The sequence below is a fragment of the Dromiciops gliroides genome, chromosome 4 (assembly GCF_019393635.1).
Source record: "Dromiciops gliroides isolate mDroGli1 chromosome 4, mDroGli1.pri, whole genome shotgun sequence".
Taxonomy (NCBI): Eukaryota; Metazoa; Chordata; class Mammalia; order Microbiotheria; family Microbiotheriidae; genus Dromiciops; species Dromiciops gliroides.
Window position 1 is genome coordinate 59,789,369 of NC_057864.1, and position 214,299 is coordinate 60,003,667.

A 214,299-nucleotide genomic window follows, 5' to 3' on the forward strand; every position below is an offset into this window, starting at 1 on the left:
ATTTGAAGAGGGATGAAAAGATTTGAAAGAGCTTCTCTGGATAGTGAGCTGATAAAAGAAGTACACAGGTCCACAATTTACACAGGGAGGGGCACACATACATAGGCAGGGGTATGCTGATCACTAACAACCAGCTCTCTGGGGGAAAAGTTTTCATAATACACTTTTAAGTTTAACTTGCATTATTCATATTTTCTCCATCACTTTCTTAATTCTAGACAATCAACAAAATAATAGGTCAAGTCATAATCTGTAGCATTTACTAGTTTCTGGGATGCAAATGCTCGCAATGAAATTTTAACAATTGACTCCCAAGTTTTGTTGTTTTTGTGGTGGTTCAGTTGTGTCCAACTCTTTGTTGGATCTCTCAAGAGCTAGTTCAGACTGCCCCCCCCCCCAGCCCATGGGATGCACATGAAAACCCACTATCTAACATTATAGGATTGCCAAAGTCTTCTGGTGATGTCATTGTACTGTTCTTACTAGTTCTGTTCCCTTCTGGCCTCTGCTGGGTAGTCTCTGAATCATCTTTGCTATTTTCTGCTTAATGTCAATGCACTGTCTCTGTCCAATACTTCTAATACTGCCTTGTGGACCTGAGACTTTGCCAGACACTCAGGCACATCAGAGCTTCTCTCTGTCTAAGTGTTGGCATCAGCTAGGATTCTTGACTATAGTACTAACTCTCAAGAGGAAAGAAAGCTCTGCCACATATATTTAGTTTAAAGCCCCAAGGCTATTTAAAAGCATGAATCAGAAAAATGTGCCCCCTAGGGGAAAAAACCGCACCTTCCTTTCTTTTTTATTTCCCCTTAGGGGGCCGCCTCTCTGCTTCTTAGAGGCTTAGCTAAAAGAGGCTTTTCATCACCAGTAGGAGATTCTTTGCCCCAGATGCCAAGTTCTTTAGGACTGGTAACAAGGGTCCTCTCAGCTGGTTGGTTCCCTGAGGCTTGATCTCCTTGAACAAAACTTTCTAGTCCAGAGCCTGGGTATCGAGGTGGAAAACTTCGCTCTAGCTCAGGGTGAACGTTCCTTCTGATTCCCTTTGTGTCTTTAATATTTGCATTATACCTAGTTAGCCTCTCTCTATTGGTTCCCCTCCCAACCGACAATAATTCTAGTGTTTCTCAGTTCTTAATCCCCTTCTGTTAGCTTGGGCAAAGGAGTGTTGGGGAAAGGAATAGAGCAAAACTAAGCTCTGGGGCAAGGGGCAAGGATGTCATTTTCCCTCTGCTTAGCCATGTTCCTGCCTAAAGCTGAAAGGGCTCCCTTACACACACACACACACACACACACACACACACACACACATTTGTGTGCATGCTGCTTGTTCTTTGTGTAATTTTTTTAAACCTGCAAACACCATTTATTTTACACATTGCTAAAACACATCCGTCTGGCTAATCAGGTTCTCTTTGGTCTGGTATATATTTCTCCAAAGCTGACAGATTAATAATTCAAGGTATCTTTTCTAGACTCTTGTGGTTACAACATTGACTTCAAATGCGTCTTTCTCTGCTTATTTCACTTGAAGTTCTCTATCCTGTGTCTCATTGCTGTTGCTCTCCAGTACAGCAACAACACATTATTTTAACAAGACACATTTTGCATCATCACTACTCCTTTGAGCACCACAAAGAGCAAGTTCTCCCAACGTTGGTTTAATATCATCCCACTCTGGATAGAATTTCCTACTCAGTTTTCTCCATAACAATTGTAAGAGACACAGAAGGTCAAATTCATTCATTCATTCATTCATTCATTTATTGTGGGACAATGAGGGTTAAGTGACTTGCTGAGGGTCACACAGCTACTGTGTCAAGTGTCTGAGGTCACATTTGAACTCAGGTCCTCCTGACTCCAGGGCCAGTGCTTCATCTACTGTGCCACCTATCTGCCCCCCACAGAAAGTCAATTTTAAGGGACTGCTCAGTAATTCAGATACCTCATGTTACTCTTGATAAATGTCGAAGCTGTTGTTTTGGGTGCCAGTGGCACATTGATCTAGTAGTTACACTCTGTGAAGTTCATATAATTATCATTATATTTTTAATTTTTTCCAAAAGCTGTGTCCAATTAGCTTATCTCTGTCCATTTATCTATCTACTCATCCATCTATTCATTTACTCTCTGTCTCTATCATCTATTGTCTATGTATCTTCATCCATCTATCTACCTACCTATCTACCTAACAGAGAATAAGCAGTAGAGTCCAGATTTGGGCTCAAGATCCCGAGCTCTTTTCACTTGGTCATACTATTTGTCTTTGTCAGATTCTGGCATAGGTTCCTTTGTTTTGTTTTGTTTTTCGGGGCAATGGGGGTTAAGTGACTTGCCCAGGGTCACACAGCTAGTAAGGGTCAAGTGTCTGAGGCAGGATTTGAACTCAGGTCCTTCTGAATCCAGGACTGGTGCTTTATCCACTGCACAACCTAGCTGCCCCCTGGCATAGGTTCCTTAACTAAAAGTATGTATTTGATTTGTTCCTCCAGACTTTTCTTCTTATTCTAAACTTAGTAACCATCAACAAAAATAGGCAGTCAAATACACAAGCAAAATTTTTAAGTGATCACACAAAAAAACATGCTACCAGTTATTTGTAATATTTTTAAATGTTTTTGTTTTTGTTTTTTTAGAGCAAATTAACTAAAGCAATGGGCAGGAGCAGCTAGATGGCACAGTGGATAGAACACTGGCCCTGGATTCAGGAGTACCTGAGGTCAAATCCGGCCTCAGACACTTAACACTTACTAGCTGTGTGACCTTGGGAAAGTCACTTAACCCCCGTTGCCTCACAAAAAACAAACAAACAAAAAGAAATGTTCAGCTGGGTGGTGCAGTAGATAGAGCACTAGGCCTGGAATCACAAAGACCTGAGTTCAAATTTGACCCCAGACACTTGCTAGCTATGTGACCCTGGGCAAGTCACTTAACCCTGTTTGGTTCTGTTTCCTCCCTTGTAAATGGCAAACCACTCCAGTATCTTTGCCAAGAAAACCCCAAAAGGGGTCACAAAGAGTTGAAAATGACTGAACAACAACAACAAAGTATTGCTCAGTGTCTTCACAGGCTGACAGATCTCTGGTAATGAATCGGCTGGGTCACTGTGCTCTTCTCTGAGCATGCCTGCACCTTTCACTCCAAAGTCAGAAGTACTGTGGTTTCCTTAAAGGAATCGAGGTCTTTTCTGTCTAGACTATAGGAACCCCCACCTCACTTTTTTTCAGATTGAAATTGCAGTATTGAGACCATGAGCGGTTACATGCAGATGAAGAAACTGAGACTAGAATAGGTGAAATCGGAGTATAAATTAAAGATTTGTTGCCCAAGGTCATACAGGTAGAAATGAGTAGAGCCAAGGATTGAAAGCCAGCTTCCTCGAATTCCAAAGCTCTTTCCCCAGTGTGCTAACAGTTTGGGAAGGGCCTAATCCACAAGAAAAGCCTATGATAAGCAATGCATTGAATAAGGGGTTGTGAAAGCTGAGATTGAGACAAGATACTAAGCATCAGTGTCCCCTTCATCACAAAGTCCTTTAAGGAAAATTACAGACAGGCCTGAGGCCATGCATGTTAAAACTCTTACTTAGAATACCTGGGGGGGGGGCGGTGATTTATCTAATCTCCCTCTTCTGGTATATAGAAACTAATTTAGAAAACAGATGGGGAAACTTCTCAGGTCCTAGACTAGTAGGAAGTTATCCCTTGGGGAAAGGAGACCTGACAAAAACATAGGGAAATAAGGTCATTAAAGGTTGGGGTTGAGATTTCAATCATGAGATCTGCAAACAGGAGCAGTAACTAGAACTCTTAGGGCTGGGGAGAGACAATTCCCAGCATCTAGCATGGAGATTTCCAGTATAGTAGGTCCTTAAAAAATGTTTGCTGAATTGAATTTTATTTAACCCTCTACTTTACATACATTTCAGTTGCCTTTATAGAGAGAGAGTTTCACTGACAAATAAAGTATCTGTGTCACTAGTCCAGACTGTCAAACCCTGAAGTTCGAAGTGACCTTAGATATCAAATTCAATACTTGGCCTAGAGAGGCAAAATGACTCCCCAAGATTACAGAGCAAATTAATCTTTGAAGTGAGATGAATTATATAGGTCTCTGGAATGTTAGACAAAGGTTCTCTCTTCATCTTCTGCTCTTGAGTTGTGACCGTAAGTGAAGGAATGCCTACATACTTGACATCACAGATCCACTGGCAAATACCTTTTTCTACTCAAAGAAAAAATGTTTATCTTATTTTGGGCAGGTTTCACACACTTCTTGAATCAAGTTCCAATCCAGAACATCTCTCCACTGCATAGCCCAGTACAGTTAGAAGCAGCTAGGTGGTGCAGTGGATGGAGAGCTCTGTACCTGGACTCAGGAAGACCTGACTCAAATTTCACCTCAAATACTTTCTAGCCATGTGACCCTGGGCAAGTCACTTAACCTCTGCCTCAGTTTCCTCCACTTTAAATTGGAAATGATAATAAATAGCATGTACCACCAAGGTCCTTTGTAGCTCTAAATTTATGATCCTATGATCCTATTGCTAAGAAGCATGAGTTCTATAATCTGTAAAAAAATTTCTTGTCCTTTGCCTAATGGTGTCTAGGCTACCCAGAGAAACAGGTAGGTGGATCCTCTAGTCTCGTACACAAGGATATCAGTGTGGAGAAGTTTGGTGCAGAGAACACTAGAGGGCAGTGCCTCCTTGGATTGGTGAGATGGAAAGGTTGGATTACTCAGCCACTTAAATTCAATTCACTGAAAGTCATGACTCCACCTTGGAGAACAAAGGACCACCACCACCACTCACAACAACAAATGTACCTGTTGCAGAACATATTTGTTGATTCCCTTCTCATTCTCCCACCCCCTTTAAAGAACAACAAACTTTGTTTTCATATATTATGGGCAGCTTGCAAGTGAGAATTGGTGTCAACCTACCAGTCTGTGCAATGGAAACTTTTTTAAGTGGGGAACTGATTCAAGAAGAGTGTGAAACAGGGGCAGCTAGGTGGCCCAGTGGATAAAGTACTGGCCCTGGATTCAGGAGTACCTGAGTTCAAATCCGGCCTCAGACACTTGACACTTGCTGTGTGATCCTGGGCAGGTCACTTAATCCTCTTTGCCTCAGGTTTCCTCATCTGTAAAATGAGCAGCAGCAACAACAACAACAACAAAATACTGCTCATTGCTCAGTGTCTTCATGTTTCTTTACAGCCTAACTGAATCTTTGGGTCACTGTGAAGGAAATGGCAAACCACTCTAGTATCTTTGCCAAGAAAATCCAAAATGGGATAATGAAGAACTCAACATAACTGAAAACAACAGGAGAACAACCAAACAATACATCCATGTGGGCATTCCTTCACCTAAAGATTGCAATTGATCCATGCCTGCCCATCTTATGTGATGTTTGTCCCCATCATCCGATAAATTAATATTAGTCTTAATTTTTTCCACCAGAGCTGCTAAGCATGCCAAATGGCTCTGAGGTATAGCTGGGCATGAGTCGTTATCCTCTTCTTGAGTAATATTGATGTGGGCTGGAATTTGGGGTCAAATTGACCATGAGTCATCCCAAAAGAATCACAAGACTCAGTGACTCAGTTTCCCAAGTTTTATTGCAATACTGTGAGTGACCATAGGGAGAGAACCAGAATATTGGAAAGGTATCTCTCAAATAAGGAAAGGAAAGAGTTATATTTATAGTATGGATAAACTGATTATCAGTCTCATTATAATAATCTCCACCTTGGGGAGGTACAAGAGAGGGCCTGTCCTACTCATTATAATATTCTCCACCTAGGGGGTGTTACAAGGGAGGGTTTATCCTAATTTGGAATTCCTGGGGGGTCCTAAACCAACCCCCGAGGCGGGTACCCTTTTCAGTGGAGGTGTGTTTTGGGGGTTTACACGTCATAAGGTGAATCTAGGGACAAATTTGGCCTTTTCTGCGCATGTCTCTTTCTGATTCCCATGGCTAGTTTCAAAATATAATCATTTTTCATTAGAATTTCTATAGGTTGTCTTTTTCCTTTATTGTTATTTTGACCTGACCCGTTCTGGTCCGTTATCGATGTTGATCACTATGGGTAAGAGAACCTTCCATAAGTTATCCATTAACTGGGATCTGACTCCCTTTTAGAGCTAATATCTGAATTAGAGCTTGGCTCTTAGGTCTTTCTATTAACGCCTTTTTTGCCTCCTACATCAATATGATGATTTCCTCTGATAAGGGAAGGACTCCAGGTTTCCCCAACTCACAACTTAGACTCCTAGCCACCTGTCCCTTACTACATATTAGCCACCATTCCAGACATTCCCTCTCTCTGCCCCCACTGTATCTTTTTCACCACTTCCCTGACTTAGATAGTCAACACGTATTTATTAAGGGCTTAGTATGCACTAGGCAATCCCCAAATTTTCATCAAATTTCAATTTTTACATGCTTCATGTCCTTGAATCCATGTCATTTCCACAATTCACTTAAGAATTCTATATTTTATAGAAATGTTAGTTGCTACAAGTTCAATGCCTTAGGCATTCTTGGTTGTGTTGCAATGATTGTGAATAGAGCCATAATCTTCTATAGGAAGTTTCTATCTTTAGGTATATGTTCAAATCCTGCATCTCTCAGGTTCTAGGATATGATGACCTTTGATCTTGTGAGACCACCATCCTTCCCCATATAGCTTAGTCAGTAAGCACTGGTTAACTAGTGAGGGATTAGCAATCTGGGTTTATCACTACATTGGGTAGGATGTAAAACAAATGAACTCATCTAATCCCTACTCACTTGGAGTTATCATATCAAATAGGGTGAGGAAGGGGCAGCTAGGTGACCCAATGGATAGAGCACCTTCCCTGGAGTCAGGAGGACCTGAGTTCAAAGCCAACCTCAGACACTTGACACTTACTAGCTGTGTGACCCTGGGCAAGTCACTTAATCCCAATTGCCTCACCAAAAAAACAAAAAACAACAAAAAACAAAACAAAACAAAAAAAATAGGGTGAGGAAGATTAAAAGAAGACTATATGGGTAGAGATAAGAGCAGTAACATCCAACAGCAAAATCTTAAGTCATTTAAAATTTTTATTTTAGCCTAGGTAAAAGACAATTTGGGAAGGGCATGGTTTCTGTTTTCAAACATTTGGAGGTTTATAATATGGAAAACCCAGAATTACTCTGTGTTCCTTGTGGAATTTTAAGGTAGATCCTGGTACAACATAAGAATGAGCTTTCTAGCAGTCAAAGCTGTCTAACAATACAATAGGCTCCATTAATGGATAAGTTCATTATTACTAAAAGTTAAAAAAGAGGCTGGGTGACTAGGATATCTTTTAAGAAATGTATAAAAAGGAATACATGGGTTTGCTTGGGAATTTGGGCTAGATGTCTAATGTACCTTCCAGTTAAAATGTTCTGTGATTCTATGTCAAATAGATTTGCTGCACACTTGGTTGCTGGGTAGTTGTCTGCACCACAACCTTTACCTCTTACTGCTACTGGCTCATTTCTCAGTTAATTTTATTTTTAGGCTCTCAAGAAAAGTAGGGTAAGGATATGTCAGAGATAATTAATATTCCAGAAGTTATTTCTCTAATTGGCTTGCTTCCCACTTCACTCTGAGCTGAAGAAACTCTCTCTCTTTTGAGTTGGCTTCCCCTCTCTCAATCCAAAACAATGCACTTAATGACTTGGACTAAAAGTCAATACAAATGACCGTACACTTTACTGGCAATTTCAAATAGCATATAATTCAAATAAACATTCCTTCTATTTATAGGCCATAATCATTGCAGCAGGATTGTTGAATCTTTTCCTCTTTATATGTACTGTCCCTCCTCCCTGTAAAAGGGGAAATGGGAAGTGAAATAGTTGGACTGATAAAAGCCTGGATCTTTTCCCAGGCAATGCTGCAGGGAGGTAAAGAGAAAAGTGCTAGGTTCCAGCTTGCTGAACTATCTCTTCCAACTTTCTTCCACCCTTCGCCACACCATGAGTTCTCAATACTTATTTTCCCTGCTTTCTATCATGGGGGCAATGCCTAGGCTCTTTTACCACCATTCCCTGATATTTGGATGGGAGAAGGGGAGTGGACCAGCTCTGCTCACAGCTCTCCTTTTGTAGCTTCTTATATGGTTCCTCCTCATTCTAGCCTTGTGACTTCCTGGCATGAGGAAGTTCCTTCCAAAGTCCCCAGAAACTTAGCGAACTCTGGGTAAAGTCCATGTGTTCCTGTGCATAAGCAATACCCCTCTCTACCCCCAACAAATCTCCATGGCAATATTCTTAGGGGGAAGGCCTATATTCCTAAGAAATGTCTAAATTACATTATGATGTTCACATTCTGTACTTTAGTGAAATGTTTGCTATAAATGCTATTTTGAGCAGTAAAAAGTGAACACTGAGTATTCGTGTTCTGTTTTCAGAAGGAGATAGATTAAAGTCTGATTAAAGCCCCTGAACTGTTTTAATCAGAATAAACTGCTTTAATGAAAATACTTCCCAGGAGGATTATAAAAGCATTGTAGGGATAGGAGACAGATCTCCAAGGTTGAGATGTGAATGCTGAAAGGCAAGGCAAAAGAGTTTCATTATTGGAAGAGAACTCAGAGGTTATCTAGTCCTAACTCTACCCAAGCCATCCATAAATATTCTTTATTATATGCTTGAGAAGTGGTCCTTCAATCTTTTATGAAAGACCTCCACTGAGGAAGAACTTGTCACTTAGCACACAGCAGCTCATTGAGGTGTATGGGTATTCGAAGAGGACTATTAGCTGGGGGCTGAGGGCTAGGTGAGCCCTTTTTTGTTTGTTTGTTTGTTTTTTTGCGGGGCAAAGGGGGTTAAGTGACTTGCCCAGGGTCACACAGCTAGTAAGTGTCAAGTGTCTGAGGCCAGATTTGAACTCAGGTACTCCTGAATCCAGGGCCAGTGCTTTATCCACTGGGCCACCTAGCTGCCCCTAGGTGAGCCCTTTTTAAGGCTGCTCATCTACCTTGTGGTGTCCACTTGGCAGTCAGTTCTCCCCTGTGGCTCCAAGAAATTGTAGCATGGACAATGGCTATACCATGCTAAAACTTTTGGCCTATGGGCTAAAGCAGGTTGTGGGTAACTGATAGGACTTAAACCAATTGGTGAGATGGGGCGGTGTCTCCCCCAGGCATGTGAAGACTCCCGCCCCTCCCCCAGCAGTGGAATGGGCAGATGAGATCAGTTTGTTCCTATGGCCATGGAGGTGGCTGAAGCAGGTGATGTGGAGTGCTTAGAGTTCTATCAGACACCTAAGATGCCAAGATCATACACTGTGTCCTGGGCCAGTGCCTGTTGTCTTGCCACGGGACTTTGATGACTCTGGAGGGGAGATTGAGGCTAATGACTTTGTTCAACTCTGCCTTAAATCCAATTCGCATACAAGTCAAGATATTACCCGGTGATATCCTTGGTCCTCTTCAAAAATGAAGGACGAACAACAGCAGCAGCAGCTTATTCCACCTCTAAATTAGGGCAAATCTTTCCTTACAGGAAGCCTAAATCTGTTTCGGGAACTTCTGACTTAGGTTATTTTGAAAACTTTATGATCCTTAAGTTGTCTCTGTATCTTGTCTTCAAGATCAGTCTCTTTTGCTTATTTAAAGATCTTGTGTTTGCATAGCTACACATGTATAACTTATATTGAATTGCTTGTCTTCTCTTCTCTTTCTTTCTTTCTTTTTTTTTTTGTGAGGCAATTGGGGTTAAGTGACTTGCTCAGGGTCACACAGCTTGTAAGTGTCAAGGGTCTGAGGCTGGATTTGAACTCAGGTCCTCCTGAATCCAGGGCCGGTGCTCTATCCACTGTGCCACCTAGCTTTTCCCTAAGCCATTGGTTAATTTGATTTTAAAAGAGAGAAGAAAAATTGGTATTAAAAATGAAAAGGGTGGACACTTGACATGTACTAGCTGTGTGACCCTGGGTAAGTCACTTAACCCCCATTGCCCTGCAAAAATAAATAAATAAAATTTAAACAAAAAATGAAAAGGGTGAATATACCACTAACAAGACAGTCAGCTTTTCTTCAGGCTTGGTGCAGCCCCTCACCATGCTAGCTGGTTCCCTGCCCCAGTTCCCTTTCTTCTTTAGTTCTCTGGCTGAGCACTGATATAGCACACTACCACCTCAGTTAAAGCACTCTTCTCTTTTGCTATACCTCTCTGTCCCTAATAAGGGAATAAGTAGAGTTGAGGTCTGTTGTTTAATGGGTGAGATGAAGGCAAAGGGAGGGTATGTTGGTAGAAACTTCAGTAGCACAAGGAAATTGCTGAGCAAATCCCAGAGCACGTCTATTGGGCAGGATATTGCCAGAGTTTGGGAACTGGTGGGGAGGGAAGCACTGAGTGAGCACATTAGGGATTAGGAATATGCCTTCTTTGCTGTTCATTCATCAGATTGTTACTTAGGCTTGTTGGTGTTTTGATCTGCAGAGAAAACTGCTTTTGCTTTATCTATTATGCATAATTCTTATTTTAAAGGGCTTTGAGAATTTGTGAGAACTGGAGTAATGTCTACTAAGCCATCTTTTTGGGTGCATGACTTGGATGTCCTGAATTTTGGAAACTTCTATCCATTGCTCCTAACTTTGTCTTTAGTTTATTTCTAAAGTAACAGGGAAGGGGCAGCTAAGTAGCTCGGTGGATAAGGCCCCAGACTTGGATTCAGGAGGACCTGAGTTCAAACCCAGCCTCAGACACTTACTAGCTGTGTGACCCTGGGCAAGTCACTTAACCCCCATTGCCCTGAAAAAAAAAAGAGATAAAGTAACAGGGAAGATAAGACAGATACAACAAATAACCATAATACTAATCATTAAATCAACAAGCACTTATTCAATACTAGTAGGTATGAGCCAGCACTGTGCTAGATACAGGGGATGCAAGTACAAAGAATGAAATAATTCCTATATGAAGCTTACTATGCACCCCTAGAAAAAGAACTGATAAAAAGAACACTTGTGGATTGTACATATATAACCTGATTGTGATCTTGTGGAGGGAGGAGGAAAGGGAGGAAGGGAGGGAGGGAGAAAAATTTAGAACTCTAAATCTTATGAAAATGAATGTTGAAAACTACCCTTACATGTAGAATGGAAAAAAAAGGGGGGGGGAATTGCATGAGACCTCTATAGAGAGAGGCTTCCAGTACTCAGAAATTGTGAGTTACACATTGGGTGCATGTGTCCTGCACACATATGCAACACTGCCTCTGTACTTTGTGACCGCAAAGCAGAAGGGATTTGTGGGTTTGAGAAGAGTGCAAATGGGGGCAATGGTTTTGTAATGACTGTTTTTGGTATACCTTCCATTAAATTCCTTTTCTGAAAGCTAAAAAAAAAAAAAAAGAAATAATTCCTACATGAAAGGAGATTGCATTCTAATGGTGGAGACAACAAATACATATAAAATATATTACAGCATCAATATAAAGTTAACAAATACAAATATATACAAAGTATTTAAATACAATGTGGTTTGGGAGGACACTAAACAGTTGAAGTGATCAGGAAAATCTTCATGCAAAAGATGGTGCTTGAGCTGTGTCTTAAAGGAAGAGGGGGACTCTATGAGGTGGTCGTAAGGAAAGAGTTCTGTCTAGACATGTGGGATAGATCCTATGGAGGCCTGGAGATAGGAGATGGAAGTGTGGAAGGCAGTTACAGAGGAAACTATGTGGTGCAATGGAGAGAGCACAGGGATTTGAGAAAGAGGACCTTGATTTTAATCGTGGGTATGCGGCTTACTACCTGTATGATTTGGGGTAAATTACTGATGCCTCTCTAGGCTTTCCTTTATTTGTCTGTAAAATGTGGGGATGAAAGGACAGCTAGATGGCACAGTGGATAAAGCCCCAGCCCTGGATTCAGGAAGACCTGAATTCAAATCCAGCCTCAGACACTTGACATTAGCTGTGTGACCCTGGGTAAGTCACTTAATCCTCATTTACCGCCCCCCAAAATGCAGGGGTGAAAACAGTTAAAGAACCTCTAGGGTTTCTTCCAGCTCTAAATATATGATTCTATGATCTCTCATATGGGGCTGGGGAGGGGAGTTAGACTATAAGTATATGAGAAATCCTACCGAAGTACATTCAATTCAATTTAGATACAGCAGGAGGACCTGCATTCAAAAGAGAATTAATAGTTGTGTGATTCTGGGCAAGAAATTCAACCTTTCCTATCCTCAGATACTATTAGTGCTCTTTCAGAGACTTATTGTGAAGATCAAATGAAATAATAGTGATATATTATTATTACTATGTGTTAGCAAAGACACAGAAATTTACATTTCATTAAGGTGAGATGTAGGGAAGGCAGAGCATGTATACAAATTTTTATAATAAGATGTAGACAGTGATGGGGCCAAAGGAGAGATTCAGTCAAAGCACCCTAGGAAAACCTGAGCAGGGAGAGGATATTTTCAATGGTAATAGGGAAGCCGAGCCTTGAAAGAAGAGGATTTCTGAAAGATGGAGATGAAGATGGGATGAATTTGAGGCATCAGGGACTTGGCGGACGCACAGAAAGGAAGATCATAATTTCAACCTGCAACATTTCAGGGAACAGATGATAGTTCTATTTCTCTAGAACAGAATGTGTAAAGGATGGATTTGAGAGAGAAGTGATTGGAGTCAAGAGAATAATGAGAAGGCTATTGCAAAAGTTGAGAAGGTAGAAATGGCAAGACTTGGCAAGTAGTTGAAGTGAGGGGGAGAAAGAGTGGGAAGAATCTATGACATGAAACGAGGGTCTGGTGCATGTGCAGACCCCATCAGCTTGCTTGGCTGACACAGCCTCTCCCTGTGGAGGATGCTATGAGACTTGCTTATGGGAGAATCATGATGACGTATAAGGGAAGTGCCTCAGAGAGACTGTGAATCACATATAGCTATTTTGTAACTAGATTCATTTGGTTAACAATGTATTTAGAAAGAACCTTTTTTGATTGCATAATTAGAACTGTTAGCATCTTCAAAAAAGAGCACGTTAGCTTTAGCCTCATCTTGCTCCATTTCGTTTGGAAGCGCCCCTTCGCTCCTAGCATCCAGGTTATATACCATGCTGTGGGGGGAATGGCCCTTAAGGCCCCTCGGAGGCCAGATGGCCCTGAGAAATGGACAGAGCCTTATTTCCAACCCGGTACTGGAGAATAAATGGAGGGCAAAACGTTAAAAATTATGGGGAAGCTCTAATAGACCATATTTTAGAGCCCCCCAAAAGGGTAAAGTGATGGGCAGAGACACCGCACCAATGAAGAACCAGCAGCTCAGGCGGCTTCTTGAGCCCCGCCCCCTGCATGCGGAACCACTTGCGATGACATCACCTCATGATGCCACCGGGACCGCTCCCACTCCCGGTCCAGGCCACACCCCTAGGCTCCTCTAGCCCCGCCCCTCCTTCCTTTTCCTAAGAATTCCGGCGCTCCTTAGCCTCGTCGCGCAGGCAACCCGCTCCCGGAAGCGGAAGGAGGAGGCGGGGGCAGGCGGGCCGGCAAGAGGGCGGAAGGACTAGGGGGCCGGGGTGTGGGCTGGGCCGGGCCGGGAAGCGGAGCGGAGCGGGGCGGGGCCGGGGATGGTAACGGCGTGGGGGAGGAGGGGGAGGTGGGGGCGGGGGAGAAGGGAGGCCGCCGCCGCCGCTCGCGCTAGTTCCGCGCCGCCACCGTGGCCATGATGATCCACGGCTTCCAGAGCAGCCGCCAGGACTTCTCCTTCGGGCCATGGAAGCTGACGGCGGCCAAGACGCACATCATGAAGTCGGCGGATGTGGAGAAGTGAGGTTTGGGGAGGGCCGCAGAGGAGAGGGCGAGGCCGGGCGGGCGTGGGCGCGGGGATGGGCAGGAGGGCAGACTGGAGGGGAGGGGCGGCCGTTCTCTCCGCTGCTCCCCGCCCCCGCGGGACCTCGAGGCCGGGCTCGGCGGCCGCTGCAGAACGGCCAGCGGGGCCGTGCCCTGGGCGCCCCCAGCGCGCGTGCGCGGCCGCGGTTTGACAGCCCCCCGCCTGCACCCCTGCCCGGGATCTGGGGTCCCCAGGGCGTAAATCCCGCCTCTGGTGCCAGCTCCCCGTGGGGCCTGGGGCTAGCTGGACCTCAGTTTCCCTATCTGTAAAACGAGGGGTTGGGATCAGGTGTTCTCGGCAGGCTCGCCAGCATCAGACACTACCCAGGAACCCGGGGTTTCCATGGATTTTGGATGCAAAGCTCAGCATCCCGAATCCACAGAAAACCTGCGTTCCTGTCTGGCCTCTGACTCCGACTGGCTGTGCAGCCAGGGCCAGTCCTTTGCTCCTTCACTGCTCGGGGCTACTGTTTAAGACTGCAAATTAGGAGTTGCTAATTTGTATTGGTGGGAAGGCGTTTTCCCTGGATGTTCCGTACCAAAAGAACCCAAAACACCACCCGGAGCTAAACCTTGTTCATAGATAGTATTTCTGGGCCAGTATTTCAGGGTACTGTTTAAGACTATAAAGTAGGAAGAGTTATCACTATACATTGCTGAGGAGAGTTTTCACAATAGGAGTTCCATATATTGAAAAAAAAAATCACAGGCCCTGACCAAAATCAAAACAAAACGTCAAGAAAATACTAACTCAAAACAAACCTTATTTGTAGATAACATTTCTTCCACAGCCATTATCACATGTTGCCTTTGACGCCCACCAAGGACTAGAATGTAAATTAGTTGTCATGCATTGGGGGAAAAGTTCACTCTGGGAGCTCCATATACTTACAAAATTACAGTACCTGCTCCCTCCCCCCCCAAAAAACAACCCAGAACAACCAACACAAATTTTATTCATAGATAGCATCTTCTACATACTCATGCAGTTGGCGATGTTGAGAATACATCTCACCAGAAATGAAGCCTATGGAAACATGGGAGGTCCTATCCCAATTCCTAGGTAATTATAAGTAGCCAGCCCTCCAGCTAGTTTCTTGGGGAAAAAAATCGGTATGAGATTCTGAAAATGAAATAGATTTGAATGTACGATGATAACTGCTTTTACTCAGGGTGTGCCCATGTCTGGAACGAAAGCCTGCCTAATCTCTGCTTTTAAGAATCTTTTGAAGTTTAGCTTTGAGTTACTTCTTCCTTAAAGACTTCTTAGGAAGTATTTTCTCCTTCCTCACCTTGGCTTCTACCAACTTGGCTCAAGTAGATATCACTGAGGAAATGATAGAAGGCCGGAAAGGAAGAGATAGCAGATAACCCAGATGTTCTGTTCATATGTTAAAAATGTAAAAAGACCTGTATCATGTAATATGGTTCTTCTCTGGAGTATCTGTTGAATAACATAGATAAGAATACGATGAAAAGACACGAATGGGTTTTGGTTCATACCATGAAGGGAGTACTTTATTTAATATCCATGAAATTATAGATTCATTGAAGTTTTGAAATACACACCAGATCCCTCTTGGTATAGAGTAATTAAAAAAAAATTCTAGCACCTATCACACTGTCTTGTAACATAATAGAGACTGCCAAATGCTAGTTGAATAGAGTTTCCTTGCCCTCTCCTAGATATTCAGGCAGCTTTTGACAGGTTATAGTTTGGTATTGATTAGATCTGATTGGGATAATATTAGAGAAATTGTAAGAAGAAAATTTTGAGTTGTGTGATGTATTAAAAAGTTTGAGAGACATTGTTTCCAGGTAATTAATCATTTTACTAATTATGCTAGCAGATAATTAATAAAAGGGGTCAGTGGCACTCTCAAATGCCAAAGACTCCTCATGGAACCCACTCAATGGCTTTGGAACAGTGGGTGATCTGGAGGCTGGAAATCAACTCTGATTGGTTAACAATGAGAGAATTAATATTATAATATAATATTGTAATGAAGGGCTGGGGAATGTGACCAATCCACGAAGTCTTTGACAGAGAATTTTAAATTACACATTATCCAGACTATCCCTACCCAAGGCTGACTAAAACCCAGTGGGTGGGATTTCACTGGACTAGAATCCCTTTACCTTTTGATGAGATACAAGTTTTCCAGGTGGGGTGCATCTGCTTAAGATTTCATCTCTTTATCAGCCTTGCCCTTCAAAACTGACTGAATGGCCTATAGGGAAGGAGGAAATAGAAGGGGGGAAGAACCTTAGTCTTAATTCAATAATTGGTTATTACTATAAGAGAGAAATAATTCTCTCAGTTATAATAGTCAGGGACCCTTTGGCCATTTTTACATAGGAATATATCTTTTGGTACAATAGCAATTCAGTGACCTCAGCCATCTCGAGTACAATATAGAACTCAGAAATCTTTTTAGAAACATCCTCTGAGAATCCAAAATAGGTTTCATAGAGCTTATACTCTGCAGTAGCATTTCTCAAACTCTTTGATGTCCGGACTCTTTCATATGCTTAAAGATTATTGGGGACCTCCCCTTAATAGCTTTTGTTTGTGGGAGTTATAGCTATTGATATTTAGCATATCAGTTACTGAGCTAACATTCTGTGCCAGGCCCTGTGCTAAATAAACTCTGGGGATACAGTGAAAGGCCTACAGAACAAAACAAAAACAGGCCCTGTTCTTAAAGAGCTCACACTCTCATCAAGTGGACAATATGCAAACGGCTGTTTTCAAACAAGTTACATATTGAATAAATTAGGTTTGAGATTAAGGACTGAGAAAGGCTTTTTGTTTGTTGTGAGGGGCAATGAGGGTTAAGTGACTTGTCCAGGGTCACACAGCTAGTAAATGTCAAGTGTCTGAGGCCGGATTTGTTTGTTTGTTTTTTTGGTGAGGCAGTTGGGGTTAAGTGACTTGCCTAGGGTCACACTGCTAGTAAGTGTTAAGTATCTGAGGCGGGATTTGAACTCAGGTCCTCCAGACTCCAGAGCTGGTGCTCTATCCACTGTGCCACTTAATTGCCCCTGAGGCTGGATTTGAAGTCAGGTCCTGTGCCATCTAGCTGTCCCAAATTTCCTAATCTCTTTTATAATAACTTTTAAAAAATCTTTTAAACCGTATTTATTTATTTGCTTACTTACTTACTTATTTATTTTTCCAAGAAAGGCTTTTGAAGAAGGCTTTAGCGGAGAATTGAAGGAAGCTGGGGAAGCTAGAAAGTGGAAATGAGGAAGGAGAAGAGAGCATCTCATAGTTGACAGTTTGCAAAAATGCTTGGAATCATGACGGAGTGTCCTGTTTGAGGAACTGCAAGGAGGCCAGTGTCCCTGGACCTTGAGAATACACAGAGGGGAGTGAGGGGAAAGGTAGCAGAGGGCCAAATCTATGCAGGGCTCTGAATGCAGACCAGGATTTAATATTTGATCTGGAGGTAATAGGGAGCCACTAGAGTTCTGTGCTTTAATTTGACATCTGCATAGAGAATGAATCAGGGGCAAAGAGAGACCAACCAGCAGGTTATTGTAAATGGTCCAGGCATGAGGTGATAAGAGTCTGCAACATAGTAGCTGCTGTGGAAATTTATTTTGATTTGGGGACCTTACCTTTGGGCTGAGATTAGAAAGCCTTAGGCCCTCGGGGTCTCTTCTGTGTGGGAGGTGTTGGTGCCCCTCCCCCTCTGCTTCAGCTGAGCCAAAAAGCCCCGTGGGCTGTACAAGACCAGGTCTGACAGCTGGAGGAGAGAGCCCCAGCTCCCTCCACCCTGAGAGGATCTATCCGAGAGATCCTGGGCTTGTTCAGGTTGGGCTCTGGCGTAGCCTGTGCTGAGGTCCCAGGCACGAAGCAGGGGCACAGGTCCCTGGAGCCCTGGGTGTGGTATGTATGGGAGGCTCGAGTGCACACCCCCCCCCCACCAGCCGCAGCCCTGTCTGGCGGATTAGCTTGGTGTGTATGGGGGTGCAAAAAAAAGCCCCGAGATTTGAGTGGAGAGAAGTAAGATATATATAGACCTGGGAGTTAAATGGCAAGAGGAGGCCAGCAAACGAGATTAAGGGGGACTGACAAGATTAGAAGAACAGAGAGGGGGCTGACAAGAGGGGGCAGAGAGCAGATTGACGGAGCAGACAAACAGAACAGGAGGCATCGGAGAGCACAGAAGCGGTCAGTACAGGGTACAGGTTGGAGAAAGCAAAGATTAAGAGAACAGAAGGACACTGGAACACTAGGAGAACGGAAGGAGAGGTCGGTGAGAGAGAAACACCGGGGTTCAGCAGTGGCAGTAAGGAGAGGAAAGTTAGAAGCAGGGGGATTGACAAAGTGAAAGGGGCTTGAAGTTAGAAGTGAAAGTGAAGCAGGGAAGCTGGAGTGAAGGAGAAAAAGTGTATTAAAAAAGTTCCAGGCAGGTGGAAAGAGACGTCTAGAACGCAGTCAGGTTGTACATTTTATTTCCCTGTATTCTTAATTTTAAATAGTATCTCATAAATAAACTCTGCTTTGATTATTTAGTTAAGAGGCTTCTTAATCTTTTGCTTATCAATTTTGGGAGTGGAGCAATGTGGTGGAACTTTATAAACAGCCCATATTAAATTAATAGCAGTCAGATAAACAATCAAAAGTCCCTAGATTAGTCCTCCAGTCAGATTAGTCCCCCCAAATTAGGCAACTAGTTAAAATATTTCTACATTTGAATGGCAACCACGAAGGGACTTATGGCCCAATTATAATTTTTCTAAAGTTATAATTTTTCATATATTATACATTTTCATATAAGTAAAGTTATTATAATTTTTCCAGGTTAGTTATAGATAATAATTTTTTTCACACTGCGGTGTTAGAGCAGAAAGGGGGGTGTATAATAGGTGGAGATGCTAGGACTTGACAACTGATTGGATATGGGGAGGTGAGAGCTAGGAGGTTAGGGTAACACCTGAGTTTTGTACCTGGGTAACTGGGAAGATCATGTACTCTATCTACTAACAGGGATGTTAAAAGGATAGGGTTTGATGGAAAAGATAATGAGTCCAGTTTTGGATATACAGTGTTGAGTTTAAGATCTCTATGAGACATCTAATTCTAGATGTCCAATAAGCCGTTGGAGATTTGAGACTGGAGGCCAACAGACCTATTAAGGCTGGATAAGTAGATCTGAGAGTCATCTGCATAGAGATGATAATTGAGACCATGGGAGCTAATGAGATTATCAAGTGAAGTAATATAGAGCAAAGCTTCTTAAACTGTGGGCAACTGAATGTGGGGGGTCATGAAAAATTTGGCAACAGTAAAAGGTTATGGGGGCAGCTAGGTGGAGCAGTGGATAAAGCACCAGCCCTGGATTCAGGAGTACCTGAATTCAAATCCGGCCTCAGACACTTGACACTAGTTGTGTGACCCTGGGCAAGTCACTTAACCCCAATTGCCTTACCAAAAAAAAAAAAAAGGTTATGCATATCTAGTTTATATTTTTACATGACCCAAAGTATAGGTATATAAAATAGATATACAAATCAAACAGTGCCAAATTTTTTGGAACCCCCCACATTCAGTTATGTGACCCCATATGGGGTCAGGCCCACAGTTTGAGAAGCTTTGGTTTAGAGCATAGTAGAAGGTGAATGTCATAATATAGTACAGTATTTGATGTTCACACTGTGACAACGTGTGAGTTATTGGGAAGAGGTCAAGTTATGTTTAGTTTGTATTATTTGGGAAGCTAGGGAAATATATAATTATTGTACTTTTAAAAGAATTACATAAATAAATAGTTTATGATGTTACATCTTTGTCTTATTTCCTAAAAGCAAAATAAGTTGTTGGTGTTGGTGTTGGTGATTGTTGAGTTGTGTCTGACTCTCTTGGAGTGATTTGCCATTTCCTTCTCCAGCTCATTTTACAGAGGAAGAAACTAAGGCAAACAAAGTTAAGTGACTTGCCCAGGATCACACAGCTAGTAAGTGTCTGAAGTCAGATTCAAACTCAGTCTTCCTGCTTCCTGGCCTTCACTCTATTTACTGTGCAACCTAGCTGCCCTATAAACAAATAGTACAAATGGCTTATTTTTATATCTTAAAATATAAATGAAAATTTTAATAAATCAGTAAGTGAAATAACAGAAGAAACTTTTTTTTACATTTAAAAAGCAGTTAGCAGTTTAAAAGAAATATATTTTTAGCTTGATTCAATGGTTTAAAAAAATTTGTAGGGGCAGCTAGATGGTGCAGTGGATAGAGCACTGGCCCTGGATTCAGGAGTACCTGAGTTCAAATCCAGCCTCAGACACTTAACACTTACTAGCTGTGTGACTGTGGGCAAGTCACTTAACCCCCATTACCCTTAAAAAAAATGAGTCTCGATCTGTAGTCACCTGTCCTGAGGTAGGTAGCATGTTTTTCATCATTTGGAATTACGTTTGGTCATTGTGCTTATCAGGGTTCTAAGTGTTGCAGAGTTATTTGCCATTCCACTGCAGTTGTTATGGTATGAATTATTCTCCTGACTGCTCACTTCACTCTGCGGTCAGTTCACATGAGTTTTGCCCTGTCTCTCTGAAACATCTTTTTCATCATTTCTTCCAGCAGAATAGTATTGAACCCAGTCCTCCTTGGCACCAGGTGGTCTAGGGTCATATCATCTCATGGGCAAGTTCCCTGAGTAATTGGAACTTCCATTTCCTCATCTGAAAAATAGGGATACAATTTGTTAAAGGATTCATAAGTTGATAGATGTAGAGTTAGAAGGCACTTTAGAGGCCATTGAGTCTAACCCCTTCCTTTTACAGATGAGAGACCTGCAATGGGTACCATTGAAATGCACCTACTGTTTGTCATCTCTGTCCATCTAAAGGGAACCTCTTCCAAATGTACATTTCTTTTATGATATCAGTTCAGCATCCTCTCCCCCCCCATCACCTTCACTACCATCTCCCCATAGATCCAGATTAAGACAGCCTAGGATCCTGAAACCTAGAGTTTGTCCCCTGAACTACCAGACCTACTTCTAGCACAGTCCCTAAAGCTGTCATTGGATGGAGAAATCACTGTGGAGAAGGGTCCCACTTTCCTCATCACTGCAAGAAATAACTGCTGACTGAAACCAACAGGCAGATAAGCACAAGAGTCTTAGGAATAGAAGCTGCTCCATCCCCCAGACTGCTAGTCCAGCCCACTCCTCAGTCTTCATCCACAGGGAAGCAACTTCCATGGAGAAAGGGGCATCTCCACTAACTGCCAACCACCTACCACACACAGGGAAGGCAAACATTCTCTTCCCTTCCTTTTGCTGTGCTTAGCACTTAATAAGTGCTTTAAAAATTCATTCATCTTGGGCACTTGCTTTTGGGATGCAGTTCTTAGGCCATACATTTCAACCTGCTTAAACCCATTATGCATCTCTCTATTATCCTTCGGGTAACAAGTGACATGCATATGCTTCATTGCTATATATCGTAATACCAGCAAAATAATGATGTTAAAAATGTGGACCTTTGTTTTATTAAGAAGTTGAGGTCACTGAAAATACTGCATATTGCCCCACATAGGATGCAAGCTGTGTGTCAGGGGAAATTTCCCAAAATTGGAACTATACCTCTTCAGATATAATGTATTCCAATTCTCTCGAGGTTTTCAAGCAGAGGCTGGGTGGCTACCAGTTGCATATGTTGTAGATGGCATTCTTTCACTGAGGGTTGGATTAGATGAATGGACAGAAGGAAAGAAATAAAGAAGGAAGGATTTATTCAGTACCTGCTATGGGCCAGGCATTGTGCTGTGCTCAGCTCTTTACATCTGATGGCCACTGATCCCTTCCAGCTCTGAGACTGTCATTTAGGGAATTAGGGAGCCCCTCTACTGGACATTCCTCATTATAGTGACAAGCACCTTTGGTAGTCCTATCTCTTTTTTTGTCTTCCTTATTTGATTCTAATAATCACAGGGTTCTTGAACAAAGTTATCTCTTGTGATATCTTTCACTTTAACATGTATAGGGGGTATGTTGTTTTTTTGTTTGTTTTGGGTTTTTTGGGGGGTGGGGCAGTGAGGGTTAAGTGACTTGCCCAGGGTCACACAGCTAGTACTTGTCAAGTGTCTGAGGCCAGATTTGAACTCAGTCCCTTCTGAATCCAGGGCCAGTGCTTTATCCACTGTGCCACCTAGCTGCCCCTGGTATGTTGTTGGAAGTGCTCCCTTAAAGTGTTATTATATTCTACTGAATCAAATGCTTTTTTTATAATTAGTGAATAGTAGGGTCATTTATCCTCTTAATTTTTAGTCAGTTGTGTGACTGTAAAGATGTGGTCTCCTAAAAGAATGTAGTTTGTGGAAGCCTCCCTGATCCCATTTCCATATGTGTATAGGTTGTCATAAACATCTTATAGAGTCAGGAAAGTAGCCATGTGAATTAGGTTTGGTTTTTATGATGATAATGTTCCTGCCCTTTTTTCCCCCAGGGGCCAAATTTGTGTATCCTGTCTTTCAAATATCATGAAAACTGATCTAACAGAGCTTTTTCAGGGCTGTGAGGGTTAAGTGACCTGCCCAGGGTCACCGAGCTAGTAAGTGTCAAGTGTCTGAGGTCAGATTTGAACTCAGGTCCTCCTGAATCCAGGGCCGGTGCTCCATCCACTGCGCCATCTAGCTGCCCCCTAGAGCTTTTTTTTTTTTTAATGTATGAGGTATTTTATTTTTTCCGTTACATGTAAAGATAGTTCTCAACTTTTGTTTATACATGCTTTACAATTTCAGATTTTTCTCCCTCCCTCCCTCCCCTCCCTCCCCCCTCCCCTAGACAGCAGGTAATCTGATATAGGTTATATCTATATATCTCTATACATATACATATAGATATATACACACACACACACATATATATATACACATAATAACATTAATCCTATTTCTGCATTAATCCTGTTACAAGAGAAAGAATCAGAGCAGTGATGCAAAACCTCAAAATAGAAAAAAAAAACAACAGCACCCAAAACAAAAGAAATAATATGGTTCAATCAGCATCTATACTCCACAGTTCTTTCTTTCTTTTTTTTTCTTGGATTTGGAGATCCTCTTCTATCATGAGTTCCCTGGAACTCTTCTGTACCATTGCATTGGTGAGAAGAATATAGTCCATCACAGTAGGTCAACACTCATTGTTGATGATACTGTGTACAATGTTCTTCTGGTTCTGCTCATCTCACTCATCATCAGCTCATGTAAGACCCTCCAAGGTTTCTCTGAACGCTTCCTGTAGAGCTTTTTTTAATACAGTAGAAAGAGAGCAAGCTTTAGGGATGGAAGACCTGGGTTCAATCCTGTCTCTTAGGACAAGGTGACCTTTGACAAGTAATTTTACTTCCCTGGATCTCAGTTATCTCAGCACAGGCTGATCTCTGAGGTTTCCTTCAGACTCTAGACTTGTGATCTGTGATCTTTCAGTGGCCTCAAAATGGTGTCAGACTTCAGACTGAAATGCTCTTTCTCCTCATCTCCACTTACTGGCTTCTTTGACTTCCTTCAAGTTCTAACTAAAATCCCACCTTTTACAAGAAGTCTTTCCTAGTTCCTCTTAATTCTAGGGTCTTCCCTTTGTTGATTATTTCCTATTTATTTTATAAGTGGCTTGTTTGTGCATCGTTCTTTGCACGTTATCTTCCTGTTAGACTGTGAGCTCCTTGAGAGTAGAGACTGTGTTTGACCTTTCTTTGTATCCTCAGCACTTAGCACAGTGCTTGGCACATGGTAGTCAATTACTAAATGTTTGACTGACAGACTCCCTCTGCATATCCTTGGTCTGGCCCAGTTATTCTTTCCAGCTTTGTTTTCTTTAGTCCAATACCTTTCCCTTTACAAACTTTTCATTTTTCTGTACAGACTATTGTTAAGCTAAAAAAATAGAGAGCTAAAAATAACAATACAATATCTGATTTTTGTCATATGCAGATTAGCTGATGAGCTACATATGCCATCTCTTCCTGAAATGATGTTTGGAGACAATGTATTAAGAATCCAACACGTTTCTGGCTTTGGGATTGAGTTCAATGCGACTGATGCTTTAAGATGTGTAAACAACTACCAGGGAGTGCTTAAGGTAGCATGTGCTGAAGAGTGGCAAGAGAGCAGGTAAGCAACTGGGTAAAGGTGGATAAAACATGTACAGTAAATGGATCGGGGGATGTTTCCTTAGAATAGGCAGTGGGTTTTCTTATCAGCTTTACAGAGATTCAGTTGACTCAACTGTAAAGTGGAGGCAGCTTTCAAAATCAAAATAAACACTGCTTGAGTTGTATTTACTTCAGGGTTAGTGTCTTTAAATGAAGTGTCATACCTAATTAGTGGTGCTTCTCTTCTGACCTCAGTAACTACTTTAAAATAACATACTTTGGTACTCACTTCTTCTGATTCTCATTGGGAATGTAAGTGATGATTAGAGAAATGAAAGGGAAAAGGCCTGCTTTTTGCCAGTATTTATCACCTGAAAAGCTCTGTGGAGATTGAAAATAAGTATAAAGTATGGTCCCTGTCTTCATGCAGCTGATAGTCTAATTGGAGAGAGAAGAAGGAACCATGGGAAAAGTTAAATAAGTATATATGATTTCCATAACAGTTTGAATTGTATAGAATGGTCATGGAAGAGTTTTCAAATTAAGAAAGTATGTATGGGGCAGCTAGGTGGCGCAGTGGATAGAGCACTGGCCCTGTATTCAGGAGTACCTGAGTTCAAATCCAGCCTCAGACACTTGACACTTACTAGCTGTGTGACCCTGGGCAAGTCACTTAACCCCAGTTGCCTCACCAAAAAAAGAAAGAAAGTATATAGGTGAGCGAACTGTTTAGAACCATTTGTAGAATATAGTTTTGAGGGATGTTCATATCCTTTATCAAGTTTTGTTCTGTCACCGAATACAATCCTTCTCTTTTTGGTCATTGAGGACGGAGGGCGAACACTCCAAAGAGATTATTAAACCATATGATTGGACCTATACAACAGATTACAAAGGAACATTGCTTGGTGAATCACTTAAGTTAAAGGTAAATTTAACTCTTCTTTTTTGTGTTGAACTGATTTATCTTTGTTTCTTTATATTTAAGATCACTTTTAAATCCTTTTTTTTGGGGGGGGGGGTGGGCAATAGTTTATTCATTCTACATCTCCCTCTAACAATTATTCTGCACTGTGGTGGGGTGCTAGAAAGTTACCTTGATTTTCAGAGTTAGCTAGTCAGTGGCAAGGACTGTGTCTCATCTTTACTGCTTTCCCATGACAGCCAGCTAGAATGCTCTGTAACCCTTTTTGACTGATTTTGGAGTCAGTGAAACTTGAGGAAGATAGGGAAGACTGGAAGCATCATAGCTGACCTTTGTTTATAACTCTTTAATTGTTAAAATTTTTCTTTCCAAGAACTGATAATAATTGAATACAGATGGAAGCATGCTTTCTTTCATTTTTTTCTTTTATTTGAGTCTTCTTATACAAAATGACTAATAAGGAAATGTTTTGCATAATTGCACATGTATAACCTATATCTGATTGCTTACCACCTCAGAGAGGGGGAAGGGAAGGGAGGGAAGAAGGGATAGAATTTGGAACTCAAAACTTTAACTTAAAATGTTAAAAAAAATTTTTCTTTCCAGGTTGTGCCTACAACAGATCATATAGATACAGAGAAATTGAAAGCCAGGGAACAGATAAAATTTTTTGAGGAAGTTCTGTTGTTTGAAGATGAACTTCATGATCATGGAGTGTCCAGCTTAAGTGTGAAAATTGTGAGTATAATAATTGCTTTTGCTTAAGTATGGAAAAACATCCTTGTTAAATAGATAGAAATATAAAACATATCCATTAAGCCTCTATACATTAAATGTGACATTTTGTGTTTTTAGATTACGCATCAAGTGAATAGCAGTATAAAATTATACATTTGGGAACTTTTTATGTGATATTAATGATTCCGATTATCCATATACCTAACACATTTTTTGTAGTCTGTCCGTTATTGAAGTTGGGGAAAAAATTTCAGATAGCTTACAATGATGGAAATGCACTTATGTACAAAGGCACAAAACGCTCCTTTATCCTTCCATATTCTGTCTGCAGACGTAGAAATGAACAGCAGAGAGGGAGGGACCCAGACTCCTCCCTTCTTTCTGGTAGCAACTAGTGGTTGGTAAGTGGAGTTACAAATGATTTCTTATAGCATTTTAGTTGAATTTCGCTTTCTAATTTTTATTATTTATTTGTAAATCTATTTTATCTTCTCTTATCTTGTTAGCTTCCTAAACATATCCTACTTCATCTCTCTTCCCAGCATCTAGCACAATGCTTTACACATGATGAATAATAAATATTTTTGGACTTGAATTGCATGTAAAAGTCATCTTCTTTGGAGCTTTTCTAAACTTAAAGCCTAATGTTGTACTCATTTTTGGTGTACTACTGCTCCTTGGGTGTTCACAGGTATGATTATAGAGTATTAAGTTTGATACGCCATTCCAGGTAAGCTACAGAAAAAAAGGGGAAACTTCTCCAGGACCGATGAGTCTTTTCTTGTAAGTTGGGGTTTTAGGGATCAGATTGGACCATGTTACCTCTGAGGGACAGAAGGGCAAAATCTGCACTCTGCCCTTCTACCTTACTTTCCCTCTGATCAAGTATGGTCCTGTCTGGGTTTTAAGGGTCACTTTAAATATGATTTTGATCATGAGCCCATCCTGTTGACTCTGGGTAGAAGAAATCTTTCATAGAGTTTTCTATATTACTCATAAGACAATAACTGTCTGTACTCCTTTGCATAGTCTTATTTCTGTACATGTCCTATTTCCCAATGCTAGATAGAGAATACTTCTCAATTTAAAGCACATAGATGCTTTAAAACTTACAGGGTATTTTATGGACTCCCACATCTGAGCCTCACAAAAACCCTGAAAGGTAGACACTATAGGCACTATACTAGGTTTACAAATGAGGAAAGCAAAGTACAAAGATGCTAAGGGATTTGCTGATGGTCACACAGCTAGTAAAGTATAAAAAGTGAAATTTGAACCAAGTGAAGCCCTGTTTCTAGTGTCTCCCCTCCCCAGACTACAGAGCTGACAAATTGATATTCCTAAAATACAGCTCTACTCATGTCATTTCCCTGTTCAAAATTTTCAGTGACTCCCTATTATTTCTAGATAAATTACACAAAATCTTCAGCCTGGAAACGTTAGAATAGCTGACTCCCAACTGACCTTAGTTTTATTTCATGTTACTTCCCTTTACATACTCTTTGTTCCAGTCAAAATGGCTTATTAGTTCTTCCCTGTAAACAACATTTCATTCCTGCCACCAAGCCTTTGTATCTTGGTCCCTTGTCTGAAAAATATTCATTGCTCATCACCATTTTGTCAAACCTAGAGCTTCCTTCAAAGCATAGTTTAGGGTCCATCTTGGGCACGTGGCCTTTTCTGACTATGCTCTTGCCTCCCCACCATTCTTCCATTAGCGTTAGCTCCCTCTTGAAATTACTTTGTATTAGTTTTTACCTGTGTGTGTTTGTGTGTGCACACGTATGTGTACATAGACACATGTTTATGCATGCATGCTTACCCCCTAAATGAATGTAATTTCTTTTGGTGGCCAGTGGAAGAAGCAATATCATACTATAGATGTTTGGGGGAGATACCAGTGCAAATGTTGGGAGAACCATGTGACCTCAGATGGGAGGAGAGTGGCAGACAATGACGTACAATCTGTGCCTGCCATGGGACCCATTTAGCAATGTACTCTGTCTTTTCCAGCTAGTGTCCTGTGTCTTGCTGAGACCAGGATAGGCTACTCTAGAAGTGAGATATGGAAACATTCTTTGTTATAGGAGCTAGAATCCTGATGCCTTATATATCACGTATATGCATTTCTAATAAAATCTAATAAAATTCTAATTTCTAATAAAATCCCTTTTCTGTGAAAGGAATGTAAGCTCTTTGAGAGAAGGTTGTGATGAAGGCACAGGGCAGGGTTGGTGTGAAGAGTGGGAAAGATGGAAACAGGGGTTTGTGATCAGTCACTTACTTTGAGGGTCTTAGAGATAGTATCATTTTATTAGATGGTGGGTCTAAGGTATGACCATGTCAGTGTATTATTGAAAGTGGAGAAGAAAGAAATCATAGTTATTGATGTGCTCCTGGTTTTAGAGGGACTCATCAAACCAGAGTTGGAGTGTTGTGTTTGATTGTAGCTGTTACATTTTAGGAAGAGCACTGATTATCTGGGGAGTGGGAGGGCTAAACATGCTAAACTTGCTTGCACAGACTTTGGCCTAATCATAAATCTTAAAAAGACGAAAGTCATGTGTCAGAGTGCTATGTCGCCTCCATTGATACACATCGGTAGCTACCAGTTGGATGTCGTAAAACAATTCTTGTATCTTGGCTCTATTGTCAGTGACAATTTGTCACTTGATTCTGAGATCAATCAGAGGATTGGGAAAGCTACTTCAACCATGGCTAAGCTTGCCAAGCGTGTCTGGGCAAACAGTAAACTGACAAGACAAACCAAATTTGCCATCTATAGAGCATGCGTCCTGAGTACCTTACTGTATGGCAGCAAAACATGGACTCTGTATTCTAGACAAGAGAAGAAGCTTAACAGCTTCCACATGCACTGCCTTCGGTGCATCCTTGGCATATCTTGGTCGGATAGGATCACCAACACAGAAGTGCTCCAACGCGCACAACTTCCGAGCATCTACATGCTACTGAAACAAAGACGGCTGTGCTGGCTTGGTCATGTGCACCGAATGCAAGACAGGCTCATTCCTAAAGACCTACTCTATGTCGAGTTATTCTCAGGCCAAAGACCTGCTGGACGCCCCCAGCTTCGATACAGAGTTGTATGCAAGCGAGACTTGAGGACTCTGGGAACAGACATCGGCAGCTGGAAGGAGATGGCCAAGGACCGAACCTGATGGAGTTCAGTACTCAGGAGCAGCTTGCGCACAGCTGAGATGGGCCTTCAAGCTCGGGAGGAAGAAAAACAAACGAGATGCAGGAACCGATGGGCAACAGAGAGCGCAGTTTTCCGATGCTGTGGCTCCCATATCGGACTGCACAGCCACACTGTGGCCTGTGGCTCTTCAAGGTGCTGATCCATGGTCTTCTACGCCTGGGGGAAGCCTACTACTACTACTATTACTACTATTACTACTACTACTACTACTACTACTACTACTACTACTACTACTACTACTACTACTACTACTGGCAGTGCTAAAGGACCTAGACACAGTGCCTAGAGAAGACTGAGCAGGGGGAGTGGGAAAGATAACTGCCTTTTAGGTATTTGAAAGCATGTCATTTTTCTGCTTGACCCCAAAGGATAGAACCAGGAGTAGTTGATGGAAGTTTCAAAGAGGCATTTTGGGGCTTTGTGTAAGGAAAGCCTTCTTAGGATAGCTGTCCCAAAGGGGAATGGGCAGGAGTTCTTACTCTGGGCTCCATTAACCTAAGTTTTGTTGTGTTTTGGTTTTGGATTGCTGCACTTCAATATAATTGGTTTCCTTTGGAAGCCTATATATTTTCTTTTATGCCTTAAAATACATTCGGGGTCGGGGGGGGGGGGCAGCTAGGTGGCGCAGTGGATAGAGCACTGGCCCTGGAGTCAGGAGGACCTGAGTTCAAATGTGGCCTCAGACACTTAACACTTACTATCTGTGTGACCCTGGGCAAGTCACTTAACCCCAATTGCCTCACCCAGGAAAAAAAATACATTCTGGGAGGGGGTTCCTAGAAATCACTCAACTTCCTTAGGGAAACTGACACAGAAAAAGTGAAGAACTTGTGTGCTAGAGGTGTTAGGTGTCTCCCCATTCAAAGTGGCTAAACCTCCAGCCACATGGTAGGGGATGCTGTAGAAGGGATTCTTGTTCAGAGATGGCCTTGACCCTTTTCACTTGACATACTTTGATTTTTTTTCCCCCCTTGCTGAAGTCGTTGAAGTTGATGGCAGGGATTGGGATGGAGAGAAGGAACTAAAATTCAGGTGTTAAATTCAGTGACTTCAATTATCCATACAGATTCTAGAACTTTCTCTCTGCCCAAAGTTAAGCTGTTAATTTCTTGACTTGTCTTAATGATAATCCATTTTTTTTTTTAATTTAATGATAATCCATTTTATTCTTCTAAAGCTTAAGGAACCAAAAAAGGAGACTCTCATTCTGAGTCTTACTCTTTTTTCTGTGGTGGAAAAGATGGGAGCTGTGGTGCAGGTGACCACCGGCTTAGAATTTGTAACAGAGAGGAAAGATGGGCATGGTCTGATATATATCCCTGATTTGGGGAGAATAAATTTCAAATGGTTCAGGGAAAGGATAAGTAGGATCCTAGGGTCTAAGAGTCTATAGGGGAAATCAGCCAAGGAGCTCTTGAGATTGAAATTCTAAAGACTCAGAAATTATACTGCTGATGAAGAAACTCACTGAGTGACTTAGATTGTTAAAAGACACATACAGATGGAGGTAAAGCCAAGATAGAAGAGTACAGGCAGCAATTTAGCTGAACTCTCCCAACATTTCCCTCCCAACAAATTAAAAATAACTCCTCAAATCAGATTTTGTAGTGGCAGGGCCACCAAAAGGTCAGAGTGAGAGATTTTTCCAAGCTAAGACAATTTAGGAGGTGTCTGTAACATCAGGGTGGTAGTGAGCCTTGAGCATGGCAGGAGCACTAGTGCTGGGCCCTGGAGGTGGTTATGATAGTGGCGGCAGCAGCAGTTCAGCAGCTCTCAGGCCAGAGACAGAAGGGGATCTGAAGAGATCAGAAAGAGATTCCAGAGGACCCTTCCCTGGCATTTGCAGTTGGTGCTGATTGGCAACTCTGTTGCCCATAAGCAGTTCTTTGTTGCAGTTCCAGGGTAGAGAAGAGTGCTTCTGGTTAGTCACAAGGGAGCTGGGGCTCTGGTCAATGTTCAAAGATGGAGAAAAATGCTAGCATTTGTGGGTGCAGGAGAGCAGAGGCCCTGATCACAATTGTAAGGCCAACAGGAGTACTGTAGCTTGTAGCTGCAGGGGAGCAGGGGTCCTTTCTGGATAAAGACCAGAGTGCAGACTAGGAGAACAGTTACCACATACCTCTTACTGGATCATAGCATTTTGGAAGTATCGAAAACTTGCAGACCCTCAGAACAAGCTCAGGAAAGAGCAGCATGAAAACACCTGAAGCTTGAGACAGTGCCTCTCTACCCTGAAGTGAGTAGAGCACAACTTTAAAGTTCAAAGTCAAGAAACAGACTGGAGAAATGAGCAAATAACATAAAAACAACTTTGACAATTAAAATCTGACACATTGGCAAGAAAAACCAAGACAAACTCAGAAGAAGGTAACAATGTGAAAACCCCTAAAACTACAACCTCAAAGAAAATATTAATTGGCTACAAACCCAAGAAAAATTGGTAAAAAATAAGTGTGGTGCAAGAAAATTATGAAAAGAGAACTCACAGCTTAGTAAAAGCATAAAAAATACTGAAGAAGATAGCACCTTAAAAATAGAGTTGGCCTAGTGGTAAAATAGGCATAAAAATTCACTGAAGAAAAGACCTCCTTAGAAAGAATTGGCCAATTGGAAAAAGATATGAAAACTCACTGAAGAAAATAATTACTTAAAAATTAAAATTAAGCAAGTGGAAGCTAAAGACTCCATGAGACATCAAGAAACAGAATACGATTAGTAATTATAACTGATTCTGAATGGGATGAGCTTACCCATAAAACAGAAACAGCAGAATGGATTAGCAACCAAGAAACACAATATACATACTTGAAATAGAAAGACACACAGTTAAAATAAAGGGCTGGAGCAGTCTGTTATGTTTCAGCTGAAGTAAAAAAGGGCAGGGGCAGCAATCATGATTTCAGACAAAGCAAAAGTAAAAATAGACCTAATTAAAGGAGATAAATAGGGAAACTACATTTTGCTAATAGGCACTATAGACAATGAAGTAATACCAAAAAATTTTACAGCAAGTTTATCTGGTAAAGGCCTTATTACTCAAATATATAGGGAACTGAGTCATTTATAAAATTAAGAGCCATTCCCCAAGTGATAAATGATCAAAGGATATGAACAGGCAGTTTTCAGAAGAAGAAATCAAGATTATTTATAGCTACATGAGAAAAATTCTCTAAATCACTCTTAGAGAAATTCACATTAAAACAACTCTTTGGCATACCCTCATATCTATTAGACATGACAGATGTTGGAAGGGATTAGGAAAAATAGGCACACTCAAACTATTGGTGAGGTTCCGAACTGGTCTAGTCATTCTGAAGAACAATTTGGCGCCATGTCCCAAGAACTATAAAGCTGTGTGTTCCTGTTGACCTAGCAATACTATATCTATACCCCAAGGAGAGCAAAGAAAAAGAAATAGTCCCTCCACGTTCAAAAACATTTATAGTAGCTCTTTTTGTGGAGGCAAAGAATTAGAAATTGAGGGTATGCTCATCAATTGGAGAATGGCTGAACAAGTTGTGGTATATGTGATGGAGTACTATTGTACTATAAGAAAAGACAGGGGCAGCTAGGTGGCACAATGGATAAAGCACCAACCCTGGATTCAGGAGGACCTGAGTTCAAATCTGGCCTCAGACACTTGACACTTACTAGCTGTGTGACCCTGGGCAAGTCACTTAACCTTCATTGCCCCGCGCAAAAAAAGAAAAGACAAAGGTGGTTTCAGGAAAAAAGAAAAAAAAAAACCTATGGCAAAAGACATGTGTGAACCAATGCAAAGTGAAATGAGAAAAACCTGGGAGATCATTGTGCACAGTGATAGCAATGTTGTAATGATGATCAACTATGAAAGACTTAGCTACCCTGATTAATAAAGTAATCTGAGACAATCCCAAGTGACTCATAATGAGTCACCTTCAGAGAGAGAATTGATGAGCTGAGTGCAAACTAAAGTATAATTTTTTGGGGTTTTTTTGGCAATATGGCTAATATGGAAATGTTTTGTATGATTCCACATGTATAATTGATAATCCTTTTCTGTTTGCCTTCTCAGTAGGTGGGGGAGGGGTGGGAGAAAGGTGGAGAATTTGGAATCAAAATTTAAAAAGAAAAGCATGTTAATAAATCATTTTGAAAAAAATTTGAAAAAGCTGTTTTATAAAAGGGGGCAGGGAAGACACAAACAGATGATAGAAGAAAGGTTAGGTAATGGAGGTTGAAAACCAAGTTGTGGCTTTGTACTATACAAATACTAACAGATCTATTAAATCTCAAAATGAGCTGAGACTGGTGAGGAAGAGTAAAGATAAAAGAAAGGATTTTTAAATACTCTGTTGGGGAAAAGAAGAGGATCAAAGATGGCCTCTGAGATTTTGTGATCGAATTCTTCACTGAGGAATTTGGCATTTACTAGGTCAGCTGCTATGGAGGAATTCTCCATAGCAGCTGACCTAGTAAAGTTAGACCATTAGCTTTTGTTTTCATTATCCTAGACAAGTATATTCTTTTCCATGACATACTTGGTTTACTTTAGTGGTTTTAGGAATTTGCTTATGTACCACAGATGAAATAAATTGGGAAGCATTGACACTGTGCACAATTAGGCCAACCTTTGGCTGTATAAATTTGTGTCTACTCAGTGGTATTAAGCTCAGAGTAGTTCTGGGTCTCATATCTAGTATTTCTAATTAAGTTACAGTAGTAGATGGCAGGGAGGCAGGTGGTCATATTCCTTTTCTGTTAGTAGAAATGATGAGTGATACATTTTCTTTGTATTAATACAGGGTGATCCAAAGAACTTTCATGTTTAAATGTTTCCATGTCATGAAGACTTTGAAAATAAAATTAGAATAAAAATATCCTTAAATCTTTAAAAACAAAAAAAAAGTAGTTATACAGGAGACCCCAAAAGCCTTAATGGAGTTTTGTGGGTTTGTTTGTTTGTTTTGGTGAGGCAGTTGGGGTTAAGTGACTTGCTTGGGGGGGGGGGGGGGGCTCAGCTATTAAGCTCAGGTGACAGCTAGTAAGTGTCAGGTGTCTGAGGCCGGATTTGAATCAGGTCCTCCTGAATCCAGGGCTGGTGCTTTATCCACTGCGCCACCTAGCTGCCCCTCTTTAATGGAGTTCTAAGCTATTACAGCTTTAAAAGCCATGCCAGGACTTTGCGGGTCCCTGTTTCACTATTTTTCCCAAGGTATTTAGGCATCTTTTAATTTTCATCTTCTTTTTAATATCTTTTTCACATAATATTGTACAGATTGGGGAGCTAAGGCACAGAGTGATTATAATTTGAATAGAGTTAAATGGTTGGTAGTGGGATTAGGATTTTCCAGGTCTGGGTTCAGCATTCTTTTCATTAAAGCCCTGCCCCCTCTATCTATAAATTTTGGGGTAATAATACCTGTAGTGTATATTTCAGAGGATTGTAAGGAAAACATTTTTTATACTGTGAAGTGGTATAGTGTGGGTTCTTTTAAAATTCACTTATTACTACCATTGGCAAAGTATGCCATAACTTGAGAAGCATGGCTCATAGAAAAGCTCAATTTTTAACTAAAAAATATAAATGTACTTATTTTTCTCTTTCAGAGAGTGATGCCTTCTAGCTTTTTCCTGCTATTGAGATTTTTCTTAAGAATTGATGGTGTGCTCATCAGGATGAATGACACAAGGCTCTACCATGAGGTATCTATTTCTTATTCCTTGTGATTTCTTTTGTACTATTTGAAGAAAAATCTGAGTAGTTTGAAATTAATTGTTTCAAGTACTGTGCTAATCTTTCTTAATTACCAAGGTCTGTTTTGTGAAGTTCTCTGTTGTATTTACTGTTATATTTACTGTTATTGAAGCATTGAATCTCCTTGTCACTAATTTAGTTTAAAAATCTAATAGTTATAACTTTCTTCAAGCATGACATTGTATCTAATAGCAAAGGTAAATGGAATTCACATCTTTTGGATCTTGCAAATGCCCATGCTATACTTAGGAAGAGAAACAGCTTGGAGTAGTGGGTCAAGAACTGGCCTTAGTCAGGAAGAACTGCTGTCTAACCCTGCCTCTGACAGATAATGGCTCTGTGACCCCAAATCAGGCACTTAATCTCTTAGTGAACTAGACTAAGACTATAAATGGCAAAGCAGGGGTTTACCTGCATTAGGAGAGGGAGTTTCCTCACAAGGAATTCCTCTAGGCCAAGTGGTTAAAGGTCCAAGTTAGTGAAATCTTTTTTTAAAAATAAAAGTATTTTATTATTTTCCAGTTACATGTAGAGATAGTTTTCAACATTTGTTGTTTATATAAGATTTCCAATTTAAAATTTTTCTCTCTCCCTCCCCCCCTCCCCTAGACAGCAGGTAATCTGATACAGGTTTTATATATATACAATAACATCAAACACATTTCTGCATTAGTCATGTTATATGAGAAGAATCAGAGCAAAAAGGAAAAACCTCAAAAAAGAAAAACAGCAACACCAAAACCAAAAGTATGATCCAATCAGCATTCATATTCCACAGTTCCTTTTTTTTTCTGGATTTGGAGAGCCTTTTCCATAGTGAAATGTTTTTATCCATTTGTAAAATGAATACAGATTTGTCCTGACTTTAGAATTATGGACCTCATGCCATTTTTGTGATTTGTTTTACAAGTTTTATAGTTAATGGTTCTGTTGTATAATTATAATAACCAACCTTGGTCCCAGAGAAGAGGTAAGAAGAAATAGTTCTTTCCCTTTTTTGTAGAGGTAGATGGCTATGTAAAATATTGAATATGCCGTCAGATGCAGTTGACAGGTTGCTTGGGTTTGCTTTTTTCCCCCTTTTATTTTAAATCTCTTAGTCAAGAAATGGTTCATTAGGTAGGGAAGGAGGCAGGGCCATCTTGGGAATGAATTCAGTGTAAAAATAAAAGCTATCATAATAATATTAAGAAATACCCCCCCACAAAAACTTAAACGTTCTACAATTCTTAGCTGTGCTTAGAAAAGTAAATTCTGCAAAATAACTTTTTAAATTAAGCACTTTCTAAAAACTGAGCGATCAAGGCAGAAGTTAAACATCTAAAGATGTTTCCTAAGAATATATTGATAGTGTTCATCAAAGGTTACATAAGTATTTATTACATTTATTTCTGGTTCCTGAATCAGTAGCTCCATAGCAAGCTTAAATTTCTTCTTCTTCTTCTTCTTTTTTGGTGGGGCAATGAGGGTTAAATGACTTGTTCAAGGTCATTCAGCTAGTAAGTGTCAAGTGTCTGAGGTCAGATTAGAACTCAGGTCCTCCTGAATCCAGGGCCAGTACTTTATCCACTGTACCACCTAGCTGCTCCTTTCTTAAATTTTCTTAATGGGATTTGAACTTCAGATTCGTGATCATGTTAGATGTTAATTTAGAGAAAAAATTTTCTGTAAGTTGGAATTCCCTTTTCTTAAAAACTTGGGATGATGGGGCAGCTAGATGGCGCAGTGGTTAAAGCACCGGCCCTGGATTCAGGAGTACCTGAGTTCAAATCCGGCCTCAGACACTTGACACTTACTAGCTGTGTGACTGTGGGCAAGTCACTTAACCTCCATTGCCTAAAAAAACAAAACAAAAAAAAAACTTGGGATGATTAGATAAGAGGTCTTTCTCCTTGAAACAGAGATATATCCATCAGTCTTTAAAAAACAGTTTGATTCCCTCCCCTCCCCCCCCAAACAAAACAAAACAAAACACTCAAATGCATGTGCTGTGTACACCAATACAAACAGACAACAGAACTCCAGAACAACAGTCTGATAGGTACTGAGATTGTGGTATATTTTTCTGCTTCAAAAAGAGACATTTTCCCTCTTCTTGGAAAGAGTTTCTTTCAGAAACAAAATTAGAGTTTATTTAAGTACTTGAAAACCTTTGTTAAGAAAGTCTTAACTATTTAAAGGGGAAACTGAGGTCTAGAAGCATCTTGTAATGATGTTACACAGTAAGTCCGTATTGGAAATGGTGGAAAAGGAAAAATTGTTAAGGTCTTTGGATCACAAATAATTGTGATATACATACTGAGATGTCTCACAATTTTAAGATTTAGGAGTAATATTTGGATTCTTATTTAGTAAAAGATTGAAAAAAGTATCCTATAAGCTCCTGATTGAGGTAGAATAATGTCCTTTGAATTGATCATTTACATATAGTAAGTTGATATTATTGCTTTATTACAATAGTCTTGATGATTCACTGTTCAGGTTGCCCCCGCATATTTGCTTACATTAATGCCTGTGATTCTTCTGTGATGTCAATTACTGGACAGGAATTGGTAACTCATACCCTTTGGGATAAAGAAGGTGAATGGGAGTCATGATCATTTTATAAAACAAGTTGCTATTATCAGGCTATAAGTTTCTTTCATAACATGTTACAAAAGCAATGCATAGGTAACACTAAAAAGAAGACATAAATCAGTACAATCAAATACTATCTTTTTATTTTTAACAGGCCGACAAGACTTATATGTTAAGAGAATACACTTCAAGAGAGAGCAAAATAGCAAATTTAATGGTATTGTATCTAAATTTCATTTTTTAGAAATATAATTTTAATGTTTCCTGTTAAGTACTACCGTAGCATGTTATCTTTGAAATCTAAATATTGATTTCATCATCCCTTTCAGTCATGTACAACCCTTTGTGACCCCATGGACTATATCACTCCAAGCCCTTCTATCCTCCACTATCTCCCCAACTCTGTCCCAGCTCAGGTTTGTTGCTTCCATGACTCTATCTATCAATCTCATCCTCTGCCATCCCCTGTCTCTTTTGCCTTCAGTCTTTGCCAACATCAGAGTCCTTTCCAATGAGTACTGTTTTCTCATTATGTGGCAAAAGTATTTAAGCTTCATCTTCAGTATTTGACCTTTCAGGGAATAGTCTGAATTAGTTTTTTTAAGTATTTACTATTTTGATCTCCTTGCTGTCCAAGGAACTCTCAAAAATCTTCACCAGCACTGCAATTCAAAAGCATTGATTCTACAGTGCTCAGGTTTTTTTATAGTTCAACTCTCACAGTCTTATGTTGCTACTGGGAAAACCATAGCTTTGACTATATGGAAAGGTGATGTCTCTGCTTTTTAACGTGCTTACAAGATTTGCCATAGCTTTCTTTCCCAGGAGCAAGCAACTTTTTATTTCATAGCTACAGTCACCATCTACAGTGATCTTTGAATCCAAGAATATAAAATCTGACACTGCTTCCATTTCTTTTCCCACTATTTGCCAGGAAGTGATAGGACCAATTGCCAAGAATTTAGTTTTTGTTGTTAAGAGAGCTTTTACACTCTCCTCTTTCACCCTCATCAAGAGACTTCTTAATTCTTCTTCACTTTCTGCCATCAGAGTTGTATCATCTGCATATCTGAAATTGTTATTTCTCCCGGCTACCTTCATTAAAGCTTTTGATTCATCTAGTCTGGCATTTCACATGATGTTCTTTTCATATAAGTTAAATAAGATCACAATATACAGCCACGTCATATTCCTTTTCCAGTCTTAAACCAATCAGTTGTTCTATGTTTAGTTTTAACTGTTGCTTTTTGGCCCACATACAGTTTCCTCAGGAGACAAGTAAAATAATCTGGTACTCCCATCTCTTTAAGGATTTGCCACATTCTGTTGTGATCCACACAAAGGCTTTAGAATAGTTAATGAAGCAGGAGGAGAAGTTTTTCTGGAACTTCCTTGCTTTCTCCATAATCTTGTGAATGTTGGCAATTTGGTTTCTGGTCTTCTGCCTCTTTGAAAACCAGCCTGTGCTTGTGGTATTTCTTGGTTCACATACTGCTAAAGCCTAGCTTGTAGAATCTTAAGCATAACCTTGCTGGTGAAAGCAGTTGTTGGGTAATTTGAACATTGTTTGATACTGCCCTTCTTTAGGATTGGGATGCAAACTTATCTTTTCCAGTCCAGTGGCCATTGTTGAGTTTTCCAAATTTGCTGGCATATTGAGTGCAGCGCTTTAACAGCATCATCTTTTAGGGTTTTAAATAGCTGAGCTGGAATGCTATCACCTCCAGTAGCCATATTGTTAGTAATCCTTCCTAAGACCCACTTGACTTCATTCTTCAGGATGTCTGCCTCTAGATTAGTAACCACATCATTGTGGTTATTGGTGATGCTAACATTTTTCATGAATAATTCTTCTTTTATGTATATCCACACCTCTTAGCACCTTTTCTTAATCTCTTCTATTTCTGTTACATCCCTACCATTTTTGTCTTTAATTATGCCCATTTTGGCATGAAATGCTCTCTTGATGTTTCTTGAAGAGATCTCTTGTCTTTCCTATTATATTGTTTTCTTCTATTTCATTGCATTGCTCATTCAAGGAAGCCTTGTCTCTCCTTGCTATTCTTTGCAATTTTGCATTTAGTTGGGTACATCTTTCCCTTTCTCCTTTCCCTTTTGCTTTCCTACTTTCCTCAGCTGTTTATAAAGCCTCATCAGACAGCCATTTTGCTTTCTTGTTCTTTTTCTTTGGGATGATTTTTGTTTGTAAACCTCAGTCCATAGTTCTTCAGGCACTCTATTTATCAGATCTAATCCCTTAAATTTATTTACCACCCTCTACTTCATATCCATAAGGGTTGTTATTTAAGGTCATACTTATATATGGCCTGATGGTTTTCCCTTCATTTTAAGCCTGAATTTTGCAATAAAAAGCTTATGATTTGAGCCGCAGTCAGCTCTAGGTCTTGTTTTAACTGAATGTATAGAGCTTCTCCACCTCTGGCTGCAAAGTAAATAATTGATCTGCCTTTTATATTGACCATATGGTGAAGTCATATGTAGAGTCATCTTTCGGGTTGTTGAAAAAGAGTATTTGCTATGACCAGCAAGTTATCTTGACAAAACTCTTAGTCTCTGCTGGCTTCATTTCGAACTCCAAAGCCAAACTTGCCTGTTATTCCAGTTATCTTCTGATTTCCTACTTTAGGATTTCAATGCCCTCTTTGGGATGTGGCATCTGTATTTGGCATTATTTCCACAAGATGTTGTAGGTCTTTATAGAACTGATCAATTTTGGCCTCTTCAGCATCAGTGGTTGGAGCATAGACTTGTATTACTGTGATGTTGAATGCTTTGCCTTGGATTCAAACAGATATTCAGTTTTGGAGATTATGCCCTAGTACTGCTTTTCTTACTCCTTTCCTAAGGACTGCTCCATTCTAAGGATCCTTGTCCACAGTACTATATGTAGTGATCACCCGAGTTAAATTTACCCATTCCCACCCATTTAAGTTCACCGACATTCAAATTGTTGTTGTTCTGTTGCCTGTTTGACCATATCCAGCTTATCTTGGTTCATAGATCTTATATTGAAGGTTCCTATGTTATCTTGATCTTTTTAGCATCAAACTTGCCTTTCATCACCAGACACTGAGCTTCCTTTTGGCTTTGGCCTAGTTGCTTCATTAGTGTCAGAGCTCCTTCTTATTGTCCTCTGTTCTTCTCCAAGTGTATTGGACACTTTCTTACCTGAGGGGCTCATCTTGTGGTGTCATATCTCCCCTCTTGGATCCCTGCCTTGTTGTGGTGTAGGGGCTTGTGCAGCTCAGGCAGCTAGGAGCTGTGCTGTACAAGGTACCCAAGGTAGAAAGGTTGTTGTAGAGAGTTCTGACAAAAGATGATCCACTGGAGAAGGAAATGGCAAACTACTACAATATCTTTGCCAAGAAAATCCCATGGGTAGTATTAACATAGTAAACGAGATAACCAACGACACTCTGCTCTATTACACATATACATACTTTCCTGAGGGACAGATATAAAATAGAATACTGTGCATAGATTTGGGAATTGGAAGGGACCATATATCATTTGGTCTAACTCCCTTTTTTTTTTTCCCCACAGTTGAGGATAGTGATACCCAGAGATAAAGTTTCTTTTCTAGTGTCACAGATTTGGAAAGTTACTTATCAAGGACTAGAACACAGGTTTTCTGACTTTTGAAGGAGTCGTTCTTCTTCTACCCCCGTCAGAACTCTGCCTACCATGTTCTCTTTCCCCCAACCTTAAGCAGCATGACCACACTTAATAAGAGTGGTTAATTCCACGTCCCAAATACTATCCTGTAGACATAATCTAATTGTTTCAACACATTATGTTGATGTCCTTTAATAACCGTTCCACTGTGATCTGGTAATAGTGCCCTTTTAGACCTATTACCCTGAGTTGTTAAAGGAGGGTAATCCACTCAAATGACTTGAAAGTGGAGTGTTTTAAATTCAACTACATTAAAATCCAGATTTGTCTTCTTTAGTACTGTAGAGGCTTAGAAAAGGCATTTGGGTTTTGTTTTGTATCACACATCGTTAGGTGAGATCAAACAGAAAACTCTGAAGTTAAGAATTGGAAGTCACATGATTTGGGGGAATTAGCATGTGGGATGGTACAAATTAAGCAGAACACTTTGTGTATACCAAATGCACGTTAGTAAATTCTTTAAGTTTAATGCAATGTAGTGAACCCATTTGAGGAAGATGTTTAATAGCAAAGCTTGGGGTATCTGAGCATTTCTGATAGTGTTGTAAAACAAGTTCCTCTCATTTTATGGGATCTGATTTGAATATTTAAGATTACAAGTACTTGAGCAAACTCCTTAAAGTAAATATATTTATGAATGGACTGTAAAAATGATATGTAAGAAAACTAACTCAGTTTATTTGTGTCCTAGCATGTTCCACCAGCCCTCTTTACGGAGCCTAATGAAATATCACAATACCTACCTGTAAAGGAGGCAGTCTGTGAGAAGCTGGAGTTTCCAGAAAGAATCGATCTTAACCTTGTGGCTACACAGGAAAATACAGGCATGGAATCTAAATAAAATGTCATACAATATGAGCTCTCTGTGGAACCCTCGCTGGAGACGACTGCTTTTTGGGGGGGAGGGGTTAGGGAGGGTTGTCTAAGGGACGCTGAGGTGCCTTTCCTTGTGTCCAGATTTTCTGTAGCCTTAAAGGAAAGAAAATGAAAGCTTGATGTAGGGAGGTTCTACACAACCTGCTTTTCATTCCACCTGTCCATATCTGTCCATATCTGAAATTAATGGGAGACTGAATTGAACTAAGGTTTTCAGTTGTTATAGAATGGCACCTCGACAGTAGATATTTGTGTCCTAAAGAGCAATCAGAGGCAGTGAGCATGTAATTAACCACAAATAGTGTTTTGCATGATGAGATTAAATAAATGAACCAAATCTAGTAGTTCTTTTATAACTTTCATAGGATTCCTGGAAAATGAAAGATTGTGCATTTTGATAGCTTTGCAGAAAAATACTACTAAAAGACACTGCTGGAAAAAAGTGACTTTAGTTCACAAGTTAATCTAACTTTTATATTTACAGAGTAAGTTTATATTTTCCCTTGAAAAACCATTATGTTAAATGGGACTTTAAGGCAAAATATTCATAATTAGAGCCAAAATAATTTATTTCCAGAATTTCAAGCTAATTTATCCATTGAAACAGTGATTAATAGTGTATATCCCTCAGCTATGGCCCCTCACTGATAGGTGTGCTGGCATCACTGCTGGGTTTCGGCTGGCATCTTTGGCAGGTGCCTTATTTTTGGTTCTGTTGGACTGATGTTTTTTTTTTACTTCTACCTTACATGACACCTTAATGTGAATAAATATGCTGAGAAGTTTTAGGTAAATACCAGATCTCATATTAAGGAGAAATATACTACATATTAAGTCCAAAAACTAGATTTTTTTTTTCCACAAAATATTTGGGGTCGGCATGAGGGGGTAAGAAAATGAGGAGAAAATATTTTAAAAATAAAACCTATTTTTTATATTCAAATTTTCAGGTTTTTAATATGACAGGGGCGGGGACTCATTAAAAAGGAATAAACTTAGGAACCATGGAAAAAAGACTGGATAGCTTTACAGTGAAGTGCAAAAACCCGTTAAAAATATATGGTCTTTTAAAAACATTTTATTTTATTTTTGCCTGTCTACATGGTGCATGTAAAGCAGAAAATGATTACTGTAGCATTAGGTAAGAGATTTATTGAAGCAAGTGCATTTTTGTTATCTTTTTTTTAAAAAGGAAGTAACAACTCTGTTTCCTTTGGAGGAGTTGCTTCATCCTTACCTTCCCCTGAAGCACAAATTACTAAATGGTCTTATTAACATTTTAACAAACAATACGCTGCTCTTCTGCTTTCACCCTTGGGAAGGTTTTAGAGGTAGTAGGATGTTAAGTTTATCTGTGAAGATCTTGGTTGAAATCATCTGCCAGAGGGTCTATGTCCTACCTGAGAAATTGTAGTTAAAGCAGAAAGACCTGGACCCTCTTGAGTCTCATTCTCAGCTTACCTATTGTTTTATAGAATGATGTTGTAAACCACCCAGAAATTGAACCTTATTAGGCAAGTCTCCTGATAAACTGTTAAGGAAATCCTCTATCTTTTACTGTATCACCTCAAGCAAGGCAGATGTATAAAAGCAGAATTTAATATGCTCTGAGAGAATGCATTGCAGATTTACTGGATATCCATCTATTCCTGTATGAAAGTGGACGCTTTCTCTTTAGGCAGGAGAGTGTATATACTGTATGTGACTAACTGATTCAAAAGCTTTTGTTTGCCATGTTTGAATGGAGAAGACTCCTTATCCAAACAAGTTGCAAAAGACTGACAACTGAAATGACTGTATATTAGTTGGGCTGTCCAACTTGTACCATCTCCCTCCCTTTTTTCCTTTGTGGATGTATTGGTGTCAGGGTCAGTCCCTTATTTCCTACTTTGAGTACTTAATGAAAAGATATTGTAGGGAATAAAAATAATGAATTACATTTGGGGGAGGGCTCCAGGTGGAAGGGTAAGTATGTTTCTGAATATTTCATGACCAAGCCCCAATGATATTACTATATAAAATACATATGAGACAGCTTGTCCGTTGTGATATGACACATCGTTTTGTATTATTTGTTCCAAATGTCTTCATTTTTTTGTAAGTGAAAAATAAACAAGGAATTACTGGCCTATGTTGGGGCTGGTTTCTTGTGTGTGTGTGTGTGTGTGTGTGTGTGTGTGTGAGAGAGAGAGAGAGATACTTCTAATGGTACTAGGATTTGTGGTTTTTTCCTCTTCATATTTTGTGATGTAAATACAGAGTCACTGGTTACATGTAAATCATCAGAACTATCTGAAAAAACAAGGAAAGTACACTAAATAGCCCTTTGGTATTAAGGAGTAATGGGTACTTAAATACAATTCATAACCAATTTAGTTTTCTTTCAGGGTAAAGGTCCTTATGCAGATGTTTCAAGTAGCCAGTGCTCTTTGCTTCCTGGGTTAATGCTTTCTTTTTCTTTGTAAATGTGAAGAGCGATTCCTAGCATTATTACATCATTATTTCTATGGTGATTTCTGTCTAACATGCATTTACATAATGGTTTATTAGTCATTCGTTACAGTAACCTTTAGGTAGACTATCATGTCCATCTAAACACAAAACAATATATCCCAGGGCATACACAAGTCTAGCTTCTTGGTTACCTGTTAGTCTGATTTATTTCAATAAGATTTTTATTGCTTTCTGTGTGGCAATCACCATCCCAGACACTGACGACATGAAGACAAAAAGGGACCTTACTTGCTTCAAGGAGGGAAAACAACATGTTCATCATTTCAGTCATGTGCAACTCTTCGTGACCCCATTTGGAGTTTTCTTGGCAGAGGTCCTGGAGTGGTTTGCCATTTCCTTCTCCAACTCATTTTGCAGGCAAGGAGCTGAAGCAAAGAGGGTTAAGTGACTTGCTCAGGGTCACATAACTAGTGTCTGAGGTCAGATTTGAATTCAGGAAGATCAAAAATATATGCAAAATAAATACGAATTAAGAAAGTCCTTTAACTGGAGATGGTAGTTGCTCTGAGCCTTACAGGAAGATGAGGATTATAAGAGATGGAAGTGAAGAGAAAAAAGCCTGAGGGGGTGGGTGAATGTGCACAGGCCAGGAGATGGATTGTCATACCAGGGAACACCAAGTAGGTTAGTATGGCCATTATATCAAAGGGGTGGGGTTGACCAGTGTGAAGCACAGTTTTTCTTGGTGTACAAACCCCAAAGCTTACAAATCATTATTGTATATGGATATATGTTGACCACTACTTACCCTAAGAGAATATGCCTTGTATTGTATCTTTGTGTATTGTTTGCAAAAACCTCTTACTTTTTGGACTGTGTGGTTACATTTTTGGAAAGTGCTACCATTGGCAAAAAATAGCAACTACTTAAATAGGTTTTCTTATGATGGGTTGGACCCTAGCTTCTTAATCTGTGGGTCTTGACCCTATATAGGGTTGCATAACTGAATGTGGGGGGTCATGAAAAATTTGGCAACAGTAAAGGATTATGTATACCTATTTTATATACTTGGGGTCATGTAAAAATTTCCTGGGGGAAGAAAGGATCAATAATGGAAAAAGTTTAAGAAGCTTTGAGCTAGAATATAATCTTGATTTTAGGCCCATGAGTTAACAGTTGAAATATTTACCAGTGTCAGACCAAAGAAAAGGTTCTCCTTATTTGTTGGGTCAGTATGACTTGAGCAACAGAGATTTCATGTCCAATTCCTGGATTTTCATCAATATGCTTGTGTATGAGGGAGCGGCTAGGTGGCGCAGTGGATAAAGCACCGGCCCTGGATTCAGGAGTTCCTGAGTTCAAATCCGGCCTCAGACACTTGACATGTACTAGCTGTGTGACCCTGGGCAAGTCACTTAACCCCCATTGCCCCACCAAAAAAAAAAAAAAAAGCTTGTGTATGCCATCCGAACCCCCCCTTCCCCAGCAATGAGGGTTAAGTGACTTGCCCAGGGTCACACAGCTAGTAAGTGTCAAGTGTCTGAGGCTGGATTTGAACTCAGGTCTTCCTGAATCCAAGGCTGGTGCTTTACCCACTGCACCATGTAATAGCACCCCCCAATGAATGATTAAGAGAACTTAGTATCTGCTTTAGGAAGAGGAAGAAAGAAGTCTTTGTGGGAAGACCCATATAGCCAAAAATAAATAAATAAATGAATAAATAAGCACATAAATAAGTAAACAAATGAAAGAAAGGAAGGATATTCATTATCACTTGCTGGGAGATGGGAATGGGATGCTGTGGTCCCCTAAATCTTTCAGATTGGGGTGGTGGCATTGCCTGTACTTTTTGTACAGGAAAAACACCATTTCTGACCTTTTAGGGATCTTAGCCCCTTTTTAGTGATTACAGGATTGTGGTTGGTGGGCAATGAAATATTACCTCTGCTTCCAAATTTATGTCATGGGATCTTTAAACACAGTAATTAATTGAAAGGTTAAGAAGATGGGATTCAAATGTTTTCCAATTTACTCTTGGTACCTATTGAGGGGGATGTGGAGGATTTTACCCATAATCTTAAGGTGCTTAAGGTTGGTTAGATGCAGGTTGACAACTTATGAAATGAAAATTAGGGAAATGAGGAAACCTCAACTGATTTTAGGAGTAAAAGTGATAAAGCAAGAAGCAATTAAAATTCTGTAGGTATATAGGATGGTAGCCAATATGGTCATAACTTTGCCTGAACAGTGCCAGAAGGGTGGTTGTGGGTTCTCTCTAGTTATCAAAGACCTCCAATGGAGGTACATATCATTTCTTTTGGTATTCTACATCTGATTGCTGTCTCCGATTTCCTGAGGAGGGTGGGGAAGAATGATGGAGGAAGATCCGCTTTCAATGTATATTCCAAAGGATTGATGTTGAAGCATGGTATCTATCTCTTGATAGAAGTAATGGGTTGGGGCAGCTAGGTGGCGCAGTGGATAGAGCACCGGCCCTGGAGTCAGGAGTACCTGAGTTCAAATCTGGCCTCAGACACTTAACACTTACTAGCTGTGTGACCCTGGGCAAGTCACTTAACCCCAATTGCCTCACTAAAAAAAAAAATTTAAAAAAAAAAAGAAGTAATGGGTTTAGGGTGCAGAATAAGACACGTTTTTTGTTTTTTGTAGGGCAGCGAGGGTTAAGTGACTTGTCCAGGGTCACACAGCTAGTGTCAAGTGTCTGAGGCAGGATTTGAGCTCAGGTCCTCCTGAATTCAGGGCGGGTGCTTTATCCACTGCACCACCTAGCTGCCCTCAAGACACATGTTTTTCGAACATGCCCAGTGAGGGAATTTGCATTGTGTGGCAGCATATAACCAAAGGAATGGGAATCATAAGGAAGAGATCATTTCTAATTAAATTTTTTTAAAACCCTTTCAATTACAGGTTTGAAGGGCATTATTAATCAAGTTATATATAAATATGAATTATTATAGCAAGAAATAAATTCATTTTAAAAGCCTCTTTAAAAACTTTTTTTACTTCTAAATTTTCTCCCTCCCTGAAACTCTGCTATGACCCTTGGTGGGGAAGGGGGAGGGAATTCCTTTCCTATTTACTGTGACAGTGGCTATGATGGTGATAGTTCTCACATTGGTCTTACCCTAGTCCCTACTTTGGACTGACCATCATGGTGTTCATGAGGTAATATGGGTCATAGCAGTGTCGAAGGAGAGAAGGGGACAGGGGTTAGATGAGAGATGTTATGAAAGTAAAATCAAAAGGATTTGGCAATTGATTAGATATGGAACTGGAGTCAGGAGGACAAGTTCAGATCTGCCTTCAGACACTAAACTGTGATCCTGGGCAAGTCACTTAGGTCTCCTCCACTTTTTTCACCTGTAAAATAGGTTTGATAATAGCATCTACCCCTAGGGTGGTTGTAAGAATAAAATACTATTTTTACAGTGCTGTTTTTTCTTTTCTTTTTTTCAGGGCAATGAGGATTAAGTGACTGTGTCTGAGGTCAAATTTGAACTCAGGTCCTCCTGAAATCCAGAGCCAGTGCTTTATCCACTGTGCTACCTAGCTATCCCCTGTACAATGCTTTTCAAACCTTAAAGTGCTATATAAATGTTAGCAATGGTTGTATTGTTATCATAGGGGGAAGGGAAAGAGAAGATGAAGAGCTGAAGATAACATCTAGGTAGTGAGCTTAGGCAACTGGGAGGATGGTGGTGCCCTTAACAAGACAGCAAGTCTAGATAAGTGAGAGTAGTGAATCTCTTGCAGTGATTGAATTATTCAAATTCTCACAGCATGTTTTCATTGGTCTAGCCTGGAACCAATGATCATATTTTGCATAATCAAAACTTTGAATAATATGTAAAAAGAAGAGGGAAGGATGTGTGTGTGTATAAGAGAATGAATTCAGTTTTGGACATAATGAGTTTAATATGTCCATGAGACACTCAGTTTGAGATAGTCAATAGGCAGATTGGAGATGATGACTGGAGGTTAGGAGAGAGGTTACTTAGCTATATAGATTTGAGAATCAGCAATATAGAGATGATCATCAAATCCATGGGAGCTGATGATATCACCAAGTGAAAGGGTATAGAGGAAGAAGTGCTGAGGAGTAAGCACTGGGGTCACCCATGGTGAATGGGCATAGCCTGAAAGAAATTCCAACAAAATTCACTACACTAATAAATGATAGTCTACATGTGTCAGGGCAGCTTGGTGGTGCAGTAGTGCATAGAGCTCCAGGCTTGAAGTCAGGAAGACTGCTTCATGAGTTTAAATCCAACCTCAGCTACTTCCTAGCTGTATGACCCAGGGCAAGCCACTTAACTCTGATTGCCTCAGTTCCTCATCTGTAAAATGAGCTGGAGAAGGAAATGGCAAACCACTCCAGTATCTTTGTCAAGAAAATCCCAAATGAGGTCACAGAGAGTCCGACATGACTAAACAACAACACAACAATTACCTGTTTAAAGCATCGATTGACTTAGTTATTTTAGGGGTTTTCTGGCAATAGCCATGGAAGTCACTAATTGGTATTTTCTTTGACTGTAAATAAAATTATGCCTACAGAGTCTTTCTTAAACCTCTCAGCTAAAAGTGGTCTCATCCTCCCTAAATTTTCCTCTAGCACTTTGTCTAGATCACAATAGCATATAACCATCTTGAGAAGAGAGACAATGCCATTTTTATCTTTGTGTTCCTAGTACCCAGCACAATGCCTTGCACAAACTGGGCATAATTTTAAATAAACGAATAAACAAATGTTAACAACAGCTGTTTATGCATAGGATAACATGGACTGATTTTTAATGTTGTGTGGTATAGTGCTTATCTCCAAGGTAAACCAAAAGAACTGAAAATTTCTCAAGTGATATGAGAGTGCCGAATCACTTAAGTCCCTACAATTTAAAATTTAGAAACCATTAAATAGCAAGAAAAATGTAGGTATTCATCATAATTAGTGAGGGTTTTAAGTAACACGTGTTTATCAAGTACCCTATTATGTACTAGTTATTGTGGAGATACAAGATTAGATAGATGGATGGATAGATGATAGATAGATAAACTCTAATTCTATCCTTAAAGAGTTTATAACTTAGCTAAGGAGATCTGACTCTATCCACACACATGTGTGTAAGTATATGTATGTGTTACATACAAACACACGTGCATATAAACTAATTCCACCCTTAAGGAGTTTATAACCTAGTTGAGATATGACACACATGTGCATGTGTATTTTCACACATGCATGTATGTATACATGTATAAATGCATATACATCTATATACACACATAAAGATGTGGGTACACATATACACAGAGAGAGAAAAAAGACAATTAAAAATTTGAGGCAGGGACTGCTAGGTGGTGCAGTGGGTAGAGCATCAGTCCCAGAGTCAGGAAGACCTGAGTTCAAATATGGCTTCAGATACTAGTTTTATGAACCTGGGCAAGTCGATTAACCCCAATTGCACCCCCCCCCCCACCATGAGGCAGTAAGTTCTACATGAGTGGTTCAGACAATGGGTATCAAAGCTATAACTTGTACAGGGTGACTGGGACTTTATCAAATTGTGCCCACTATATGGGTTTGACTCTTGGGGGTGGGCCACCCTCTCTCACTGCATGACTGCTTCTGAGCTTTGACAGGCTTGTGCATCTCTACTGCCTGATGACCTCCCGTGCTCAATAGACATAGCCACAGGTGCAAGAATTTTCAGGTGTATTGTACGAGTTTAGAGGAGGAAGAAAAATCTCTGGCTCCATCTGACATGGAGAAGCTAAGCCTTAAAAGGGAATGATAATAAAGCAAATCTGGAAAGGCAGGTAGAAGCCAGACTTCGGAAGGCTTTAAAAAGTTCAGGCTGAGGACTTTGTATTTTATCTTGGAGGCAATAGAGAGCCACAGTTCTGGAGCTGTGTGGTGAGTGACATGATTGGTCCTGTGCTTTGGTAAAACACTTACAGTGGCCGCTCATTGCTCATCAGATCAAGATGAGTTGAATTCCCAGAATTCCATGTTGTCCACAGCCTGGTCCTACCCTACCAGAGGACACATGGTATAGTAGGTAGAACACTGGATTTAGAATCAGAGTACCTGGGTTGGAATCCAAATTCTCCTAGGTCCTACCTGGGTAACTTTGGACAAATTAAAATCACAACTTCCCTGCACCTCAGTTTCCTAATTGCTAAAATGAAGATGTTAGAATAGATGATCTTTAATGACCTGTGGACCTCTAAATCCTATGAGAGTTGATTATAGTATGACATAAGAAAACAAAAATTGTTTCAATTAAGTCAACAAAAGTATGTGTGTGTGTGTGTGTGTTTAAAGCAATAGTAGGAGAAAGAAGATCAAAGGAGGGACTGAACCACTGTTCTTGGTCGATAGGACAATGATAATGGATGATGTTGAGAAAATAACCTTTCTTATTTGCTTCTGGTTTCTCTGACCATTGGATTGAAATGGGACAGAGCAAGAAATGTTTAATAGGGGGCTGAAACTCAAGAGACTAAGAGAGTGGTGCTTAACCATTTATGATGAACTCAAATCAGCAGTTCCAGATGAATTACATAGAGTACTGGAACAATTGGCCAGAAGTGCTTAGTGAGCCATCGTCCTTGACCTTTGAAAGATCCTGGAGAAGGGGTGCTGAAGGAGTGGGAAAGGGCAAATGTTCTGATTTTTGAAAAAAAAGGAAGAGAGTAGATTTTTCAAACTATAGTCAGTTGATTTAGATTCCTTGAAAAAAATTTAAGGAAAGATTTTTGAATATCTGAAATGGGAAATGTAGATTATGGTATGAATACAGGATATCTTGGGTGTGTCCAATCACACCTGAAAAAATATTTATACTTTGTGTTATTTTAAAAGTTTGTGATTTTTACAAGAACCAATGCTGAATGAAATGAGCAGAACCAGGAGAACATTGTGCACAGTATTAACAACAATGATCGAACATAATTCGAACCTCAAACAATTCTCTAAGACTTACCTAGTAAAAAATGGATAGGTTGTAATCTAGGTTAATCACTGACAAAACCATTGATCCTTGAACTGTTGACATGCCAAAATGGTAGATCAGTGGAATGATAGAGACATAATTTATGTTCTCTCTACTGTTGCAGCATATCATTTTGGCACAGATTTTTTTTTTTTAGGCGCTGAAATGGTTTTTGAATGAATGAGGAATTACTCTTATGGGTTTCCCTGTCCACAAGCTGGGGCTTAGCTAAAGAAAGGGCCCAGTTTAGTTTGAGCTTTGGGGCAATTGATTGTTTTCCATATACCTACTGAATATTTATTACCCTGTATTATTTAAGAATTTAATATGTATAGATAGATTCCTCACAAGTGTGTGTTGTTTTATAATTGGGATCTCAACATATACTTTTTTTTTTGCAGGACAATTGGGGATAAGTGACTTGCCCAGGGTCACACAGCTAGTAACTGTCAAGGGTCTGAGGCTGGATTTGAAAATATACTTTTTATATTCCTCACCCCACTTAAAACAGTTCTATGTATACCCAGAACAATACTTTTGAATTGACTTGACTTAAACAACAGCTTCTGGACAGAAGCTTTGCTGCAGAAATTGGCTGCCATGTGACCCTAATGATTGGTCAGTTACCAGCCCTAGAATTCTAAATATATCCTAAGGGTATAAGGCAGAGACAACTAGGATCAATAGGTAGTTGTCCCTGTTTTTCTAAGGCCATCAGAGCTTTTAGAGAAGAGAGCTTTGGGAATGAAAATTAAAGGATTTATGGAGTGGCTTTCCCCAGTAAAGCCTGATTAGTTTTTTTGGCTTCCTTCCTTCCTGTTTCACTTATTGTTTGCATCTGAAGCTAATATAACTTCTTCCAAGTTCAGTCTTGATCACTATTCTCTGCCCAAAGACATTCATGCTTATTGGTCTGGTTTATTTAACATTTACATCAATGCATCAGAAGTCAAAAACGTCAATTTATCATTATATAGATGACACAAAATTGGGAGGACAGCTAACAGACAATGCCAATGCATGGTACACAGTCAATGTTAAATAAGTACTTTTCATTTATTCGATCAAGTTTATTACCAGAAATTTGGCCACACAGCAGTTTTTGACACTATCCACTAAGTAGTTTTGGAAGATCAGTGGTCTGAGAACCATATGTTTGACAAAAATCATGGATTTGTTTCAAGTATAAGATCTGGGCTTTCTGTTTTCACATTATCAACCTCATAAAATAACCCAGTTTTCATTGTGCTTTCCTCACAACAAATCTGTGATGTGGGTAGAGCCAAGAGACTTCCTCAGGGAGAATCAGTTAACTGTAGGCAGGACTGGGCCCTGAATCCAGGTCTCCGGATTTAGTGCTAGAAGGATCCTATGAACTCCAAAGGTCATCCAAGCCTTTGTGGTGTGTGTGTGTGTGTGTGTGTTTGCGGGGCAATGAGGGTTAAGTGACTTGCCCAGGGTCGCACAGCTAGTGTAAAGTGTCTGAGCCTGAATTTGAACTCAGGTTCTCCTGAATCCAGGGCCGGTGCTTTATCCACTGCGCCGCCTAGCTGCGCTCAACCCTTTGTTTTTACAGATGAAGAGACCGAGACCCAAAGAGGTGACTTGCCCAGGGTCACAGGTAGATAGGTGTAGAATCCACATAGGAACCCAGGTCCTCTGACTCCAAACAAATCCAGGGCTGCTTCTTCTCTGTCATCTGGAGGCAATGTGGAGCGGGAAAGAATGGGGCTTTAAGTCTGTTTTCTGTAACATTCTCAAGAAACCATCTAGAGATAGCACCTTAATTTCGTGGACCTGCCTGGGAATTTCAAAGGGGGTAAATCCAGTGAGCAGAGAGCGTGGGCAGGATTTGGTGACTTGGGTCATTTTCTTCAAAACAAACGAACATCCCCTCTTTCTTCGGCGGGTATCCCTCCTCTACCTCTCCCGCAATTAGGTAACCTACAAAATAAAGCCTGTGAAAACCGGAATGAGAGTGGAGTAACGCCAGACACACCGGCAGAACCTAGGGCTCCGTGCTTTTGGTTGAAGATAGGATGATGGAGCCCCAGGGGCGGTCCGAGCATAGGAGTCGGAGCAGTGCATGCCGGGTCTTGTAGTTTCCAGGAATCACGCCACAGGTGGGTGTTAAACAGCGTGGGGGTTGGGGGGGCGGGGCCGGGCGACGCTGGGCCGGACCGTATTCGGCGGGGTGGACCCAGCTTTCTAGTCGTGTCTCTAGAGCCGCGCACCTCGGAAGATAAATACTTTGTTGCATTAGTAACAGGAAGCGAGGGAGGGGTACTGGAGTTTGCTTTGGACGGAGTTTTGACTCGTGTCGAGGCCCAAGATGGACAAGCTTAAGAAGGTGTTGAGTGGCCAGGATGCCGAGGATCGGGGTGGACTGGCCGAGGTGAGTAAGCTCGAGGCTGGGCTGGGCTGGACTGGGCTGGGCTGGGAGGTTGGAAGGTTCCTGGGACAGGCGCGTGCTCCTCCTTCCGACCCGCCGGGTCCTGCCTCTCCACCTCCCCCTCCCCCTCCCCCTCCCACTCTCCCTTCCCTTTCCTTCCCCCCCTTCCCCTGCTTCCTTCTCTTGTGCCAAGTTGAGGAGCCGAGGTTGTCTCAGGTTTCTGGCAGGTATCAGCGACTTGGTTCCGACTCTTGTTGGTGGCAAGTGAGGAAGAGAGACAAAGGACAGGGTGGACATCTTCTACCCCCGCTCATTTTCCTTCGCGAGGCCCCTGAAAGGCTCAGTGAGGGCTCGAGGTGTCAGGACGGAGTCACTTTTCATAAGCTGAAATACTTGGGGATCACCCGAAAACACACACAGACACAGACAGAGACACAGACAGGCACACACACACACACACACACACACACACACACACACACACACAGCAAAGGAAAAAGAGAAACCTTTAAAAAACAAAGGTCTGCTTTGAGGCGGGGGCGGGATAATAATCCCCTGAATCCGGGCTAGTTCCCCATCCCCATCCTCTCCTGCCAGTGACAGGTCTGGAGCCAGCTCTGTGCCAGTCAGGCAACTGAAGCCCTGGCGTCAGGTATGAGCAAGCCCGGGGAGGGGGGGGTGGGGCTGTAGTTCCTAGAACTCGGAGAAGAGTCTGAATGAACCCAGGTAGGCCCACTCCACCAAATTATTCACCAGTTTTTGGTTGGTTGTTTGTATCTAGAATAATACCATTACCACACTGTTTGGTGCTGTGCCCCAAGCTGGTAAATTTAGTTCCCTGGTATATTTCATTCCAGTCTAATCATCTTTTGAAGGGTTGTGAATGCCCAGCCCACTCTAAGTATCCCATTCTTAACCTTAATGACAGATGATGTTTCCAGTTGTTTTACAGTATATAGGTTTGGAAAGCCTGGGGAGAAGTCTTAGACCTATATTATTATTCTTTCTATTACTATATATTCTTTACACTTAGAATCAAAGATTTCAAGTTGGAAGGTATTTTGGAGGTCAGCTAGTGCCACTTCCCACCCACTTCTGGAATCTCTTCTTTGGAATTCAACCTTCCTACTTTGCCTCTACACCTGTGATTTCATCTGTGTAAGGAGCTCCAGGCAAGGAAAACCCCTCTGCCCCAGTTCAACAGCTGTCTGTTAAATGACTTACTTGCCCAGCATTTATCTTTTCACTGCCAACATGAATCAGAGGCAAAACCCAGAAAGTTGTGGCCCAGAGGCCCTTCATGCTATGATGCCTCTCATGTTCTATGACCAAAAAAACCATCGTTATTTTGCCTGAATAACTCCATTCAATCAGAGCTTATTTTACCCTTTTTAGTGTTTGTTACACAGGTTTTGATGTTGAGCCAAAATTTGCTGCCTTGTAACTTAATATCCATCAGTTTTGTTTTCTAAACTTTTCCCAACTCTCCACCCCTTTTCTCCCTAAAAATTTTTACATGACTCCAGGTATATAGGCATATAAAATAGGTGCACATAACCTTTTTTTCCCTTTTTGCTTGGGGCAATGGGGGTTTAAGTAATTTGCCCAGGGTCACACAGCTAGTAAGTTACAAGTGTGTGAAGCTGGATTTGAACTCAGGTCCTTCTGAATCCACTACTGCGTCACCTAGCTGCCGATCTATGGTTGCCAGACTCATACTTTTACTTTGTCCATCCACAGTGGTATCTTTTCATAAACTCTCAAGATACTTAAAAATTCATAGGGGCAGCTAGGTGGCATAGTGGATAGAGCACCGGTCCTGGAATCAGGAGTACCTGAGTTCAAATCCGGCTTCAGACACTTAACACTTACTAGCTGTGTGACCCTGGGCAAGTCACTTAACCCCAATTGCCTCACTAAAAAAAAAAATTAAAAATTCATAGCTTTCGGCTTTGAATGTTTTCCGTGGTGAATGAGGAAAACAGTATCGTTAGGAAGTAATGTTAACTTTTCTTCTTGTCTCACAAAGGGGACTCCCCTCACCCCCAAATAAAAAAGCCCAGGAACTGAACCCACACCTTTTGATTTCAGGTCCATTTTCTCTTTCCACTAACCACAGAGTCAATGGAGTAGATAGCGTTTATGGAGTAGATAGTTTCAAGAGCTGTGCAACACAGTGTAGAAGTAATCTTGTGTATGGTGGGGTAGAATAAAGAGAATAATTGACCTCAGCTTGGAAGGAGTTTAACAATTCAGCTGGAGGAAGGAAAATAAAAAGAATGATTTGAATGCAGTACCGGAAGGGTAGAATGTCTAACATGAAATTTCTTTTTTAAAAGAATTTTAATCATAAAAGTATTTTATTATTTTCTAGATACATGTAGAGATAGTTTTCAACATTTGTTTTTATAAGGTTTTGTTATGGGGAGAATAGATGGGAGTTTGGAGTAGGGTTGGGATAGGGGTCCTTAGGAATTCCTTTTTAAAGAATTACACCCTCTTGCACACAAATCCAAGAGAATAAGATAATAGTTTATTTAGGGTATTAGGGAAAGGAAACCAAGAGAGAAATCCTTGGACTTCTCAAGGGAAGAAAGTTTAGCACCGAGGCGTGGCTCTGAGATACCTATCTCCATGAGCTGGAGACGGGCAGATACTTTTATAGAGGACTGATGGGGGTGATCATCTGACCGTGGAATGTTCCCCTAGTGAGGGAGGACCATCCCCCACTGGTGGTGGCTGGGGGAATTGATTGAGGGGTGGCTTCGGATCTCTCCAGCCATCTCTCTCCTCCTCACGGCACAAAGGCAGCAGCCACACCTAATCTTATCTCCCCAGGGGTGGGGGAGACTGGAATGAAGGGTGGGGGTCCTGGAGCTAGCTCTGTTCCGATCCGGTGCCACTTATCTCTTTAGGTGTCTCTGTCCTTTGGTTTAGTTTCTCAAGGAGAAGGTTCGTTGATGTACCCCAGAAAACTTCTGGGGTGCTAGGCCCATAACAGATTTCTAGTTCCAAATTTTTCTCCCTCCCTTCCCTCCCTTCTCCCTCCTCCCTCCTCCAGATGGCAGGCAATCTGATATAGGTTATATATGTACAATCATATTAAACATATTTCTGCATTAGTTATAACATGAAATTTCTGTCACAAATCAAGTAGCTTAATTTCAGGTTCCACAAGTCAAGAAATTTAATTCTAGGTTCACTTTAACTGAAGATACATAGATGTAACTTAGAATATTGTAAGTTTCAGTATTTATTTTATTCAGAATTTAAAAAAAATGTACCTATGAAACATCAACAAACAACCATTTCAATATGGGGAGCTTCATATGAAATGGAACTTATGCATATTTTTACTACCAAAATTTGACCCCTTTAACACTTCATCTCTCCAATGTATATTGTTTGATGTTTCATTGATAGTCTTTACTTCTTTTTTTAAAGCTCTAGTATTTATTAATCCAATTGTTAAAACCTTATTTTTTTGTGCTAAAACATTGTTACCACTTTCCCTTTTCAGAATGTGATATGCCTTTTTGGAAGAGGTGTCTTTGTATCAATAATGACCTTTAAAGAATCTCTGTGGAAAGAATTTCACAATTGGCTAGTTTCATTTTAGGTAGAATTTGTTTTTTGTTTTTGTTTTGGGGCTTGTTAGATCATGACCTTTAAGAATGTCAGTCCTGCCTTTTATGGTTTATCAGATTTTTCAAAATTCAGATTTACAAATGATAAAAGGAAAGAGGTTGACCCAGATGGCATCATGCCATATAGTGAGAAAGAGCCTTGAATCAAGAGTGGAGATCTGAGTTCTGGAACTATGTACGCTAGTAATCTGCCGTGCTCTCTTGGTTGAGAAAGTTTACATCTCTAGGTTTTAGCTTCTTCCTCTGTATAATGGGTAGTTGAAATAATAGTTCTTTGAAATTCCTTTCTGCTTTCACCTTGAAAAATATCTCTTCCATTTCTAAATTCTGATTCTATAAAATGCCATTGCAGATTTTTTTTACTCTGTAAGCAGAACAACGGGAAATGTGATTCTCACCCCACCCCCTTCTTGTTTCCTGTTTTCTGACTTTGTTTTTTAATGGTAAAAATATAACTTTCTAGTTTAAGTTTTTCTAAATTAGATGTTAGGTAGTTACAAAAATTTCATGGAAATGAGAAATCTCAAAGTTGTCTTCGAAATAATATTTATAATAACTAGCATTATATAGTACTTTAAGGTTGCAAAGTGCTTTTACATGTGCTCTTTCATTTGATCCCTACAACAATCCTAGAAGGCGGGATTGTCTGCGTTGTTATGAAGAAAATGAGGTAATGAGAGGTTAAGTCACTTGTCCAAGGTCACAGAGCTAGTAAGTGTCTGAAACAAGACTCAAACTCAAGTCTTTCTGACCCCAATTCCAACATTTCACCTATAGTATCACCTATCTGAGCCTGAAAAACAGGCTTGAGAAAGAGGTGACCACTCAGCAAAGTAAATTATTGCAGATTAATTAATTAATTCAATGCTCTGAATTTGTGCCACCAAGCATATTATACGTGCCACTCATCTTGGGGGCTGCATAAATGTGTTTCCATAAATCCCCTATAGAGGGTAAGGATGATGACTGACCATCAGGTAGGTAGTACTTTCAGGTTTGCAGAGTACTTTATAGACATTATCTTATTTGACCCTCATAACAATTTTAGGAGGTAGGTACTATGATTTTCCCAATGAGGATACTAAGTTTCAGGTTAAGTGACTTGCCTAAGGTCAAACAGTATGGGTTTGAGGTGAGATTTGAACTAGGGTCTTCCGGATTTCAAGTTAATTGCTCTATCCACTACAAGATAATTCGTGAAGTTCTTTATAAACCTTAAAGTGCTATATAAATATTTTAATTTATGTATTATTATTGTTGTTATTTTTATTTCATTGGTTCTCAAAGACGAGGTAACTAAAACCTAGAGATGTAAACATTCTCAACCAAGATTGCATAGCAGATTACTAGTGTATATAATTCCAGAACTGGTGGGGGGGGGGTTGGGGTTCCTGAGACCTTTTCCTGGGGTCCAGGAGGTCAAAACTATTTTCATAATAATGCTAAGCTCTTATTTGTCCATTAAAATACTCTTCCTTTTTCCGATTACGTATCTTTATGGATCTGGATTTTCTTCACATAGTTCAACCAAAACAACTAGGCTCTTCCTAATTTCAAGTCCATTGCTCTATTCACAATGAGATAATGTGTAAAGTTTCTTTATATTGCCATAGATTGAATGCAGGAGGAGATATCCAGGTGTATTTAAAATTTTATCAATTTTGATTTTTAATATGGTAAATAGATGTAACCCAACATAACCAAAAACTTTTTGGGGTCTACAGTAATTTTTCAGAGTGTAAAGGGGTCTTGAGACTAAGAGCTTATAGGCCTGTTGCCCTAGAATTTACTCGGTGTTCTAAAGGCTTTTGTTGTTTATTCATTTCAGTTGTGTCCAACTGTGAGCCCATTTGGGGTTTTCTTGGTAAAGATACTGAAGTGATTTACCATTTCCTTCTGCAGCTCATTTTGCTGATGGGGAAACTGAGGCAAACAGGGTTAAGTAACTTGCCCATGGTCACACAGCTAGTAAATTTCTGCGGCCAGGTTTGAGCATGGGAAGATAAGACCTCAGGCATAGCACTGTGTTCACTTTGCCACCTAGCTGCCCACTTCTGGAGAGACTTTTGTTCTTTTGATAGTCTACTGCAACCTGTCCAACACTGGGGGATGTCCATTTGTTATCTTTTATCCATAATTGACCAGCCCTCACTTCCTTCTCCATTTATACGTAACATCATCATAGCCAGTATGCCACAGCCTATTTTTATCCACTGTGTGTCTCTTCATTGCCCCTTAGGTCACCTGCAGTTGTGAATTAGCAATTAAATTTTAAAAATGCATTAAGTGTAATCCAAAATACAGGCTTCAGGGTTTACAAATAAATGTCAGACTTTTGGTTCTAAAGGAGTTTCTTTCAAAAAAATGTTCTTGTATTTCCTCCAAAAGGTTCCAGAAACAAGGAAAGTATCTCTTTTAAAACAAAGAAAGAATTCATTATTTCTCCCTTGCTTACTAGTTGCCAGCTTTTTTTTTTTTTGCCTCAACAATTCTTAGCTTTCCTTTCCTTTGAGCAGAAACTCATCATTCCTTCCCTGTGTCCCAAAGTCTAAAGGAATCTTTGTATACAAGTTTCAGTCTGCAAAGCTGCGATCAGATCGTACATAAAAAAATGCTTAACTGAGTTTCAGCAGTTCCAGTTTTCAAGAAAGTGTATTAGCAAATATGCTTTATCTGGCCTTACCAGGGAGACCAGCCATTTGACGTAAATTCAGTCTCCAGGAGGTTTTTGCAATTTTGCAAGAAAAGATGTTTTGTGGCCTTGGACTTAGTGGTGGTGGTTGTTCAGTTGTTTCCAAGTCATCATGGCCCCATTTGGGATTTTCTTGGCAAAGATGCTAGAGTGGTTTGCCATTCATTTTACAGATGAGGAAACAGGCAAACAGAGCTAAGTGACTTGTCCAAGGTCACACAGCTAGTAAGTGTCGGGGGCTTGATTTGAACTTAAGGGAGGTGAGTCTTCCTGTCTCCAGGCCCCGAATCCTATACACTGTATCACCTAAGTGGACCTGAGTCTAGGTCTGAGCTTATAAACTGCTACTAGGCACTGGTAGCTGAGGCTAGTGGATGACTGAGCTTGGGACTTCTGAGCTGCCATAGGTCTAACTCTGCTTGAGGTTCCACACTAAGTTCAGAACTGATGCTGTGAGCCCTCCAGGGAGGGGTGCTGGTGATAGCACCAGGCTGCCTAAAGCAAGTAAAATGGGCCCACTTTGGAAAGGGAGCAGGTGAAAGCTTCATTGGCCATCAGAAGTGAAATCAGCCTCAAGGGCTAAGCTTCCAAGCCGGTTGAAATGGGGAAACCCGTGTCCCCAGAAAAGGTCCTTTGGCTTCACTGAGTTTATGCAGAAACAGGTGGCAATTGGTGCCTGTTTTCAACTTAGATCTGAGAGAAAAGACTCTATTTGGACTTTTCTCAGAGTCCTAAAGGCTGAGAGTGAGTCTGGTTTCAGGCCCTACAGCCTTGTTGCCCAAACCTCCCAGCAGGGGCCACCGAGCAGGGCCTGAACGGGCCTGGGTTTTGTGGGACTCAGACTGGGCTGGGAGTTCACCTTGATGTGCCTGAGGATCACAAGCACTGTTTTAGTGGGAATTGGGGACATTCTTACTCCAGCATAGAGTTGGGGCCTAAGGCAGCAATCTGGTCAATAAATGGAGCAATCTGATTGGTCGAACCCCCAATCAGGTTTTCTTTCTTAAAGAGTTATGTACATTAACGCAGCCTTGTTCTAAGGAGGAGCTGACACTCTTGCCCAGAATAGGCATCGCAGTTTGTAAAATCTGATTGGCTAACTGCTACCACCTGACTAGTTTCTAGCACTGTGATGGATCCACTGGGTACAATCTGATTGGTTGTTAATGTTATGCCATATGTTGATAGGGAAAGTCTGTAAATGAGGAATTGTAAAATGCTGTAATATGATTGGTCGGAGAGGACCTCTTGAGGGGCATAAATAGAGGTGAGAGATCTCACTTCAGTGCACTCTCTGGCACATTCAGAAGAGTGCCCATCTTCACGAAGATGAATAAAGAAGCCTTCACCCACCTACTGCTTTCTGTTTGGATTCTTTGAGTGGCCACCTGCTAGCAACACTCAAGCTGCTAACAGTAGAGCTGCACATCATTATTTGAGTGGTTAGCCACATTTCTAACAAATCTGTGTGTGAAACATACATTTCACAGGGCTTGGGTACAGCTCCCATGTACCCAAAGGGAATAATGGTAATTAAAAAATGAGACCCTTAAAAGAACCCACAGTATGACTTCCTTTTTTTGTAGGTGACAAACCCTTACAATAGGGTTACTTGTGAAAGACAAATTCCCTTTCAGTAACAGAGTACTTAGGACAATGAGCAAGGCCATCTCTAAACCATGACTTCTGTGTTTGTTTTTCTTTGTTTTTCTTTATTTTTTGGTGAGGCAGTTGGGGTTAAGTGACTTGCCCAGGGTCACACAGCTAGTAAGTGTCAAGTGTCTGAGGCTGGATTTGAACTCAGGTCCTCCTGAATCTAGGGCCAGTGCTCTATCCATTGCACCACCCAACTGCCCCTGTGTTTGTTTTTTATTTTTTATTTGTTAGGGCTTAGTCCAGGACTTCCTTAAATTTTGGTTCAGTTGTAATTTAATTTGTCCTGCGACAAATGACCCACTGACCCCAGTAATAGACCCCAGTAATGGGAATATTGAGTTGCAAGTATCCTCAGAGAAGATTAGCCCAATTTTCCCAATTTGCAGATGAGGAAACAGAGGCCCTGAAGAGTAGGTGGGGTGGGGTGGGGTGGGGCACAGTACGGCCCATAGATAATAAATGATTGTCAGAACTTGAACTCAGATTCATAGATTCCAAATCAAATACTCCGTCATTTGATTTCCACATGCAGCCCAGTGTTTCCTCCCACCTTGACAAGGTAAGTTCAATTATGTGGTTCTTGTATGAGTAAGATGAATGACTGACTTCTCCTCTCATTCTTCTCTAGGGAGGGTGGGGAAGAGGGTTAGTCAGAAGTAGCCTAACCCGATTGTCTAAAGACACTATTAAATCACATTAATGATCAGTCTCAGCTGTGCAGGTTTAAGAGGCTGCTAAAGTGTGACTCAGCCTTGCTGAGGAAACTCCTCAGTGTAGAGATGGTGGTTTCTATCAGTCTTGAAAGGTCAAACCCATCTCTCATATCCTCCTGCACACTGGATATTGCTGGTGGTGAATGTGATATTTGCAGTGCCCTTTTAGGCCATCTTGTCTTTGTTTGCATGGATTTTTGGTGTGTTATGTTGCAGTGTAATGAGCCTTCTTCTGGGGTATGTGTGAGTGTGGCTGTGAGATGGTGTGCAGAGGAGAGATGATAAGCAAGATGCTGCCCTTTAAGGGTACTTGATCCAGACACCTGCCTCCCTTGTGAAGATTAAGCCTTATGACATTGTTTTCTACATCTAGGGGTACCGGGGTACAACTCTAGAGATTAGTAAGAAGACTGGAGGTAAGGGGTGGTCCCACTTATAAGAAGGGACTCTTGCCACCTTCAATAATCAACCAGTAAACATTTATTAAGCACCTACTATGTGCCAGGTGTTGGGCCAATCACGGGGGATACAGAAAGAGGCAAAAGATAGTGCCTGCAGGGGGCAGCTTGGTGGCGCAGTGGATAGAACACTGGCCCTGGATTCAGGAGGACCTGAGTTCAAATCTGGCCTCAGATACTTTACACTTACTGTGTGACCCTGGGCAAGTCACTTAACCCCAATTGCCTCACCCCCCCCCCCCCCAAAAAAAAGATAGTGCCTGCCGCCCTCCAGGCAGGCATGGAGACTCTGGAAAATGTGTCCCCATGAGGTTGATAGGGTGACAGCAGCTTAAGCTTCCCATTAGTCAGTTTGTATCTAGCTCAAAAGGGTGGCGACCAGTTTCTGTTTGGTCAGGAAGCTATGGGAATTCAGTAAGTGGTTTGGTAACCCTATTCTCTCTTCTTGTGGGGTACCACCTTTGTGTTGCTCCCCTTTGCCCCATCCCTTTCCCTTTGACTCTTTTTACCATAGGGAATAGAAAAGTTGGTAAAGACCCAGGAGGAACAAGGATGGTAATTAATCAGGATCTCTTATAGTATTGGCTGTCTCTGCTACTTTCAGTACTCTGTCTGCTGCCTCTAAGAAGAACTGGTGCTACAGTATGGTTGATTTTATCATGGAAGTGATTTCTTTGGTGAACCCTTTAATGAATGCCTCGGGCTAGGGGGGGTGGGGCAATGGGGGTTAAGTGACTTGCCCAGGGTCACACAGCTAGTAAGTGTCAAGTGTCTAAGACTGGATTTGAACTCAGGTACTCCTGACTCCAGGGCTGGTACTTTATCCACTGCCCCCTAGAAAGCCCTTTTTTACACTCTAGTAACTTCCCCATGAGGATCAAATGGTTCTCTAACCATTCTATGAGCAACTTTTGCTCTGTGATGAAAAGATTTGGCCATTAGGTTATCTGTTTAGCTTATTTTCCTCTTTCTTCTGCATGTTTCCTATCTAGGGGCTGGTGGGGGAAAGGAGAAAGGAGCTTAGTATTAATAAAGACACCTTGTTCCTCACTCCCTTAGTCCCTTTTCTTGTTCAGCCATTTCCTACTCAGAGTAGGCTGGAGTGGAGGGTACTTCCAATATAGGTAATCAAAAGCCTTCTCTTCCTCTTAGGGACCATTTCAACCTCCCCTCCCCACTCCAAGAAGTCATCTCTGATTTCTCCTACCCCCTCTTTCCATTTGAAAGAAAACTCTTCCTCAGATTTTTCTGAAGCCTTTTGTCTAGATTTCTCCTCTCACACCCCACTATGTAATATACTTATTTGCGTGTATGTTGTATCTCTTCTATTGGACTGCAGGTACTTTTAGGGCAGAAATTATAATGTTAAATTCTTGGTATCCCCTGAATCTCCTTGGACATAATAAATGAAAATGTTTGAATTGAAATAGTTTTGCTCGGTATAATCTTATCTCACATCATTTCTTTGCAACTCTCACCCCCTTACTTGGGAACTTCATTATAAGTATCCTTCGTACAACTGACATGTATCTTTTAAATTTCAGGTTATCGAAACACCATCGTTAAGCTGGGGTACAAGAATCAAAGGCTTTGCTGCTTGTTTTGCCATAGGGATCCTCTTCTCACTGATGGTAAGATTGTCCCTCTGTGGCATTCTCCCTGACTCAGATTTTACTAATACTGATTGAAAAAAAAGAGAGAAATATTTACTAATGGTTGCCGTGGATGGAGGTGATTTAGTAGTTCTGATTTGTTCATTGAAATACGTGCGGGGTCTTTTCCTTCATGAAGTCCTTGGTCACTTTTTTTTCCTTAAGAATGCTCATCACTTTGCTTTTCTGTTGGTCTTCTAGGGTACTTTTCTGCTGTGGGTGCCTCGGAAAGGACTTGTCCTTTTTGCAGCCTTTTATACGTTGGGGAACATTGCATCGCTTGGGAGGTAACAGACTTCTTGAACACGGCTAGTCCCTGAATGAGAAACTGGGGCTGGATTGTGCTAGAGGAAGGGGAGAAGGGGGTTCTCCACCAGGAATTTTGCAGATATTGAATAATACTTTAAGGAATCATGATTTTATTGGTATGGATGTGCCTTTACTGATACAGGTGGCAGACTCTCCATCCATGCCTTAAAGACAATTTCTTCATTCCTGTGGCCAAAGAAAAGCAGAATGTGATAATCAGCTATCTGGTTATGAGCCTCTTCACACTTAGTTGGTCTAGTTCTCAGTGACAGACACATTGTCTCTTACTGGGGCCATATTCAAAGCCCTTCCAACTTGATATGGCCCTGCAAGGCTTTTGTTCTACTTGCCCAGGGTCACACAGCTAGTGTCTGAGGCCAGATTTGAACCCAGGAAGATGAGTCTCTCCCTGACTTCAGGTCCAGTGCTGTATGCACTATGGCGCCACCTAGCTGCTCCAAGGCATTAGAATGAACCTTTATTTGTATATGGAATATACAAATTAAAAAGGATAATACTAGCTGATGTTGATATCAAAGGAGATGATATTTGTAAAATGATTATCACAGTGCCTCACACAGAGGAGGTGCTTAACAAATGCTGGTTCCCTTCCCCTACTTTGATATAGTGTTTTAAGGTTTGTGGAGTACTTTACATATACCATCTCGTTTGACCTTCATGGCAGCCCTGTCCTGTGAGTGATATCATTATTTCCATTTAACAGGTAAGGAAACAGACTGAGAAAGGTCAAGGGATTTGCCGAGTCACCCAGCTAGTAAGTGTTTGAGGGACGTTTCAAACTTAGGTTTTCTTGGCTCCACTCCCTTATTCTATCCACTAGGCTACCTAGCTACCTCTAAAGGATGGGTATACAGATTATCCGATTCTTCAGCTTTCCAGCTCCTCTTTGAGGAAGATAGCATTGGAATCAGATCATTAAAAAGAGCAAGAAGGTATTTGGGAGTTCCTCAACAGAGCCGAGGGAGCAGGCCCACGGAATTCACAGGCCTTGCTTGGCCCAAGGTCATGGGACAAATTGTGGTAGAGCTAGGGCTAAGGACCCTGGTTTTCTGTTCTGTGCTCTCTTTCCAGTGTCCTTTGTTCCTTTCTTCACATCTGTTTTGTAGACAAGAAAACTGGGACATAAAGAAGTTGTCATAGAGTCATAGAATCCCAGAATTGGAAAGGGTCTTGGAGGTCATTTAGATCAACCTGTATAAGAACATGAATCTTCATAATAACATCCCCACAAGTGGCTATTCGACCTCTACTTGAATATCTTCAGTAACAGGGAACCCACCTGCCTTCCAGGAAGCACGTTCTGATTTTGGATAGGCCTAATTGTTTAATTTTTCCTTACAATGAGTTGTAGATCTGATTGCGGCTTCGCAGAGTTTGAGTAGGAAAGGACCCCATTGTCCATCCAGAACAACCTACACCTCCCGACAACATGCCTGGTCATCTCATCTCTGCTTGACTATCATCAGTTAGGGGGCAACCATGACCTCTTGAAGCAGACGGTTCTGCTTCTGGCTAACTCTAATCGTTAGGAAGTTTCTTCTAAATTTAAATTTAAATTTCTAAATCTAAATTTATCTCTTTGCATTTTTTAGCCAAGATCTTGTTGGATTTTGACTCTTATCACGAAGTGTGTTCACTGTTCAAAGTCTTTCCCAGCTTTGTAGGGATGAGGTCTAGACATATAGGAAACTCCCCGGTGAGGGAACTCTTTCTATCAATGCAGATCATGACCTTCTCTTGCAGTGTACTCGTTTTGCCAAGCTGTCTAGAGAACTGAGATGTTAAGTGAGTTGCCTAGGGTCACACAGTATGTAGCAGAAGCTGGACTTGAATATAGATCTTCTTGGCCTGGAGGCCAGGTCTCTACTATGCTCTTCTTATTATTTCATGTGACAACTTGATAAGTATGCCATATGTGCTTTTTTTTTTTTTTTTTGAGGCAATTGGGGTTAAGTGACTCGCCCAGGGTCACACAGCTAGTATCAAGTGTCTGAGGCCAGATTTGAACTCAGGTCCTCCTGAAGCCAGGGCTGGTACTCTATCCACTGCGCCACCTAGCTGCCTCAGCCATATGTGCTTTTATCGAAGTCACTGACAGAATGATAATACTATGGTGGGGTAACTACAGCTCTGGAACATTCCACTGGACACCTTCTGTCAAGTTGACATCAAGCCATTAATGACTGACTAATGACTGTAGTTGATTTGAATCAATGACTCGAGTTCAGCTTTTTTAGTGGATCTAAATCCATGTAATTGGGTTTTGGGTAGAAGCTGCCCCATTGGGGACCCAACTGGACAGTTCCAATTGGGGGATACTCCCTTCCTTCCTTCCTTCCTTCCCTTCTTCCTTCCCTTCTGCCTTCCCTTCTGCCTTCCTTTCCTCCCTCCCTCTCTCCCTCCTTCCCTTTCTCCCTCCCTTGTTCCCTCACAACAAATCCAGGTAATTATACTATCATTTTGCCTATGTCTATCCATCTTTTTTTTTCAGATACAAAAGCTTTGTAGTGTTCCCCTGATCTAACAAGTTTAGATCAGAATAGGAAGCAATGGTAGTTAGATATGACCCATCCTTTTTTTAATAGTATTTTATTTTTTCCTATTACATGTAAAGATAATTTTCAACATTTTTGTAAGATTTTCAGTTCCAAATTTTTCTCCCTCCCTCCCTTTTCTCCCCCCTCCCAAAGCCAACAAGTAGTCTGATATGTTATACATTACAATCATATTAAACATTTCTGCGTTAGTTGTGTTGTGAGAGAAGAATCAGAACAAAAAGGAAAAAAAAACACAAGAAAGAAAAACAACAACAAAATGCAACAGTGAAAGTGAAAATAACATACTTCAATCTGCATTCAGACTCCATAGTTCTTCTGGATGTGGAGAGGATTTTCCATCATGAGTCTTTTGGCATTGTCTTGGACCATTGTATTTCTGAGACAGAAGAGCTGAGTCTATCACAGTTGATCATCACACAATGTTGTTGATACAGTGTACAATGTACTCTTGGTTCTGCTCACTTCACTCAGCATAAATTCATGTCTTTCTAGGTTTTTCTGAAATCTGCCTGCTCATCCTTTCTTATGGCACAATAGTATTCCATGACATTCATATACCACAACTTATTCAGCATCACTTCAATTTCCAATTCTTTGTTGCCACAAAAAGAGTAGCTATAAATATTTTTTGTACATGAGAGTGGGAATATGACCAGTTCTTAATGAAGTCATGTTAACTCTTTATAATCATCACTTCCTCTTCTTGGTGGTCATTAACTGTGTCTGATCCATTTTAGAATTTCCCCAGGAATAAAAGTCGAGGTCACTGGCCTCTTTTTTGAAAATTTAAACAATATTTACTCTTCTCCAGCCCTGCAGTACCTTTTCTGTTCTCCATGATCTTTCAAAAAATTTTTTTAAGTTAAAAGTTTTTTAGATAAATTTTTATTAATTTTATGTTTTTTACATCATTATAGTTCTTCCTAGTATCTCTCTCCCTCCCCCTCCCAGAGAGCCATCCCCTATAACAAATAGTGTTTTTTAAGGAAAAAACAAGAAAAGGGAGAGAAGGAAATTGGTATAACTGATCAATATATTGAAAAAGTCCAAAACCACACAAAATATGCAATATCTGTGAACCTCTCACCTTCACAAAGAGTTGGGTAGGGGGTGTGCTCTTCTGTCTCTTCATTTCGATGAGCTTTCCTTCATTATACCCATTGGCTGAGCAATACCATTTCGGTACCCAAGGATGTAGTGAATTTGGGTCAGGTGACTTGAATTTGTCAAGGGCTGCTGGTGTTCTCTTACTATTTTTTTTTTTAACTTGGCTATCAACTCTCTTCTAGTCATTTTAGTTCTGTTTGAGAAAAAGACTAATAACTGAGCACCTGTGCTTTCTTTTGCTGTTGTCATTATCCCAATCCATTCTCCTTTTTTAAAAACATAGTTAAAAAAAAACCAACAATCTCCTCCCCCCCTCCCCCAACATGGTTTTTAGCTTTGGTCTCCAGCTTCACAATTCATCCTGAGCTTTAGTAATTCATGATATTATCTTTACTGAACTGTGCCAAATCTTTGTATTCATTCTCTATTATTTAGACTTGCTTCTATCTTCTATACATATTTTTTTTTTTTTTGGCGGGGCAGTGAGGGTTAAGTGACTTGCCCAGGGTCACACAACCAGTAAGTGTCAAATGTCTGAGGCTGGATTTGAACTCAGGTCCTCCTGAATCCAGGGCCAATGCTTTCTCCACTGTGCCACCTAGCTGCCCCCTGTACATACCTTTTTAAAAAATTTAAATTGGTTGGTAAGTTACCTCCTTATTCACATAGGTCTCTTTCTACAGATTCCCCTTTTTCTTCAGACTTTCGTTCCTGAACCTCCCATTCTTCCTGTGCTAACTTCCACTGTAGAATTGGGATCACTATAGTGCATGGGATCCTCTTTATCCCTCAGATCCCTTTGAAATCTCTTTTAAGTCCTGGGTACAAGTCACACTCTTCTTGACTCTCATCTCCTTCTCTATCACAAACCCTAGGAAGAAATAGTCACTCCCCCAAAGGCTCTCATCATTTCTATCTCAGAAACCAGCTTTTCTCTGTTAGTGAGACCCAAATCTAGGAAATAATGATCTTTGGCTAATCCTTCCACTTTTTGAAAGATGAAATAATCATTAAAGCAAAAGTTGCTTTCTACTCTGCTTTTGGTAGAGAATTCCAGAAAATGGCTGTATAATTGAAGTTCTCCATCATGACTGTATCATGTTTCAGGCAAATAAAATCTTTCCTGAACTTCTCATCTAATTCTCCTTTCTGTCTAGGTGGTTTGTAGTACATCTGAGTGGCAAATATTTGGTTTCCCCCTACACTGATCATCACTCAACATTAGTGTACCTTTTTAATGGTCAAGGATACCCTACCCCCATCTACTTTTTACTGAGCTTGTGTCTTTTGAAGAAGATATACATCCAGAACCATATTCCAGTTATAGATTTTATCCCACAAAATTTCAGTCATTCTTAGGAGTTCTGGTTACTTCCTTGTGTTAAGATTTATTCCCATCAATTCTAGCTCTGCCCCCGAAGCCAAAGGAACACAAATCTAATCTCTCATCTATGTGACAGCTCTTTACATACTTGAAGACGATTATGTTTCCATCAAAGACCTTTCTTTTGCAGACTAATTATCTCTAGTTGCTTCAACTATTCTTTCAATGATATGTTCTCTCCTCTTTTCCATTCTGGTCACTGTTCTTTGGATATGTGCCAGCAGGCCCTTGTCGTTCTTACACTGTAAAATCTAGAATGGAACAGAGTGTTCTGGATGTGGTCTGCCCAGGGCAGAATACCATGGAACTCTCAGTCCTTGTTTTGGACAATGTGCCTCTCGTTGGCTTGTTTTGGTTGCCAGATCACCCTATTGTTTCATGTTGAGCTTGTAGCCCATTGAAACACTGGGTTTATTTCCCATAGTCCATTTTATTCTCCATCTCGTATAATACATATGATTCCTTGTACCCACATGTAGAGTTTATATTTCTCCCCATTAAATTTAATTTCAATAAATTCAGTGTAATATCCTTGCTTAATTGAGACCTTTTTCATTCTGATTCTATCATCTACCACATTACCTGTTCATCTCAGTCTTATACCATCTGTTTATTAGATAAGAATGCCTTTTACACTTTTATCCAAGTCATTGAAAAAGTATTAAGAGGGGCAGCTAGGTGGCGCAGTGGATAGAGCACTGGCCCTGGAGTCAGGAGGACCTGAGTTCAAATCTGGCCTCAGACACTTAACACTTACTTAGTAGCTGTATGACCCTAGGCAAGTCACTTAACCCCAATTGCCTCACCAAAAAAAAAACAAAAATAGAAAAAATATTAAGAAACAAGAGGCCAAAGCAGTATGTCATAGTGAATAGGATACCAGATTAGGTATGAGGAAGACATGGGTTCAAATCCTGTATCAGATGCTTTCCCGCTGTGTGGCCCTGCATGGCTCTATTTCTTTATCTGTAAAATGAGGTTTGGAGATGGTCTTGATGACCCATAAGGTCACTTCTAACTCTAAATCTGTAATCCTATATTACACTACTGGGGCATTCTACTAGAGACCTTCCAAGCTGACATTGAGCTATTAATTTGTACTCTTTGGTTCTAATTGTTCAACTAGTTTTGAATCCATTTAATTATGCTTTTACCTAGTCCAGGCGTCTCCACTTTCCCATGAGAATGGCGTGAGATGGTTGTAGATACCTTGCTGTAATCTAACTATATGATGTCTTTTGCATTTGCCAGTGTGGAATTCATCCTCTCATTAAAGGAGATAGGGTTAGTCTGGTCTTAATGAAGATGTGTTTGTGCTTAGTAATCACTACTATTTATTTTCCTTTCAACATACTCACAAACAATCCATTTAATAATACACTCTAGGATTTTGCCGGAATTGAAGTGAAGTTCACTCTAGTTCACTTATTGTTTGCAGATTCTACCTTCTGCCCTTCTTGCAAATAGGGGCAATGTTTGCCTGCCTCCTGTTCTACAGACTTTTTTTTCTTCCATGATTATTCAAAGCTCCCTGACAATAGTTCAATAATCACCTCTTCCAGTTCTTTCCAAAACCATAATATGTAGTTAAGTGAAGGTCACTTGGTGTTCTTACCTCATCACTTATCTTGGGTTTAAATGCCCTGTTGACCATTTTGGAGCTACCTTTCCCAGTCTAAATACCAGTATTTTTTGCTAGGAAAAAAATGGAAACAAAATAAAAACTCTATCTTCTGTCTTGTCATATTCATCCCATTCATCCCAAGCAAATATTCCAATCCCATCTGTGATTTACTTTTTGCCCCATAGCTTAATTTAAAACAAACAAGCAAACAAAGCCCTTTTTTGTTATCCTCCGAATTCATCATACATGCTTATTCTGAGCTTTAGCACTTCTGACAGTATTCTTATACAACTATTTTCCTCTCATTTGGATTCATGCTGTTACCTTCTGTGTCTGTCTTTATCTATATCTATGTCTGTATCTACATCTGCATCCTTGTCTCTGTCTCTAGCTATATTTATATAGATCTTTATAGAGAATGAAAAGAATGAATTTATCATTAAGGCAAATGATTTGTCTATGGTAATTTAACATCCCTGCACCTATTTCCCTTTTTATGAAGTGGGGATAACACTTATATTACCTATTTCAGTGGGTTTTCTGAGGAACCCCAAAATGTTATGTGAATAACTGTCCCTCCCCAAATTACTTATATGTACTTTTCTGTGCATCTTATTTCTTGACTACAAAGACAATTTTTCCCTTTTGTTTCTCTGATAGAGAACATAGTATCTTGCACATATCAGTTACTTAAAAAACACTTAATTTGTGTTGAACTGAATTATTGTAGTTATTACACAGGAAGATCCATAGCATTGTTCTTTCTTACTTCATCTATAGAGTGATTGGATTATTTTAAAATGCCTTGATAACTCTGGCAGTACCTTCCCATCTTGTTTGGCTGATTTTTGCCCGAGTTTATCCTCCTAAACTTAGTAGTTATATTACCATGGACAAGTCATTTAACTTTTTCAAGCCTCAGTTTCCTCATTTGTAAAATGAGAATAATAGTTCATGAGGGAATCCAAGCTAGCAATGATTATATGGGAAAATGATCTCGATCACTAATAATTTGAGAAATGCAAATTAAAACAACTTTGAGTTTCCACCTCACACTCATTAGATTGGTTAAGTTGGCAGAAACAGAAAATATCAAATGCTGGGGGTTGGGGAGCACTGTGACAAAAACCGTACATTATTCTCCCGAAGTTACTAAATTGTGCTTCTAGTGATACCACTGCTAGTACTTTATCAGAAAGAGATCAAAGAAAGAGGAAAAGGACCCATATTCACAAAAATATTTATAGCAACTCTTTTTTGGGTTGGCAAAGAACTGGAAACCAAAGGGTTGTCCATCAGCTGGGAAATGGTAGAACACATTTTGGCATATGAATGTGATGGAATACTGTTGTGCTATAAGAAAGGATGAAGCAGGGCAGTTTCAGAGACACTTAGGGAGACTTGAATGATACAGAGTGAAGTGAAAAGAACAATTTGGACTTTAAGCTGATCAAAACAATTACCAAAAAGAATTCCAGAGGACCCACGACGAAACATGTTACCCACCTCTTGACACAGAGACTTGGGGTACAAACGGATATATATACTGGACATAGCCAGAGTGGGTATTTGTTCCACATGACTATGCATATTTATTACAAGGGTTTTGTTTTTCTTTCTTTTTTGATGGTTGGGGGGAGGAGGTAGAAACGAGAAAAGGTAGATTTTCATTAATTGAAAGGATTTACATTTAAGTAAATTTTAAGAATTGTACATGAGGTATTTACCTCATAGGGTTGTTGTGAAGATCAAATTGAGATAATTTATAAGAAAAACTCTGTAAATCTTAAATACAAATGAAAGGTGTTAGTAATAGTAAGAGGGCATCACATATATAAACACATATCATTGAAATTATAGGTATATCGAGATATAGTATGGGCAGCTAGGTGATACATTGTGCTGAGCTTGGATTCCAGAAGACCTGAGTTCAAATCCAGTCCCAGACATTTACTAACTGTGTGATTCTGGGCAAGTCACTTAACTTTTCTTTGTCTCAGTTTTCTCATCTGTAAAATGGGGATAACAATAGCACCTAGCCCCCACAATTGCTTTGAGGATCAAATGAAATAATTGCAAAGTACTTAGCACAGTGCCTGGCACATAGTAAATGCTGTATAAATGTTATTTTTATTGTTATTATCTACAAAGTTCTTTACAGATGTTCATTTCGTTTATTTTTTTCCTATATAGTAAAAAGAAGAGTCAAATTGTTGTTTACTGATGGTCCTCTGTATTTGTCCCACACATTCACAAGTTCATGTATGACATATACTACAACTTAGAGGGGGCAGCTAGATGGCGCAGTGGATAAAATATTGGCCCTGGATTCAGGAGGACCTGAGTTCAAATGTGACCTCAGATACTTGACACTTACTAGCTATGTGACCCTGTACAAGTCACTTAACCCTCATTGCCTTGCAAAAATAACCCCCCCCCAAAAAAACCCCAAAACTTAGATAAGATGCACAAAACAACTAAAGCAATATTCTTTCTGTGGAATTTTTCATTGTGCAGTTAGTCACAGAAGATGAAGATGATGATAAATATTTCTCAAATGAACAACAGCTATTTACATATAAGAAGGAAATACTATAAAATGTACATATGTGTGTAATAAACTCATATGACAGTAATCCCTTTCACATCACGACTTCCCTCATTGTGGCTTCGCTATATTGTGGGTTGGCATAAGAAACTAAATAGGAATTTTTTGGGAGTTTTGCAGAAGCCTCAAATGACATGCGAAGGCCAGCAGGTGACACAGAAAAAGTTTAGAAATTCAGAAATATATAACGTATATAGATAGTATTGTATAATATCAACATATTTTATCATTTAATACCATAATAATTCAGACTTCTTCTCTGGTATGAAAGGAGGGCCAAAAAATTTTACACAGGTTTTGCAGAGCATGGGGGCATTGTGCTCCTAAGCCCTGAGATGTGGAAGGGATAAGTGTATTATTATTTATTCTCATCACCATCATCATCATCATTAAGGGGTTTATAGGAAAAGTCTTAACATGGTGTACTGGTCACTAATGATTTTATCTGACATTGTGACCTTCTCACATCATTATTTAGGTCTTGGGTGTCTTTTTTTTTTTTTTTAGGTGACTGTGCATTGCCAGCTCTCCTTTATCTTTGAGTTTCTTTGCATTTCTTATTGAAGTTGTAGTGTAGACCATATATAAATGTGTGTGTGCTTGATTCATGTTCCAGAAGACCTGGCCACATTCCAAGGTGACTGTTCTCTCATTGTTGCCAAGGGGAAAATAAATTAAACCATCATCTGTAATGTTTGTGCTGTTATTGTTGTTGTTGAGTCTTTTCAGTCTTGTCTGACTCTCTGTGACCCCATTTGGGGTTTTCTTGGCAAGATACTGGAGTGGTTTGCCATTTCCTCCTCCAGCTCATTTTACAGACGAGGAAATTGAAGCACATGTGGTAAGTGACTTGCCCAGGGTCACACAGCTAGTGTTTATACATTTACTTGTAATATGGCTTGGCTAGTTGCTACCTACGCGATCTGGGCTTCACTTACCTGTAAAATGAGATGTTTGGACTAGATGACCTCCAACTTTAATTATATGTATTCATATATGTATATGTGTATGCATCTATTTCTGTTTGTTTTGTTTTTTGGTGGAGCAATGGGAGTTAAGGGACTTGCTCAGGGTCACACAGCTAGTAAGTGTCAAGTGTTTGAGGCTGGATTTGAACTCAGGTCCTCCTGAATCTAGGGCCAGTGCTTTATCCACTGCACCACCTAGCTACCCCTATATATCTATTTCTAAGTATATATATATAGTTCTGCTATATTTTAATGATAAATTAATGTACTATGTTTAGTAATAGATGTAAATTAAGTGCATTCTTAAGGAAAGATTGTGAATTTAGTTTATCAAGTCAGCAAACAAAGTCATGAAATTGACTGGTAGATAAGTCTACTTAGAAGGGTAGGTAGGGCTTTTGGCTAGGGTTCAGTGACATAATGTTGGCTGATGTTGGACATTATACACTTCTAGCAATCATAGTAGTAAACCATAGTGGGGTGCTGTTTTCACTGGATTTCAGGGAGAAATCATTTATCGGAATCTCCTTGTACTTTGCCCTCTTGCTTGTTTCAGTCTTGGTTGTCAATCTCTCCCTCTTATTCAGACCTCAAATACTTTTTTGGGGAAAAAAAGTGGGGGAAGGATTTCTTCTTAAAACTACAATCAAGCTTATTAAAATCTGAGCCTTTTTGTAGATGAAGGGTTTAATGTGCACCTTGGTTTGTGATTATGGAGGGCATATCTTTATTAGGTATCTCTCAAAGACTTGTCATGAGGGGTTGGGGAAAAGAATGATCCAATGTTCATTGTGTTCATTGAGTTACACTGGTCTCAGACAGGGTATGTTTTGCTTACTGCAGTACTATCTTTCTCATGGGACCAATGAAGCAGTTGAAGCGCATGTTTGAGCCTACTCGACTGATTGCAACCATTGTGATGTTGGTAAGGATTGCATTTTAGTAGGGATTCCAAATGGGGAATTTTTAATGCTGTTGCAAAGTCTGACTTTTTAAAAAAAAATTGGTAATTGACCTACTTCTTCTTTCTTTGCCTTTGCTTTGAACTATCTCCCTTTTTAGAATTAGTGTCAAAGTAAAGGACCATAATTTCTTTCTATCTAGTTTAAAAAAAAAAAAATTCCTTAGCAAGTAAAGTAGTTCATTGGTGGTCCAAAAATGCCATTTCTGTTTAGTGCCTCCAGAGGGCAATGCCTGTCAAGATTGTAGTTTCTTAACTGACAAGTTAATTAAAAGAGCAGATTCACCTTTCTGGTGAAAGATGGAAACATATGCAGAGGCCGTGTAGTTTATTTCAGAAATACAAAATTCATTCTATTGGTGTTACCTAGTTTTCCAAGATTGGCATTCCTTTCTTCATTCTTGATTGAAATGTCCCCTGTGTTCTTCCTTTCATCTTCCCTTCACCTTCTCTCCCCTACCCCCATGTTCATTCCATACTCTGTGCACCTTTACAGGTACATTGCCTCTACCTTTGGTGCCTTCTTCTCATCTCTCTGGCTCTTCCTTCATTCCAGGCCCAGTACAAGTACTATTTCTACTCTGAAGTCTCCCCTTGACTATTCCAACCCACTTAGAATCAAAGGATTTATAGAGGGAAAGGACCTTAGATCATCTGGCCCAAACGCTTAGCATTGTTCCCTCCTTTGAATACCTGTCACACTTCTCACCAGTACCATATAGCTCTGAGCCTCAGTTTCCTCATCTGTAAAAGGGGTTGGGCTAGCTGGCCTCCGAAGGTCATCTCAGATTTAAATCTATGATGCTATGAGCTCAGATTTGATTGTCCATTCTTATTCTTGTGTTATCTATATTGAAGGACATGACAGCATCTATATTTCCTCCTTCTATATTTGCCATTTCATTTAGCACACCATAAGGCATGTGCTATGGAACAATACACCTCTCATTTTTGTCAGATCCTAGGAGGGAGGAGACATGGGTGGCTGAATTCCTAAGGATCAGGTCTTCCTGGTCATTCTTTGTCTGACCCAGACAAGCCTCATTTGGAGATGACTTTCAGAGGCTTGTGGAAACCATTTGGTGCCACACTGAGATCCCTCGACCTCCTTTAAAGGACAATGAGTTGACATCAACTCATATATTCCCTCAAGACCTGATGACTTACCTGGGAGACTTTTTTTTTTTTAAGTTAGAAGGACTTTGCATGCAAATGTGTTTTGGGGAAGAGGATTTTATTTGTTTGTGGAAGAGTGTTTCTTAGCCCTTTGCCAGAGAAGCAGATTACAGACAGGCTTGATGGTCAGAGAGTTCTTTTTTTCTTTCTAACTAATGTGGCTTTTTTTGTAGTCGATCTGACTCTGGCTCTTCTGTCCCATGTATATGTTTGGTTGTTTAAAATGATAGGTACTTTGGGGCATGGTGGTGATAAAGTTATGTGGGCTGAATTGTACTGTTGTATGCTTGTCAGGAATGATGGATAGATATAGTTTTAAAATGGGGTGGGCAAGCCTTTATGGTTAGAGTAAAAGTTTATTCAGAGTAAGGCAAACTTTTAACTGTCTACTCTTTTGTATACAAGAGGTATTTGTTTTGCTAAAGTCCATGTTATATAAAACTTAAATTTACTTTTTCATTTCTCTTTTTTTGCATACTTTTTTATTTCTTAATAATTTTAATGAACATCTCCATTTTCCCCTCTAGTTGTGTCTTGTACTCACTCTGTGTTCTGCCTTCTGGGTGAGTATGATTTTCTTTCCTTCCAGTCTCCCTGCAATTATGCTAGTTGTAGCCTTGCTAAAAAGAAAACCCCAAAATATAATTACTTTTTTCTCTTTCAGTGGCACAACAAAGGACTTGCTCTCATTTTCTGCATTTTGCAATCTTTGGCCTTGACGTGGTAAGTAACATTATTCATTATTTTAAACAATAATCATGCATCAGATGCCTACTCTGTGCAAAGTCCTGGGGTTGGTGTGAGGGGAGAGATGAAGATAGTCATTTAAAAACAATTCTTCTGTCTTATCTCCACCCAAGCTTTGGAATTTCTAGGTTAATGTAGTTTAAAGAGATCAAAGTCAATACCTGTCAAGTAGGAGGATTAAGAAGGTACCAGAAGAGAGAATAGGCTATGAAAAGCAATGAACATCTGGCTTCATTGTGTCAGACTGATTTAGTGTATAGCAAGGGGATCTTTCATCATGTGAGAATTGGAGCACCACAAACCTGCTGAGAAAGACATTGCAGGGAAGCTCTGCCCTGAGGTGAAACCTCGAGGTGACCTTTCTGGGGTTTCAAAGGTCAGATTGGCCTGGGGAAGTTGTGCCTGCCGCCTTTGGGTTGTGTCAATTAAAGTTACCAGCCAATTAGCTTGGAGCTGTGTGTGTAGACAGCCCTGCTTCCTGTTTCACAGGGGGCTTCTGGGAGAAGCTGCAGAGGAGTGTGGTCTTTTCGTGTAGGAACCAGCTGTTGGAGGAACATATCACTCTCTTAGATAGCTAGATGAAGGCCTCTCTCTCTCTCTCTCTCTCTCTCTCTCTCTGCTAACTCCTAATATACTTTAATAAATGTTTAATGCCCAAAGACTGGTGCTAAAGCTTTTCTAATTTAAGGTGACCACACATTAGATTTTAAACATCACAGTTAGAATTTTAGGCTTTACAATCACTTTCATTTGGAATTGCAATCTTTTAAAAAAAATTTAATTTCTGATTCTTTTCACTTCCTCACTTATGGACAGCGATGAACCCTTCCATTGCTTTTCATTGTTTTATGAGGCCATATGGCTTGTTATATTCTCTCCTTGTTCTCTGTGATGTTTTGCAGGTGAACTTGTACTCTAAAGCAGTGCTTCTCTGCTTAATAATGAGATTGAATGTTTGCCTCCTTGGAAAGTTTCTGGCCCTTTTTTTGGTTCTTCATTGTGGTGGCTTTTGTGTGTGTGTGTGTGTCTTATTAAAAAAAAATCAGGCTTCTCAGAAAGATGGTAATATTTGGAGGCATTATCTTTACATCACCTTTTTTTTTTTTACCTATTTTCAAAGTAAGTTCTTATTTACATAGGTTGGTTTGCAACTGTTCACATTCCATTAAATCTTTACTTTTTCTTTGAATTTGGTATTACTTTGGTCATCATTCTCACAAGTCACTGGAGTGACTTTTGTATAGGCTACTGATTTCGAAATGGTTCCCATGTTGAAAACAAACTGTTTTCTGTCTATTGGTATAGAGTTAATTTTATTTTGTGATTATGGGTGCTCATAATTTCTGGAGGCTTCTAAACAACCTATATGTCTTTGACTGCTTTTATTTTCCGTTTTTTCCCCTTGCATTTTCTTAAATTTGAATGCACATGCACCTTCTCATTCTCTCTGTCTCTCCAAATGTTTGTGTGAGATGTATATACACATATAATGTATAAAGAATATAGATGTAATATGTATGGATATGTACACACATTCATGCATATATGTATACACATTACAGGTATATCACACATGCAGACATATTTGCACACATTGAATCTATATTATACAGATAACGTACATTACATACATATATTACACATATTATGTAATATGTATATAGACGTATATCATACACACATATGGAGGAACAGAGAGAATAGGGATATGTGGATGTATTTGAAAAGAAGAAATGGAAGGAACCAAAGGTGTGTAGGTTGTTTAGAAGCCTCCAGATATGATGAACACCAATAATGGCACAAAAATAAAATTGACTCTATATAAAAGGACAAAATAAAGTTTGGGTACACATGCACACATATGAATAAAGTGGGGAAGATTTTAAAACTTGGAATATTTGGAGTCTTATGTTCCTTTTCATCAACTAATTTTTTCCATTGATTAGAAATTTGCTGCTCTGTAGTTTAGTTCATTTATATAGAGTACTATGCTGACAAGAGTAAGGTCATAGGGTTTGCTCTCCACATGACTTTGTTCTATTCTGTGGTCACAGATGATCCTCCTAACCCTGGTCAATAGTTGGCAAGTGTATATGTGCTTTTGGACACAAGGGCAGTGATGTAAGGGAGTGTGGGCGCATCAGTGGAGAGATCAGTCCTTTTGATTTGAATGTTTTCTTTCTTTCTAGGTATAGTCTTTCCTATATACCATTTGCAAGGTAAGCAAGGGTCATTACACTTCTTTACATCCATGCATTTTTATATAAACATTTTATATCCTTCTAAAAATACTGTACTTGAGTAAATTTTCTTATGGCAGATAGCTCATTAATATTATTGAGGATTTGATGGAAGAATCTCAGATTTTTTTTTTCTCCTTCATTATACCAATAATGGAAAACCATTTCTTAAAATTTCTTTTAACTGGAAATAGTACTGGATTGGGTATTGGGAGATTTGTATTCTTGCTACAGTTGTGTGACCTTGGGCCAATTATTCTATCTCTCTAGGCTCCAGTTGCCTTCCAACTCTAAAGTTTTGGTACTAAAACCATATAAAAAGGCATTTATGTCATTGGACATCTTGGGTTTTTTTTTTTTTTGTGAGGCAATTGGGGTTAAGTGACTTGCCCAGGGTCACACAGCTAGAAAGTGTCAGGTGTCTGAGGCCGGATTTGAACTCAGTTCCTCCTGAATCCAGGGCCGGTGCTTTATCCACTGTGCCACCTAGCTGCCCCCTTATTGTCTCTTTTAAAAACTAAACCTGTAATCACTAAACCTTTCCCAAAACTACTGTTGTCCAAATAAGCACTGTTCCCAGATATAGTGATAAAATGAAGGATTCTGCATGTGTTGGAAGAAGATTTTTTTGTTAGAGGCTGCCTTTTATGTTGCCCATTCCTCTACAACTGCTTTCAGGTTCTGTTAGTGGCCAACTGCAGAATGAGCAAGGTGTAGGTTATAAACAGTAAGAGGACTGGGTGGCTCTGCATGGGCCCATTGGTTTAATAAGCCCTAACCAATGATGACAACAGTGATAGGCTTTGACATAGGGTAGCCACCCTTCATCCCCTGTGGAGGGTGGCTAAGTTAACACTTGTGTTTGGAACTTAGAAAAGTGGCTAAATTACATAAAAGTAAAACTTTATTTAATATAAGAGATCACCTTCTGTATCTAAAAATAAGCAGATACCCATCAGGCCTGCGTTTAAAATTTGATGGTAATCAGCCTGGCCAAATTCTTTATCTTTGCATAATTCTCTGGGAATTTGAATTTACTCTGTATTAACATTTGCTGCTCTGCTACCTAAGAGTTGGCTATACTAATACTCTGCCCCTTTCCCATCGATGTATATATCCTAGATGACATCTAATTGTCAACGGTGAAAATGGGGATGTAAGATTTAGAAATAATAAATCTCTAAATGCATAAATTATCCATGACCCATCATATTACATTCATGGAGGGCTTTCAAATGAAGAGGCTGGACTAAATAAACTGAGCCCCTTCTAAACTCTAAACTGTATTCTATTCGGGTCTAAATATCACCCCTTATCTCTCCTTCTACTACCAGCATTTTTAATAGAAGTTGGGGCTGGGACCACATAGAAAGGAGATCGGGGAATTAGGTGTCTTTGTGTTGCAGTGGGTAGAGGGATTATGGTTACTGTGTAAAGCGTGAAGCTGTGTTTTAGTGTCTCGAGAGAAACACTCTGAGTTGATGAGTAAGATGAGTCTGAAGAGGGACCTGTTATCTCTCCCGTGAGAAGGCTCTCTCAGTAGCAGGGGGTGAAGAATGTCCATGAGGATTCTTTTCCTTAGGGCTTGGAGTAGGGTTAGTCCTTACTCTTTAAAGCACAAGCCACATCTTATACAGGTTCTTGGTTTCCCTCCGTTCATACTCTTTTATAGTTATTTTTGCATTGCCCTCCTTTTCTTGAAGGGTAATGGAGGGGTTCTACTGAGTATGGGAAATAGAAGATCCATTTCTGTGTCTACATACTTATATTTCTATTTGTGTTTTCTTTGTAGGGATGCTGTGAAGAAGTGTTTTAATACGTGCCTGGCCTGATAGGCAAAAAGGCACTTTTTGAAAAGTCTTGGCAAGTACTAAAGACTAATTTCTGACGTGATCTTGTAAATATTTTCCTAATTCTGTCTTATAGACTCGTGCCTTTTTGGTTTTTTTTGGCTTGCAGCAGGGTGTTGCTTGCATTTAAAAAATTGATGGTTGTTTTTGTAAGCAATGATATTTTCTCAAACCAAAATGTCCCTTGCTCTGTGTCAGTTTTTGTGTGCCTGGATTTTCAGGGTAGATTGTAACTGATTCGTGTCATTGTTCTGTCCTCCTCTGTATCCCCCTTTTCTTCTCTCTTCCTCTCTTTTTCCCTCCCTCTCTCCTTCTCCTTCCCTTTCTCCCCTTTCCCCCTTTCCCTCTACCATTTCCCCCATCTCTCTATTTTAAAATTTCATTGCATTCTTGTTTATGATTTTAAAAAACCAAACTTACCCATCCATGGTTGAGGCTTGGGGGACCATAATTTCTCAAATGGGCAACAAGTAGCCTATCCCTGAAGGACAACATTTCTTCTCTAGGAGGAGTGTTCACCTGGGACTTTGGACCTGCCCAGATCTAGGTCAGCCCCTCCGGGCAGTAGAGAACATCACTAGTGCTTGGAATGTAGTATGGGCCTACATAGGTTATTCTGTAGGAATGTGCTGAGCTGTTACAGGAGTCTGGCAGATGAACAAAGTGGGAAATGAGCCTCTATTTATTGAACCCCCCCCCCAACTATTTGTCATTTCTTATCTTCTCTCCAGCCATCTGTGTTCTTACTATTCTAAATACCTTTCTAGAGCATGCTTCCCAGTGCTTGGCATAGTATTTTTCCCTCTCCTCCTCTTCTTTTCTCTTGTTTCCTACATAATCTGCCCCAGGCCGCCTAAATGGAGAAAGAAAGAAGAAATACTAATTTCTCCATAGACCAGAGCAGTCAGCTTTGCTATGATCCACTTTTTTTATTCCTTTCTGGCCTCCTCCATTATTTATTTATGACTGGGAGAGTGGTTTAATGGATCAGGAGCTGTCTTCCAAGCCTGGAAACCTTGGGTTTTGGGCCTGCCTCTGACACATTCCGGCTCTCTCTGACCTTTAATCTAATTATTAATAATTAATCTAATTTAATTTAAGCAAGTCCTTTAATCTCTCATCATAAGTCGCAGCCAAGGTGCCAACCTGCAGGGCTGATAGAAGTCCTTCCCTGTGAACTCCCTATCCCAATATAATCATAGGTCCATTCCCTCTCCTTCTTCATGACCCAAGACTTCTGAAGTGATTTTGTTTTCCATTCTTCCCTAGAAGAGGAGACAAGGAAGAGAGAGTCTAAGACATGCTTCTTTCACTTGCAGTTCTCCCAGCAGGACATGGGAGCTTCTGCCAGATGACCTTTAAATAGTTAGGTCTCTGACTTTGGGCTGAAAAGAGCCAGAGGTGGGGAGAGGGAGGGAGACAGAGAGAGAGAGGGAGGGGGAGGGAAAGAGAGGGAGGGGGAGAGAGAGACACACACACACAGAGACACAGTGTGTGAGTGGGGCGGGGGGGGGGGGGCAGGCATCATATGTGGACTAGAGGCCAGGATGGCCAAAGCCGATAGTTCAGAGTCACACACCTAATGGGGGTTTTGTGGCTGTGAGACCCGGATGCATCTCCTGATGTCTCTCTTTTTTTTTTTTTTTTTTTTAGTGAGGCAATTGGGGTTAAGTGACTTGCTCAGGGTCACACAGCTAGTAAGTGTTAAGTGTCTGAGGCCGGATTTGAACTCAGGTACACCTGACTCCAGGGCCGGTGCTCTATCCACTGTGCTACCTAGCCGCCCCTCCTGGTATCTCTTACTCAGTTTATTCGTTTTTATGCCCCACTCTCTGGGCTGTGGCAGATGTTTCAGTTGCCCCAGAGCCCAATTTTAATTCCCCTCTTCCCATGCTTTGGGAAGAAGACTAGATCTGGAGTCTTAGGGACCCAGGTTAGACCCCAGGCTCTGATTCTTCCTACTGATGTGACCTTAGGCATGTCATTCCCATCTTTCTGGGTCTCAGCTCACTCATCCATAAGATGAGGACTTACCTTTTGATAATCTTGGTATGCTGGAAAGAGAAGCTGGATTTAGTCAAAAGACCTGCATTTAAAACCCAGCTCAACTATTTAGTAGCCATGTAGCCACGGGTGGTCACTTGACTTTTCCCAGCTCTCAGTTTCCCCATCTGTGAAATGAGGAGGTTGTTTAGGAGCTGTCCTCACAGATCCCTCCCAGCTCCAGCTCTGATATTCTGTAAATTTATTCCTTCAGGTGGGGGAGAAAAATCTCATGTTGATGCTGAGGTGATTAGAAGAGATTAAAATTCCCAAGTGGTTCATTTGGATCTAAAGTCACCAAAGGATTAAAAAAGAAAGTCACATGCTTTGTTTATAGAAATCCCACTGCCATATCCCTTGAGGATTTAGGAAAAAGCTCACTAGGGTTGACTTTGTTGCAAAAAAATAGGGCATCTTCTCTGGGACCACGTGGACCTCTGTGTCAGTACCCTTTGGATTTTCCCACATGTTCTCCTGTTTTCATGTGTCAGGCATGGGGAAGGTGACTTTTGTATCTGAAGGAGCATAATGTGAGGGAAGAGAATATTAGACGTGGAGTCAGGTTGACTTGGTTTTAGATCCTGTCTCAGACACACTAATTCTGTGATCCTGGGCAGGTCACTTAACCTCTCTGGGCCTCAGTTTCCTTCTCTGTAAAATGATGAGGTTAGAATAGATGATCTCTTTTTTCTTTTCTTTTCTTTTTTTTAAGTGAGGCAATTGGGGTTAAGTGACTTGCCCAGGGTCACACAGCTAGTAAGTGTTAAGTATCTGAGGCCGGATTTGGACTCAGGTACTCCTGACTCCAGGGCCAGTGCTCTATGCACTGCACCACCTAGCTGCCCCTAGATGATCTCTTATGTTCCCCTTCATACTTTTCTTTGTCTTTGAAGGTTGTTCTCCCGGTCACTTGCAGGATTTGTTGTTTGCCATTGGATGTGTTCAATTAAATCACTGTGTGTCTTGGAGTTTCCTCCCTTTCAGAACTAATTTGTGCCCCTAGAGATTCCGGCATCTTATCTTTTCTAAGCGCTATCTCTAGTGAGTAACCAGTGGTCCCAGTGTAATGAAGATTAATTTTTTCCCCCCAGCAGCTAAATGGAGGGTAGACTGGTTAGGGTGGGTTAGCTGTGGTTTTTTTTTTTAATTTATAATCCACTTAAGACCCTAGGTTCTTGGATTTTTTTTTTTTATCCTCAAGCTCAATCTGTGATTTCCAGTTTGCTGAGCTGATGTATCAATACCTTATTTGTTTGTACCCATAGAACTTTGGACTTGGAATGGACCTTAGTAGTCCTTGGAACATGTTTGTTTTTACATTTATATCACAAATCCATTTCTGCTTTTCCTGCTGATAGCAGGTTCTCTTCACAAAGCTTTGCTGATTTGATTCCCTTGGTTGGGGGTGGGGTAAAAGGTGACATCGTCCCTAGAATCACAGCATCTCAGAGTTGTAAGGGACCTCAGAAACAATCTTGTCCAATACACAATGCAGTAAGAAAACCTACAACATATATAAGAAATGACTGTTCCAGCCTTTATTTAAACCCTTTTAGTCTGAAGAAACTTGCTAATTTCTGAGGCAGCTCATTCTGCTTTTGGACAAATCTAATGGTTAGGAAGTGTTATTTCTTTCTTTTTTTTTAAATTTTAATTAATTTATTTTTGCGGGACAATTGCAGTTAAGTGACTTGCCCAGGGTCACACAGCTAGTAAGTGTCAAGTGTCCAAGGCCGGATTTGAACTCAGCTACTCCTGAATCCAGGGCCGGTGCTCTATCCACTGCGCCACCCAGCTGCCCCTGGAAGTGTTATTTCTTATAATGAGCAGAGAACTCACTCCTTCAGAAGAGCTGTATGTATTAAAACTTCTTATATTGAGTGGGCATGTACCTCCTTTAAATCCCATTCTCTGGTTCTGTGGTTTGGAGGAAGTTAAAAAACAGTTCTAATTACTCTTTCGCACGATAGCTGTTCAGATGTTTGAAGACTAGAGTTGTGCTTCTCGCCTCTTCCACCCCTTGCCCACAAAAAAGTACTTTCTTTTCAAAGCTAAACATACCCCGCTATTCTAATCAGTTCTCAGAGGGACTGATTTTTGTTTCTTCCCCATCCATGTAGCCCACATCTGGACCGGTTCTGTTTTGACAGTAGCCTTTTAAAAATGTCGCTTCCAGAACTGAACACCATACTCCCCAGATGTAATCTGACCAAAGCTGAATAAGGCAAAGCGATCACCTCCCTTGCCGTGGATACAACTTCTGTGGATGTAGGATAGGATGTCACTGGCTTTTTTTAGTTTCTACAATGACACCATGAGCTAGGAGTTTATATATCAGTAGAACTCCTAGATTCTCTTTCTTATGACTTGCTGTCTGGCCATGTCTTCCCTCGTCCTTTACTTGTGATGATGACTTTTTCTGAACCCAGGTGCAGCACTTGACAATTATTTATTATAGAATAAACAGATGTAGTTCTTGGACTCTCTGGGACCTGCTTATCACTGTTCTCCTCGACCCAATGGCAGTTGTCATAAAACATCCTTGAATTCAGACTTACCCTTGCAGAATGACTGGATTTTGCTTTGGAAACTTCCCTTCCCCCCATTTCTCTGACCATTGTGGGTTGGGGTAGGTAGAATATGAGTTTGGCAAACATTGCCTCACCTCTCTGACTGCACCAGCCTTAGGCCTCAGGACTCACATAGGGCTTTGGTTTGAGCTGTGATGAACCAAATGCTAATCATCCGTATAGAGACTAAACTTTGTAGATTATTTACAGTTGTGTGTAAAGCAATTGGGGTTAAGTGACTTGCCCAGGGTCACACAGCTAGTAAGTGTCAAGTGACTGAGGCTGGATTTGAACTCAGGTACTCCTGAATCCAGGGCCAGTGCTCTATCCACTGCGCCACCTAGCTGCCCCATACATACTTTCTTAATATGCAGACTCTCTATGACCATTCTATACAATTCAAACTGTTATGGAAATCGTATATAGTTATTTAACTTTTCCCATGGTTCCTTCTCTCTCCAATTAGACTATCAGCTGCATGAAGACAGGGACCGTACTTTATACTTATTTTCAATCTCCACAGAGCTTTTCAGGTGATAAATATTGGCAAAAAGCAGGCCTTTTCCCTTTCATTTCTCTAATCATCGCTTACATTCCCAATGAGAATCAGAAGAAGTGAGTACCAAAGTATGTTATTTTAAAGTAGTTACTGAGGTCAGAAGAGAAGCACCACTAATTCGGTACGACACTTCATTTAAAGACACTAACCCTGAAGTAAATACAACTCAAGCAGTGTTTATTTTGATTTTGAAAGCTGTCTCCACTTTACAGTTGAGTCAAGTGAATCTCTGAAAAGCTGATGAGAAAACCCATTGCCTATTCTAAGGAAACATCCCCCAATCCATTTAGTGCACATGTTTTATCCACCTTTACTCAGTTGCTTACCTGCTCTCTTGCCACTCTTCAGCACATGCTACCTTAAGGTGAAATAAAACAAGAGGTGCAGGTTGAACATCTTTGTCTGGGAGGCTTATACCAATCTGGCTTCAACCTGTACCTCCTGTTTTATTTCACCTTATTCCCCTCCCGGTTCTCTATATGTTCCAACCAACCTGGCCTGCAGTCTGATTCTATACTTGGTCATTGATTAAGAACTAGAAGGGTCCTTAGAGGTCGAGGCCAACCGTCTTATTTCACAGATGGGGAATTAAGGCATAGAGAGGTTGTCACTTGTGTTTGAAGAGTACTTGAACATAGGTGTTTTTTTCTTCTTTCCATTAATGCAAAATATCTTTAGTGAAATGAAATAACTTTAAGATGAGATCTTTTTACCAATGCACAATGGAATAGTGATTCTGTGTAAATTTAAAAGTGAACTATTTTCTCTGCTTTTCAATATTATATTATGGAGATAGCTAGGTGATGTAGTGGATAGGGTACTGAACTTTAGAGTCAGAAAGATGTGAATACGAAGCTGGCTTCCAACCCTTACTGGTGTATGATCCTGAACAAGTCACTGGAACTCTCTCAGCCTCAGTTTTCTCATCTGAAAAACTGCAATGATAATAGTACCTACAGTTCGAAGGATTATTGTGAGGCACAAATATATATATATATATATATACATATATATATGTGTGTGTATAACTATAGATTTATAGATTTACAACTTTATACATCATAGATAACATATATATACAGAATGTATAAAAATGCTTTGCAAACCTTAATGTGCTTTATATATATATATATATATATATATATATACATGAATGCTAGCTAGAATTATTAATGTATACATGCATTACAGCTAAAGAGTAAAAGAACTTTGATGATTAAAGTCCAAAACAAGAGGCTTGATTAATTTATACTCAGTTTTTTTGTTTAACTTTCATTATTTATTTATTTATTAATTTATTTCTTTTTCAGCAGCAATTTGCTACATTCTATTTTATTTTAATTTTATTTTTGTGGGGCAATGAGGGTTAAGTGACTTGCCCAGGGTCCTCCTGAATCCAGGGCTGGTGGGTGCTCTATCCACTGCGCTACCTAGCTGCTCCCCTTAGTTGTCTTTTGATGGGCCAACTTCAAGTTTACAATGGTGTTCCTTATGGTGTGAAGAACTTTTTTTTCCTAACCTCACTTTCCTATGTTGAAAAAAAAACCAAACCCAGAAACATCAGTGTTTTAGGCATGTAAAGTTTATTGACTGGATTTTGGTTGTAGTGCTTCATTTTATAATTCAAGGTTTCTGCACATTTTAAAAATGTGCAGTAGCTTTCCCACAGCCTTTTAAAAAGAGGCAATTATTCAAAAGTCCAAATAGAGTTGAATGCAGACTTTTGTCTGCAACTTTTCTAGTGGATTGCAAGGATTAAACATTTGCAAAATCTTTTAAAATCCTGTTTTTAAATTTCTAAGGAATTTAAGGGAAAATGGTGGTAGAACCTTAATTTCGTCCTTCCTTTTTTTTTTTTTTTTTTTTTTTTGCGGGGCAATGAGGGTTAAGTGACCTGCCCAGGGTCATACAGCTAGTAAGTGTCTAGTGTCTGAGGTCAGACTTGAACTTGGGACCTCCTGAATTCAGGGCTAGTGCTTTTCCTAGCTGCCTTCAGTTTCTTCCTTTCAATAGGAAAGAATCTGTTCATGAATGAATCATATACTTTAAGGTGGGAAAGAGGGTTCAGAGTTGTATGGTAGCTTCATAATTTCCTTCTGGATTATTACAATTTTTGTTTACTGTCACTGCTGTCCAATAATGCAATAACCTCAGAAGACGGTGAGTTCCCTGTCACTGGGAGTATTCAAGAACTACTGGTTGGATCTTCTTCTGACAGGGATGTTAAAGGAAGGAATTTTTCCATGGGACAGGAGGCTGGAATAGGTGACCCTTGACGTCTCCTCAAGCTCTGTTTCAATGAAATATCAAGGTCTTAATGAATAGTTTGTAGTTGAATAAAATGAAAATTGTTGATTCCAATCCTATGTATTTGATCTGAGAGTGGAAATTTGGAGAAGTTGCTGATTTGCTTTGATGTAGGAAATGTTCATACTGGGAGTTCTCCATACTGATGAACTCATGAATCCTTCCTTCATCCCTTTTCCTTTCTCCTCCAAACCCTACAAAAAGCCTTTTTTTTTTTTTTAAGTGAGGCAATTGGGGTTAAGTGACTTGCCCAGGGTCACACAGCTAGTGAGTGTTAAGTGTCTGAGGCCGGATTTGAACTCAGGTACTCCTGACTCCAGGGCCAGTGCTTTATCCACTGTGCCACCTAGCTGCCCCACAAAAAGCCATTTCTAATAAGACATTTAGTCATATCTAGCTGTCTTCATGCAACAACAGCTCCCACCATCTGGTTGTCACACGGCAGTATGCTCGGGTGTCTTCCAAACTGAAAAACAGGACATATGATCTTACAGCTGATAATCCTTTTGCAAGACCTCATTTAAAAACATCAAAAACAAGGCTATCCTGGAAAACTCTGTGCTGCACTTTAGGGGCATAACCAAGATATCCTATTTGGGGGGAATGGGGACCCTCCAAGTCAGCAGAACCATCTTGTCTCTGACTATCGTGTTCAAAAAAGTCAAAGGGGCTGGCTTATCTGTCTCCTAATTTCAGTTGTTAAAAAGTTGTTGGAAGATGTGGGAGACATCTCTTAAGAGACTTAGAGACCTAAAACATAGTGGTTTCTGGAAACAATTTAAATTTGAAATTGGAATGAGTTTAAAGTGGGGGAGAAGAGTTTTTTAAAAATTAAATTTGCCCACTTGAATTTTTATTTTAAAGCAAGAAACAAATAATGGAAAAATATCCTTCAATTAATAGGACATTGAGGTGTGGACTTTAGTTCCCGTACAAGGTGTAGGGGTGTGTGTGTGTGTGTGTGTGTGTGTGTGTATGTGTGTGTGTGAGTCACAAAGCAAGGCTAATGTTTTCTGGCTTACTTCTGGCAAAGTAAAAGTTAATATATTTTGTTCTAGGTACAAAAGGACCATGCATCTGCCTGATTTCTTAAAGAAAACTAATAGTTTGCTCTGGACTTTGTGGCTTTCCTCCTTTTATGAGTACCATGTCTTATGTTTTCTATTGTCTTTCTTGAACATGGTGTGTTTGCTCAGCAGTCTCGAGCCAAAAAACCAGGAGCCTCGCCTCGCTTCGCCTCGCCTTGCCTGCTTTCTCACTGCCCGTTGGCAAATATATTCTGGTCTCTGTGACTTCTGATTGTGAAGTTAGGGTGCCCAGTGGCAGCCACAGGGTAGGGTGTGGCTGACTAGGAACTTACCTGCCTTTAGGACACTGTCTCTGTTAGAATGTGATTGGCTTTCTAAAGAATTTGTTAAAAAAAAAAAGCCTTTTCTAATTGTGTGGAAACTCATTAACAGAATTTTATGCTGCTCTTTGCTCAATGGAACTTTTTACAACCAAAAATATATATTTTTTGTGGATTACTTATCCTATGTTGATATTTAGGGGAAAAAAAGAGTATCGCTTCTCTTTTCTAACTTATTATCAAAAGACTTTTTGGCCCCACTGAGCTGTTTCCTCCCAAGATATGTGTACATTTCTACATTTTTGTTTATTTTCCAATAAAGGTTAGCATTATAATTTGTTCTACATACAATCGGGTGCTGTGTCTTGTTTTATTTCTATTTTTGCACATTGCGAAATCCCATTACTCTAAGGTCAGCCACCAAGATGAGTACTAAATAGACTTCTATCATTCATTCATTTTTTTTTTTTTTTTTGGTGAGGCAATTGGGGTTAAGTGACTTGCCCAGGGTTACCCAGCTAGTGTTAAGTTTCTGAGGCTGGATTTGAACTCAGGTCCTCCTGAATCCAGGGCCAGTGCTTTATCCATTGCGCTCCCTAGCTGCCCCTAGACTGACTTTTTTTTTTTTTTTTTTTAGTGAGGCAATTGGGGTTAAGTGACTTGCCCAGGGTCACACAGCTAGTGTTAAGTGTCTGAGGCCGGATTTGAACTCAGGTACTCCTGACTCCAGGGCCGGTGCTTTATCCACTGCGCCACCTAGCTGCCCCCCTAGACTGACTTTTAATAGCCCTTGCTCTGAAATTGAGAAGATCTGGGTTCAAAAACCACCTCTGATGCTTACTTATACCCATATGACTTGGAGCAAGTCCCAGAGCCTCCCTGATCTCAGTTTTTCTCATCTGTAAAATGGATTATTAGACTGGTTGGCTTCTGAGGTCTTTTCGATATTCCTATGATAGCATATCTGTCCTTCTTGAGTCAGTCCCTTAAAAAGTTAATCCAGGTGTCCCTGGCCTTAAACAAAAGTTATTCTGAAGTTACATGGAAATTAAATATTTGTAACTTTTGTTAATTGCATCATTTCAGGTTACCTAGGGGAGCGTTCCATTTTAGGACCTTCTCTGGATACTTAGGTCAGAGCCTGTGCTTGTAGGCACTTGTTAAATTATTGAGTGAATGAGTGAAATTATAGAAGTGTATGGAATTCCTCTATGAGATCAGATGAATCCCCATAGCTTATATTTTTGAAAGAACAATAAAAGAACTCACATTTCTAGAACACTTCTGGGTCTTCAGAATGCTTAGCCAGATTCACATTATCAGGTTTTCTTCAAATAGGTTTTTTTTTTTCTCCTCAGTTGTTGCTTTGATTGAAAATCAGTAGGAAGCCCAGTCTGATCATGTCGCTCTTCTGCTCAGTCCCCTCTGGGGACCCCCTATTGACCATTAAGTCGATTTCAGTCTCCTTTACTTGGCATTCAAGGCCCTTCACAAGCTGTTGCCATTTTACATCAGAATTTTTCCCTCATATTAATCTGTCCTCTACACACTTATTGCTCTAGCTAAATTGGGCCCCTTGCTAACTTCTTGGACGTAATATCGACTTTTCTGTTTTTGTTGCCTCTTTCTCTTCCTTTGAGGGATTTCCACTTATTCTTTGAAGTCTCCTTTCAAATACCCCTCTTCTCTGGGAAGCCTTCTCAGATTCATTTCCAGCTGCACAGCCCTCCCCTGACAATAATTACCATATAACATCTTATACAACAACAATTGTGGGGACCAATTTTTAATTGGGGAGTGTTAGCTAGGCGGCTCGCCACAATATTGGGGCAAGGAAGGAGACCGGCAGCCTCCCTCAAAACAGAGCAGGCTTTATTTTAACAAGAATGAACTTAGGGGCAGCTAGGTGGCGCAGTGGATAGAGCACCAGCCCTGGAGTCAGGAGTACCTGAGTTCAAATCTGGCCTCAGACACTTAACACTTACTAGCTGTGTGACCCTGGGCAAGTCACTTAACCCCAATTGCCTCACCAAAAAACCCCCAAAAACCCAAAAAACAAACAAACAAAAAAAGAATGAACTTTAAAAATAAACCACAGACAGGATCAGTAGGATCAAGGGAAAGGAAATAAAATGGGGAAAGGGAAATTATACAACCTGAAATACACCACTGCCCAGGAATCAGCTGAGAATATATAGCAGTGCTCCTGTTGCCTTCCAGCTTCCAGCTAGAATGCTGGAAAAAACAAAAAAACCAAAAACCAACCTCCCTTCTTCCTAGCACACCCCACACAGCCCCCAGCCAATTGGCTGGCCGCTCTGACAGTCACATGACTGCCCTCACTAGGCTTACAATCATAATTTTGCCAGGCCCATGTAGGCATTGGTGAGTGGTAATGATGTGAGGTGCCAGTGCCCTGGCGACAGCTACAACTAGTGGGTGGAGCACCATGTGGTTTGCGGAGCCCCAGGCCAGTGCATGCTGAGGTGTTTTTTTTTTTAATTCTAGCCAAAAGATGGGGTCATAAAAACCTTAAATAACAATTAATTCTTTATACCATTACAGTTTGCTGTGTTTGTCTTCCCTCTGCTAAAATGGATGAACTCCATGAGTAGATGGCCTCTGAGTAGATGAATGAATAAAAGGTCAATTAACTGGGTCTGCTATTTAAAAAAAAAATATATATATATATATATGTGTGTGTGTGTGTGTGTGTTTACAATATATATATATATACACACACATACACATATACAATATAACACACATGTGCAATATACATATATGATATACACATATACACACACACACACACACATATATATATATATATATTCCACATTATACACACATACACACACCCCACACATTATATACATTCTGTAGCTGAAGCATTTGTAACATTTAAATATTAACTTCGGCCAATGAGGGAATTTTATTCAACCTCTTTCCTCCACCTTGATTGACTAAGGCTGTTATCAGGAGGCTACTCAGCCTTGCCTTAAAAAAAGATATTCGAGGACAGGTTGATCTGTGTCGACAAACAGGTAAATTAGTGTTTAGAAAGATGAATTGAGTATTGACATAGAGAACTTGAAAAAGTAAGCCCCATAACTGTGAGAAAACAGGTAAACTAAAGTACTGTTGATGGAAATGTGAACTGGTCCAGTCATTCTGAAAAGCAATTTGTAACTTTGCTCCAAAGGCTTTTAAACTGGACATGCCCTTTGACCTAGCTATACAGCTACTAGGTCTGTACCTCAAAGAGATCAAAGAAATAAAAGAACCTATGTGTTAAAAAAAAATACACACACACATATCTTTTTTTAGTAGCTCTTTGTGGAGACAAAAAATTGGAAACTGAAGGGGTGCCCATCAGTTGGGGAATGACTGAACAAGCCATGGTATATGTATGTGATGGAATACTTTTGTGCTATGAGATGATGAAAAGGATAATTTCAAGTTTGTTTTGCTTGACTATGCTTATTTCTAATGGGTTTTGTTTTTTTTGCTTTCTAATGGGTGGGACTTCGGAAGGCAGATGGCAGAGAATTCCAAACTGAATATAAAATAGAATTTAATTTAAAAAGTAAGAGTAAGTTCCATACATAATGACTTAGTGATCACTGGCCTGAGTTATAGCTGATCTTGGAACCTAATGGATTTAATCAAAGCTGAATTTGTCTTCAGACATAGGCTGGCTGGAACCTGGGATAGCTACAGAGGAATGCTCCATGAGCAGTAGGTGATGGTATTTGTTTTACTGTGGACATGTTTTTGGGAGGGAGGGGGAAGGAAGTGATCTTTAAAAATGCATTGGCTTGGGGGCAGCTAGGTGGTGCAGTGGATAAAGCACCAGCCCTGGATTCAGGAGGACCTGAGTTCAAATGTGGCCTCAGACACTTGACACTAGCTGTGTGACTCTGGGCAAGTCACTTAACCCTCATTGCCCTGCAAAAACAAAACAAAACACACACACACACACACACACACACACACACACACACACAACAAAATGGCGACAAAAAATGCATTGGCTGGCAAAGAATTGGAAATTGAGGGGATGCCCATCAATTGGAGAATGACTAAACAAGTTGTGGTATATGAATGTAATGGAATACTATTGTGCTGTAAGAAATGATGAGCAGCTGGATTTCAGAAAAACATGAAAAGACATGAACTGATGCTGAGTGAAATGAGCAGAACCAAAGAACATTGTACACAGTATCAACAACATTGTGTGATGATCAACTGTGATAGGCTGAATGCTTCTCAGCAATACAATGATCCAAGATAATTCCAGAAGACTCATGATGGAAAATGCTCTCCACATACAGAAAAAGGAACTATGGAATCTGGATGCTGATTGAACCATGCTGTGTCTACTTTTGTTTTTGTTTTTTTGTTTTTTGAGTTTTTTGCTTTTTGTTCTGATTCTGCTTTTACAACATGACTAATGCAGAAATATGTTTGATATGATTGTACAAAAATAACCTGTATTGGATTGCTTGCTGTCTTGGGGAGGGGTGAGGGAAGGGAGAGAGGGAGAAAAATATGGAACTAGAAATCTTATAAAAACAAATGTTGAAAACAATCTCTACATGTAACTGGAAAAGAATAAAATACTTTTATGATAAAAAAGTGATTAAAACCCATAGATGGGCTAATTAGGCTATCTCATCTATGCTGACCAATAAATAAGACTAATCATTTGTCATAAAAGTCAAATTACTCTCTGGATAAGTACACACAGGGACTCCTTGCTCTTTTAAATCCAACCACTAAAAAATGAAGCTGGGGGCAGCTAGGTGGCACAGTGGATAGAGCACCGGCCCTGGAGTCAGGAGTAGCTGAGTTCAAATCCGGCCTCAGACACTTGACACTTACTAGCTGTGTGACCCTGGACAAGTCACTTAACCCCAATTGCCTCACTAAAAAACCAAACAAACAAAAAAGCTGGAATACTCTCAAAAATGCATTCGTGATTCAGAGGTAACTCTGTTACTTTTCATATTGCAAATCTAAATAAGAATAAGGAACTGAGGCTAAGGACTGGGGCTGTGGCTCATGTAAGCTTCCTATCCTTGCTAGCCACTAGCTTCCTGCTTTGCAAACGGGTGTTTATAAGTGTTTACTGCATTGAATTACTGACTTTTTATCTTCTTTACTTTCCCAATCTGGAGAAGATCCTTAGATTCTCACTGTTTTAGCCAACTGGTGCTGGAATTGGAAATTGAGTGGATGCCCATCAATTGGGGAATGGCTGAACAAGTTGTGGCATATGATTGTGTTGGAATTCTATTATGCTATGAGAAATGACAAGCAGTTATTTTAGAGAAACCTGGAAAGACACATTAACTGATGCAAAATGAAGTGAGCAGAACTAGGAGAGCATTGTACAAAGTAGCAGCAATACTGTAAGGATGATCAGCTGTGAAAGACTTAGCTAGTCTGATCAAGAAAATGATCCAGGACTCATGATGAAATATAGTATTCACCTCCAGAGAGAGAAGTGATGGAGTCTGAGTGCAATACATTTTTACTTTGTTTCTTGCTTTTTATTTTATTTTTTGTAACATGGCTAATATGGAAATATGTTTTGCATGACTGTATATGTATCACTGATATATTTTTGCTTTCTCAAGGGCTGTGGGAGGGAGAGAATTTGGAAATTAAAATGTTAAAAAATGAAAGTTAAATTTCTTTATATGTAGTTGGGAAATACTTAATAAAATAAATAAAAATATTGAAAAATAAAGATAAATAAATTCAAACTCAACATATCCCAAATTGACCTTTTCTTCTGACTCTCAAGCTGTTCCTCTGCTCTATTTCCCTGTTTCTTCCAGGTGTGAAATATTGCCTGTCATTTTTGGCTTTTCCCTCTCTCTAATCCACATCCAATCAATTGCTGAGTCTTACTGATTTTGCCTCCATGACCTCTATATGTGTCCTCTCCCTTGCCCTCACATCTCTGCCTTCTCAATTTAAATCCTCATTATCTTTCTTTTTTAAAAAGAGATTTATTTATTTTGTTTAGCAACAAACATTTGTTTTATTTTCCATTTACATGTAAGGGTAGCTTTCAACATTCAATTTCATAAGATTTAGAGTTCCAAACTTTTCTCCCTCCCTCCCTTCCCCCCCACCCCCAAGATCGCAATCAGGTTATATATGTACAATCCACAAGTGTTCTTTTTATCAGTTCTTTCTATAGGGGTGCATAGTAAGCTTCCTCATTAGTTCCTTGGGATTGTCTTGGATCATTGTACTGCTGAGAGCAGTTAAGTCATTCACAATTGCTCATTGCTAGGCACAATGTCCTCTCAGCTCTGCTCATTTCACTATACATCATTGTTCATTAGTCTTTCAAGGTTTTGCGGGGATCATCCTGTTTGTTATTTCCTGTAGCACAAGACCATTCCACTACAATCATATAGTGCAGCTTTTTCCATCATTCCTCAATTGATGGACATTCCCTTGATTCTCAATTCTTAGCCTCCACCAAGAGTTGCTATAAATATTTTTTGTACAATTTTTCCCCCTTTTCTCTTTTTCATGATTACTGTTTCTTAACTGTTTCCCTTCCATCCTATTCCCTTCCCCATGATATTTATTCTATTATCCATCTTCTTTCATCCTATCACTCTTCAAAAGGGATTTGCTTCTGTCTGTCCCCTCCCCCACTCTGCCCTTCCTTCTTTTGCCCCTCTCTCTTTATCCCCTTCCCCTCCTATTTTCCGGCAGGGTTATAGAGATTACTCCACCCAATTGAGTGTGTACATTATTCCCTCCTTGAGCCAATTCTAATGAGATTGAGGTTTTTGAGCCAATTTTGATGAGTGTTAGGCTCATTTACTGCCCAGATTAAATACATTACTCCACCCAGTTGGGTGTGTCTGTTTGTCCCTCCTTGAGGCAGCTCTGATGAGTTTAAGATCTTTGGGCCTTTTCTGATGAGTGTAAACTTCATTTACTGCTCTGCTCCTCTCCCATCTCTTCCCCCCACTCCATAAGCCTTTTCCTGTTACTTTCATGTAGGATTTCACTTCTGCCCTTGCCCCTCCCCCAGTGAATTCCCTTCACCCCTCAATTTAACCCTAAAGATGTTATCATCTAGCTAAGTGACACAGTGGACAAATCATCACCCCTGGACCCAGGGGGGTCCCAGCCAAAACCTGGCCTCAGACACAAGACAGTTGCCCACTGTACGACCCCTAGGTATGTCCCCCAGCTCCAATTTTTTTATGGTTCTCTAGGGTCTTGTATTTGAAAGTCAAATTTGCCATTCAGTTCTCCTTGACCTTAGAGCTCTGGAATTTGGCTATAATATTCGTAGGAGTTTTCTTTTTGGGATCTCTTTCTGGAGGTGATCGGTGGATTCTTTCAATTTCTATTTTAGCTGCTTCTTCTAGAATTTCAGGGCAATTTTCCCTGAGAATATCTTGGAAGATGGTGTTTAAGCTCTTTCCTTGATCATGGTTTTCAGGTAGACCAATAATTTTCAAATTATCTCTTCTGGACCTATTTTCCAGGTCAGCAGTTTTTCCCAGAAGATATTTCACATTGCCCTCTATTTTTTAATTCATTTGGATTTGCTTTATTGTGTCTTGGTTTCTCATAAGGTCACTGGCTTCCATTTGTTCAATCCTAAATCTTAGGCAATTATTTTCATCAGAGAGCTTTGTATCTCCTTTTCCATTTGGCCAATTTGACTTTTCAAGCTGTTGACTTTTTTCTCATGTCTTTCCTGCATCACTCTCATTTCTCTTTCCATTTTTTTCCTTTGCCTCTCTAACTTTATCTTCAAAGTCCTTTTTGAGCATCTCTATGGCCTGAGACCAATTCGTATTTTTCTTGGAAGCTTTAGATATAGGGGCCCTGATGTTGACATCTTCCTCTGAGGGTATCCCTTGGTCTTTCTTATTACTGAAGAAACTTTCTATGGTCCTCACCTTTCTCTGTCGGCTCATCTTGCCTTTCTTTTACTAGACTTTTAGCTCCTTAAAGTGGGGCACTGTTTCCAGGCTGCAGTATCCCAAGCTTAAGAAGTCCCAGGTGGTATGATTTAAGGAGAATCAGGTTCTTCCCTTGCCCGGCCTGTTTCCTGGTCCTAGATGACCCCAGACCAACTTGCCAATCAACCAGCTTTGTGTGTTGTGGTTGTCAGCTCCAACGAGCCTGTGCCCCTCCCCCACCTGGGCCACTGCTACTTGAGCCTACCTCCTGGTTCTCAGTAAGGGTGTAAAGTCCAAGTTCTGCCTTAGCACCAGCATAGACCCCTGTAGTCTCTCCCCTGCCCAGGGCTCAGCCCACTCACCAGAATGTGAGCTTAGTTCCAGACAACACTGGTGCTTCAGCTGATTCAGAGGCTCTGGGGGTCTCCTTCTCTGGTGAGGTCTTCCTGAGACTGGATCTGTGTCAGGGTGACTGTGGGGTTGGGCCCGGCTCCTATATCAGCACAGCAGCTCCCTCCTTCTGACCTTCCAAGCCATTCTTGGTTAGAAGATGATTTCAGCACATTCCTCTGTGAGTTTTGCTGTTCCGGGTATTTTCATATGGCCTTATTTGGATGTTTTTGGATCGATCGTGTAATGAGTTCGGGAGCTCACTGTCTTTCCTCTGCCATCTTGGTTCAATCCCAGAAGTCTAAAGACATTAGGTGGTTTTTTTTTGTTTTTTGTTTTCTGTGGGGCAACAGGGGTTAAGTGACTTGCCCAGGGTCACACAGCTAGTGTCAAGTGTCTGAGGCTGGATTTGAACTCAGGTACTCCTGAATCCAGGCACAGTGCTTTATCCACTGCGCCACCTAGCTGCCCCCTAAATCCTCATTATCTCTCAATCAGATTATTGTAATCCTAATGGTGCATTTAGTGAACTGACTTCCTGTTGTACTTCTGAGTTTGCAAAGTGCTTTATGGCATTGTTTCACTTGAGCCTCACCACAGCCTCTGTAAGGGAGGTCCAATAGGTATCATCATTCTCATTTTACAGGAGAAACCGAGGTTCTGAAAATTTAAGGGAATTGCTCATGATCATCGATAGCCTCATAGCATTATGGATTTAGAGATTTCAGAGATTTCAGAGGCCAAGACCAACCCTGGCATGCTACGGATGAGGAAGTTGAGAAATTATATAACTTGCCCAGAGTCACACAGCTAGTAAGTGTCAGAGGCGGGATTTGAACTCAGGTTTTCCTGATGTCAAGGTTAGCACCCTTAATTGCTGAAGTTTGTGTGTGGGAGGGAGGTGTTTTTGAAATTCCTTTTTGTTAAAAGGGGAAAATCTTCATCCTTGAAGAGGCTGGCAGAATTAATGGTCTATAAGGAGAAAATATTAACTCTTTAACCAGGAGTTTAAGGTTCTATTTAATCGGGAGATTAAGGTCCTACTTCCCTGCGAGTTTCCCGTAAACTGGACAAACTATTAGCGCACACCCTGCCATCTCTCATTAGTGTATTCACAAGGGCCATTCCTTATGTGTGAGATGCAAACTTTCTTTACCTCTGTCTGCTGAAATCTTTCTTCCAACAGAGCCTACCCTATATATTACCTCCTCTGGGAAGACTTCCTTGATTCCCTACCTTGCCTCAGTGAAAGTGTTCTGTCCTTGAAAATTTCCCAGAGCCCTTTTGGATTCTTCCTTTGCCCCATCACATTCTACCTTGGTTTATGTTGTTTTGTGTACATATAATATCCTCCTATGTAGCCTAAAGGGCTTGACAATTTTAAATAACATATTTATAAACATTTAAAGTCTTACAAAATGCTTTAAATACATGACCTCATTTGATCCTTATAACAACTCTTTGAGGTTACTATTATTATTATTCTTATTTTGCAGATGAAGAAACTGAGGCTCAGAGTTATGGGATATTTTCAGCATCATAGTTATTGTGTCAGGTAGTGTTGATAGTCAATCTGGGAGGAGAGAGAGGTTTTCCCAGTCATAAGCATGATAGAGAAGTCAGGGAAGTGGCAGGGTGTTACAGCCAGTCGAGAAACAGTTGATGTCTCAGTAGAGCTCCCTCTTTAGATGGAGGTTTGGAGTTCATGACCCCATCCTCCAATCAGAAAGGCAGAGGGCAGTGATAAGGTGGAGTACCAAGGCTAATTGGATCTTTTTTTTTGGTGAGGCTGTTGGGGTTAAGTGACTTGCCCAGGGTCACACAGCTAGTAAGTGTCAAGTGTCTGAGGCCAGATTTGAACTCAGGTCCTCCTGAATCCAGGGCCGGCGCTTTATCCACTGTTGTCACCTAGCTGCTCCAGCTAATTGGATCTTGCAGGATGAAGAGCTTTTCCCAATAATGAGCTTTCTGAGGCATCATGGAGAAGTCAGAGAAGCCTTAGAGTAGTGCATCCAGGTGAAAAATGACCCAGGTCTTTCTGACTCAAGTCCAACATTCTATCCACTGTCTCTATTCCCCTTTCAAAGGGAGAGCCACAGGGGAAATTTCAGGCTCACAGATGATGCTAAGCTCTTTTGGGTAGTCAGTTTATGAGCTGATGGAAATAAGCTGTGAGAAAATCTCACAGACGTGTGAATCACAGCAAAGGGACAAATGATTAAGGTTAGGAGAAAATAACCTGGACTTGCTTCTAAGATAATGAGTTTGAAGCACCAGTTGAAAGCCAGGGAAGGGACCTCAAGGCCTCTTTTAACTGTTTCCTAAAGTCACTTGCCCAAGGTGCATGTGATGTTTAGTGGCTATAAACCACCCTATCCTTGAGTAACATGGAAAAATAGTACTAATAGGCATTCATTTAGTGCCTTATGATTTACAAACTGCTTCATATACATGACCTTGTTTGAGCTTCTGAACAATTTAGGGAGGTGGAGACGGCAACCAGTTTCACACCCATATTACAGATAAGGAAACAGAGGTGCAAACCAGTAAAGAGACTAACCCACAGTCACACAGGTTATAAGTGACCGTGGAGATTCAAATTTTCTCATTTCAGTTCAGGGCTTGGCATCCCTTTAAAACAGACCTGGGGGGATTCAGTTGAGCAAAACAGCAAAGGAGCAGAGGCGGAGAGATTTCCCTTTAACCCCTTGTCAATGCTTTGGTTGCCATGCTGATCAAGAGTGAAGTTAGGGGGCAGCTAGACGGTACAGTGGATAGAGCACTGGCCCTGGATTCAGAAGGACCTGAGTTCAAATCCGGCCTCAGACACTTGACACTTGCTAGCTGTATGACCCTCATTGCCCTGAAGGAAAAAAAAAAGTGTACTTTCCAGCAGTAACCAAGACTGCTCTTTTCCCTGTACTCAATAGACATTTGTTGAATGAATGATAGATGAATGAATGAATGAAAGAATATGGATGGAGTTTCTAAAGTCATCTAGGACAGTGGTCTCCAAAGTGAGTCATGACCCCAAGGGGTATAAGATCACCAATCAGAGGTAGAGAGGGGGTGATAAGTTGCACCCCACCTTCCCCCATGGGGGTATTTTCTAACATGATCCCACCTTCCCTTCACAGCCAAACTGTCCTCCTCTCTGCTCCTTTTTGCTTGCTGTGAAAACTCCCAGCATCCTTTCTGCTTTGTGCATCTGCCCCTCAGGGCAATGAGGAAGTCACCATGGGCTAAGCTGCCACTATAGCAGCTGCATGAATATCATTGGGAATTTCTCTACCCTCTTTCTCCTTGATCATCTTGGAGCTGGGGCAGGCACCTCTTGGAGGATGTTCTATGCTCCAGAGCTCTGGTGGGTTAATAAAAGCCTCCACCCTTTTCATTTCAGATGGAACAGAGGGAGTTGTGTAAGATGAACAGTTCTAGAGAAGAGTTGCCAGATGCACTGTTGAACTCATTAGATGTCCCCTCCCCCCAATCCACCTTTCTTCTGAACTTCCCTTGTTTCTGTCAAGAACACCACCATATTTTGCCACCCAGTCTGACAACTTGGTGTCATCCTCTGCTCCTCTCTTACTCTATGTGTCCAACCAGGGGCAGATTTTATTGTTCCCATCTCCACAACATCTTTAGGGTCCATTTCCTTCTCTCTACTCACACAACCATCATCCTGGTCCAGACCCTTGTCACCTCTGGCCAAGATTACCGCGGTGGTCTCTCACTTGGTTTCTTTGTCTCAAGTCTCTCCCCACTCCAGCCCATCTGCCTTATGGCTGCTGAAGTGATTTTCCTCAAGCACAAGTCTGCCCATGTTACCTCCTTACTCAATAAACTAACGACTCCTTGTTACCTTCAGGATCAAATATTAAATATTCCCTTTGGCATTGAAAGCCTTTCACAACCTGGTCCTAACATCTTTCTAGCCATATCATATGTGATCTCCTTCCTTTACTCTATGATCTCCACTTTCTTGCTGTTCCTCACAGAAGTACAAAAATACAACTAAAATGTATGAATATGAATAGACTATTAAGGTATGATCCACATAGCTGGGTGGTACCACCGGGGATAGAATGCCCAGCCTAGAATCAGGAAGACTCATTTTCGTGAGTTCAAATCCCGCCTCAGACACTTATTAACTATGTGACACTGGGCAAATCACTTCACTCTTCCTCAGTTTCCTCATCTTTCAAATGAGAACATACTGGAGAAGGAAATGGCAAACCACTCCAGTATCTTTGCCAAGAAAATCCCAAATGGGGTCATGAAGAGTCAGACATGACTGAAATGAGGGAATAACAACACAGTTTAGCACATAGTACTAGTAAATAGCACATAGGTGCTAATAAATGTTCATTGATGGGAAGTGCTGATATGATTAACTTATACTAGGAAGTATAGTTAACTTGTACTGAAAACTCTGATTTAAATCAGAAACGATTAACTTTTGTTTATTACCTCTTGGGGCAGCTTCCTGACTGGGGGTACAAATCACCTTTCATTTCCTAGGCACAACTTGGTCAGATTCTGCCTGGGAAGGGGGTAGGGGCATGGGGAGGTGAGGGGGGTGTTCTTGAGTAGAAGAAACTGCCTCCTTCCTTCTTCCCTCCATAAGCTTCCCAAATGATCAATGAGGCTAGGGCCAAACCACAACCAGACTTTCCCCAATTCATAGCAAGATGGTGGGTTGGGCAGTTCAGGACTAGGCTGGCACAGTTCTTCTACCTTGAAACTTTGGTAAAGAGAGACTGGGTTTTTAAGAGCCCAGTCCTTAGGAGTATATTCAGTGTGCCCTGCCTTATGTAAACACCCTCCTGGAAAGGTGCTCAATGATTGTTTCTTGCTGGTTTACTCCGTGGCAAGGAGGAAAAGCTTCTCGTTGGCACTTGAACCAGCACTGAGAATGCTTACAAAAAGTTCTTATGGGACAACTTGATGATCACCGTTTCCTTCCAGGCTGTGTTCAGTTAGAGGGATGGACTGTCATTGTCCTGGGAGAGGGGAAGGGGCCAGGGCCCATGAGTGGGATGGTCTTGCTCTTGCTTCTGTCTCTGTTGTCTCTATTCTTTCCTGTTCTTGAGAGGAATATTGGAGAATGCTGTAACCTTGTGAACATCAAAAGATTATAAGAGCCATCAGAGATATAGAAGAAGGGGACCATAGGAGAGTTTACTGGGAGCTGAGCCTAGTGAAGGGCAGTGAATGGGATCCAGTCCAGGAATGCATTGGCCCCTGAAGATGACAGGCTATTTTCTGGAATGACTTTATGTAGTATTTGGAAATGAACTGGTTGAAGAAAATGCCTGGTGACAACTGTTTAAAGTTTGAGCCCATTCTTCCAGGGACTGTGGTGGTATAGGGGAGAGTGTGCCCATTGTTCCGGGGAATATGTTTGTAGTTCTGTTCTTTCATGTGACTCCTCAGTAAATATTCTTTTGTAAAAGCCAATTGAGCACTGGGTGATGAAGAACTGTGAATGGCTTAGCCATTCTCAGCAATACAATGATTCAAGACAATCCCAAAAGACTCATGGTGAAACATGTTATTCACCTCCAGAGAAAGAACTGATACTGTCTGAATACAGACTAAAGCAAATTTTTTTTCTTTCCTCTTTTCTTTCTCCTTTCCTCCTCTTCCCTTCCTTTCTCCCTCTTTTCCTTCCTTTTTTTTTCTTATTTTAGTCTTCTTGTACAAAATGACTAATATGGAAATGTTTTACATGATTGAACATGTATAACTTATATCAGATTTCTTACCATCTCTGAGAGGAGAGAGGGGAAAGAGAGAGAGAGGGAGGGATAAAATTTGGAACTTAAAACTTAAAAAAAAGTTAAAAATTATTTTAACGTGTAATTGGGGAAAAATAAAATATTATTTTAAAATAAAAAAGAAAGATGCTCTAACCCCTCAGGGGAACCCCTAGAATTCTGAAGGAAAGAGATGTAGCAAGACAAAGTCTGGGGACACAATTCATCAAAGGGGTGGGGATAAGGACCCCCAAAGTCTATAAGTGTTTTATCATATGCCTTTATCAAGCAGGCCTCTCTTATTCTTTTCTTTTCTTTTTCTTTTCTTTTTCTTTTTCTCAGGCAATGGGGGTTAAGTGACTTGCCCAGGGTCACACAGCTAGTAAATGTCAAGTGTCTGAGGCCGGATTTGAACTCAAGTACTCCTAAATCCAGGGCCGGTGCTTTATCCACTGCGCCACCTAGCTGCCCCTGAGCCTCTTTTATTCCACTTGGATTTACTCTACAATGGTTAGCATACTTACATCCCCTCTCGTTCTCCCCATCTTGTATGATGTTGAAATTCTGGAACTCCCGAATTATCCTTCAGATCTTAGCCAGGCCATCACTCCTGCTCTAGTTATACCACCCTCCCATCTCTCTTGATCCTCAGGTGAACCAGTTCAAGTATCCACTATATTCTTGAATCCCTTCTTTCTTTGTCCTCTTGATGATCATGACTTGCTGACCAAGGATTAAGTCCTGGATCACTCCCTTGCTCCCCAACTCCATCCTACTCCTGCTGAATGGAACTGGGTGAAATCACAAAACCATGATGATCCACTAAAATTTTATGCTAGTTAATATCAATTGGGGTCTTAGCAAAATAATCTTACAACTCCTTCCCTTAATTGGTTCCCTCTCCCTTTCACCATAGAAGTTGTTCTGAAATGCTTCTTCTCTCCACAACCGTCTTCCCCTCACTTTTTCTGATGACTTCATACTTTTCTGACAAAATTGAGACCAAGAGTTGTCTTGTGTCTCCTCTTCATCTCAAATCCCTCTGTCTTCCCCTTCACTCCAGTCTCTGATGATGCTGTGGCCATTTTGCTTTCCAAGGCAAACCCCACTACAGGTCCCCTTGATCCTATCCCCTCTTGTCTTCTACAGCAGATTGCTTCTCTCATCCCTGGTCTCTCTAATCTTTAACCTCTGACTGTCTATTTGCTTCTTTTCTGATGCCTACAGAAATGGACAAATTTCCTTCATCTTTAAAAATTCTGGTAAGTTCTAGATCCTACCATGCCAACCAGCTACCACTCTGTATCCTCTCTTCAGCTGGACTTCTCAAAAAAGTCATCTGATACAGGTGACTTCCATTCCTCTCCTCTGCTCTCCCTCTTTTCTAAACCCTCATCCTTCTGATCTTGTTATTCAACAGAAACTGCTCCCTTCAAAGTCATCAGTGTCCTCAGAATTGCTGAATCTAATGGTCTCTTGGGAACCCTCATCCTTCTTGACTTCTCTAGCCTTTGACACTTGATCACCTCCCTCTGGATATTTTCTGCTCTCTAAGGACATTTTCCTCATTGCTATCTCTCAGTTCTCCTCCAATCTGTCTGATCACTCCTCATTTTTTTTGAGGCAGTTGGGGTTAAGTGACGTGCCCAGGGTCACACAGCTAGTAAGTGTCAAGTGTCTGAGGCCGGATTTGAACTGAGGTCTTTCTGAATCCAGAGCTGGTGCTTTATCCACTGTGCCACCTAGCTTCCCCCATACTCCTCATTCTTTTTTTCTTGTTCTTCATCCATGTCATGCCGACTGATGGTAGATGGACCCAAAATTCTGTTATCAGACCTCTTGTCTTTCTATATTCTCTCATTTATTGTTTTTATCAGCTCCTACTGATCGACCCTATGTCCTTTACATGTGGTCTTCATTTTTTTCATGGACCCCCCTTTCTCCAAAAATACTTTCTCAATCATCTTCTCTCTTTCTAGTCTTCACCTTCCCCTTTTGCTCTAGTTCATTCCTTATTGCTTTCAAACATGCCTAAATATTCCCTATGGAAAAACCTTCACTAGCTTCTACCATCTTCTCAAGTTATCAGCTGCATCTCTCCCCCTTTCATAAAAAAAGCCCACCAAAATAACTGTATACATTCATTGCCCATGCTTCCTCTCCTCTCACTCACTACTCAAACCTTTGCAGTCTGCCTTCCAACCTTATCCCTCAACTGGAAGTGCTCTCTTCAGAGTTACCAGTGATGCTGCTGTCTTGGCTCCTTCCTCTGTTGCATTGATCATGTTGACCACTATCTCTTGTATATGCTCTCTTCTTTGGGTTTTCACGACTACTCTCTTCTGGTTCCCTGGCTGTCTGTCTGGCCTCTCCTTCTCAGACATCTTTGTTGTCTCATCATATTTTTGTATCATACTCCCTAACTTTAGCAGCCTTAATCCTGAAAGTGTATAAATATGCACTAGTTTATAAACTCTATCATCCTATCTACTAGCCATAAAATCTCAAATTAAAAAAAAAGTTGTGATTGTGCATGTGTGTTAAATGTGTTTATTTAAAATCTCTGCCTTCTTACTGTCAATATTTCCTGAAGGAGACAGTTGGGCAGTGGGTGGGCTGAACCCGACCTGAAAGCCTGAACATCACCTGTTCCCATCCTGAGCCATCCTGAACCATCTCTAGTCCTAACTATGTCCTGTTTTGTCCTGGTAACAACACCAAAAAGAAACTTTCGTTAGATTAAAAAAAAGTGTTGGTCTGTCCTCTATACAAATTCACTTGGTGCTGTAAGCAGCTTCCATGGATTCAATGATTATTTCTATGCTGGTGATTTTCAGATCTTCTTACCCAGCCTTGATCTCTCTCTTGGCCTCCAGTCTTGCATCACCAACTGTCTCTTGGATATCTAGAACTGGATGTCCCATAGACATCTTAAATTCAAGATGCCCTCTCTGCCTTGCCTCTAAGACAATTTTTCCTTCTGAACTTCCCTCTTATTGTTGAGGCACCACCAGCCTCCCAGTCACCCATGCTTACAACCTTGGTGTCATTTTTTACTCTTCACTTCTACACATCTCTTATATCCAGTCTTTTGTTAAGTCTTGACTTCTCATTATTCATAACATCTCTACTCTATGTCCCTTTCTCTCCATTCACATAGTGGCTATTGTGGTGTGGGCTCTCATGCCTGGACTTTTGAAATAACTTGTTGGTTGGCCTCCCTGACTCCAGTCTCTCCCTATTCTGATTTCTCCTTCCATTCCATTTCTAGTCATCTTTCTAAAGCTCATGTTTGACCATGTCACTCTCCTCCCTCTCCTCCCTCTCCTCCTCACTCAATGAATCTTGTTGTTTAGTCATTTTTCAGTCATGTCAGATTCTCTGTGACCCCATTGGGGGTTTCCTTGGCAGAGATACTGGAGTGGTTTGCCATTTCCTTCTCCAGCTCATTTACAGATGAGGAAATGGAGACAAATAGAGTTAAATGACTTGTCCAGGGTCACCCAGATAGTAAGTGTCTGAGGCCAGATTTGAATTCAGGAAAGATGAATCTTCCCAACTCCAGGCCCAGCACACTATCACCTGCACCACCTAGCTGCCCAGAGTCAGGAAGACCTCAGTTCAACTCTGGCCTCAAACATGTAACTAGCAGTGTGTCTCTGGGCAAGTCACTGAACTTCTGCTTCATTTTCTTCAATTGTAAAATAAGGATAATAATAGCAGATATTTCCCAGGGTTGTTGGAAGAGATCTAAGGAAGTATTTTTCAAACCTTAAAGTGCTATGTAAATGTCAGCTATTATTTATTATTGTTGTTGTTGTTATTTTTATTATGCTGATTTACCATCCAGGGTAACCCAGAATAGTGTTTCTTATGTCATGGGTCCCAGGAATTTGGTTACTAGACACACACAGTGAAGCCACTGGCTTCATAAAATCTAGTCTGTCACAAATGGGGAAGGCAGATGGGGGGAGTGCTGCCTTAAAGGGTTTTTATGACATTATGTTGGAGCTGACCTCTGACAGTAATGAAAGATTAATCTCCCCTAAATCACCCCAAATCCAATAATCTCTCAGGGCAGCATGTTGGTGATTAAAAGAAAGAGGGTCAGAGCAGCTGTCTTTTTGTTCTGTCTGATTATGAGCAAGTCCTCAGGCTCAGGTTGATTACCTGCTGGGGTGTTTGGGGGCGGCAGAGAAAGGTTTTGGGTTTCCTAGAATCGCAGGGACTGGTTGTGCACAGCGGGTTGGTGTTGAATGCTCCTGTCGATGCAGGCTTGGCTCAGGGGAGATGAGACAACTTGAGCCCATGTCAATTTCTGCCCTTTAATTCTGAGGCGTGGGCTGCTATATGTCAGAGTACAAAACACAACTATCGGGTGTCAGAGTGGCCTTTTTTCCTTAAAAAAATAAATTATGTTTTTTAATTAACTTTACAATAAGAAGTAAATTTATAATATAATATATAAGGTAACTTGCTTCTTCCTAATGCTATGTCTTCTTCCAATCCTCATATAATAAATTATATATTCAAAGACATATACAAATTTTACATCATTTTGGCCAATATCTAAATGTATCATTCCTAGATCTTTTTTAAAATTTTGCATTATTCCATATCGATTTCCCTTACCCCCCAAACTTCTGTTCATTCTTCGTATTTGTTATCCTTGTGGCAATATGGTACTTCATTGAGTTGATGGATGACAATCTATTGTCAACATGATGATCCATTCCAAATCATGGAGTATTTAAGTGGTTTCCAGTTATTTTTTCTATTAGATGTTATATATTTCTATAATACTTCAATATCTGTAATCTCATCATTATGGGTAGTCCCTCTACTCATGCTGGTGGTAACACTATAGTGTTATAATAATAATGATGATGACTATAGCTAAGTTTTATATAGCACTTTCATGTTTCAAAGTGCTTTAAAATATTATCTCAGTCGATCCTTACAACAGTGCTGTGATTAGGTGCTATTATTATCAGCTCTATTTTATAGATGAAACTGAGGTTGAGAGACATTAAAAGCTATCCAAGGTCACTAGAACCATGACAACAAAATGCAATTTCTGGAAAGTTCTAACAAGTTGGGAAAGTTACTACTGGCCTGAGCCAAGCATCCGAGAGCCTCCTATATCTGCCTCCCAAGAACCACCAATGGAAAGTTTAGGGAGGCTCCATGGTAGATGATTGGCCACCACCAGGTGATGGAATTTTGGGCCACGGCCATTCATCATGAAAGTGTTGAGAGCTAGGTGGCAGGGTGAAGAGAGTGGTAGATGAATAAAGTCAAGAATATCTGAGTTTGAATCCTGCCTCAGATACTTAATAAGTGGGCACTTCCTAGATGTGAGCCACATCTATACATTTAGACAGCCCATGTGAACACACCTATCTTATATGGCCATATACATATCTTTCACTATCCTTCTAGGGGCCAGTATCTCAGTATTCCTTTCACTTCACATGACTCCACTTCCTTTCTCATTTCCCATACATATCTCTGATGATTTCCTTCACCCTACTTCCCCTTCCTATAAAACTCTTTAGATAATGTGTTACTGCTACCTCACTTGTGCCATTTATCACACTCTGGGCCTTTGGTTAACCCACAACTTCAGCTCTTCAGACACTGGTATTGCATGACTCAAAAGCCACACAGCATCATTGGAAGAATATTAACATTGTTTTTTCTTTTCACTTGAACACTTAGAGGCCATTATAGGGTTATTCATTGGCAGAATTTCAGTATTATTGTGTCTTAGGGAATAGGGAGGCCTGAGGAGGGGGTGGAGATTGGGGAAAGGCTGGTAGGTAGAGCAGTCAAAACATATGACATTTATCAATTAAATGCTCCATCTTACATAGGCACGGTTTGTGGTGCCCCAAAACAATTACAACAGTAATGTCAAAGATCACTGATCACAGATGATCACAATAGATATAATAATAATAATAATAATGAAAAGTTTGAAATGTGAGAATTACCAAAACATGACACAGAGACATGCCATGAGCACATGCTGTTGGGAAAATGTTGCCTATAGACTTGCTTGATGTAGGGTTGCCACAAACCTTCAATTTGCAAAAAATGCAGTATCTGTGAAACACAACCAAGATAAGTACAATAAAAGGAGGGATGCCTGTCATTACAATAGATGAGCTGAGCCCACCCCTCCTTTGAAGCTGTATCCCAGGGTCTGTCTCTATCCATCTCTTGCAACTGAATTTGTCTTTCAAAGTTAATTTGCAGTCAGATTTTGTCTTGTTTGTCCTGGTCATGGGTTTTGTGCAGCTTATCTGGGGGTATGAGAAAGGATAGCTTCAGCTCTGCTTAGGAGACATTCCAAGTCCTGGCCAAAACTCTGATCCAGTTCTTAGGAATTACATGATATCGAGGCAGCTAGGTGGCGCAGTGGATAAAGCACAGGCCCTGGATTCAGCAGGACCTGAGTTCAAATCCAGCCTCAGACACTTGACACTTACTAGCTGTGTGACCCTGGGCAAGTCACTTAACCCTGATTGCCTTGCCAAAAAAAAAAAAAAAAAAGGAATTACATGATATCAGCTGGGTCTTTCTGCCTAATCAGGAGGGGAACATGTACCTTACATTCTTCCAGGCAGATGGGTTTTGAAAATAATTGCTTGGAATATGGTTAGCATGAGACACGTACATGACTCATTGACAGAGTCTAATTTCTTTTGGCCTTGTTCTTGGATAACTTATTTATGTCAGGCTCTTCATTTCCTCTTGGTTCACAGAGAATTTGAATGAGGGATCATTCACCCCTTAGACTCCTCGACATAGGTACACATCCTTCCTTTCTAGCAATCCATTGATTATGCCCTATTTTTGGTAACCTCATAGGTGACACTCCAGACTGGCACAAGAGATACTTTCTGCTTATTAAACAGATTTTTTTTTTAAATAAAAGGACTTAGACTACAGCTTCTTTAAATAACAGAGTCTGAGTCAGTGATCAATAAAGACTTCTTAAGTGCCTACTGTGTGCCAATCACTGTGCTAAGTGCTGGGGATACAAAGAAAGACATACTAGGCCCTGCCGTCAAGGAGCTTAACAATCCAGTGAGGGAAAAAAGCACATAAAAAGAAGCTTGTGGGAAGGTTGGTCATGGGGGCTTGATGAAGTCCCACAACCAGGGTGGGAAAATGATTTCAGGAGGTATGAGTTACAGAGTTGAATTCTTCTTTCAGAATGATGAGTTTCTGGAGATCATCAAAACTAAGAGATCAGCTGGGTAGGAAATAGTGATAGCACATTCCTATCATACATTTTAAGGAATTTCATTTACCAGAATTAAATTAATATGCAACTTTTCAGCATACATTCATGATGGACTTGCACCCATATTCCTTTGTGATGAGTGCTGGAAAGAGCTCAGTCCTATTGTTAGTCAAAAGTAAATAGAGGGGTGGCACAGTGGATAAAACACTGGCCCTGGATTCAGGAGGACCTGAGTTCAAATCGAGCCTCAGACACTTGACATTTACTAGCTGTGTGACCCTGGGCAAGTCACTTAACCCTCATTGCCCTGAAAAAAACGTAAATAGAGGGAATAATGATTGAGATACTGGATGATGGACATGATCTTTAAGAGTCAAGGAGAAGTAATTCACTATTATTCACTAGAGGCTGATTTGTGTTTTCCATTATCTGATGCCACAGTCTTACAAAGTATAATCTTCTTTACAAGGCAGTATGGTGGGTACGGTGGAGAGGGTGTTGGACTTGGAGCAAGGAAGGGCTGAATAGAAATCCTGCCTTTGCTATTCTACTAGGTGGGTGTCTATGGTAAATCAATTTTGCTTAGCTTCAGTTTTTTCATCTGCAATATGGGTATAATAATCCCTGCAGCATTTCTCTTATGGCGTTATTAGATTTAAATGAAATTCTGTATGTAAGTTGCTTTGTGAATGTCAGTTATTGTCCTTACCCTTTGGTCTTGAAATTATAAAGCCAAGATTGATCCCAAAGAAGAGATATGAGGAAACACCTTTTCTCTCTTCTTTGCAGAGGCAAGGGACTGGATATAGAATGTTATAGAATGTTACATAGCATGTGGGACTTTGTTGATGCATTTGTTAGTTTTGTTGAACTGTCTTTTTTCTTCCTTTTATTTTGTTACAAAGGATGGTTCTTTGGGAGGGTGTGGTGGGAACAATATTTTAGCTCCCACTCTCATGTGAGTTAGTTTCTTCTTAAAAGGTATTGAAGCGGGGGTGGCTAGGTGGCACAGTGGATAAGGCACTGGCCCTGGATTCAGAAGTTCCTGAGTTCAAATCCGGTCTCAGACACTTGACATTTACTGGCTATGTGACCCTGGGCAAGTCACTTAACCCCCATTGCCCCGCCAAAAAAAAAAAAAAAAGGTATTGAAGCGGGGCAGCTAGGTGGTGCAGTGGATAGAGCACCGGCCTTGGCGTCAGGAGTACCTACCTGAGTTCAAATCCTGCCTCAGACACTTAACACTTACCAGCTTTGTGACCCTGGGCAAGTCACTTAACCCCAATTGTCTCACTAAAAAAAAAAAAAAAGGTATTGAAGCCTTGAGACTTGATTGACCCATGGAACTAAGGGCTCAGGTTACTGACATCACTTGCTGGTGGCGTGAGCACAAAAGAAGCAAGAGGAATTCTAGGCCCACTCTGATACTTGGCTAGTGCACTGAGGTGTGCAGCTCAGGCAAGACCTGGCTTAGCTGAATCAACTTTGGATGTCCTCAGTCTGTAGCTTAGTTGGATGTGCTTCTTGTGCCATGACCAAGTAAATCTCCTTTTGTTAACTGTTAACCTATAAGGGTTTCATTTTATTCCAATAAAATCAATTAAAATAGGAAAAAAGCCAGTTATTATTATTATTAATCATTAATATAGTAATCAAACTGCTTGGTAAATGTCAATTATTGTCTATACCCTTTATCCCTGAATTCCTACTGCTAGCCTTTTGCCCCAAGAAAGTCAATGATAAAAAGAAAGGTTGATATACACCAAAATATTTACAGTAGCACTCTGAAGTAGTAAAGAATAATAAACTAAGTAGATGCCCCATTGCCTGGAGAATGCCCAAACAAATCATGGTACATGAATGTCCTAGGTTTGGTTCTAATGATCTGAGAAGGCTTGTGTTTGGTTGAAACTTGAATAGGGATTACTTGATCATTGGCAAAGTCCTAGGAGTTTGGTCAGAGGCTATTCTTAGGAACTGTGCCAAGGTTCATAAGCTGTGAGCCCTCTTACTCAAGAGTTCAGATGAGATCTTCAACCCAGCAGGAAGTCATTTTCTTATGGTGGCTCCTTAGTTCTGGTCCCTTCATTTCAGAAGACATCCTACTCAAGAGGAGCAATATTTGCTCAAGTCAAATCCTGAGGATAGTGCCCAGGAGCAGAGTCAATGAAATATCTGAGTCAGACAGCCAAGAACCCTTTTTCTTATCCCCCTGTTGGAGGAGGCTCATGCCCTGCCCCAGAGCTGAATAAAGAAACTGAGGCTCTTTGGAGAATGGGTACTTGGGGACTTTTGTCCTCCATGGAAAATGTTTTTCTTTTTCCTTTCCCAATGGGAAACTCTTATGTAAAAAAGGAGTATTTTTTTTTTTACAAAGAGAATCCTCAGGAAAATCAAATTCTTGCCTGGCTCTTCTCATTGACTGGGTCAGCATGACAGTTTGGTTGGGTCACTTTCTCCTGTCTCCATGGCCGTTTTGCTTACTTGTCCTCACAAGCTCTCTACCAATAAAGTGTCTTTGATAGGATCCTAGAATCATAGATTTAGAGCTTGATAGAACCTTAGTGGCCATTGTATTCAACACCTTCCCACCCCCATTTTACAGATGAAGAAACCGAGGCCTGGAGAAGTTAAGTGATTTGTTCAAGGTCACATAGCTATTAAGTTCCTGATATGGGATCTGAAGACAGATCTTCTTGTATCCAGGTTCCTATCTACCATGTAACGATGCCTCTCATTTTTCTAGGATTTACTTACAAGTGACAAAAGGATTTACAAATTCAGGAAAAACAGACTAGGAATTTGTTTAAGGAAATTACCCGGTCTTTGACAAAGTGATAATCTAACCTCATCTTTCATTTAAGTTGCTCAGGCTGAGTCTTGCCCATCCTAATTCTCTTTAGGTTAGAGCCCCTGTTCCTTTGCTCTCTCTCCTGGCTCCCAGTGCTCAGTGGAGAATGGTTTATCTTCCCTTATCAGAATACTTCCAAACTAAATCTGGGACTTGGCCATTAGGGTCCTACTGATTCAGGTCATTCAGCTCACTTTGTCAATCAAAAAACATTGTAGGGGATATGTGTATTGTGTTCCTATTACTTTGTGATCATTTAATAGATATTTTCCTTCCTTTCTTTCCCTCCCTTTCCCCAACATTGAGAAGGGGTAGAAAAAAATAAACAATTCTTACATTAATAAATCAATATATCAATCAAATAAATCAAGAAAAATCAATCAAAAGATAAGAAAATATCAATAAATCAATAAAAATATTAAGAATGGGATCAATAATAATCAATAAATTTATCAAGGTTCTTCCCCAACATCTCCTTTCATTTCAATTAAATTCAAGAAATGTTTATTAAGGGCCCACTATGTGCAAGTTATTGCATTAGGTGCTAGGGATGCAAAGATAAATTCTTCAAATGGTCCTTGCCTTAAAAAGCTTACATTTTATTGGGGGATAGAACATGTTAGTAGATAAGCAAAAACAAGAGAGAGTTTTAGGAAGGAGAAAGCAGTAATAACTATAGAGATCAGGAAAGACTAGCAGTAGCAGGTGGTAACTGCACTGAGCCTGGAAGGAAGCTAAGAAATGAACATGAGAAGGGTGGGAGGGTATGCAGACACACATGGTAGACCACCTGTGCAAAGGCATGAAGGTGGGAGATGAAAGGTGAAGGATGGGGGATGGTTAAAGAAACCAGTTTGGCTGAAGGGACTAACACAAAATAAATCCAGAAAGGCAGGCTGGTATCAGACAGAGAAGGTTTTTCAATGCCAGGCTAAGATGATATTTTATCTCAGGAGCAATAGGGAGTAATTGAAGATATTTTAAGGAGGAGAGGAACATGGTTAGTTCTATGCTTTAGGAAGATTATTTTGGCATCAATTCCTCCAAGGGCCTGACTTCTTTAAACTTTATTACACATGGGTGCCACATGCTAGTAGGCTTACACAAACATGATTTCCCTGTATTGTTTCAATCTGGGCTGGGAACAATTTTCATTAATGGAAAAATGGTCCTCAAATACACCGATTAGCCCTCTTCAGGTACAAGAAGATAAAAGCCTGATAATTTGAATGGAGTACTCTTCTTAAATGTCTACTCTCTGTGTGGCAGCCAATGGGAAAGTCAGTCTCTCTCCCACCTGATCCAATGGGTAATTAAGAGAGTTAAAAAAAACCCTGAACCCTTAATATGCTAGTGGTATATTCTGCGGACTTTAAGGGGCATCAGACAAGGAGATCAGGACTGAGTGAGGGGCATAACCTGACCCAGCTGGTCAGCTGCTTCAGCTTGGGTTTGATTAGTAAGGGAAGGTGAGGAAGGAGTGGAGGTGTCAGGCTGTCCAAAGAAGTTGGTGGGGAGCAAAGCCACCATGAGTGACCAGGGTTCTAAGAATGCTAGTGACTGCACAGTTTCCCGCCTGCTCAATGTAGTGGAAAGTGAGCTCCAGGCAGGGAGGGAGAAAGGGGACCCCACAGAAAAGCAGCTTCAGATAATCCTGGAGGATGCAGCCCTTTGGCAGAGATTCAAGGAAGTCACTAATGAAATGATCGTGACCAAGAATGGCAGGTGAGTTGATCCTCTGCCTTGTCCGGGCTGGGCTGGGAATTAAAATATACCTTGAATATTGAACAGGGTGCACACAGACTTTCAAATAGGAACAGTGTGTGAGCTGATTAAACACGGTCATGAGTACTGTATCAAAGGGTCCCCTTCACCCTGTTCCTTCCTCCCCGCTCCAGCCCCAGGCTAACATAATTAATTTTTCAGACAGCAATGTAGAAACCTGGGGGAAGATAGTTGTCTGAGTAGGTAGTCACCTGTTTGAGCCATGTTGTGTAGGTTTGGGGAAATTGGATGGGACTGTCTTTGTTAGAAGGAATATTATTTCCAGCCCTGTGTAAATTGCTGGAAATCTTAGAAAACAATTTTCATAATAAACTGTACAACCTATAATATTCTGGTTGAGAGAGATGACTGTGGTGCAGTCAACTTGGTTTTGAACCTGAAATGTTACCATCTGAGCAAGGCAAGTTTGTTAGATTTTCTGACTTCCTGAGAATGGAAAGTGAAGGACAAGAGGAGTTATCCCTCTTTCTACTTCTCCTACGTGTTTGAGGTAAGTGTTATTTGGAGTTACTTCAGAGGGTGGATGTCCTTGGAGAAGTCATGGTTCTTGTGATATTTGACTGAATTATAAAATGCCAAATTGTATCAAGTAACAAAAGTGGAAATGATTCTTTGTGGCATGGTCCAAGAAAGACCCGTTGATTCTTGGATTCTATCAAAACCAGTCCTCACAGGGGATTTCATGTGAACACAAAGAGCTTTCACCCCTCAGTCATGAAAGCATTATGAAGGCAAATAACTAGCATGTTCAAATAGCAAAATTGGCATCCATTTTTTTAGCTGATGACCCATGGGTGTAATTCTGGATTCAAGAGCCTCAGATATTAGGAAGCATCTGTATTTGTAATAATTTTGGAAGTTCCTGGGGTCAGGACTTCAGAGAGAGAAGGAGAGAGATAGAGAGAGACAGAGACAGAGACAGAGAGACAGAGACAGAGAGACAGAGAAAGACAGAGTCAGAGACACACACACACACAGAGACAGACATAAAGAGTCAGAGAGTCAGAGACATACACACAGAGAGAAAAAGAGAGAGAGACTGACACAGAGGTGGAGAGAGAGCGAGAGCGAGAGCGAGAGTGAGAGAGAGAGAGCGAGAGAGAGAGAGAGAGAGAGGGGGGGGTAGTGTTGGCTGATAAAGATTAAAGTCAAATAAATACCCAATAGACTATTTTTCCTTGAGTCAGATGGCTACATTTTTGTCTTTTGCCTTATATTGTATGAGTGTTTATTTATGCAGGTACTTGTGTATATATAAATAAAATGGTTTCTTCCTTGTGCCCTAGTGGAATTTTGGAAGTGAAATATTATTTGTAACATGAAGGTACTTCTGCAGGGAAAGCAGTGAGCCACCTTTACTGATGGGAATAAAAATCAGGGCAGAAGGAACAACAGTCAGGTGTTTAATTTTGTATTTTTGCTCTCTGCACCTGGTTAGAAACTTCCGTAACACTCTTCCCTCACATAACTATCGGATTATTTTAAGCATTTGTGTTTAAGTAGATTTTAATAGCCTCTTTTTCTCTTGTTCTGTGTTTATACACTGTGTTCACTGCCTCAGACCTTTACTGGCTGTGTGTCTCTTGGTAAATCTCTTAATATCTCTCAGCCTCAATTTCCTGATTTGTAAAATACAGGGTTGTAAGAATCAAATGAGATAATAAACGTAATTTTTTGTTTTCCATTATTAGAAAGAAAGGGAAATCTCTGAACCTGGGAAGCTCTTATTCCAATGTTGTAGCTCAATCCTGCCTCCCCACAAAGGAATTATATATAGAACCTGACAAAAAAAATGACAAATATTATATCTTCACAACATCCCTGACAGGTTGTCATTCAAATGATGATGATGACAACTAGCATTTAAATGTAGTACTTTGGGGCAGCTAGGTGGCACAGTGGATAGAGCACTGGCCCTGGAGTCAGGAGTATCTGTGTTCAAATCTGGCCTCAGACACTTAACACTTGCTAGCTGTGTGACCCTGGGCAAGTCACTTAACTCCAATTGCCTCACTAAAAAAAAATGTAGTACTTTAAGGTTTGCAAAATATTTCACAAATATTATCTCATTTTATCCTCATTTATCAGTCATGATCAGTCCAATTTTACATATAAGGAAACTGAGACTAGGAGATTTGATGATGATGAGGTCCCACAGACAACCCAAGATTTCAAATCCCTGTGTTTGAATCCCAGACATTTCTGGGGTACCTCCACTGCCTCGGATTCACAGAGAGAAAAGAACTGTTGGTTTATGTGTTTCTTTATTTTTTCCCTTTTTTTCTTTGCTGGGCAATGAGGGTTAAATGACTTGCCCAGGTTCACACAGCTAGTAAGTGTGAAGTGTCTGAGGGTTTATGTGTTTCAACGGAGAATGAGTAAAAACATTTCACAAACTACTAGAAATAATTTAAATGCTAAATTCTCCACTGGCATAAGCTTTTTCTATTGGTTTTTATGTCAGCAGGTCTCTGACTAGTCTGTTTTCTTGTGACCTCTTCTCTTTCTTTCTCCCTCCTATTAATTATGTCCTTTTCTCTTTCTGTCTCCATATTCTCTCAGGTCAGGGTTTTTAGAGCTAGCACCTGGATTAGTTGGGTTCATGCTGCCTTTTCTATCAATGAGGGTTCATGTGGTTAGTCACATATGGCTAGCATTTATATTGAACTTTAAAGTTTGTTGTTGTTCAATCATTTCAGTCATGTCTGACTCTTTGTGACCCCATTTGGGGTTTTGAACTTGGAGTGGTTTACCATTTCCTTCTCCAGCTCATTTGACGGATGAAGAAACCGAGGCAAACAAGGCTAAAGTGACTTGCCCACCAGGGTCACACAGCTAATAAGTGTCTGAGGCCAGATTTGAATTCAGGAAGATGAGTTTTCCTGGTTCCCTGCACAGAGCTCTATTCACTGCATCACCTAGCTGCTCTCAAGATTTGCAAATCATTTTTTTCAAAAACAGTTTCATTTTATTCTCACAATTAGCCTGGGAGATAGATGTTATTATTATCCTCATTTTATAGAAGAGGAAACTGAGGCTAAAGTGGGTTAAGTAACTTGCCCAGGATGACACAGCTCATAAGAATCTGTAGTTGAATTTGAACTTAGGGTCTTCCTGACTCCTGATTGGTGGGGTGGGGGAAGTCAACTTCAGGCATCTAAGGTGATTCATTGGATAGAGTTCTGGATCTGAAGTCAGATATACCTGAGTTCAAATCTGACCTCAGACACTAAGCAACTGTGTAACCCTGGGAAAGTCACTCTGCCTCAGTTTCCTCATGGGTAAAAAAGAGATGATAAGAGGACCTACCTTGCAGGGTTGTTGTGAGGATCAAATGAGCTGATATTTGTAAAATGCTTTGAGAGCCTTAAAGTGCTATATAAATGCTAGTTATTATTGTTGTTATTTTTTCCTTACAGTAGATGATTTTATTGAATCATTAATGGTCATAGTTTGATTCCAGAGTGAAAAAATATATAAGGGTCACCTTGACTCAGAAACTGAAAGAGTTGAACTTTGCTGCTCCTGGGATATCCATTTCTTTTTTTTTTTTTTTTTTTTTTTTTTTAGTGAGGCAATTGGGGTTAAGTGACTTGCTCAGGGTCACACAGCTAGCAAGTGTCAAGTGTCTGAGGCCGGATTTGAACTCAGGGAGTCCTGAATCCAGGGCCAGTGCTCTATCCACTGCGCCACCTAGCTGCCCTGGGATATCCATTTCTAATTTCAGCTTTGAGGTCCTTGGCAATTTACTTTACTCCTCTATGTCCATTTTCTCACTTCCTGAAATGGGATAAGTCCCATTTTATAGTACAATATGTAAAAAATGGAAGAGGGATAGGGACTGGATCTGGGATTTACTTAGTTAAGGTAATTCCCAGGTGGGCAAACTCAATCTTCCCATGCAGGCTGGCACCTTTTCTAAATTTATAGCCTTGGAGAGATGCTTAGAATACTGGGAAGTTAAATGACTAGCCCACGGTATATTTCAGAAGCTGGATTTGAACCCAGGTCTTCCTGGCTTGGAGTCAGGTGCTTTAACCACAATGCTGATTCTCTTTTCTATGAACTAAACAAAACAATTATAAAGCACTTGGCAAATGAAAGAAAGAAGCAGCTCAGTGGAGAGGGAGGAGCACTGGTTTGGGAGATGGAGGAGCTGGGCGAGAGTCTTGGTTCTATCTTGTGGCTCTAGGCAAGTCCCTCACTTTAACAAGCACCATTTTTCTTACCTGTAAAATGGATGAAGTCATATTTGTACTCCCTCCCTCCTTCCTTCCTGATGTTGCTGAGAGGAAGGGGCTTGTCAGCCTTGAAGTATTGTGTAAATAGGAATCAAACGGTTGCAGGTGTTTTCTTACATGTATGTTTTAGGATGGTTCTTCCAAATTCCAGATGAAAAGTCCTTCAAGCAAGTGAGAAAGGAAAACAAATAGAATGGAAATGAATGGAATTGATTCTGGTTAAGGGAAGGCATATCCTTTGAAATACCTGATTTCTCAGCATAAAGGTACATAAGGGGGCTCAAGTGGACCAGCAAAAGGGTTGAAAAATATTTTAAGATCTAAATTAGCTACTTTATTTTTAAAATTTAATTTTAACCTTCATTTTTTTTAGAAAATTTTGAGTTCTAAATAGCCTCCCACCCCTCCCTCACCCATTGAAAAAGATGCAATATGAAAAAAATAATACATATAAAGTCATGAAAAACATATTTCCATATTAGCCACGCTGCAGAAACAAGAAAATAAAGGCAATGAAAAAAGTTGTCTTCAATCTGCACTCAGAGTTCATGAGTTATCTCTGGGGGTGGATCGCATTTTTCATCATGGGTCCTTTGGAATTGTCTTGGATCATTGTTTCAATCATAGTTGTTGTTTAGTCATGTCCGACTCTCTGTGACCCCATTTGGGGTTTTTGTGGTGAAGATAGGGCAGTGGTTTGCCATATCCTTCTCCAGATCATTTTTTACAGGTGAGGAAACTGAGGCAAACCAGGTTAAATGAGTTGCCCAGGGTCACACAGCTAGTTAAGTGTCTAAGGCCAGATTTGAACTCAGGAAGGAAGATGAATCTTCCTGACTCCCGACCTAGTACTCTATTTATCGCACCACCTGGCAGCTCAATCATTTCACAGTTGATCGTTGTCACAATATTGCTCTTACTCAACATTAGACATTTTATAATAGGACTCCACCATTACATGGGCTGCCCAAGGCAAAACTGTTAAATGAATTCAATATAATTCAACAAACATTTATTAAACTCTTATTATGTGAGGGGGAGCTGTGACATAGTAGAGAACAAGTCTCCCGTTAATCATGGAAATATTGAAAAAATAATATTGTGGCTTTTCCTTTAAGTGTGGTGCAGTTTGCTTATTTCTAGAGAAAATTTGCAAATACAACTGGAAGAATAGAAAGCATACTAATAAATATTTATATAGCTCTTTAAGGTTTGCAAAGCACTTTACAAATATTATCTCATTTGATCTTCACTATAATGCTGTGAGTTAGATGCTACTGTTATCATTTCCATTTTACAGATGAGGATACAGAAGTAGACAGACTAAATGATTTTCTTAAGTCATAGATAGTAAATGTCTAAGGGTGGATTTGAGCTTAAGGCTTCCCAATTCCAGCTCAGCACTCTCTCTACTTTTTACCACCTAGTGATCTTAAGTTGTTACTTAATTTAAGGTTATGCAGAGTTAGAAATAAAGCTGATTACCACCCAAATCTTTTTTTAAGTCCAAAGTCCAGTGCTCTTCACTATCAATATTCTTTTGTAAAAAATTCAATTTTATTTAATTTTCTGTTTAAAATTCTTTCCCTCCTCTTACTTCCACTTATTGAGAAGGCAAGAAAAACGAAAGATTACAAATGCATATGTACATATGAAACAAATTTCTTCACTAGTTTTGTTTAAAAAGAAAGCAAAAAATAAGAAATAGAATATACACTTCAATCTGCATTCTGAATCCATCAGCTCTCTTTCTGGGGGTGGGAGAGTATATTTCATCATGAGACTTTCAGAATTGTCATTGATCATTGTGTTAATCAGAGTTACTAATTCTTTCAAAGTTGTTTATCTTACAGTATTGCCATTATATTATTTTAAATTATTTTTTATTTAAATTATTTAATATTTTGTGATGATTAGTTTTAAATTATTATAAATTATTCTCCTAGTTCTGCTAATTTCACTTTGCCTCGGTTAATACATGTTTTCCTGGGGTTTTCTAAAACTATCCCTTTTATCATTTCTTAGAGAACGATAGTATTCTACCACATTCATGTGCCATAACTTGTTCAGCCAATTCTCCAATTGGTGGGTATCTCCTCAGTTCCCAAATCTTTGCTATCACATGCTATGCTAGTTGTGTGATACTATGCAATTTGCTTAATTTTCTCCACCTCAGTTTCCTCAACTGTAAGATGGAGACAATGATAGCACCTATCTTGAAGGGTTCTTGTGAGGATCAAATGAGAATATTTATAAAAAGCATTTAGCACAGTGCCTGACACAGAGTAGGCACCATAGAAATGCTTATTCTATGTTTCCCTTCCCTTCCTGGAGGTACTGAGAGTTTAAGTGACTTGCCCAGAGTCACACAGCCAGTTGGAGACTTGTCTTGAACCTAGGTCTTGACACCAAGGCCTCCTTTCTATAGTCTCCTAGCTTCCCCTCACATACTACGTACTTTATAAATGCTTCTTAAATGAAATTGAACCTTCTTCATAGCAATGAATATAAACATGCTATAAATATGTCTGTACATACGGACCCTTTCCATCTTTCTTTGATCTTTTGAGTTGTAGACTTAGTAGTGGTATTGTTGGGTCCAATGGCATTTAAAGTCTAAGAGCTGTTGGGGCATAGTTCTAAATTGTTCATAGGTCTATCATCCATGCATTAGTGTATCTAATTCTTGCATCCTGCCCAGAATTTGTCATTTTCATTTTTGTGTAATCTTAGCTAATCTGATGGATGTGAGGTGGTACCTCAGAATTGTTTTAGTTTGTATTTCTCTAATCATTAGTGATTTAATGCATTTTTTCATATAGCTTTGATTGTTTTGATTTCTTACTTTGAAAACTGTCTATTCATATCCTTTGATCATTTAGAAATTAGGGAATAGCTCTTAGTCATAAATTTGACTCAGTTCTCTATATTTTATTTGTTTTTTAAAAATTATTTATTTATATTAATTTTTCTCAATTACATGTAAAGATATTTTTTGAGTTCCAAATTTTTCTCCCACCCTCTCTTTCCTCCCTGCTTTCGAAGCCAGTGAGCAATTTGATAAAGGTTATGCATTATAATAATGTTAAACATATTTTCACATTAATCAGAACAAAAGGAAAGAAAAAATGCAAGAAAATATAAACAAGAACAATAACAAAAAAGCAACAACAAAAGTGAAAATAGTATGCTTTGGTCTGCATTCAGACTCCATAGTTCTTTTTCTGAATGTGGAGAGCATTTTCTACCATAAGTCTTCTGGCACTGGCTTGGATCATTGTGTTGCTGGGAAGAGCCAAATCCATCACAGCTGATCATCACAAAATGTTGTTGATACTGTGTACAATGTTCTCTTGGTTCTGCACATTTCACTCAGCATCAATTCATGTAAGTTTTTCCAGGTTTTTCTGAAATCTATCTGCTTATAATTTCTTATGGCACAATAGTATTCCATTACAATCACATACCACAACTTGTTCAGTCATTCCCCAATCAATGGGCATCCCCTCTATTTTCAATTCTTTGCTACCACAAAAAAACCAGCTATAGATATTTTTGTACATGTAGGTCCTTTTCCCTTTTTTATGATGTCTTTGGGATACAGACCTACTAGTGGTATTGCTGGGTTAAAGGGTATGCACAGTTTTAAAACCTTTTAGGCATGGTTCCAAATTGTTCTCCAGAATAGTTGGACCAATTCACAACTCCACCAACAGTGCATTAGTGTTCCAATTTTACCACATCTTCTCCAACATTTATCATTCCCCTTTTTGTCATATTAGCCAATTGGATAGGGGTAAGGTGGTACCTCAGAGTAGTTTTAATTTACATTTCTCCAATCAGTAGTGACAGAAAACATTTTTTTTCATATGACTGTAGATAGTTTTAATTTCATCTTCTGAAAACTGCCTATTCATATCCTTTGACCGTTTCTCAAATGCAGATCTATATATTTTAGAAATGAGACATTTATCAGAAAAACTTGTTGCAAAGATATTTCCTCTTGTTTTCTGCTTTTCTTCTATTTTTAGCTGCATTGGTTTTATTTGCACAAAAACTTTTAAATTTTATGTAATCAAAATTATCCATCTTGTCTACTGTTAACCTCTCTATTGTCTGGTCATAAACTTTTTCCCTATCCAGAGATCTGATATGTAATTTCTCCCAGATTTCACTAGTCACTCTTTATGTCTAAATAATATAACCATTTTGAGCTTATCTTGGTATGTGGTGTGAAGTGCTGATCTAGAAATGGTTTTTACTTTTCAGTTTTCCCAATAGCTTGTAGCTATTTTTTCTTTTTTCATAGAAATATTTTATTATTTTCCAGTTACATTTAGAGATAGTTTTAAATATTTTAAAATAAGATTTCTAGTTTCAAATTTTTCTCCTTCCCTTCCCTCCCTCCCCCTCCCCAAGACAGCAATTAATCTGATATAGGTTATATATGTACAATCACATTAAACATATTTCTGCATTAGTCATGTTATAAGAGAAGAATCAGAGCAAGAAGGAAAAACCTCAAAAAGAAAAACAACAACAACAAAAACAATAGAAATAGTATGGTTCAATCTGCATCCAGATTCTACAATTCTTTTTTTTTTCTGGATTTGGAGAACATTTTCCATCATGAGTCCTTTGGAACTATCTTGGACCATTGTATTGCTGAGAAGAATCAAGTCTACCACAGTTGATCAACACATAATGTTGTTGATACTGTGTACGATGTTCTCCTGGTTCTGGCTTGTAGCTATTTTTAAATCATTTTCTTCTGTGTTTGTTTCTTGAGCTTCTCTGTTACTACCATAGTAGCTCTTTGTGGACAGGTTCTTCTGTTCATTCATTCTTCCAGCCTACTTCTTGACTTTGGACTTTATGTTTTCTGGGGCTCTGCTCATTTCTCGTGTGAGTCTGAGGATGTCTGACCTAAGCTTCTGCTGCTTTCATAGCTCAGTCCGGGGGTCTGCAAGTTTTCAATGCTTCCAAAGTGGTGTAATTCAGGGAGAGATCTGTTCTGCCCTCATGATCTGAGCTCTGAAAATTCCCGAGTCAGATTTGGATCTATTGCCTTGTGGGTAATTGAGTTTCAGTACACTGTTGCTGGACTCAGTCAACCCACTTGGAGGTTCTACAGGCTCATAGTGATTGAATTGCTGGCTCCCCTTTGGTCTTTATCTTCTGCCCTGGTTTTTCCATTGCAGGCTTATATGTTGAGCTAAAGGTTAGAATTGATTTACTGCTCTTCTCCTTTACTCAGAGTCACCCAGCTAAGTTTCTGGAATTTGTTCTGTGCTCAGCAAGGGCTCTGTGTTTGGTCATGACTATGCCCTGGATCTATGATCCAGAACTAGGTAATGAGTGACAGTGCTACAAAATGGCACTGGTTTTGTCCCCAGGACTAGTTCAGAAATCACCTGGGATGTCTTTCTGCCTCAGTGCTTCCTTCTCTGGTGGCTTATCTTGGTTCCCTTTCATCCCTGGGTGCTGGGATGCTCCTGTCCTGTCCCCTCTACCACTGCTTTAAACTCCTGGCCAGCCTCCACCCCAGTGTTTGCAGACACCTCTGTCTTCCTAAGCTTCCTTGGGCTGGAGGAATTATTCACTGTGACTTTTTCTTGGCTTTTCCAATCAGAATTCTGCCTGGCAGAATGTAGAGAAGGTGTGCTGGGAGAGGTGGGCAAAAAATATTTCCTCTTACTCTGTAATCTTGACTCCACCTCTTCATCAATATTCTGCCTTCCTGTGCTATGAACAATCTTCACTATTATATGTAGATAGTCTGAAATGACCCTATCACCAATGGGGAAAAAAGAGAGTTTTTGGAGATGTTAATTTCAAACACTTGACTCTGTTATCATTTGTTAATATTGCCATATTCCCTGATCTTCCTTTGTTGTAACCTCAGGGAAGCTTTACTGCCCATCATGTGCCTGCCAGTAAAGAGAGTGTCAAGGGTTGTGGCAGCTTCCCAACCATGCTTGTGCCATAAGCGTAGGCCAGGCATCATCCTCTTCAAGGTACAAAGCTCAGGATTTTAGTACTTGAATCAGATGTTAGCCAGGGTATTGAGATGAATTCTCACAAATGATGCCGGGGAGGGTGAAGTTCAATAACCTCAAACATTTTAGGAGCTCTGTTTCATACCAAGACTGGGAGTTGGTCTCCTATAGGCACCAGGCCAGCACATAAAAGCTTGCAACCATCACAAATTTTAAAACCTGGCATTCCTTAGAGTAGCTAGAGAGCTGAGGCTCTGTGTGTAAGCTAGGATAGAAGTAGCTCATTATCTGACATCTGGAGACAGGCAGAATACAATATGCTTTATTGAATAGAAGGTAATAGAGTGTTGTAAAAATATAGCACATACAAGGAAATATGAGGAGGACGTATAAAGTGACCAAACTACAATCAGAAAAAAGGACTTATATAGGCATATGACAATTCTATATAGGCACATACTTGAATAAATATATACATATATATGAATATGTGTGTATATATGTAACCCTTGGGACTCGAAGTATGGGACCTTTCTCACTGGTTACTTCACTGATTACTCAGTGCTTGGTGCCTGAGTCAGGGATAGAGTTGGTGAGAGCTTGAAAGAAGAAAGATATTAGTCTTCTGACTTCCAGCTTTGAGAGAGAAGTCATGCAGTTCTAGACTCTCTTCAGGTCCCTTGGGAGAAGGACTCTGGGAAGAAACTGATATGATGGAGGTGATGGCTCTTCTACTATTGTGTACCAGGCACTGTGCTAAGTACAGGGAATACAAAGAAAGGCAAAAAATAGTCCTTGCCCTCAAGAAACTTACAATCTAATGAGGGAGACAACAGGTAAATAACTATGTACAGATAAGATATATGCAGGATAACTTTAACTCTAGAAGGGAACATATAACAGAAACCTTTTTGTTTGTTAACTTATTTGGTTTTATCCTGTTAAAGGTAAGGATTTTATGTAATAATTTCTATGCAATCCTTAATTCCTTAATACTTAATTATGTAACACTTAATTCCTTCTTTTGTATGGTTATTTGATTATTTGTTAACATTGATGGCTATTACATTTCTAAAAGAAACTTTCAAAAAGTAGCTCATTGTAGACTTGTGCCATGTTAGTTCTTTGGCCATAAAACATACTAGTGCCCAGAGATAATTCGAATAAAGGATTTTATTCCTGATTTATTTTAGCTTTGTGTGAATCAGAAACAATGAGGTTTGCTCTATTTTCCTTGTGCTCCTGGGAGCCCCTGGATTTTGTGAAAAGTTAATGCTGACAGTGAGCCCACCAAGGAGGAAAATGCCTTTGATTTGATTTTGAAAAGATTGGCTTAGGCTATGTTTTCCTATCCTTGCCCTTCCACCCTTCTGCTGCGACTGGATCGATGGGATTGATGTGAGGCAGGTAGGCTTTTTGGTATGTCTGGTCTTGGGACAGATTTTGGGTGAAATCTCTGTTTCTCACAGGCTATCTTTCTCTGGCGTTAATTTGACATCCTGTCTGAGAAGAAAAAACACGTAGAAGTGAGCAAGTTTTGTTATGTGAAGTTACTTGATCTTTCCTCTTCTCATTTAATTAGGGTAGTTTGGAGCCCAGAGATGCTGTTATCCCTAGCTGCTTTCAATTTGCTGTATTTCATCTTGGTCCATTCATTCAGTCTTTACTTTGCAACTACAAAAGTGTTCAGCAGTACCATATAAGGGATTAGGGGGAGTTCTTGGGGAAAAATGTCCCTTGGATGGGGTAAGGGAGTCTTTGCCCAGGGTGCCAAATTTTGAGGGTGCTAACAGCACTTGAAATCCTTCATCGACAGAGAAATAGGAGAGTTTAGCACCTAATTATCACAAAGAATTACTTAAAACAGGAAGATATTAAATGATCTGTTTCCTTTTCCAGTGGCTTCCAACCTGGCCTGATCTGAATTTGCTTCCCCCAAGAGTCCCTCATAAAGCATCATTCATGTTGTCTCAGTTTAAACATTTGATTTGTAGCACATTTTATATTACTTGTTTGAGTGCAATTTGTGTTACCCTGGTCACAAAAATTGCATGTTAAAGTCTCTGGGATGCAGTGGGGTATAGTGGTAAAGTTGACTCTGGATTCAAAGGATCTGAGTTCAAATCCCATCTCTATTACTATGTGACCTTGGGCAAGTAATTTAACCTCCTTGGGTCTCAGTTTCTTCAGTTATAAAATGAGAGGGTCGAATTAGATGAGATCTGAACTCCTCTCACTCTTAGGGTTATAGCTCTGTTTCATGCCACAATCATATAATTACAAATCAAGTTAACAAACATTTATTAAGTGCTTATTACAAGAGAAGTCATTTCAGAAGTAATTTTTTTCCAAGTAATTTTCTGTTTAGTTGGAGAGAGGTGTTATACACACTCCTATCTTCTATCCTTCCAGCTTCACTTATACAATTTTTTTTTGAGGCAGTTGGGGTTAAGTGACTTTCCCAGGGTCACACAGCTAGCAAGTATCTGAGGCCAGATTTGAACTCAGGTACTCTCGACTCCAAAGACTCTATCCACTGGACCATCCAGCTTCTCCCATATCATTCTTTTTTTTTTTTTTTTTTTAGTGAGGCAATTGGGGTTAAGTGACTTGCCCAGGGTCACACAGCTAGTAAGTGTTAAGTGTCTGAGGCCGGATTTGAACTCAGGTACTCCTGACTACAGGGCCAGTGCTCTATCCACTGCACCACCTAGCTGCCCCCCATATCATTCTTAATCACCCTACAAGATGATATTCAAATGATAGCTTCTCTGTGAAGCCTTTTTTGAATCTCCTAATCAGAAATTATCTTTCCCTCCTTTGAACTTGTTAAAGGCTAGTGTTAGGGAAGCCCAGACAAGGGCTGGTTTAGGTCCAAGGTTATGATCTCTCAAATACCATTTGGTGATATTTGCAATAAGTTTGTTAACTTTATCTTTAGAAATGCAAAGCCTTAGTTTAAGAATGTAATATTAGGAGGCAGCTAGGTGGCGCAGTGGATAAAGCACCAGCCCTGGATTCAGGGGGACCTGAACTCAAATCTGGCCTCAGACATTTGACACTTACTACCTGTGTGACCCTGGGCAAGTCACTTAACCCTCATTGCAAAAAAAAAAAAAAAAAAAAGAATGTAATATTGGAAGCATGTTATTTCAAGGGTCCAGCACAGATGGAAGCAATGGGGTCCTAGGTACTTGGCATTCATCAGACATAAATAGAAAAAAGATAACTGCCAGAAGACCCCAGGAATGCTGAACTGGGGGAGATCAGGCCAGGATGCTCAGAGGCTGGATGGAATTGCTAATGTTCAGGTTCAGTAGGACAACATGCTCTCCAACCTCGTTCCCTCCCAATGTACCTTGTTCTGTGTTTGGGAAGGGTTATGCAATCACAGTTTTTACTGACCAAAGCAGAGTTATAACAGGATGGAAGTGACATGGAGGAGAGGTAAAGGAGGAGCAACCCTGGAATGAATCAACAGAATTGGCATAGTAGATAGAGTGCTGTACTTGGAGTCACGAAGACCCGAGTTCAGATTTTGAAGCAGACATTTATTAGCTGTGTAACCCTGGGAAAGTCTCTTAACATCTTAACCTCAGCCTCAGTTTTCTCATCTGTACAATGGAGAATTATGTGGTATATATCTCATAGGAGTTCTATGAGGAACAAACAAGATAATATATGTGACTCTATCAGCTATTATTATTGATGATGATTGTGAGGTTCTGTGTCTAAAGGGAAAGTTAGATTTAACTTTTATGCTTATGCATAAGGTTTTCAGTCAGATGTATGCAGATTTAATAAAGTATTAGGCAATTCCAGTTTTCTTCTGAATTAATTTCTGATCCTGCCACATGGACCATGAAGCAATCAGAACTACTGTCGCAGCATGCACCTTACTTACCACTCTTTCACAATCTACTGTAGGGGGCTGCTAGGTGGCACAGTGGATAAAGCACCGGCCCTGGATTCAGGAGACCTGAGTTCAAATCTGGCCTCTGACACTTGCTAGCTGTGTGACCCTGGGCAAGTCACTTAACCCCCATTGCCCCACCAAAAAACAAAACAAAACAAAAATGTACTGTAGCTAGGTGGTGCAGTGGGTAGAGCCCTAGACCTAAAGTCAAGATAACCTGAATTCAAATCCACCCTCAGATACTTACTAGATGTGTGACCCTAAGGAGGTCACTTAATCTCTGTTTACCTCAGTTTCCTTAACTGTGAAATAGGGATAATAATAGCACTTAATCCCAAGGATTTCTTTAAGGGTAAAATAAGATAATATTTGTAAAGCACTTTGTAAATCTTAAAGTGTTGTATCAGTTACTCAATAAATATTTAAGCACCTACTATGTGCTAGGCACGGTGCTAAGCACTGGGGATATAGAAAGAGTCAAAAGACAGTCTTCTGACCTCTAGGAGTTCACAGTCTATGGGGGAGATAACAAGCAAACAAATGTGTACAAATGAGCTATAAAAAGGCTAAACAGAAAATCATTAAGGGAGAGAAAGCATGAGAATTAAAAGAGGTTTGGGAAAAGCTCCCTATAGAAGATGAGAATTTAGCTAGGACTTAAAGGAAGCCAGGGAATCCAGGAGGCAGAGAAGAGGAGGGAGAGTATTTCAAGCATAGAGGACAGCCAGTGAAAGTGCCCAGAAGCAAGAGACAGAATGTCTTGTTCATGGAACAATTATATGAATACTAGTTGTTATGATTAATGCTATCCTTTATATTAGTCATGAATGTGGTTTTAATTTTTGTAGCATTTCACAATTTAAAGGTTTTTAAAAACATGTATTTATTACATGGAAGACTATAAATTGCAAAGATGGTGCTAGACTTCTTTGGTAAGGGAAATTCCTCACTGGGGGCTCCCTACATTCATGAACTCACAGGTCTAGTAAGAAACACATACACAGACATGTATATACATATACACACAAACTTATGTATACGTGTGTTTATATATGTATATGTGTGTCTCTATATACATATATATCTATATCTATATGTCTGTTGGTGGTGTTGAGTCATTTCAGTCATGTCTGATTCTCTGTGACCCCATATGGGGTTTTCTTGGCAAAGATACTGGAGTGATTTGACATTTACTTCTCCAGTTCATTTAACAGGTGATGAAACTGAGGCAAACAGGGTTAAGGGACTTGCTCAGGGTCACACAGCTAGTAAGTATCAAGTGTCTGAGGCCAGGTTTGAACTCAGGTCCTCCTGAATCCAGGACTGGTGCTTTATCCACTGCACCACCTAGCTGCCCCCGAAGCAAATTAAAAAAAAAACAACAAACTTTGATTTTCTTTTTTTCCCCCTGTTTTATTTCATAACATGACTCATATGGAAATATGTCTTGCATGACAGCACCATGTATTACCTTTATCAAATTGCTTGTCTTCTCAATGAGGGGGTAGGGAGGAGGGAAGAGGAGGGACAGAATTTGGAACTCAAAATTTTAAAAAAGAATGCAAAATTTATATTTATTTGTTATTGTAAAATCTTTTATGTAATCGGGGAAAGTGAACTATTAACACTGAAAAATTTTAAAATGAAAAAAGAATATAAATGTATATGCACATGTATGTATACATATGTATGATGTATGTATGTGTATATATGTGTGTGTGTGTATATATATATATGAATCATATAGTTTAGACTCCTATCCAAAGTAAGGATCCCTTTTATAATATTCCTGAAAAATGATCAGTTAATCTATACCTGATGAGGGGCTCACTACTTCCAGAGGTAACCCATTTCATTGTTGGACAGCTCCAATTATAAGAAAATTCCTTTTTATATTGAACAAAAATATCTCTTCATTTTCTATCCAGTGGTCCTAATTCTGTCCTTTAGAAGAATGGTGTCAAATTCAAATAGAAATGGATCCCTTGTGGGCTGCATATTGACTTAGAAAATCACAACATCACCTATGTTGTATTTTTATTTATTTTGCTAAACATTTCACAATTCCATTTTAATCTAGTTTTAGCCACATTCAGGAGTGGCCTACTGGCCATGAATTTGACACTTCTGCTCTAGAGATAAATAAAGTCAAAACCATCTTTCACCTGATAATCATTTAAATACTTTGTGATTACCTTCCTCCTTAGTCATCAACCCTCCCCCCTCCCCCCAAAGGATAATTAGTTGTGAGGATGTTGAAGGAGGTATCTGAAGGAAGAATAAATTTAAAAGGTATGGGAAAAAATCCTATGAATTCAGGCTACCAAGTCCATTTCATCAACTACTGACTTATTTGCCTGTTTTCATATATATATATATATATATATATATATATATATATATATATATTTCTATTTCTATTTCTATTTCTTATGAGAATATTCTATAAATGCATATAGGGCTTCTTTGCTAAGGGTATATTACTAGGGATCAGGCTTATTTTTGAAAATGGTATTTTACAGTAGACCACATCTTTTTTTTTTTTTTTGGGGTGAGGCAATTGGGGTTAAGTGACTTGCTTAAGGTCACAGAGCTAGTAAGTGTTAAGTGTCTGAGGTTGGATTTGAACTCAGGTCCTCCTGACTCCAGGGCCAGTGCTCTATCCACTGCACCCCCTAGCTACCCCATGTAGACCACATCTTTACCATTACACAATTGATTGAAAGATTTGGAGAATGCAAGATCCCAGTGTACTTGTTGTTTGTTGAGTATTTTAAAAAAAAGTATTTGATTTGGTAGAGCAAAATGCAGCCTAAAAGACTCTCTTCCAGAAAAGTATCTCCCTTGTATCCATTAACATTATTCAAAATCCCTTGAAGGATGTTGTAACAGTGATAACTCTGTTTAACTCTGGAGGGAATAGCTTGAGGTTGATATGCCTTTCTTGGGTCTCTTCCAAGTATAGCATGGATGATGTTGACCATTCTGCCTATGCCTGAGGTCAGTCCTGCTCATGTGAGTCCATCCATGTTGATTCATTTGTCTCTTCACAGAGACAAGCTTTTTTTTTTTAACTTTTTTTTTTTGGTGGTGCAATGAGGGTTAAGTGACTTGCCCAAGGTCACACAGCTAGTAAGTGTCAAGTGTCTGAGGCCGGATTTGAATTCAGATCCCCCCTGAGACAAGCTTTTAAATGCAAAATTGTTTTTACAACCATAATGGGAAGTGGGAATAGGAGAGGAAACTTTCAGGTTCTTATGTTAAACCTTCCCTGTAGGTTACTAATGTTGGACTTCCTTTCAAGTTTAACATGGATCTCAGGCTTCCAGATGAAAGCCTTCTCAGGGGATTCTCCTCTTCCTCCATTAGACAGGCATGTAATGACCCTAATGGCTCAGGCTGTTCCTCTCCATTTCCATGATATCATGACATAGATCAATTCTTACTTGGCTCAATTTGGGCCACTATATAATTACTAGGGGGCATTATAACAATTTAGAAAATTGTGGCAAGAACATGAAGTCATCAGCTCTAACAAGTCTTTAACTTCAAAGAAATGTAACCCACCATTGTATCGAGGCTCCTTTTTCTTTTCTTTTTCTTTTTTTTTTTTAGTGAGGCAATTGGGGTTAAGTGACTTGCCCAGGGTCACACAGCTAGTAAGTGTTAAGTGTCTGAGGCCAGATTTGAACTCAGGTACTCCTGACTCCAGGGCTGGTGCTCTATCTACTGCGCCACCTAGCTGCCCCTCAGAGGCTCCTTTTTGACACAAAAGACCTGAGTACACTTTGGGGACCTCTCACTTCTGGAGGAAGTTCAGGTGGAACATGAGAATGCCAGTGTTTGACACTTGCCCAAGTGTAGCTGCTATCTCCCCTTACAAACACTCAGGGTCAGAGGACTCCAAGATCTTGTTTACATTTAAGTCTGAAAAATAAAGACGTGAATCCTCCCCATCAGATTATTTTTGCATCCAGACATGTATATACTTTGTAACTTACTGAACTACTGTAGGTGAAACTTTAACAAGGGGAGAGGATGGAGATTGCTCCTTCACATCAGTCCTATCCAAGACTCATTGTCTGTGCCAGGTAGCTTCCTGGCATATGGAAGGTCTCTCCAGGCATTACTGGTGGCATTCCATTCTCTTCTTCTGATAACTCCCCTGTTTGTTCCTTTTCTGTTTCCTCATGCCTGGAACACACTGTCTTCTCATCTTTACCTCTTAGATGCAAGTGAATTATTATTTTTTTTGGGTGGGGCAATGAGGGTTAAGTGACTTGCCCAAGGTCACACAGCTAGTAAGTGTCAAGTGTCTGAGGCCGGATTTGAATTCAGGTCCTCCTGAATCCAGGGCTGGCACTTTATCCACTGTACCACTTAGCTGCCCCCAATGCTAGTGAATTCTAAAATGGATGGGAATTTGGAATATTCAGCCTCTTAGCTCCCTTCCAATCTAACACTCAATGATTCATTCTAAGAGAGAGACCAAAAACTTGACAAAGTCTACCTCAATGAATTTCAGATAGTGAGACAAAGATTGAGAGTCAGCTCTGTGTTGGTTGCCAGTGCCGGTGGGGACTGTTGGTGAGTATGGTCTTATGTAAATTTAAACAGAATGGGCTTCTACAATTTGCATTGCAATTCAGTTCAATGAACACTGAGCATCATCTCTGTTCGAAGAACTTTGCTAGTCACTGAGAGGGAAAGGGAAGCTATTGTTGTTTAGTTGTTTTTCAGTCATGTTCAACTCTTCCTGACCCCTTTTGGCATTTTCTTGGCAGAGATACTGGAGTGGCTTGCCATTTTCTTCTGTAGCTCATTTTACAAATGAAGAAACTGAGACAAACAGGGTTAAGTGACTTGCCCAGGGCCATACAGCTAGTAAGTGTCTGAAGCTGGATTTGACCTCAGAAAGCTGTCTTCCTGACTTCAGGTCCAGAGATCCGTCTACTAAGCAGCATGATGTATTCCATATCCTGAAGAAGATCAGATTCTAGTAAGGGAGATAAGGCCAATTCAACTCCATTCAAGAAACATGCCATGCACTGTGTGTGCAATATGGGTGAGATGATATCAAAATGAGACAGTCCTCTTAGGGGATAAGTACTAAAATCCATAGCTATGCCAGCAGGTCTCCTGCCTTAGTATCTCTTCACCAGATGAAAATCTAGAGGCAGGAGAAGGGATGCTAAATTTGGCATCAAATATCTGGGTCTCAATTTCATCTCCATCAATTACTACCTTGTGCAAGTTACTTTACCTGTTTGGGAATCAGTTTCTTCATCTGTAAAAAATGAGAGCTTTGACCACATGATATCTAAGGTCTGTCCCAACCTAAGATCCAAAGTATATGCCCCCTCTACCCCTATTTTCCATCTTGGTAAGCTTTTGCAGGGCTTGTGACCAAGATTTACTTCATGGCATTTTTTCAGTGACACTTGGCCATATTTCTCCCCTGAAACTCACCAACTTGTCCTTTCGCACTTCCTCAGGATTGATTTAGACCATGTAGTATCTGAGGACTTTAATATTTATCTCTTGGGCACCTTGCTATTGCAAGAGATTCAGAAGGCAACAAAAGAAGTATCTGTAGTTTTTAAAAAGCTCCATTTTTTCTGCATAAATTTCAAACTACTTGTGTATAGCTAAGTATCAGATCTAAATTATTTTATATCTAGGGGCAACTAGGTGGCGCCATAGTGCATAGAACATTGTATCTGGGGTCAGAAAGACATCAAATCTGGTCTCCAACCCTTCCTAGCTGTGTGACCTGGCCAAGTCACTTAACCTCTGTCTGTCTCAGTTTCCTCTTATAAAGTGGAGATAATAATAGCACCTACCTTGCAGGGTTGTTGTGAGGATCAAATGAGATAATAATTGTTAAATGCTAAGCATAGGGGGCAGCTAGGTGGTGCAGTGGCTTAAGCACTGGCCCTGGATTCAGGAAGACCTGAGTTCAAATCCAGCCTCTGACACTTGACACTAGCTGTGTGACCCTGGACAAGCCACTTAACCCTCATTGCCCTGCAAAAAATAATGCTAAGCATAACGCCTGGCACATAGTGAATGCTGTATAAATGGCCACCGGGCAGAAGGTCTGGCCTTAGAGTCACAAAGATTGAGGCCATTTGCATTTGGCTGTGTAACACCAGGCAAGTTACAACTTTTGCTTTCCCATGGCAGCTGTCTAAGGTTCAGACAAATTGCCATTCTGCATTAGTGGAGGGAATTTCCACACTGGACATTTTATGCAATGAAAATAATCACAGGTTGGGTCCGAGAGAGAGAGAGAGAGAGAGAGAGAGAGAGAGAGAGAGAGAGAGAGAGAGAGAGAGAGAGAGAGAGAGAGAGAATTGTTTGCGTGTCATGACTTTATTATTTGTTAGAGCCGAATAGGTAGTTATTTTAAATATTATGTTTCTCTTCTTTCTTACTTTTTTCTGTTTTTTTTTTTGTTACATTGTTATGGTTATTCTGTGAGTCCATCATTCTTGTATTATTTGGGGAAAATACTTCTTTTTCTGGGATTTAAAAAAATTTCACTTGGTGATTATTCATTTAAAAAAATCAAATTCACTTTCTTTGCTATTGTATTTACTACTTTGTCAGTTCATCGCCAATATGCCTTTTATATTTCCTGAATTTAGTTCTTAGTTTATGATGTTACATCTTTGTCTTATTTCCTAAAAGCAAAATAAGTTGTTGGTGTTGGTGATTGTTGAGTTGTGTCTGACTCTCTTGGAGTGATTTGCCATTTCCTTCTCCAGCTCATTTTACAGAGGAAGAAACTAAGGCAAACAAAGTTAAGTGACTTGCCCAGGATCACACAGCTAGTAAGTGTCTGAAGTCAGATTCAAACTCAGTCTTCCTGCTTCCTGGCCTTCACTCTATTTACTGTGCAACCTAGCTGCCCTATAAACAAATAGTACAAATGGCTTATTTTTATATCTTAAAATATAAATGAAAATTTTAATAAATCAGTAAGTAAAATAACAGAAGAAACTTTTTTTTACATTTAAAAAGCAGTTAGCAGTTTAAAAGAAATATATTTTTAGCTTGATTCAATGGTTTAAAAAAATTTGTAGGTGCAGCTAGATGGTGCAGTGGATAGAGCACTGGCCCTGGAGTCAGGAGTACCTGAGTTCAAATCCAGCCTCAGACACTTAACACTTACTAGCTGTGTGACCCTGGGCAAGTCACTTAACCCCAACTGCCTCACAAAAAAAAAATTGTAGACCCTTCCCAAAGACATGATTCCACAGTGTATCATCCTGCTAGAACTCCTGACTCAAGGCATGTGAGAACAACCAAGGCTAATAAATCACAGCTCTGGGTTCTAGTCCTATCTTAGCCCTTAATTTGTTTGTTTGTTTTTTTGCGGGGCAATGGGGGTTAAGTGACTTGCCCAGGGTCACACAGCTAGTAAGTGTCAAGTGTCTGACACACTGGATTTGAACTCAGGTACTCCTGAATCCAGGGCCGGTGCTTTATCCACTGTGCCACCTAGCTGTCCCCCCCCCCCCTTAGCCCTTAATTAGTGGTGTTACTATGAGCAAGTTCCTAACCCCTCCATTTGCCCATCTATAAAACGAGTGGGTTGAATTAGATAGTGCCGTTGAGCACAGCTATCCTAAGTGTGTCCAGAGCCAGATTAAAATGTAATTGGGAAATCTTTAACAAAATACAATAAAACATAGATAATATTCTTTCAATATGGGGTTGCTGGGATCCTTATGTAGGGTTCTGTAGTCCCTATTTCTATTTGATACCACAGGACCAGATTTCCTCCAGGGTCCCATCCAGTTCTAAATGTATGATCTATGAAACCATAAAGTTCCTTCTTTCTCTAATATTTTATGCTTCTCTGTTCTCTTGAAGACGCATGTTTCCTGTCTTGAAGATCAGTGTCATTGGGTTGGATCCCAACGCCATGTACTCTTTCCTGCTTGACTTTACCCCAACTGACAGTCACCGGTGGAAGTACGTCAATGGTGAATGGGTGCCAGCCGGCAAACCAGAAGCCTCCAACCACAGTTGCGTCTATATCCACCCAGACTCTCCCAACTTTGGGGCCCACTGGATGAAAGCCCCCATCTCCTTCAGCAAAGTAAAGCTTACCAACAAACTCAATGGAGGTGGGCAGGTAGGACTGGGCTGCGAGCCTCAAGCCCTGAAAGAGTCACCAATCAAGAAATATCAAGGGTGCATTTAGGCAATTAGAGGGACCCTCACAGGGCTCTTATTCCACAGAAGCCAATTATTCCCTGGAGTCCAAATGTAAACAGGAATAAACAGCTCTTAATTGGTGCTTTCAGATTTTAATGGACTTCCAGATGTTAAGAGAGAGTGAGAGAGAGGGGGGTAGTGCAGTAGTTTACTTAATCATGGGGGCCTTTTCATAGTTTTGTCTTGTGTACTAAGGCTTTTATATAGGACTTCAGATGAGGGGGAAAACATTGTTTGTGAGTATTAGAGTTTTGTTATTCCCCTTGTTTTTTTGTATAAGTGGCATGTTGGCAATAGGTAAGTACCTTAATAAAAAGCCGCCCCTGAATGAAATAATTACAGCCTCCACTTTGGATAATTATCAATAGAATATTCAATCAGCTTTGGTTTTCAGAAGAAGAAAAAGAAAAAAAAAACCCTAAACAAAACATCCCTAAATCAGGAATGTTCTCTTTAAGGCTATCAAAGTGCTAGAAACAGATTTGTGTGTGTCTGTGTTTGAAAAGTGACTGAACAACTTCAGGGACATGAAGCTCCATTGAGGTTGTCTAATCACTTTTCAAAATGGGGGTCATATTGTCTATTGAGGATAAAGAGTCCTAACCAGAGATTATAGTAGCTGGAGCAAAGATACAATAAAACATACTGGGGACAAGTATGTTTGGTGGCAGTAGAAAGACTTTAGGCCATGGTGTGTAAGGCAGTGGGTGGTATGTGTGTGCACTCAGACATACATGTACTTGTGTATATGTGGGTATGGGGGAGACACAGAGTCACAGGGAGTAGGATACCTACCCTATGGACAGAGACCCTGAGATACTTTGAGGCCACTGTTGGAAAGGTTGACTGGAAGCAGGGTATGGTTGTTATGTCAGGAAGAGAAGTAGGCTACCATATGGTAGCTACCTATAGTAATGGATCATTCTTATTTACCAGATGCTAAACCTAGTTGTTTCTACCAGCTAAAGGAGCACAAGTTCTATCAGGACCTTCTAAATTTTGGCACCCTGGGGCATAGTTCTAGTTGCCCTGTCCTAGTTATGGCTCTTCAAGGAAGCCTTTTCAGGAGGAAAGCCATCCTAGCTGTTAGTATTCTCTCTCTCCGTGTCTCTGTGTCTCTGTCTCTTTCTCTCATTTTAATTGCATCTCTTATTCCCTCTCACCCTCAATAGAAAGTAAGCTCTCACCTACAGGTTAAAGACTACTATTTTTTTTGTCTACTTTGCCCCATGATTTAGATCGGTGCTTACCTCATATGGAAATGTTTTACATGACTGCACATATACAACTTATATCACATTGCTTACCATCTCAGGGATGGAGGGAGAGAGGGATAGAATTTGGAACCAAAAGGATGTTAATAATTGCTTTTATATGTAATTGGGGAAGAATTAAATATTATTTTAAAAAATTAAAAGAGATTAATAAATGTTTGTTGAATCCAATTCTATTCAATTCAATCTAGTTCATCTCTTCCCTTCCTCCCCACACATTTTACCAATGTGGGAAATGAGGATCCAGAGGGTTAATTGCCTTGCTAAAGGTCTTGAGCCAATAAGGGGCAGAGGTCAGACAAATCTAGGTCTCCTGATTGCTATTCTAGTATACTGCTTTTCTCCAGCTCCATTACATTTATCTCTTACTCTCTTGTTTATCCTTCTTGGCTCTCTCTCTCTCTCTCTCTCTCTCTCTCTCTCTCTCTCTCTCTCCAACAGATAATGCTGAACTCTCTGCACAAATATGAACCCCAGGTTCATGTCGTTCGAGTTGGCAGTACCCACCGGATGGTGATGAATTGCTCCTTTCCTGAAACTCAGTTCATCGCTGTGACTGCCTATCAGAATGAGGAGGTAGGTGGGGTCAGTCTGGATCCATCTTATTTACAGGTTTTGGAGGAAGTAGCGATGGTCTCTAGTGGTAACACTACGTTATGGGTCAAAGTACCCCTATGTTCACAAAGGCTATGACAACTAAGGGCGAGGCCTTTCCTACCAAGCTGGAAAGTGTTCGAGTAAAGGGTATTGATACATCTTGTGTCTTTCTTGATGACCAGCCTAGTCAAAATGAGAAGTTTATCACCAGAAGATTGGCCATAAGTGATTACTGTCTACTCTCCCGCAATGACTGTCTACGTAAGGCTCGAGATCTGTGTCAGTGCAGGGAGTGCCCACGCCTAGGAGATCATAGGTCCTTGAATCAAAAGAGTAAGCAGGTTTGGAAGATGACAATAACATGTCTAGATTATGCTCCAAAGCTTCTCCTTTTATTAAAGATCTGTTGGTCAAAGTCAAGCTTCATTAGTGATCATATTTGTAAATCATATTGCATAGCAATTTTGTAGCCCCTGAATTTTAGGAGATAAGTACAGAGATGAATAAATGGGGAATCTGGATTGTGGGTGCTTCTTATTCCAGCTCAGTGTCTATTTGATTTCAAGATCGGCCCTTGATTTCTGGGCTTCTTAAGAGAACACACATGCTCCTTTCAAGTCTTCAGTTTCCTAGAGGACATGGGTCTTAACTAAACCCATCCCCAACCTGGGCATCTGCCTAGTCGTAATTAAATTCATACTACATTTGTTAGCGTAGAGGAGGGGTCTGTAATCTTTTTGCATGTGTCCTGTAATCCTTTGGCCTGCAGACTGGTGAAGCCTGCTAATCTCTTCTCGGAATAATGTCTTTAAATGCATAAAATAAAATATTTAGAATTACAAAGGACACCCATTATATTGGAATGCAGGTATAAAGACATTTTAGCAAAACAAATTCATGGACCCCAGATTAAGAACCCCTGGTGTAGAGGCCTGGCCTGTGTTTGTTACCATGCAAGGTTTAAAATCGACATGGTCCCTGTCCTCATTGTTCAGTGTTGTTAAGGGCTAAAATTCTAGCTAGTCTATCTAAAATATTTAATGAGTGGTCGCCAATAAATTATAAGCTTTAGCAAGAGTTAGACTTTTAAGCATTTATTAAGGAGAATAAGAATTTGGTAAAGAGAGAGAGAAAGGTCTAGATTCCTATCTATTAAAGGGAGAGCGCATTTCTAGCTCCCTTCTCCGCCAGAGTCCAGAGGAAAGAGAGCGAGACTGAGCGCCAGTCTCTTCCTTCCTCCTCCCACTAGCCCGCGTCACTTCCTGACTCCTGGTCTTGCCCTCAAAGACCTTCCCTTCATGGGCAGAACTCCTCTACAGTAAGTATCCAGCAGGTGGCGTTATTCCAATCGTTACAGTCCCCCCTGTTGTTCCTCAAGAAACAAAATGTTTCCTTGACGGAACAGTAAAAACAATATGATAACTATTGCTAACTAATAATATGTGAACAACAATATAGAAAAGGAAGAGAGGAAAGTTTTGTCCAGAGGGGCGATTTTTTTTGTCCTCATGAACCGACACTTTGACATTAGTCTTGCAAAGGGAGGGCCTCTGCAGAGAATACATGTTACAGATGGTGTATATTATAACAGAAAGAGAAAAAAAAACCAACAAAAAGAACAAATCAAAACTGTTCATTTAAAGTCTCTGAAAGTCTTTTCTCAGATGTCCTCTAGGTGTAGTCGTGGAATGGAAGTCTTTTCAGGGGTTGATGTGTGGATGCTGGTAATCAGCCAGGAAAATTTCCTACAAAATTGAGCTTAACACAACTTTAAAATAGCTTTGTCAATAATCAAATCAAACAATGAAAGTTCTCAAAAACATGTCTAAGGGAATTCAGAATCTTGGTTGTTACACATGAAACATATAATAAAACAAAAATTGAACCATTCTTTAAAATTATAATATTACTATAGTCCCCCCCTTATGGAGGGTAATTGAGAAGACAATTGCTGCGATATTAATTATTAAAAATAATTTTTATCTTTGTTTCATCACTTTTTGCATCATCTGCCTAATTATCCTCATGCCATTATGAGAAATTAAAAAATCTAATATAATTGGTAACAGGTGTCAAGGCCAAATTCAACACTGTATTTATCATGACACCTGAGATAATTATGGGGGTTACCATAAAAGAACAGAGAAATGATGGGATATGAGCATTCCCACACTTGAGCAATATGTACTGCCCATACAGTATGCCAGGCTTAAAATAGGTGGATGGAATATACGTCCATGCCACCGAACATATTGGAGGAAACTGAGTCAGACTTAATCAGATGCATGGGACTGAGATGTCCATGGCATCAGGCATATAGGAGGGAGCATGGAAGCCAGGTGTAGAAGTGAGATGGGTGGGATGAATACTTCCAGCCATCTGTACAATATTGTGGGGAAAAATAAAATAAAATATTAAACCAAGAGAATCCAACCTCAACATTTGTCAAAAGCCGTTCCCTCGGCCATACCTTGACTTCATGCATGTCTCCCCTCATGTGACAGTTCAGTGTCTGCTCTTGCATGTATTCCTCTTGTGATTGGATGGCATCTTGGCCAACTGGCATCTGATAACTCAGAATAAAGGCAATTAATGTCTTAAATGATAAGTTCCCATAATCCAAGTCTCATATGGATTTAAAAATTGAGGATAATAAATGATTGCAAAAAATGTGAATACATCTTGACTCAGAACACAATATATAATTATGCAACAATTTCAAATAATACCCCTTTTTTTTTAACTTAGTATACAATTACTTTTTTGAAAAATCAGAACATATTTAAATACAAGTTAAAGCACAACAGAATCTCAAAGAAAACTTTTTTTTTTTTAAAAAGAAAACTTTTACAAATGTTCCCCTCTTCTTTTTTTTTTTTTTGGAATATGCTTATCAAAAATAATACTTCTAGAATCAATTTACACTTGCCATGGCAAACAATTTGCCAGGGAAATGCTTTAAAGAGTTTGATCAAATAATCAGTTGAGAAAAAATAACAAAAACAAACAACTCAGAATATGGGAGCACAATACTCCTAGAATTAACATTGTATTATGAAATCAAAACCATCTTGTAATGTTTCAAAATTAGAGAGATGAATAAATAGAAAAAAAATACACATGGAACAATAAAAGACAATGAAATTCAAACTAGGGAAATCTAAATGAATGTGAACTTAATATTAATAAGAGTATTATAAAATATAAACTTGATCACATGACTATAAAAAGCTTTTACAAATATTCTCCTTGTTTTAAAAACTAAGTATGACACAATCTCAAAAGCATTAAAATCTCTATAAAAATAAACCCATACCATTAATTTCAAAATGTATATTTAATAGCACAGAAATCCTATGTAACCTCTGAACTGACATTAATAATCTGAGTGAATTCAGAACACTCTTGATTCCGATATCTAAAATCCCCAATACTCATATCAATACCTTGCTGCTTACTTCTACATTTCTGTAAAATATATACCCTTCCATGGCAAAAGAAGCAGAGTCTTGAACTATGTTGATTGTCATTCTTATTCAGCTTAAGTTTTTCTTCTTTAACCCCTCTATATTGTCTGTCGGGCTTTTCACCATACAAATGCTTTATAAGATTACTAATTAAAGACAAAAGCAGGTTAGCAAAATTATGAACAAAACGAGCATATCTGGAATTTAAAGAGTTTTCTAAGATTGTCTCAAAAGCACAGCCAGGCTGGGGAAGGGCTGAGCCTGAAGCTGCAAATGCAGGTAGAAAAAGTTGAGCATGCGCATCAGATCTCTGGACTTCCCAGGCAGGGGAAGCTATGGGCTTGGCCATAGGAGGAGTAGAGGGTGGGGTCTGGAGAGGAGGGGAGGGACCAGAGCAATTTGAATCAGACTTGATTTTGAACTCAGGCCTGGATTCCTCTTCCCCCACTTTGCCTCCAGGTGCTAGGGGATTAAAAGCTTCTAGAGGGTGGGTCATTGCCTCCAGGCATGCAAAATTAGAGCAACAATTAGTGTTAGAACTGGGAAAAGCTGCGGGAATCTCTTCAGGTTTCTCTGAAAAAGCATGGTTGGGAGAGGGAGAGATATTTCCTTGTGTGAGTAAGTTGCTGGCTCTTTTAACAAAAATAAAAAGAAAAATAGAAAATCCACAAAAACAAAGCATTAACATGATCTTATCTCCCATTTGTCTGGTTAAACAGACTAAAATCAAAAATAGGATAATTAGGGAGTTTAAAAGGTCCATTTGAAAAAATTTAAAGGGAAAACACCAGGCAATTCAGCAGTACTTAAGATTTAAAGGGTTAGGGTAGGGAAAATTTCTTACCCAACCGGAAGATCAGAAGTGAGGTTCAGCTTTCCTCTTCGTGGTCAGCCATCTGTTAAGGGCTAAAATTCTAGCTAGTCTATCTAAAATATTTAATGAGTGGTCGCCAATAAATTATAAGCTTTAGCAAGAGTTAGACTTTTAAGCATTTATTAAGGAGAATAAGAATTTGGTAAAGAGAGAGAGAAAGGTCTAGATTCCTATCTATTAAAGGGAGAGCGCATTTCTAGCTCCCTTCTCCGCCAGAGTCCAGAGGAAAGAGAGCGAGACTGAGCGCCAGTCTCTTCCTTCCTCCTCCCACTAGCCCGCGTCACTTCCTGACTCCTGGTCTTGCCCTCAAAGACCTTCCCTTCATGGGCAGAACTCCTCTACAGTAAGTATCCAGCAGGTGGCGTTATTCCAATCGTTACAGTGTCCTGCTAGTGCTAATCTCTTAACTAAAGAACAACTATCATTTTGGGGTGTTTTTCACTCTAGTATCTAATCACTTCCCTGCTCAGCCAAACCTGAGCAATTGCTGAGCTTAAAGCAGGGACATCTATCTAGAGGTTTTTTGTTTGTTTGTTTGTTTTTACAAATTATTAAGAGGTAAAAGGAAAATGAAGAGCTACCAAAATATCTACTTAGTGTCCACAGTTCTGTGACTATAGAACAAGGATAGGCATAGTTTAGCTATTTTCCCTGGGCTTAGCATACAACCTGGCCAGGTATTGAATGGGGTCAGGCATTTCTTCATTTCTATTCATGAGGTGCCTATAGGAATGTTTTTCTTTCTTTCTTTTTTTTTTTTTTGCAGGGCAATGGGGGTTAAGTGACTTACCCAGGGTCACATAGCTAGTAAGTGTCAAGTGTCTGAGGCAGGATTTGAACTCAAGTCCTCCTGAATCCAGGGCGGGTGCTTTATCCACTGCACCACCTAGCTGCCCCAACTGTGTTTCTTCATAGACTGACACAATCTCCCCCCTAGACCCCTTCACCAGGACTTGGTGTAATGGCCTTGCTCCAGGATGTAGCTCCGCTCTGTTTTTTTTGTTTTGTTTTGTTTTGTTTTTTTTGGTGAGGCAATTGGGGTTAAGTGACTTGCCCAAGGTCACACAGCTAGTGAGTGTCAAGTGTCTGAGGCCAGATTTGAACTCAGGTCCTCCTGACTCTAGGGCCAGTGCTTTATCCACTGTACCACCTAGCTGCCCCCTTCCCTATGTTTTAAAAGTGCCACCACCTGCATCTTTCTCTTTCCTCCCTTCTCAGGCACCCAGAGCTAAAAAAAACCTTGCCCCAGGAACTAGATCATTACTTTCTTCCCATTATTCACTTATTGAGGTATATGATTATACAAATTATTTTCAATAATAGTAACCCACTACTTAAAATAACTCCAAAGTTCACAATGACAATCCAGTTCTTTGCATACTCCCCTCTCTCCCATTCATAGATGTTCAGTATTGTTCCCAAAGCTCCCATTTATTTCTACTTAAGCAGCTAGTTCCTCTTAGTTGGTCAGAATCAGGTCCCCCATGTTGGTCCCTCTACCTTTTGAAGGACACTTACTAGCCATGAGATCCTGAGTAAGTTATATAACCTCTGCCTGCTTCAGTTTTCTCATCTACAAAATGGGGCTAATGATAGCACCTCCCTCCCAGGATTGTCGTAAGGATAAAGTGAGATCATGGCAAAGTGCTGTGCAAACCTTAAAGCACTATATAATTGCTAGCAATGATGATGGTGACGGTGATGGTGATGGTGGTGATGGTGGTGATGCAAACATCACCAAGGCAAATCAAGACTTGGTCAATAGCTCTGTTTTTTTTTTTTTAAGCAGGTGCCTGCATCAATATTATATCCCCTCTGTAAAATGGAGATTATAAATGATTGAGAGGCTGCAAAATCCTATGAGATTTTCTTATTGCAATAATCCCTAAAGAATGCTGAGAAAATTTCATTTGGGAGAATAACAATAATGATAACAACCAGCATTTACATAATACATTAAAGTTTACAAAACACCTTACAAATATTATCTCATTTTATTTTCACAACAACCCTGGAAGGTAGGAGCTTGTATTATTCCCACTTTTTTTTTAGATGAAGAAACTGGTACAAACAGAGGTCACATAGATAATACAAGTATGAGGTTAGATTTTTTGGGGGGTGGGTGGGGCAATGAGGGTTAAGTGACTTGCCCAGGGTCACATAGCTAGTAAGTGTCAAGTGTCTGAGGCTGGATTTGAACTCAGGTCCTCCTGAATCCAGGGCCAGTGCTTTACCCACTTCACCACCTAACTACCCCCATGAGGTTAGATTTAAACTCATATCTTCCTGACTCCAGGTCCTGAGCTCTATCTATACCACCTAGCTGCCTTCTGCTACAATGCAATCTCAAGTCTGGATAGAGAGCAAGGTTTCCTCTTTCCTTCCTTCTTTCCTTCTCCCTCCCTCCCTTCTTCCCTTCTCTCTCCCTCTCTTTCTCTCCCTCTCTTTCCATCTCCTTCTCTCTCTCTCTCTCTCTCTCTCCTGAAATTCAAATGTATTCAGTAAATTTGGAAGTCAAACCATTCTCTATTTTCTGTTGTGTTTGCCAATCACACCTGCCACTACTTCCCCTCCTTGTGCTGTTAAGATCACAGTTTTGAGTCACTTCAGAACAAAAAACCATGAGGTCAGCAGCATCACAAATGCCTTTTGCTTACAACATCATGTTCTGGGATGGTGAATCAGGAACTGTGTAGTATGATGCCACCCCCTCTCTTCTCACACACACTTTACAGAAGGACTTTGAAAGTAGACATATGCTTACTTTTATCTGTCCTTTTTTGGGGTTTCCTGATTTTGTGGGTTCTACTTACTAAGAGCACTGGCCTGGGAGTCAGGAGATGAGGCTTCCAATCTTGTCTCTGTCATTAACTCTCTGTGTGAACTCTCCTGGGCTCATAGATTTAGAGGCAGAAGGTTCTCAGAAAGTATCTAGTCTAGCAGTTGTGAAAGTATAGTCTAGAGATGCCCTGGGTTCCCAACATCCTCTCAGGAGATCTGTGAGGTCAAAACTCTTTTCAAAATAATATAAGATGGTAAATCAACAGACATAAGCTCTTTGGGGAAGGATCCTCAAGAATTTTTAATGGTGGAAAGGAGTCCAGAAACCAAAAAGCATGAGAGCTCTTGGTCTAGTCTCACCTTCTCCCTCTCCAGATGAGGAAATGGAGACTCAGAGAAAGGAACTGAGTTGCCCAAGGTCTTGCAGATATTAACGGGAAGAGGTGGGATAAGAAGCAGGTTCTTTGACTAAATCCAGAGCTCTTTGCCTCACACCATGCTGCTTTTGGACAAGTCATTTGGCTTTATCATCTGTAAAACGAGGAAATGGGACTCGCTATCTCTAAGGATCCACTTAGAACTAAAGATCTCTGATTCTGAGTTGTAAGTTGTGAACATCTGAACAGATCATGATTGGCCTGTTCATTAAGATGAGTCTCTTCTCCTTCTCTTCCTTACTCTGGAAATCAGAGCTTCAGACAAGGAAGTACTTGGAGTAGCATACACCTGCCAGTTGGGTCCTTGGAAGGGCACAGGTAGGGCACTAGCATGGCCACAAACCCTCAGTTGGTGAGACACGTCAATGGAGGAGGTGTATCCTTTGTCCAGTTGCTTAGTGTAGTCTAATAGAAATACCAAATAGGCTTATTTCTCAGAATTTCCAAAACAAGCCTGTCTCCCTCCAGTATAAAATGAAGGAAGTTGACGTTATCTTTGCTTTTTTTTTCTTTTTGGTGAGTCAATTGGGGTTAAGTGACTTGCCCAGGGTCACACAGCTAGTAAGTGTCAAGTGTCTGAGGCTGGATTTGAACTCAGGTCCTCCTGAATCCAGGGCCGGTACTCTATCCACTGCGTCACCTAGCTGCCCCTGCATTATCTTTGCTTTGCCGGCTATCAGTTGCCTAAATAAATAGGCAAGTGGCTTTTTACACGACAGTCTTATTCTCTTAGTGTATCTAATCTGGGGCACAAAGAATCCAGAGGCTGGGTTTTGTTCCCTCCTTGTGCGTCATCCTTTAGTATTCAACCTAGGGCAAAGCTGTAATTTTCAGTAAGTCATCCATTAGGATGTCCCTTTCCAGATATCATGGATGTGGTGGGGATACTTCACAAGCTAGAGAGTGGGTACTTGGGAAGGGAGGAAGTTGAAAGTTTCACAGCAGTTCAAAAGTGAATACAGTACCTGGTTTGTGCCTTAGCCTAACATAGGTAGCTGGTGACTATAGCTCTGGGTACAGAGTTAGGAAGACCTGAGTTCAAATTAAACCTCAGACACTAGCAGTATGACCATGGGCAAGTCACTCAATTTCTGAAGTTTTCTCAACTGCATAATGGCAAAAAATAATAGCACCTACCTTTCCAGGGTTGTTGTGAGGATCAAATAAGATAATAATTGTAAAGCACAAAATGCTATATAATTAGTTATTATTATTTATTAATATTTTCTCTACTAATGCTGGTTGTTTTTGCAAATCCAAGATAACAGCGCTCAAAATCAAGTATAATCCATTTGCCAAAGCCTTCTTGGATGCCAAGGAACGGTGAGTAGATGTCTGTGATTACAAGAAAAATCTCATGTTTCAATTCTGCAAGTGTAGAATCTGTGACTATTTTGACAGGGAGTGTTTTAGGCTTAACTCTGTACCGTCCATGAAGAAAGGGCTTGCTAAATTAGTTAGATGTCGGTGTGGTTGAAGAGGTTCAACCCTCTTTCAAGTACTTTAAAGCCCTCATTTACATATAAATTAATGATATGGTAATTATGGATTTAAAATTTTTTGCCCTACTGGAGAAACTATCAAGATTTCTACTCGGAAATACTTCATTAGTCCAGTTTGAGGATCCAAGTAGGTATTTGACAGAGGTAAAATACCTTAAAAAATATTATATAATTCAGATTTTTGAACTCAGTTTTTACTCAATTAGTCCTAATTAGCATCAATTGCCTAGGAAAGTTGGGTAATGGGAGGTAGCATAATGTAGTAGAATAAGCAAGGAGAGACTCTGAATGACCTCTGAGACCTCTGCTCCATGTCATTGGGCAGATTATCTAACCTCTCTGGGCCTTGGTTCCTTCATCTATAAAATAAGGCAGTTTGTTAATTGGATTTCTTCTTCCTGTTCTAAAGATGGTATGATTCTCTGAAGCCTGTGTTAATTAGACAGAATACTCTGGGTTTGAATGCTAATTTTGCCACTGTGTAGGTATCATTCTACTTCTGCCTTCCTTTTCCATTCTGCAAAAAACAATACAGGAAAATTATGCTCTCCCTGAGGCTACACTGTATGTGTGTATGTGGGGGCCGGGGCAATAAATGGAGTAGGAAAACATTCCTACTTTGTTTCAATCCCTGTGTTTGGTGTGGAGCTACAAGGAAAAAAGTGGAGCAATCTCTGCCTTTAAGAATCTTACAATAGTCAAACCATGTCTGGGGGGAGGAATTCCCCCCCTATAACATACTCAGCAAGTAGCTATCCAGGCTCTGGATAGCTCCAATAGGGAGAACCCACTTCTACCCAAGACAGACCACTCTGCTTTTGGACAGCTCCAATTGTTAAGATCTTTATTCACCCCTCCCCCCCCCAACATCAGATCATCAGATCTAGGTATATCTTTTTGCAACATCTATCCTTCATTCCTAGTCTTATCCAGGACACTGTGCTAGGAACTGTGGGTAAAAAAAAAAAAAAAAAAAGGAAAATGACACTGTGCCGTGGTGAAATATGGTGGAAGATAGCTTTGATAAAGACAAGACAAAGAACCCTAGGGAAAAATGAAGGAAAGATAATTTTTAGCTTCAAGAGATGAAGATTGCATCCATGGAGGGGATAGCACTTGAACAGCACATTGCCAAAAAGTAAAGGATTTTTCCAGGCACTGCATTGGGGACGCCCTTGTGAGTGGTTGGAGAAAGGAGAGTATATAATGAGCTTAGGCGCAATAGTTTCTTTTGACCGGCGTGGAATAATGTGAAAATGGGTTGGAAAAAAGGAATTTGTATTTTATCTTATAGGCAATAGGGAGCCCTTGAAAGTTTTTGAACAGGGAAGTAAGGTGGTGCTCATTTTGTGGCTACCTAGGGGCAGTAGACAAATGAAGTGAGATCTAGAATCTCTGGGCTGGTGTTTCTAAACTGTCCCCCTTCCCCCCTCCCCCTTATTTTAAACATGCTTGCAGTTTGGATTGTTATTACAGGAGGGAGAGCAAGAGGGCTAGATGAGCATGGCAGTCAAGCTTCAAGGGATGTCATATGCTATTGATGTCTGGGCTGGGTTGCAAACTGCCTGAGGTCTTGGACACAGAAACACCAAATCGTTCAAAAAATGTTTTCATTTTGTTACAAGGTCAGCAACAGGTACATACTTGACAAAAGCTTCCGAGATCCTTTCTGTTCTGCCAAGAATTCTTTCGACAGAGGACTGTGGAACCTTGGGATTATAACAGTTTATATGAAAGTGTCAGTGGAAAACTGAGAGTTGTATGTGCTCTATTATGTGCCCTGGTTGGGGTAAGTGGGAGAGTAGCACCTGGGACAAGGAATGTTTGGCTTATTGGTAAAGGGTGGGGGCAAGGTGTACCATGAATTCTTTTTGGAAGTATCTTGAAGAATGAGGAAATCAGACATCATTCTCTTTCTTCTTTCAGAAACCATCCAAAAGATGCTCCAGAAGTTATCTCAGAGGGTCAGCATATGACATACTCTCACTGTAAGTTTCATGGAATGTTTACAAGTCATAGGTAAGGGTATTTTAGAGGAATTCTGCCTACATACTCAATTGTATAAGTTGGTTTGATTGATTAAGGTAAAGTGAAACCCATCTTGGTATTTTGCCAATTCAAAGAAAATTTATGCCTTTTCCAAAACTCCTAGCGATGTTCAGAGTTTTGTCATCTTGAATATTAATCAGAGTTTGTGAGTAAAAATTACTTACTTGGAAGACCCTGACAATAGGACTATTTAAAGCAGGGATTCTCAACTTTGTTTATGTCAGGGACCCTTTCAACAACAGTCCAGTGAAGTCTGTAGACCCCTCATTAGAACAGTATTTTTAAGTGCATAAAATAAGATACAATATTAAAAAGGAAACCAATTACATTGAAATATAGTTATTTTTGTCCAAAATTTATAAAACTACACATTCCCTTTGATATAGCAATATCACTTTTAGGTCTGTATCTCAAAGATATCAAAGAAAGACTCTTGATGAAAAGTACCAAAGCACTTCCTGACAGAGGTGATGGACTCAGAGTACAGGTTGATCAACTCTATTTTAGACGTAGCAAGTGTGTGAATTTATGTTTTTTGATTTCATATTTGTAATAAGGATTTCATTTTTCTTTTTTCAATGGGATGAGGAGTTGGAGGAAAGAAAAAAATAAATTTTCATTAATTGAAAAAGTAAAATTAAAATAAAATATAAATATAAATAAAATAAAAAAAAGAAATATAGTTATTAAGGGGCAGCTAGGTGGTTCAGTGGATAGAGTACTGGCCCTGGAGTTAGGAGGACCTGAGTTCAAATCCAGCCTCAGACACTTGACACTTACTAGCTGTGTGACTCTGGGCAAGTCATTTAACCCCAATTGCCTTAAAAAAAAGGAATATAGTTATCAAAATATTTTTTTAAAAAAGTTAATAGGCTACAGGCTGAGGAAGAGCCCTTGGATTCTAAATATTTACATGGTGATAGGATTAGGAATCTCTGAAGTGCTTTTAAGACGGTTCCTTCTGCTTTCTCTGCTTTTGCTATTTCACCACCAGTCTTTTTTTTTTTTTTTTTAGTGAGGCAATTGGGGTTAAGTGACTTGCCCAGGGTCACACAGCTAGTAAGTGTTAAGTGTCTGAGACCGCATTTGAACTCAGGTACTCCTGACTCCAGGGCCAGTGCTCTATCCACTGCGCCACCTAGCTGCCCCCCCCCACCAGTCTTGAGCCCAGTTGAGTTTTTCAGATGGCAAAACCAGACCTCTGATGTTGATACTTTGATATTGCCTTAGTTTTTCACACTAATGTTGGATTCTACTTCTTTAAAAAAAATAACAATAAGCATTTTTATTTAAAGTTTTGAGTTCCAAATTCTATTCCTCCTTCCCTCCCTTCCCTCTCTCCTCCATGAGGTGGTAAGCAATCAGATATAGGCTATACATGTACAATTATGTAAAAAATTACCATATTAGTTATCTTGTACAAGAAAACTTGAATAAAAGGAAAAAATGAAAAAAAGTGAAAAATGGCATGCTTCAGTCTGTGTTCAATCGATATTAGTTTTTTCTTTGGAGGTAGATAGTATGTTTCATCCTTAGTCCTTTGGGATTGTCTTGGATCACTGTATTACTGAGAATAGTTAAGTCATTCACAGTTCTTCATCAAACAATATAGCTGCCACTGTGCACAAAGTTTTCATGGTTCTTCTCACTTCACTATGCATCAGTTCACATGAGTCTTTCCAGGCCTTTCTGAAATCATCCTGCTTGTCATTTCTTATAGCACAATAATATTCCATCACAGTCATATACCACAGTTTGTTCAGTCATTCCCCAATTGATGGGCATGCCTTTGATTTCCAATTCTTAGCCACTACAAAAAGAGCTGCTAGAAATATATTTGTACAAGTAGGTCTTTTTCTCTTTTGGGGGATGTCTTTGGGATATAAACCTAGCAGTGGTTTTTATAACCCTTTGGGCATAGTTCCAAATTGTTCTCCAGAATGGTTAGATCTGTTCACAACTCCACCAACAGTGGTATTTTCCCCTTTTTGGTTATATTTGCCACTCTGATAAGTGTGAGATGATCCCTCAGAATTGTTTTAATTTGAATTTCTCTGATCAATAGTGATTTAGAGCATTTTTTCATATGTCTGAAAACTGCCTGTTCATATCCTTTGACCATTTTATCAATTGGGAATGACATATTTTTATTAATTTTTCTTGGTTCTCTATATATTTGAGAAATGAAGCCTTTATCAGAGATACTTGTTTCAAAATTTCTTTCCCAGTTTTCTGCTTTCCTTATATGGAGTCTACTTCTTTTTTTTTTTTAGCACTCTTTTTTTTTTTTTTTTGTGGGCAATGAGGGTTAAGTATTGCCCAGGGTCACACAGCTAGTAAGTGTCAAGTGTCTGAGGCCAGATATGAACTCAGGTCCTCCTGAATCCAGGGCCAGTGCTTTATCTACTATACCACTTAGGTGCCTCCTGGATTCTACTTCTTGTTTTTTTTTAATTAATTAATTTTTTAATTTTAGTTTTTATTTATTTATTTTTTTTTTAGTGAGGCAATTGGGGTTAAGTGACTTGCCGAGGGTCACACAGCTAGTAAGTGTTAAGTGTCTGAGGCCGGATTTGAACTCAGGTACTCCTGACTCCAGGGCAGGTGCTCTATCCATTACGCCACCTAGCTGCCCCTGGATTCTACTTCTTAATAGGGTTTTGAGTGGATCATAAATAGCGCCATCTTGAAATCTCAGGCAAGTTTCAGTGTGGTATGTAAAGATGATCTTAGGACTTGGAAATCTTTAGAAGAATCTGAAAGCTCCCAGGAAGCAGTGGGTGGGCCAAACTGGAAATAGGCTTCCTCTTCCTAGAGGGAGATTAAAGATTTTCAGCTTCGAGGGAGGGGTAGACACTCTCCAAGACTTTGAATTGACTGATGGTGAAGATGGGAGCCCAATATGTACCTTTTGTCTCTGGTGAAAGGACATAGGATGAGGCCGAGAGACCACATGCCTTCACACTAGCCTGTCAAAGGCATGACCTCCCAATGGGAGTTAACTCCTATAGTAGGAGCAAAATGAGCTAAGCCCATTATTATCATCCAAGGCTACCTTGAACTTCTTCACAGCCAGACCTCAGTCTTGATCAGGCTTCCCGGTCCTTAAGAGAGCAGACTGACTCCAATCCAACCCACTTAAAAATTTAAGGAAAAAAAGTTCCAAAGTTTCAGCTTTGGATTGAGAGTCCCAGTATTAATAGACACACAGGTCACAGAATCTGAGAGTTAGAAGGGCCCTCCCAAGCCTATCCAGCTTATTTATTAAAAAATCATCTGTACAACATGCCTAATAAGCAAGTGGTCATCCAGCTTTTGCATGGGGGCCTTCTAGGAAGGGAAACCCACTCCCTCCCTAGTCAACCCATTCTACTTTGGGAGGGCTCAAATTGTTTGAGGCAGCGTTTATTTGTTTGCTTTTTTTTTTTTTTTTTTTTTTGGTGAGGCAACTGGGGCCAAGTGACTTGCCCAGGGTCACACAGCTAGTAAGTGTCAAGGGTCTGAGGCCGGATTTGAACTCAGGTCCTCCTGAATCCAGGGCCGGTGCTCTATCCACTGTGCCACCTAGCTGCCCCTGTTTTTTTAATTTAATGAGATCAAGCCTAAATTTGCTTCTTTGAAATAATTTCCACCCATTGTGACTGGTTCTATCCTTTGGGGCCAAACAGAAGAAATTAGATTCTTCCTCCATATGACAGACCTTCAAATAATTGAAGATAGCTATCATGCTCTGCTGAGTCTTTTCTTTCCCAGGGTAAACATCCTTCAGCTGATCCTCACAGGAGCATACAGACCATGCCACTTTTCTGAATGCTCTGAATACTTGGGCTCAAGCTGCTCCATCTCCCTAGTCCCCTTCAGTCCTTCTCAAACATGGACAAATATAGACCACTGGGACAAGTGGCAGGTTTCAGGGTTCTCAGTCTCCTAGTGCCTCATCTCAGGTAACATCTTGCCTCATTTAGTCTAGAGTTGAAAATGAAAAATATCATTCAAAGTTATTTGGCTCACACTTGCCCTTATTCCCATTAAGATTCTAAGACCTTTTCCAACTTCAAGTGAACCTAAAAGATTACATACTAACATATAGATTAAAGTACAACTATTCACTGAAATTGAAAATAAAAGCTACAGGGGGCAGCTAGGTGGCGCAGTGGATAAAGCACCGGCCCTGGCGTCAGGAGTACCTGAGTTCAGATCCGGCCTCAGACACTTGGTACTTACCAGCTGTGTGACCCTAGGCAAGTCACTTGACCCCAAATGCCTCACCAAAAAAAAGAAAAGAAAAGAAAAGAAAAGAAAAGCTACAATAGTAAAATTCCCTGAGCTTTCTCAGCCTCTCTGGTAAAGGTCTCAAGTATCAGTTCCCAGGTGTTTATTAGCCAGATGCCTTAAGATATAAGTTCTTACTTCTCTGCCAAGGTAACTCATCTAACCAGAGGCTGTTTACAGAGTAGAGATAGGAGATTTTGTTCTGGGTAGGGGAGATTTCTTTTATCTGGCACAGTGGATGATTGGAAACATTATAGTTCTACCTAAGACTCATGGTGACCCCCACCTTTTGGGATGTCCCTCAGTCTGAGAAGCCCACAACCCAAAGAATAGGACCTTTTTGAGTAGGGCCACATTTGAATTTTAGGTCAAGTCATCTTGGGAGAGTTAACTCAAATTGCAGCCTAGTCTGCTTCTCAGGTTCTGGCCCACAATAATCTACCCTCTAACTACTGGTCACCAATGACCTAGGTGGCTAGGGTCAACAATGTTAGTCTTATAATCACCCCTTCCTCATCGCTGCCAAGTGGAGGGGAACTTAAGAGGAAAATAATAAATACCAAAGTCACAGAGAAGGGAAATGAGATAGTCTCACCAGGTAGTGGGGGGGCATTACTGATCCCAGTGTCTGTAATGACAGCAGCCATTCCCTGGATGATTGCCAGGAGAACCCTTAAGTCCCAAGTCACTAGAGATTCTCTTTGATGCTTTTGATTTCTCTCCAGTTCCTCTCTCAGGGCCTGGGGTCCCAAGACTTCATACTGAGAGCTCCCTTTCTGTGCTGCATCCCCTAGGATGTTTTCCCTCATGTAGTGCTAACACTACCATTTCTGGATTGAGGATGCCCAGGAGATTCACAGATTCCTGCTTCATCCCCTTTTTAATTGTCACCTGAGCTTTACTGCTTCTCTAGACTCTCTAGCTTTGTCTTTTGTGACAGTCAGGTCATTCTAAAAATAAAGACAGAAGTGCTTTGCTGAAACAAGGCATTAAATACACAAATAAGTATGATACAAGGTAGAATGTGATAGAGGCAAAGGGAAGGATACAGATATAACTCCAGGAAAAACTGGGCAGAGAAGTTGAGATTTTCATCTGGGGGTGGGTGGGTAGGAAGCAATCAAGGAAAGCTTCATGGAGAAAACAGCACCAAGTCTGGGTCTTAAAGGAAAAGCAGGATTTCAATAAGCAGAGATGAAGATATGCCTTCTAGATCACCTGGATGAATTCAGTTATGGCTTTCTTCATTTCCTGTCCTAAATCACAGTGACTATTTAATCACAGCTGTAATATCATCCCAGAAGTGGCAACTATGGTGATTAAAAATATGAGAGATATGGTTTCTGGTTATTTTAACCATTTTATTAATAAAGCCAACATCTTATTAATAAAAGGATGGGTAATGGATATCTCTCTCAGACCAAAGACCAAAATGGTGGTATACTCACAGTTTATATGGTCCATCAAATAGTAATCAAATCTAATTGGTTAACAGCAATCAAATCTAATTGGTCAACATGATCAGAGGTGGGTTATATTAAAATGAGGTCTTGGGATAGTGACTTACGTCACTCAAATCTTGGTCAAAAAGATATCAGAACATTGTACATAGAAACAGCAACATTCTGTGTGGTGATCAACTGTGATAGACTTGGATCTTCTCAGCAGTGCAATGATCCAAAACAATTTCAAAGGACTCATGATAGAAAATGTTCTCCATATCCAGAAAAAAGGACTGTGGATTCTGAATGCAGATTGAACCATACTGTTTCTACTTTTTGGCTGTTCCCCCCCACCCCCCATTTATGAGGTTTTCACCTTGTGTTCTGCTTCTTCTTTCACAATATGACTAATGCAGAAATATGTTTAATGTGATTGTACATATATAACCTATATCAGATTACTTTCTGTCTTGGGGGAGGGGAGAAGGAAGGGAGAGTGGGAGAAAAATTTGGAACCAAAAATCCTATGAAAACAAATGTTGACAACTATCTTTACATGTAACTGGAAAATAATAAAATACTTTTATGATAAAAAAAATATATCAGGGGAGGGGGAGGCAGCCAGGCGGTAGAGTGTATAAAGCACTGGTCCTGGATTCAGGAGGACCTGTGTTCAAATCCAGCCTCAGACACTTGACACTTATCAGCTGTGTGACCTTGGGCAAGTCACTTAACCCTCATTGCCCCACAAAAAACAGCAGCAGCAAAAATATATCAGAGAAAGAATGTAGACCCCACTCAAGTTGATTGGAACACAATAGTTTCCACTTAGGTGTGGTCTAGTTCAATAAAGTTATTGAACTAACTTTATTGAACTAGACCACACCTAAGTGGAAACTATTGTTTTGTAAGATTTATATAAGTTTTATAAGATTTGAACATCTTATCAGTAAAGTCTTTCAGAAAAAACCTGAAAGACTTAGAAAGGGGGTGGGGAGGAGTACTGGCCCTTCAGAAGATTATCTATTATTAATAATTATTTCTCACATAGCAGAGTCTAAAAGGCATCTCCAGAGATGGATATTTTCTAAAGAGATAATATATTAATATTTTACATTTATATATATTTCTATAACCTTGCATATGTTGTGGCCCACATGAAAGTCCTATCCACCGTGCAGAAGCATCAGAAGGTCCCTTCTTATCTAACTGTCTTTCACTGATCTCAGCAAAAATTTTAACAGCTATGTCTCCCAAGTTTCTCTTAGGGAGTTGAGTGTTTTATCTGATTTGTTTGGCTTAAGTCAGAGGTGGCTCAATTTTCATTATAATCAGCTCACTGGCAAAGTGGCATTGACATTATGATCTGTTTAGGAATGATCCTAGGGAGTGTTTCAGATTTGGAGGATGGATGAAGAGCATTGATTGGGCCATTCTCACATAGGCTGACTTTATTAGCAAATAAAAGAGGTGGTGGAACTGGGCAACTGAGACAGAGAAATATATAATCTTGAATATAACTTGGGAGCTACATGAAGACAAGGGACCCTTTTGATCTAATCATAGAATGGGAAAGACACAGCCCTCTGAACACAGTACATACCCCGCCCTCCCAGTTCTCCCATCTCTCTCCCTTACCATGAATGTGAGCTGAATTGAATTATTATATAACTTGCTGTCTAATTTGGGGGCTGAAACTTTTTTTTTTGTCTTTTCTCTCTCTCTTCCAGTGGGAGGTTGGCTCATTTCTAATCCAGATGCAGTGTGCACATCAGGAAACTCCAACTACCAGTACCCTCCTCCCCTGCCTTTGGCTGCTCCCCACTCCCACCATGGCTGTGATCACTACTCTGGTCTCCATGGACACCGGGCGGCTCCCTACCCTCCTCCCTACATGCATAGAAACCATTCTTCTACAGGTGTGTGACTCTGCTAATGATGCCCATGGGCAATGGGGGTGAAACAAGCAGATGTGGTATGAAGGAAGACTGAAGTTAGCAGCTTTCTCCCTCACCCCTACCTGGTATTTATTTTCAGCAAAAAAAAAATATAAATACACACATATAATCAAATATGATTGTTCTGGGGAAAAGAAACCCTATAGTTATGCTCATAGTATTTGGAGAAATGTCTTTTGTTTATCTTTTTTTTTTTTTGATTGTGAAGGGCCTTGCTCTAGACTAAATGATGTCAATAACAACAATTATAATAACTGACAGTTACTTAACACTTTAAGGTTTGCAAAGTACTTTATGTACGTTATTTCATTTGAACCTCACAGCAACTGGGAGTTAGATATTAGAGACATTATTCTTACTTTATGTCTGAGGAGACTGCAGTTCATAGAGCTTAAGTGATTTGCTCATGGTCTCAAAGCTAAAAGGCTTGGAGGTGGGATTTGAACCCCTCTTTTCCTAACTCCAAGTACAGTACCATGTTTTGGACAGTTTCAGGATGCACATGGTTAAGTCATTATGTGTCTCCTTTGTGGCTACATTGAATTGTGGTAACCTTAAAGTTTGGGTCTCAGCATTGGAGGGGTTTTAAGCTGGTTTCTGGGGGGAGCTGGATCCATTGAATGTCTCAGTCTTGGTCTGATTTACCCCCCCTCCCCATCCTTTGCATTTCATCCTGGGCCTTACACTTTCTTGAAAGTCAGAACCTCCTTGAACATTCTTTCCATCCATAAGACTATGGTGCTGATATTAAGAATTTACATTCATATAGTGCTTTAAGGTTGACAAAGGGTTATTTTTTTTGTGTGTGTGAGTAATGAAAATGTTATTATCCCTATTTTAAAGGTGAGGAAAACGAGGGTCAGAGAGATGACATTCTAATGTCAAATGGTCAGTCATTGTTAGAATTGGGACATTCTGACTCCAAAAGCTTCAAAAGCAGAGCCTTTCTGACTCCAACCTAGAGTCATAGACTTAGAAGCTGAAGAGGACATCCAGTCCAACACTTTCATTTCATAACAATACCTTGGAGAAGTAAAGTGATTTGCCCAAGATAACAAAATAATTGACAGAGCTAAGATTCTAACCCAGGACCTCAGGATTGAAATCCAATATTTCCCCCTTCTCTACTCCAGAATGTTGGAGAGAACCAAGTAAGGACACCATGATTTAAGTACTTTGGGCCTGTTTTCCTTGATGAATACTATTATACTTCCACAAACAGGATTTTCAATAGCTCTCTCCTGCTTAAAAAAACTTCATCACTTAAGCATTGGTCCACTGCTCCCTGCTTTGTTGGTTACTCCCATAGAGTGACTAGTTACAACTGAGAAAGTGTAGCAATAGCAGTACCACAAGCTAATCCAAATTGTTACATGGCTTTACTGTTATACTGGCATTAGATTCTTTACTTCTTTCATCACTCCCTCTTACTTCCTCCCTTCCTGCTTCCTTCTCTCCCTCTCTTCTTCCCTCCCTCCCTTCCTTTCCTCTTTCCTTCTTTTCTTCCTCTCCCTTTCTTCTTTTCCTCCTCTCCCTCCCTCCTTTCATTCCTCTCCCATTCTTCCCTTCTTCCCTCTCTTCTGAGATTATTTATTGAACTCCAATGATATGCACAGTCCTGGAATAAATGCAGTGGGAGGAGAATGACATGGTAATGTAGGTGAAGTACCGGTGGGAAGAGAAAGAGAGTTTGGATGCTGGAAGTCCTAGCTGAGCTGTTTATGACTCATAAGCACAGCTTAAGAAATACATTGGAATTCCAATGTATTTTGTTCCTAAACGCGTCCTGAAGCATAAAAATCTAATGTGTCCATAGCCCAAGGCATGATAATATTTCATCTAGGGATAATGTCATTGGTCTTATAAGCCCTCTATCAGCATCCTGAGTCCGATTGTTGTAATTTCTCCAAAGTGAACTTGATAGAGAGCTCAAGCAATAGCCTGCAAGTGTTTTCTGGAAACAACAGCTGGACTTCTTTATCCTCCACTCCCCAAGCCAGTGTGCTCTCAGTCCCCCATACCAACGGAGCGGCCTCTCCCAGGCCCAGGTAAGGCCAAAATCAAGCAGAGCATGTGCACTTGCCATTATGGGGATTTTCATGGGCACCATGGATGTGCAACCAGATTCATTGCTTAGATATCTAATCACAGACCCCTGCCTGCTACTGTCTTTGTTTCTTGTCTCTGGTACCAGAAGTTGGCTTGATCTAGGCCCTTATTTTGAACATGGTGGGATGGAGGATGGAATTGGGAGTTGCTGAAGTGAAGATGCATAGCCCCTTCTTTTTGTTCCTGGGAAGATATGTGCTCATTACTGTACTCTGCTTTATTCCAAATCAGGGCTTTAAGCAGAAGGATGGGGAGAAACTCAAATCTTGAGATCTTCTTCTCTGAGCCAATCCAAGGCGTACACTCCTCTGAGGTGTCAGATGGAAATTGACTGAGAAAGATGAGAGTTAGAAGTAGAAGGGGAATGATCACCTAGGCAACCTGCCCACTGGTTCAGACTCTGTCCTTTTCAACAAGCCAACTTCTTTACCCTTGCCTCCTCCATGGATGTACCCAAAGAAAGCAGTGTCTAATGAGAGACCTCACAACACAGTCAATATGTGTAATTAGAATGCCCATGATGAAATACTGATCAGGGACAACTACATTTCATCTCAACTTCCCTGCAGTGATCAGGACTATTCGCTCATTCATTCATTCATTCACTCAACAGTCATTTATCAAATGACACTATACTGATCACAGCCATAACTAGGAATTTCGATATTGAAGGAAAGCACAATAAATTACAGCAAAAGCAAGGCGCATGAAGTGTTCATTATAACTCAGAGAAGATGGAAGGCAGGTCAGTGAAAATGAAGCAAGAGTGGCCGATAATTTCTCCCCTACAGGGAGTAATTATGTGAATTAAGATTAGTAGACTTATTAAAAGAAGGTTAGGAGCAGATAGTGGAATTTGGTTTGGGGGATAAAGACTGAAGGAGAAGAAATTGGATTAGAATATGGGAGGAAATGAGATAAAGAATAAGGGTGAATATCTCTGGAGGAAAGGACTATGAGACAGTAAGATAGGCAATGAAGGGAATTTAAATTGTTTTTTCCCCCCCTGGAGATTAAGAGAAGTTTCAACTTGCTTGAGATATTATATAAGCAGGGAGAGCAAAAGGATTAGTTAGATCACTTCTGTAGTTTCTTTACAGTCATAGGACTTGACAAAAATGTTTCTGTTTTGATATCCAATAGAGACTGTCAATATAATACCTATAACCCAATCGACCAATTGAAAAATATTTATTAATTACCGACAATGCTAGATGCTGAGGATACAAAGAAAAAAAATGAAGCCAACCTTGCCCTCTGGGAACTAACATTCCATTAGAGGAGACAACACACTCATGCAAAAATATGAAGAAAATAAAGAAAAAGCAATTTTGGCAGGGAAGGCACTCACATCTGGGAGGGATCAGGAAAGACTTCATGTAGCATCTAGTACTGAGTTTTGAAGGAAACTAGTTATTGGAAAGAAATTCTAGTGAAGTTTTGAAGGAAACCCAATACTGAAAGAGTTGGCAGTCTATAGGCAAAACAAAGCAAAATAAAACATGTATACGACACAATGCCCAGAAATTCTTTCCATGTTGTGACTGGGAAATAACTATGGGGCCCATCAATGCTGTAAAAAGGTGTGGCTACAATGAATATTTAATGGAGTCATTGGTTGGAGGTTATCTTTAGTCCTATTTTCATTATTGCTCTAAAAAATAAGAAGACAAAACAAGAAATCTAGCTCCATGACAGTGGTCATGGCAGGAGAGGATAAATTTAGCAGGGGAAGCAGTCAAGGCACCTTGGTATATGCTTCAGGGGATATACTTCAACAAAAACCCAGCTACATAGATAAAGCAAGTCAGCCTTCTCTTTCATGAAGGAGAGGGAAGCTTATCACAAAGGCATTGACAGGCTTCTCAGAACCATAGGGTATTTAGAGCTGGATTTTAGGGGTCATGTAGTTCAACCCCCTCATTTTACAGATGATGAAATTGAAGTTGGGAAAAGTTAAGAGACTTGACCAGGTTTCACAAGGTCAATCAATGGCAGAGCTCTTCCATGACTCAGGTCTCCTGACTTCCTGTCCAATGCTCTGCCCATTGGATGATGCTGCCCCCTTTTAGCTTTTTTAAAGACAGCAAATCTGTGACAGAGTTAAAGCTAAAACTAGAAGCCAAGGCTACCTATTCCTGGGTCTGTGCTTTCTCCATCATGCTGCTCATGTTTCTCTGATGCTTTTGGCAGGCTTGTTGACCTCATCCCTCTTTAGTGTGCCATTGAGACTTACTCTTCATGGTGCTCTTTTCCTCTGCAGTCACTACCCTTGCCTATGGACCATCAGTAACAGCGCTGGGAGCTCCACTGACCCAGGCCCATCTGTGCACACCAGCTCTTCTGGCACATTTCTCCTAGGCAACACAGCTCTGTCCTCACCCTCCTCCTTGACCCCCATCCAAGTGCCTACTTGTGTCAGCACGGATACGATGGGGCAGTCCTCCCTCTCCAACATTGCTGTGTCCACATGGACAGCAGTAACATCCCATTCCTTCTGATGGGGGAAGGGGAAGCATTTTATTTCTCTCATTGGATGACTCAACAAGATCTGAAAATTAAGACCATCCATGGAGGGACCATAAGTTGAAACCATATCTGATGGATCCAGATGCATCAGACTGCAAGTGATTCCTTTTCTCTTTTCTTAAAGGAAACAAACTATCTCACTGAGAAAAGAAGGAAGAGGAGATTAGTACTACTGATATTGGGATAAATTGGGGGAACTAGAATTAGTATAACATGGTTACTTGAGTTAAGTTAATATGTTAAAATGTTAGTATTAGTTTAGGCTAACTTTATGCTAAAAACAAATAGGGGAAATTAAACTTCAAATATATTTTGACGATAAAGCAGATCTTTGTGTATGGAGGATTGTGGGGATGCCACTAGATATTACTATTAGTAACTTATTGGATTCTTTGGCCAATCTCTTCAAGAGTCAGGAGGAATAATTATAAAGAATTGGAGTTTGAAACTCTGGGGACAGATGCATTTTGGGTGTATCCTGTCTAGTTGTATGAATTTCAAATTTTTTTTCTCAGACCCAATGCAGTACTTAAGAGAATGCTGACTGGGTACTATTTCCCTGCCTTTTCCTTTAGCTATTTCTGTTAACTCTGTGGGCAGCTAGGTGGTGCAATGGATAGAGTGCTGGGCCTGGAGTCAGGAAAACTAATCTTCCTGAGTTCAAATCTAGCTTCAGACACTTACTAGCTGTGTGACTCTGGGCAAGTCACTTAACCCTGTTTGCTTCAGTTTCCTCATCTGTAAAATGAGCTGGAGAAGGAAATGGCAAATTACTCCAGTATCTTTGCCAAGGAAACCCCAAATGGGATCATGAAGACTTGGACATGACTGAACTAAATTTTTTCTCTGTGATTTTTTCATTCATTCATTCATTCATTTATTTGACAAAAATTCTTTGAGTGTCTTGTACACCCTACATAAGTGAATGCCCATAAACAAAATATGCTGGGGCCAATGGGGCTTACTTGAATTTGGTTTTGAAGATGAAGCTCCCAAGATGGATTATTATGCACTTATAGCTGGAGTGGGAATAAAAAAAAGAATCATTTATCACTGATAGTAAGTATGTCAGGATGAGAAGGGAAAAAATGAAGTCCGCACTGGCTAGCAGTGATGAGAGGAGAGCTCTGTCAAATGTATCTCCGTGAGAATGTTTTGGAACCTGAAAAAAAATGCTGAATTATGGTCCTGGATTCTCATTTGAGGTACCACCATTCCTTGTTATTCTTGGAATTTTAAGACAAAGTGTCTTAGTCTATTGTAGCAGCTTTAAGGGACTTAAGATTAAAAAAAAATTGATTCTTTAAAAAAACCCAAAACAACCACACATATTGCTGTCCCTTCTCAATGACTTCCCTCTGTTTCCTGCCACCCACAGAACCTTTCCCTGTAATAAAGAGATATATTTAAGAAAAACAAATCAACACATTGGCCACAATGTTTCATTCTTACTACTACCGCCTTCTTTGGAGTTAGGAGTAGTTAGTAAGGATAAAAGTAAGAAGTCTTTATGGGCACTTTTCAATGCACACAAAAGGGAGATTTGTGTTCTACTCTACGACACCTCAGAAGGCAAGGGGAGATGAGTTTAGGTCAGAAAAGATAGATATCTGAGTCACTGGAGAAACAAAGATAAACCTGTGTGTTGGTTTCAGTTCCTGGACCTTGGGTGCAATGACCTTTTTCCTACAGCAGGGGGAGGGATGGGGCTAATGATTTAGAAGAGGCAGGGTCGTCTAGACCTGGCATAATTATGTTTCTCTAGGCTCTCATCACTTCTCCTTCTGGGTTCTGCCCTTATTCTAGAGTCACATGGAGACCCAAAGATAACCTGGAGAAGGGAAACTAAGGAATATCACCTCAGATGGTGATTTCAACCTCCCCTCCCTCTGTATTCCTTATCAACCCTTTGACTAAGACCAGACTGATGAATTGGAAATTCATTTCTTTTTTCCTCATCTTCACCCCACTTGCTGGACATGTGAATAAGAGTAAGAGCCACACATGATTTAGGATCATAGATTCAGAGGTGGAAGGGATCTAAGAGGTCATTTAGTCTAATTCCCTTATTTTATAGATGAGCAAACTGAGGCCTGGAAAAGTTAATGACTGGCCTGAGATCACATAGATAGAATAAGAGATTGGATTTGAACTCATGTCTCCTGATACCAAATTTGTTTTTTTCCCCCCATTGTTTGTACTAATTTGGATTTGAACTCTTTTTCTCCTGATATTAAATCCAGCATGTTTTTTTCTTCCATTGTTGGTACCACTTGGCCCCTCCATTGCAAAAGAAGGCTGATTGCTTTTCTTTTTATCCTCAGCACTTAGCAGAGTACCTGGCTCATAGGAAGCACTTCATAAATGTTTGTTGACTGACTGACTGGTCTTTGACCTGGAGAACCAATTTTCAAACCATCTTTATCTATGAACATTCATTGATAATTTATTTTATTAAGGATAATAAGCATTTCTCTTAGAATCTTGGTACTGCTGAGTCTCTAAGTGCTTCTTGGGGGCGATAAGTTCCCATGGATCCAAAGGAGATAGCAGGCATGCCACAGCAAACACATATTTATTGAAGCTCATTCTGCCTTACTTCATGGTGTCCAAGATATGGCATGTCCCCTGTACAAATATGTCCATAAGTACCTAGTCTTATATACCCACATGCTAAAGAAAGTGAACCTCGGCCTTCATTTGTCCCACTCTACTGTACTTGCTCAGATTCTTCAATGACAATAGAGGTTGCTGTGTTCTTCCCTTCCTTGTGAAATGGGAATCAGCAGCCCTATAATATCTCCTCTAAGCATGGAAACAAACAAGCCCTTTCCCTCACAAGTACTGGATAATAAAGACCTGAAAAGAAAACTCATAAGCCCTCACAGATGATGAGGTAGAGCCGTGTCTAAGATAGGACAACTGGGGCTTTTGTTAGGTGCTGCTGCTAGTGGTGATGTCCAAGTGTCTCATGTTTCATATCTCTCTTCTTTGTAAAGGGGGTGTGTATGTGTGTGTGTGTGTGTGTGTGTGTGTGTTTGTTGAAGGGAGATGCTGGGGAGGGGAGGTGGGTTTCCTAGAGAGGGAAAGGAACTGGGGTCACTGGTTGATGAAGTATGGGCTACACCCTTCATTCCCACAGATGTACCTGTGGTTGGACTATCCCAGGGCCCACCTATGTACTCCTCCAGTCCCTGTTGGGCTACAGAGTACCCTCTCTGAGGGATCATCCATCTCTTTCAAATGAATTTGCCCCCCCCCCCCAGGTGCTAGAATTCCTAGCAATGGTTTTATTTTATTTTTTAAAAATAAAAGTATTTTATTATTTTCCAGTTACATGTAGAAATAGTTTATTTGTTTATATAAGATTTCCAATTTCAAATTTTTCTCCCTCCCTCCCCTCCCTCCCCCTCTCCCCTACACAGCAGGTAATCTGATATAGGTTATATATACATAATAACATTAAGCATATTTCTGCATTAGTCATGTTATAAGAGAAGAATCAGAGCAAAAAGGAAAAACCTCAAAACAGAAAAGCAGCAGCACCAAAAGCAAAAGAAATAGTATGGTCCAATCAGCATCCATATTCCACAGTTCCTTTTTTTTTTCTGGATTTGGAGAGCCTTTTCCATCATGAGTCCTTTGGAACTTTCTTGTACCATCGGATTGGTGAGAAGAATCTAGTCTATCATAGTTAATCAACACATAATGGTGATGATACTGTGTATAATGTTCTTCTGGTTCTGCTCATCTCACTCATCATCAGTTCATGCAAGTCCTTCCAGGTTTCTCTGAACTCCTGCTCATCGTTTCTTTCTTCCTTTTTTTTTTTTTTTTGGTGAGGCAATTGGGGTTAAGTGACTTGCCCCCAGGGTCACACAACTAGTAACTATCAAGTGTCTGAGGCTGGATTTGAACTCAGGTCCTCCTGAATCCAGGGCTGGTGCTCTATCCACTGCGCTACCTAGCTGCCTCCTGCTCATCATTTCTTACAGCACAATAGAATTCCATTACATTCATATACCACAACTTGTTCAGCCATTCCCCAATTGATGGACATCCCCATAATTTCCAATTCCTTGCCACCACAAAAAGAGCAGCTATAAATATTTTTGTACATGTGGGTCCTTTTCCCTTTTTTATGATCTCTTTGGGAAAAAGACCCAAAAGTCGTATTCTAGAAATGGTTTTATGATGAATTACTAGTACTGCATACACATCCAAGATATACCAATAATAGCTAAACCTTCTCCTATTTTTATGAGATCCAAAATGCTCCATCATTAATGTGGATGGGATCCATTCTGAGGGGACTAAAAAGAAGCTACTTTTCAATCTAGACTTTAATCTTTGGAGACTTGGGTCCTCTCATAGGGGTAGTGGTTCCCAAGAATCCTGCTTGGATGCCTGGAAATGTCTGAATGGTTTCTTGAGAACTTAGCTGGTCTTAAAGGAATACTATTCTTCCAAGTTTTTGCTGTTTCCATTAAGCTGTATCACTCAGCTCCGGGTACCTTGTGGAAACTTGTCCTATTTTTCAGTTCAGTTCAGTTTAATTCAATTTAATTAATACTTAGTAAGTGCCTACTCTATTTACAACACTGTTTTTGAATGCTAATATATATATCTAAATAGCTGAATATAGTGCACCTAGGCAACTTTTCTTTGGGATGAAGTGTGGTACCTAAAGAAGGAATATTGGATTTTGAGTTGACCTTTGAGGTACCAGGGTTGGATTCCTGGTTCTGCCACTTGCCCCCTGCTTGGCTTTGGGCAAGTCACTTGACCTGTAAATCAAAAGGAGTTGACTTCTAAGGTCCCTTCTGACTCTACAACTCAGTGATTTTCTTGAGTGTCTTCTAGGCATAAAGAGTATTTCTACTTGGTGTTACCAATAGAATCCATTAAAATATCATTAGTTCAGAGTCCATACTTTGTATACAAGCTATTCTGTTTGGATAGTGGTTACTTGGACTTCAGCAGATTGCTTCCTTACATTGGAATGGTGGACCCATTATCATCATTAAACATTTATTGGAGCTCCAACTATCTATGCATTTAAGGAAGACATCACGCTTAGTAAATACAGTTAGGTCTGTGGTGGAGTCTTTTTAGAGTCCCTCGGGCCTGGGAGGGACTGACTTCTTAGGCACATGACACTTCATAGAGAGAAATTTATAGCCGCAGTTTCTTAGTTTTGTTGATCAGATCAAGTTTGGTTTCATGCAAAACAGCAAAGTAAGCATTAGCTAAGGACAAAGCAACTTTTGTTGGTAAGATTAAAACACACACACACACACACAACTCCTTATTTTATGACATAGATGTAGAAGTCCTGCCTTTGGGATAGGCATTGCCCCCTCATGGCTCTTGGGTTCTTTGGGTTGTGTTCCTGGATCCAGCCCTGCTTGGTGGGAGGATAATGGTTAATTTTTCTTGAATGATTGGTCCTCTGGTTCATTTTAGCTCCTCACTCAAGTCCCCATGCTCCCTGATTTTTTCTGCAGTGGTTCCAAGCTTAACTTCTCACCTGTTTAATGCAAATTCACCACCCAATGACTTTCTGGCCTCCTGGGTATACTCTGTCAATCTTCTATCATGGCTCTTTGCCAATACATCTCATCCCAGACATTATCACAACTTCAGCCTGTTAATAAAAGAAAAGGTTATTCAAGTTATTCAGGTCTAGTTTGGTTTGTTAAAAGAGAAAATAATCAAAACCACAATGAAATAGTGGTAGAAGAGGGAAGGAAACAAGTATTTATTAAGTATCTATTATGTATCATGCACTGTTCTAAGTGCTTTCCAAATATCATCTCACTCGATCTTCAAAACAACTCTGGGAGATAAAGTATGATTATTATCTTATTTTATAGTTGAGGAAACTGAGGCTAATATAAATTAAATGACTTGTCCAGGGTCAGACAACTAGTGTCTGAGGTCAATTTTTTTCCAATCATAAAATTATTTTATTATTTTCCAGTTGCAGGTAAAGATAGTTTTCAACATTTGTTTTCATAAGATTTTTGGTTCCAAATTTTTCTCCCTCTCTCCCTTCCCTCCCCCTCCCTAAGACAGAAATCAATCTGATATAGGTTATATATGTACAATCACATTAAACGTATTTCTGCATTAGTCATGTTGTAAAAGAAGAATCAGAATAAAAGGGAAAAACCTTTAAAAACACACACACACACACACACACCAAAAAAAGTGGAAACAGTATGGTTCAATCTGCATTCAGAATTCACAGTTCTTTTTTCTGGATGTGGAGAACATTTTCCATCATGAGTCCTTTGGAGTTGTCTTATATCATTGTATTGCTGAGAAGAGTTAAGTCTATCAGAGTTGATCATCACACAATGTTTCTGTTACTGTGTACAATGTTCTCCTGGTTCTGCTTACTTCACTCAGCCTCAGTCCACTTAAGTCTTTCCAGGTTTTTCTGAAATCTGCCTGCTCATCATTTCTTACAGCACAATAATATTCCATTACATTCATATACTACAACTTGTTCAGCCATTCCCCAGCTGATGGGCATTCCCTTGATTTCCAATTCTTTGCCACCACAAAGAGAGCTGCTATAAATATTTTTGTACATGTGTGTCCTTTTTCCTTTTTTTACGATCTCTTTGGGTTATGGACCTAGTAGTGGTATTACTGGGTCAAAGGGTATACACAGCCCCATAGCCCTTTGGCATAGTTCCAAATTGTTCTCCAGAATGGTTGGATCAGTTCACAACTCTGAGGTCAGTTTTAAATTCAGATATTCCTGACTAGAGGCCCAAGACTCTATCCTATCCTGTACCACCTTGCTGTCTCTAGAGTACAGGATAGTCTTCTTCCATGGCAGCCAGCCAGACAGGAGGTTGTTGGAATTTAAGCTTTATGCCATTCTTGGTTATATAATTTTCTTCATGTTTGTTCTATACTTGGAATTTGACACTGGCCTTTACTACTTCAGTGGCCTAGTGAGTAGACTCTAGAGCAAACTTAGTGCAGAAGTACTGGGGACACCCACCTTGAGTAATAGAGGGAGGTTTGAAGAACAAGAGGCAGCATAGGATGTTAGACCAATAAAAAAGAAGATAATTGGAAGGAATTTGAGGCCTGGCAAATTAAATTAACTTTTTTTAAAAGACTAGTATGAAAGTCGAGCAGAGTCTAACTAGTTAAAATCAGGCAGAAACACAAAGAACACACTTATTTTGGGGAAGAGTCTTTATGTGCTAATGAGTCAGTCTCATCTCTTGCCCTATAATAGTCTTGTAGGAAATAGTGTCCCACATCCCACCCCATTCTTGAGCTTGTTCACTTCTGGCCTTTATTTCTTGCTAGGCTGTCATGTTTTTCAAAAAAGTTGCCAGCAAGGTATCAAATTTTATTGTAAATCATTATAAAATGTCAATAAATCATCTTCCCTTGCATTAAAAAAAGTAACACCATTAATTGGAAAATATCATGGAGAGCTGTAGGAGTCCATCATGGGTTTTGCTCACAGAGCAATTGGTGCCAATCCCCAATTTATTTACGAAAAAGAAAGGATTAAAAACCAACCAACCAACCCCCTGGGGCTTAAGGTTTGGAAAGAGATACTCTCAAACCCAGTGAGGTAAAGCCATTTTTTTCCTGAAGCAAGAACTATTCCCAACCTAAAGGTAACCTATTCCTTTGGAAGATGAGGTAGTTCATCTGGTTCAGGTGACTAGGATTCATTAGGGGCAACTAACTGCTCTCTAATGATCTCTTTATTTATTTAATATCCTTGGGCATATCCTTGAAGACATTTCTGTTCTGTCTTCTCCAGTGCAAAGAAAATGGAAGCAAGAACTGAGCAGCTATATTTTCTGTATGTGGTTAGTTTCCTTATCCTATTCACCCCAAACAATGGTTCTTCTCTGTTCCTCAATATCACTTAAACTGCGCCCCCCCCATCTTGTCCTTACTTTTCCTTGCTAGCCTCAGCTTCTACTGAGCTTTAGCAGCTCTAATATTGTTGACCATATCTCCATCAGGTGCCATGCCATTACACACCTGTGGTAGTCAAGAAGCCTTATATAGGTAGCATTAAAGGAAGAAGTGTAAACAAACACAATGAAACCGAACCCAAACGATGTTATAGTTCCCTGAAGGAGGAACTGAATCTGGGAGAGGAAGGACCAAATCCCAGGTCTAAATGATCAGGTCCAAATGAAATCACATCTTGGCAGTTCACAGTGGGCGTCTCAATTTAAAAATGTGACCCTCAATAGGAGTTGCAACAGGGCTGTGGCAAAGATGATGATACTTTCTGTGTAGTCAGCAACCTCCATTACAAGTCAAGGAGAATCGACCCCATATTATTATTCACTTAATGTCCCATGACTCTCCATCTCTGGGAGAGCAGAGTGGGGTGGTGGTGGAGGAAATATTTGCCCCATGAGGGACCACCTCCCTTCTTCTCTGGAGGCTGGTTAGATACCTTCACCTCCCCCTAATTGCCATAAAACAAGGCCTCTCCTAACAATGCCACACTTTAGTCCAATAATCACTGTTTGCTCTGCTGGCCACAATGTGGAGAGATCCATCAGTTTTACATTAAACAATGGGCTACAATGAACCTTTTTGCCCCTGGACTTCTACTGCTGCTGGGAGTGGATATCTTGTCCACTGTTCCTGGGAGCTGAGTTTCTGCCCATTCTTAATGTTGTCTGCTGCTGCTGAGGCCCATGTCTGCCTGCTGCCCACTATCTACGGCTTGTCACTTTTTCACTGTCACTGGGACCTATGTCCCTGCCTGATGTGCACTTCTGCCTGAAATTTCAGGGGCCTTAAATTTCACAGAGTCTACACTTTACAAATGAAGAAACTAGAGGTTAACGCTTCCCCAGGACTGTGTGACTATAGTGAGTCAGAGCTGGGATGCAAACCCAAGATACTTGGTGCCATTCAATCAGTCAATAAACTATGTGCCAGGCACTGTGCTGAGGCCTTGGAATACAAAAAGGGGCAAAAGACGTGCCAGGGCAAATACTTTTTCCACTACACCCTGATGCTAAAGGGGAGTCATCTCCAGGAAATCAGCCTTTCCACTTCAGTGTCTCCTGAGCAATCATATTCAACAAGGTTATTTTCCAAATTGTTCAAGAAAAGGAGTTTGTGCTGTTACAACAGGGGAACTAACCATCTGGCTCTCTGTAGAGAAGGTCATTCCCCTAGAGTCTACATCACCCAGAAAGTATTCCCCACCTCATTCCACCCCATCCCATCCCACCCCATCCATCCCCATTCCATCCTGCATCATCCTGCACCATCTTAGATCTCTAATCATACCAAGCCTATGGACTATTTGGGGATGCAGCTTTTCATACAGTTAATGAACAATCATAATGCACAAGCAAGGGAAAAATGGCACAATTGGAGATAATTATCGAAGGAAGGCAGCAGTGCAAAAGGTGATGGGGAAGGACTCCTTGAAGAAGGTAGGATTTTAGATGAAATTTGAAAGAAGCTGGGGAAGCCAAGAGGCTGAAATGCATTAAGGAGAGAATTCTCAGCATGGAGAAGTGCCAGTGAAAAAGCAGGGAGTTGGGAGTTAGAGTCTAGTGTGAGGAAAAGCAAAGAGATACTGCCCCTGGATCATACGGTATGTGGAGGGGGGGTAAGGTCTTAGAATATTAAAAGAAGGTGCCTGGCTGTGAAGGGCTAGAGGTAAGTGGCTTACTCAGGGTTACACAGCCTGTATGTGCCAGCTCTGCACCTGGACCCGACACCTCCTCTAGCCTTCTATCCCAATTTGTGCCCTTTCTGAAAACCTCTTTGCCCCACACTTGTAAACCTTGACCTGTCCAGCCAGCCCTTGAGTCTCTCTGCCTGCGATGAGAGAAGACCAGATGCTCCTGAATAAGAACCTTGTCTCTCCCTCGTTATAAAAACCATGACACCTGGTGCGAATTTTGCCTCTGATCTTAGGAGCTTTCTTAGCATGATGAAGTCACTTAACTTACCTCTCCATGACCCAGGCAACTCTTTGAATCCTGAAACCTGCAGAACACTTGCCAATCTGTGTTGGCAGAGGGGCTTTCATTATTAGGAAGCTACTTAGAGCTATGAAATTACAGATCCCTACTCAAAAGACCCTCTTGTGTCTACTTTATAAGTTTGTTAAGATCAAGTTAGGGGGCAGCTAGGTGGCGCAGTGGATAAAGCACCGGTCCTGGATTCAGGAGTACCTGAGTTCAAATCCGGCCTCAGACACTTGACATGTACTAGCTGTGTGACCCTGGGCAAGTCACTTAACCCCCATAGTCCCGCAAAAAAAAAAAAAGATCAAGTTAGATAATGTCCCATCATTGTCAAACTAGAGAAAGATGGAAAACATTACCTTGATAGGTAATGTTAGATAGATAAGGAAAGGTTCATGAACAAACAGGAACACAGAGGACCACAGAAGAGAAAATAGATAATTTTAATCATATAAATTAAATTTTATACAAACAAATCTAATAAAGCTAAGATTAAAAGGGAAACAACTAGGAAAAAAAGTTTTGCAATGAGTTTCTCTGATAATAGTCTCATTTCCAAGACATATAAGGAATTGATTAAAATTTATAAGAAACTTACTAGCTGTGTGACCCTGGGTAAGTCACTTAACCCCAATTGCCTCACCAAAAAAAAAAAAAAAAAGAAAGAAAGAAAGAAAGAAAAAGAAAAAAAAATTATAAGAAGAAGAGACATTCCCAAATTGATAAATGGTCCAAAGGTAGGAAAAGACAATTATCAGGGGAAGAAATCCAGGGCTCCAAATCACTACTAATTAGAGAAATGCGAATTAAGGCAATTCTGAGATTTCACCTCATACCTATCAGAGTGTTAAAGATGACAAAGAAAATGTGTCATGTTAAGGGACCATGGGAAAACATGCATGTTGATGCATCATTGATTGGTGGATCAACCAAGGATGTACTGGTCAATGTTTAACCAAAATAAAGTTTTTAAAAATGTAGGCACAATATACTTTTATGTTTTATTTGCATTATTAACATATTCCCCACCACTTTCTTAAGTCTAGAAAATCAACAAAAGAACAAATCAAGTCCATTTGTCATTGGAAACTTGGCAATTTCCAAGGTGTGAATACTCACACTGAAAATTTAACACTTTTCTCTAGAGAGCCAATTTGAGCTGGCTCCAGCACATCCCAGTGCAACCATTCTGGGGAAAAAAATGATCAATTATATTAAAAAAGGTATAAGATTGTATACCTTTTGCTCCAGCTATACCACAGCTATGTCCATACTCAAACAAGATTATAGAAAAAGTAAAATGTCCTTTATGTACAAAATTATTCATAGCATCTCTTCTTTTGTAATGGCACCCCTCTCTCTTGCAAAATATGGGGATGCCCAAAATTGAGGATAAGTTGGGATAAAATGAATGTGATAGAATACTACTGTGCTTTAAGAAATAAGGAAATAGATGATTTCAAAAGAGACATGGGAAGACTTAAATAAATGGAGGTAGAGGGATGTGAGCAGGACCAGAAGAACAATTTATACTATGACATCAATATTATAAAAATAAACAGATTTCTGTTAATTAAAAAAATAAAGAATTGTGCGTATATGTGTATGTATTACAGACATGAAATATTGCATGCACTTTAAGATAAGATCACTGTATAATTAATCTTGTTTTACTATTGTTTTACTTTGTAATGAGAGACCTCCCAAGAAGGGGGATTAATCTGTAAATGCCTGTAATGGAAAAATAAAACTCAGCAGTGAAACTTACAATAAAATGGAAAAAAAAAGGAGCTGTCCTGCTTTGGAGATGATAATACCCCAGCCTCCCTACATATCAGTTGGGAGGGGTGGCCAAGGGCTTCTAGTGGAGTCAGGTAAGCTAAGACCAAGGACTCTCTCCATTGCTAACTCACTTCCCCTTCCTGCTGTGTCCTGAAGACCACCATTCCTGATGTTCTGAGGGTGATCTCTGTGGCTGTGTCCTTGTCTCTGTCCCCCTAATTCTTTCCCCCAGGGAGCTTCATTTTAGGCCTTCTCTTGTGTAAAGGAAAACACACCATGACCAAGGTCTATTGCTTTACATATTGATAGTGTTCCTTGTCATTGTGTGGAAGCCTTAAGCCCCAAAGCTGCTAGTGTGGCCTAGGATAGAGGTGTCAAAAACACTGCCTATGGGGGCAGCTAGGTGGTGCAGTGGATAGAGCACTGGCCCTGGATTCAGGAGGACCTGAGTTGAAATCCAGCCTCACACATGACATTTACTAGCTGTGTGACCCTGGGCAAGTCACTTAATCCTCATTGCCCCACCAAAGCAAAACAAAAGAAAAACAACCTCCCCCGCCAAAACACTGCCTATGGCCCACAGCACTCCAAATGCAGCCCAAATAAGATTAAAATATAATTGGGGCAGCTAGATGGCACAGTGGATAGAGCACCAGCCCTGGAGTCAGGAGTACCTGAGTTCAAATCTGGCCTCAGACACTTGACACTTACTAGCTGTGTGACCCTGGGCAAGTCACAACCCCAATTGCCTCACCAAAAAAAAAAAAAAAACCAAAACCAAAACCAAACAAAAATATAATTGGTAAATATTTAGCAACAAAAAAAAAATAAAATAAAGCATAGATGATATTACTTTTTCCCCCAGGGCAATGAGAGTTAAGTAACTTGCTCAGGGTCACACAGCTAGTAAGTCTCAAGTGTCTGAGGCTGGTTTTGAATTCAGGTCCTCCTGAATTCAGGGCTGGTGCTCTTATCCACTGTACCACCCAGCTGTCCCCAATGATATTACATTTTAAAATTAAATCAATACACAGCCATCAGGGATCCTTATATATGGATTATTCCCTTCCCCATTTCATTTTGAATTTGACACCACTGGCCTAGGACACCTGCCCTGGAGGTCTTTAAGCAAAAGCTGCCATCTTGTAAAGGGCATTCTGGTCTAAAGGTGGCTTGAACTAGATGAATTCTGATCTTTCTTCCAATTCTGATGAAAATGTAGAGATTTTAAATGGAACAAACCCAAAAATAATTTGCGTCAAAGGGCAGAGAGTGGTGTAGTGAATGGAGAGAGCTGGCTTTGAAGCCAGGAGTCCCTGAGGTGAGTTACTTGGGCTGGGGCACACAGCTCATACTGTGAGGCAGCTCTTCTGTCTCCTAAATTGGTCCCTTCTCTTCTATACTCAGTTTCCTTTTTCTTTTGTGGTAACTATTTTCATCAGTTATTCCTTACAGAAAAGAAAGCTGTGTGTGGCGAACACAGAGCCCACCTCTGAGCCAGGATGATTTGGGTTCAAGTCTTGTCTCTGACACATACTGACTGTGTCATCCGGTGCAGTCACTCAGCCTCCTACTGCCCTGGCAACTCTTTTGGATTATAAATCACAGGGAAGATACTAATCTGCATTACTAGATGGAGTTCCCTATATTGAGGAAATCATGGATTTGGTTCCTGGGTGCGTCCCTATCAAAAGGAAAGCCAATGAAGCAAAGGGGATGGACCCCCTCCATGGTTGGCCTTTGCGTTCCATATGTAGGTGGAGGCTGTTACATTTGTCACAGACTTTGGAGACGGGAATACAGCATAGTGCAGCAGATGACATTTGGAGCTAATGTCCCTGAAGAGATTGAAAAGTGTATCCAGTGTTGGAGAACAGAGAGGGAGCAACCTTATTGGGAGGTGAAAGTCATTAAGTCAGGCAGTCAGTAAACATTTATTAAGTGCCTACCATGCTAGGTAGGGGGATAAATGCTGGGCATACAAAGAAAGGCAGAAGGACCCCTGATCTCAAGGAGCTTATAATCTAATGGGAGAGACAAGATGTAAACAATATTGTAGAAAAAAGCTATATATAGGATACATGGGAAATAATCAACAGAGACCATAGGATCAGGGAAGGATCTCAGAAGACCAGGTCTATTGTGTGTTTCCTCTGTTTCTTAAAATGATCACCCCCCCCCCCACACACCCCCATCCGCCTTCCTTCTGTGTCCCATTAAGACACACGTGAATTCAGATGGAAACCTGGACCAACTGCAGGACATTTCTGGGCCTTTCTTTGCCAAAAGCTGTTGCAAGTACTTTGAGCTTGAAGGCAGAGCCTAGAAATGGTGTAAATACATACATCCTATCAGTATTCTAAGTAGTGACTCAGTCATACAGTGAAGTACGAGAATAAAAAACACCCCTCTGTGTAGATCACAGCCCTCCGAATGGGGGTGTTGAATCCGTAGAAAAACAGCCCATTTCATCAGCTTCATTAGACTGTTGTAAACTTTGGAAAGAAGGACTTTGTGGGTTTATTCATAGGATGGGTGTGGAACAAAAGGAAGATCAGAGCATGACACACTTTCTACCTCTGCACATGGGAATGGATTAAGGGTCTACTCCTGCAGTCTAAGGATGCAGAGAGAATCTTTTAAGGCATGGAACATAATTCTGGGGGTGAGTCCATGTCGACTAAGGACATGAGTTATATTTTGTTTTCTGAGTCTCATAGAGACACAGTCTGGTCCAACACAGCGATGAAGCTGTGGGAGGTTAGGCCAATTTTTTTCTTATCTAGTACTGAAAGCATCTTAGGAGACAAGAGCCATTTCTCAGGTTTCTGTCCAGTGGACTAGCATGGTCAACACAGAGGCAGGGAAGTTGGTCCCAACTGAATCAATGCTTTTATCCTTTCCATGATATGATTAAGTAAAACTTTTTGGTTAACTATCAGATGGTCTAGGAGTGTCACATTTTATTCCAATCTGAAACTTAAACATCACACTAGCCTGATTCAGGCTGAGCCTGAAAGGGGGTGGTATATCTTTCTGATTAAACCAAGCATTTTGGTTTAGAAGAATCTATTCAATTCAGCAAAGTACAGCCTAGGCTTACCTTCGGTCACTGATCTGAAAACTTCCTTAGATTTAAGGTGTGTCCTGTTGCTGGATGCTTTGTGCTACAGGGAAATTAATCTACTTAACTATGGAACTCCCATTGGGGGCCTCTGCTGTCTTGAATGGGGAGTAATTGAACAGAAACTTAAGTGGCAAGTTATCTATCTATCTATCTATCCATTTATCTATCATCTATCATTATCTTCAGTTGCCAATCCTGTCTATCTGCTTGCCACCCACCCTGCCAATGTACCCTCTGGATCCTTTAGTAGGGCAGGTCAGCCTTAATCTATTCCCTTTTATATTTCTTACCCTGGGGCTCAAGCTGTCTTGATGGCTGAGTGTACAAGCAAAAACTCACAAGACTTGTACTATATCTAACTTGGCCCAGATGTGTTTCCCATTCCACCTAGCTTTGAAGATGGCTATCTTCTTGCCATTTACCCTGCTGCACTGTATGCATTCCTCTTCCTTCCTTTCCAACCTCTGCGAACCACAATCAAAGCAATACTCTTATTAATTCTAGAAAGAGTATGTCAATCTACTCCCCTTTGATTCTATTCACCAAATCAAAAAATCCTTCTTTCTATTAGAATAATAAGCCACATGAGTGTAGGAATTGTCTCACTTTTTGTATTTAAATCTTCAGTCCTTGGCACAGGTCTTGGCACATAATAAGCACTTAATAAATACCTTTTCACTCATTCATTCATCCTCTCATAGTCATAGATCATAAGCCCCCATTGATGTTCCTTTTTTTTGGGAGAGGGTGTGTGAGGCAATCAGGGTTAAGTGACTTGCCCAGGGTCACACAGCTAGTAAGTGTCAAGTATCTGAGGCTGGATTTGAACTCTGGTCCTCTTGACTCCAGAGCCAGTACTCTGTCTACTGTGTCACCTATCTGCCCCATATTCCCTTTTAACAGATATACCAGAGGACACTTCTCCCCCCCCCCCAAAGCAAAAGACATTTAATTAAACATTATAGCAAAATAAGTGACAAGGAAAGTCTACCTCCCACCACAGAGAGGGGTACACTCAGGGCTGTGCTGGAGGATTATTAAACTTTCAGTGTGGGTTTTTATCTTTGCTGGTCCGCTGATGTGATTTAATTGTGGGCTGCTGTATGTAAATGGGCTACGTATGCTTTTAGCCACAAGCAGCTGAGACACTCTCTGCTGCCATCTGCTGGCAATACTACACATGGCATACTCTGTGCAAATCATCTGCTGTTTTCTGCTGCCACCTGCTGGTTCTATTCTGAATTGCTACTGCTATGTGACTCCTTTTTCCTAATCCTCTAAGCGTGAGTATTTTGCTATTTTCGCACATAACTTCAGAACTTTCTCACTCTTTTGCGATTTAAACCCCAAAGCTTCAGCTAACTACATAATAAGCAGAAACCCATGGGCTTAGGCTGAATCTCTCCTTCGAACCCATTTGATTCTGTTTGGCTACTCTTCGGGTTCAGTCTTTTATTTGAAAAGATTTTTTTCAACTATTATTTGCCACTTGTAGTCCATGAAATAAAAAATTCTGAAGGCTTCAGTTGTCAAGATTGTAAGGGGCAGGGTAGACTTAAGTGACATTTTGTCCTGTATTCCTGCTAAGACTGAAATCAGGTCCTCCCTACAGAAAGTTTCCCAAGTGTTTACTATGAGCTCAGGATTGAGTCTGTGCGAGTTCCAGAAAGAATATCATATTGGTCTGAATATAGGTCATTTTCTGAATATAGTTTTTTCCTCTAAATGTGGCTATTACAAAACCCGAGTGAAGTCTGTAGTTATAGTCTTATAGACTAGTTCATCCAACTGTGATAAAAGCAAAGTTGAGCATAGAATTTGTTGCTAACCCCTTACTGGTCTCTCTCCTTCCATTCCTTCCCTCCCAACTCGCCATAGCTAAATGCTGCTGTGAAAATTTGCAGACAATTCCTGCTTGCCGCACCGTTGTGAATCCTGGGAACCTCTCTACCTGTTTTATAACCACTTGGATGTCATAGCAGGGTTAGATTCATGGTCTGATTGGACAGAGGTAGAGACGCCGAGTTGATAGTAATTTTGCCCTTGCACATGTAGCTATAAAACATACGAATGACTCATGATTATCCCCCTTAATAGAAAATGAAAGCTCAGTGGGTTTCTGGTTAAGATCCTGGTCCTGTACTAGGAAAGGTCACTTTTTGTGGGTATGGGGAAGGGGGGCGCCTCGGAGCTGTCCCACAAAAAGGACACAAGGGAACGCTAAGGACAGAGTCCACCACAGGTGTTTATGAGGAATAAGATATGAAACAGAGTAAAATGGCGAGCTTAGAAATGGATGATGGTTGTTCCTAGCCAGAGTAAGACTTAAGGAAGAGGATCAGGACCACCAGTTTCTCTGGGTCTGTTTTTTCTTCAGTTCTTCAGCCTACTGGAACACATATGATAGAAGCACATGCCGCCCCCCCCCCCTCCACAATCTTCAATCCTGCCTTTGTTGTTATTCAGTCCTGTCTCTTTGCGACCCCATTGGGGTTTTCTTTGCAAAAATACTGGAGTGGTTGACCATTTCCTTCTCCAGCTCATTTTATAGACGAGGAAATAGAGGTAAATGGGGTTAAGTGACTTGCCCAGAGTCAAACAGCTAAGTGTCTGAGGCCAGATTTGACTCATTTTCCTGACTCCAGGCCTGGCACTGCGCTACCTAGCGGCCTTGTTTGTCCCTGTAGTTTTCATCTTTTGAAGTCTCCTTTGGAGGTGTGGGTTTGAGAATGCCCAATATCACCACCACCACTGCTCCTACCAAGGCTCCATGCAGCTGAGGGGAAAGCCCCGTCATGGCCCTTGTATCCATGTATTTTTCTTTTTCTTTCTAGCTTAAAAAAACAAACCAAAACTAACACTGTAGCAGAAAACTCCATTTGTTATTCCTGATCTTGTTACTTTCCTTCCTGAGCTGGGGAGAAATAAAATCCCAGGGTCTTTTGCAAGGCAGCCAAGTCTAAGCCTGGCCAGAAGGACTTGTACAGTCCAGTCCGTACTCCTGTCTGTTCATGTCTTTTTTTTTTTTTTTTTTTTTGCAGGGCAATGAGGGTTATGTGACTTGCCCAGGGTCACACAGCTAGTGTCAAGTGTCTGAGGTCAGATTTGAATTCAGGTCCTCCTGAATCCAGGGCTGGTGCTCTATTCACTGGGCCACTTAGCTTCCCCCCCCCCCCCCCCCCCCCGTCTGTCCATGTCACAGAAACCTCTTCATCCTTTATGCCTCACAATGGAAGTACCTGATGCCCCTTTAGCCTGATTGGCTGATTCTTTCCCAAAGCTCCATTTTAAGGAGGACTCCCAGATCAGTCATGTCTCCATTCAGCTCCATGCTGTTCCCCCAACTCTTTAGACTTTCTCTACCACTTCCCTTCCTACCCTACTCCCTTTTCTGCCCCTCTCACTTTCTTCTATGTGTTGGCCTCTCTCATTAGAATGTAAGTTCCTGGGGGCAGCTAGGTGGCGCAATGGATAAGGCACTAGCCTTGGATTCAGGAGGACCTGAGTTCAAACCCAGCCTCAGACACTTACTAGCTGTGTGACCCTGGGCAAGTCACTTAAACCCCATTGCCCTGCAAAAAAAAAAAAAAAAAAAAAAAAGAATGTAAGTTCCTCGAGGGCAGGGATTCTTTATTTCTGCTTGTATTTGTGTTGCCAACACTTAACCCATAATATCTCTCACATAGTGAGTGCTTAATAAATGCCTGTTGACTTGATTTGCCTGTACTTGGAAGAGCCCAGGACTAGCAACTGCAGGAGCTTTGCCAGAATGCCATCACTTACTAGCTATGTGACCTTACATAAATTACATAACTTATTGAGCCTCAGTTTCCATATCTAAAAAGGTGGGAGTAAATAATAATAATAAAAATAACAACAACAACAACAACAATAATAATGCCTTTTTGCATACTTCTTAGGACAGTTATAGGAATCAAATGAAAGAATTCATATGAAAACACTTTGAAATAAAAAAAATAACATGTAAAGTTTAGTTCTTATTGTTGTTAGGCATTTGTACAGGATTTTTCTTTCTCCTGTTTCTGTTCTCTGTTGTCTACCCCTCCTTCTCCATCAGCCCATGAGAACTGTTAACCGCTTATGGGTTTTCTGTACCATGTCTTGGACTCCTTAGAGATGTGGATGCTCCTAAGTCCAGTAGATGAATAGATAATATTGAAAATTTAGCACTCATGATGTGGTTTATATGCTCAAGGAAGCAACTATCAATGTTTTATTGGAATGCACTTAAAAGTTACCAGAGCAGAAAAGTCCCATCCAGTTCTCCTTGAAACTGATACTCAATGTTGATTTCTGTTCAAATTTAAAAGGAAGCATCTCTCCTCTTCCCCAACATGCACACCTTTCCCATGTGTAAGGGTTCATATACAGGGCCCCCTAGAGGTTTGGCTCTCTATAATTCTAGTAGATGAATAAATAATGAGTCTATAGCTCAGCTGAAAGGAAGGAGACTGGCGCCTTCCCCAGGTGGTCAGACTCAGGATTTTGGAAGCTCTTGCTCATAGAATGTCTCGTGATCCCCAGTTGAACTGCTTTTATGAGTATGATTCCAGCTGAGTCTGTTAAGATGAATCTTTTGGGGATACAAAATAAATACCAGAAAGGAATATTTAAAAAAATAAGGGAGTAAGTATTTTTTTAAAGAAAATTTCTGTTACTTAGACAAAGAAATGCTACAAGACTGTTCTAGAGGGGAGCAGAGCTCACTCCTTAATGATGGCCAATAAATGTTTCATGCTTAGGAAATGGTTCTAGTAGACTTTACTCTGGATTTTTCCTGCTAATGGGGGAAAAGGATCGACCACAAAAGGATACTAGCTGGATAATTAAATCGAACAGATAATCTCCAGACTTCACTTGGGCCATTAGTTTTCCTGACCCAAACCTTTTTTCCTTCCCCCTAGGTAAGAGGGAGCAAAGTTCATCCTTTGGAGTTTCATCTTTGCTCTCCCACTATCTGGCTCAGGAACAGACAAGATAGGCAGCCTTACAGGGCAGAGCATGCAGGGAGGCATGGAACGCAATGAACGATACTTTTTATTATGACTTTTTATAAATGCACATGAGAGAGAGCTGGAATAGTAAATAGAAAGCTAATCTTGGAGTCAGGGTTGAAGACCTGTCTTTAACATTCTAGCTGTGTGACTGTGAAAAATCATTTAACATCTTAGGGCCCCTGCCAAACCCATAGGACAATAAGTTGAAGGTAAATTGCAAATTTGGATCAGTGGAGAGAATTCTAGGATCACCCCCCCAATATATATATATATATATTCATGTATAAATGCATATGCTTTGAATGCCAGAACATTTTTCTCTCCATGATTATAGTATTTGTTTTGTGGTAATAATGGCTAGTATTTATTTAGTGTTTTTAAGTTTTGCAAGTACATTATAGATATCTCATTTTATCCTAACAACATATCTTTGATATAGGTGCTATTATTATCCCCACTTTTTTGCAGACAAGGAAACTGAGGCAAATAGAGGTTAAGTGACTTGAACAGGGTCACATAGCTAATGTCTGAGGTTGGATTTAAACTCAGATCTTCTTGACTCCATGGCCTATCCAGTGAGCCACCTAGATGTTTCATGGTGGTTGAATTTCAGTTATCCCTCACACATCACTGGGAAGGTGGCAAGGGTGTGGTGCTCCTGGATTCTGGAAAATCTGCATAAAATTTCTTGACTCTCCCTTTATGCCAGAGAAGAAGTTTGAATGATTATGGTATCAAAAGATAAAATATGTTGATATTATACAATACTACACATATGCTTTAGCATTTCTGAATTTCTAAACTTTCTGTGTCATCTGCTGGCCTTTGCATATAATTTGCAGCTTCTACAACCCTCCCCCCCAAATTCCCACTTAATTTATTATACAAACCCATCATATATTGAAACCATGATGGGGAAAGTTTCAATGTGGAAGGTATAACTGTATTAATTCATTTATGGAATTATGACATAGAGTAGACATGCCCAGTTCTTTGGGTACACACTAGGAAAAACTAGCGCCTTCTCCTGATTTGGCTGTTATTCAGTTGTTTTTCAGTCATGTCTGAGTCTTTGTGACGCCATTTGGGATTTTCTTAGCAAAGATACTGGAGTGGTTTGCCATTTCCTTCTCCAGCTCATTTATGTAGTACTTTGCATATGTTTTTTTTTATGAACTTATTTGACACAAACCTGAACATTTCCATTTACAAAGATTAGAAAAGAGAACTGCATGTGAAATTGTGAATCTCTATTATATACAGCTATATATATATAAACTTTAATTTATAGTACCAATAATTAAAGATTTTCTTACTTAAGCCTTATAGCCACTCTATGAGGTTGGTGGTACAGATTATTATTTCCATTTTACAGTTGAGGAAACTGGGGCTCAGAGATGGTAACACACAAAATTTGCCTATTCTTACCTCTTCTGTCTCTCCTCTCCACCCCTGGGGGTGCAAATAAACAAGAAAGGAAGAGGGAAAGGGAGACAAATTAAGTCAGTTGAAAATTAGATGAGCAAACTTTGGATTTTGCAGGATTCTTTTTAGTGGATAGGATTTTGAACAGGAAAGAGACTGGGAGATATTCTATGTAATCCAACCCCCTTCATTTGACAGATGAGGAAACTGAGCCCCAGAGATATGAAATGATTTCCCCAAGGTCATCCAGGTAATGTAAATGGAAGAGCTGGAATTTGAGTCCAATCTTTTGACTCTGAATCACTACCCCATGCTACATAATCCATAGTGGCCTACAGAGAGCTCCAGAGATCCCTTCTTCACTGAGTGTCCCTGGTTTTGGGAGCTGTCCTTATTACTTGAAATGCCTCTAGCTTTGTCCATGCTCAACCATCTCCCCCTCCCCATCTCAGAAAGTAAGGGCGAACAGAGTGACAACCAGAGCTAGCCTGAAGCCCCGTGGAACAAGGAAGCCTTGCCTGTCCCTAAATCCCATCTATCCTAGTCTGACTCTTACTGTCTCTGCTTCTGGATTGCTTTATTGACCTGAACTCTGCACACTCACTGCAAAGCTTGTGGTTTATGATCCCTGAATTGGCCTGGCTTCGGTTTATGACCGTAGTCTGATGATATTTTCACCCCTTCCCCTCCCTTTCCATCCTTCTTAAATCCTGGGCCTTTTGACAGGATCAGAAGGTCAAAGACTGTAGAGCAAGAGTGGAGGGATCAGGACAAGGGTTTCTGAGTGACCTAAGGAATCATCTTTAAGGAAAAGGAGACTGAATCATGGCACTAACTCTCAAAGTACTTGGGGTTCTGTCATATTCCATCATTTCCCTTCAGGAACTCCATTTTCTTCCGTGGAATTATACTTGTATTACTTGGCCCAAGAAGACAGAGCTAGAAGCAATGGTCAGAAGTTACAAAGAAGACAGTTTGGGCATGTTCTTAAGCAAGTCCATTTCCTCATTGAAATGGTGCAATTTTATAATTATACAACCATAAGATAGATACAATTGCAATTATAATTATTGAAAATTTTTTTGTTCTATTGAGCCCAAATTTGTGCCCAACAAATTCAATCCATTTGTTCTAGCTTTGCCTTGTGTGGTTATACAGAGTAAGTAATTTCCTCTTTCATATATCCTCCCTTCAAATATCTGAAGACAATGACCATAATCCCATAGTCTTTTCATTTCTTGGCTAAACATCCTTGGTTCCTCACGCTGTTATTCATATGCTATGGTTTTCAAATACTTCATTGTTCTAGTCAATCTCCTCTAAACATGCTAAAGCTCATTAGTGTCCTTTCCAAAATGTGAAGGTTGAATGCAAAGTATGGTTGGGCGAAGGAAGAGTTGTTGTTCAGTTGTTTCAGTCATGCCCAACTCTCTTGACAAAGATCCTGGAGTGGTTTGCCATTTCCTTCTCCAGTTCATTTTACAGATGAGGGACTAATTCAAACAGGATTAAGTGACTTGCCCAGGGTCACACAGCTAGTAAGTGTCTGAGGCTAGATTTGAACTCTGGAAGATGAGTTTTCTGGAGTCCTACTGCTCTTCATCTAGCTGCCGAGAAGGAAGAGTACATTGAGACTATTGCCTGGAGTCTCATTATTAGATTGATGAGTCCCAATACTGGTAGAAGAACTCCTCTGGAGATGTATTCATGGACTTCAAGTCCAGTGCTCTATCCAATGGAGAGAAGACATGCTGTTAGTTATTAACTTCCATGATGATGGTGAGTCATTCATAAATATGTTTTGGATAGACTTAAAAAAGCTTATTTTACTACTAACCAGCCCATGTGTCTCTAAATTTGCCACAGATACAATGATATTTTTGTCAAATGTCTTGGAGAAGCCAAAGTGCAGCATGTTTGAAGCATTATCTGATGTCCAGGGTGGGCCAAAAGTCATGAAGGGGTTTCAATATTTAATAACTCCTTTATTTTTATTTTAAATTTATAAGTATATATAGAAAATGAGTTTATATTATATGTGAAAATCAAATCTCATAAATGGTGAAAAATAAAGACAAAATAATCTTCAAAAAATTATTAAAACATGATTTTTGGCCCACCCTGCACAATGTAGTAGCCACATCAAAAAAGGTAAATAATTTATTCTTATTGAATCCATTCTGGTTCCTAGTGAGAGTTCCTTCCTTTTCAACTGTACCTTTAATTACCTAGAATTCCTCCACAATTCCTCCCAGGTTCCCCCATTCCAGTATACCTTTAGAGGAAATTGTAAAATAACAAGAAAATAAGCTATTATAATTATTATAATTAAGGTTTAATTCAGAAAAAATATGCACCAGAGGCAGTACATATTTAACACAATCAATGAATCAATCAAAAAGTATTTATTAAGCACCTACTGCATACCAGGCACTGCGCTAAGTGCTGGGGAAACAAGTATGAAGAATGAAATAATCCCTGCTCACAAGGACTTATATTCTAACTTCCTACACCCCCATATTGCCATGTATATTAATTTGTGTTGAGAATTTTCACAATGATAATTTTGAAGTATTGGAAAGTTCCAAACAGAAAGATTTAGGTATACTTGACATACTATACATATGAAATAAAAAAGGAAACATATGGCCTTAAGAAAGAGATGGTTCTCTTTAACCCCCAGTTAACTAGAAAATTAAATTAACCCACCCCTTCCCTGAGTGGTCAGGTTGAGTTTTTGCTGTACTATTTTAACCACTATGGGTGCTGCTGCTAACCAGCTGCCTCCCATTTAATAATGAGGATTAAGAACTATTAGGCACAAACTCATCCCATGGGTTGTCTATCCCAACTAACATCAGAGAGTGCTTTGGGGGAAAGGGGAGAGCTCTCTATGGCTCTTAGAGAGCTGGATAGCTCTGTCCCCTTTTGTGGGTTGCAGAATTCATGTAGTTAGACTCTAAAGGGTTAATATGTGGAGATTAATCCAAGTAAGCTCTTTGCTCATTTCCTGAAAAGCTCTTTCCTCTTCCCTTACCTATTGCATTTCAGTGTTGCTGGTCAAGCAACAATAGTATAACTATCTATGGTATTCATATACTATGAATGAAACCCAAATAAGTGAAATCATTGGTATGGTCTGGGTGCCTGCAGCTACTTCCCAGGCCCTGCTAGACTAAATCTTTTTTTGGTTTTCAAGCTAGGCAAGATCTGGAAGCTCAAGGAATATAGTTTAAGTACTTATATTCAAACAGTGCCCACCCCTGACTCCTTGCAGGGAAGGAGAGAGGTTGATCCCTCAAGGAATCCAACTGGCTTAGTCATGTACTTCTTTGCCCACATCCCTATCTCATGTACTTTTTGTTCTCATGTGGGTAAAGGAAGGAACTCAAAGACAGCTCTACTCTCCTCCACACCAACAAGTTGGGGAGGACAACAGATCATGTATACTCTTTCTTACACCAGGTGGTGTGTGGGGAAAGATGTCTGTAAGGCATGGCCAGTCCAGATCTCTCACTCCTGTCCAAGTGTCTGGAAAGGTAATTACATAGGTGCCCTAGCCCAGCATGGCACTTCTAATAAGTCCCAAACACATTTCTCTTTCTCTGTCTTTACTTTTTCTTGAAAAACCAGTATGCAGCTGTAGCCTTCATCCTCTCCCAGTAGGACAGTTAATGGAGTCAGTTAGACTATTATTAAAGATGTGAACAGGTTTTTTTTTTTTTTTGCGACATTGCTAATGTTTCTGAGTATTGTATTTTGCTCACCATATGGGATGCACCATACCAGGTGTGAGAAATGCCAGGTTGGCACAAAATTCTCATCAAATCTTTCATTTTAATTAGCTCAGGTCATCACTCCTCCTGAACTGCTTTTATAACGCTGCCTCTTTAATTTGAGGCTTCCCAGAAAGCCTCCTTCTCCCTTAAAGACCACTTAGCAGCTTAAAATGATCAGTATAGGGGGACAGCTAGGTGGCGAAGTGGATAAAGCACTGGCCCTGGATTCAGGAGGACATGAGTTCAAAGCTGGCCTCAGACACTTAACACTTACTAGCTGTGTGACCCTGGGCAAGTCACTTAATCCCCATTGCCTCTCAAAAAAAAAAATGATCAGTATATTTGAAGAAGGCTTCCAAAAAGGGCTTTGAAGCATTGTTCTGGGCTCTCTGGTTTGGGGCAAATTTAGAACATGTCACGGGGGCAATCCTGAGGGGGAGTGTGGATTTTTTTTGGAAATTAGTATAATAAAAGTTACCAACACTCATTCAGGTCTTCCTGTTCAGAAAACACTGTATGCATCAGAACTCATTTGATCCCCTGTCAGACAAGTGTGGCTACTCTCCTCCTTCCATGTACTTAACCTACATGAAGTCATATTAAAATGAACGACAAAATCAATTTTTAGAGAAAAAAGAAATTGCTGAAGGCCAACCTATAGCCTTAGCGGGGATATATGGAAATGTGGGGAGGCACAGCCCCAATTTCCTTTGCCTTGGTGGTGGGGATGGTGAAGGGGGAGCTCGGGCTTATTGCAGGAATGTCTGTGGTCCTTAAGTCTTTTTCTGATGCCAGCTAGTAGAGTCACCTCCTTCAACCAACCAATCATCAAGCACTTCTTAAGCAACTACTGAATGTCAGAACCTATGCTAGGTTCTGGAATGCAAAGATAATGAAACAGTTCTCACCTTCAAGGGGCTTATAGTCTAGATGGGGAGGTAGCATATTTGTATATAATGAAACATACAAAATAGATACAAGGGTTTTGTTTGTTTGTTTTTTAGGGAGGAGGTTTAGGGGGAAGACACTAATAACCAGGGGAATTAGGAAAGGATTCACATAGAAGGTGGTATTTGGGCTGAGCCTTGTAAGAAATGGAATTCTAGGAGACAGAGATGAGGAGGGAGTGTGTTCCAGGCATGAAAGCCAACCAGTGCAAAGGCAGCAAAATGGAAAATGAAGTGCCATGATTGAAGAGTGTGAGAAGGCCAGTTGGCTGGATCATAGTGTGCATAGAGAGCAGTAATAAGTAATGTCTGGAAAGGTAGAATAGGGCCAAGGGGTTAAGGGTTTGAAATACCTAACAGGAGTTGATCTTTGATATAATAGAGCTACTCCCCTTGCTTACCTCTCTGAGTCATTGATTATCTGCTATCAGCGAAAGGGAATAAAGCACAGGGTCAGAGCAATATAATGGAAAGAACACAAGGATTAGAGTTGTAAGGGGATTAAAATTCTAGCTAGAGACAGAGATTTGGGCTTCATTTAATTTTTACAAAGCTATTTAATTTCCAGTCTCAGTTTTCTCAACTATAATATAGGGATAATAATTCTCATATAAACATTTGTTTGAAGTCATATTCCAGTGCCTCACCCCAGGTTCTTGATCATTATGACAGTGGAATGCAATCTCTGGCATGCCCTAAAAAACTAGAACAGATGGGGCAGCTAGGTGGCGCAGTGGATAAGGCACTGGCCCTGGATTCAGGAGGACTTGAGTTCAAGTCTGGCCTCAGACATTTGATACATACTAGCTGTGTGACCCTGGGCAAGTCACTTAACCCTCATTGCCCTGAAAAAGAAAAAGAAAGAAAGAATAGGTAAGAAATGAGGCCTCTACCCAGTAAAAAAAAAATCCCTTTCTTCCTTCTCTTCCTCTGATCACATAGGGAATGTATTATATTAGTGATATTATATGAATTATATGACATATCCATTATATTATATTATATCTTCTATTCTCTTATAGTATAGTATAGTATATTATACTATCTTAGATTATAGAGTATATCTACCCAAGCTTGCTCTTTTGCAAACTTTGGATCTCCCCTCCCATGTACATAATACCAGTGCCTTGAACACATCAGGCACTTAATAAATGCTTGTTTGTTTGTCTTTTTCTAGCCCTGACCTGCCCAAAGAGGAAGGAGATTGGAGATGGCTATGCCCATTTTACTCCATTAAGGTTAATTTAACTTGAAGTTCAGCCCTTGGACTCCAGGTGGCAGCAAAGCTCCAGTCAGCCATGAGTCCCAATCGCCATAACTTTTTTTTTTTTTTTCAGTTCCAAATCCAAAGAACTGCAGAAAATTTTCCTTTAGAAGCAGACCTATCTGGGCAAAGTAGGTTATTTAATGAGTTAGGTTGCAGTAATTGAACTGTCCCTTCCAAATTGGCAAGGCCAAAAGACAGAAACATCGATGAAGGCAAGGTCAGGCTTGAGTAGGAGCAAGCTTGATTCTGGTTGGAAAAATCCGAGAGCTCTCCTCTCAGCATTCTGGTCATCTGCACAGGGAAAGCTGCCCACTCCCAAACTTAAGCTTTCTTTTCTCTGTTGCCAGTGTGCAGAAAATGAAGGTTACATAATGGATCAATGGCTTCTGGAGAGGGAGTTTTGCCTATGTTAATAATGGTTCATTTTTTTTTTTTTTTGATGGATGACTGCAGTGGCTGGCAATATTAATGAACCTCAGCTAGGTCATATATGAGTCCTGGGAAGGTTTTTCCTTTTCCTCCTTCTCTTCTCCTTTTCCTTCTCCTCATGCTCCTCCTCTTCCTCCTCTTCCTGCTGCTTTTTCTCCTTCTCCTCCTCCTTCTCCTCCTCCTCCTCCTCGTTTTTCCTTCTCCTCCTCCTTCTCCTCCTCCTTCTCCTTCTCCTTCTCCTCCTCCTCCTCCTCCTCCTCCTCCTCTTCCTCCTCCTCCTCCTCGTTTTTCCTTCTCCTCCTCCTTCTCCTTCTCCTTCTCCTTTTCCTTCTCCCTTCTCCTTCTCCTTTTCCTTCTCCTCCTTCTCCTCCTCCTCCTTTTTCCTTCTCCTCCTCCTTCTCCTCCTTCTCCTTCTCCTCCTCCTTCTCCTTCTCCTTCTCCTTCTCCTTCTCCTTCTCCTTCTCCTTCTCCTTCTCCTTCTCCTCCTTTTCCTTCTCCTCCTCCTCCTCCTCCTCCTCCTCCTCCTCCTCCTCTTCCTCCTCCTCCTCCTCCTCCTCCTCGTTTTTCCTTCTCCTCCTCCTTCTCCTTCTCCTTCTCCTTCTCCTTCTCCTCCTTCTCCTTCTCCTCCTTTTCCTTCTCCTCCTCCTCCTCCTCCTCCTCTTCCTCCTCCTCCTCCTCCTCCTCCTCCTCGTTTTTCCTTCTCCTCCTCCTTCTCCTTCTCCTTTTCCTTCTCCCTTCTCCTTCTCCTTTTCCTTCTCCTCCTTCTCCTCCTCCTCCTTTTTCCTTCTCCTCCTCCTTCTCCTTCTCCTTCTCCTTCTCCTTCTCCTTCTCCTTCTCCTTCTCCTTCTCCTTCTCCTTCTCCTTCTCCTTCTCCTTCTCCTTCTCCTTCTCCTTCTCCTCCTTCTCCTTCTCCTCCTCCTCCTTCTCCTTCTCCTTCTCCTTCTCCTTCTCCTTCTCCTTCTCCTTCTCCTTCTCCTTCTCCTTCTCCTTCTCCTTCTCCTTCTCCTTCTCCTTCTCCTTCTCCTTCTCCTTCTCCTTCTCCTTTTCCTTCTCCTCCTCCTCCTCCTCCTTTTTCCTTCTCCTCCTCCTTCTCCTTCTCCTTCTCCTTCTCCTTCTCCTTTTCCTCCTCCTCCTTCTCCTCCTCCTCCTTTTTCCTTCTCCTTCTCCTTCTCCTTCTCCTTCTCCTTCTCCTTCTCCTTCTCCTTTTCCTCCTCTTCCTCCTCTTCCTCCTCCTCCTCTCTAGGGGTTGGAGCATGCCATAGAAAAAACAATAACAGAAACGACTGCTATGATTATGTTGCTGTTTAGTTGTTTTTAGCTGTGTCTGTCTCCTTGTGAACTTTTTTTGGGTTTTTCTTAGCAAAGATACTGGAGTCATTTGCCATTTCCTTCTCCAGTTCATTTTACAGATGAGGAAATTGAGGCAAACAGGGGTAGGTGACTTACCCAGGGTTACATAGCTAGCAAGTGCCAGAGGCTGGTTTTGAATTCAGGTCTTCCTGACTCCAGACCTGGCACTCTACCTTCTGTGCCACCTAGCTGCCCCACTACTGATAATACTAACTCACATTTCTATAGCATATTAAGGTTTGCAAAATGCTTTCCTTCTAACAACCTAGGGAGGTGATATTCTTACTCTCATTTTATAGATGAGGAAACTGAAGATCAGAGAGGCTAAGTAATTTGCCTAAATTCATAAAATTGGCACAAGAGGGAGCCAGAATTCAGATCTTAACTGTCTGAGGTCACGTCCTCGGCCTCCCTCTCATCCAGAAGATTAATTCAGTGAGCAAGAGCGATCTATTTCTGTCGCATAGCCTTCATTCTGTGGATGCCCAATCAAACCTTATAAAAGGATTGCCACAGGGCCAGCAGCCCTGGCTTATTTGGTTGTATTCTAGAGAAAAAGATGGAATGGAGAACATGGAAGGTCTCCAGGTCTTAAAGTGTTTGGCTGGGTCATCTAGGTACCTGGACCTAATTTCTAGGTCGTACCTACTTCCAAGGAGCTTGGAGGCTCTAGAGGACAAAGGGATCTCAAGAGACCAGCCCAGAAGTCACCAAACCTCCCTGCAAACTTCTAGGCAATAGGAATCCCCATCTTTAATCTGCAGAGTTTGGCCTAAGGTTTTTTGCCAAGTCCAACATTCTGTGATACACTATCATGAAAACAACTGCAATGACATTTTAGAGGGTAATCAGAGTCCTTCATGGTTACAACCAGATGCTGTATTTATACTCAATACTTCAGTTACCACCACTCTCCCGACCCCCAAACTTATCAGAAATGAGAGATCTGTTTCTCAACTTGTTTCTGTGGAGAAAAAGCAAAAAGCAACATGGAAGAAGCCAGCATCTTCTGGGGATTGGTAGGAACTAGGGGTGTTTAGCTTGGAGAAGAGAAATCTCAGTGGTGGGGGATGGGGTATGTGATAGTTGTCTTCAAGTGCTTGAAGGACTGTCACATGGAGGAGGGATTGGATTTCTTTTGTTGGGCCCCAGAAGGCAGAGCCTACAGTGATGAGAGAAGTCACAAAGAGGCTAAGTTGAGTCTGGACGGCAGAAAGGTCTTCCTCATTGCGAGGAAGGCTATGTTGGGGACTTTGGGAGCTTTCTCTTTGGAAATTTCAAGTGGATGCACAATGATCACTTATTTCTTATGTTATATGGGGGATTGTTTCATGTATGCCTTGGGCTATAGGGCTCTTGAGTGACTTCCCAACTCCAATATTCTGTTATGTGAGTCTGAACAAGGGTGACAGTTTCTGTCAGCTCTCTCTCTCTCTCTCTCTGTCTCTCTCTGTCTCTCTCTTTCCCTCCATCCCTTCCTTTTCCTCTCCCTCTCTCCCTTTCTCTCCCCCCTTTCTCTCTCCATATATGTCAATGTTGTCAAGTAGCTGTGAATTTCTAGTGTATGACTGAAGTAAGCAAGTTGTAAGCATTTAGGAGTCATTTTTCTTCCTATCTCCATCACCTCCTTGAATCTCTTCCCAGTAAGGGACCAAAGCCAGTTAGGAGGGAGAATCTTGTCTTCTGATTCCTCTTTGGGCTAGCAGTCCAATCCTAGATCCACACAAAACCTATCACAGAAAGAGATTAGACTTGACCACCGTTGAAATTATTGCTTGAAGAGAGGAAGATTTTACTACTTAGGCCAATATTCAAATCTCATCCCTCAAGGTACCCATCTGCAGAATGGGATTAATAGCAGCACTTTCCTTCACTGCCCCAGTAATATTCTGCTTGTGCTTTCATTTCTCGTATTTTCTTTTACTTCAGGATCTGTCCCCTTTATTCTTCCTACAGCAAATTTGCTCAGTGTTCTTTTCATCCCTAACTCCTATGCCAGAGTTATTACCAATACCTGCAATTATTTCCTTGTTCTAGTTCATCATTCTCTCATTCTACCTAGTGCTTAAAAAGCTTCTGAAATCCCACTTCCTCTGGGAAAATCTTCCCTGAATAAAGGAAAAGAGAAGCCTTTTATATACACTACCCAACAATTTTTTGCTCACTTTTCCTTTCTTGTTTGCATATGTAGTGAGTATGTGCTTATTAAGTATATGGATTTATTTAAGGGTTGTTCAATGGTCTGCATGCCTACAGCATCGTTGAGACCTCGATTATATGATTCAATTTAAGAAGCATTAAGCAAGCACTCTCAAAGAGCTTACAATCCAGTATGGGAAATCTACATCGACACAGATAGATGTAATAGTCTGCTAAAGTAGAATGTAATGGATACACAACAGAAGCCTAGATAAAGTGTCAGGAAAAATGTGAGGAGGGAGAGGTGATTTTCAACAACCTTCATGGGGGAGTGGCCCCTGAGTTTAGCCTTGGAGGAAGAGAAAGATTTCAGCAGGCAGAAACAATTAGGGAGTGTATTTTAGTCATGGGGAATGGCCTGTGTAAATCCATAAAGACCCGAGGGGGCGCTGCACCCCTGGGAGAATTGCTAGCAGACTAGCTTGTCTGGAAGACAGAATGCTTGGAAAGTTGAATTGGAGCCAGCTATGGAAGGCCCTGAACACCATGAGCAAAGGCCTGAATGTTTTTGAGCAGGGAATTGATGTGGTTAGACCTGTGCATTAGGAAGATTATTTTGGCATCTGTGCGGAGTATTGTAGAGGAGAGAGACCAGAGGCAGGAAGACCAGTTATGAGGTTATTTAAATAGTCTGAGTGAGAGATTATGGGGACTTGAACTAGTGTGGTGGTAATGTGGTTGTTGTTGTTATTTGTCCTTTGTTCTCTAAGAGGACCATGACATCAGAGTGATGTCATGACTTGCAGTGAATTGGATTTAAGCAAGGGAGGGCTGTGTAAAGTCACCAGCCTCATTCTCTCCTCCAAAATCATCTGGGTCCAATGGCAAGATATATATCAGGACCACTGGAGATGGATCCAGATGTTTGAGGCAATCAGGGTTAAATGACTTGCTCAGGGTCATGTAGCTAGTGTCTGAGGTGAAATTTGAACTCAGGTCCTCCCAACTTCAGGACCAGTGCTCTATTCACTGTACCACCTAGCTATTCCCAGAATTGGCAGGACTAGGCAGTTTATTGAATGACTGGTTAGGGAGAGGGAAAAGTCAAAGGTGATGAGTTAAATCAGAGATGTCCAGCAGGAAATTAGAACTATAGGAATGGATCTAAAGGTGAAATAACAATAGCTTACATGTATATAGCACTTTCAGGTTGACAAAGTACTTGCCTCATGAAATATCTGTAAGATAGGTGGTGCATGAATTGTTGTCTCCATTTTATAGATGAGGAATCTGATGCTCATAGGGGTTAAGGGGCATATACAGTATAACATAGCTAATAAATCAAAATTTGATCTTAGGTTTCCTAACTCCAAGTCTATTGTACCTTTCAGTATAATATCCTATCTCTCATCTATACTCCATGTACAGATCTATGAGTGAACCAACAGCATTGATTAAACTCCTTCTACGTATCAGACTGAATGATGGGCTCTGGGGATACAAAAGTAAAAGTCAACCAGTCCCTGCCCTCAAGGAGTTTATAATCCAGTGCTCTCTCTCTCTGTCTCTCTCTCTGTGTATGTATGTATACACACACACACACACACACACACACAGATATATATGTATATAAAAGATAACAAATAAATACAAGATAATTTTTTTGGGGAAGAACTAGCAGCTGAGGAAATCAGGAAAGACCTTATGTTGAAAGTGGTCCTTTGGGGCAGCTAGATGGCGCAGTGGTTAAAGCACCGGCCCTGGATTCAGGAGTACCTGAGTTCAAATCTGGCCTCAGACACTTGACACTTACTAGCTGTGTGACTCTGGGCAAGTCACTTAACCCCCATTGCCTAAAAAAAAAAAAAAAGTGGTCCTTTATGACCAAACCCTCAAGCTTTGAAGGAAGCTAATGATTCTAAGAGACAAATACGAGGAAGGAGCGCATTCTTGTTTTTTTAGTCATTTTTCAGTTGTGTCCAACTCTTGGTGATTTTATTTAGGGTTTTCTTGGTGAAGATACTGGAGGGGTTTGCTGTTTTCTTCTCTAGCCCATTTTTTACAGATGAGGAAACTGGGGCAAATAGGGCTAAGTGACTTGCCCAGGGCCACCCAGCTAATGTGTCTGAAGCCAGATTTGAATTCAGAAAGATGAGTCTTCCTGACTCTAGGCCAAGAACTCTATGCACTGAGTCATCTAGGTCCCAATACATTCTAGGAGTGGATAAAGTATGCAAAGACATAGGAGCAGGAGAAGGTGGACTGCTATATGTAAGGAAAGGCAACTGGCTGAGCAACCGATTGACTATTTGCAGTGAGTTAGTGGACATAAGGAGTGAAGGTTGATACTGAGGTCACCCACAGGATAACTAGAAGAATGGCGCTTTCCCTATAGAAACAGGGAGCTTAGGAAGAGGAGGGGGTTTAAGTTCTCAGAGAGGTAAAAACTGAAGCTATGGTGGTTCACTTGATCCCTGTGTGATCTTCTTCATCACTTAATATTCCCGAGACTCAGTTTCCTTCATCTGTAAAATGTTGGGATTAGATTAGATGATCTTTATTCCATTTTTAAATACTAAGAATAGGCAAGATTTCTAAGTGAAAAAAGCAGAAAGGAGAGAAGAGGACTAAGGATAAAGCCTTTGAAGACATCTGCCCTTGGGGGAAGGAGGAAGAAGACAAACAACTGAAGGAGACCGAGAAAGAACAATCAGAGAGGTGGGAGCAAGGGTATGCTGGAACCAGCTTGAACTGGTTAAAGAAAGACTCTTGTTCATGACTAATATGATTGCACATGTATAACCTATATCAAATGGCTTACTATCTTGGGGGGGGGAGGAGAAGGAGGGAGGGAGAAAATTTGGAACTCAAAATTTTATTTAAAAAATGATGCTATATGAAAGTGGTATGTGATTGTGATAGAATACTACTGTGCTATAAGAAATGATGAGCTCGATGATTTTAGAAAAACATGGAGGGGCAGCTAGGTGGCACAGTGGATAGAGCACCGGCCCTGGAGTCAGGAGTACCTGAGTTCAAATCCAGCCTCAGACACTTAACACTTACTAGCTGTGTGATCCTGGGCAAGTCACTTAACCCCAATTGCCTCACTAAAAAAACAAACAAACAAAAAAACCCCCAGAAAAACATGGAAAGATTTGCATGAAATAATGAAGAATTAAATGAGCAGAACCAAGAGAACATTGTATACAGAAACAGCAATATTATTTTAAGAATGACTTGGAGTGGATGTCATTTTGTCTATTATAAGTACTCTAATTATAAAGGACATATGAAGAAAGGTGCTATCTGCATCAAGAGAAAGAACTTATATATATATATATATATATATATATACATACATACACACATATCCCATTTGTGTCTAATGGTAGCCGTCTTTGGGGGGAAGAAATTTACGTGATAATTTGTAATATATTCGAAAGGACTAGCAAGTTGTGCAGGGTAGATTTGCAGTTTCATGTACAAACATCTTTTTTTTTAACTGTCCTATGTTATAGAAATGCTTGTTTCATTCCATAAATTAAAAAATTTGAAAAGAATATTTAAAAAATTCTAAAAAAAGAAAGCCTGTTGTTAAATTTTTGATGTGTGCATTTATACTTTGAAAATCAATAAACCCTAAAAATCAGGGCTTTGCTTATTTCTTTATTTTTTAAACTTTTAAAATTTACTTTTAACTTTTCTTACTTTACATTTTAAAATATCGACTTTATTTACTTTTTGATTCTATAGGCTTAAGAGAGTGATGGAGAAAATTTTAATACTATAGTTTAAACTTAAAAGTGTGTCACGTGTACATTTTTTTTTCCCCAGAGAGCTAGCACATCACTGGGCAGGAAGATGATAAGGAGCCATACCATGGGAGCCACAGGCATCTCTTTCGTGCCTTCTTTGCCCCATAAAGCTTATTTTAAGCTGATCTCACCTATAAAAATGTCATGGAAGGAGAGGGCAATCGGGGAAGAGTGATTTGCTGTCACATTGAGCACCAAGCCCTCTGGGTTCCCTTGGCACTTCCTGCACACTGCTCTGTCACTGTGAGATGGCTTTTCCATGGAAACAGAGCTGATGTGACAATTCGCAGTGCAGGTCTCATTACTCATTATAATCTTAAAGCAAGATGGAAAACTGAGCTGGGCAAGTGTGGAGCCCCTGCTAAGAGCTTCCCAAAGCAGCCAAGCAAGGCAGGGGGAATGTTCATGAAGTAGAAAGGGGTGAGAGGTGGGAGAGGGAGCATTGGATAGTCCAGGGAAAAACCAGTCACTGAACTACCAGCTGTTGAAAGTCAAATGACCTTCAATTGCAGGAAAAAAGAATCTCGTTTGGTCTGGTTCCTTGGAAATGATACTCAAGACTTCTCCTTGGTAGAACCTGCCCTTGGGCCAGGACCTTGTTCCCAGAAGTTTAACCCTTTCCAGCATCTTGTAAACCATTGCCTTCCTTTCCCTTTTCTACCCAGTGTAAATAAGAATAGTTTTCTTACCCACAGAGTCCCGGATAGGAGGTAGAAAGTGGGCATTAGAAACCCAGTATGAGTTGGTGCATGGCTGGATTTATGCCACTTGAATGATTTGGAGTAATCACATCTTTGTCTACATTACTTGGAATTTTTTCCCTCCTTCCCAGTATTTCCATGTTAAACGATTTCTGTGTTCTTCAGGGGGAATTTTCAGCTAATAAGTCCACTTCACATCTTGCTTCTTTAACTTCTGACACCTTCTCCTGTTCCACAGAAGCTAGAGTAGAAAAGGGTGGCCCCAAAGGGAAATAAAAGATGATTTACCTCAAATATAGGAAGCAAGAAGAAGCCCCATTCCATTTTATTCATTCTTTTCAATAAACATTTATTAAATACCTATTATATACAATATAAGAGGTAGCTAGGTGGCTCAGTTGACAGAGTCCTGGGGCTGGTGTCAAGAAGACCTCAGTTCAAATCTGGCCTCTCATACTTGCTAACTGTGTGGCCCTGGGCAAACCACTTTAACCTCCATATGCCTTGATCCACTGGAAAAGGAAATGGTAAAGAACTCCAGTATCTTTGCCAAGGAACCCCCATGGGCAGTACTGGCACACAGTACTTTGCAGATATAATTTTATCTGATTCTTTGGAGGAGCTTTTATTTGACTATGAGAATATAATCTGTGTATAAATTAGTAAGTAATCACAGAAAATGTGAAAAGTAATAAGAGGTAATTTCAGGAGGGAGAATGATCAGTATTCTCCCTTAATAACTAAAGGGATGAAGAAGGGGCTACAGGTGAGTTGTACTTTGAAGGAAGCTAGGGATTCTGCAAGGTGGACCTGAGGAGGGACTGCATCCCAGGCATGGGAGAACATTGGTACAAAGGCATGGAGGTGGGAGATGGCGCATTATGAACTAGGCAGATGGACTGCAGTGGAGGGTGTGTGGAGAGTAATAGGAAATATGACTATAAAAGTCAGTGAGAACCAGATTATGGAATTATTTACATAACAAGAGGAAGTTTTTCTATTTAATACTAGGGACAATAGAGAACCATCAGAGCTTTCGGAGTAGGGGGAGGTGACAATACTCAGATCTATGTCTTAGGATGAACAATTTGGCAATTGTGGAGAGGATCAGAGAGACTGGAGGAAGGGAGACCAATTAGGAACCTGTTTCAAGAGTCTAAGCTATGTACTAGTATGTTCAGTGTTCTGAATGGGTACCCTCTTCCCTACATACCCAACATCGCTGGTCAAGATCGACTCATATGAGAGATACAAATTTAGGCTTTCAATGTCAACATCCTGGGGCAGTAATTGCTCTTCTTGAAACTGGACCAAGGAACTGTTGTCTTTGGCTCATTCTCTTTTTGTGATTTTTTTTTATACCTTCATTGATTGCTAAACCTTGATTCAAAGCAGTGATCTGTTAATTAAGAAGATCCCTGATCTTGGATTACTGAGATGTTTTAGCTTCAAAGAAGACAGTTCAGAGCTATGCTATACCTGGTCACTGATTACCTGTCTCCCTTCTGCCACTGCTACTGCATCATGGGGCTTGTGTCAGAACCTTACCGTGTCTCTTTCCCTTCCCAACCAAGAAACTACACAACATCCGACTCTTAGGATTTAGAGCTAGGAGGGGCCTTAGAGGTCATCTTATTCAAAGGTCCCATAATATTATAAAAGAACTGAGGCCAAGAGAGATGAAGTCAGATATTCAGAGTCACATAGTTAGGAAGTAATTGACTTGGGACTACAAGGTTGCAATTTTCCAAGGTTTATTTGTGAGAGAAAGAAGAACATGAAAATTCAGCAATAATAAGGTTTATTTATGAAAGAAAGGAGAATGTGAAAACTCAGTAATAAAATAATATATCAAAGGTGAGTAATAAGAAAATGAGAATAAAAGATAACTCCATAGTTCCAGACCACTAGGTACCAAACTAGCAATTTCTAATGAACTTTTGGAACACAACTTGCTAAGCTGGGGACTGTCCTTACATGTTGAGTTCATTCATCCATTTGTTTATTAATTATTTTTCAATTAATGAATTCATTCATTCATTGACCTGTTTATTTGTCTAGTCATACATTCATTTGTGCATTTGCTTGTTAATTTATTTTTACACTGTTCCTTTAAGTGACCAGAATGACTTATGGTCTTGAGGAGGCTGTGTCTGATACCACATGTGATATCTCAGCATTGAGGAAGTACAGCTCTCTGAATTTATTTCAAGCCTTGACCTTATCTTGTAACTGAGAAAAACCCAAGCTGGAAATTGCAGTTTGAAGAGATAGTTATGCTTCACCATCCTTTCCTTTCCTCTGCTCAGCCCTACATATGGTTAGCTTCCTCTTGGTCTTACAGTGTTAACTTTGTTTTTCTGCCCTCCATACTCTCCCCACTTGCCCTGTTCTACTCTCATCTCATGGGAACGTTCTATTTCCTTTAGCTCACACGACACCAAGTCACTGCTTCACCTACCTTTATATTCTCTGTAGAAACAGAGATGACATGACAAATTCAATTCAGGCTTATCTCATTATCTCCTTAACACAAGACTAGACTTCCTTTGTGTTTAAGAGATGACACCTGACTGTATGGGAAGGGCAGAACAGGACCACTCTTTATCCTGGTCCCCCACCTGTCGTGAGTCTGGGGAATCAGTGAAGGCAGAGAATTTGGAGTCAAATCCCGAGTCTGCTGTTTACTGGTTGTGTGACTTTGGGAGTGCTGGTTAAGTTGTCTGCATCTCAGTTTCCTCTTAAGGTGAGGGTGTTGGACCTTTTGAGGTCCCATCTGCTTCTAAATCTATGATCTATTGGTCTTCAAGAAAGGAATATAAACTGACCAAATTTTCTCTCTAACATATCCCTAACCAAGTATTCATCTAATCTCTGAATGAAGACATTTGATGAAAGGGAAACCAATACTTCCAGAGCTCACATGTTATTTTTTTTGGAAAGCTCAATTATTTGGAAGTTTTTCCTTACATTGAGCCTAAATTTATTTCTCTGCTACTTTCATTCATTGCTTGGAGTTAGCAAATCATCTAATCTTTCTAAGTTTACAAGTGGAAAAGGAAGCTCTGTTCATAGTGTGGCAAATTTAACCAGGACAGTTGCTAGGGGATGAGTTGATGATAATGGAAAATGGAAAGAAGCCAGAAATACTCAACTCTTGCTTTGTTTCTGTTCTTTACCATGGAGAATGATTTAGATGGGGAAAGATAGGATAAAAATGGTTAGCAAGGAGTTGAAATGCAGGATAAATGAAGAGGTGGTAAAAGAGCACCAGAATGTGTCCAGGTCACCAGGTTAGGTGATAATGAAAGAACTGCTAGGAGCCATCTATATAGCTAGCCATGGCAATATCATAATTAATAACTGATACCCAGTTGCTTTCTAGGTCTTTGGAAGAAGAATAATGTATCTCTTTCTCATTTGACTTCAACCAGTGCAATAGATCTCAGCAAAGAGTGGTCCCCAATGGGTCATGTTGATTGGAGTGGGGTGGTGGCTTTCTCTTGTCTCTATTAGGATAGGATCCTTTTAATTGAAAAAAGGATTGTCCCTTGAGAAAATGTGTGTGTATATTTGTTTGAGTGTGCACCTTCACTTACCTTTTGGCAGTGGCTTGAATTTGGCAGGTAAGACATTGCCTTTAACCCTCAGGAAGGAGGAACTGAGGAGTAGGAAAGAGAGGATATGACTAAGAGGTCAAAACATGGATATTTTAAGCTCCCTTCTTCTTGACCTTCCTCTCTTTTCTGCAAAGTAAGACATCAGTGGGTTGTCTCTGCTCAAGGTTGACTTTCTTCTTTACCAGGTCAATTGTAGGGTAGATCTAAAAGGTTTCTTCTCTGTAGGGAGAATTTGCCTACTTACTTTCTTTGAAGGCAAAAATGGATAAGGATTACACTTCTGGTAGGCAGATGAAACAACCAGCAAACTTTCCTCTTCTTTTTACTAGAAGTTGGGAAACTTGCATAGCTTCATGTTAACATTGGCTCAACTGGGAAAGTTATCCATGGCTTTCTTCCTTTTAGATATAGTTATATGACTTATATTTTTAGGACTTTTGTTAAGGAGTCTAGTCTCACAAAGAAATTATTTTTGATAGATTGGCCAATTTGTACTGTTAGTATATATACTTGAAAGTTTCTATTGATTATCTCTTTCTCTGGAATACATTTATTTATTTAGTGGGGTTCAGCCTAGTTGAAGAGCCCTAGGTGAAAAGAGGACTCTGACCCTGAACAGATTTAGGGGCTTGTAGCCTGGTTAACAAGATAATTGATGGAAGGGTATGGGTTGTCAGGATAATTGAAGAATTATGGACAGTCTCATTAACAGCTGCTCTTTGAAAAATCATGGCAAACAGGAAAGATGCCACAGAACTAAAGATGAGCATGTATTATCCTGATTTTCAAAAGAGGGAAGAGGTTAGAACCTGTGAACTTCATTTTGACTCTTGCCAAAATTCTAGAATGTTTATTTAAAGGAATGGTTTCTGAGCTTTTAGGAAGGGAATCAGTGATTGCTCTGATCCAGCAGGGCTTCATTAAGAAATGGTCATGACAGACTAACCCTATATCCTTTTTTGATCATTTGCTTCAGGGAATTTCATAGGCATAGTATACTTAGATTTTTAGCAAATGTCAAATAGCATGCCATTTTCTCATGTTCTTTTTAAAATTAAAATTTACTTTTTTCAATTAGCTAAAATCTGCCTTCTTCCCCTGTTCCCAAACTATGGTGGGAGTGCCAAATCTGTCAGCCACAGCCTGCTTTTGTACAGTCCAAGAGCTAAGAATGGTTTTTATATTTTAAAATACAATAAAATCTTATTTAAAAAGGCAAAAACCATTCTTAGCTCCTGTGCTACACAAAAGCAGGCTGTGGGCTGGATTTGGCCCTGAAACCTGGTTGTAGTTTGCTGATCTTTGGATTAGATGATCTCTAAGATTTTCTCCATCTCAGAATTCTATGAATCTATATATTGCAGTCAGCCCATAAACACTTTCTACCCCACCAAGGGCTGCTATATGGTTGTGAATAATGGAATATCTCAGTCTTTGAAAAATCCTAATTTCAGGGAACCCAAAGAGCAATGGAGACATAGATGCATGACAGATGCTTGTAGGCTGAAGCATATTGCTAACAATGACTTGTGTGCAAGAAGCAAAGTAAGAAATATCATAGAGGAAATTCAGATCAGAAAGGGAGGTCATATAGCAAGAGCAAAGGATAACAGGTATGTAGTCTAAATGTTATACTGATGCTCTTGAAATACTAAAAATACTCCTTAGAGTGGGGGGAGAGGGAAGGAAAAGGAATAAGCTTTTATAAAATGCTCACTATGGATCAGGAATTGTTAAGCTCTCTACAAATATTATCTCATTTATTCCCCCAACCCTGTGAGGTAGGTGCTGTTATTATTCCCAATTTGCAGTTCAGGAAACTGAGGCAAACAGGAGGTTAGGTGACTTGCCCAGGGTCACAAAGCTAGTATCTGAGGCTGAATTTGAACTCAGGTCTTCCTGACTACAGACCCAAATTCTTATTCACTCTGCCCCTTAGAGGAGTACTTAACATGAGATCCATGAACTTGGATGGGGAAAAAAAGTTACATCTTTATTTTCACTAACTCCTGTTTGAAGATTAGCATGTTTTTCTATTATGAACATAAGCAATAAACCACAGCAGAACTAGTAGGACCTGTGACTACCACCAATAAAAACCACAAATAGTTGTTAAAGATATCTCACAGTATTGTGTACTTATTAAACCCACTGCTAGATCCCATATGATTGCAGTCTTCTGACTGTATTTCAGTATGATTGGTTTCCTTTTCTAATCTTGTGTATTTTGTTTTTTACATTTAAAAATGATACTCAGAGAAAGGTTTGCAGGCTTCACCAATACTACCAAAGTGGGGTCCATGACAAAAACTTAAGAAGATTGAGAGGATGGTCTCAGTGTATTGGGTGGATTCAGGCAGGTCGGTGATGCCACAGTACATAGAGCACTGGAACAGGGGCCAGGGGAACCTGAGTACAAATCTGACCTCAGACAGTTTAATAGCTGTATATCCTTGAGCAAGTCACTTAACCTCTGCCTGCCTCAGTTTCTTCAATTGTAAAAAGGGTGTGATAAAAGCACCCACCTCTCAGGGTAGTTGTGAAGATCAAATGAGATTATATTTGCAAACTGTTTAGCATGTTGCTTGGCACCTAATAGTCACTGTATAAATGCTCGCAATTATTAGAGGCTAGCCATTTTTCTCTATAGAGGATTATGGAACAGTATAGACATGACTTACATAGGATGAGAAGGCATGAATGGATGTGAACACCACTATTGGAAAGATGAAATTGTGAGTCTATGTTCATTTTTAAGACTTTTTATAAGGGAGGGAATGTGGCATTTGGAGAGAACTTTGGATTGGGGAATAGGGAAGCCTGTGTTCTGACTCAGATTTGCTCCTATGGTAACTATGTGACCTTGGGAAAGTAATTTCATTTCTCATTTTTCTTTTTTACAAAATGGGGAGTGGTAGGGTAAGGGTTGGATAAAAGGATCTCTATGTTCCATTCCTTCTGTATGGCTGGCAGCATAATTTTATTATTTTAAATGTTTATAGATGGTGACACTTGTTTGATATTTACTTTCATAATAAACCATCGGTCATCTCTGTGTGTCTTTGATGCCAAGTCCTTGTTCAGGAATGGAGTTCCCACTTATAACTTTCTTATGGACAAACACCATCTACTTTACCACCATCTGTTTTGTGACTGACTTCCAAGAATAGAATGCATTGGGGTAAGAAGGCAGAGAATTCACTTTTTAAGGATCTGTAGACTGTTCCAAGTCTATTTTAGCTCTGAGTTTGAAGGAGCTGATGCAGTAAGAAAAAGTAGCCAGTAATGTCTTTATCCTTTGTCATTTTTGAGAATTCCCAGTTTAAATAAGGGCATATTTATATATCACTCATCTATCATCACTTCTGACATTGAATCTGTGCCCCTCCCACTAGGGAATGCGCAACACAAGGGGCACTCACACACACACACACACAAATGGAGAAATTATAGGCAGACAAATTGCTTGCCAGGATTAATATTTGACCATAATAGCTGGGCAGGTCCACTGAATGATAAAATTAATCTTGTGCCCTTTGTTAAGAATGGCCAGTATACCAGGTTGTTTCTCTCCCTTTCAAAGAGAAAACAGCAAAATATAAGCACAGATTTATCTAAATTGCAAGATGAAATAGCCTATCATTAACTTGCCCTGCCCCATAGAATAGAAATTCCCCATGTGACACAATTTTTTCTGCTGTTGCATATTAATTGAGTTTTTGAAAGTGATCCTGAATTTATATGTGTGTGTATCTACGTAGTGTGCATGTGTGTGTGTCGGTGAGCCACTTTTTTTTCAGTGTACCATCTTTTGAGTCTTTGTTAAGTTGTCCTAGCCTTTGAGAACTGATGTGTGATGCTTATGGAAAAGGAAAGAAAGCAAAAGAAGAACAGGCTGTGTCAAGGGACTTTAGGGGAGATATTTTTGTGAACTTAATTTGCTTTTTCATCTTGTTTTTTAATGATATAGGAAAGATTCCCCCCTCCCCATTGCGGGGCAATGAGGGCCAAGTGACTTGCCCAGGGTCACACAGCTAGTAAGTGTCAAGTGTCTGAGGTCACATTTGAACTCAGGTCCTCCTGAATCCAGGGCTGGTGCTTTATCCACTGAGCCACCTAGCTGCCCCCTGAAAGATTTTTTAAACTTGACCTTGTATTGACTGAATTAAGGGAAAAAGGGCTTGCCCAGGACCTCTCAATACTCTCAGTGCTGGAGATGAAGGGTGAACTAGCCATGGTTTACCAGGGTTCAGAACTGGACTGGAGCAGAATCCTTGAGCTTGGGGCAAATTCATTTGGTGACAGAGAAGTACGTGAGATGGTTTGGCTGCAGTCGTTATATGAAGAAAAGGGAGAGCCTATTTTTCTCTCCACAACCCCTTTCCCCCATTCCTCAAGAATCTTGCTCATGTCTCCCATGGGATTTTGGGGTAGGAGAAGCAGACTTTGGGAGAACCAGTGACAAGATCCCAGTGGGCAGGCTGGGGTTTCTGTTTTGTGTAGGAGCATGGGATTGGCACAGGATGATGTGGTGACTGTGTGGGGGTCATAGTTGCTGTTAGGAGGAAGTCCCATACCTTTAGGGGGAAGACTCCTCACTTCCAGAAGAGGAAATATATTATTTTTCCTGTGCAGACTCCTTGAGGTAACTGAAGTGGCCCCATCAAACAAAATAAAGGAAGAAACCCGTTTTGACTAGCAGCTGTTAGGTTTGGTAGTAGAGGTTTTCCTCTAGAGGCAGAAAAAATGTGGTTAGAGTAGTTTAGCATTTCTTCTGGGGTCACTTTCCCAACTTGCACTTTCACTCTCATGTTGTAATCCCCACACTGTGGCTACTACTTCTACTCAGAGTCCTCAGGGTAACCCAGAAGAAGAACCGAGTTTTTGGTCCCGTTAGTCACAAGCCCCCACTGGTATGCTCTCTATTAAAAATCAGCCATTTGATTCAGATAGTTGATTTTAGTAAACACATATGCTATATAGTAGGAACAGTTGGTACAAAACTTTCCCTTCCACCAAAAAGAGAAAAAAATAAAATAGCCTGGGATAACACTATCACAAGCAGGGGCATCCAGGTGGCACAGCATATAAAGCACTGGCCCTGGTTTCAGGAGGACCTGAGTTTAGATTTGGCCTCAGACACTTGACACATACAAGCTGTGTGACCCTGGGCAAATCACTTAACCCTCATTGCCCTGCAAAACAGAAACAAAACAAAAAACCCCACTATCTTAAGCACAAAGATCCATGGGAAGATTGGGCTAAAACTTGGAGTATAATAGTGAAACATATGAAGAGGGTTATACATGTGGCAAGGGGTGGTGGTGGTGGTAATACAGCCATACTTCTTTTCTGGAGCAAGCTTCTTCTCGAAGTTACTTCACTCTTGGGTGATTGTCTTTTCACATCTAATTTTCCTCAGGGTGTCACTGTTTTTAGTTGAATGCATCCTATATTGGCCTAATGTTTTGTGATCCTTCTACTGTTAGAATCTGATGTTACGGGGGCGGCTAGGTGGCGCAGTGGATTAAAGCACCGGCCCTGGATTCAGGAGTACCTGAGTTCAAATCCGGCCTCCGACACTTGACACTTACTAGCTGTGTGACCCTAGGCAAGTCACTTAACCCCCATTGCCCCGCAAAAAAAAAAAAAAAAGAATCTGATGTTACTCTCTTTGATATTACAGTCTACAGTTACTTGTGATAATATATTCAATATGGGGGGAGGAGAGAGTTAGAGAAAGAAAGATTAAGAGAAAGAGAGATTGAGAGAAGAAAGAGTTTTTTTCTCCTCTATCAGTAGCAATTTTTTCCCCTCAGAAACCTGGCTCCAATTCTGCAGTCCTCAGCTCCCTAACTTGGAATTCTTTTATTTTTGCCTGGTCCACTGCTTGAGAGGGCAGCTAGGTGGTGCAATGGATCGAGCACTGTTCCTGGAGTCAAGACGACCTGAGTTCAAATCTCATCTCAGATACTAGCTGTGTGACCCTGGGCAAGTCACTTAACCCAAATTGCCTTAAACATATCTGGGGCCAACTTCATTTATCCTGATCTATATCTTGCCACTGGACCCAGATGACTCTGGAGGAGAGACTGAGGTTGGTGACCTTGCATAGCCCTCCCTCACTTAAATTCAATTCACTGCAAGTCATGACATCACCCTGATGTCATGGTCCTCTTCAGGAATGAAGGACAAACAACAACAATGATCCACTATTTGACAAGCCTCCTGTTGGACTGACTACCATTTTTTTTTTTTTTTTGGTGAGGCAATTGGGGTTAAGTGACTTGTCCAGGGTCACACAGCTAGTAAGTGTCAAGTGTCTAAGGCCGGATTTGAACTCAGGTATTCCTGAATCCAGGGCCGGTGCTCTATCCACTGCGCCACCTAGCTGCCCTTTTTTTTTTTTTTTTTTTGTGGGGCAATGGGGGTTAAGCTGACTACCATTTTTACATATAGATGCAGACCTGTGTCTGATTCAGTCAATAATTAGATGCTTCCGATGTGGCATCATTTGCTTCCCTCCAATTATCCAATCCCTGAAATCCTCTTAAACTGATTAATAGCTTATTTACATGCTGTGGTGAAGTTGTTACATTTCTTAACACCTACCAAAGGTTTACTCTATTGATTCAACTGAAGTGTCTGGATCTTCTGTGATTACACTAATTTAGATGAGAGGTAGAGCCTCCATCTTTTCATCAGGAAGATTGTGATTTAATTCCATTTTAGATACTGACCCAAGGCAATTCACATCACCTTTATGAGCCTTATTGTCTAGAAAATGGGGCTAATAATAGCACCTAACACAAGCTTACTTTGAGGATCAAATGAAAAGGTATATACAAAAGTTTGCAGAACCTTACAGCATTATAGAAAGGTCAGTTATTGCTAATATTATTATCATTATTGTATTAGCTTCCCCTAAAACCATTTCTTCACAGGGCCCTTGTAAAAAAATAAAACCCATCTGATCTGGGGAGCCATTGCTGCCTGTGTAATAACTGTTCCCTTCTCATCCCCCTGCTGCTGGGTGAGTCATTCCACTCAGAGATAGAATTTCTGGGTCTTGTGTGGGCGGCTGCTGCAGAAAGAAATTTGTTCCTGGATTGATCACTACCCTGTGCAAGAGAACAATTGTCTTAAATGTGTCTTTGGATTGGCCATTATTTTTAATATCATCTTTATTATCACTGCCACAACTCCTCCTCTTTATATGTGAAGAGTCCAGAGAAGGAATACAGTTAAGAGAGTGACTTGCCTTTCTCCCCTGAGATACACAATCCTTCAAGGGCTTAACACCCCTTCCCTGCCCTCAATCCCACAAAGTTGAGCTCTTCCACTCCGGTGCTGTGTGCCCCAAAGCACAGGCTAAATAATCAACTTTGTAAACCTGCAATTCCTACATGTCTTGGGACCCAGATTCATTGGGTTCTCTCCTCCCATCCCATCTAACAGATGGTACCCTGATGGTTTTATGACTTTTGAGGCCCCAAAGATGAATTGCTTCCTTATTATATTTAGGATTTGTCAGAGCAGAGATAGCAATTATTAAGAATTCAGGGCAATTAGAAGAAAAGCTATTGTTTTCAATTATTTTTATGTGTACTTGAGCTTAGAGTTAACTCTGTGTGTGTGTGTGTGTGTGAGGCAAGCTCCTCAAAGACAAATACTGTCTTTTGCTTTTTTTTTCTATCCCTAGTACTTAGTCTAGTGCTTGGAACATAGTAGGCGGTTAATAAATGCTTATTGATGGACTGACCATGGGGAAGTTGCCCTAGGTTTTTGTCTCTGTGGAGACAGAGGATCTGGGTTCGAATCTTTACGTGTTATCTGTATGACCTTAGGTGAATCACTTGACTTTTGAGGCCTCAGTTTCCTCATTTTTAAAATGATGGTGTTGGGTTAGTTGACCCCTAAGTACTTTTGACTCTAAATATGTGAGCCAGTGATCCTGTCACCACAGATCAGCATTGCTATGCTCACAGAAATACAGATGAAAATGACTTTCTCGGGGAGGGAGAGAAGAAGGAAGGAGGAAGAAAAGGCTCCTAATCATTTGAAACTGCATAGATTTTATTCTGATTCACATTGATTGTAGGTGATAAAACAGGAAACTGAAGTCCGATTTATACCATTGGAACCTGAAGCAGGGGAGAACATTATAATGGCCAGCTCTTCAAGCTGTTTCCAGGAGACCAAGTCACCCTGACATGTGAACTTTACATTGTGGGCAGATGGCTTGTGGGGCTGTAAAATAGAGTAGATTGTGTCTGCTTGGGTTCATTTAACAGTATAACCAGTGAAACTGACATTTGTGTGGTATCTCCCCCTATTTCCAGCCCTGAGCCGGCCTGATCAGGGCTGAGGCCCTTCTACCTCCACAGAGTGGGTGGAAGGGGGTGACAGTGATGGAGGTCCAGAAGCAGCCAACAAGTCTCAGCAAGCTAAGGGCTAGATTATGGAAAGGTTTTAGTTAAAGCCCGGAGGTGTGAATCATGACAAATGTGCTTAAGTGCATGTAAGGCTACCATTCCATGTAATGGAAAGGGTGCTATAAGGTTTCTTCCAACAACATGATACTTTAAGAACAGAGATCCGGAAGTGAACACAAATTCTTCCATCTAATTATATACTAGGGCTGTAGGAACCAGGAAGGGTAAGAATTTTGGAGAAGTGTTGAGGTCAGTAACTGTATGTGCTCTATACCCCCCTAATTCTATCCCATCTGTTTCCTTAAGTTTCCATGCTTAGGCTTGGAAGGGAGATCACTTTGGTGAAGTTGGACAAAAACATGGCTACAGAGGCCATATTGAAGTTGAGGGTGGAGCTAAGGGTGGGATCATGGTAAAGCTACAAGTAGAAATGGGGCTGAAATCAGGGTTAAGAAGGACTAACAATACCAAATGAGGCTCTGGAGGCATGTCTTGATCATTTCAAAAAGTTGCTCTACTATGTAGGTGATTCTCCTTCTAGAAAAGTATATGATAAATTCGATGTGTTATTTTCAAAGCTAAGACTATCCCACTTATCCGAGTTTCCTTTCAAACCTCCTTCTGCTCTCCTCTTTACACTTAAAAATGCTTTATAAAAGCCCTCTTTTTTGTATCTCTATTGCTAACCTCTCTCTTCCCATTAACTGAGAGTAGAAAAGGAACACCCCCACCCCCTAAAAAAGCCTAGCCAAGCAAAAGGAATTCACACAGTGGCCATATCAAAAATGTATGTCTTTGGCAGGAGGTGGACAAGATACTTCATAATAGGTCTTCCGGAGACATGGTTAGTGGTGCCTTGGTCAGAGTTCCCAAGTCCTTCAAAACTAACCCTCCCCACAATGTGGTCCTTATACAAACTATTCTAGTTCTGCCCACTTCACTCTGCATCAATTTATAACCTTGGATTCTCTGAGATTGCTCCCTTCTCATCTCCTGTTGTGCAACAATATTCCACTAAATTCATATACAGTCTGTTCAGTCATTCCTCAGTTGTCTAAGAGTTAATCTTAGGCAGCCTCTATGATTTCATGTTTTTTGTCCCCTCCCCCTTTTTATCCTCCCTTCAGGATTGGGAAGTTTGTTTTGCTTGTGGCAATCATTTCTTTAATATTAGCTATTGGACCTACTATTGGTTGGCAAGCACCCTCTTCTTAGTCCAGAGTAGATAATATAGGGCTTGAGACCATGTGCTCTCAGAGACAATATGGAGCTGGGGCTTTTTGGCTTGTGTTAAATGCCATGTGGTCAATACTCTTCTAGTATTTAAGATTAATTAATAATAAATGCTTATTGCAAAAAATGGTGCAATAGCCATTATTATATAAATAGCAATTAATACATAAGTAGCAAATAATTTAGAAAACCCAGCCTAGTCCCCCTATAATTTAGCAAACACAGTACACCATCCATGAAAAAATATATCTTTTGCTTTTTGAAATATTACATATTCCAAGATCTCCTCTGGTTTTGAGTAAAGGCTACAAGGGCTTGTGTGATCCTGATGATGGTTTCTTGGCACTTTTACTATTTCCTTCAGGAAGCTTACGGTATTGTTCTTTGATGTGGCAACTCTGGATTTTGGCTATGACATTCCTGGGATTTTCTTTTTTGGGCTTTTTTCAGGAGGTGTTCAGTAGATTCCTTTTATTTATACTTTGATGATCTGGGGAGTTTTCATCTATGATTTCTTGAAATGTAGTATTCGGGCTTTTAAAACAATATGGTTTTCAGGAAGTCCATTGATTCTTTTTTTTTTTTTTAGTGAGGCAATTGGGGTTAAGTGACTTGCCCAGGGTCACACAGCTAGTAAGTGTTAAGTGTCTGAGGCCGGATTTGAACTCAGGTACTCCTGACTCCAGGGCCGGTGCTCTATCCACTGTGCCACCTAGCTGCCCCAAGTCCATTAATTCTTA

The 214,299-nt window shown here is 40.3% G+C and overlaps 3 protein-coding genes and 1 pseudogene across 5 annotated transcripts; 3 read left to right on the plus strand and 1 right to left on the minus strand.

Moving 5' to 3' along the window:
* Nucleotides 1-1,404: 1,404 nt before the first annotated feature.
* On the minus strand, nt 1,405-13,100 carry LOC122754597 (annotated as a pseudogene).
* A 540-nt stretch (nt 13,101-13,640) lies between these two features.
* Nucleotides 13,641-41,733, plus strand: TIPRL (TOR signaling pathway regulator). The gene is made up of 7 exons (XM_044004170.1): nt 13,641-13,810; nt 23,822-24,001; nt 24,811-24,910; nt 25,514-25,645; nt 34,455-34,550; nt 37,334-37,396; nt 41,567-41,733. The coding sequence occupies exons 1-7, from the start codon at nt 13,707-13,709 to the stop codon at nt 41,714-41,716; spliced, it is 825 nt and encodes a 274-aa protein (XP_043860105.1). The 5' UTR covers nt 13,641-13,706; the 3' UTR covers nt 41,717-41,733.
* An 11,664-nt stretch (nt 41,734-53,397) lies between these two features.
* SFT2D2 (SFT2 domain containing 2) lies at nt 53,398-91,148 on the plus strand. 3 transcript variants are annotated; one of them, XR_006352819.1, is made up of 9 exons: nt 53,398-53,616; nt 64,324-64,410; nt 64,633-64,718; nt 75,854-75,935; nt 77,675-77,710; nt 77,812-77,870; nt 80,084-80,113; nt 81,927-82,031; nt 90,522-91,148. XR_006352819.1 is itself a non-coding variant. In XM_043964785.1 (9 exons), the coding sequence occupies exons 1-8, from the start codon at nt 53,554-53,556 to the stop codon at nt 81,964-81,966; spliced, it is 483 nt and encodes a 160-aa protein (XP_043820720.1). In that variant the 5' UTR covers nt 53,398-53,553; the 3' UTR covers nt 81,967-81,997; nt 90,522-91,148. The 3 variants fall into 3 exon arrangements, 2 of the variants coding, with proteins under 2 accessions (XP_043820720.1, XP_043820719.1); XM_043964785.1 differs by having other exon boundaries at nt 81,927-81,997; XM_043964784.1 differs by lacking the exon at nt 90,522-91,148 and having other exon boundaries at nt 81,927-83,022.
* Nucleotides 91,149-116,552: 25,404 nt separating this feature from the next.
* TBX19 (T-box transcription factor 19) lies at nt 116,553-164,636 on the plus strand. The gene is made up of 8 exons (XM_043963964.1): nt 116,553-116,749; nt 138,847-139,111; nt 140,910-141,044; nt 149,886-149,947; nt 152,053-152,114; nt 159,620-159,808; nt 161,760-161,895; nt 164,220-164,636. The coding sequence occupies exons 1-8, from the start codon at nt 116,553-116,555 to the stop codon at nt 164,455-164,457; spliced, it is 1,284 nt and encodes a 427-aa protein (XP_043819899.1). The 3' UTR covers nt 164,458-164,636.
* The last annotated feature ends 49,663 nt before the right edge of the window (nt 164,637-214,299 follow it).

Coding starts and splice junctions, on each gene's coding strand:
- TBX19 (XM_043963964.1), top strand. CDS start 116,553: ATGAGTGACCAGGGTTCTAAGAATGCTAGTGACTGCACAGTTTCCCGC. Junction 152,115..159,619: donor GCATATGACATACTCTCACT/GTAAGTTTCATG, acceptor TCTCTCTTCCAG/TGGGAGGTTGGCTCATTTCT. Junction 159,809..161,759: donor TAGAAACCATTCTTCTACAG/GTGTGTGACTCT, acceptor ATTTCTCCAAAG/TGAACTTGATAGAGAGCTCA.
- TIPRL (XM_044004170.1), top strand. CDS start 13,707: ATGATGATCCACGGCTTCCAGAGCAGCCGCCAGGACTTCTCCTTCGGG. Junction 24,002..24,810: donor GAAGAGTGGCAAGAGAGCAG/GTAAGCAACTGG, acceptor TTGGTCATTGAG/GACGGAGGGCGAACACTCCA. Junction 37,397..41,566: donor GCAAAATAGCAAATTTAATG/GTATTGTATCTA, acceptor TTTGTGTCCTAG/CATGTTCCACCAGCCCTCTT.
- SFT2D2 (XM_043964785.1), top strand. CDS start 53,554: ATGGACAAGCTTAAGAAGGTGTTGAGTGGCCAGGATGCCGAGGATCGG. Junction 53,617..64,323: donor ATCGGGGTGGACTGGCCGAG/GTGAGTAAGCTC, acceptor TTTAAATTTCAG/GTTATCGAAACACCATCGTT. Junction 64,719..75,853: donor AACATTGCATCGCTTGGGAG/GTAACAGACTTC, acceptor TGCTTACTGCAG/TACTATCTTTCTCATGGGAC.